Raw genomic sequence first — 255,731 nt, forward strand, 5'->3', positions numbered from 1 at the left:
AGTGGCAATAAGAAGTGAATGTCAGTTCAAATTGGTGGAGGTAAAAGAAAAAGTAGATAAGATGAAAAAGCGCAAGAACATCGTAGTCAAAGGCTTGGTGGGAAGCTATTTAAATATGTCCAAGCATTGCCAACATTTAATGAGAAGGATTTAGAAGCCTTTTTTCATTTCACTTGAGAAAGTGGCTAAACAAATGAAATGACCACAGGATATATGGGTATTACTGATTCAAACAAAGTTTACAGGTAGAGCTAGTGAGGTGTTTGCATCACTATCAGAGGAGATATCTGGGAATCATGACAAAGTGAAAATATCTAAGGTGCATATGAGCTATAGAACCTCCCCAAAAGATCTGAAGTAGAGAGTCAAATACAGATCAACTATACTTTTTTCTAATCAATAATTCCACCTTTTATTAGCCTAAAATCAATTTCATTTAATAGCTATACATCAATGCAAATCTGTCAAATACCTCAGCCAACCGTAAGATTCTTAATAGCATAGTGATATCTTATTCGTCCAACTAATTTCAGACGTATTCTCCCCTCTTGGCACTAACTACATCCCCGTTGCCTGGTAATGGCAGACACTGCCGCAAGGTCAAAATGAACATTCCCACCGGCTCACTGCCAAGTTGAATAGACATGTGTTCCTGCGTCCAGGGACATATCTATCCTTGTGTCTGGGCAGTGAATGCATCTATTCACTAATGTTGCATAATACGTCCCCTCTCAGGAATTCCACCTAATAAGACTTGCTGACTATCCTGTTCCCAGACCTTTGGCTTTAAATTATTGACTTTTACCACCATGCCTTTCAGTAACCTTGTTGACTAAAGTGTACAATAGATTAAAAATATATTTAAAATATCAGCATATATGTTTTATAATCATAATTATTGTTTTGCATTCAAATATGTGTAAGCTGTTTGTGTTAGCTTGCCGAATAATCATTTAACTCTTTACTGATTTCTTGTCCTCTGAAAGACTGCATTCTGACTATAAATCTGGTTAGAAATCCCCTTCCACAAGACCCCTCCCTAAAACAAGAAGTGGAAATCAATATCTATTGAATATATTTGATGTGTCTTCTAGGTTGCCAGAGGTCATTCCATTACACAATATTACAGCCAAAAGGATTGTAGAGGAGTTACTTAAATTTTTTACTAGATATGGACTACCCACAGAAATACAATCAGATCAAGGATCAAATTTAACATCAAAGTTATTCAAGGAGGTTATGGACAGCTTAGGAATAAAACAATTTAAATCAACTGCATACCATCCAGAATCGCAGGGAACGTTAGAACAGTGGCATCAAACTTTAAAGACAATGTTGAGGGTTTATTGTCAAGATTATCCAGAGGATTGGGATAAAGGAATTCCATTTGTACTCTTTGCAATAGGGATGCATCTAATGAGTCAATGAAAGTCAGTCTATTTGAATTAAGTTTTGGTCATGAGATAAGGGGGTCACTTAAATTGATTAAGGAGTAATTGGTGAGTGAGCATTCTGAGACTACATTATTGGGCTATGTGTCAAATTTTAGGGAAAAGTTGAATAGAGCAGATGAATTGGCTAGACAACATTTAAAAGTGGCACTGCATGTGATGAAACAGGAAGCAGGTAAGAAATCAAAAATTCATAGCTTTGCTGGTGGGGATAAAGTTTTAGCATTGCTACTAGTGGTAGATGAACCTTTAAAAGCAAGGTTTAATGGGCCTAATCAAATTGAAAGGAAACTGAGTGAGATGAATTATTTGATAACGCCAGATAGGAGAAAACTCAGTGTGTCATGTGAATATGCTTTAAAGGTATTTTGATAGAAAAGGAGAGCATAAGGAGGATGTTATAGTGGTTATAACTCAGAGGGAAGAACCAAATCCAGATGACTCTGAATTTGACATTCCTCAAATTAAATTGGATAACGAGAACATTATTAGAAATTGGGATAAAGTATGGAGTTACCTTCCACAGGAAAATCGAACTGACCTGAAAGAGTTATTAATATCACATGGACAAGTACGTGGGAATAAATTGGAAAGTATTAAAATGGTTATACATGATGTAGATGTGGGAAATGCTGTTCCAATTAAGTAACATCCTTATAGCCTTAATCCTATAAAATTGGCACAGGTTCAAAAGGGGATTGAAAGTATGCTTTAAAATGACATAATTGAAGTGAGTTGCAGCGAGTGGAGCTCACCCATAGTGATGGGACCGAAACCGGATGGTACCCAATGATTGTGTGTGGACTACAGGAAAGTTAATGCACTTCAAAAGCCAGGCTCTTATCCTATTCCACAGCTCGAGGACTGTATTGAGAAGGTTGGACAATCAACCTTTATCTCCAAACTTGATTTATTTAAAGGTTACTGGCAGGTACTTTTATCAAAAGGGCAAAGGAGGTTTCAGCTTTCATGACACCAAACAGTTTATGCCAGTTCAAAGTTATGCCATTTGGAATGAAAAATGCCCCGGCCACATTTCAACGATTAACCAACAAGGTCATTTCAGGATTACTCAATTGTGCGGTGTACGTCGACAATCTGATGATTTTTAGTCAGACATGGAAAGAACATTTGAAGCATCTCGCAGAACTTCAGGAGGCGGGTTTGATGGTAAACCCGGCTAAGAGTGAGTTTGGGAAAGCCCAAGTCACGTTCCTCGGCCATGCAATTGGACATGGACAGATGGCCCCATGGGTTGTGATTGGGGAGTTCCCAATACTGTCGACAAGAAGGGGAATAATGAGATTTCTGGGCCTGAGTGGTTTTTACTGGAAATTTGCCGAATTTTATCAGCGTGATTGCTCCACTGACTGACTTGCTGAAGAAGCGTAGCAAATTTCAGTGGATGACGGAGTGTCAACAGGTATTTGACGGCCTGAAGGCTGTGTTAACCACTACTCCTGTGTTGGCCACATCAAACTACACAAAACCATTTAAGGTGACTATCGATGCGAGTGATGTGGGTGTAGGAGCCGTGCTCTTGCGAGAAGACAATGAAGGAATAAAGCGGCCTATTGGGTATTTTTCCAAAAAATGGAATGATCACCAGAAGAAATGTTCAATGATTGAAAAAGAGACTTTGAGTTTGGTGCTGGTGTTGCAACATTTTAACATTTATGTTGCCAGTAATTCATCTGAGCCAATTGTGAATACTGATCATAATGCATTGATGTTTTTTGGAGAAATTTAAGATTAAAAATGGCAGACTGTTTCAATCGAGTCTATTATCGTAGTGTTTTAATTTTAAAATTATATATGTGGCAGGAAGAGAGAATGTGATTGCCGATGCTTTGTCATGAATGTGATAAAAAGAAGGCGTGTTCGATGGTGGAAGATAAAGACTGAAACGGAATATATTGCTGTTCTGTTTCCATGTTTTAATTTTGTAAAATGTATGTATATTTATTGTAGAGTACTGGTAGTGTGAAATTGCAAGGGTTTGAAAAAATGAAACCATCTTTGAATGCTAATGGTTCATTTTTTTCTTAAGGGGGAGGTGTGACATTAGTGTACCTTTAAGAAATAAAACTTTTAAAATCATGTTCTCTGCAGTTAAATAGCTTTGTTTTTTATTGGTGCTGGGCTGTCTGGTTAGAAGTCCTTTTATTGCTGCTTCAATGGCTTAGATGGGGTTTTGTTTATTTTTACTCTGGGCCTCAGGTGCTTTCTGGGATCTTTCATGACCCTGCATTGTGAGGGAAGATTGATTGACAAGTCAAGTGGTTCCTCACCAGAAAAATCTAAGGATTTATTTTCAATTTTAGTTTAGAAGGGGTGGACATTAGTCTGAAAGCAGCGTTTCTCTCTTTTCCTGGTATTGGAAATTCTGCTGGCCAGCTGGAAGCAAGGTCTTTTGCCTTCCTAGAGTGAAAAAAAATCTGTTATTAGTGGTTGGCTTGCCTAGAGTCTCTCTCTATGCCTAGAGTCTCTCTCTATCCCTGGAGTTTTGGGAAGCTGTTCTGACTTCACACTGGGCTGTGTGTATATCAAGAGGGCTGCTCAAAGTTACAAGGCTGGGAAGTTGAGTTTCAATTCTCCGCCCAAAAGACTAAGCTCCAGCATCATGTGAGCATTCGTATTTTCTGTGCTAAACCTGTAGCAAGGGTTTTGTATAGGAAAGTTTGTTTGGTTGTAATATTTTGCATACTTGTTAAGCGTTATACACGATCATGATTTTTTTTGTTTGTAATTGGTAAAAGTTATTGCTAATTTCCTTTCCATACATGTCAACTGTATATTTAAATAAACTCTGTTTGATAAAAGCTCCTGAGTGGGTCAGTTGGATCACACCTGAGGTGAAGCATCTCATGCTCACCCTAGCCAAAAACAAGTTGCAAAACTTATGATTGTTATAATTATAACAATTAAACCATTTGGTAAAACAAATGTCTGGCCTCAGGAGCTGTGTAAACAGCTGGATGAGACCACATTCTTGAATTCCTCTCCCCATTCCTGCTTTTTTTCCCCAAACACTAGCCCCCCACCCCTTGGAATTTCTGGCTTGGGTGCCTCTGTAAAAATATGTGACTGTGAACCATAGAGGAACTCCTATCCCAAATGGGGAACCAAAAGAATTTGCTCCTGGAAGTCTTTTTTGATAGGCTTTGAAATGTTTTAACTATTCTTTTAGCTTCAATAGTTACATGCCGTATCATAAGATGTATTTTCGCTACTTTGGCAAATCAATTAACCAATTAAAAGAAATCTCACAAACTGAGAGTTAGATGTATTTTTGCTGCAGTGATCAATCATAGGGCTCTGTCTTGCAAAGCTAAATTATACATGAAGTTTAGCGGGGGCATGTTGGGTAAGTATGTTGACCAGCATTGTGTAAGCGTTGAGATGTATTAGTGTTTTTTGGGAAAAAACAATATTATGCTTTTAAGCCAAAAGAAAACAATGCTTGGAACTCAGCCTTCTAAATTTGAGAAATGGTTGTGCAGCTACGCCTCAGGAAAAGAAACCCTGCCTCTGAAATGTAAACAGGTCAACTGATATAAATAGAAAATTAACATAGCCATCTTTTTTTTTCCTTTTAAATGGACTTCTTGTTTACATTTGTAATGGTTTATTTTGATAGCTGGTGCCATTATGAACGTGTGGCTGATCAAAACCTCCAGAATGATTTATTTTAACAAGGAGCTACATTGTTAGACTGATAGTTTAAGGTTGTTAAAGGATTGGTTGTCTCTGATCTGGTTAGTGAATAGGTGATTGCTTTTACAGCAGATTGACCATTTGAAAGGGTTTAAATTTTTTTACTGATTTTTTTAAAATGAGATTTTTTACAGTATGAAGTGCATGTGATTAACATCTGTATTACATTGTTAGATTAATATTTTCATTTCCATTTCAAAGACATGGCTCCTGAGGTCTGCCCATACTGAATATCGGGTAGGTTATTATGGAGGATACATGAAGTTTAGAGGGGACATGTTGGGTAAGTGGTGGCACAGTAGCACAGTGGTTAGCACTGCTGCCTCAGCACCAGGGACCCGAGTTCGATTCCGGCACTGGATGGCTGTGGAGTTTGCATGTTCTCCCCATATCTGTGTGGGTTTCCTTCCATAGTCCAAAGATGTGCATGTTAGGTGGATTGGCCATGTCAAGTTGTCCCTTAGTGTCCCAAGATATGTAGGTTAGGGGGATTAGCTATGGGAAATGTGTTGAGTTATGGGGATGAGGCGGGGGGGTTGACTGGGGTGGGTGTTGCATTGAAGAGTCCGAGCAGATGCGATGGCCCTTCTGCACTGTAGGGATTGTAAGAAGTGGGGGTGAGGATTTGAGGCATTGACATTCATCACAACTGTGTTGATGTCCCAGTAAACAGGAAGATGCTCTCGCCAGGACATTTTCCACCTTGGGCAAGCCCCCAACCTCTCTGCTATGTGGATAAGGCAGGCAAGGGCTTTTTTAAAGGAGAAAACAGATCTGAAACTAAATTATGCTGATTAGGTTAAAAAAACGGAAAAACAAGAAAGGCCAGAAATAATTTATTAGGTAATTGAAGAAATGGAAAAAGTCTTGAGTGATGTCCTGGTGAATATTCTCAACATTTCACTGAGAACCATCACATAAGTATGATGATGGGAAAAGTATGATGATGGTAAGTATAATTGAGGGAAAAACATACATCCTTAGCTTAAATAATATATGTGTCGTCCTGGAAACTATAACCTAGAGAGTTTAATTTCTATTGTATGGAAATTAATGGACAGCATTTGACAAGAGCCATTGCAAAGTATTGAGACGATTTTGGGAGAGTAAGAATATATTTTGACCCTTGGATCAGGGAGACCAGGTGATATCATCAATTAGATTTTCAAAAAGGTTTTGATATAGGCTCATATGAGGAATTGTGTACAAATATTAGGCCCCATGGTATAAAAGGACTAGAGGAAGAATTTTCCCCCCAAAATTATAAGGGTGGAATTTTATGAAAAAAGTTCTAAGTGCCGAATGAGTGTGAAAATGGGAGAAAATTGTGCCAATTTTCTTTTGACCAAGCTCCCAGTCACAATTGTATGGCATTTAGTAAAATTAAAGAGCCCAGATGCAATTCTCGCCAGTAGGGAGAGGGGCAGAGTCCAATCTTGCAGATGAAGCTGGGCTGCTGAGCTCTAGGGGCACCATTATGTAGGTGCCTGGTCTCCTGTCACCACACGCAGACCCTCATGGACATTAGGACCCGCCAGCAATCACTCTCTGTGACTGTCTTCCATTCCCCCCGCCCCCCCCGGACATTGCCCCCTCCCCCCACCGATTGCTGCCCCTGCAGAGTTCCAACCACACCCTCCCCCCCCCCCCCCCCCCCATCACCATCAGAGCATCGCAGAGCACCCCCTTGCATAAGCTCCCTGTCATTGTGTATATCTTCCCCCGTCATGGCCCGACCCCCTTGGCTCAGCTCTGGTACACTTATGTTGTCTGACTGGGCACTGCCAGGCTGGCACTGCCTGATGGGAACTATCTGGCCATGCCCTTGTTCACCCAAGGGCTTCAATAGCTTCTGATCCCCCCAGCGTGTCCAGGGCATCTGGTCCCCGCGACTGCAGAGGAGTAGTGAATCTCACCGGCAAGACGTCTCGCCTGCAAGGTGAAGGGAAGCATCCAGGAAGGCGGTAGCAGATGCGCTGAACCTGGTAAGTGGATTTAAATGTAGTCATTTTTATGTTAATAGGCTTTGCGCCCTCTTTGGGTGCAAAACCGTTCTCACCAATAAAAATGAGCCAGGAAGATAGCGATCCAATTCACACTGGGCACGAATTGGATTTTTGGTCTCTCACACTAACTTCTCGGCTCACCACACTGATCAACCGGTGCAGCAAGCTGGTAAGATCGCACTCCAGTTGTCCAATAACTTAGATAGAGGGGGTGATTTTACCATCACGCACTGGTATATGGAAATTTATTATAATGTTATTTTACAGCTGCTTAACGAGCCCGGCGCCCAATCATCAAGGCTCGCCCCCCCTTCATAACCTCGCCGGGAAGCATTGGCATTGGCGAGGAATAGACATGCTCCCCGTTCATGGGGAGTCGACTTGGTCTCGCCTGGAACCGGAGATGATTGCTCCCCCGGGAGGCCGAGGGCAAAGGGGGTACCCCTTGGACAGTGTCAGACTGGCAGTGCCACCCTGGCACCTGGACAATACCTGTCTGGCACCTGGGCAATGCTCACCGGGCAGTGCCAGGGGGCAGGCTAACGCGGTGAGGCCAACAGGGGCAGGGCTAGTGGGGTGGGGCCAGTGGGCAGGGATAGAGTTCATAGAATAGAGTTCATAGAAATCCTACAGTACAGAAAGAGGCCATCTGGCCCATCGAGTCTGCACCGACCACAATCCCACCCAGGCCCTACCCCCATATCCACCCACTAATCCCTCTAACCTACACATCTCAGGACACTAAGGGCAATTTTTAGCATGGCCAATCAACCTAACCCGCACATCTTTGGACTGTGGGAGGAAACCGGAGCACCCGGAGGAAACCCACGCAGACACGAGGAGAATGTGCAAACTCCACACAGACAGTGACCCAAGCCGGGAATCGAACCCAGGTCCCGGGAGCTGTGAAGCAGCAATGCTAGCCACTGTGCTACCGTGCCGCTCCGCTCGATAATGGTGGGCGGTGGGGGCAGGGCCAATGGAGGAGGGGGCCCACTGCCACTCTACAGCGATCGGTGGGGGAGGGTGGCGGTTCCGCGATCAATGGGGGAGGGGGTCCATGACCGGGTGGGGGAGGGGGTTTCGCGATTGGTGGGGGAGGGGATTCCACGATCGTTCTGGGCAGTGGTGGGGAGTCGGCAGGGGGCTATATCTCAGGCTACAGGCCCCTGCGGTTGCAGGGATTGTGGGGGGGTTCTGCTTCAGGCAGCCTGCACAAGCAGGGTCCTGACAGCTCTCTCTTTTCTGTCAGACTCTTGCTACTGCTAATGCGCATGTGCAGCATCAGAGGCCTACACATGCGTACTACCTCCCTCTGCAGGGTTTCAGGCGCGTTAAGCCCCATCCACAGGCTTCTGCAGTGAGCAACAGGTTTGCTGATTTTTTTGCAGGCAAATGCATATGGGTGGGGGTCCTAAAAACACACCCAAAAGACGGATCTGAAACTTTCCCAGTTTCAAGTCCGCCCAGCACTTAGAAAAAAATAGTAAAATCACCTCTAGAAAGTGTGAACAAAGGATGATTTTGAATGGAACAGCCTCCCAATAGGGTCAGGTTGCAAACTGGGTGCTCCAGAAACTCCTTCATTAATGATCTGGAAGAGGTCACTGACAGTACAGTAATGCATTTGTAAGTTTCATCACAGGTTAGTTCTCTCAAAGTTGCTCCTACTCTGCCACTAAGTTAGCCAGATGATGATGTGTTGTAGGCTCTAAACATGCCATCACTTTCCAAATCTGTGCCAATTTTTCCAGAAACTCTTAACTCCTCTAGGTTTTCACCCCTGCCACAGTACCAAATGGTGCTCAAAGATCACACATGATGTCCCATGTGACTGTAAATGATTCCTCCTCATCCTTCTCGACTTGCCTACAGCCACTGACACCATTGGCCAGACCCATCCTGCTGTAAAACTTCTCCACTCTTATCTAGCTCAGTGGGATTGCAACTATTTGGTTCCATTCTTATCTACCCAGTCAGTCAGAAAGCCACCTGAAATGTATTCTCTTCCAGTTCCTGTATGGTTACCTCTGGTGCCCTCCACAGATCTGTATGCTAATAACACTCAGTTCTACTTTACCACCATCTTTCTCTTAACTCCTCCACTGTTGCTAAATTACCACTTGTCTAACATCCAATGACAGACAAGGAAAAACTTTCTTCAACTAATTATTGGGATGACTGAAGTCTTCATCTTCATTCCCCATCACAAACTGGTTTCTCGTCATGAGCCCATTCTTCCTGGCAAATGTCTGAGGGTGAACTGGAGTGTTCATAACCTCTGGATTTAGGTGCACATGATAGGGCATAGGGGATAGTAGAACAAAAGTCAACTGTAAAGGAAAACACATGATTGGTCATTGAACAGTCTTGCTAAAAAAATGTCAGGCCGCTATATCCAAAGTAAACAAGGTCTGATTGTGTAATAGCAAGATTGTTCAATACAAATTTGGACAACAATCAGATTTTATATAGCTTTAGTAGACTAAAGATCAAATGAACCACTGTGGATAAATAGTATTTATCCTTGATTTCTGGTGATAACTGGGGAGATGGTTTGTGAAGTTCAACTTCAAGAAGGAATCACTGGACACACGTGAGAAACCAGCAGATTGAAACCAAGCCAATGTGTTAAGGACATGGCTGATGGTAAACACTAACTTATTCCAAATCCCAGAAGGGAAACTTAGGACAACAGCCGTCAACTGCATTTTTGTGATTTGGCACCATGTGAAGAATGGTTTGAACTCCAGAGAATAATGTCTCAGACGTTTTGTGATGATTTTGAACAAAATAATTGTTTATTAAGCCATAGAATAAACATCAATAAAGTAAATCAGAAGTTAAAGAAGACAATGGCTATGCATCATATTACCAATTTTACACAGTTCCAGTCTTTACTTCACTATCTTCAGAGTTAACTCTCCTTGAATGTTCCACAACATCTTATAGAGTTTAGAAACAATAAAAAATCCAATAAGTTACCACACCGGGTGGTTGTATCTATTTAGAGATTCCTTCTAAGGTAGAACAAACAGCTTGCTTTTCAGGATGGGTTTTCTTCACAGACATTGTTTGCTGGGAGTTAAACATCTACTCTTGCTGTTGGCTGAGGTTCAATAAACAGCTGCTCTGCATAGCTTTAATCATCTCTTTGTATAGAGTTTTTCCCCTTTGATCTTCCCTCATCTAACCTACCATCTTCAGAGCTCAACTTTATTTCTTAATTCTAGCTTTTAGAGTATAGATTCAACGTATACTCACTTTATGACCCTTTCTTCACACTTTGTCTTTATATAGAATCATAGAATCCCTACAGTGCAAAAGGAAGCCATTTGGCCCATCGAGTCTGCATCAATTCTTCAACAGAGCATCTTGTGCAGACTCACTCCCTGCCCCACCCCATAACCCTACACATTTATCCCACTAACCTACACATTTTTGGACACTTAGGGGAGAATTAGCATGGACTTTGAACCCGTTGTTTCTTCCTTTGAACCTTTAATACCTTCTTCAAATCCATTAATGTTGTTCCCCATTGTTACCAACTTGCCTTAGGTAATCACTTGTTTGCAGCGTTGCTATGCTCATCAACATATCGAAGGCACTAGTTCCATTAACATAGCCAAGCTGTCCCTGCCTTAAGCAACTTACAAATATATAACCAACAGAAAATATTCCAATTTCTGGATTTCCCTGATATTTTCACGTGACCACTATTTTCCTGACAAATGTGGTACACATTTTCTAGATGGGTAACAACAGACTGATACACCTCATCTCAATTCCAAATAAGGTCTTAATTTAGTTATAAGTTAACAAAAATCTTTTTAGTACACATTTGCACCAAAAATGGGGACAATTGGCCCCATAGTCTTGAATGTATGAGATATTGAAAATTCAGATAACTATAGACTACATACCAATACTCAATGTGTTTGTCTGGGATGATGGAATCATATGTAAATTATTTGGGGCTTACATATTTACTGGATCATTTGCTAATCAAATATAAATTCTGTTGCTACAGTTTGAAATTTTAAATTCAGTTTTGGAAATCTGTAAACCAGTGGATTATCAGAAAACCCCAATTTATTCATTACTTTTTTTTATTTCAAAAATATACTTTATTCACACAAAAAAAAACTCTCCAATAAAACATTGCAAAATTACAGATCCAAATGTCATAAACAGTGTAAAAAAGAATCATTTTTACAGTCCAATACCGTGCTCATTTACAAAAACATTACATTCCGTTACATTTCATTTCTTAAAACTATATACATGTGTCAGAGTTTACTGTGTGCCGTTATTTTTCAGGTTGGCACACAGTTACGCAGGCCGAGGGTATTCTGCAGTTACCGGGCCCTCGGTCTGCCTCGGTTGAGACGCTTTACACGGTGGCCTTTCCCCATTGTGCCTTGGCGGCGGCTGCCCCAAGCTTGAGCACGTCCCTGAGCATGTAGTCCTGGACCTTGGAATGTGCCAGTCTGCAACACTCGGTCGAGGACAATTCTTTCAGCTGGAAGATCAGCAAGTTTCGGGCGGACCAAAGCACGTCCTTCACCGAGTTGATGACCCTCCAGCAGCAGCTGATATTTGTCTCGGTGTGCGTCCCCGGAAACAGCCCGTAGAGCACAGAGTCCTGCGTCACCGAGCTGCCCGGGACGAACCGCGACAAATACCACTGCATCTCGTTCCAGACCTTCTTTGCAAAGGCACATTCCACAAGGAGGTGTGCCACCGTCTCATCAGCCCCGCAGCCGCTTCGAGGGCAGCGTGCGGTGAGGTTGAGACCCCGGGCGTGCATAAAGGATCTGACGGGGAGTGCCCTTCTCACCACCAGCCAAGCCAGGTCTTGGTGTTTGTTTGAGAGTTCTGGTGATGAGGCATTCTGCCAAATGACATTGACAGTCCGCTCAGGGAACCATCCGACAGGATCTGCCGTCTCCTTTTCTCTCAGGGCCTCAAGGACATTACGTGCTGACCACTGCTTGATAGCCATGTGGTCAAAGGTGTGTTTTCGGAAGGATTTCTCCACGAAGGACAGGTGCTGCGGTACGGTCCAACTACTTGGAGCGTTCCGCGGCAATGTGGCCAGACCCATCCTCCGCAACACTTGGGACAGGTAGAACCTCAAAAAATAGTGGCACTTGCTGTTGCTGTACCGAGGATCTACACACAGCTTGATGCAGCCGCACACAAAGGTGGCCATCAGGATGAGGGCGGCGTTGGGAACGCTTTTCCCTCCGTTCTCTGGAGATTTGTGCATCGCCTCCCTGCGGACACGATCCATCTTTGATCTCCAGATGAACTTGAAGATGGCCCGGGTCACTGCTGCTGCGCAGGACTTGGGGAGAGGCCACACCTGCGCCACGTACAACAACACGGACAGAACCTCGCATCGGATCACAAGGTTCTTCCCAGTGATGGAGAGGGAGCGTTGCTCCCACAATCCCAATTTTTGCTTGGCTTTGGCGATGCGCTCCTCCCAGTTTTTGGCGCATGCCCCTGCCGCTCCGAACCATATCCCCAGCACCTTGAGGTAGTCTACCCTAATGGTGAAAGGGACAAAGGAGGTGTCAGGCCAGTTCCCAAAGAACATGGCCTCACTCTTACCCTGGTTGACTTTGGCTCCCAAGGCCAGCTCAAACTGCTCACATACTCGAAGAAGCCTGCGAACAGACGAGGGGTCCGAGCAGAAAACAGCCACGTCATCCATGTAGAGGGAGGCTTTGACTTGCGTCCCTCCGCTGCCTGGGATTGTAACCCCTTTGATGCCTGGGTCGCTTCTGAGGGCCTCGGCAAAGGGTTCTATGCAACACACAAAAAGGACGGAGGAGAGAGGGCAGCCCTGCCTGACTCCAGACCTGATTTGAAACATATCTGATTCCCACCCATTGATTGAAACTGCGCTACTGATGTCTGTGTAGAGCAGTTGGATCCAATTGCAGATTCCCTCCCCAAATCCCATTTTGGACAGCACATCCATCATGTAGCTGTGCGATATTCTGTCAAACGCCTTCTCCTGGTCTAGACTGATGAGGCAGGTGTCCACCTGCCTGTCCTGCACATAGGCGATCGTATCCCTGAGTAGCGCGAGGCTATCAGAGATCTTCCTGCCGGGTACAGCACAGGTTTGATCAGGATGGATTACTGACCCCAGAGCAGACTTGACCCGGTTGGCGATGACCTTGGCCAGAATCTTGTAATCCACATTCAATAGTGAAATAGGTCTCCAATTTCTAATTTCTTCCCTTTCCCCCTTCTGCTTGTAGATGAGGGTAATGATGCCTTTCCTCATGGATTCTGACATGCTGCCTTCCAGAAGCATACTCTCGTATACTTTCAGGAGGTCCGGGCCCGTCAAGTCCCACAACGCCGAGTAAAACTCAGCCGGTAAGCCGTCGCTACCGGGAGTTTTACCCTTCTGAAGGGACTCGACTGCCTTTGTCAGCTCATCCAGAGCTACCGGTCTGTCCAGGCTCTCCCGCTCGCCATCGTCCAAGACTTGCATGATAGACGACAGGAAAGACTGGGAGGCTGTGCTGTCTGTTGGCTTCAGGTCATACAGTCCGGCATAGAAGGATTTGCAGATCCTCAGAATGTCAGACTGCGATGACCCTACAGAGCCATCTTCTTCCTTCAGGCTTGTGAACAATTTATTCATTACTGTTCTTAGGAAACAAAAGTTGCCATCATTTGCTCCGGCCTCTGTGACTTCAATCCTATGGTTGAATGACTGTATAATTATGCCTTTCAGTGCAGGTGTCATTAGTAAAGCACTCATAGCCGTGAAGAATATAATATTTTCCATTCCTTCATTCCTGTTTCTGTCAAAGAAAAAATAACATTTTGCATTTATATAATGGCTTTCACTACCTCCTGATATAACAAAGCTTTACATCCAATTAAGTACTTTGATATGTAGTCACTGCTGTAATTTAGGAAATACTGCAGCCAATTGGTGCACAAATCCTCCTCCTCCTCATGGATAGCCATGAACTTGGATTGGTCCATGATTCTGCATGCCAAGTACTGCCCCTGACCTTCTGCAATATGGCTGACCAAGAAACTCTTCCATTGTACTGCCTCTCATCAGACTCCTGGGGACGGCGAGGCGGGGTGCAGTGGGCTGGGGGTCAGCTGTGGATCAGAATAGTGCCAAGAGCACAGGGTTCGATCCCTGTTGCAGCTGGAATGGATCCGAGCTGCCTCATTGCCCTACTTATGACGTTGTGGGTCCAGCGTGTCTTCAGGCAGAGAACTGAAGTGTTGGGAGATTGGTGAAGTAGGGATTTACTCTCCAGACGTCTTCCTCGAATTATATTTGACTTTGATAACAATTAGTTAATTCGATTGACTCTGAATTCACCTACTCCCGCTAAACTAAGTTGCATAAACTCTATTTCGGGTGTTGTTAAAGCGCATGTAAAAATTATATTATTAGGGAGGAAAAGTTAAAAATGTGGAAAATTAGGTGCAAATAAGCGATCAAGGCTGCTTTCCAAAGAATTTTCCTGCCTATTTGTTTTTTGAAGTACTCTACCGTCTCTCGTCACCATCAACAGATTAATCATGTACATTAATTCTTCTCTGGTGTATTGGTCCTGATTTTGTGGCCCCTGTTTTTGAGAGCGGCTTCCCGTGACTGCACTCGCACTTAAAACTGGATGTTCCTGTGTGCCTCAATAGCTTCCAGGAGTCTACGCTCCCTTCGGGGTCGCTTTGCAAGGCTGCAGAGACACATCTTTTTTTGTCAATTTGGATAGATTGCCCACAAATCCGTGCTAGATTCGACGTTACAGTTGGTAACATACGTAGAGGTTGCTTGGGAGCGCATCTGCAAACGCTATTAATGAGGAATACACGGCTTCTTTTACTTTAAGCCTTCAATTCCAGAGTGCAACGGGGAGGTTTACTTCTCCTGTAATGTCTCGTTTATTTGTCAAGGTGTAAATGCGAAAAGGTGGAGGATAAAGCCAGTAAATGTTTGGGAATAAGAAATGGGAAAATTAAACCATGGAGAGATCCATTCGACCTTACACTTCCAGAGAAAGGTTAAACACAAGAGTCTCGTGATTAATGACTATTTCCCTGTGGCTCTGGAAAGTTGTTAGAAGAGCTGCTGACTGAATGGCAATGTTCACGTAGGACTATTTCCAAACAATTCACCTGTCGCTTTAACTTTTTTATCTGATTGTCGTCGCACGATTGGAAATGCTCTGGGGTCTGCTTGCTGTAATTTGTTGAGTCGATATTTAGTCTTATGTCCAAATCCAACACTTTCATTCATCTGTTTTTACGTGTTAAAAGTTGTATTTGCAGCGGCGTTTCATTTTAAGATAGAGTGCTCCCAGAACCATCAATAAATGCCCCACCACAATACCCAGTGTCATATCATAATCGATTTCCGTATTCTTTTTTGTACCTATAAAGCAACATTTTAAACTTCAAAAGGGCACTTCCACAATCACTAAATTCTGCAGCAAATGCGTGAAATGTTTTCTGTAACAAATCGTATTGCTGAAATTCCATTAAACTTATTATAAAACGCTCGCCTGCCTTTTGATCTGAACATTGAAGACACGTCCCCTTGCGCCACGGTGAGGTGGGGCGCGGATTCGCAGACTGCACGATTGCTGTTCTGCATTGTAGATCGTTTCCTTAATGGACTGTGCTACAACAAAGAGCTTAAATTCTCACTGCAGCCACCCGTCGAGGTACACCTGTATTTCCTAGTGCGGCCTGTTGCAAAGCTGTTGCTTCACCGTTGACTGCCAAAGTGGGACGATGCAGCCTTGTGTATTGAAATTGGATTAAAAAATGTCTCTTCTTGCAACCACTTCTTTGTAACCTCCTTATTCTCCTATTTGCTAGTATGCTAACATATTAAAAAATCACAAATGTACACCTATCGTGTTTGCATGACAACCAATAGCCGTCAAATCCCTTTCCAGCCCATTGCCCGTGTTCTGTAGCATTGTAAATCATAGCCAACCACGCCTCACATAGTAAGGGTTTTATCTCTACTACCCTTTCTGGATTCCCACCACCTTCTCGAGAAAATATTAGCCCTCGACTCCCCTCTAAAAACTGCCTCTTACCCTAAATCTATGCCCCTCCTTATGGACACCTGAGCTAAGGGGGATAGGGCCTTCCTATCCATTCTATCGAGTTATCTGATAGTGTTATAGATTTGGAAATAGCTCTCCCCTCAGTCTGTTCCAAAGAAAACAACCAATCCTTCCTCATGCTAAAGTTTTATCGTCCAGGCAACATCCTCATAAATCTCCTCTGTACCCACCCTTCCCAATGCAATCACATCTTTCCTATAGGGAGGTGACCAGAATTGCACACAGCTCTTCAGCTGCTTCCTAGTTTCTTCAAATCGCTGTTTCTCATCCACCTTAGCTTAATGAAAGTAGCTTTTCTGAGAACTTTAATTCAGGACTAATTTTGTACTTTCCACGACAACTCTAAATCTAACTAAATTCTACCAAAATACTTTCTCACCGATATCTCTTCTATCTACCTACTCAATTTCAGAAGACCTCAGGAACAGCAGTAAACATGGCTTAACAAGCCTCCTCTGCCACTCATTACAATCATTGCTGATCTCGGGCTTCAAATCTATTTTTCCTCACCTGTTCCCCATATCCCGTAATTCTCCGAGACTTAAAATATGTTTATCCTATCCTTAAACACATTCAACAATAAAGCATCCATAACCCTCTGGAGTAGAGAATTCTGAAGATTCACAAATGAGGCATTTCTCATCTGTCCAAATGATCAGCTCTTATACTGAGATTGTGCCCGTGTTTTAGATTCCCCCAACTAGTTGAAACAATCTCAGCATCCATCTTATCAAGTCCCTTCAGAATTCTGTAGCTTAGTGAGATTCCTTCATATTCCTTTAGACTCGAGTATCAGCAGTATCAACTCGTCATAGGACTACCCCCTCAGCCGAGGCTCCAATTTAGTGGACATTTGCTGTAGTACCATCTCCAATGCAAGTATATCCTTTCTCAAATGTGAAGACCAAAGCTCTACAATATAAGAACATAAGAACATAAGAAATAGGAGCAGGAGTAGGCCATCTAGCCCCTCGAGCCTGCCCCGCCATTCAATAAGATCATGGCTGATCTGACGTGGATCAGTACCACTTACCCGCCTGATCCCCATAACCCTTAATTCCCTTACCGATCAGGAATCCATCCATCCGCGCTTTAAACATATTCAGCGAGGTAGCCTCCACCACCTCAGTGGGCAGAGAATTCCAGAGATTCACCACCCTCTGGGAGAAGAAGTTCCTCCTCAACTCTGTCTTAAACCGACCCCCCTTTATTTTGAGGCTGTGTCCTCTAGTTTTAACTTCCTTACTAAGTGGAAAGAATCTCTCCGCCTCCACCCTATCCAGCCCCCGCATTATCTTATAAGTCTCCATAAGATCCCCCCTCATCCTTCTAAACTCCAACGAGTACAAACCCAATCTCCTCAGCCTCTCCTCATAATCCAAACCCCTCATCTCCGGTATCAACCTGGTGAACCTTCTCTGCACTCCCTCCAATGCCAATATATCCCTCCTCATATAAGGGGACCAATACTGCACACAGTATTCCAGCTGCGGCCTCACCAATGCCCTGTACAGGTGCATCAAGACATCCCTGCTTTTATATTCTATCCCCCTCGCGATATAGGCCAACATCCCATTTGCCTTCTTGATCACCTGTTGTACCTGCAGACTGGGCTTTTGCGTCTCATGCACAAGGACCCCCAGGTCCCTTTGCACGGTAGCATGATTTAATTTGTTTCCATTGAGATAGTAATCCCATTTGTTATTATTTCCTCCAAAGTGTATAACCTCGCATTTCTCAACGTTATACTCCATTTGCCATATCCTCGCCCACTCACTCAGCCTGTCCAAATCTCTCTGCAGATCTTCTCCGTCCTCCACACGATTCACTTTTCCACTTATCTTTGTGTCGTCTGCAAACTTCGTTACCCTACACTCCGTCCCCTCCTCCAGATCATCTATATAAATGGTAAACAGTTGCGGCCCGAGTACCGATCCCTGCGGCACGTCACTAGTTACCTTCCTCCAACCGGAAAAACACCCATTTATTCCGACTCTTTGCTTCCTGTCGGATAGCCAGTCCCCAATCCACTTTAACACACTACCCCCAACTCCGTGTGCCCTAATCTTCTTCAGCAGCCTTTTATGGGGCACCTTATCAAACGCCTTTTGGAAATCCAAAAACACCGCATCCACCGGTTCTCCTCCACCAACCGCCCTAGTCACATCTTCATAAAAATCCAGCATGTTCGTCAAGCACGACTTTCCCCTCATGAATCCATGCTGCGTCTGATTGATCGAACCATTTCTATCCAGATGCCCTGCTATCTCCTCTTTAATAATGGATTCCAGCATTTTCCCTACTACAGACGTTAAGCTGACCGGCCTATAGTTACCCGCCTTTTGTCTCCTTCCTTTTTTAAACAGCGGCGTAACATTAGCCGTTTTCCAATCAACCGGCACTACCCCAGAATGCAACGAGTTTTGATAAATAATCACTAACGCATCCACTATTACCTCTGACATTTCTTTCAATACCCTGGGATGCATTCCATCCGGACCCGGGGACTTGTCCACCTTCAGTCCCATTAGTCTACCCAGCACTGCCTCTCTGGTAACATTAATTGTATTAAGTATTTCTCCTGCTGCCAACCCTCTATCGTTAATTTTTGGCAAACTATTTGTGTCCTCCACCGTGAAGACCGACACAAAAAACTTATTTAAAGACTCAGCCATATCCTCATTTCCCACTATTAACTCCCCCCTCTCGTCCTCCAAGGGTCCAACATTCACTCTAGCCACTCTATTCCTTTTTATATATTTATAAAAACTTTTACTATCATTTTTTATATCAATTGCTAGCCTAGCTTCATAGTCTATCCTTCCTTTCTTTATTGCTTTCTTAGTCTCTCTTTGTTGTTTCTTAAATTTTTCCCAATCACTTGTTTCTCCATTTTTGGCCACTCTGTACGCAGCTGTTTTTATTTTAATACTCTCCTTTATTTCCTTCGTTATCCACGGCTGGTTCTCCCTTTTCTTACAATCCTTGTTTTTTGCTGGAATATATTTTTGCTGAGAACTGAAAAGGTGTGGTCTCACCAAAATTCTGTACATTTGTAGACTTTTAAGGAGTTATAAGGAGAGGCTGAATAGACTGGGACTTTTTTCTCTGGAGCGTAGAAGGCTGAGGGGTGACCTTATAGAGGTCTATAAAATAATGAGGGGCATAGACAAGGTCGATAGTCAGTATATTTTCCCAAAGATTGGGGAGTCTAAAACTAGAGGGCATAGGTTTAAGGGGAGAGATACAAAAGTGTCCAGAGGGGCAATTTTTTCACAGAGGGTGGTGAGTGTCTGGGACAAGCTGCCAGAGGTAGTAGTGGAGGCAAGTAGAATTTTATCTTTTAAAAAGCATTTAGATAGTTACATGGGTACGATGGGTATAGAGGGATATAGGCCAAATGCGGGCAATTGGGATTAGCTTAGGGGTTTTTTTAAAAATAAGGGCGGTACGGACAAGTAGGGCCGAAGGGCCTGTTTCAATGCTGTAAACCTCTATGACTCTTATGTACTCTTTTACTCAAATGCCCTTATAATGAAGACCAACATCCATTTGCATTCTTAATTGCTTGCTGCACTTGCACACTAACTCCTTGTACAAGGACACCTGTCTCTTTAAGCAGCACATGCAAGTTTCTCATATTATAAAAAAAGCTTTTTCATCCTTACAACCAAAATGAATAATTTCACACTTCCATATACTCATTCCCTACAAGTTCAGAACCACGCCTCTCGAGTTAAAACAAATCCTTAAAATGCATTTTAATAATTGTTTCCTCTGTGCCTCTCACATTTCTATCTTAGTTGATATTAGATTTGCCTACCTGCTTATCTTCCTTTTGATCGTTTGGAAATCTATAATCTAGTACCAATAGTGTAACTACCCATTTCTTTGTTCATACCCACCCATATAGCTTTATTTGATGATCCTTCTGCCACTTCATTCTCTTCAGAGCTACTATTGTTTCTTAACTTACCATTTTCCCTGGTGGTCTGATGGTTAGGATTCAGCGCTTTCACTACTGTGGCCTGGGTTCAACTCCCGGTTAGGGAATGGTGGTTTATTGCTGCGAAACAATCCTGAATTGCTTCCTGATCAGTGACAAAATATCAGTATAAGTGAGATTGTGGGTGGTGCAGTGGTTAGTGTTGCTGCCTCACAGCACCAGGAACCCGGGTTCAATTACGGCCTCCGGTGACAGTGAAGTTTGCACTTTCTCCCAGTGTCTGCATGGGTTTCCTCCCACATTCCGAAGATGTGTGGGTTAGGTTGATCGGCTATGCTAAATTCACCTTCAGTGTTGGGAATTAGCAGGGTAAATACGTGGTGTTACAGGGATTGGGCCTGGGTGGGATTTTTGTCACTGCAGGCTCAATGGTCTTAATGGCCTCCTTCTGCACTATAGGGATTCTATGACAACCATGTCTCAAAGCACTTTATTGCCAAACTATATTTTGAAGTGCAGTCACTTCTCTAATGTCAAAATCATGGCTGCCATGACATGCAGAGCAAGTTCTCACAAACAATATAACATGTTTTTATGATATTGATTGATAGCTAAGTATCAGCCAGGACTACAGGGATAACTCCCCTGCTCTTTAAAATGGTCCCTCCTTTTACATCCATCTAAGAAAGATTTGATATCTCATCCAAAAAGGTGTCACCTTCAGCAGTTCAGTGTCAAGCCTTGATATTTCACAGCTCAAGCTGTGACTTTGGAGTTGAATCCATAATTTCACATCTAATCAGTTGTGGCTGAAATTTCCAGGTGGCAAGCTATTAAAAGTGGAGTGTCACAGTGATCAATGCTGGGGCCTCAACTACTGACAACTTGTATAAAGGAACTAAATGAAGGGCTGCTAAATTTACTGATATTACAAAAATAGGTAGAGAATGCAAGGGATCTGAGAAGGGATATAAATGAGTGGGCAAAAAATGGACAGATGAGAATAGATGGGAAAATGTGATTAATTGTCCTGGAAGAACAGAAAAGCAGCATGTTATTTCAATCGAGACTACAGAATGCTTGAGATATAGAAGGAGCTGGATGTCCTGGTACTTGAATCATAAAAAGTTAGTATACAGGTACACAAGTGAGTAGGAAGGCAAATATTGTAATTTGTAAGGGGAATGGTGTAAAAATAGGGATGTTTTGCCACAGTTGTATAGCGTGGTGGTGAAACCACATCCAGTGTGGTGTGTATCGTTTTGATTTCATGTTAGGTATAGTTTAGAGAAGGTTCAAGGATCTTAAAAAGGGAGTAATCTCTATGTGGAGACAGTTCCTCAAAACTTGATCATTCAGGTTGTAAAGAAGTGTTAGGGATTTGCATTCCACATGGTTGAGGATACATGCCTTTACATTCCAAACTATTTTCTCAACATACTTACCATATTTGGAATATTGCACAGTTTTGGTCAAACTACCAAAGGCTTTGGTGAGGATACAGAAAAGGTTAACCGAATGTTGCCTGGTTTGGAGGGTATTGGCCATGGGAAGAGATTGGACAAACTAGGTTCGTTTTCACTTGAACGTTGGAGGCTGAGGGGCGACCTGATAATTTTGTAAACTATGAGGCATGAATAGATAGTCAGAGTATCCAGGGTAGGGGACATAGGTTTAAGGAAAAAGAGGGATAGTTTAAAAAGATGTAAGAGGCAAGTTCTTTTTAAAAACCACCCTCTGTGTAAGTGCCTGGAATGCACTGCCAAAGAAGGTGGTATAAATAGATACAATAGCAATGTTTAACAGACATCTTGACAGATTGGGACAGCACGGTAGCACAGTGGTTAGCACTGCTGCTTCACAGCTCCAGGAACCTTGGTTCGATTCCCGGCTTGAGTCACTGTGTGTGTGGAGTTTGCACATTCTCCTCGTGTCCACGTGGGTTTCCTCCCACAGTCCAAAGATGTGCGGGTTAGGTTGATTGGCCATGCTAAAAGAAAATTGCCCTTAGTGTCCTGAGATGCGTAGGTTGGAGGGATTAGTGGGTGGATATGGGGGTAGGGCCTGGGTGGGATTGTGGTCGGTGCAGACTCGATGGGCCGAATGGCCTCTTTCTGTACTGTAGGGTTTCTATGATTTGCAAGTAGGCATGGAAGGGGGATATAGACCACATAGAAATAAAAGGACTTTAGTTTAGAAAGGTGCCACATGTTGGGGCAGGCTTCGTGGGTTAACAGGCCATTCCTGTGTTGTACCGTTGTGTGTGCCAGGTCTTGCTATCTCACATTCCCTCACTTGGACTACTACTTATTTTGTAAAAAGTCAAAACAGCCTTCCTTCTCTGCACTGAATTCCCTCACTCACCAAATTCCCAAACATAAGCTGGACTTTTCAAATTCAAAAAGACTTGAGTCAGCCCCTGCTGACCATGTACCCAGCTGACTAGCCAACTTATTGATTAACTGTACCGCTGTCAGTAGCAAGCAGACAGTTTACTACCAACTGTGAAAGCTTCAAACACTACAAGATTAAATGCAAAACCCAACTAGAATCTATGGAAATTGCCTCACTCAAATTGCCCAAGTTAAGCACCGTCAAAGCAGCGTACCATTAAGCTGGTACTTACCCATCAGTTGTAGCTCATCTGTAAATTCCTAAAGTCAAATCTGTCATTCCAACACCACACATTAAATTTCCCCAATTGTCCTGTTCTTCTCTATTCTAACACTGAAGTCCAGCTCCTAAACCTAGTTTCTTGCAGGGCATTAGATATTTCATTATCTATAAATCACAATTATACAGTTAGAGTAAAACTATATTATTTGAAGTACAGTCACAGTTTAAATTAGTGGAATGTAAATGGGACGTTTTTCAGAAGGTAAAAAAAATGGCCTATTCTCCCAAACTAGGCAGTAGAAACATTAGTAAGGTTTAATTTCCTCTTTTTTAAAATATTTGCCGATTTAAAATCTTACATCTGCATAACTGGTTTATCAGACAATTTGTACCAACTTCCTCACTATGAATTCCTATACCCACATTTATAATTGCTTTCATATAAACCAGTCAGGCTGTAAAGTCCAGCCACCAAGCCAAGAACTTTCCCAAAACAAAATATATTCTCCCCAGAGAGGAGAAAGAATGAACGATATAGTAACTACACAACTTTACAGAAGTACAGTTCATTGCCCAAACTCACATTTTGAAACAGTTATGGTCAGATGAGAAGTGGTTAAAATGATTCCTTTTACCACAACAGATAGCCAATTCTGTTTAAGTGCTGTGAGTGTAAAAGTCACACACACAAGTTTTCTTGCAAGTTTTTAAAAGAAAATAGGATTTTATTGCATGGAATCCTGATCTTAAGAGCGCCAACTCTCACTCTCGCATGCATTCAAGAATTCTCTAATAAACACGCGAGTTAGAGTGGAAAAGGTTAGGTTAATTTTTTTAAGAATCCAAAAGCATCTGGAGTATTCAGATCCTGTAGATGGATGTCTTGGACAGTTTCAGAATGGACTCAAATGGTCTTTCCAGATTCTGCATCAAGACAACTTAGGGAAGTTGACGGACAATTTTATCTTTTGTTCTGATGCCAGCAGCTGGATTTATTTTTTGATATGCTGCTGCCAGTGGCGCATAACTGGTCAAACAATAGGCAGGGCATAAGTTTGCAGGATGGCTGGAGTATGGAAAGAGTGTTTACTCAGGGTCTTTCTGGTCTCACACCCTGGCTGTCTCTTCTTTAGACTTACCTGGAGAAAAGCAGTTTCTCAAGCACAAAGATGGTTAGTTTGCTCCTCTCAAACAGATCAGTTGTCTAAAAATGGTGATGGCAAGCTGACACCAGGTTAATTGTTTAGAAGTGATTAGTTTATGGCCAGAGGAATTCTCTTCTCAGTCGGGGTACGTTGTCCAAATTATCAAGTCCACAGGCTTGTTCCACTGGCCATTGAATACACAGATGGTGTCTGAATGGTTCAAGAGATGGGTCGGTCACACTCATCCAGTTTGTCTCTTGTAGGCTACTTTTAGATAGCCTGACAAAGTTATGCAAATATTTGACCATCTTAGAAGGTATAATACAAGTTATTTAAAACACTTTTTTCAGTTTTTTTACTTAACTGAATTTCACCCACTCAGTAAATAAAGTCATTTTCAAAATAAACATAGGTTTTATAACAAAAACAAGTAATTATGGGTGCTTTGTTGATTATTAGAATGTTATAAATATAAAGAAACTTCTTCATGTTTCTTTTAGTAGAATAGCTGATAGTCACTTTGAAAGTTATAAAACTTGTGCCGGGAAAAACATTTTGATTAAGTATAGTAAATTTACATGTATCAGTTGTAAACAAAACATTTCAAACCACAATACCATTGCTGAAAGCATTTGCTACTACCTAGAATAATACAAGATAAAATAACAAATTTTCATTTTAACCCTTTTCCAAATAATTAGTAGATTTATATAATCAGATGATGCCTGCAATAATTATCTGGAGCTGTTCAATTCAGTCAGGTACAAACAATAGTATTATTTTGCACTTTGAATTTTCCATGATTTTCTAAAGCTCATTAAAATATATTTGATTACTGATAAAGAGCTTTAAAAGTTGTTAACTCTGCGTGATGAAAATTTTCCTCCCACTGTGCAGTTTGGGTCACTGCACTTCGCTGATATTGTTCTCAATGAATGGAGTACTCATTTATAGGCCGATTATACTTCTCACAATAGTTATCAAGGTTAGGACAAGAATGTTCTAACGGTTCCTTTGATGGTACCACGGCAGATTGGGCACTTCCTAAGGGAAGGTGCACAATCTGTACAAACAACCAAATGACCACACATTATAAACACAACCGAGACCTCTTTGTCCATACACACTTTGCAAGTTCTTTCTTCTTGTAACCTTCGCAACTGTTCTTCCATGGTCAAGCCTAAAGAAAATAAAAATTTTGTTAGCTCTCAAAGCTTACTGATCCACTAGTAGTTTTTTGCCAGGATGTTACAAAAGTTAACAGAACAAGCATTTTCATTGCAAAGAAATCAGCTAATCCAAGAACACGAGACACAATTTAAGACACCAATTTTTTTTCCAGTCTTAATTTAGATGTTATAATAGATTTAAAATTACCTATTTTGCTTATAAATTTAGTTATAATTAGACAACTATATTTATGCATCAACAGAAAGGTGGTAGTGTAGATGGAAGAAATAACTTACCCATCATATCTGATGATGCTGAATAAGGCAAATTTTTTTGAACTGAAACATAAAACAAATTAGAGACTGTTACATATATAGTAGTGCAACAACTAATCTGCACAGACTTGAGATATGTTTTATAATATATATTTATAATGGAGAAAGCATATCAAAGTTTTTTAATCGAAAGTTGGGGAATGAGGGAGGTTGGAAAGGGGGAAGTGATCCTGATTCATGGTGGGGAAATTACAAGTGATCAAACTTAGCAAAGAGAAGTTTAAAGAGACACGAGGATTAGGGAAGGAGGCAGAATTAGCCGAAGGCTCATCAACAAAACGTGGGGGAGAATTGAGACGTATGTTGAGAGAAGGGAGCATAGAATGACAGATTTAGAAGTCAGGAATGCTTTTTAAAAAAAATTCAGTCATGGAATGTGGGTATCACTGACTGGGCCAGCAATATTGCCCATCTCTATTTGTCATTGACACGGTGGTGGTGAGCTGCCTTCTTGAACCACTAAAGGCCATGTGGCGTAGGTACATCACAGTTCTGTGAGGGAGTTCCAGGATTTTGGCCCAGTGATAGTGAAGGAACAACAATATATTTCCAGGTCACGATGGCGAGTGGCTTGGAGGGGGAACTTCCAGGTGGCGGCATTCCCATGAGTCTGCTGCCCTTGTCCTTCCAGATGTAGTGGGTTTGGAAGGTTCTGTCTCAGAAGCCTTGATGAATTCCTGTAATACATTTTGTAGATGGTACACACTGCTGCCACTGTGCATTGGTGGTGAAGAGAGTGGATGTTGGAAATGTTCCACACTGTGCCAATTAAGCAAGCTACTTTATCCTGGATGGTGTTGAGCTACAAGTGTCAGAGCTGCACTCATCAAAGCAAGTGGCGAGTATTCCATCACACTCCTGAATTGTGTCTTGACAGGCTTTGGGGAATCAGGATGCAAGTTACTCGTCACAGGATTCCTAACATTTGACCTGGCTAGTCCACTTCAGCTTCTAGTCAATGGTAACCCATAGGACGTTGAAGAAAGTTGCAGAAGAAAAGAAAATGAAGGGAACCGAAGAACACGGTAGTATCCAGTGTAGTTCAGCAAGATTTGGACAATTGCAAATTAGGATAAGGAGAGCAGGAAAGAGCTTTTAAAAAACCAAAACACTGGCTTTTCTGTCTGTTGCTGCACATTTCATATAAAGACATTTGCTGCAAGTTGACAGTCGGAATTGAAACTTCACAGGGCAGTACCATGGAGCTGAGCAATAAGTGAGTTGGCCAAGCAAATGGAGGACTGCATGAACTCATTTCGTAAATGCAGTTTGAGCTGTTATCGTATGATAAGCTTCAAGTACCATGTCCTCTTTTCCCTTGAATGTTCTAAAGCATGTTGGGATAACATTCCAAGGCATTGCCACGGGACAATTCTTCTAGTGACAGTTAGTACAGTGAGCATCAATTAAGGGAAATGGAGGGAGAGTGGGGTGGAAAAATACATCACATTCTGGATTGATTCACACCTATGTTCTTACTCACATATATTTAAAAATGAGTCATTAATGGGGAAACTGGGCAATTCATCTCCCTCTCCTGGCCCTGGGTCACTAAAGCCATTTACAGATCTCTCAAAATCTATTAGCGCATGTGTTCCCAGAGATACACACGGAAACTAATATCAAGCGATGCTGGAAGATCATCAACTCGGTGAAAGCAGCTTTTTGGTTTGCTCAAAAACTAATGGTGTCCATGGCCAGGTGTTGCGGACTGACAGTGCTGAGGAACGCACTAAAGCTTGTGCCAACAGCTACAAAGGCACAATAAATAAAGCCACCATTTAAGGCTTTCAGCCATAGTGCACCGACAAAACTGTGTAGAATTCTCTCTCTCCCCCCCCCCCAAACCCAGCTTTTTGCTGAACACTGAATGTTACATAGTAAATATCACGTATGTTGCAATTGTATTGAGGCATCTCAAGATGCAACACACTTAGATTTCAAACTTGACTGAACCACAGTTGAATGTTACTGCACTTGCCATAATGGTCATTCTGAAATATTCTTTTAGATATTTAATGAATAAAGTATATTTTTCAGAAAAAACTGCCAGATCATAAACCACAAATTAGCACAAAAGAAGTTTTCTTATACTGTACAACTTGATATTATAGATAGTGCATTCAAATCCATGGAGGCTCAGGGGCAGATCATTTCACAGTGACAAGCAAAACTTTCTTCAGCAATTAAAGTATAACTTCGTAGAACATTAGCTTTAATAATTCTGCCAAGGAATTGTCTTGCATCAAATAATGTGATCATAATTACATAATCTACTGTCTTCTCCCCGCAGAATTATACAAATATGTTAAAGCAAGCATTTAGCCTATTATGCATTTGCTGGAAAAATCCAATCCATTGGATTGCTTTCCCATTGCCCTGCATCTTGTTTCAAATATTTTGTCCTTTCCCTTAAAAGTTGAAATGCTCCCCGCTTCAACCACTTCCTTTATAAAATATTTCCTTCCCCCATTCAGAAGGCAGTGTGTTGATAGCATCAGTTTATGAGCAAGCATCTTGATGGCAACACCCTATGTAGTCAACTTCGCACTGTAGTTAAAAACCACAACTGTCAGGAATATCCATAGTTCACTTTGGTGCGCCACGATGTAATACTGCACAGTGGAAGAAAAGGCAATGAAATCTGACTTCAGAGTGAGAGTGGAAATGACACAGACAGTCAATGTACTGGAAAAAGTGGAGAGAGAAAGGGCCCCAAGTAGGGCTGGAACAAAGAATGCTCCATGCATCTTTCAAAACGGTAATAGGTACGACCCATGGGGTACCCAGAGTTTAATTGGAAGGAGCGAGTGAAGTTGAAGGAGAGAACATAGGCCTGATCCTCCATAGAACCGGATCACTCACCTATCTACACAGCAGCAGGAATGGGCTGTGCATAATTTGCACGAAAAACCAATGTATCCTCAAAACGTGGTTTGAAATATCAAGTGTTAAATCACATTTAAAAGTTAATTAAAAGTGGTATTAGAAATTTAAAAACACATTTATTTTTTAACTGCCTTCAGTTAATGGTTTCCCAGTCCTCCAGTTTTACCAAACCAAGAAAATCATTAATATAAACTAGTATTCTACATATATTTGTACATATTTCACAAATACAAGTCTTCAGACAACTTAAGCCATTAATAGACAAAATTGCAGACAATTGCTATTTAAATAAACATCCTAGTTTGACATGAGAAAGAACAATACTAAAACAAACTGACACAGAATGAATTACTTACCATATATTTTTTCATGCAATTCTGGTTCATGTACCAACAGGGCATCTCTAAATGCTTCAGCTACTGCATTTCCCTTTTGAATTATTGTATCAAGTAGCTCTCTGGCTTGTTCAGACTGAGGTTTTTGTTTAATCATGTCACTTTCCATTTTATTAATTAAGCATCGTGTTTCCAGATCTTCAAGCAAGGGTGCTATATTTGTCAAATGCTGACTCAAAACAACACAATTTTTCTTCAGTAGCAGCACGTCACCTGTAAAGGGAAAACTGTTATTCAGAATTTGCTGATTTTCCATTAATTGGTTCTAGAAAGTGAAAGCAGTGGTAATTAGTTTACTGAAACCTTCTCTACTTTGCATGTAGCAGATAACTAAATTCCAGTTTAGCAATAATGCAATGGATTCTCGCTACCTGCTTTGCATGCGAACTGTGCATTGTGCACATAATTCATGCTTTTGAAAAATAAGGAGTCTTTAAATCACAAAAGGTATCAGTTTCCGCCTCCAGAACAGAACAGCAAGTGTAATGAATAGAGAGCATATAGCTATTGACTTTGTACCAATGCAAACACCACTTTGAAAGAAACAAAAATTAACATTTCTTAATACATAACATATGTAAACAAATGTTAGGTTACCAGATGCAAGGATTCTATCCCCCAATAACATTTAATGCATACGTACAAAACATATTTATTTAGTTGGTGGAAGCACTAAGGGAATATGTTCCCAATATTAATTTTATGTTAGAGGAGCTGTCTTAGCCAGATATTCTCCAAGTGTTCTGAACAACAGGTAAATTATTTTGACTGAGGAGATAGCACAAAAAAAAGGGCTTGTATCCAAATGCAACAGACAAAAGAAAATTAGAAAGTTCCTATTTACAAAGGCAAGAAAGGTAACTGAAAATATAGGAAGTTTTGTAGTTAAATTCAATTGCACAGAAAGGGCCTTTCCTTAGAATGTAGCAAGCATATTATGTAATTGAGAAAAGGGGGTGGGAAAAAAAACAGGACTTGAAGAGGCAAATATCTTCCCCTGCATGTTTTTAATCCATTTTTCAAATCTGAAATGATGCTCACCAAAATTTAAACATATATTTTAAACCTTAAAAGCTGACTGGCTTGCTCTATATTTCCACCATGTTCAGTCTTTGTTTTAGATTTCAAAAAAACCCTTTATTTAAAAATGAGTATAGATTGCTGGCTAAAAAAAAAACTAGATTATTCAAATGGCTCTACCAAACGCAACCAATCTCATAATTCACTACACCATATGATACTGTGCCTTTAAGAATATATTTATGTTATGTTTCTTGTAAGGGGTATGTTTAAAATTCAGCTCTGTTCTGCAGGGCGCTGATTTGTCTAGGATTGGGAGAAGAGATAATACTCATTTTAAACAGGAGTGTTTGTGCAAGCAGAGCTAATGCATTTGTGTTTCCTTCGGTTTGATTAAATTGATTGATCGAGAGAGCCATGTGCTTAACGGGAGGAGCTAAGCTTGCAGGAAAGAAAGGGTTTCAGTTTCATTTTAAAATACAAGCAGTTGCTGCCTAGACTGCCAGAAGAAAGCAGTGACTTTCTCTGAAAAGGCCTCTCAGAGCTCCAGGGCTGGTAACCCAAGTCACAGCAAATATGCCTGTGTTTTGCTAACTAAATTTAAAGAGGGGGTTTAATTCTACAAGAGGAATATTGCTTGAATTGGAACTCAGTGATGGGTTAGCAGTTAAGAATTGTATCTTGTCATGTTTGTGTGTTGTTCAATTGTTAAAAATTAAGCCAATTTATCGGTTATACTTTAACTATGTTGTTCAATAAAGTTTGTTGTGATAAAAACTTCTCTGTGTCAGTAGAATCACACCTGGAGCGACACATCTTACTTTCATGCTAATGCCAAAATACAAAATTGTTGAGGTGCAGTCTGGCTTAATATCCCTTGGGTTTCTGATCTGATGCTCTAACAATCAGAACACCAGTGGCTTCCTGACTGGTGAATAAGCTAGCTGAAAATTCCTAAAGCTCAAAAAATAGATCATATGCAGTATACAGCAGCTCGTAATATTTAATCCTACACTTGAAAATGATTATTTTGCTTGTCCTGCTTTTACCCATATTCCTTTCTCATTTTCTGAAGGAGTTATTTGTTTACCAAAGTACGTTTTTAGGATGCCAATCACTCACCAACTGGTCATTGTTGAAGCTTGAGCCGGGATTGGTGTCCAGGAGGATAATGGGAATTTCACAGCCAAGACCAAACCTGCCTTGGCCCCTATCCATATGCACCCCTTCTTATGTTACTGAACAGAAAGTAAAAGCAGCAACTCGATGATATTCTCATGCAACGTTGGAGCCAAATCTACCTTCCTACCACTGCACCACTCAAGATCAGTTATGTCAGCACAGACTGAGAATCAAATCGGAACCTTCCTAGTCTGTATGACTCTGCCGCTCGCCTGGCAAGATGGTTGACTGGTTTTAACATTAAAATTCCCTGTCCAAATTAATTTGCTGCATCAAGAGATTCAAAGTACTTTAGAACTAAACAAAAAAGGTGAAATTGCTGGATTGGAGTAATTATTAAAAATTTAATTCTTGATAATTTTGAAATCTTAAGCTGACAACCTTCATCCACTGTGTATGACATTCCGAGCATAAACTGACTATTAGTTGTACACTAATTTATTCAAAAAGACTCAGGCTAAAGTTGGATATACACGCAAGAGGTTTACTCCACCAGATATTTCATCATGCCACACCAATGTTGAAGACGCTAACAGTATGTTAAACCACAGAATTGCATATCAAGTCACATTTTGGTATGCTAAATATTGTGGATTTATCTTAAATAAAGAAGTCTGTTCTTCTAGGAACTATGAAAAACAATAACTAAACTTTTGGTCTGGATTAAAATAATGCAGCTGTCTAGCAAGTTGGCCTTCTCTCTTTAATAGAATTAATCTAGTGAATGTGAAAGGGCAAGCACAAATTAATATATACCTTCAGCCATTTCTTCCAGTTTTCTTTCTTTGTCTTCTTGTCTTTCTTCATCTTCAGCATTCAGCAAGTCGGTCACAAGCTCTATAACAGATTTGTAATTCTCTCCACTTGTAAGGATTTTCCTTTGGACAGTCTGCTTCACAAGTCTTCGATCAAAACCCATTTCCAAAGCACCCTTAACCACTGGTGTATTCATCATTACTGCATCTTCGGATCGATTTTCCCCAGATCCAAAATGAACAACTACAGGAATTAAAAATAATGGAGTGCAATTTTCAGACAAAAAATATAACTAAAAAAAAAGTCCCACCATAGCACTGCTGCCTCACAGCACCAGGGACCCTAGTTCGATTCCAGCCTTGGGTGACTGTGTGTGGAGTTTGCACATGCTCCTGTGTCTGTGTGGGTTTCCTCCAGGTGCTCCAGTTTCCTCCAAAGATGAACTGGTTAGGTAGATTAGCCATTGTAAATGTTTGGGATTACAGGGATAGGGTGAAGTGGAGACCTGGATGGGATGCCCTTTCAGAGAGTCGGCGTAGACTTGATGGGCGGAATGGCCTCCTTCTGCTCTGTAGGGATTCTTATGAACTAAAACTTTTAAAATAATGCATAGTTGTGTGTTGCATTATCTTGCAATCACACATTTATTAAAGGATATACCATGTTTGAAAGGAGAACAGAAGGTTCATCAGAATGTTACCAGGGCTCAAAGGTTTAAGGCATTTAAACAGTAGTGAAAAGGAGAGGCAGAGGGCATGGCTGAGTACTAAATGTACATTTTGCATTTGTCTTTACCAAGGAAGATGCTGCTGCCAAAGTCATGGTGAAAGATAAGGTAGTTGAGACACTGAATGAGTTAAAAATTAATAGGAGGTATGCAAAAGGTTGGCTATACTTAAAGTTAATAAGTCACCAAGACTGAGGATTCTGGACAGAGTAGACAGGCAGAAGCTGTACTCATTGGCAGGAAGATCAAGAACCAGAGAACACCAATTTAAACATGAACAGCAAAATAACCAAAGGCAACACTAAGAAAAACTTTCACACAGCGGGCAGTTAGGATCTGGAATTTACTGTCCAAGAGTGCGTTGGAGGCCAAGTCAATTGGGAATAATTAACAGAAGAGAAAACATTTGCAAGGATACAGGGAAAGGGCAGTAGAATGGGATTAGCGTATTTCTCTTGCAGAGCACAGTCATGGACATTAGATTGAATGTGCTGTAAACATTCTATTACACGGGGACAAATTGCATAAATTAAACCCAGAAAATATGAAATAAAAAATTGTTGGGGTACACAGAAATCTTTTCCATTAATGGGGGAATGGGGATTCTAAGGTGACATGACCTTAAAGATCAGAGGGAGGCTGTCAGGAGAAAAGTTGAGGAACAGTTCCTCACACAAATGATGGTAAAATGTGGAACTTGCCACCACAAAAATCAGTACGTGTAATTTAACTTTCGTGAACAATAGATTTTTACTAACCACGGATAATAAAGGGATATGGAGCTGCACCAATTAAATGGAGATAAAATATGGAGATAGATCAGTATCCCAATGAATGATGAGAACCTCCTGATTCTATGTTAATCTAGAAAGTAAATCCTTGCAAAGAACTTAGCTGAAATCTGGCTCAAAAGACCACCATTAACCATTTGAGCACAGTGAATTGAACAATAATGTGCAATATTAATTAAAACAATTCACACTGAATAGGCTTGAATAGATAATTCAAATGACAAAATATCATGTTGATGCAGTAAGTATACAAAAGAACTATGCAAAAAAAAGCTTCAATCTGAATAATATGTAGGACTGCAATAATGCCAATTTATTAAGGTTTAAAAACAGCCCCTTTCAAATGTCCAACCCACGAAAATTCAAACGAGGTAAGAAACAAATATATCCAGGCTCATTTAAATGAATTTGTAATCATCTCAGAACCAGCACGCTGCTGTAGAAATTCCCCCAATGTCCAAGGCCCAAACTTCAGTTGTTTCAATGATCTTCCCGCCATCATACATTGTTAATTAATCCTGCCTCATTACACATTAACAGGTCTAATATAGCCTACCCTATGGTTGGCTCTAAAGAACAGACCTGAACACAAACTATACCAAAATGGTCAAGTTCATCATGTACATTGCAATGCAGCAAATTACATGTTCAGCAATGACCAATTTTAGTATACTGTAACAGTTTTTGGAATAGTTAGCTTTTTCCTCAAACTCAGTTAAATTAATAAGGGTACAAGTGTTTCCAAATTCATCAGGTGCATCAGAAGCAGCCAGAGGAAAAACTAGCACTTTCCAGGTGGATGAAATGCTCAGATTTCTTCCAATAATGGATTACAAAATATTCTGGCCTTAGAAAAGTCAATCAGCTAGAGATGGAGAACTAAATTGTAATGAACGTTTTTTAAACCTTCTGTTTTCACAGGGTTTTATAGGATTACCAAATTACCTGGCGTTTGATTTTCTTCCAAGATGTCTTCCGAACTGGAATGCAGCTTTAAAGAAAAATGGGAAAAATTAATGTAAAGTTGAGAGATAAAATATAAATACATAAGGCTTTTTGCACTATTCTGAAGCAGTTGTAGAGAAATGTTGTTACCTGGAGATCAAATAGATTTGGAAACCTTGTCTGGATCTGATTTACAAATGTTTGCCCCTTCTCTTGAAGAAGATATTCGCACCTGAAGTGAAAATATTAGTAAGTCAAAGCTACGATTAGATTAATGTCAAATAGGGGGTGGGAAGGTAGAAAGGAGGTTGTGGTCATACAGTTTCTAGATTAGAAATATGTAAAAATAATTCATAAATCATAAAGGAAAAGATGCACACTATACCTTGACTAGAACATTCCAGCTGTTCATGTGGGATCTTCTGATCCCACTAACAGCACACTCCCACAACGAATTTCCAGCGGAGAGGGGTGCACTTAACAGGAGATCCCATTGACGACAGCGGACCCAGAAGATCCTGCTGCCGGCCAATGGCACGGAACACGTGGCAGGTTGCGCGGAAAATCCCACCCCGTGTCCCCATCGCAGCTGTCTTTTTAAAATCCATATATATTTCAAACATTTAACATAATGCTGATATTGCTTTCAGGATTTACCTATACTGCCTTTTAACATAAAAAATGGTTCCAAAGTACTCCGGGAAGATTATAAAATATCATATTGAGCCATATATCTCCACATAGATTAGATTTTCCATTCTTTCACAAGCTGACCAAAAGTGAGGTCAAAGAGCTTGGCTTTAAGGAGAGTCTTAAACAAGGAAAGCAAGAGAGATGAAGAGATATTGGAAGCTTAATTACAGAGTATACAGCCGACACTACTGAAGGCACAGCTACCAATGGTGGAACCAGTAAAATAAGGACGCTCATGATGTCAGAATTAGATTTGCACAGATATTTCTGAGGGTTGTGGGTTAGAGGAGCTGATAAAAGAAATAGGAAAAAGTGATGCCAAGAAGGACTTTGAAAACGAGGATAAGAATTTTAAAAATCAAAATGTTGCCTGACAGGGAGCCATGACAGATCAGAGAGAACTTTCTGCAAGTTAAGACACAGGTAACAGTTTTGGATTACCTCGAGCTTACAGAAGGTTTGATGTGAGAATGCATTGAAATTGTTAAGTCTAGTGGCAATGAAGCCATGAATGAACTTTTCAGCAACAGATAAGCTGGGACAGAGGTGAAGTTCAGTGGTGTTACGGAGGTGGAAATAAGTCTTAGTGATCACAGAAAAATAAAGTTGCAAGGAGGAAGTGTTAGGTTTGTTAGAGAATTTAAAGACTGACAAATCCCTTGGAATCTATCCAAGGCTGCTCAGGGAGACGAGAGATGAAATTGCTGGGCCTCTGACGCAAATCTTTGTCTCGTCACTGGACGCAGGTGCGGTCCCAGAGGATTGGAGGATAGCTAATGTGGTCCTGTTATTTAAGAAGGGTAGGAAGGATAACCCGGGTAATTATAGGCCGGTGAGCTTGACGTCCGTGGTGGGGAAGTTGTTGGAGAAGATTCTTAGAGATAGGATGTATGCGCATTTAGAAAGGAATAAACTCATTAACGATAGTCAGCATGGTTTTGTGAGAGGGAGGTCATGCCTCACTAACTGGTGGAGTTTTTTGAAGAAGTGACCAGAATGGTTGACGAGGGAAGGGCTGTGGATGTCGTCTATATGGACTTTAGTAAAGCGTTTGACAAAGTCCCTCATGGTAGGCTGGTGAAAAAGGTTGGATCTCATGGGATAAAGGGGGAGGTGGCTAGATGGGTGGAGAACTGGCTTGGTCACAGAAGACAGAGGGTGGTAGTGGAAGGGTCTTTTTCCGGCTGGAGGCCTGTGACTAGTGGTGTTCCGCAGGGCTCTGTATTTAGACCTCTGCTGTTTGTGATTTATATAAACGATCTGGAAGAAGGTGTAACTGGGGTGATCAGTAAGTTTGCGGACGACACAAAATTGGCAGGACTTGCAGATAGCGAGGAGCATTGTCAGAAGCTACAGAAGGATATAGATAGGCTGGAAATTTGGGCAAAGAAATGGCAGATGGAGTTCAATCCTGATCAATGCGAAGTGATGCATTTTGGTAGAAATAATGTAGGGAGGAGCTATACGATAAATGGCAGAACCATAAAGGGTGTAGATACGCAGAGGGACCTGGGTGTGCAAGTCCACAGATCCTTGAAGGTGACGTCACAGGTGGAGAAGGTGGTGAAGGTGGCATATGGCATGCTTGCCTTTAAAGGACGGGGCATAGGGTATAAAAGTTGGGGTCTGATGTTGCAGATGTATAGAACGTTGGTTCGGCCGCATTTGGAATACTGCGTCCAGTTCTGGTCGCCACACTACCAGAAGGACGTGGAGGCTTTGGAGAGAGTACAGAGGAGGTTTACCAGGATGTTACCTGGTATGGAGGGGCTTAGTTATGAGGAGAGATTGGGTAAACTGGGATTGTTCTCCCTGGAAAGACGGAGGATGAGGGGAGACTTAATAGAGGTGTATAAAATTATAAAAGGCATAGATAGGGTGAACGGTGGGAAGCTTTTCCCCATGTCAGTGGTGACGTTCACGAGGGGTCATAGGTTCAAGGTGAAGGGGGGGGGGGGGGGGGGGGGAGGTTTAACACAGATATCAGACGGACATATTTTACACAGCGGGTGGTGGGGGCCTGGAATGCGCTGCCAGGCAAGGTGGTGGAGGCGGACACACTGGGAACGTTTAAGACTTATCTAGACAGCCATATGAACGGAGTGGGAATGGAGGGATACAAAAGAATGGTCTAGTTTGGACCAGGGAGCGGCGCGGGCTTGGAGGGCCGAAGGGCCTGTTCCTGTGCTGTATTGTTCTTTGTTCTTCTCTGGCTCAAATTTGACACCGACTGGCTTAATCTCAGATTGTTGCCAGAGAGGGATGGAGTCAGGAACAGGGATTGAAAATTATGACTTGTCTTTCCAACATTGAAGTGGAGGAAATTTATGTTTATCCACGACTGAATGTCAGATGAGCTGTCTTATTCTTTAGCAACAGTGGAGGACCAGAGAGTGATGGTATGATTGAGCTGGGTGTCATCAACGTACACATGAAAAATGACACTGCTTTCAGATGTCGTCACCAAGTGGCTACAATTAGGTAGACAAAAATGGAACCAAGTGAGAAAGCAGTTCCACCCAACTGGACAGTCAGTTGCAGTAGGCTGCCCAAAAGCTGCACACAGGTGGAGAGGGAAAGCAAGTTTAGTGTCCCTATTTCAATACATGTTGTATAACATTGATACAGGTTTATCACCATAAAAACTCAGCTTTTAAGAGTGTATTTCTAGATGAGCTGACAAATGTCAATGTCAACAAAACGAAGGAGATTGTCATCGACTTCAGGAAGCATAAAGGAGAACATGCCCGTCTACATCAATGGCGATGAAGTAGAAAGGCTCAAGAGCTTCAAGTTCTTAGGTGTCCAGATCACCAACAACCTGTCCTGGTCCACCCACGTTGACACTATAGTTAAGAAAGCCCACCAATGCCTCTACTTTCTCAGAAGACTAAGGAAATTTGGCATGTCAGATACGACTCTCACCAACTTTTACAGATGCACCATAGAAAGCATTCTTTCTGGTTGTATCACTTTTACAGATGCACCATAGAAAGCATTCTTTCTGGTTGTATGGCTCCTGCTCTGCCCAAGACCGCAAGGAACTACAAAAGGTTGTGAATATAGCCCAATCCATCATGCAAACCAGCGTCCCATCCATTGACTCTGTCTACACTTCCCGCTGCCTCGGCAAAGCAGCCAGCATAATTAAGGACGCCATGCACCCCAGACATTCTCTCTTCCACCTTCTTCCTTCGGGAAAAAGATACAAAAGTCTGAGGTCACGTCCCAACCAACTCAAGAATAGCTTCTTCCCTGCTGCTGTCAGACTTTTGAATGGACTTACCTTGCATTAAGTTGATCTTTCTCTACACCCTAGCTGACTATAACACTACATTCTGCACCCTCTCATTTCCTTCTCTATGAATGGTATGTTTTGTCTGTATAGCGTGCAAGGAACAATACTTTTCACTGTATGTTAATACATGCGATAATAATAAATCAAATCAAAAAAGAACTGGCTATGGATGGGTGACATTGTACCCAAAGTCGTTTTGTTTTCCTAAGTTAGGCTGCACCCATGAGCATAGTAAAGTTAAGCTCAGACCAATTAATTCATGAAGGATTTGCAATCAAGATATGAAATAGCAAACAGCCATTTATTCAACATAGGTGTTTATCTGTGCACTTGAAACATGTTGAAACATATCCTGTTATAAGCTCTTCTGATCAATTTACCTTGGAAACCATTTTGCATGTTCCACCCATGGATCATCTCCAGCCTCCCAGCTCCTCAGACCGCCATCACAATAAAAACATTTCACATCATCATTTTGTCCTAAAATTTCAGAAAATACAGTCAATTTTCCACTTAATTATGCTGTAGAAATATTTTGCACTCCCATCAAATGAGGTCAGCAAGCGGGTTGGGAGCCAGAATGCAAGACCTGGGGATTGTGGAGGGGAACCTGGGATGTTATGCACTTGTGGGGTCCAGCCAATGAGCCCAGTAAGGAGGAATCACCAGCCAACAAAGGATTTCATCGCAGCAATAGCGAGATAAGGCACTTGAGTATTAATTCCCCACCTAAGGACCTTAACTGGTTCGCTGGCAGTCAGGGCAGGTCACCCAACTTCACCCCCAATGTTGGTAATATTGCATTGGCGGCAGGGCAAGCAGGCAGGCCACTGGAAGTAATGTTTCCTCCCCACCTTCAAACACACGGACAGGGCAACATTAAAGCTCATCTTTGGGATTAGATTCAATATAGTATAACAGAGTGCACAATCTTTCTTCAGCTGTGCAAATCTTACAGCAAATGAGATTGGATAACTCCAGGTCAATTTAACTGTGCACAAGATTATGGCACGATCAATTACATTTAGAAAAAACATAAGGTGGTTGGTTAGCAAGCAAATGTGAGCAAAATAAAATAACCTCACTCATGCAAATAGAAATGCTTTGGGGAAAATTGACTCAATCTGCAACTGGCCAGGTGATGCCCAATCTGTGAATTGCCAGTGTTGAAATTGGGGATCAAATACAAAAAAAAAGTTCAATTCTAAAGCACTTGAGTCTTATTCAGCACCATTTTCTAAAAACAAAATCAAGCACAAACAAGGAGGCAGATGTTAAATTTCCTACATGACAGATCCCGATTAATCATTATGTCCAGAGGTGAGAAACAGATGGGCAGTATAAGTTATATTCTTATAGAATATCTTGTGTCCTCTTCACCACTTCTCCCCATCAACCACAATGCCCCCCCACATGCCAATCCATTCAGCTCTAAACATTTATAAACAGTTTTGGTGCTTCCCTAATGTTTGAATGTTTTAGTTGTAATTTTAAACACAACATTCAGGAGAGGAGAAAAATGAAATTTAAAAAAGCAATATTACCAACATAGTAGAATCCAGCTCTAGATAGCTGTTCAGGTTGAATAAAATTCCTGACTGGCCATCTCAAAAAGGTCTGTAGTCGAATATCATAAGATTGCATCTCAGGATGTCGTGGATGCATAGCTCGAACCAGTTCACTTCTCTCATCCATTCTTTGCGATTCTGTATTGCTCATTGGAATGTTACCCATCTGATTCCCCAAAACAAAGGGGCATGAAGGAAAGTGCCTTCTATGTTCAGATGCTGCACGATCTCCAGGTTCCCAGTTACTTAACTTTCCACCGCAAACAAAACATGCAACCCTATCTTCTTCCCCAGTATAGTAAAATCCAGCTTTGGCTAGTTCTGCAGGAATCAGAGAAGAATAGGAAGGCCAATTCTGAAAGGTTTGCAGTCTCATTTCTTCACTACGCATTGCTCCACTGTACTGTGGATATCTCAATTGATGAGAAATATCTTCTACACTTCTGGAGACCACTGGATCATGAGGAATACTGCGGTTTAAGCCAAGCTCTGCTCCACTTTCATGAAACGATGATTGAAAAAAGCAAGCTGCATTTGGTGGAGAAAACGCAGAATAATTTGACAAGTGATCAACACCTAAAGGCAGGCTATTGATGAAGCTACAATTCGGGTTGCACCTCTTGTGTCTTTCAACAGCATTATCACCTGGTTGCCAGTTATCAACAGTTTCTTCACAGCTGAAGCACTTCACTTTATCACTTACACCAGTGTAATAAAATCCAGCACGTGCAAGACTCCTTTCAGACAAAGCATGCGAGGGGAAGTGAGCAAATGTTGAAATTCGGTAAAGTTCTGAGGACAGATCATACTGCAGTTCTTGATCTCTGCCAATTCTGAAATGGCCAAAGCTCTGATTTTGTAATATATTCATGAAGAATATTCCGTAGAATAAGGGCTTACCTTTTTTGGAAGGAGCTTTGTTCCTATTTAAAACAAAAACAAATGTTTCTCAATTTTAAGTCAGGGTGGGATCGGTACCTGTGGATGTGCATAGGCAATAGACTTGCATGCCAGACCTCAAGTGTCCTAACCTGGCATTTCCAGAGAATGACATCAGAATCTGACCTACATATTTAGAGGAACCGCCCCCACCCCAATATCAATCTGCATGTTAAACAGTGACTTTTGTTAACCCAATGTTTAGTTTCCTTTAGATGAGCCAAGTTAAAAATTAGTGTCATTAAAGAAAATTTTGTGAAAGATTGAAAAAGGAAAGCATTTAATTAATTATAAAGCATTTGGAATTCACCAAGTACCTCTGAAATAATGTCACTTGTAAAGTAGGAAACATGGCAGTCAATTTCTAAATAGCACGGTTCCAGAGTGAAAAGATGCTTTAGTGATGCTGGTTGAAGATTAAGGAAGTCAAAACAACTACGTTTCCTTCGCTCCATTTCTAGCTCATTTTGATCTCAATGCCCAACCACACAGAACAATATACTAGTAGCATTCAACAGTGTTCAAAATTACCATAAGGCTTTGCTCATGTAATTGAATTTAATTCCAAGAGCAAATAAATTTCTTTGTTGATATAGATCCATTTCGTAATTTTTGTCTTCTTCATTAATATATGTTCCATAAATATTTAGTGGTTATTGTTCAACATGCAGCTGAACGTTACATTTTAAAAAGTAAAGGATTGTAGGGAACAGGAATTTCAAAAGCCATGACAGTGGTATTCCAAAAAAGGAATAAATTAAATGAATAGAAACAAAGCTCCTTCCAAAAAAGGTACTGTGCCCATTTAAGCCTAGCCCTCCATTATGAAGTTAAATCTTCAGATTAAGAAACTGGTGGTACATTTTCATAGTTGGAACAATTAACGTCACAAAGTAATAATGGAACCAATCAGCAATTCTGTCAGTCTTCCAAAAAAAATCTGAAAATTAACAGAAAAAGGTAATCAGCAAAAACAGTTCTCTTTATTGCAAAAATATTCTTACAGCTATCACATTTTAATCCACGTATACTTTTTAAAGTTCCTTTTCCCAGACAAAATATTTCTAAGTGAATGTCACAGCTTATGCACAGTGTACTAAAGATGACTATTAGTTTTGTTGAAACTACTAGTTTGTAGAGGTTGCAGTGCAAGAGATTATTTCTAGCCTCTTACTAAATTTTAGCACATTTAGTATCAGATTTCGACTGGTCACCCCAATCTTTGCTCACCCACTATCACTCCATAACACAAATATTTAAATCCTTCCTTTGACCAATCTTTTAGTCACCTTTCCTAAAATATACATTTACAAAAGGTTTCAGGATTCCCTTTTTATGATAGTCATCAGTCTCTTTCGCCTGTTATTTTAATACTTCTCCCCCCACTCTCCGAGCTTTCTATATTTAGCCCAGTTTTTACATACATTATCAACCTACATGTCATATACACCCAAATCTGCTTCATCTTTCTTTCATTATCTAGAGAGCTCAGGATCTATTTGTTCTGTGAAAATTTACCACGACCGCACCCAAACAATGTCCTTTTTAAAGTAAACCCAAATTTAAGCTACAGTTGTGTGCACCAATCTTTTCTTCCAATTTACTTGGGCCCGATCTGTTCTCACTCCACTGAAATTGATCCTTGTCCAATTAATTATTTCTAATCTGGATTGCTCCTTATCCTTTACAGTAGCTAACTTAACTTTATAATCACTATCTTACAAATGCTCCCCTACTGACACCTGATCCACACCACTGTAGAACCAGGTCCAACAATGCATCCTTCCTTACCAAACCAGAAACATACTGCTCAAAAAAATTCTCCCGAACACATCAGTAATTCAATTCAAAAGCAGAAGCAGAAAATTGCTATAGCTGACCACTTCTGATGAGTGGGGTATCAGTTTACATGTCACCAAATATTGATAGCAGTACTGGAGTGAAGCAAAAGAAATGTAATTTTGACCAATAACAAGAACATTCAAACTGAAAAAGGCTTCAGAAAAAGTAATTACTGCTTTTTATGCATTGCATACTTTCCTCAACATTTTCTAATTAGGCTTAACAGAAAATCTTTCATCACCTGTTTCAGAAGGGATTTTATTTTTATTATAATTGGATTACACAACATAGTTTTGACTGTTTAAAATGTATACTAGCAACACCTTGTTCTACCCGAATGTTGAGTGTCTCTGTGTAGTCAGATTTTAAATCCAGTCCTGGATAATAAGTTAAACATTTGGAAAAACAAAGTAATCAATTTCAGATTGGTCTGAAACTCTGTACTGTCACTGATTCCAATCTCTTCGCCAGCCATCATCTTGGGCTGATCCTGATTCTCCATGTTCCTGGCATCCTATTCAAACCAGAGCTGAACTTTCAACCCGCACATGCATTACATTGCAAAGCCTACTTACTTCCATCTCCTTAATACTGCTGCCTGAGCATTTCTAAACCGTCATTATCATTGTAAACTTAATCATTTCATCCAAAATTGCAGGTTGGGTTCAGCTCATCCAAATCTCTGCTGCCTGTATCCTGTTCTGCAACATGTTCTACACACTCATCATTCCAGTTCTTGATGATCTGCACTAACTCCCAGTCCCAATTTCTCTTGGCCTCATGTTTATTCCGATGAAATATTGATATTACTTTTAAAAACTACAGTTTGGACATAATTAGAATTATTAATAAAATCGCCAGCTCCAATACACCTCTCCCCAGTGAGTTCAATGCATTCGATATCCATTTTGAGCAAGAGGTCAGCGACAGCATGCCCTCCATCCCGGAAGCCTCAGACAAACCTGTATCCCAGGTCACCATTGCCGACGTCAGAGCAGCCTTCTCAAAAGTCAACCCACGGAAAGCAACTAATGTCAGACTCCTATCCATAGCTTACGGCTCAGCCTTTAACACCATTATTCCTACGAGATTCATCTGCAAACTTTGTGGCCTGGGGCTCGGCTCCCCCTTCTGCAACTGGATCTTAAGACTTCCTGATCCATAGACCCCAGTCAGTAAGAATGGGCATCAACACCTCCTCCATGGTCATCCTCAACACCAGTACTCCACAAGGCTGTGTCCTCAGCCCCTTACTATACTCCTTATAACACCTCTGACTGTATGGCCAAATTCCCTTCCAACTCGATTTTCAAGTTTGCTGATGACACCACCCTAGTGGGTTGGATCTCAAACAATGACAAGACAGAGTACAGGAATGAGATAGAGAATCTGGTGAACTGGTGCAACGACAATAATCTCTCCCTAAATGTCAACAAAGCGAAGGAGATAGTCATCGACTTCAGGAAACATAGTGGAGGGCATGCCCCTGTCTACATCAATGGGGACGAAGCACAAATGGTCGAGAGCTTCAGGTTTTTAGGTGTCGAGATCACCAACAACCTGTCCTGGTCCCTCCATACGGACACGATAGTTAAGAAAGCACACCAACGCCTCTATTTTCTCAGGAGACTAAGGAAGTTTGGCATGTCCGCTACGACTCTCACCAACTTCTACAGATGCACCATAGAAAGCATTCTTGCCAGTTGGTATGGCTCCTGCTCTGTCCAAGACTGCAATAAACTACAAAGAGTCGTGAACGAAGCCCAGTCCATCACTCAAACCAGCCTCCCATCCATTGACACTGTCTACACTCCCCGCTGTCTTGGAAAAGCAGCAAGCATTATCAAGGATCCCATGCACCCTTAACATACTCTCTCATCAGGAAAAAGATACAAAGGTCTGAGGACATGTACCAACCGACTCAAAAACAGCTTCTTCCCTGCTACCATCAGACTTTTGAATGGATCTACCTTGCATTAAGTTGATCTTTCTCTACATCCTAGCTATGACCATAACACTACATTCTGCACTCTCTCCTCTCCTTCCCTATGTATGGTATGCTTTGTCTGTATAGCGCACAAGAAAGAATACTTTTCACTGTGTACTAATACATATGACAATAATCAATCAAATCAAAAAATTACCATTAGATTTAACATTGTGACAAAAGGAAAATAAAATGAATACGTTCCATATTTCAGGCGAGCTGATTTCGAAGTAATGATAAATTGGAAAATTTGGGGGATGGGTTGAAAATAATAAAGATATTTGAAATGACACAGCCAATGATTAGTAGATGCACTAAACAATAGCAAAACTTGTCCTTGAGCTAAGGGATGGGCAACAAATGCTCACCTTGCCAGCAAGGCCCATTTCCCATTAAAGAATACAAAGCTCCATTTTGTTTTTGATACAATTACTATAGAGAAGGACTAACATGAAGAAGAGATTCATTTCAATCTGTTTGCTACAGGTAAAGATCAGAAAAGATCACATTAAAAGTTCAAGAGAATAATGAATTTGTAATTTGCAAATAGTTATATTGATCATGCACCAAAACCATATACATATGCAACACACCAGGAAGCTTTAAAGAGCTTATAACATCTTCACCAGCAAAACAACATGGGTGGAAAATTCCACCCAGAGTTAGAACTTTGGGGAATTGGGAAGATCACCAGCATGACAACACAAATGGAAAATTCCATCCAGAGTTAGAACTTAAGGGAATTGGCAAGATTAAGAGATAACAAAATAGAACTTTTCAGAATTAACTCATAGAATAACTCATAGAACCCCTACAGTACAGAAAGAGGCCATTCGGCCCATCGAGTCTGCACCGACAACAATCCCACCCAGGCCCTATCCCTGTAATGTCTACATATTTACCTGCTAATCCCTCTAACCCTCATATTTACCCGCTAATCCCTCTAATCTGCGCATCCCGGGACACTAAGGGGCAATTTAGCATGGCCAATCAACCTAACCCACACATCTTTGGACTGTGGGAGGAAACCGGAGCACCCGGAGGAAACCCACGCAGACACGGGGAGAATGTGCAAACTCTGCACAGAGTGACCCGAGCCGGGAATTATGAAAGGTTTTGATAAGAGTAGGTGGAGGAAAATTATTCCCTCTGTTGAGTGAATCATCAAGTACAAGTCACAGATTCAAAGTCATTGGCAAAGATCCAGAGGGTAAATGAAGAGAACAATTTTCAGATCTTGGGATCTAGAACACTATTTGGAAAGGTGCTGAAAGCAAATTCCATAAATAACCTTTGAAAACGCGAGGATGGGGAACCTACAAGGTTATGCAAATGAAGTGGCAAGGTGGGACCACAATTCCTCTTACAGAGCCTGCAAAGGTTTGACAAGCTGAAGGTTTTCCTCCTATGCTGAGTTTCTATGACAGTAAGAAGTTTAACAACACCAGGTTAAAGTCCAACAGGTTTATTTGGTAGCAAAAGCCACACAAGCTTTCGGAGCTCCAAGCCCCTTCTTCAGGTGAGTGGGAATTCTGTTCACAAACAGAGCATATAAAGACACAAACTCAATTTACATGAATAATGGTTGGAATGCGAATACTTACAACTAATCAAGTCTTTAAGAAACAAAACAGCATGAGTGGAGAGGGCATCAAGACAGGCTAAAAAGATGTGTATTGTCTCCAGACAAGACAGCCAGTGAAACTCTGTGGGGGTTACAAATAGTGGGACATGAACCTAATATCCCGGTTGAGGCCGTCCTCGTGTGTGAGGAACTTGGCTATCAGTTTCTGCTCAGCGACTCTGCGCCGTCGTGTGTCGCGAAGGCCGCCTTGGAGAACGCTTACCCGAATATCAGAGGCCGAATGCCCGTGACCGCTGAAGTGCTCCCCAACAGGAAGAGAACAGTCTTGCCTGGTGATTGTTGAGCGGTGTTCATTCATCCGTTGTCGCAGCGTCTGCATAGTTTCCCCAATGTACCATGCCTCGGGACATCCTTTCTTGCAGCGTATCAGGTAGACAACTTTGGCCGAGTTGCAAGAGTATGTACCGTGTACCTGGTGGATGGTGTTCTCACGTGAGATGATGGCATCTGTGTCGATGATCCGGCACGTCTTGCAGAGGTTGTCTACCTGATACGCTGCAAGAAAGGATGTCCCGAGGCATGGTACATTGGGGAAACTATGCAGACGCTGCGACAACGGATGAATGAACACCGCTCAACAATCACCAGGCAAGACTGTTCTCTTCCTGTTGGGGAGCACTTCAGCGGTCACGGGCATTCGGCCTCTGATATTCGGGTAAGCGTTCTCCAAGGCGGCCTTCGCGACACACGACGGCGCAGAGTCACTGAGCAGAAACTGATAGCCAAGTTCCTCACACACGAGGACGGCCTCAACCGGGATATTAGGTTCATGTCCCACTATTTGTAACCCCCACAGAGTTTCACTGGCTGTCTTGTCTGGAGACAATACACATCTTTTTAGCCTGTCTTGATGCTCTCTCCACTCATGCTGTTTTGTTTCTTAAAGACTTGATTTGTTGTAAGTATTCGCATTCCAACCATTATTCATGTAAATTGAGTTTGTGTCTTTATATGCTCTGTTTGTGAACAGAATTCCCACTCGCCTGAAGAAGGGGCTTGCAGCTCCGAAAGCTTGTGTGGCTTTTGCTACCAAATAAACCTGTTGGACTTTAACCTGGTGTTGTTAAACTTCTTACTGTGTTTACCCCAGTCCAACGCCGGCATCTCCACATCATGAGTTTCTATGATTCATGGCATTGTCCTACCCGTGTCTTTAGCAGCGTTGCCCCACTTTCTTGAAGCCCCCCCCCTCCCCACCACCCAATGTTTCTTTATCTCCAAATTCCTCCTCAAAATCTACTTCTTTGGCAATGCTTTTGGAAGATTCCTAATCCATTATTTGTCTTGGTGTCCATTTTTATCTGATTACCCTACTATGAATTATTTTGGAATATTTTTTAATGTTCAAAATGCGGGTTATATATGCAAACTGTTGTATTATAGGGAGGATTATTCTTTAAAAACAGGAAATGCTGGATGAACTCAGCAATAGCAACATGTAAAGAGAAAGAGTGTTAATGTTTCAAGTCTAAATTACATTTATAGCAGGGTCATTTAGACTCTGTTTTTCTTCACAGATACTTCCAAACCTGCTGAGTTTATCCAACATTTTCAGTTTTTATTTCAGAATCACAGCATACGCAGTGTTTTGCTTTTATCTGAAGGTTATACTTTGACAGCTGTTTGCTAATAGACCTCAATGACCTGCTTTAAGGAAAACTGTCCTTAAATTGTCAAACGAACAAAGAACAAAGAAAATTACAGTACAGGAACAGGCCCTTTTGCCCTCCACGTCTGCACTGACCATGCTCCCCGACTTAACTAAAACCCCCTACCCTTCCGTGGACCGTATCCCTCTATTCCCATCCTATTCATGTATTTGTCAAGACGCCCCTTAAAAGTCACTATCGTATCTGCTTCACTACCTCCCCCGGCAGGGAGTTCCAGGCACCCACCGCCCTCTGTGTAAAAAACTTGCAGTAAGAAGTCTCACAACACCAGGTTGAAGTCCAACAGGTTTATTTGGTAGCACAAGCTATAAGCTTTCGGAGCACTGCCCCTTCATCAGGTGATGGGAGTTGTGTTCACAAACAGGGCACATATAGACACAAACTCAATTTACAAGATAATGATTGGAATGAGAGTCTTTACAGGTAATCAAGTCTTAAAGGTACAGACAATGTGAGTGGTGAGGGGGTTAAGCACAGGTTAAAGAGATGTGTATTATCTCCAGCCAGGACAGTTAGTGAGATTTTACAAACCCAGGCAAGTTCTGGAGGTTACAGATAGTGTGACATGAACCCAAGATCGCGGTTGAGGCCGTCCTCATGTGTGCGGAACTTGGCTATCCATTTCTGCTCAGCGATTCTGCGTACCCTCTTCAAAGCCTCCACATCCTTCTGGTAGTGTGGTGACCAGAATTGAACACTCTATTCCAAGCATGGCCTCAGGTTCTATAAAGCTGCAATATGACTCGCCAATTTTTAAACTCAATGCCCCGGCCAATGAAAGCAAGCATGCTGTATGCCTTCTTGACTATCTTCTCCACCTGTGTTGCCACTTTCAGTGAGTGACCTGTGTCACCATCTCATGTCATTTCATGTCCTTTTAGAATCACAAAGTGTAACTGCTTCAAAGCAGAAACCATGGGACTGAGTTTCTATTAGTTATATTGGTGCAAATTGACCAAACCAGCACAAAAGATTGAGGAATTTAAAATATCCGAGTTGCATCTAAACCATTTACACTCACATTTTCCATGATCTTGTACACTGGCTCGCTCCCCAATTTGCAAGAATCAGACCCCACTCAAAAAAGCCACCTACACTGCCAGGTCAAACTTGCAGGATTGGTCCAAGAAGGTACTTCAAATTGCATTCATTTTTCGAGGCACACAGGTATTAGTAGTTTTGTCCCACATATCAGCCTCTTCAATAAGTTCATTTTTAAGTGTACATCAATGTAACCATCAAATGCTTCAATACAATGATAAATGCTTTCAGCCATTTTAACTCGGATGACCTACAGGTGGAAGACTAAATATCCTTATTAAACATTTGTACTTTTGGTGATAAATCCATTTTCACCTATAATACAAATGCATCCAACCACTCTTAAAATTTATTAAGTATAAATTATTATATTTAACATTGTCCGATTACACTAGTAACATATTGACCACAATATGTTACATTTTGCACAGGAACTTTAGCAGGAAGTGTAACCGCATTACAGCAATTTAGGTGTAGTCTACAAAATGGAAACTCTACCCTTGATCTTTTAAAATGATCAACTGCCAACTTTAAACCTCACTTACTCGTCTCTTCAGCCGTCTCTTGACCGCCCCCACCCCCACCCCCAACAAACAATTTGTAGTCACTTTTTTTAAAAAAGCTAACTGCTTATACTGAAATACGTATATTGATCAGGAGTTCCAGAATTCAGCAACATATCCACGTCTATCTATCCAAACCAACATTATAATTGTACTCGCCTTTAACATGTTTTGTAAGTAATTTTATGTACGTAAACTACATTTTCAACGCTGGGATTCACGGCCTTAATTTTGTTCATGTAACACAAACCTCCACAAAATCCTACGGTTGGTTAAAGATGTTGAGATTCACTGTGAAAATAGGTTTTCAATTTAATTACTTCTCAATCGTTTCCAGTTTGGACAGCCCTCCTGTTATTTGAAAGGTCAACCCAGCATATTTCTTATGTTGTAAACTCCCTTTGCCCTCTCCCTCACCACCGCCCATAGTCCGCAAAAACAGCATTACAATGGATCCTGTGCTCCAAGACTCCACATCTGAAGACGTGGCCGGACAAAAAGAGCTGCAAACATCTTTAAAGACTTACCTGAGGATATGACAGTTGGCGCCCCCCGATAACAAAACTAAACTCAGCACCTTTTCATTTCAGATCACTCTTGAGGAGAGTGCGGAAACAGGAAAATTAGTCATCCGAACATTTGACTTTGACGCAGGTTTTTTTGGAATGAGTCAGGAATTCCCCCGCAGGGCCGGCCCTAATATGGCGCTGCGGCCGAAGCTGTCACTCAACCCGAGCCGCCATCTTGTAAAGGACACAACCGCCACTCACCCGCCTCAGCAACTGCAAACACCGGGTCCCGGCAATCACTCCATCCCTCTCCTCTCCCCTTTCAGGATCACTCGATCTTTCCCTCCCTTTGATGATCACTCGATTACTCCTCGCTCTCTTTGAGGATCACTTGACCCCGCCTCCTTTTGAGAAACCCCTCCCGCTCTTCCAGTATCTCTCGATCCCTCTTCTCGTCCAGTATCACTCGATCCCTCTTCTCCGAGTATCACTCGATCCCTCCTCACTCTCTTCGGGTATCCTTGATTCCCTCTCTGCTCCCTTCAAGGATCAGTCGACCCCCTCCTTTGAGTGTTACTCGATCCCCCTCTCTCTCTCTTTGGGTATCATTCGATCCCTCCTGGCTCCCTTCGAGGATCACTCGATCCCCTGTCTCTGGGGATTATTCGATCCCCTCGCGCTAACACTATGCACCCCCCCCCCCCCCTTTGGCTGCCCCCCCCCCCCCCCCCCTTTCCCCGGGTCACACACTCGGCAGCAGATGATTGGCCGCCAGACGGGACTTTCCGGTCCTGTTAGGCGGATTTGGTTTTATTTTTCACTCAGTTTCTTTGTGCGGCTTCTCAGTTTCGTTTCTGGATTCTGATGTGGTTTCCCCTCCTCGTCCAGCCCTTTTAACCGTGTGCAGAGTTTGCAGATATCTTCAGCCTGAGATAGTGGGGGGATAATTTCAGCAGATTTGATTCTCTGCACCTAAAGGAGGGACTAAACCCCAGGTAAATCCCCTCTGGCTGTACCACCTACAAGACGCACCACATCTAGAAGGTTAAGGGCAGAAGATGTGTGGAAACATCACCACTTGGAAATTCTCTTTCAAGCTACGCACTACCCTGACTTGGAAATGTAAGGCCAGAGTTTGACACGAACTATATAAATTGTCAATATGACCTGTAAATATAGTCCACATCATAAGTATAGTCAGACTTGAAAGAGCTACACAGTGTTTTGAATCAAATTGAGCTGGAATCGCACTGTATATATTGAATATTTGAACTTTTAAAAAGTAATTCATGGGATGTCAGTTTCGCTGGATAGACCAACATTTGTTGCCCATCCCTAATTGCCCATGAGAAGGTGGTGAGGAGCTGCCTTCTTGAGCTGCTGCAGCTCTGTTAGTGGTAGGTGTTGGGGAAATTTACAGAGCAAAGAGATCTAGGGGTACAGGTTCATAGCTCCTTGAAAGTGGAGTCACCGGTGGGCAGAGTTGTGAAGGAGGCATTCAGCATGCTTGGTTTCATTGGTCATTGAATACAGGAGTTGGGACGTTTTGTTGAAGTTGTACAAAACATTGGTAAGGCCACACTTGGAATACTGTGTATAGTTCTGGTAACCCTATTTCTATAGAAAGGATATTATTAAATTGGAAAGAGTGCAGAAAAGATTTACCAGGATGCTACTGGGACTTGATGGTTTGAGTTATAAGGAGAGGCTGGATAGACTGGGACTTTTTTCTCTGGTGCCTAGAAGGCTAAAGTGTGATCTTATAGAGATCTATAAAATAATGAAGGGCATAGATTAGCTAGATAGTCAATATCTTTTCCCAAAGGGAGGGGAGTCTAAAACTAAAGGGCATAGATTTAAGGTGAGAGGGGAGCGATACAAAAGTGTCCAGAGGGTGGTGAGGATCTGGAACAAGCTGCCAGAGATAGCAGTAGAAGCGGGTACAATTTTGTCTTTTAAAAAGCATTTAGACAGTTACATGGGTAAGATGGGTATAGAGGGATATGGGCCAAATGCGGGCAATTGGGACTAGCTTAGGGGTTTAAAAAAAAAGGGCGGCATGGACAAGTTGGGCCAAAGGGCCTGTTTCCATGCAGTAAACCACTATGACTCTATGTGATGTCATTACACCCACGGTGCTGCTAGAGAGGGATTTTCAGGATTCTGACTCAGCGACAGTGAAGGAATGGAAATATATTTCCAAGTTAGGATAATGCGTGGCTTGGAAGGGAAATTCCAAGTGGTGGTGTTCCTATACATCATCTGCCCTTGACATAGATGGTGGCAGTCATGGGTTTGGAATGTGCTGTCTAAGGAGCCTTAGTGAGTTGCTGCGGTGCATCCTGTAGATGGACTCCCGACCAGAATGCAGAGTCACACCCTACTTTTGCATTGAAGTCGCCAAACAAGATCAGCTTGTCGGTACTACTTACTGCTGATAGTAGGGCGTCTAGTTCTTCATAGAACTTGTCTTTCATCTCGTCCGGGTTGTTCATTGTGGGGGCATAAGTGCTGATCAGGGTGGCTTGACTTCTGTTCTGTAGCGGAAGCTGTAATGTCATAAGCCGGCCATTCACACCCTTGAGGAGACTAGCAAGTTTCCGAACAAGGCGATTCCTGACGGCGAATCCAACTGCAGCATCACGACGCTCATCGCTGCCGCGACCGCTCCAGAAAAAAGTGTATCCACCTCCCGTTTCAGTCAGCTGACCTACGTTGGCAAGATGAGTTTCACTCAGGGCTGCAATGTCAATGTTGTATCTTGCAAGCTCTCTAGCAACTACGGCTGTTCTTCTCTCTGGTCTATCTGTTGTAGGGTTGTCCAAAAGCGTGCGCACGTTCCAAGTGCCAATGGTGAGCGGTGTCACCTTGTGTTTTATTTTGTTTGTTCGACCACAAAATGGGATCCCCGCCAGCCGCGGTAAACTGGCCAGGATGTAGTGATGATGTGGAGATACCGGCGTTGGACGGGGGTAAATACAGTAAGAGTTTTAACAACACCAGGTTAAAGTCAAACAGGTTTATTTGGTAGCAAATGCCATTAGCTTTCGGAGCACTGAAGGAGCAGTGCTCCGAAAGCTTATGGTATTTGCTACCAAATAAACCTGTTGGACTTTAACCTGGTGTTGTTAAAACTCTTACAGGGTGTAGTGAAGCAGGCAATGTTTAGGGCACCTTTTCTAGCCCCTTCCTCATTCTATGGAGGTGAGCAGTGCATTCCTGAAGAGGGCTGCTCATTCGCCCAGGTAGACGCTGAGTTTCACTGCTGCTTCGGTCAGCGGAAAACGACCATTAGACCTGAGCCGCCTGTGTGCAGGTCCGTGACTACAGCTCCCAGTGTATCCACACCTGCTGCTTCGTCACTCGCCCATCGCCACAGGAATTCAAAGGCTGAACAGGACGGTGATAATAATGATAATGATGGTGTCGAGACTAGCGCGTGATTCGGATTAAAGTGAGGGAGAGTTGCGCAGCGTCAGCCTCACTCTCTTCCCAATTCCCATCTGGATCCAGTGGTAAGACAAGAGTCGAGACGGCTGGAGATGGGATTAGGCGCAGTGGGTGACCAGGACGTCTACTGTGTCTTGTCCTGCTCTTCGCGTTCCACGATGCTTGCAGAGACCGCCTTCTTGACCGTTGGACCTTCCATTGGTCTCGTCCGCTCGATCCGCCGGAGTCTGTCTTCATATGCTGGGATAGACATCTCCCAATCTCACCGAGGGTTGAGACCCATCGGCTACCCTCACTTGATTTAGCTGGCTTGTTGAAGCCGTTGCCCGGCGTGTGGCCGCTGTCGCATGCAAACAGCCATGGGGAGCCAGAGGTGAGAGCTGAGTGCCAGGTGGGGACCAAAGGTGGACGAACCACCCTAAAAAGGAAGCGACATGTTCCCCCACCAGATGTACTACCCCTCCCTGACACCCCATACACCCCTAAAGGTGTAGATACTACAAGCTGATCTTGCTTGGCGACTTCAATGCAAGAGTAGGGTGTGACTCTGCATTCTGGTCAGGAGTCGTTGGGAGGCATGGAGTAGGCAAGTGTAACAGTAACGGCCTACTCTTAATGAAGACCTGTGCAGCACATGACCTCCTCAACCCCAACACAATCTTCCGTCTGCCTACCCATAACAAGACCTCCTGGTTCCCCCCCCCGCTCTAAGGACTGGCATCTTATCGACTATGTCATTGCCAGGAGAAGACAGGCAGGATGTCAGAGTGACCAAGGCCATGTGTGGTGCTGACTGTTGGACAGATCACAGGCTCATTGTCTCCAAAATGAGGCTCCGCATCAGACCCAAGAGGCGACCACAAGGAAGCAAGGTTATGAAAAGAATCAATGTGGCCAAGCTAAAGAACTCCAGCATAGCTTCAGCACTGGCTGAAGACTTAGAAACCAAGCTTGCTGACCTACACCTCGCAGGCAGCGCTGAGGACGACTGGGAACGCTTCAGGGATGCTGTCCATTCATCTGCAATGAAGATGCTCAGGCCCTCTACCCGCAAGCAGCATGACTGGTTTGATGAGGAGATACAGGCTCTACTTGTTGAAAAGCACCATCTTCATCGTGCCTGTCAGAATGACCCATCATCAGCTGCCAAGAAAAACACCTTTACCAGTGCTCGCAGGACATAGAACATAGAACATTACAGCGCAGTACAGGCCCTTCGGCCCTCGATGTTGCACCGACCAGTGAAACCAATCTAAAGCCCCTCTAATCTACACTATTCCACTATCATCCATATGTTTATCCAATAACCATTTGAATGCTCTTAATGGTGACGAGTCCACTACTGCTGCAGGCAGGGCATTCCACGCCCTTACTACTCTCTGAGTAAAGAACCTACCTCTGACATCTGTCCTATATCTATCACCTCTCAATTTAAAGCTATGTCCCCTCGTGTTAGCCATCACCATCCGAGGAAAAAGACTCTCACTATCCACCCTATCTAATCCTCTGATCATCTTGTATGCCTCTATTAAGTCACCTCTTAACCTTCTTCTCTCTAACGAAAACAACCTCAAGTCCCTCAGCCTTTCCTCATACGATCTTCCCACCATACCAGGCAACATCCTGGTAAATCTCCTCTGCACCCTTTCCAACGCTTCCACATCTTTCCTATAATGCGGCGACCAGAACTGTACGCAATACTCCAAATGCGGCCGCACCAGAGTTTTGTACAGTTGCAGCATGACCTCACGGCTCCGAAACTCAATCCCTCTACCAAAAAAAGTTAACACACCGTATGCCTTCTTAACAACCCTATCAACCTGGGTGCCAACTTTCAGGGATCGATACACATGGACACCCAGATCCCTCTTACCATTAGCCCAGTACTCTGTATTCCTGTTACTCCTTCTAAAGTGAATCACCTCACACTTTTCCGCATTAAACTCCATTTGCCACCTCTTAGCCCAGCTCTGTAACCTGCCACTTCCCTCCGCACTGTCTACAACTCCACCGACTTTAGTGTCATCCGCAAATTTACTAATCCATCCTTCTACGCCCTCATCCAGGTCATTTATAAAAATGACAAACAGCAGTGGCCCCAAAACAGATCCTTGCGGTACACCACTAGTAACTGAACTCCAGGATGAACATTTCCCATCAACCACTGTTTTCTTACAGCTAGCCAATTCCTGATCCAAACCACTAAATCACCCTCAATCCCATGTGTCCGTATTTTCTGCAATAGCTTACCATGGGGAACCTTATCAAACGCTTTGCTGAAATCCATATACACCACATCAACCGCTTTACCCTCATCCACCTCTTTGGTCTCCTTCTCAAAGAACTCAAGAAGGTTTGTGAGGCACGACCTACCCTTCACAAAACCGTGCTGTCTATCCCCAATCAAATTATTCCTTTCTAGGTGATTATAAATCCTATCTCTTATAATCCTTTCCAAAACTTTGCCCACAACAGAAGTAAGGCTCACCGGTCTATAATTACCAGGGTTGTCCCTACTCCCCTTCTTGAACAAGGGGACAACATTTGCTATCCTCCAGTCTTCTGGCACTGTTTCTGTAGACAATGACGACACAAAGATCAAAGCCAAAGGCTCTGCAATCTCCTCTCTAGCCTCCCAGAGAATCCTAGGATAAATCCCATCCGGCCCAGGGGACTTATCTATTTTTACCCTTTCCAGAATTGCTAACACCTCCTCCTTATGAACCTCAATCCCGTCCAGTCCAACAGCCTGCATCTCAGTACTCCCCTCAACAACACTGTCCCTCTCCTGTGTGAATATCGATGAAAAATATTCATTTAGTGCCTCTCCTATCTCTTCAGACTCCACGCACAACTTCCCCCTACTGTCCTTGACTGGCCCTAATCTTACCCTAGTCATTCTTTTACTCCTGACATACCTATAGAAAGCTTTAGGGTTTTCCTTGATCCGACCTGCCAAAGACTTCTCATGTCCCCTCCTGGCTCTTCTTAACTCTTTCTTTAGGTCCTTCCTGGCTAACTTGTAACTCTCAAGCGCCCTAACTGAGCCTTTACGTCTCATCTTAAGATAAGTCTCCTTCTTCCTCTTCAAAAGAGATTCCACCTCTTTAGTAAACCACGGTTCCCTCACACGACTGCTTCCTCCCTGCCTGACAGGTACATATTTATCGAGGACGCGTAGTAGCTGTTCCTTGAACAAGCTCCACATTACAATTGTGCCCATCCCCTGCAGTTTCCTTCCCCAACCTATGCCACCTAAATCTCGCCTAATCGGATCATAATTTCCTTTCCCCAGCTATAACTTTTGCCCTTCGGAATATACCTATCCCTTTCCATTGCTAAGGTAAACGTAATCAAATTGTGGTCACTATCACCAAAGTGCTCACCGACCTCCAAGTCTTAACACCTGGCCTGGTTCATTACCCAGTACCAAATCCAATGTGGCCTCGCCTCTTGTTGGTCTATCTACATACTGTGTCAGGAAGCCTTCCTGCGCACATTGGACAAAAACTGACCCCTCTAAAGTACTCGAACTATAGCTTTTCCAGTCAATATTTGTAAAGTTAAAGTCCCCCATAACAAGTACCCTGTTACTTTCGCTCCTATCCAGAATCATCTTTGACAGTCCAGAATAAACTGCGTAAAATGCAGGATGCCTGGCTGAGCGCCAAGGCAGATGAAACACAGGGATACGCTGACATAAACGACTTGAAGTGGTTCTATGAAGCCCTCAACATTCTCTACGGACCTCAATCTCTCGGGAGTTCCCCCCTCCTGAGTACAGATGGTACAACCCTCATTACAGAGAGGGCTCAGATCCTGCAGAGATGGGCTGAACACTTTGAAGCCGTCCTCAACCGACCGTCATCTATTAACGATGAGGCGATAGACAGGATTTCCCAGGTCGATATCAACAGCGCCATGGATGACCCACCGGTAGTAGACAAAGTCACGAATTCTGTTAGCCAGCTATCTAGTGACAAAGCCCCAGGGGCAGACGCCATACCCGCAGAGATCTACAAAGCTGCTGGTCCTGTACTTATCGAGAAGCTCACCGAGTTGTTCCAGTCCTTTTGGAAGCAAGGATCCATTCCTCAGGAACTTAAAGATGCTTCCATCGTACACCTCTACAAGAGGAAGGGCAATCGGCAAGTATGTGACAACCATCAAGGAATCTCGCTGCTCTCCATCGCAGGAAAAACCCTCGCAAGAGTCCTGCTGAATCGTCTGGTCACTCATCTGGAGCTGGGCCTGCTTCCAGAGTCACAGTGTGGCTTCCGCAAAGGTTGCGGGATTATTGACATGATTTTTGCCGCGTGTCAACTTCAGGAGAAGTGTCAGGAGCAGAATCGGGAGCTCTACACAATCTTTGTTGACCTTGCAAAAGCCTTCGACACTGTCAGCCGACAAGGCCTATGGAGGATCATGTCAAAGTTCGGCTGCCCCCCCAAATTCATTCAGATGGTACGCGAGTTCCATGATGGCATGATGGCCAGGGTACTGAACAGCGGCGAATCCTCTGAGGCATTCCCAGTTACGAATGGTGTCAAACAGGGCTGTGTGCTCGCACCCGCATTGTTCAGCATGATGTTTACTGCCATGCTGAATGATGCCTTCCAGGACAGTGTTGCTGGAATCAGCCTTAAGTACAGAGTGGATGGGAAGCTCTTCAACCTGAGGAGACTTCAAGCTATTACCAAAGTAAAGGAGACTGTTCTGAGAGACTTCCTTTTTGCCGATGACTGCGCCCTGTATACTGGCTCAGAGCCAGGGATGCAAGTCGGTATGGACAAATTTTCCATGGCTTGTGACAACTTTGGACTCACCATCAACATTAAAAAGGCCGAAGTCATGCACCAGCCTGCTCCTCATGCACCGTACACAGAATCCATAATCACAATCAAAGGGCAGAAACTACAGGCAGTGGACCAGTTCACTTATCTTGGCAGTACCCTCTCCCGAGCAGTGACTATTGATACAGAAGTTAACTGCAGAATAGCAAAGGCAAGTTCTGCTTTCGGTAGACTGAGTTCCACTGTATGGGAACGTCGAGGAATCAGCCCAGCAACAAAACTGAAAGTCTACAGCGCCGTGGTACTCACTACCCTCCTGTATGCCTGTGAAACGTGGACTGTATATCGAAGGCATGCAAGACAGCTCAATCATTTTCACATGACTTGACTTCGCAGAATATTACGCATCAGATGGCAAGACAAAGTACCAGACACTGAAGTTCTCTCTAGAGCAAGTCTACCATCAGTCCACACACTGCTGATGAGAGCACAGACCCGGTGGGCACGTCATGTCATCCATATGCCGGACGAGCGCATACCCAAGCAGCTCCTTTTTGGGGAACTCTCTGCTGGAAGACACTCGCATGGAGGGCAGAAGAAACGTTACAAAGACACACTCAAGACCTCCCTGAAGTCGCTTGACATAGACACGACCACCTGGGAAACGCTGGCACAAAACCGCCCTACCTGGCGCTGCCTCATCCACAAGGGCTGTCAAGCTTATGAAGCAAGGCGCAATGCTGAAGCACAACTTAAGCGCGAGCTGCGCAAGTCCAGAGCCACCAGCGCAACAACTACAGCGCCTACACAAGTTTTCCCAATATGTGCCAGGACATTCCGTGCCCGAATTGGCCTGATCAGTCATCTTCGGACACACCACATCCAGCTTCATAATGACTAATGGTGTCGAAGTCCTCATCGACGACGATGGATGAACAACAAGATGGTACACACAGCTGCCACTGTGCGTCGGTGGTGGATGGAAAGATATTTGTGGATGGGGTGCCAATCAAGTGGGCTGCTTTGTCCTGGATGGTGTCAAGCTTCTTGAGTGTTGTTGGAGCTGCATTCATCCAGGAGAACGGGGTTCATTACATTACACTCCTGACTTATACGTTTTAGATGGTGGCTGGGCATTGGAGAATCAAGAGACGAGTTACTTGCTGCAGGACTCCTAGCCTCTGACCCTGCTGTTCAGCCGCAGTATTTATATTGCTAGTCCAGTTCAGTATCTGGCCAATAGTAACCCTGAGAATGTTCATAGTGTGGGTTTCTGTAATGGTAATAGCATTTAATGTCATGGGCTGATGGTTAGATTCTCTCTTGTTGGACATACTCATTCTCTGACACTTGCGTGGAGTGTAGAGGAGAACATGCCCCTGTCAACATCAATGGGGACGAAGTAGAAAGGGTCGAGAGCTTCAGGTTTTTAGGTATCCAGGTCACAGACAATCTGTCCTGGTCCCCCCATGCCGTATCTTTTTCCCGATGGAAGAAAGTGGAAGAGAGAATGTCCAGGGTGTGTGGGGTCCTTAATTATGCTGGCTGCTTTGCCGAGGCAATAGGAAATATAGACAGTCAATGGATGGGAGGCTGGTTTGTGTGATAGATTGGGCTACATTTACGACCTTTTGTAGTTTCTTGTGGTCTTGGGCAGAGCAGGAGCCATACCAAGCTGTGATACAACCAGAAAGAATGCTTTCTATGGTGCATCTGTAAAAGTTGGTGAGAGTCGTAGCTGACATGCCAATTTTCCTTAGTCTTCTGAGAAAGTAGAGGCGTTGGTGGGCTTTCTTAACTATAGTATCGGCATGGAGGGACCAGGACAGGTTGTTGGTGAACTGGACAACTAAAAGTTTGAAGCTCTTGACCCTTTCTACTTCATCCACATTGATGTAGACAGGGGCATGTTCTCCTCTACGCTTCCTGAAGTCGATGACAATCTCCTTCGTTTTGTTGGCATTGAGGGAGAGACTATTGTTGCCGCACCAGTTCACCAGCTTCTCTATCTCATTCCTGTACTCTGTCTCATCACTGTTTGAGATCCGACCCACTAAGGTGGAAAATTAAGTTGGAAGGGAATTTGGCCACATAATCATAGGTATATAAGGAGTATAGTAGGGGGCTGAGAACACAGCCTCGCGGAGCACCAGTGTTGAGGATGATCGTGGAGGAGGTGTTGTTGCCTATCCTTATTGATTGTGGTCTATGGGTTAGGAAGTTCAGGATCCAGTTGCAGAGGGAGGAGCCAAGGCCCAGGTCACGGAGTTTGGAGATGAGTTTCATAGGCATAATGGTATCGAAGGCTGAGCTGTAGTCAATAAATAGGAGTCTGACATAGGTTATCTAGGTGTTCCAGGGTTGAGTGCAGGGCCAGGGAGATGGCATCTGCTGTGGACCTGTTGCGGCGGTAGGCAAACTATAGTGGGATCCTGGCAGTCCAGGATGCTGGAATTGATTCGTGCCATGAATAACCTTTCAAAGCACTTCATAATGATGGATGTCAGAGCTGCCAGACGATGGTCATTAAGCATTAATGAGGTCAAGAGCTGAGTGACCCTGGTGGAACTCAAACTGAAGGATTAAAAAGCAAGGCATCGCTGGACTGGTCATGTAAGCTCGGAAGTGATGGATGAAAGGTACTTGGTGGAAATTAGGACACAGGCAATTGAGCTTTATAAATTGCCGTATGAATAATGAACAGTCTTCTGGATCTTGATAAATCAACATTTAATGATAAATAAGTCTTTCAAAATTAGCTACTGTATCTGGAACTTTAATGTTTAGCTTTTGCTGCAAGACATTCATATTATCCACTGATTAATGGTGTCCATTCTGTTCATCCTCTTGCATTGGTGGAATAACTTCTTCCGTCTCCAATAATGTCACCTGGGAAAACTTTTGGCTTCACACTCACTGCACGTACGGTTTTGCCTCAACATGGTACTAGTAATGGACAAGCCAGGCATGCACCAGAGAATCTTTGGTATGAAATTAAATGTCAATTATAAATATAACCTGTAATGTAAATGGTGAGATGCTATGTATTATACTAATAGAAATTGAACTATACTGCACTTTATGTAATGTCAAATTTGAATTGTTATATGATGTACTTTTGCCAGTTTTATGAATAAAGTATATTTTGGAGGTAAAAAAAGAAACGGCTGAGTGCATAGGACACAGAAGAAGCTACTGGTCCAGATATGCTAGCTATAGTGCTGAATATCTGTGTATCAGTATTAACCAACTAGCCAACGTACAGCTACAACATTGACTGATAGCTAATATGGCAAATTGCCCAGATATCTCCAGGACAACTAAAACCCAACCAATTACTGTTCCATCGGCCTACTTTCAATCATCAGAAAAGTGATGCAGGAGAAATCAACAGTGTAATAGTCATCAATAACTTGCACACCAATGCACAATTTGGGTTCCACAAAGACCACATTCAGCTGGGTATTCGATAGTAAATGTCTGACCTCCTATACCTAAACAAAGCCTTTCCAGCATCTAGGAGACGAAAGTAAGGAGTGTGTTAGAACCCTCTCCGCTTGCCACCTTGTGTGCAGCTAGAACAACGATCACAAAGTTCATTAGCATCCAGGGCAAAGCAGTTTGTTTGATTGGTAAACCTTCCACCACCTCAAATATCTACTCCCTCCACCTTTGAGGCACTGTGACTGGTGTGTGCTATCCATAGTATGCATTGCAGCAACTCACCAAGGCTTCATCCACAGCTCTTTCCAACCTACCAGTTAGGTGCCTGGGAATGCCGTCACTAAGTTCCCCACCAAGACACAAACCATCCTAACTTGCATAAATCACATTCCCTCTATTGTCACTGGGTCAAAATCCTGGTACACCCTACCTAACTGCACTGTAGGAGTACCTTCACCTCAGGGTTCAATGGTTCAAGAAGGTGGCTAATCACAACGCAGAGGGAATCATCTTAACTGGATGAAATGTTAAAATTAAGTACTGTGTGCTTCTACTAATTAATGATAACTTCCATGGTATTTCTCAAAGATGAAAAGGGAGTTCTCCCCTTGGCCCAACCAAATATTCTTTGTTCAACAACACCTGTTAATTCATTTAATTTGGCAGTTGTGGTACCATGTTGTCCACTAATTTGATTCTGCATTTTCCTCTATAACAGTGACTACTTCAACTGTCATTTATTTGTTATGATGTGCTTTGGGATGCAAACATTGCACCAGGATGTTAAATTCAGTTTCTATGTTACAGTAAAGTTTATTTATTAGTAACAAGTAGGCTTACATTGACATTACAATGAAGTTACTGTTGGGCCTAATCTGACATACTGATGTGAACTGCATTCTGCCAAAGTTATTTTGACATACTGAGGTAGAAATTGATATGTGTTCTACTCACTTTTGGGGGTAAAAGGGGCATAATGTATGCTAATTTCTGAGCATGTGGTCCTTCATCTTGTCTGGGTAAGTGGTATAGCTGCACCATATTGTGCCTCACTATTTTTTGACATCCATGGCACCGTCCTAAACTCAATTGAAATATTTAAAGAAGTGTTCTGTGCCAGTTTTAGAATCTTGTCACAAAATACGTGAAAAACTAGTTGGAGCATGTACCTTGCAACCTCTGACTAATTTATCCAATTCAACAACAACCTACTCAGTGGTGCTTAAAGGTTCCACTGAAGAAATGGCAGGAATTGTTTTTAACATTCTGTTCTGTGGATAACAAGGATGCTCCTTCCAGCTCCACAGCACGAACAATAGGCAGCTGCCAGTCCTTATTTAGTCAACAATGTAACTTGTGAGGTAAATGATGTACTGATCCATAGTGAGAATTCTCAGTTTCCCTTGTTCTCCATTTGCCCCCTAGTAGAAACAATCTTTCAGTACTAGCTCAATGTGCTACTTAACGCTGACAGCATGGGTGGCCTCTTTTTGCCCAGTTCCAATATCATGGCATAGAGATGTGTGGAGAGTCATGATTAGCAACCGTGAGCAGACAACAAGGACAATATGTGAAGAGAGAGCTTTAGTCACCTTCTTACTGGTATCAGCTCTCCATTTGCAACTGAAACTGCTGCTTCCAACTACAGGAAAGGTGAGGTCTGCCATCCTTCTGGGCCCTTAGAAGTAGCTTCTGGGAGTTTTGACAACCCTCAGCATGTCTGAAAAGCAGTTGATGCACACTTTGAAGTTCCCTCATGCAATTCCTCAAGTCAAATTGCCAATTAAACTGAGACTGTATTCTGCAAAAATAAAACTAGGAAATGACACCTCGCAGCATTTACTGGATCACACTTTGTGGCAGATACAGAGGGAAACTGGAGAGATCTTACCAGTGATGCCATCATTCTCGTTCATTGTTAGGAAACTGGGGGTTGGAGGGCAGGGGAACAACAACTGCAAATATTGGCCATTTGAAATGAAAACAAAACCTGCTTGAAATAGGCATCAGAATATTCAGCATCCAGAAAGCGAAAAGACAGGTGACCATTTCAGGTGTAGAAATTGGAAATGAGAATGATTTGATTTGATTTATTATTGTCACATGTATTAACATACAGTGAAAAGTATTGTTTCTTGCGCGCTATACAGACAAAAACATACCGTTCATAGAGAAGGAAACGAGAGAGTGCAGAATGTAGTGTTACAGTCATAGCTAGGGTGTAGAGAAAGATCAACTTAATGCAAGGTAAGTCCATTCAAAAGTCTGACAGCAGCAGGGAAGAAGCTGTTCTTGAGTCGATTGGTACGTGACTCAGACTTTTGTATCTTTCTCGAAGGAAGCAGGTGGAAGAGAGAATGTCCAGGATGTGTGGGGTCCTTAATTATGCTGGCTGCTTTGCTGAGGCAGCAGGAAGTGTAGACAAAGTCAATGGATGGGAGGCTGGTTTGCGTGATGGATTGGGCTACATTCACGACCTTTTGTAGTTCCTTGCAGTCTTGGGCAGAGTAGGAGCCATACCAAGCTGTGATACAACCAGAAAGAATGCTTTCTATGGTGCATCTGTAAAAGTTGGTGAGAATCGTAGCTGATATGCCAAATTTCCTTAGTCTTCTGAGAAAGTAGAGGCGTTGGTGGGCTTTCTTAACTATAGTGTCAGCATGGGGGGACCAGGACAGGTTGTTTGTGATCTCTCCACCTAAAAACATGAAGCTCTCGACCCTTTCTACTTCGTCTCCATTGATGTAGACAGGGGCATGTTCTCCTTTACGCTTCCTGAAGTCGATGACAATCTCCTTCGTTTTGTTGACATTGAGGGAGAGATTATTCTTGCCGCACCAGTTCACCAGATTTTCTATCTCATTCCTGTACTCTGTCTCGTCATTGTTTGAGATCCGACCCACTACAGTGGTGTCGTCAGCAAACTTGAAAATCGAATTGGAGGGGGATTTGGCCGTACAGTTATAGGTGTATAAGGAGTAGGGAGCTGAGAACATAGCCTTGTGGGGCACCAGTGTTGAGGATGATCGTGGAGGAGGTGTTGTTGCCTATCCTTACTGATTGTGGTCTGTGAGTTAGAACCATAGAAAATTACAGCTCAGAAACAGGCCTTTTGGCCCTTCTTGGCTGTGCCGAACCATTTTTTGCCTAGTCCCACTGACCTGCACTTGGACCATATCCCTCCACACCCCTCTCATCTATGAACCCGTCCAAGTTTTTCTTAAATGTTAAAAGTGACCCCGCATTTACCACTTTATCCGGCAGCTCATTCCACACTCCCACCACTCTCTGCGTGAAGAAGCCCCCCCTAATATTCCCTTTAAACTTTTCTCCTTTCACCCTTAACCCATGCCCTCTGGTTGTTTTCTCCCCTAGCCTCAGCGGAAAAAGCCTGCTTGCACTTACTCTATCTATACCCATCAAAATCTTATACACCTCTATCAAATCTCCCCTCAATCTTCTACGCTCCAGGGAATAAAGTCCCAACCTATTCAATCTCTCTCTGTAACTCAGCTTCTCAAGTCCCGGCAACATCCTTGTGAACCTTCTCTGCACTCTTTCAACCTTATTTACATCCTTCCTGTAACTAGGTGACCAAAACTGTACACAATACTCCAAATTCGGCCTCACCAATGCCTTATATAGCCTTACCATAACACTCATAACAGTTAGGAAGTTCAGGATCCAGTCGCAGAGGGAGATGCCGAGGCCCAGGCGACGGAGTTTGCAGATGAGTTTCGTGGGAATAATAGTGTCGAAGGCTGAGCTGTAGTCAATAAATAGGAGTCTGACATTGTTATCTAGGTGTTCCAGGGTTGTGTGCAGGGCCAGGGAAATGGCATCTGCTGTGGACCTGTTGCGGCAGTAGGCAAACTGTAGTGGATCCAGGCAGTCCGGGAGGCTGGAATTGATTCATGCCATGACTAACCTTTCGAAGCACTTCATAATGTTGGCCTATTTTACCATTACTCATGTAGCATGGACACCAATGCCCTGACTGAGAGTGATTAACAACAGTCCAATCTTGTGATCTTTTTTAAAGAAAACCCCCTAACAGCTCATTACAATATTTTGTGTATGAAAAAAATAACCATCAGGGGTTTTTATTTAAAAGAGCAAGATCTTTCTGCTCAAGATCATGGCATTTATTGTAACTGGGTGAATCTTTTTAGTAGTAATAACTGGGTTAGTTAGTTACTTTCCTGCATGACCCTGAGCAATATGACATGTTTCCAGATTTAAAAACAGTACTAAACTTTTGTGTAATTCCCCCATGAACAGTGGAAACTTAATTGTTTTCTACTTGGGGTACCCCTTATTGTGAAGCTAGTGGAACATTTATCCCTTCCACTTTAATTGATTCCAGCAGGAACAGTCAAATGGGGAATTTGTATTCCAAGGTAACATGTCAAATATTTGGTTATGAATCAATGATGAAATTGTACAGGTGGCATCTTGCCCAAACACAGTTGGCATTGTGCAAATATGAAAGCAGAAAAGGGCTAATCAATTTGAATACATTAGTGTGATAGCTTGACGACATGGGCATTAAAATAGAAGCTTCATGTATCGCTCTTCATAACAGTTCTTAGGCAGCGCAGTCTTCATTGTGTCTAAGAATATTAACTTAAAAAGTATTCTGACTCTAATTTGCTAAAATGGGAAATCAGAAAATTATGCAATTGTTGCACATGCTTTATATAAGTTAAAGGTCCATCAAATGCTCAAGGAAAATTCCTCTTTAGAATATTGATCTGCTCTCATGCACTTACTATTATCGTCTTCACTTCCAGATTTTAGCGGTTGTTCTGTAATTTTTGTGTATTTGGGTGTGCCTTTTATTCAGTGACACCTGTTGCTAAAGTTTTAAATTATAGAATGTTTAAGCTGAAACTTGAGTCTAGGTGTTTGATTGGATATAACCCTGACTGTAAATTAGACAGCCCATTTCATGAATGCTTGTCACGCTAAGCATAGTTCTCTGACAGATCTGTGAGATCAACCTAGTTACACAACTAGAGGAAAGCACCAGTCTTGCAAGATAATTGTGATGAGCATATCATCCACTGGGAGGAGGGGGAATTGCATGACATTACAGGATTTATATTCCTGCAGCAGATTAAAGAGGGAATTATTATGAAATTTTGGACGCAGAAGCAGCTAGCTCAATTTCAGGAAGGCAAAGAAGGAAGTAAGTGATCTCATCTATCATGACCATCTCCATTCTTTGCACACATGGTGTGATCTTCCCAGAATCCTTCACAGCCTTGCAATAATGCCGTTTAGTAAACATGTTTGACACTTCCAATTAATTATCTCTCCACCAGACTTAAAATTTACTATTAATGCTACCAGGATATCTTCCATTATTTATATCCCTACATGAATTCAACCCATGAGAATGCAAGTATCTGACATATATTTCATATGCATGTCATCACATCCATTATGAGTGGCATGTTGGTATTTGGATATTATTACATGCCATCATAGGACTGCAACATCACACTTCTTTCACTCCTGTTGGAGGAGAAGAAATCGCATAACAGCAGAGCAAACAGAGACTGATTGCAGCCTCCTGAAACCATACATATGAAAGTAACTTTCAATGTCCCAGCAATGGCGGTCCTCGAGGGTGCCAAAGGTAGGGAAGGTGAAGCTGGTAATTTAGTTCTTATTAATACCTTTTATTGCTATTTTTCATATTCTATCTGCTAGCTGTTAATGAGAGATAGACTCATTGATTTTATTTAGAGCATGCATAGTGACAGAATGGAGCAATAGCCTTGTCAGTGGCTCGATGGAGTTTATTCCAGCCTTCAAGCTTTCTTCACTTTTGTCTCCTCGATCAGTCTTTCATTGAAAAGTCTTTGTTGTCCTTGCAGTTCAAAGGTTCTGAAACCTACTCTCTTGCTTCCCAGCAATGCTACTAAATTGCAATCCCATTCTGATGAAGATGACACAAAGAGAAAATCCCTCATGTCTTCCCTAAGGGCCAAGAACACTGTGAGAGACTGAATCCCTCAGGACTATAACTTGGAGGAGGAAGAGTAGGAGTTTGACTTCGATAGAAGCTGTAGCTTTAAAAAGGGAGTTACAGAAATTCAATATAAGTAGTTGAAGATATAGTGGATGCTCCTCAACAATGGGAAACATTGTTTGGACTGCACCAGAGGTACAGCCTGGGTGATCTCGGCGACCCCAGTGATGTTGAGTGGGGGCTGCCCAGCCTTTGCCAATGCAGAAATTGATTAAAAGGGCCTACTGTTGCCATGGGAGACCAAAGCAAGGTGAACAAGCAGTGGGGTCTTCGATGAGAGTGGTTTCTGGTGGATGTTTTCTCCTGCAAATCCTCCTGTCATAGGTCTCAGTTGTTACTTCTTGGCATGGTGGGTTTAACCATATGGGTGGAATGAGGGAAGATGTACTGCTGGAGGGTTAAGGAGGCTATTGAATTAGGGCAAGCTTGGGATGGAGTAAATTTTCTCCAATAGAATGCCTGTTTAAATTTCCCTCCTGATGTATGGGGTGAAGGACAATGTAGCTCAGTACTGGGAGCTGGGGAGGTGAGCTGTGTGGAGAGTACCTGTGATGATATACATTGTTGAGTTGAGTTGCACATGGATAAATTTGATGTGGACAGATTCATTCCATACTGGGACGCAGTATTCTGCAGTTGAGTATGTGATAGATCAGAGATCTTTAGGGCCTTGGCTTGTGATCCCCATGAGTTATCATCAGTTTACTGAGGAGATTGTTGCGGGTTTTAATTTCTTCTGCAGTCTTGAGGTGCTGTAGAAAAAATAAGGGATGGATTGGAGCAATAAATCACGTTGCCAATTTTGTTCTGTGACAATTCATATCTGTGGACTCCAGGCATGGTACTTAATTACTAGAAGTATTGTAGTTATACGTTGGTACTTGTTTAACACTTAGGCGTAAAAGATCACATGGCACTATTTTGAGGAGCAAGGGATTCATCTAATATGGAGGTCAATACTTATCCATCAACCAACGTGACTAAAGCTGATGATCTGGTCATTTTTGAATTGCTGTCCGAGGGAAAGGTGAAATCCACAGAGGTCGTTAAATCTTTGTTGGCAGCTTTCTTTAACATGAGCAGTAAACACCATTGTTTCACTGCTGACTCCAAAATATGGGCCATTGAATTTATACAGGATGCTTGATGTAGAACATCATTCCAAGGTGAATACAGAAATGTAATCAAAGCAAGGAAAGAGACTTTACGAGGGGAAGACTAAACACTTGGTCAAAGAGGAAGGTATTAAGAAAGATATCAAAGGAGGAGGAGGTGGTATGGTTTAAAGTATTAGAAAGCTAAAATCTACAAATTATGAATGGATGAGGGTTTTGGCATTAGATGGGCTGAGCTGGAGTGAAGGTGGTTGATGTAATGAGGTATCAAAGAGCCTCATTTTAGTTGTTCAGATGTAGTGTCCCCTGTAGTAGACATAATGATTGTTTCTGAATTGTGTACATTCAATGCAACAGATTATTTTTAAAAGATGTAACTACGTGGAACTGGTGAGGATGAGAGAATTAAAGGACACACTGCTAACTCAGAAATAGGATAACAAGACAGTAATTTACCATTATTTCCAAGGTCACCCCACAACAATGAAGCCTCAGAACTTTAAGATTGGATTTTAACACTAGTAGATGGTTAGTTTTCCTTCATGGTCCTCATGTACTGCCAACATGTATCACTGCCTGCATGGAGTAAAAATGCATGCATGCTGATTAACTTGTTCCACAGAACAAAAATAACAATATAATAAAGATATAAGGGGTTATACTTCTCACCTCACTCTGTCGGTAAGGAGTCTCCTTCAACAGCAGAAAATATCAGGGTTTGAAATAGTCTTTAGAATATAAGAAAGAGGAGCAGGAGAAGACCAAATGCATCAACAAGACAGCTCTGCCATTCAGTAATATAATGACTGATAATATAATGAGTCCCCACCTGCTCCCCATTGCTCTTGATCCCCCGAGAGACCAAAATCTATCCATATCAGCCTTAAATATATTTAATGTTGGAACATCCATATCCCTTCTGGAGTACAGAATTTCAAAGATTCACACCCATCTGAGTGGTAATTTCTTCTCATTTCCCTCCTAAGTGATTGGTTCCTTATCCTGAGATTATGCCTCCACATGGTAGGTTCCTCATTCAGGGAAACCAACCTCTCAGTATCTATTCTGCCAAACACCTTCAGAATTTTCATTAACCTATCTGAACTCAAGAGAATATAGACCAAATTTACTCCCAGCATAGGACACCCCTCTCATCCCAGAGACCAATCAATTGAACCTTTGTTTTACTGCCTCCAACGCATGTATATCCTTCCTTAAATATGGAGACCAAAACTGTACACAGTATTACAGATGTGGTCTCAGTAAAGTCATGTATAACTGTTGCAAAACTGCTTTATTCTTGCATTCCAGTTCCCTTGCAATAAAGGCCAACATGCAGCTTTGTTTTCCTCATTGCTTGCTGCTCCTGCATGCTAAGAGTTTGGGCTGAATTTTATTAGGGCAGGATGTCTGCCCCAGTGAAAACGTCCAGGGCGAGTCTGTCTGCACTTGACCAGTTCACCCTGCATCAATTTAATGGTCCCCAAAGCATTAATTTGCTTGAGGCAGGAATTCCTCCCCATCAGAGTGGAGAATCCACCTTTGAGAGCTACCAATCAACCAAATAATTACAGTGCAGGCAGGTGACAGGTCTAGCACCAGTGCTATGAAGACACATACAGAATATTTGCTCAAATTCTCTGCCATTTCCTTGTATCTCAATATTAATTCCCTAGTTTCATTGTCTAAAGGACCAATGTTTACTTTAGCTACTCTTTTTATACACACATAGAATCTCTGACTTTCTGTTTCAATATTTCTTGTTCCCATTTTCTAATTCTCACACTTTTGTTTTTTAGTCATCCTTTGCAGCCTTCTAAACATTTCCCAATCTTCTGGCCTACCACTGATCTTTGCCATATGGTAAGCCTTTTCTTTCAATTTGAAACCATCCTTAGCTTCCTTAGATAACCCCAGATGCTACATTCTCCTGGTAGAGTCTTCCTTTCTCAATAGAATCTATCTTAAAAGCTATGAAATATATCCTTAAACGCCGCTGTTTCTCTGTGTCTTACTTTTTAACCTATTTTCTCAGTTCAGTATACCCAACTTTGGCTTCATTCCTTTGTAATTGTCTTTATTTACATTTAAGACACTAGTTTCAGACCCAAGTTTCTCATCCTCAAACAGAATGTAAAATTCTATCATCTAAAGATCGCCATTACCTAGAGTATCCTTTTCTATGAGATCATTAATTAACCTTTCCTCATTACACATTACCAGGTTTAAAATAGCCTGTTCCCTGGTTGATTCCATAATGTATTCTAAGAAACTGTCCCAAATACACAACTCACCTTCAATGCTACCTTAGTCAATTTGATTTGCCCAATCTATATGAAGATTAAAATGTTCCCAATTATTGCAGTTACTTTCCCACAAGCTCCCATATTGCTGACATATACTGTGGCCTATGTATAGCTAATATTAGACCTATAAACTACTCCCAGCAGTGACTTCTTTCTGACGTATATTCTCCATTTCAGGATTGGTAGTTTGTTGGGTTTCTGGGCTTGTGTTTGTCCGTGATCACTTATGGTACGGAGAGGTGGGATGGGTGACACACAATGACACATGTCTCATCACTGGCAGTAAACTTTAGCAGGGTACTTCAGTCCTGAATGCAGACATTCCAAAAATATGCACACAAGGTGTATACTGGATTTGTGTAAATTTGACTGTCTTCAAGAGTTGCCCATTTATTAATTATTTTAGTTTGGAGGTAATTGATTAAAATGTTCACTTAATCTAAAATAAAACCTACTATAATATTGAAAGTTTCAGTGGTAGATTGTTCCAGAAGCTATTACACATTTACGGTCACATAGCTATTAATTACCAGTCATTTCCTGTTTACAAAACCCCTGTAGTTACTTAGTACACTGAATAAACCATAGCGCTAAACCAAGATGACTATGTATGGCTGTGATGTTATTTCCATTAACAGGGGAGACTAGGACGCGGGGGCACAGCCTTAGAATAAAAGGGAGTCACTTTAGAACAGAGATGAGGAGAAATTTCTTCAGCCAGAGAGTGGTGGGTCTGTGGAATTCATTGCCACAGAGGGCTGTGGAGGCCGAGACGTTGAGCGTCTTCAAGACAGAAATTGATAAATTCTTGATTTCTCGAGGAATTAAGGGCTATGGGGAGAGAGCGGGTAAATGGAGTTGAAATCAACCATGATTGAATGGTGGAGTGGACTCGATGGGCCGAATGGCCTTACTTCCGCTCCTATGTCTTATGGTCTTATCATGCTTGTGAAACAAAGAACTTTCTGATGCGTTTCCTTATTTCCAGTCAGATATGAGTTTGGAAATCACTCTGCACGTATGACAGCTTGGAAAACTTTCACACAAATCAGGAAAAAAATACTGTTACTGCAGTTTTCAAATTGCAACTGTTAGCAGATTTAAATCACCATTTTCATTAACTCTGGTATCAGCAGGATAGACTTGCAGCCAAAGTTCCACAGCATATTGGGAGAGGCAATTACTTTCCATCCCTCTTTCAGATCTCAGTTCCAGGGCTATGGTATTGCTAGAGCGCCATTCTGCCACTTCCTATTTAATGGCTAGCATCCTATATTCACCACTGGCCCTTGCTGACTGGCCATCCGTTATACGATTTTTCTCATTAACATTGTTTAAGAACTTTAATTTGTGTCTGAAATTAAATTTTCCAAAGTTAGTCAATCATAATTTTCTAATGTCCCTCAGAGCGGCAATAGTTAACTGGTTGACAGCAGGAAATAAAAGGCTGTCTTGTCTGCAGCCGGACGTTGAATTTAGAATTCCCACAGTGCAGGAGACCATTTGGCCCATCGAGCTTGCACTGACAACAATCTCACCCAGACCCTATCCCTGTACCCTCATGTATTTACCCTGCTAATCCCCCTGACACTAAGGGTTAATTTAGCATAGCCAATCAAAATAACCCACACATTTTTAGATTGTGGGAAGAAACTGGAACATCCAGAGGAATCCCACGGAGACACAGGGAGAATGTGTAAACTCCACACAGTCACCTGATGCCAGAATTGAACCCGGGTCCTTGGCGCTGTGAGGTAGCAGTGCTAACTACTGTGCTACCGTGCCACCCAAGAATATCTCACAGGTAAAATGATACTGAATCTGTCAAACATTCTCTTGGTGATAATATTTTATAATGTGTAGCAAAGGGCAAGTTTGATGATGGTAACTCCCAGGATGTTCAAAGTGGGGGATTCAGTCATTGAATTTCAAGGGACAATGGTTAGATTCCCTCTTGTTGGAGATGGTCATTGCCTGGCCCTTGTGTGCTGCAAATGTTACTTGCAACTTACCAGCCCATGCCTGAATGTTATCCAGGTCTTCCTGCATTTGGAAATGGATTGCTTCACTATCTGAGGAGTTATGAATGGTACAGAACATTATGCATGAGCGAACATCCCCACTTTTGACTTTATGGTGGAGGGAAGGTCATTGATGAAGCAGCTGATGATGATTTGGCCTAGGACACTATTATGATGGTTTTCTTATTGTATTTGAAATTATCATCCCCCCTCAAGTAACCAGACAAAGTCACAGAGCGGTTTAAGATGATTTATTAAAGAAGATTATTGCTATAGAACTCTGAGTGAAGTCATTCAAAGTGAAAAATTCAGAAATACATAGGCAATTAAAGTCTCAGCTTCAATTACAAGTAATTAGCATATACCAATTAAAAGAATAGGAGGTATCTCAAACAACAAAGAAAATTACAGCACAGGAACAGGCCCTTCGGCCCTCCAAACCTGCACCGACCATGCTGCCCGACTTAACTAAAAATCCCTACGCTTCCAGGGACCAAATCCCTCTATTCCCATCTCATTCATGTACTTGTCAAGACATCCCTTAAAAGTCACTACCGTATCCGCTTCCACTACCTCCCCCGGCAACGAGTTCCAGGCACCCACTACTCTCTGTGTACAAAATCTGCCTCGTACATCTCTTTTAAAACTTGCCACTTGCACCTTAAACCTATGCCCCCTCGTAATTGACTCTTCCACCCTGGGAAAAAGCTTCTGACTATCCACTCTGTCCATGCCTCTTATAATCTTGTAGACTTCTATCAGGTCTCCCCTCAACCTCCGTCGCTCCAGTGAGAACAAACCAAGTTTCTCCAACCTCTCCTCATAGCTAATGCCCTCCATACCAGGCAACATCCTGTAAATCTTTTCTGTACCCTCTCCAAAGCCTCCACATCCTTCTGGTAGTGTGGCGACCAGAATTGAACACTATATTCCAAGTGCGGCCTCACTAAGGTTCTATAAAGCGTCAACATGACTTGCCAATTTTTAAACTCAATACCCCGGCCGATGAAGGCAAGCATGCCGTATGCCTTCTTGACTACCTTCTCCACCTGCATTGCCACTTTCAGTGACCACCCATAGTTACTTATTAAGGTTACATCATATTAAAGTACAGGTTTTAAAACCAATCATTGTCACCTTACACTTGCTTCATTATAATATCCAACTGACATCAGGTTTTTACTTGCCTTAATTGAGTATTGGTTTCCCCTAACTTTTAGGCATTCCAGCTGTGTCTGGATATTAGAACATGGATCACTCCCTTGTCCAATGCAAGTTTTAAAGGCTTTTTCCCAGCATAGTATCTTTCTTTCTTATCTGAAGGTCAGGTGTCTGGAACTAGCTGCTTTCTATCCTGCAGTTAAACATTGTGTAGGCTTTTGAGATTTGTCTCTGTTAACCCTTTCACTGGACACTTATTTTCCTCCATAATTATTAGTATGGGTATTAATCCCCCTCGGACACTACCCTGAGGAACTCTTGCAGCGATGTCTTGGGATTGAGATGACTGACGTCCAACAACTACAACCATCTTTCCTTTTGCCAGGTATGACTCCAACCAGTGGAGAGTATTCCCCAATTCCCATTGACTCCAATTTTGCTAGGGATACTTGATATCGCACTCAATCAATGTGGCCTTGATATCAAGAGTAGTCACTCTCACCTTACATTGTGCTGGGCGGAAACCAGACTGAAAGAATTCAAAACTAGATTTTCAGGAAACTAAGACTGGAATAGGGAGCCGAGAACAGATAAGCATCCTGCAATGAAAGGGAGATTATATCTCAGAATTCTGATAGAGAGGATGGATGTATCAAGAGTGAAATATTTGAGGAGAGTGGTGATTATGGTGATTTCAAAGGGGAGGGTAACAGTGTTGGAATCCAGGGAGATGTTTGTGATGTTCGAATACTACAGACTTCAGGAGCTAAGGGGAAAGGGAAGTGTACCTGATAGAGATGAGCCTTGTATGTTGTGTGGAGATGGGGGAGATGTTACAGACTACTATGAGATCAAAGGTGGAGGAGATATTTTGCAGAAGTGAAAAAGAGGGAAATGTATGTGCAAGATAAAGATAAGGAAATGGCCCATGAGTGTTCATTAATCAGGCCTTGTTTAATCACAAGGTTAACTAGTGACTGTAGCTGTGGGTGAGGAAGATTTTGTATGGGTGAAGTTAGGTGATAGGAGAGAGAGAAGAGACAATGCAAGTTTATTTATTTGTTTTCAATTTATTTTACAGGATGCGGATGTTGCTGTCCAGGCCAGTATTTGTTGCCCACCTCTAGTTGCTCTTGCAAAGATAGTGGTGAGCAGCCTTCTTGAACTGCTGCAGTCCCCGAGGTGTGGGTACACCATTAGTGCTGTTAGGGAAGGAGTTCCAGGACTTTGACTCAAAGTCAGGATGGTCAGGGACGAGGGGGAGGGAGGGGGGGAGGGATCTTCCAGGTGATGGTGTTTCTAGGTACCTGCTGCTCTTATCTTTCTAGATCGTAGTGGTCATGGGTTTGGAAGGTGCTGGCTAATGAATCTTGGAGTACATCTTGGAGACAGTATACAACGCTGCCACTGTTTGTTTGTGGTGGAGGGGGGACTTTGTGGAAGGAGTAGTAATCAAATGAGCTACTTTGTTCAGGATGGTGTCGAGCTTCTGGAGTGGTGTTGAAGCTGCACTCATCCAGACAAGTGGAAGTAACCCATCACACTCCTGAATTGTGTTTTTATCGCTGGTGGATATGCTTTGGGGAGTCAGGAGATGAGTCACTCGACACAGGATTCCTAGCTTATGACCTGATGTTGTAGCCACAGTATATATATATGACTAGCCAATTCAGTTTCTGGTCAATGGTAATCCTAGGATGTTGATAGTGGGGGATCTAGTGATGATGATGCCACTGAATGTCAAGCAGCGATGGTTGGCTCGCTCTTGTTAGAGATGGCCGTTGCTGGAGGAGGCCAAGATGGATCATCCACTTGGCACTTCTGGATGAAGATTGTTGTGAATGCTTCAGCCTTACCTTTTGTACTGATGTTCTGGATTCTTCCATCATTGAGGATGAGGATATTTGTGGAGCTTCCTCCTCAAGTGAGTTGTTTAATTGTCCACCACCACTTACAACAGGATGTGGTAGGACTGCAGAACTAAGATCGATCCGTTGGTTACAGAATTGCTTAATCCTTGTCTATTACTTGCTGTGTATGCTGTTTGGCATGCAAATAGTCCTGTGTTGTATCTTCACCAGGTTGACACTTCAGTTTTAGGTATGCCTGGTGTTGTTCCGAGCATGCACTGCTGCACTTTTCATTGAACCAGGGTTGATCCCTGGCTTGCTAGCACTGGTAGAATGGGGGATATGCGAGGCCATGAGGTTACAGATTGTGGTTGAGTATAATTCTGCTTCTGCTGATGGCCCACAGCACGTCATGGACGCTCAGTCTTGAGTTGTTAGATCTATCCCATTTAATAGTGTTAGTGTCACATAACATGATGGAGGGTGCGCAACGTGAAGACAGGACTTTGTCTACGAAAGGACTCTTTGGTAGTAACCCCTACCAATACTGTCATGGACAGATGCATGGTGAGGATGAAGTCAAGTCTGTTCTTCCTTCTAGTTGGTCAAGGTGGATATCAAGCAACAACAATAGAACAAATAGAGAAATAATCCTGAAAGAAGTTTTCAACAGATAAGCTTTGTAATTTTTGCCGGCTCCAGCGTGGTGCAACTACCAAACACATCTTCCTCTGTCCTCCCCTTTCAGCATTCCATTGCAATCATTTTCTCTGTGACACCAATGTCCACTGCTCAGTGACAGTTATTTCCCTTCCCTATTGCAAATATAGGAAATGCTTGGAAATAAAACTTTTCACCCCCTCCTGTATCGCTGTCCAAGGCCCCAAACACTCCTTCCAAATGGAACAACAATTTACTCATACTTTCAATTTAACATACTATCATCACTGCTCATGGTGTGGGCTCCTTTATTTTGGGGAGACCAAATGCAGACTTGGATGACTATGTTGCAAAACACTTCTATTCAGTTTACAAGCACGACCCTGAGCTTTCAGTTGCTTGTCATTCTAGTTCTTCACTTTCCACACTGTCCTTTCTATCATTGACTTGCTACCATGTTCCAGTGTAGCTGAACACAAGCTCGATGAACAGCACTTTATCTTTCAACTTGGCATTCTACAGCCTTCTAGACTCAACAGAGAGTTCAACAACTTTAGATCATAACCTCAGCCTTCATCTTGTTTTAATTTTTTTTTCTTTCACTGGGGTGGCCTTGTCTTGTTTCTTTTTATACATCTTCATGTTACATTCAGATTCTTTTTGTAGCTATTGACATCTCATTTGGACACAACCTTTGTTTCATTACTCATTACCACTCTCTGACTTTTGCTTTATGAAATCTTTCGTTATTTAATCTTCCCTGTCCTCCACCCCATTGCAGACTTTCTCCTTTGGTCTTACTGTCTCCTCGCCTCTTCCACTGGCTTAAAAAACTCTTCGATTTCTATCTCTTTCTTCACGTCTGATGAAAGGTAATCTCCAACCTGAAATAGTAATTGTTTCGCTCGGCCGATGCTGCCTGATCAGATGTGTGTTTTCCAGCATTTGTGTTCTTATTTTATGTTTGTATTAGAGCTTTGAGGCAGTTGAAGCAAATGTTATCTCTTTGAAAAGTTTCCCTCCGCTAAAGGGCATTCTCCAGTTGTCCATGTAAATAGAACTCTCCCTTCAGCACAAGTCTTCCAACTATTCATCGAGTCTAATTGTTTTATTGTTTCCCTCTGGTAACACACTAAAGAAAAGTAACAGGTTTATACCACAAACCTTGGATTCTTGACTCCTGAATTTTCTCATCAACCAATGGTGGCAGTTCTCTAAAAGAATATTTTATCCTTAAAATGATTGTTGAGTTAAAAAACAGTCACCACCCCCAGCACTTGTACTTCATTATACCTCCTTCATTCTATGAATAATTTCTTCTAACTTTTGCTCCTGGAGAACACAGGCCTTCCTGGCCAAGACCTTGCCTTTACTTAGCATACTGCCTGAATGATGGAGTGTCTCATGAACAGTACAGACTGTTCTTTTTTTCTTGGCCTTATCTTTTTCTTTGCTCTCTGGTTTGGCTTGGTGCTTCATTTCTGGTTAGCTCAATACAAACATTGCTTAAGTACTGGCAGTCTCAGTAGCCAGAGAGTAATCCAGAGCTTTGAGCATGAATCAGAATGTTTAATAGGAGACAGTTGCCAGGAATTTTCTCAAGGGCTGCCTCTGCTCCACAGCCATAACTGTAGGATTCAAACTATATTGGACATTATTGGCATTCAGAACACAGGAATGTGGTGAGAGTAGTGTTGGATGCTTGCTAATGATTAGTGTCATCCTTCTATTACTATATGCTACCAAACCCCACCCCCCTTCCTGCAGATACTTTCTTGGGTTCTGAATATTCAACTGCTCCTGCTTGTGAGAAATGTCTTACTTTTATTGACGTTGATTAACACTACCACGCACCTACTTGCAACCAACCTTATGATCTGCATCTTAATTGTCTTTTACACGCACACTTCCTTAATTTTTTAAACTCCAAAGGCAGACCAAACAAATACAAGTTGAGCCAAGGCTCAGTGTAATAATTAAACTTTTATTCCATAATAAGGTGAGTATAAAGACATCATTTGGTAAAAACTTTTATTTGCATAATAATAAAATTTATAACCAGCAGTGTAGCAGGCATCACCGAAACAAGCTGCAACCCACAGTATCTTGTCTCTCATACATTGCATGCATTGGTACATCTAGCCTGGCAGATTAAACCAGTCAGGTCATAAAGCTATCTTGCGGTCAACCACAGCTGCACAGCCTAGGTATGATCAGGGCCCACTTGCAATAGATTGCAGACTCCGTATGATCCTCTACAACCACCTAAAGCCTATAGCTAGATAACTTGTAACATCCACTCACATGTGTACTTGTGTAGGAAAACTTCTTTGCACTGCATCATGAGACAACTTGTGCAGCAGCTTTCCTTCATGATACAGATCCTAAACACACAGTGAGCAGAATTGTAACACAACAGACTGTGTAGTGAGGAGGTTGGAACTGAGTCAGGAACTTGTTTATTCTGACAGAGGGTCTTGCCTTGACTCTGACAGCCACAGCATGAGCACCCCACTTCCAGGTTTTCAAATATGGTCATGACAGTGGGGGCTGTTCTTAAGGTGCATCCATTTCTCACTTGGAGGGTTGTCCCCCTCCAAAACAAGTATATTGTTTTGGATAGTGTGGAGGAGGATGACTCTCCAGGGGTAAGCCACAGTGACCAGGTCACTGGCACAGAGACAGGCTCTGCGGCCCGGAAAGGAAAGAGAGGGGTTAGGAGAGCAATAGTGGTGGGGGATGCATCGGTTAGAGGCATGGACAAGCGATTCTGTGGGTGCGAACGGGACTCCAGGATGGTAGTCTGCCTACCTGGTGCTGGGGTAATGGATGTCTCCAAGCAGATAGGAGGCATCTTAAAAGGGGAAGATAAAGAAACGGATGTCATTGTACACATTGGTGCAAATGACGTAGATAGGAAGAGCAGGGGGATCCTACGAGAGCAATTCAGGGAGTTGGGAAATAGACTAAAAAGTAGGGCCTCCAGGGTGGCCTTCTCTGGGCTGCTCCCAATGCCTCGTGCCAGTGAGGCTAAGAATAGGGAGTTAGTACAATTGAATGCTTGGCTAAAGGACTGGTTAAGGAGGGAGGGCTTCATTTTCCTCGATAAATGGGAAGTTTTCAGGAGAGGATGGCACCTGTACAAGAAGGACGGCTCACAACTAAGTTGGAAGGGCACGAATATCCTGGCTGGGAGTTTTGCTAGTGCAGTTTGGGGGGGGGGGGTTTAAACTAGTATGGCAGGGGGGTGGGGATTAAAATATTAGGTCTACAAGTGTAGAGGCTGGGGACAAGCTTGGGGCTGGGACAAGGCTGGCAAAGAAGAAGAGCACTCTGGGGGAGGATGACCTCACTGGGCCTGGAGGTCTGGAGTGCTTATACTTCAATGCAAGGAGCGTAGCAGGTAAAACAGACAAACTTAGGGCCTTAATGCTCACGAGGAAGTTGGATGTGGTTGCGGTGACAGAGACTTGGTTGAAAGAGGGACAGGACTGGCAGCTGAATATTCCGGGGTACAAGTGTTTTAGGCGAGACAGAGGAGGGGCCAAAAGAGGTGGGGGAGTAGCGGTATTAGTTGAAGAGCATATTACAGCGGTGCAGAGGGAGGACAATTCAGAGGGGTCGTGTAACGAGTCACTCTGGGTGGAGCTTAGAAACAGGAAGGGCGCAGTCACTATGTTGGGGGTATACTACAGGCCCCCGAACAGCCCAAGGGAAGTGGAAGAACGGATATGTCAGGAGATACTGGATAGGTACAGGAAAAATAGGGTTGTTGTAGTGGGAGACTTCAATTTCCCTGGTATAGACTGGAAATCGCTGAGAGCTGGGACTCTGAATGGGAAGGAATTTGTAAAATGCGTACAGGAGGGTTCTTTGGAACAATATGTAGATAGCCCGACTGGAGAGGGGGCTGTACTGGACCTAGTACTGGGGAATGAGCCCGGTCAGGTCTTCAAAGTTTTGGTAGGGGAACATGTGGCAAATAGTGACCACAATTCTGTTAGCTTTAGGATAGTGATGGAAAAGGATGAGTGGTGTCCCAAGGGTAAGGTGTTGGATTGGGGGAAGGCTAACTTTAGTGGGATTAGGCAGAAATTGGCAGCTCTTGATTGGGAGAGGCTGTTTGAGGGTAAATCCACATCTGGCATGTGGGAGTCTTTTAAGGAACAGTTGTTAGGGCTACAGGACAGGCATGTGCCTGTAAAAAAGGATAGGAAGGGTAGGATTCGAGAACCGTGGATAACCAGGGAAATTGAGGGACTGGTCAAAAAGAAAAGAGAGGCGTATGTTAAGTCCAGGCAGCTAAAAATGGAGGGAGCTCTGGAGGAATACAAAGAAAGTAGGAAAGAACTCAAACAGGGAATTAGAAGGGCAAAAAGGGGTCATGAAATGTCCTTGGTAGACAGGATTAAGGAGAATCCCAAGGCATTTTATTCATGTTAGGAACAAAAGGGTTGTCAGGGAAAAAATCGGACCTCTCAGGGACAAAAGTGGGGAATTATGCTTGGAGCCCAAAGAAGTAGGGGAGATCCTAAATGAATACTTTGCATCGGTATTCACAAAGGAGAGGGATGTGTTGACTGGGAGTGTCTCGGAGGGGAGTGTTGAACCGTTGGAGAAAATCTCCATTACAAGGGAAGAAGTGTTAGGTTTGTTAGAGAATATAAAGACTGACAAATCCCCAGGGCCTGATGGAATCTATCCAAGGCTGCTCAGGGAGACGAGAGATGAAATCGCTGGGCCTCTGACGCAAATCTTTGTCTCGTCACTGGATACAGGTGAGGTCTCAGAGGATTGGAGGATAGCTAATGTGGTCCCGTTATTTAAGAAGGATAGGAAGGATAACCCGGGTAATTATAGGCCGGTGAGCTTGACGTCCGTGGTGGGGAAGTTGTTGGAGAAGATTCTTAGAGATAGGATGTATGCGCATTTAGAAAGGAATAAACTCATTAACGATAGTCAGCATGGTTTTGTGAGAGGGAGGTCATGCCTCACTAACTGGTGGAGTTTTTTGAAGAAGTGACCAGAATGGTTGACGAGGGAAGGGCTGTGGATGTCGTCTATATGGACTTTAGTAAAGCGTTTGACAAAGTCCCTCATGGTAGGCTGGTGAAAAAGGTTGGATCTCATGGGATAAAGGGGGAGGTGGCTAGATGGGTGGAGAACTGGCTTGGTCACAGAAGACAGAGGGTGGTAGTGGAAGGGTCTTTTTCCGGCTGGAGGCCTGTGACTAGTGGTGTTCCGCAGGGCTCTGTATTGGGACCTCTGCTGTTTGTGATTTATATAAACGATCTGGAAGAAGGTGTAACTGGGGTGATCAGTAAGTTTGCGGACAACACAAAATTGGCAGGACTTGCAGATAGCGAGGAGCATTGTCAGAAGCTACAGAAGGATATAGATAGGCTGGAAATTTGGGCAAAGAAATGGCAGATGGAGTTCAATCCTGATAAATGCGAAGTGATGCATTTTGGTAGAAATAATGTAGGGAGGAGGTGTACGATAAATGGCAGAACCATAAAGGGTGTAGATACGCAGAGGGACCTGGGTGTGCAAGTCCACAGATCCTTGAAGGTGACGTCACAGGTGGAGAAGGTGGTCAAGAAGGCATATGGCATGCTTGCCTTTATAGGACGGGGCATAGAGTATAAAAGTTGGGGTCTGATGTTGCAGATGTATAGAACGTTGGTTCGGCCGCATTTGGAATACTGCGTCCAGTTCTGGTCGCCACACTACCAGAAGGACGTGGAGGCTTTGGAGAGAGTACAGAGGAGGTTTACCAGGATGTTGCCTGGTATGGAGGGGCTTAGTTATGAGGAGAGATTGGGTAAACTGGGGTTGTTCTCCCTGGAAAGACGGAGGATGAGGGGAGACTTAATAGAGGTGTATAAAATTATGAAAGGCATAGAGAGGGTGAACGGTGGGAAGCTTTTCCCCAGGTTGGTGGTGACATTCACGAGGGGTCATAGGTTCAAGGTGAAAGGGGGTGGGGGGGAGGAGGTTTAACACAGATATCAGAAGGACATATTTTACACAGAGGGTGGTGGGGGCTTGGAATGCGCTGCCAGGCAAGGTGGTGGAGGCGGACACACTGGGAACGTTTAAGACTTATCTAGATAGCCATATGAACGGAGTGGGAATGGAGGGATACAAAAGAATGGTCTAGTTTGGACCAGGGAGCGGCACGGGCTTGGAAGGCTGAAGGGCCTTTCCTGTGCTGTATTGTTCTTTGTTCACTCCTTGCCCTCCCTTCAACCAGACAGAGTCACACATGCTACCTCCAGCCCCAATGACGGAGTGTCAGTTGCTGCAATTGTTGGCGGGGCCATCACTGGCTGCAAATCCCAGATCATGTCTGCCACAAGCTTCTCATGTATCAGAGCAGGGGAAGAAGCAGTCTGCCTTTAGCTCTGCTGAAGCCACAGAAGTTGCACATGTAGGAGCATTGAGAATGAAAAAGACTTACTGGCTGTATAAGGGAAATCCTTTGGCATGAAGAAGTTAATGGTGTTTTGTTAATGCTTCTTCTTTTAATGAAACATACTGGGGTGATTTTCCCAAACAAAAACTTGGTAAAGTGCCCAATGGGTGGGACACCAGGAGATTTTCCCACCTGTTTTTTGGGTGAACTTGGTCTGCTGAATTTCCGGCACTCTGTGCTTCAGAGAGAAAGGTCGCATAAGAGATTACTTCCAGTTTAAACCCATCACTTCTTTGCAGATTTTAACCAGCCCAAAAACCTGCCTACAACTAAACTGGCCTCCTCTTGAAAGTCAAATCGTTGGGACCCCAATCTATAATAGTCTCTTTCATCTGACTGCAATAAAATGGCACTTAGAAGTTCTTTAATTTTAAATTCAAACTTGATTGTGACGTTATAAACTGGAATCTGATCGGGTTCTTGCACTGGCAGCTTTTCAACCCAAGTAATTCTCCCATTTCGATAATTAAATACTGCAATTAGGCTGGTGTACAGGTACTTGAAGAATGTCCCCTTGTACAAAAACAGAAGAAAACTTGGTGGGTCAGATCAGATTCTCAGATTTAAAGTTAGTTGCTTCATTAAAAACTTTTCTCCAAATTGTGCAACGCGTGTGATGTGAACTTGCCTCAACTATTTAAAAATCAAACTCAAAAATGGAATTTGAAGGAGCCAAGTGACTTTGGAAGGAGAGAGGTTTATAACATGCTTTACCATAAGATCAGCACTCAAATTAAATGATACTTTCCTTTTCCTAGCTCCGTGCACCCAGGTGTTGTAGGGAGGTGGCAGATTTGAGGAGTAGAAGCATTTATAGCACTGCTACAGCAGGACAGCTTGAAGATCACTGACACACTAAGATCACAGTTAATGCATCTGACATCTCCTGCATGGTGATGTTTGCAGGACTATTTTGTACGGAAGTACTGGGATGAGGGAGTGAGAAGTGGGCTAGAGGATTTCATTTTTTACTGAGCCACCAGCTGAACCTGCAAACCATTCAGACATCCTTGGTGCCAATGTCAGCAACAGGCCTGACATCTTCAAATTACACCTCATCCTCCACCACTTCAATGTTCTGTCATATGATTGATCAGCACCTAAGTCATCTTCAATATTGAGCTGTGCAACATTGTACAGGGTGCAGCACATCACTGCTACTCCATACAGCACTGGGGGACATCTATTTAGCCATAAAGCGCATATGTTTCTATAGTAGTTGAGGCCAAAACGTTCAGATTTCAAGAAGAAATTAGATATAGCTAAAGAGGTCAAAGGATTATGGGAGGAGGGGGGGGTGGGGGGGGGGGGGGGGGGGGGAGAGAAATTAGGATATTTAATTTGATGATCAGCCATGATCATAATGAATGGTGAAGCAGGCTCCAAGGGCCGAATGGCCTACTTCTGCTTGTAGTTTCTATTTTCACACTCCGATGGCTTACTCAGATACACACCTCAGTCATGTGACTCATGATCATGTAGCACACCTGTGCCTCATAAATCTGAGAAAATCCACCAATGTTGGAGGTGGCACTCCCAATAGACGGCCCTTAATTCTGTTTCTTTCAAAAGGAGATTGGGAATTTTGTTCTGGTGCTGTAAACAAAAAAATGGCACAGATGCATCACAGTAACCAAGAAAGAGTAGTTTAGAAGTTGGATTGTGGTTGGGCATTCTTGTAATTTGTCAGTATTTGTCATCAGAAACCACAACTTGCCGATTTGCGAGGATGTACTGGAGGGCATGGGAAAGGTATGTAAAGGACAGACTACGGCAGCTTATGAATTTACAAGTAATCACCATCTTTCCTGAGCTTGACTTTTGTCAAAATGCTAGAAAAGAAACCTTTTTGTACTATAAAGAGTGGGAACAAAAATACAGTAATAGCTCTGGAGCAACACCTGGTGTCCAGTTGAAGAACAACATCCTCAGTCAGACAGTACATTTAAAAGGTTGTTGGTTAGTCAGAAACGTAGCACCACTCTCTGCCCAACCCTTTTCCGAAAATTACAGCCCATGGCCAAAAAAAGCTAGTTTGAAGATTGTAGCTTTACTAGAAACCATGTCAGAGACTCCCAGTATGACAGACGAGATAAGACATTCTGTATGTAGCTGCGCAGGGAAAATATTGTGGCATCATTTGAATTGCTGGTTTCCCACAAATAACTGATCAAGAAGTGCTCATTTTAAGAGAAAGGGTGAACTTTAAAGCCGCACAATAACCATTTACATCACACTTCATCACATTTAAAAGTGTACTTTTAAAGTTGTGACTTTTATAAACAAACACACCAGCCACTTAATACCATCAGCATCACATTAAAAATTAACAAGCTATTATTTTTGGATTGAATGAGCCAAGTTGGCCAGGACATCTGGAAAATTTGCTGCTGCTCCTCAAATTGCATAATAGGACATTCAAATCAACCTTTCGTGCAAAGAAAACTCTGGCAATGCAGCAGTGCCTCGAAAGACAGCTTTATATTGTGGGAAATTACCTCGGTAAGTTCTGTCCACAAAGTGCAAGACAATCCGATCACTGCCCCAGGCCGCTCAATCATCAGCAAAGTTAATGAAGGAGTTGTCAACGGTGCCATCAAGTTGCACTTACCAACAGTTCTCAGTTTGGGTTCAGCCTGGACCACTTGGCCTCCTGATCTCATTGCAGCCTTAGTACAAACATGAACAAAAGAGTAATTCCAGAGGTGAGGGGAGGAGAGAATGAATGCCCTTGATATCAACACAACGTTTGACTAAGTGTGGCTTCAAGAGCTCCTTGTAAAATTGAAGTCAGTGGGAATCAGGGAGAAAAGCTCTCCAGTGGTTGGAGTCATACCTAATATAAAGGAAGATGGTTGCATTGTCGGGGCCTAAGCATATCAGTTCCAGACCATTGATACAGGAATTTGTCAGAAGTGTTCCAAGTCCTAACATCGTCAGCTGTTCCATCTCAAGGTCAAAGGTGGGGATATTTGCTGATGATATTACTGAATACTATACAATTTGAACTGCTGAGAGATTGAAGCAATCTGTATCCACCTGTATTTATATGGCTAGTCCAGTTCAGTTTCTGGTCAATGGTATCTCTCACCTGCCCACCATCTACTCGCCTGGATAATTGCAGCTTCTACAACGCAAAACTCAAGAGACATTTTGCCAAAACCTTTCGTCTTGCTCTCATCAGGCCGAATGCAAGACCACCAAATTTCAACTGATTGTAATTTATACTTCAGGGAAACAGGATGCTGAATAGTTGGCAAGTCGACTCCAATTGGCTGAGGCATTGCCATGGAGAGAACAATAGGCTGCCCAAAAAAGACGCAAGGCTTAAATTTCCTTTTGCTTTGAGAAAACAAACCTCTGCATATGAATTTATGTTTGGGGTTTTGCAAGCACAGGCTTGTCAAGTACAGTCTGTACCCTGCTGTTTGATTCAATCAGCTGATCACTGGGACGTATGCTTTAGATATCAGGCTTTGCGCCTGTGCTGAAATTCATATTGTTCAACTGGTTGGTAGGTAGAATGTTTAATGGCAGCAATCTATTAATGAAAAAAAGCCGCTCGTTTAGCCACTGCACAGTAGCAGGGTAAATCAGCTTGCATAACTAGTTGTATCTCAAAATATTAAACTTTGCCTTTTCAGGATAATTTGGGGCAAACCAAACATTTTTCAGATCTGAAAGTAAGGGCATTTAGCCCATTTGCAAGCTTTCACAAGTCACAGCGAACAATGATCTGATCGGGATAGCTATTATCCTGCAGGATAGCTCTGATATTTTGTATTTCTGCTTCAAGCTTGTAAGATAAGCAAATGACTAGGGCCCTATTTACAATATGTCAACAGCCAGTCTTAGTGATTATGTTGCCTTGCCAGCATTGGACTGGGTCCAGTAAGAAGTCTCACAACACCAAGTTAAAGTCCAATAGGTTTATTTGGTATCACGAGCTTTCAGAGCACTGCTCTTAGATTCACCTGATGAAGGAGCAGTGCTCTGAAAGCTCGTGATACCAAATAAACCTGTTGGACTTTAAGCTGGTGTTGTGAGACTTCTTACTGAGTCTTACAGTGCATGGAGCTATACAAATTCCAACATGTATATTGACCAGTGAAGGTAGGTTTGCGATAAACAGTAATGGCAAACTCATTAGCTTATTTCTCAATCTTTCAAGTCTAGGGAGTGTGTTAGACTGCTTCAACCATCCTTATATGCAGCTGCAGATTCAAAGATTGTGAACATATCATCCACATATCAGAATATGCACAGGGTTGAAGCTGAGGGCTTATCCCAACAAAACTCAAAAAGCTTCACACCATCAAACTCAAAGCAGCCCGCTTGGCTGGCATCTCATTCACCACCACCTCATACATTCACTCCCACTAGTACTGGTGCAGTGTGGCAGCAGTTTGTATAATATACAAATGCTCATCAAGCCTTCTTAAACTGGATTTCCCAAATCTGGAACTGCTACCACCTGGAAGAACGAAGGCAGCAAGCATATGGGGACACCAAAGCTTGCAGGTTTCCCTCCCAAGACACCGTCCTGACATGGAAATATATAACTATACCTTCATCACGGGGTCAAAATCCTGGAACTCCCTGCCCAACAGCACTGGGGGTGTATCAACACCACAAGCACTTCTGCGGTTCATGAAGGCAGCTCAACACCATCTTCAAGGCAGTTAGGAAAGGGAAATAAATGCTCACCTTGCTAGCAACACCAACATCACAAACAAGAAAGCCAGCCTAACTTAAAATGAAGGTCCAAGTGCACGGATAAAACAGTCACGAACAGGTCCAGGAAAATTACCGTTTATGTTTAGAATACGAGGAGGTAGAAATCATGTTTCAGCTATATAAGGATTTCGCTGGACCACACCTCAGAAGTTCTGGGTACCTTAGGAAGGGTACTTATTAACCCCGGAGGGAGTGCAGGATTAAGCTACAAGGAGAGGTTAAACAAACTCAGGCTGATTCCTTGGAATTTAGAAGGTTACAGGATGATTTGATCAACATACAAGATATTCAGAACAGAAAGAGAAAATTGGGAGAAATTATTTCTGCTTGGGGAGTGTAGGGCTAGGGGCTATCGTCTAAAAATTATGCCAGACACTTCAGGAGTGAAACAATGTAACACTTCACATAAAAACTTTGGATTCTCTTTCACAAATAGTAGATGGTAAAATCATTTATTAATTTTAAATAAGATTGATAGATTGTTTGATTAAGACCAATGCGACAAAGGTTGGGCATAGAATTAAGTCACAAATCAGCCATGATCTCATTAAATTCAACCATACAGGTCCAAGAATGTGGTAAATCTCAATGTTGGGCTCTTCCTATAATCTCAACCAACTGAACTAAACTCTGAAGCACAGAACAGAGTGACTTAGTTTTGGTCACTTGCCTTTTCTTGGTTAAGCTCTTTGCAGTTTTGTTGAGGTACTACATTTAACTTCAGTATCATTGAGGTGGAAATGGAGAAGGAAAGAACATGAATGTATGAAATAGGAACATAGGTCAGCCATTCAGCCCCTCGAACCTGCTCCACCACTCAATATGATTACAGCTGATCCTTTTGTGTTTCAAGTTCCACAAGTAATTTGATCTCATTATTTGTCATAGAATGTGTATTTGAGTAATGCAATACTGATCAATGGGGACACCATAAGTGATTTATGAGTTTGTAGCTCACTTCAACTAATTCACTGGAGACGCATCAAATTTTCTTCATGCAAGGATCTGGAAAGTTGTGAGGAGGGGGCAACGGGTTGCATAGTGTTAAAACCAAAGATTGGTGTAAGAAAACAAAGCAGCTTTTTACCACAAAGAATATATTTTATACCACATGAATCATCATGAACCAATGGAAAGTAGTACATACAGAAATAAAATGCAACAGAATTTACTGTATGGATCTATATACTGGCATGCTGGTACAGCTGAAAATCATCATTAATGTACTGAATAACATGGAAGTATGTGTGCATTTATCAGAAATTGATAGAAAATAATTTTACATGTTTAACAACTATCACAAGACAAATGTCAGTGTTCTATGAATGCCAAGCATACATTCTGGCTATTTAAAGATATTAGGGTCATGATCACCAAGATTTCATAATGCATGTGCAAAAACAAAACTGTACACTTACTCAGATGAGTATTTGGAAATTTAAAACTTCAGTTGCATTGTTTTAGTTCCAACACTGATTTGTTTAGCTGGTAGGAGGTGAAAACCATATAGGTCACCAATCCATAGGAATTAAAAACACCTTTCCTCTCACTAGTGTAACTATCTGTACATGACCATGTAAAGCAGTGATTATGCTTCCTTTGTAGTGTATTTCAAAAAAGGTAATTAAGTTTAATCAGGATGACATATCAGAATCCTCTTTCTTTCAAAGATGGAAAGTTGTGAGACTTTTGTTTAGTTTAGGACTTGGTTTTAAAAGAGAAGTTTCGAATCTATATGGCTTCTCAAATTAGTACTACAAGGAGAATATAAAACTACAGACTGATTGGATACAATCTTGTTGCTCAACCCTGGAGCACAAGCTGCACAGCACATGTTTAAACACACCTTGTCAAATTTATACAAATTCCTACAAAATCATTGTTGACCTGTGTACAATTTTTAAAATGCTCTGAAACAAACAGGACTCAGGCAGGGGAGGAAGACCCCCTCATTCAATCCACAAGATTCAGAATGTAGCACTTTCAATAAATACACTGCCTAAGACTTGACACCAAAGATATTTTTAAAACCATAGCCCAAGAAGCAACCACATTCGAGTGGCCTATGTACAGTGAAGCAGCTGTACACTACATGTATTTTTTTAAAAACTTGGACAAAATCTGAAAGCAGCACTCTCCAGGGATTGAACGAGAAATTGGAAAACAAGAGGAATTAGTAACATTGAAATTTAAAATGTTTTCCCAGGTTCGCCATCAGTACCTATTTAAAAAATATACTCAATTCACACGCCACATTATCTTTACAAGTAAAAACCAAAATACATGGTTTTCAAAAAGGTATAATGTATTCAGCAGCTCATTAGAAAATGAATTATGTTGCAAAAATAGGCTTATGAACTTCAGCACAAAAAGGAATACTCTTTGGAGATTTTTTGATCACAAAGCTCCTGTTGATTTGTCACAATTCTTAAATCTAATATTTTATAATATACATATATATGTCCTTATAACTATTAACCTCCACCTACAATTCACTACTGTATATAGGACTCTTGATACTATCCGTCCTGCTAGCCATCTAAGATATAACAAACAGGCCATTTAGCCACTCTACTACCTACAAAACAAGTTCAAAGGCTTTTTCTTTAAGCATGTATATAACCAGCACTTTTGTCATGCCTTGTGTCTTTTGGTTTAAAAATAACCGTTTGATCTATTGCAAAAGAAAAAACCTGCTTCCAAGCTCATCTAAACTAATTTTGGTAAGACATTACAGAAAAATAGTACATGTCCAATATACTATAAAAACATGTACAAGTAATTAAAAAGCATTGACAAATCTTTCATTTAAATAAGATCAAATTAAACTAACAGCTGAGAGTTCACTTTGAAGTTACCCAATTCCCAGAGTTAATTGGACAATTGTTTGAAATTTATATTTCAATAGCTTAAAGACAAAAGCAAATTAGATGCTGTGTATACTGAAAAATGGAAGACGCAGATAGGCAGCATTTTTGAATACAGGATGTAACAGAGTTTCAAAGAAGCTGGGCAAAGGCACTTATAACTGACACCAGATCCTCTGTTGATATCTCAGCAGCCGTTCAGTAAATCTGATAACACAGTTAAAGCCTACTTCAAAGTTAATATACTTACTTTGAACAAAGATTTTTCAACCTCAAAAGTGTTGGCAAAGCTAAAAACGCAATAATTGCTGCAAACCTGCACAATTCCTACGAGTAAAAGATTACACTCAATGACAGGTGATGTTTCAAGTGTATGAAATGAGTCAGAAAAGACTTAAAACGGGATACAGCGAGACAGGTATTCTAACTCATTAAGTAAAGCAGGTCAAAATTGTATAGTTTTTGCTAATCACTACTTCAGAAGTGTGAGAAATACTAAATGGCAGAATCCTTTTCAAATATTCGGAGTTTATCCAATGTTGCATCAAAGAGACAGAACTCAGTTAAGTCCAAAACAAGTCATAAAAATGTCTCAAGTTTTCATATCCTTCACAGAATCAAAGGCAGTCTGATAGGACCAAGGGCCCTATAGCCATGTCAGGAAGCTCTCCTTGTCTATCTTTGTGGCAGCAAGGACAGACTCCATATCATTGAGAATGTCAGAGCTCAGCGCCTCCTGTAGGCTTGGCATTAATTCCTCTCCTTCTACATTCATGCTGTCTTCCTCCAGCGTTCCAAGGTCCACGTTAGTGCCAGGGATAGTTTCCAAGTAGTCTGGAAAACGGTTTTGCTGAGAGCCCATATTATTTGGGCCAAGGTTTTCACCTAGGTAAACAAAAAGAAACTGATAGTCCAATTGCTCAATAGACATCCCATCTCCATAATAAAATTCAAACACAAAGGAAAACTAAACACTGTTCATCTGCCATACACTCATTTCCCCAAAGCTTCTCTGCTCTTTTCTTTTCCAAATGTGCTGATGGTCTTTAGCAAGTGTTTTGTCAGATTGTTCACAGTTGACATAAATATGCCTTTATCTGACATCGGTTCATTTATATTCTGTAGCAGAGGTCACTGAACAATGAGAAATAAAACCTCTGCACTTCCTTCCACGACCAGGTGTACAGAAGCCATAGAGTAGCAGCTGCCATTGTCACCAAGATCAGCTAACTCAAACACAAACTGAAATATCAAGGATATTAGTTTATTAACAAGGAACAATGTAATATTTTGAAGTCACTGACTAATTTATTAAATCAAAACTTGTGGCTAACCCAATGCTATTCATCATTTTTTGACATTAGAAACTTGGTTGATCAATTTACTTTTCAAAAAAAAACAAAAAGAAGTTTCTTGTTCCAGGAACCCAACAGACCTGTATCCATTTCCTCAACGCTGTTAAGAAAGTCATCAGGTGTTCTGGGTACACTGTAGCTGCTCATGCCGAGTCCACTGTCTGTACTCTCCTCCCTGGAATGGTATGTTCCACTATAAGAAAAATAAACCAGTTGGGGGGAAAGGCTATGCATTGAGTCTAAGAATTTCCATTGACATGTACACCCCTTTCTCTTTCCCCTCAGGAAACATACCCAAACATCCTCTGGATTTCAGCTTTTGATCAGCAAGCCTTTGGACAGCCCCATGAATCCAGGCCAATTAGCAGAAAATCAGATAGGTAGGCAGAAACTGGTAATGCGGACTATGAATAACTTCATTGTGTAGCTTTAAGCAAGAGGCTTTAGTGTCTACTGTTTGTAACCACGTGTTCTCATGCTCTATTTATTTTTCATTTGTGCTTATCCATATTAGTTAACTTTATGGAAACTGGTCCCAATTAGCTTAAATTGAATATTAATGTACATCTTAGAAAACTCTCATTAAGAAAATGCGATTCTGAACTTTTGTTTCAAATGAGAAATATGATAGTGTTATATACTTGAAAACTGGAGTTTGACAGTGAATTGCAAATAAGGCCCTAGGCCTATCAGGTTTTACAGAAATATTCTCATTGTTGCTGTTCTTCAACTTTTGCTGAAAGCTTCAATTTTAATCAAATATGAAATTTTATAAGATCCCAAATATATCTAGACATCTTGGGAGATAATTTATGCAATCTTTGTACCAATATATCCATGAAGAAATTTACCGACTAACGTAAACAAGCACATTTTCAAAATTATCAACTAATCCAGTTCAACTCGATATGATTCCTCCAAAACATGAGGTAATGTTGTGTCATAGTTTGACCATTTGTAAAGCAATAACCATTTAGAAGAGAGAGAGATACTAGTTGAATTTAGTTCATACTAGGAAAGATTGTCTAGTCCCTTTGGATATGGTTGCATTTGCACCACAGCTGTAACAAAATGATTTAGTTTTGCAATGATGCAATGTAAATGTAGCCTGATTTTGAAGCAATGACCTCATTTGACATCAAAGCAAGCGCTTGAAGGAGAAAGTCACTCTACTTCACTCAAGTCAGTGTAAAACTGAATGGTGCTAGCCCAGAAAGCCACTTGAGCTGTATTGGTCTCAATATCCTCGAAATAATCTTCATGGCTTCCAGGAGCTGGTTCCTTAGCCAGGTTAAGCAACAATACTCTGTTGTTGGGTAAACTGTGGCAGATGAAGCAGTGCGTAGTGTGTTGGCTCTGCTGCACGAGGGGCACCAGTCAGTTTCCTTATGAGATTCACTCATACTTTGGTTGGGGCACTGAGTGTTAATATAGGTCAAGATGGGCCCAGGACACAGGTTAATAAGATCAGACTAGAGGTCTGACAACATCTGCGAAGAGAAAGACGGAGTTAACACTGCAGGTCAGTACCCAAGTTTTTCTCTTCAATAATGTTCCCATATCTGCAGAGTATTTCTGAAAACCATGTTGTGCTTCTGTGTCATGGCATGGGTTGCAGCTGAGCAAAGCTTAGTGAAAGATAGGATACATGGCAGTAGAGTTATGGATAAGCTGTAGTTTGAAGTTGGTAGAAAATAAGAAGCCAGTTGAAAGAGCATTCTGTACTGTAGGGTTTCTAAGATTCTAAGCATTCGAATTGTCAATTCTGCAGCCAAGAACAGAATAGATGAAAGTTTAATCAGCAGATGGAATGATGCAAGGCAGAGGAGGGTGATAAATGGAAGTAAAAGTGGGTAGTCATTACAACGGAGGGTAGATTGGGTGTCAAGTTCAGCAATGAGTCGAACAGGAAATCAAGATAGTGAATGGTCAGACGGTGGCTGAGGAGGATGGCATTGTAAAAAGTTTATTTGTTAGTCACAAGTAAGGCTTACATTAAAACTGCAATGAAGTTACTGTGAAATTCCCCTAGTCGCCATACTACAGTACCTGTTTGGATCAATGCACCTAACCAGCAATCTTTCAGAATGTGGGAGGAAACCAGAGCACCTGGAGGAAACCCACGCAGACACAGGGAGAACGTGTAAACTACGCACAGAAAGTGACCCAAGCCAGGAATTGAACCCGAGTCCCTGGCACTGTGAGGCAGCAGTGCCAACCACTGTGCCGCCCCAATGCATTGACTGCAACGATAGGGAAATTGAGAAGAGATTTAAGAAAATTACTTTAGTCTTCCAAATATTTAACTGAAGGAAACTGCCACTCAGCCAGAACTGGATGGTGGACAAGCAATCTTGCGTAAGTAGTGCAGTGGCAGGAAGAGTGGGATAAAAAGGTAGAATTGGGTGCCATCTATGTACAAGCAGAAGTTAGCCCATGCCTATGGATTGCGTTGCTGAGGAGCAGCATACAGATGCAGAGAAGAGGGCCAAGGTTAGATCCTTGGAAGGGCGAGAGGGGGCTGAGAAAAGAAACCATTGCTCCAGTGCTCACTATGGCTGCGGTAGGACTTTTCCCTCCGAGTCAAAAGGTTGTGGGTTAATATCTCACCCCTGAGATTTGAACACAAAAATGTTTGCTGAAACTCCAGTTTAGGACTGAGGTCACACTACCCTGTTGCAATGTCACCTTTTGAGTGAGATGTTAAACTAAGGCTCATTCTGCCCTCTCATGGCATTGCTGCAAAAGGCAAGAGAGTTTGGGTCCTGCCAATATTTATCCCTCAACCAACATCATTAAATAAATTATCTGGTCATTAACACATTGTAGTTCGTGGGACTTTGCTGTCCACAAATTAGCTAACATGTTCCCTACATTAAAGCGTGACTACAATTCTGAAGTGCTTTATTTGCTGTAAAGGATTGTTAGGATGTCCTGAGGTCATTCAACGTGCTTCATAAATGCTGGTCTTTCTTACAGATGCTTTGGCTCAAAATAGATGGAGCCAAGTGAGGTAATTCCATCAAGCAGGAAGGGCCTGATGAGGATGGTTCTGTTGATCATTCCAAAGACTGCAGAGTGTGAGAGAAGGAATAATACTACAATCATAAAATGTTATTTATGGTTTTAACTAGAATAGTTTTTGTGCTGTAACAGAGGAAGAAAACGGATTGGCAAGATACACAGATTTAGGAAAAATAGGAACAGATTTTCCTTTAAAAAACACAGCTATGCTAAGCCGGTAACCAGGCACCTACTGTGCTGCAGACTGCCAGATACAAGGGTACATGGCTAACAATGCAGGATGTTTCCTTCAAGGTTTTGGCAGGTTCCAAAGATCCTTTACGAGAGGCATTCAATGAATAGAAGGATGCTGTCATTTCAGACACTTAGTCAAACATTGCTTCAAAATGATCATCTTCAAATATCATCCATACCCAAAACTGCAAAGATAATTATAGCAACTCAACTAATTAAGTGCCTGCATTGATGAAGTATTCTACTGTGCTCTGTAAATCGGCACTTTTTCCGAGTGGTGGAGCATTCAATATTCAAATCAAACGTACAATAACACTGAAACAGTGCAGTACTGTTGGATGCTGTACAGCCACCACAAGTATTTATACTATGGGGGAAGCACATAATTACTGATGATTTTTAATCAAAACAGTCAAGTCTGTTTTAAACATTTTAAAGTTTCATTTTAAAATGTACTATTTCAATACATCTCACTTGAACACACAACATATATTTCAATGGACTTTTATATAAACTTTTGATTATAGCATTCAGACTGCCCTTGTTTACTGTTTGACATTTCAATCAGCTTCTGCACAAGGTTTACTTTGCAGATTTTACTTCACAATAGAAAGGCTCCATAATTGCATAGCATTTGATTGATCGCCTCATTCCACCAAGTGTACAATTTCACCAAAAGTGGTCATTGCAGCTTGAACTGACTACATTTATGGCATCAGTGGAAGATCTCTGCAGACCTGTGACGCTGATACCCTGTACCAGACTGAAAATGGTAGACTTTACTTTTCAGCTGTCAGTGTGCACTGTTAACTTTCAAGGCAGTGAGCAAGTCTCATGTTATAAGATGCAATTGCCTGAAATCTCAAGAATACTTTATTAAAATAGATACTTATGTAGGGTTTGTGCCAAAAGAAAGAAATTTGACTGATACTCACCTATTAAGGAAAGGATCTGAACTGTTGGTAGTCATTGTCCTTGCATCTTGGGACATTGCAGTTGATGAAACTGGATTCTGAGGGCTGCCGTCTTGTTCCATTGTCGGCAATTGACTGCGCAAGGCCATTTCCTGTGAACAGTATTTAGCGTGAAGCCCGAGACCACAAAAAAATTCTAATAAAATGTACCAGCTCATTCATATTGTTTTTCTGAAATACACCATAACCTGAGGTTTTTTTTAAATGAAAGGACAATGTGGTCCCGTTACTTAAGAAGGGTAGGAAGGATAACCCGGGTAATTATAGGCCAGTGAGCTTGACGTCCGTGGTGGGGAAGTTGTTGGAGAAGATTCTTAGAGATAGGATGTATGCGCATTTAGAAAGGAATAAACTCATTAACGATAGTCAGCATGGTTTTGAGAGAGGGAGGTCATGCCTCACTAACCTGGTGAAGTTTTTGAAGAAGTGACCAGAATGGTTGACGAGGGAAGGGCTGTGGATGTCGTCTATATGGACTTTAGTAAAGCGTTTGACAAAGTCCCTCATGGTAGGCTGGTGAAAAAGGTTGGATCTCATGGGATAAAGGGGGAGGTGGCTAGATGGGTGGAGAACTGGCTTGGTCACAGAAGACAGAGGGTGGTAGTGGAAGGGTCTTTTTCCGGCTGGAGGCCTGTGACTAGTGGTGTTCCGCAGGGCTCTGTATTGGGACCTCTGCTGTTTGTGATTTATATAAACGATCTGGAAGAAGGTGTAACTGGGGTGATCAGTAAGTTTGCGGACGACACAAAATTGGCAGGACTTGCAGATAGTGAGGAGCATTGTCAGAAGCTACAGAAGGATATAGATAGGCTGGAAATTTGGGCAAAGAAATGGCAGATGGAGTTCAATCCTGATAAATGCGAAGTGATGCATTTTGGTAGAACTAATGTAGGGAGGAGCTATATGATAAATGGCAGAACCATAAAGGGTGTAGATACGCAGAGGGACCTGGGTGTGCAAGTCCACAGATCCTTGAAGGTGACGTCACAGGTGGAGAAGGTGGTGAAGGCGGCATATGGCATGCTTGCCTTTAAAGGACGGGGCATAGGGTATAAAAGTTGGGGTCTGATGTTGCAGATGTATAGAACGTTGGTTCGGCCGCATTTGGAATACTGTGTCCAGTTCTGGTCGCCACACTACCAGAAGGACGTGGAGGCTTTGGAGAGAGTACAGAGGAGGTTTACCAGGGTGTTGCCTGGTATGGAGGGGCTTAGTTATGAGGAGAGATTGGGTAAACTGGGGCTGTTCTCCCTGGAAAGACGGAGGATGAGGGGAGACTTAATAGAGGTGTATAAAATTATGAAAGGCATAGATAGGGTGAACAGTGGGAAGCTTTTCCCCAGGTCGGTGGTGACGTTCACGAGGGGTCATAGGTTCAAGGTGAAGGGGAGGAGGTTTAACACAGATATCAGAAGGACATATTTTACACAGAGGGTGGTGGGGGCCTGGAATTCGCTGCCAGGCAAGGTGGTGGAGGCGGACACAGTGCGAACGTTTAAGACTGATCTAGATAGCCATATGAACAGTATGGGAATGGAGGGATAGAAAAGAATGGTCTAGTTTGGACCAGGGAGCGGCACGGGCTTGGAGGGCCAAAGGGCCTGTTCCTGTGCTGTATTGTTCTTTGTTCTTGACAATGATCAATTGGTAATAGTTTAGCACCAAATCCAATAATCCCCAGTTTAATTCCTCATACCTCAGATGTACCTTCTATTGCCTACATCATGTAAACAGACAGATCGATAGAAGAGACATAAGAACATAAGAAATAGGAGCAGGAGTAGGCCATCTAGCCCCTCGAGCCTGCCCCGCCATTCAATAACATCATGGCTGATCTGAAGTGGATCAGTTCCACTTACCCACCTGATCCCGATAACCCCTAATTCCCTTACCGATCTGGAATCCATCTATCCGTGATTTAAACATATTCAACGAAGTAGCCTCCACCACTTCAGTGGGCAGAGAATTCCAGAGATTCACCACCCTCAGAGAAGAAGTTCCTCCTCAACTCTGTCCTAAACCGACCCCCCTTTATTTTGAGGCTGTGCCCTCTAGTTCTAGTTTCCTTTCTAAGTGGAAAGAATCTCTCCATCTCTACCCTATCCAGCCCCTTCATTATCTTATAGATCTCTATAAGATCCCCCCTCAGCCTTCTAAATTCCAACGAATACAAACCCAATCTGCTCAGTCTCTCCTCATAATCAACACCCCTCATCTCTGGTATCAACCTGGTGAACCTTCTCTGCACTCCCTCCAAGGCCAATATATCCTTCCGCAAATAAGGGGACCAATACTGCAACACAGTATTCCAGCTGCGGCCTCACCAATGCCCTGGACAGATGCAGCAAGACATCTCTGCTTTTATATTCTATCGCCCTTGCGATATAGGCCAACATCCCATTTGCCTTCTTGATCACCTGTTGCACCTGCAGACTGGGTTTTTGCGTCTCATGTACAAGGACCCCCAGGTCCCTCTGCACAGCAGCATGTTGTAATTTCTTTCCATTTAGATAGACACCAAGGATGTAATTAATGATGCACATCAGCAATTTGCTATGCAAATTTAATTGCATTTAAAGTGGCATCTGTTTTCCTTCCAAAGTTGCTTTGCTGAACAAATCACAAATATCTTAATTGTGAAAAGCCTGTAAAAGGATTTCGCCCCAAAGAATCATGCATTCGCTTGCAGCTGGAGCCGCATGATTGGCTGACCCAAACTAAGAAGAAGCAGGGGAAGGAGAGAAGAAAGAAAAACGAAGGCATGACGAAAAAGATTTCCTGTGACTTTCACCCAAGATCCTTCACTTAAGGCTCCAAGCTGTTGGGCAGTCTTGTTTACAGCTGTCAAAAGGCTGGAACTGATTTCCTGACTTAGGAATGCTGAAGATAGTGGTTAAATTAATACTCAATAAAATGTATTCGATCACATGCTTCCTTCAGGTCAGCAGCCTGTATCTGTCAAGGAGACGAGGCCGGGTTAAGTTGCGATCAATGCAGTCATAACAGGGAATTCAATACAGACTGTTTCTGTATTGAATGCTGATGCTCATCAGCTCATCCATATAACCTCTTCATCCAGTGAGCCATTGGGAAGGTGGTGGCAGAGTGGTATTGTCGCTGGACTAGTAACCCAGAGACCCAGGGTAATGCTCTGGGGACCCAGGTTCAAATTCCGCCATAGCAGATGGTGAAATTTGAATTCAATAAAATCTGGAATTGCAAGTCTAATGATGACCATGAAACTACTGTCGGTTGTTGTAAAAACCCATCTGGTTCATTAATATCCTTTGGGGAAGGAAATCGGTCTTCCTTACCTGGTCTGACCTCCATGTGACTCCAGATCTGTAACAATGTGCTTGACTCTTAAATGCCCTCAGGGATGGACAATAAATGCTGGCCCAGCCAGTGACACCCACATCCCATCAATGAATAAAAAAAGCCTTAGTTGCTTCTACTAGATGTAATATACTTTAGACCTCCTTGCTGTCAGCGTCAAATTTATACTTTCCTTGTAGGAATATCCAAATTTATCAAAGTGACAAAGCGTGGATCACCTGCCTGGTAAAGTTTCTTATTTGCAAACTTCAAAGGTTTTCCCACATTAGGGACTCCCAGGAATGGAAGGAGTACCATAAGGCCTTCTAAATGCAAAAGCACCCTTCTATTGTGACCAAGTAGTGCAGTAGAAAGAAAGATAATTCATCATAGTGGTGTCAACACATTAAACTGACGATGCTATCTTCCCAGTCATATCTATTCATTACAGGCTGTATCAGAGATCAGTCCCAGTCACTCTCCATCGCCAACGGCAGAAGTTGCTGGCGGTAACATCTCTGGACTTTTCCCAATTATTGACATTTATAGGAAAGCTCCTGCAATCCAATCACAGGAAGTCTTGCAAGAGAGCTCAAGAGTTAACACCAGTCAACTGGTCCAGGTGGAGTTCCATCCAAACCTATCTGACTCTTCAACTACAAGTTTAATGTTCCATTCTGCAATGTCTTGAATGTTTCTTTTGCTGAGGGAGTAGTTCTATGTCAATGGAAGCAAGCAATTGGTGTTCCAGTACCAAAGTAACCACTAGCGACACAGGGCAAATCATGCCCATCATTAAGATTTAGGAGCAGTTTGTGACTAAATGGTTACCAACAGGCATCCCTAATTGACTATCACAAGTTTGGTAACTGGGCTGGAAGATCAACAGCCCATTATCTGGTTGATGTAGAGAACTTCCTTGATAAAAATGCCAATAAGTTATTACAATAGATTTTTTTAAATGTTTGACGAAGTTAATCGCACCATTGAGTATCAATAAAGTTGATAAAATTAAACCAATGTGTGATTCTTGTCCAATGGATTGCAAACTTTCTCACTGACCATTTTCAGATAGCATGCTGTCTATCCAAAAGTGTCCAATTAACAGGTATAACTCAGGGCACTTAGCTAATCACAATTCTTAATCCTCATTGAAGATGCTCCTTCTTCTTGTTCAAATCCTGTAAATATGCGGGTGATTATGAGTTATGGAGTCTAGGTCACTGGGTATGGTCAGTGAGGCTCAGGAGACTCGATGCTCTTAATGCATGGTGTGAAAATAGTAATTAACTGCATCTAAATGTAATAGAATATCTTTCAGAGCTATATTTTTGTTTTAAAATATGGAAGAACAGTATTATTTGGACACTATGATTTTTTTAAATGGTCACGAGTTCAACGTGGACTGTCAACAAGCATGCCTTTTCTAAGACACCACCAGACCAGCATGGTAGTTGATGGGGAAAAGCTGTTTGTTTTGAAGTGCAATCATTATAGTTGATGAAAAAAAACAGGAAATTACATTACAGAAACAAGCTTTAGGTTTTGGACCTGTTGTTTTTGAAATTAGTGTGCTTTGGTGAATCTAAGGAAGATTGCCCTAACTCACTCTTTGCCTACCTTGTCTGAAATTCTGTGTGGGGTCAACAACCTGCAGCCAGACACTCCTTATCTGAGTACATCTTGTCTGCATTTGGAATGCCGCAAGGTTGAGACAAGAAGAATTGATCCAGTATCCTCCACAGCGAAGCTCTGTTGCAGAGAACCTTCATTCATCTAATGGGACTAGGCCATCTTCACATGAGAGCTCCAGATTGACAGCATCAAAACCCTGCAAACTTTACCTTTTAGTTTAAAAAGTCTATCCTCTAAAGACCATCTCTGCAAAGACCCTATCTGCTTATTGTGCACATGCATGTGTGCGCATACACATTGGGCTATTTTTAAAAAGGGATAGATAGTTATACTGAGTACAATTGTCTGTGCCAGTTCTTGCAACTTATTTCAACAAAGGAAGTTTAATAAATCAATCATTCTAAGTTTATTGAAAAAAGCTTGGTTAAAGTTTATTTTATTCTGGGTCTAACAGCAGCAAAGGTAAATCATAGGTGTCTGAATTAAATTTTTAAAATAATGGTGCAACCTGTAGAGGAGTGAGACTAGATAAACTGTGCAGTCTGCCCATCTCAGCCGTAATGCCATTCAAGTAGACTTTGGGCGGCACAGTAGCACAGTGGTTAGCACTGCTGCTTCACAGCTCCAGGGACCTGGGTTCAATTCCCGGCTTGGGTCACTGTCTGCGTGGGTTTCCTCCGGGTGCTCCGGTTTCCTCCCACAGTCCAAAGATGTGCGGGTTAGGTTCATTGGCTATGCTAAAAATTGCCCCTTAGAGTCCTGAAATGCGTAGATTAGAGGGATTAGCGGGTAAATATGTAGGGATATGGGGGTAGAGCCTGGGTGGGATTGTGGTCGGTGCAGACTTGATGGGCCGAATGGCCTCCTTCTGCACTGTAGGGTTTCTATGATTTCTATGATAGATATGAGCACATGTTCCTTTACATAAAAGGTTAGGCAATTATCGCCTCACAAGCCAACTTGAAGTAGGATGGCCAGGTGGACAGTATGTTAGTTTTTAATTTGTCATTTTAATTCCACATTACCCTTTTTAAATTACTTTTAATACACTGCAAACATGTTTCTTGAATATACCAATTTTTTAAAAAAACTTCATCAACAATGAACAAGCTTAGGATAGTAAGTTGCACATTAAGGCTACCCACAGGCACGGAAATAAACTACATAACGGATGTCAAACTGTTCAGCCCAAGCCATCTTCAAACCAAAATCACTCCAACCTCACTCATAGAACTTCAATATTTACTCACTCGGTGTTCTAGGTCATTGTCAACTTCTCCTAAATGCATAAGAAAATAGACTTTTCACTAAATACTCAGAAAACTAAGGTCTTCTTCCAACCTCCTGCAACAGTACAACTCCTCTCCCTGTCAATTAAGATCAATGGCAAGATCCTGGAAAATGTGTGTCTTTATCCATATCTTAGGAGTCTCCTCTTGAAGGCAGACAATGAAATTAGTCACCAACTCTATCATGTCACTTAAACCTTCAGCCAACTGAACAAAAGTATATTTCAGCATCAGGACCTCAAACCTGAAGCCAAGGTCATGGTTTACCAAGCAGCAGTGATCCCTGAACTCCAATATGCTTTGGAGACTTGGACAACCTACAGCAGGCACCTCAAATCACCACAAGTGGTGCCTTTGCTAGATCCTCCACATCTGGTGGCAAGAAGGATGATGCAACAGCAATATCCTTTTCCAAGCCGACTTGTCCAGCATAGAGGCATTCATCATTCAAAGCCAGGTCCACTGGGTAGGACAAGTAATTTGTCTGCCTGACAAAATAACTGTTCTACATGGAACTGTCATGTCAGGAGACTCCCCAAGAGGACAGTGGAAACTCTTTAGGGATGTCCTCAAAACATTCCTGAAGAGGTCAAACATCCCCTGGGAGCTGCTGGCTTAAGGTCAACCGAAATGAGAAGGTTCTTCTGGGCAGGCAGTGAACACCGAGAGACTGTCGTGAAGATGCTGAGATGAAGCTGAGGTGTCGGAGGGAGGGCACAAACAACCCATCTGTCCAACCCTTCAAACATCACCTGCTCTGTATACATTCATGTCTACAGATTCCGCAATGGCTTTGCAACCATCTCAGAATCCACTGAACCAGAGTGAAATCAAGTCATCCTTGATCCCAAGGGACTGCCTCAGAGAGAGAAGGTTGGAGAAGACTGGATCTGGTGCACCTGAGGGGTCATGTTAGGTCTAACCTTGTCTCAGTATATTGAGATGATTTTTATTTAATTAGGGAATAAAATGTCACGCTTTGGCAAACTTCTCACTGCTGTCTCATCAGCAGGTAGTGAAGTTTACAACTAAAGAAACAGACTATAGTAGTCAGACAGGTTATCAGGTGTAATTTAATGAGGTTAAGTTAAATATTTTGGGAGGAATAAAAACAAGGGTTGCAAACATACTCAATAGAAATAGAGAGATTCAATGGGAGTTTTTTTAAATGGTCAAAAAAAAAGACAATTTTCTCTAGATATGGAATCAGTGACATGTGATCAAGAATTTAAAACCCTCCCAGAGCAAGAATAGGAAGTTGGTTGGGTTTTTTGGAATCACAGACCGTAGGAGCTTGGAATCTTTTGTTGCAAGAAGTAGTTCAATGAGAGGCCAATGCATCTTTCTGAGAGAAGGTTCAATTCATATTTCCAAATGGGGAAAATACAATGCTATAGGCAGACAGTAGGAATTCATTTTGGAATATATGAGCAAAACATCGGCAAAAAGATGATGGACAAAATGATCTCCCTTTCTGTACTGCAAGCCTCTTTGGTTTTACAATTTCACATTTGTAAACACAAATCTTATACCATTTGCCTGCTGAATGTTTTCCTTTGCTGGAGTGAGACAGGAGAACCAGAGAAAAAGAGGGAGACAAAACTGTTTTCTCTCCCCGAAATGCTGCTCTGAAAGTTAAAGGGCTTCCAATAGAACAACATTGAAGTTTTATTAGAAATGTATTATGTTCTTTTAACAAGCATCTCCAATTCTGCTAAAATGGTAAAACTTTCAGAAGATGGACAGCCAGTGAAAAATCAACTGCATTATGCACTGCCATGTGCATCACCATTCAGTTATGGGGTGCACCTTCTAGAATCCAGGCTTTTAGATTGTGTTGAAACAGGTGTAACTGCATCAGCAAAAAAAAAGTTGATGTTCTTTGCTCCATCTTTGAGCATGATCAAAATTAATTCAGAGACACTCAATTCAGATTGTAATTAAGCTGGTGGTGTATCAAAGTAGTAATAATAAAGCTGAACAAGTTTCATTTCCCAATCCTCTTCTGAAATCTTGGAAAGTCCCAGTTTTGGGATCACAAGCTATCCTCTGATGAATCGTTCAGCTGGCTGCACTTCACAGGAGCCTGGTTGCTCCTGTGATTGATTCATTCATGGTTAAATGGCCTGCCAACAGAGCAGTCAAATTTTACCCTTCTTCAACACATGAACTTCCATTTGAACTTTCCAATAGGTCTTGTCGCATAGCGGTCTGGTACTGGATTACCAAACTGGGGGTTAAGAGTTCAAGCGCTACCAATCAATCCTGTAATAAAATTACGATGTCATGAGAATCCAGCAAATATAACCTGCCAGCCCTGAGTGGTCAGTCAATTTCAACAGGGTAAGACAGATTATCCACAGTAAAGTGGACAAATTTGTTAAATGGGTGAAACAAATGATTTGTGTTAAAAAAGGAAACTGATGCAGGACTAGTTTATATCCTGATGGGCAAGAACTGTACTTGCCAAAAGAGCAGCCATGGATAACTAACGTGAGGCAAGGAAAAACACAAAAATAAAAGCAGACAATAATAGAAATGAAACACAGATCCAAACACAGTAAAGCGTAATAAAACAGATAGTAAGATTTACAAAAAGGCATACGGAAAGAAACTTTCAAGGGATGATGACACAGTGGTTAGCACTAATGCCTCACAGCCAGGGACCTGAGTTTGATTCCAGCCTTGGGTGACAGTCTGCATAGAGCTTGCACGTTTTCCCAGTGTGTGTGTGGGTACTCCAGTTTCCTCCCACAGCCCAAAGATGTGTAGATTAGGTGGATTGGCCATGCTAAATTGCCCCTTAATGTCCCAAGATTTTTAGGTTCGGGGAATTAGCAGGGTAGATGCATGGGGTCACGGAGATAGGGTGGGAAGTGGGCCTGGGTAAGATTCTCTGTCGAGGAATTGGTGCAGATGTGATAGATCAAATAGAATCCCTTCAGTGCAGAAGGAGGCTATGATATCAAAATCACCCCCCAAATGTTTTTTAAATTATTCAAAAAAAGACGGTGGTTACTATGGGTCCCTTAAAAGCTGATACTGGTGATATCAAAATAAGTGTTAAAATTGTGTTAAAAATGACTATTTTCTCTGGATATGGAGTCAGTAACGTGGGGTCAAGAATTTTTTTTTTTAAAACCCAGACAATTGGAGCTTGGAATCTTTTGCTGCAAGAATTGTTCAGCCAGAGCCCAGTGGATCTTTTGGAGGGAAGGTTCAATTCATATTTCAAGACTGATTGAACAATTACTTTGTGCTACTATTTATAATAAAAAGGATGGCATTCCAGATATCCCAAGAAAACGATGACTGAATCAAGGATGGGTCGACTATCAACAAATTAACGCCATTATTTTTTTTATTACTGTAAAGATTGACAAATCTGGAGGACCAGATGATTTGCCTTTCCACCATTTTAAAGGCAAAGCATTGCAGACACCCAATATGATCTTTCAAAGTTATCTCAATCATTTATTTAAGGTGGAAAAAAGCAGAGTAGGATGCAATAAGTGAAAAAAAGCACCCAGGATTTATAGGCCATTGTTGTTGGGAAATTGCTACAGTCTATAATTAAAGATCATACTAGCTGATCACCTTTAAAAAATTGTGCTGATCAGAGAGAGCATTATGGAATTGTAAAGGTCAGGACAACCAGATTAACTTTTTTCTGAAGAGGTAACAAGGGAATGCTTAGGAATGTAATTTCTATGGACTTCAGAAAACACTTGATACAGTTACTCATAAAGGGGCTGTTAGCAAAAGTTGCATTCATGGAACTGAGGGCAAATTATTGGTTAACAAATTGTTATGATGTGGAGATGCTGGCGTTGGACTGGGTTAATCACAGTAAGAAGTCTCACAACACCAGGTTAAAGTCCAACAGGTTTATTTGGCAGCACAAGACTCGCATTCCAACCATTATCTTGTAAATTGAGTTTGTGTCTGTATATGCCCTGTTTGTGAACACGTCCTCACTCACCTGATGAAGGAGCAGTGCTCCGAAAGCTTGTGCTGCCAAATAAATCTGTTGGACTTTAACCTGGTGTTGTGAGACTTCTTACTGTAACAAATTGTTGACAGAATAAGGATAATGCGCATGTACTCTAATTGACAGGATGTGACTAGTGGTAGCCCACAGGAACTGTGTTAGGGTCTGAACAACTCACTATTTGTTTTAATTATTTAGACAATGGGATAGAGAACACACATCCAAATTTGTGGAAGACATTGATGGGCAACATTACAAACAGTGGAGATGGAAGCATAACATTATAAAGGTAATAGATTAATGTAATCTCTTCTGCTATTGTTACATTGTGTATCAATATCCGCACTCTCCCAAAATTTAACTTTAAGATCAAGTGAATGAAATCTATTTGCCACAACTGTACCCAATGCAAGCATGAGAGAGGTCATCCACTTTGGGTCTAAAAATGATTAAATCAGAGTACTTTCCAATGTCACAGACAGGTATGGAAAATAATCAAAAAGACTTATGGATGTTACAGGATGTTAGAAACCATCCTCAGCTATACAAAGGCATGGTTGGACCACACCTGGAATACTACAATTAAAATTGAAAATGCTGCAAATACTCAGCAGTTCTGGCAACATCTATAGTGAAAAAAAGTTAAGGTTTCATGATGACTCTTCATTAGAACTGGAGTACTAAGTTCTAGGAACTAGATTGGATGGGGGATATGTTAGTCTTAGGAGGAAATGCAACACACACTTACTGGAATGATACCTAGACCCCAAGGGTTAAATTATGAGGAAAGATTACACAAACTATGGTTGCATTCCCTGCAGCTTAGAAAATCAAGGTTGATTTGATCAAAGTTTAAGATATTATGGGGAAACAAATCGGACCGATAAACTATTTCTACTGGTTGGATCACCTAGGATTAAGGGAGTAAGCCTAAAAATTAGAGGTAGGTTTTTGGGGAGTGAAGTTCATATGTAGAAAGAGTAGAAGTCTGGAATGCTCTTCCACAAACCAGTCAATGGGTCAAATTCAGAGATTAATTAAACCAACAACATTAAAGGGATATGGGAAGGGAAAAGCAGGCATATGGAGTTAGATCACATTGATTTCATTCAATGGTCGATCAGGTTTGAAGGGCTCCTGTTCCTTTGGTCTTATCTGATTCACTGTGCTGAACAGAGCATACATTGCAAAAATAATTGCTTGTAAAGTTAATTTTGTTTTCTAAAGTCAATGGCTACAGTAAATTTGTTAGTTTACTCGTGTCAACTCAGGCACTCACCTGTCGTAGGAGCTCTTGATGTTTCAGTCGAAGTCTCTCTTTCTCAAACTGGAGTTGCTGGAGTCTCATTTGCTGCTGTGTGTTGGAGCCTGAGATTGCTCCTCCTTGTGGACTGTGAGGACTATGAGGACCTATGGATGGAGGCGGCTTGACAGGAGCACTTTGAGTCAGTCTTTGTTGGTCCATTGCTGTTGTCAAAAGAGAGACCATATTGTATTATTCAAACAAATTCAGATCTTACTAAAACATAATATTCAAGGCTATATCTGGGATTTGAGTATGTTACCAGCAATGCTGGAGAATCTTGCATGCCAGTGGTTCACAATTTAAGCCAAATGCAAATATTTCCCAGAATAAGAAGGATGTGGAAGCGCTGGAAAGAGTGCAGAGGAGATTTACCAGGATGCTGCCTGGTTTGGAGGGTAGGTCTTATGAGGAAAGGTTGAGGGAGCTAGGGCTGTTCTCTCTGGAGCGGAGGAGGCTGAAGGGAGACTTAATAGAGGTCTATAAAATGATGGAGGGGATAGATAGAGTGAACGTTCAAAGACTATTTCCTCGGGTGGATGGAGCTATTGCAAGGGGGCATAACTACAGGGTTCATGGTGGGAGATATAGGAAGGATATCAGAGGTAGGTTCTTTACGCAGAGAGTGGTTGGGGTGTGGAATGGACTGCCTGCAGTGATAGTGGAGTCAGACACTTTAGGAACATTTAAGCGGTTATTGGATAGGCACATGAAGCACACCAGGATGATAGGGAGTGGGATAGCTTGATCTTGGTTTCAGATAAAGCTCAGCACAACATCGTGGGCCGAAGGGCCTGTTCTGTGCTGTACTGTTCTATGTTCTATGTAAATGCCAAAAAACATTTCTAAAAAGCTTTGGACTCTACTCAAACAACTCAACAATTCAAACAGCCCTGAATATCCGGGTTTCAATATTGCAATCGACATGCAAAATACCCACAAGTTCTTGGACAAATCAACTCACTGTCAAAACAATCAACCTCCATTAAAGGCTTTGGATGTGTCCTAGGCTCAGGTAATACCAGATATAGTCAGAGTTCATCATGAGCTGCATGCCAGTCTGTTATATCTTCATCATATTAAAATTTGGTACCAAAAATTTCAGTGTGGTGCAAATATGGATTTTTAAGAGCAGTGGACATGTGTCTCAAGTGTCCTCAAGGTTCTATATACTGTATTTCTGAATTTATTATTTGGAAGTGTATTACTATAAAACTTGAGATACCTTGACAACATTTACAGGGACACAGTATGCAAGAAAATAATTCCAAACCAAGTGCTTTCAAACTTAAAACAGGAAACTATATTAAAGGTTTTTCAGCATGTGTTTGGATAAAAGTGCTACCAAATACTACCTAGCAGTATTCTTGAGAAAGAAATATTGGAACAAAATGTAATGCAATAGTTTATGCAGTTTTGTACTTTAGTCCTTTGTAGACTGACATCACATAATTCTAACTGAAGACATAACTCTGACCTTTTACTTTAAGATACTAACTAGCTTACTATGTACTGCTAGTACTTTTCATTAGATTTTTAAAATAAAATGTGCACTGGTTGGACTTTGGATGCCTAGTTTTAGATCTGCCTGGTAAAATGTAATCTGTTATTAAAGTCAGGTTCTGCTGGTTTTCCTGTTAATGATCAGGAAAAATGACAGTTTCTTTTCAGCTCAATAGCAATAAAACAAGAGATAGACTAGTTGTATCGATCAATAATCTGAACAGTTATTTCTTCAAATAAGTAAAACGAAATTGCATTGAAGTTGGATAACTCACACGAACCAGCACCTGATACTTACCTTATTTTCCCTGACTTACTGTATTTTCACAACCTTTCATAATCCTGCATTAAAATTCAAAACTCCCCTTTGTACTTCCAAATTAGACCCATGAATAATCCATAGGACATTAAGCAGCAGAAACATCATGGCAGCAACCTGCCTAAAGCCCCTCATTCTAAGCAATGGCATTGGCTGTTTAGGACCCTTTCAAGGACCTACTACTCACAATGTAAGCATACTTTATTCAACTCACTAAAAATATATATGTGGAATTTAAAATTAAATAGAAAATACAATCATTTTGGCCATTCGGCCCCTCATGCCTGCTCTGCCAATAAGATCATGGCTGATCGGTTTGTGTTTTGAATTCCACATATCCATCCACTCCCGATAACTTTAGATTCCCTTGACCAACAAGAATCTATATCTTGAAAATATTCACTTCCACTGTGTTCTGAGGCAGAGTGTTCCAAAGTCACACAACCCTCAAAATATTTCTCCTAATCTCTTTCCTAAAAGGGGTCATCCTTAAAACAGTGTCCCCAAGTTCTGGACTCACCCACAAGGGAAAACATCCTTTCCACATCCTCCACTTGTCAGTCACCCCGCACTCTTCTGAACTCCAATCTGTCTAACTGCCTGCTCATCCATCAGCCTAGTAAACCTCTTCTGAACCACCTCCAATGCATTTTCATCCTTCCTTAAACAAAGAGACCAAAACTGCACCCAGTATTCAAGATGTAGGCTCCCCATGCCCTATACAACTGGAACTCAACCTCCTTACAGTTCTGCAGAAGGATCATGTGGACTTGAAACTGGAATGTCCACAGATGTTGAATTTTTCCAGCATTTTCTGTTTTTATTTCAGATTTCCAGCATCCACAGTATTTTGTTTTTATTTATCATTACTTTTATGTTCAATTCCTCTCCTAAATAAATGATAGCATTTGATTAGCCTTAATTACTTGTTGCGCCCGCATACTAACTTTTTGTGAAAGATGTAATTTATCAAATCTACTGGCCATTCAAGTAATTTTGAAAGAGTCATTTAATCCTTTATGATTGATTTAGAAAAAGTAATTGAGACTATACTTTGTGGCTACTATTACTTACTTTCCTGCTGGCTGGCAATTTATGAACTGTGTTGTTTATAATTTGGAAATCAGTATAATCATGTCAAAAGCCCAAGAATCAGAGTGTTACTATTGACCTTCTGCCGAAGGGCCACATGAAAAGTTATTCAGATTACACCCAGAGCCATTTGATTTGTGTGTCTTTGCTGTGACTGATAAACATCATCATCAATATAGTTGTGTATATGCAAAGTAATTGACTGGAATTACTTGAAAAATCTGGTGCCAGTGAGTAACATTCTTGGTTTAACTTTTTCACGGAATCATAGGATCCCGACAGTGTAGAAGGTCTATTCGGCTCATCAAGTCCGCACCAACTCTCCAACACTGCATCCCAGCTCGGCCCAATCCCCGTAACCCCATATATTTACCTCACTAACTTATACACTAAGGAACAATTTAGCATGGCCAATCAACCTAACCTGCACAACTCTGAACTGTGGGAGGAAACCCACACAGACATGGGGAGAACGTGCAAACAGGCAGTCACCCGAGGCTGGAATTGAACCCAGGTCCCTGGTGCTGAGACAGCAGTGCTAACCACTGTGCCATCATGTGGTTTGTAGCAACAGTTGGTTTTCAGCATCCAATGGTAACAAACACTCCCAGATATGACACTAGTGCTGCCAGATGCACATTAAAGCTTGTGCTATACCAACAAACCTCTCTCTTCAACCACAATGTTGCAGGACTAAATACTTCCACTTACCATACCAGCAATTTTGCTCAGAAAACACAAGCAGTTATTCACTATCACTGCTAATGAATCAAAATTTTGTTGCAGAATGATGGATGTGGAAAAAAACCCACCATAGCTTAGCAGAATTTATTGATTTCACAGTCAGCAATTCATGCCACTTCATTCATTTACAGCTAAGAATAGATTCCCATCTGTAATTTTTAAACAACTTTGATTTTGCTGAGGGAATGTGCTAGAAAAAGCAGCCTTAGCCAAGTGAAGAGCAAAGACCACATTTCCTAACGCTGTTTCTTCACAGTAGTTGACAACATACCCAGCACGCACAATGTATTGAAAATACTGGCTTAGGAACAAAAGGTTTGCACACCTAATAGTCCAGATGAGAATAATAAACATCAAACAGACTTGTATTTATATAACACTTTTTACAACCTTCCCAGAGTGCTTTATAGCCAATTAAGTAATCATTGTAATGTAGGAAACAGAACACGTGTGTGCACAGCAAGGTCCCACAAACTACAATGAAATAAATGCAGTAAGAAGTCTCACAACACCAGATTAAAGTCCAACAGGTTTATTTAGTAGCACAAGCCACTAGCTTTCGGAGCGCTGCCCCTTCATCAGGTGAGTGGCAAGTGCCACTCACCTGATGAAGGGGCAGCACTCCGAAAGCTAGTGGCTTGTGCTACCAAATAAACCTGTTGGACTTTACCTGGTGTTGTGAGACTTCTTACTGTGTTTAGCCCAGTCCAACGCCGGCATCTCCACATCATGAAATAAATGGCCAGGCAATCTGTTTCTAAGATGTTGGTTAAGGGATTATAATATTGGCCAGGCCTGTTCCTCTCTGAAATAGTGCCATGGATATTCGACATTGACCACCTGTCCCCTCGGGTCGATGGCACCTCCAACAGTGCAGCACTCTCTCAGCACTGTCAGCTGAAATTTTGTGCTCAAGTCTCTGGAGTGGGACTTGAATCCACAACCTTCTAACTCAGGTCAGATCAGATCACTGATCCTATATTTCAAATTTGCCACACCATGAACAAGAAAGGTATCAGTTATACAAATTATGACTGCTGATGAGTTGATAAATTCAACCAATGAGTAGCTGATCCATTTAAATTAGAAAGATTCAAGCTATACACCGATTTAGAAAAAGAGATAGTGTGAGGAAAGGATAAGGCTCAACTCAATCGAATAGGCTGGCATTACCTGTACACGAATGATGTCGACTGGCTCCATGTAGCTTAGCAAGGGGTCAATACCTTCAAGAAAGATGGCACATCTCAGAGAATTTGTGGGAATATTCTCCATTTGCTAGAGAAATTGAAAGCCATTGTAGATGTGTAATTAGTACTTTCTAAATTTAATGGAACAATGGTAAGAGGTGAATTATGGAATGAAGTAGGAAGACATTTTTTGGGTGAGAAACTGAACCAATTCTAGAGCAGCATCATTTTCTAAAATGGAGACTTCCACAGGGATATTCAAAGTGACAAGTCACCACCAACAGTGGAGCAGAGACACAAAGCCAGGTGATGGGGATTGGGAAGGTTAGAAGGGCAACGCCAGTGGGGCAGAAAGAATTGAGGGGAAAGGGAGGGAGGATAACAGACCTACGATAATGGACAGCTGCTGGGATGGTTTTGAGATGGAGATGTTGGAAGGTGGGGAGCTGGATCATGTTCTTCCCACACACTTTTATATCTGGATTACATTGCCTCTCCCCTGACCATAAGTTGAAGGATGTTTTTCCTCACCTCCTCCTCTACCCCTGCTCCTCCGATCTGGATCATCATCTTGACTCTGAATGGTAGAGTTGATTTCTCAAAGTCTGGCATACGTGCTAAGTGGCACCACTCGAGACTTAAAACACCCCATCTCTGTTCACTTTGAAATGTAAAAGATGTCCCCGATCCATTGGTCTGCACCTTATAAGGATATTTGCTATTCCCAATGGCAAGTGGAGTGAACTAGTGGAAACAATCTTTCACTGTTTTTCAGAAAGGGAGAGGGACAAAAGTGGTAATGGCAAGTCTGCCTAACCTGCATTGTTGGGAAACAACACCTCTATTCTTCAGTTGGGCAACCCGATTTGTTGTTTCTTTCTAGAACAGAGGCTCATCACCATCGTACTCCACTGCTGAAGATTTTCTTGTTGTAAAAATTCTCCTATTATTATTGCTGAAAACAGACATGTTGCTGAAACTTTGTCTTATACTTGTCTGGATAAATGCAAGAATGCTAAATTTCAAACAATTGCAACAATTTATCCTACAGGAGAAAGAGAGTGCTGACTGGTTGGCAAGTCAAACCTGATTGGCCGAGGCAGTGTCATGGAAAGTAATGGGGAACTGTAGACTCCCCAAGCATCTGGTAATTCAGAAAAGGCATTAGGCATGAAAATATTCCTTTTATTTGCAAAGAACAAATGCGTGCCACTTCTAGCAACCGTAAGTGAACCACATTAAGAGCTCAACTGATATTCTTAAATTGATTAATGTAGCTATTAGTGCACTCAGCCAGAGTTGACTTGCCAACCAATTAACACTCCTTTCTTCTTGTAGCATAAATGATCATTTGAAATTTAGTATTCTTGTTTATCATGATGAGTGCAAGATGAAATTTTTCACATCTTTCTTTTTAGCAATATAAAAGTTCTGTACTACCACTTCCTCCAAATAAAAGGTATTATCAAAGGACCCTACATAAATAATTCTTAGATATGCCTGCTGGCTTTTTGATGGGATATGTGAACATTCTTTGTTCTCGTTCTACTTGCATCTTCTCCTTTACTATTTTCAAATACTAAGGATTCAATTGGTGCTGTTCCCTGCTTTTGTCTGAACTGAAAAATTTAATTAACTTTTCTTCCAATTTTCACCTCTTCTTCGCCTTTCCTTGATTTATGCCCGACTCCCCTTCCCTTCCTCAAATTCTTTTGTCTACATTTTTGGGAATAGGTGATCAACACTGACTCCCATAGTTACCTTGACGACCCTTCCTTCCACCTTATTTCCAACGAAGAATGCTCCATTTTCCCAGTTTTTCTGCGGCATCCATTCTGACAACATCACTATCCATATCTTTGCTTTCCCCCAACCGAGGCTGCCCCCTCTCACGATCGACAAAGCCCTTGACCGTGTCCATTCCAATTCCCATACTTCTGTTCTCACTCCTTGCCCTTGCTCTCAAAACCCATTCAGTTTCACCTTCTAGACCACCAGTCTAAACATTCAACAGATTATCTTCTGCCATTCCACCAAACAACTTCCCCTCCCGCCAGCATTCCAAAGGGACCATTCCCTCGACAATATCTGGGTCTACTCCTCAATTATCTCCAATACAACTATTTCCTCTTTTTCAAGAGCAGGAGAATGCGTTTTTACCTTTTTCTCCAACGTCTAAGACACCAAACACGGGTCTCTACGGTAGTTGAAAGCTAGCATGGCACAAAGGAAAGGCAAATGATGTTCGATTAACTTTGAAAAGAGTTCTTTAATGAAGTAATGAAAAGAGTTGATGAAGGTAAAGCAGTTGACGTATGCCTCTACTTTCAAAAAGCACTTGATAAACACCACATAACAGACTTGTTAGTTTATGTGATTAAAGGGTTGCATGGATACAAAACTGGCCAAAGAACAGAAAGCAGAGATAAGTGAACAGTTCATTTTCAGACTAGTGGTGTCACTCGGGTTGGTGTCAGGACCATTGCCCTTTTTGATAAGTATTAATAGTCTGGACATGGGTAGAAAAGGCACCATTTTGAAGTTTGTGATGGACACTACACTCTGAAATTTAGTAAACAGAGGGGAAAACTTTGGGGGGGGTCAGAGAGACCAATAATGGGTAGACACATGACAAATGAAATTTGGTTCAGACAAGCGTGACATCAATAGCTTTGGTAGGAAGAATGAGGAGAGGCAATACAAATTAATGATGTAATTTTAAAAGGAGATGCAAGGACAGAGCACGCTGGAATGTTCCTGCTCAAATCTTTGACAGCGACAGGACAATAAAAAATGTTAAAAATAAAGGATTCTTGGCTTTATATAGAAGCAGAGAGTACAAAGCAAGGAAGTTATAATAAACCCTTTTAAAACATTGGTTATGGTTCACCAGGAGTATTCTGCCTGACTCTGGGCACTAGTGGATGGACATCAAGGGCCTGAGAAAGAATGCAGAGGAGATCAATTAAAATGGTATCAGGAATGTTAAATTAGGTTGACAGATTTAAGAAGCCAGCCAGGTAGGCTGAGAATATGGTTGAAAAATAGGCTTGTAAATAGAAGCAGAGTACGAAAGTAAGGAAGATGTTGTAAATCTTTATAAAACATGCTCAACCTGAACTGGAATATTACATCAAATTCTGGGTACTAGACTTTAGGAAGGATATGAAAGCATTAGGGAGAGTGCACAAAAGATTTACTGGACTTGCTCATTGGAGAGGCTGAGGCTGTTCTTCTCAGAAAAGGTTGACAGAAGATTTGATAGGTGTTCAAAATCATGAGGAGTCTGGACAAATGGGGAGAAACTGTTCCCTGTGGATGAAGTCCACCCTCAATGAGATTAATCTGATTGAAAGTTCTGTTGCAAGCGTCCGAAGTTGCAGAATACACCCATCATTTTGAGATTATTTACCTGCATTGGCATGTGGTGCCCCAACACTTGTTGCTTCTTAAATTCTCATCATGTTGCAATCCCTGCATGGCCTCAGCCTTTCCTCCTCCAGTTCAACAGCAAGTGCTGCATGTGCTCTTAACCTAGGTGTGAACACCACCAGTTGTCTTGAAAGCAGTATGCTTGCAATTGTGCCTCAGCTGATCTTTGTGTGCCAGCCTTTAATGAATAGGTCAACTTACACATCGCAGATTACAGAATTCTACAGCACACAAGATCAAATTACACATTTCAACAAAACATATGGTGCATCTGGCCTCCAAGGAAACTAATCAAAAATTTAGACCAACCTACTTGTGCTGCAAATAATCGAGCCTTTTGGAGACTTAGCTCTACCAGTCTTTTCACGAATAATGTACTTTATTCACTGTCATTTCAATTGATTACGTCCATCATTAATTAGTCACAGCTCCTGATTGTTCCATCCAGAGCTATAATAAGCAGGCCATTACCTCTGGCCCATAGTAATAATCCCACCTACTATTTACTGCTTCATCCATGACATTATCCTTTGTTTCCCAGTAAACATGTGGCTGACCCTTTATCTTGCAGTGGGGTGATTACTTTGGACTGCTTCATTAATGTTGCACTAAATGACCATTTTCAAGCTTTTTAAGCGCAATTTACAAAGCCAAAAACTGTAGAACAAAAGGAGCCAACAGTGGCGACCAAAGTCCTGAATCAGCATCAACAACTTCCTCATTAAATAAAAAGCCCATTTTACAAAACAGTCAAAGTTCTGCTCCACAGTGAGATGCATTACTTTATTACTACCTTCAAAAAGAGCCATTTAGATTTATAGCTATGTTCTGGTCACCTCACAGAAGAATTTTTCCCATAGACACAAATTAAACCAAACAGCAGCCGTCTCAGAATTTCCTCATTGCACAGTGCAATGTCTTAATTGTGCTTTACTGGATGATTTATGAAGCCAATTAATAGATTAAATCCAGATTCAGATTCACTTCAAATCCCAGAGTATGTCCTCTGCTGACTGAGCTATTGTAAATCTTTTATAATCCCGCAAAGGATGTAAAACATCACACATTACAGAAACGTGTTTGATACACTGGAAGTATACTGGCTAACGTATCGGTGCGATTCTGGTTCAAACAGGTTTAATTTTGCTGCAGCGTTTACTAAGCAGTTTTGCACCATTATAGGCTAGTTGCCAGTTAGTAGACAAGAGAGAGTTGAAAATAAAAGAAAAATCAATAAGAACCCAGAGAAGGAGTTATATAACACTGGCTCCTGTCAATGCAAAATGGCCATGCAAGATGGCTGGCTGCTGATACCCACCTGCACATGCGCACTTGTCCGCCCAGGCACAGAAAACGAATGACATCGTTGGTCAAAGACACAGTGCTAACAAAAAAAACTTTGTGATAGAGGGGAGGGGAATATTAAAACAGTGAAACTTTAGTTTCCCTTTCCAATTACTGAATTAGCCATTCAGCTCTTCAATTAGATCATAGACTATCTGCATCAATCACCACCTATCTTGACTCCAACATGCTTAGTTAACAAAACATATCAATCGCAGATTTTGAAATATTAATTGAGCTAGCATCTACAACAAAACCTTGTGTATTTAAATAGTGTCTTTAATGTAATGAAACATCCCAAGGCTTCTTATAAGAGCATTAACAAAATACGACATCAAAATAGGAGCTTAGGGAGCCAGAGGCAATGGCTAAAACACAGGTGGGAATAATCAGGAGCTGTGACTAATTAATGATGGACCTAATCTAATTGATTTACAGTGAAGAGAGATATTGTTAGGTGACCCAAGCTGTGTCAGAAATAGCTTTAAGCAGCATCTTAGAGGAGGAAAGCATGGTGGAGAGATATAGGGAGGTCTTGCAGATTAGGGCCAAGGTAAGGCATGGACAAAAACTCAAGCAGCCGGAATTAAAATGCAGAAATCTCAGAAGGTTGTGGAGTGGAGGAGATTACAGAGACAGGGAAGGGCAAAGCCATGGAAGGAGCTGAAAATAAGGATGAGAATTTTAAATTCAAGATGTCGCTTGACCAGAAGCCATAGATGATCAGTGAGCACAGGAGTGATGGGGGAACAGAACTTGAGAAAGTTTAGCCCTGGGCAGCAAAGTTTTGTATGGTCAAGTTTACAGAGGATGGAATGTGGGAGGTGAGCTAGGAGTGTAGTCTTTTTCTTAAAAAAAAAGACTGTCAGGCCATCCTATCTACTGATTGGAAACGAGCCTATAATGGTATGAAACTAGTTATTAAGCTCGACAGCAAAAAAAAAACTTGTTTGAACCCGAATCTCAGCAATACAATATTAACCAATATCCTTTGCAGGATTATAAAAGGTTTACAGTACTTCTGTCAGCAGAGGACATACTCCTAGGATTGAAATGAGTCTGTTATTGACTAGGCAATCTGGAGGTACCGATTCATGAACAAGGGTTTCAGCAATTGATGAGCAACATTGTGGGAGGAGTTTCAAACTACAACTACCCTTTCACATCCTCTCCAGAAAGGTCTTGCTCTGACTTTAAGGTTATGTTCCCTGGTCCAAGACTGCCTGGGCAACAGGGAAATTTTATGTCTTCCCTGTCAATTCCTTTCAAAATCCTCAATCAAATCATCCTTTAACCTTCTATTGCCCAGAAAGTATAAACTGACTCGGATTTCTTCTTTATTTAACACTCAGACCTCAGTGACTCAGGGTGGCAGCTCACCACACCTTCAAGAGAAATTAGCGGTGGGCAATAAATGCTGGTCTAGCCGGTGACTCCCACATGGCATGAAGGAGTAAATTAAAATAAACACTCTGTGCGGCACTCTTCAAGATATAGTATGTATTCTTTTTAAAGTGCGCTGCCCAATATAGCAAGTTATCTAACCAGGGTTTTTTTAAATAGCCATAGCAAAACCTCCTCCCCTTCCCATAGCCGTCCAGATATGAAGGCAAATATTCCATTAGTCTTTCAATTATTTGCATAAGACTATTACAGTTTAGTGATGTGTCAATGAACCCTTAAATCTCTCTGGACTGCCACAGTTCTTAGCTTTTACTTTTCAAAAAAAAGTGAATTTACACTATTTTGCTATCCTGTTTTGATCCAAAATAGATGACCTCACACTTGCCTGCACTGAAATCCATCTGTCACTATATTGCCCATACTTCTTACCAATCTAGATGCATGTTATCCAAAGCATTAATATATTGCATAGCTGAGACCCCTGGATCCTTTTGGGATATGATCAGTCAATTCCTTCCAATTCTAGTACATTCCCATTGTTCATACTCTGTCATATTGTGCCTCACCAATCTCCTAACCACCTCAACCTTCTACCAGTCTTCAATTCCATGAGCTTAAATTTTATCTAACAGTCTCTCAAGTGGAATTTTACTGAATTCCTTCTGGATGTCCATATAAATGACATCCCTAGACATTGCCATCCATTATTTCAGTAAACTCGCCAAAAATATCTAATTAAATACTTTAGGCATGACCAACCGTTACGCATCCATGTTGGCGCTCTAATTAGCTCAATTTTTTCCAAGCAGTTCGTCATGTTGACTTAAATAATAGATTCCAATAATTTTCCCAGAACATGTGTTAGACTAATAGGACCACAATTTCCTGGTTTTTCCTCACTTAAGTTTTCTGGTGTAAGGTAATATTTGCCATTTCCTTGCCACAATCATTACAGGGGTCAGTGAGTTGCTTATGAGTTACCTTCATATTGTGCTTACTGTGCAGCACTGGGGCAGCCAGCTTCCAGTGCACTGGTCTCTGGTGACCCCAGAGTAAAGCGAATGGATTAATTAAGGTTGGCCACTTTGGAAGATCATTTCAACAAATGCAATTTAAAAATCATTTTCAATACAGCATGTCGCTTTGAAACAAATAAAACAAGATATTCTCACTATGCAATTGTTGAGACATTGACTAGATTATGTGCTTAAGTTTTTTTTCATTTTCTGGACTGGTGATAGAAGGGGTGCTTAAGATAAGGTAATTTCATTGGACTCACTCCAAATTAAACTGTGGAAAATTGAAGGATAGCCACTTGGAAGGTTGTCTCATTATCTAGCTCAGTTCAAAAGCAAATCCAAAAATTCAGGTTGGATCATGACAACATTTAGGAAAAGAAAACTATGCAGTGACTGTACCAGGACAAGCACTGGAGGTCAGGTAAATAAGTAACTATTGGTGATGGGAGAAAACTGGCTATTTTGCGCTTGAAATGGATCTAATTTTGGAACCAGCTTCAGAGCATATTAAGAGTCAGCCTTTGGAGGTGTGAAATCAGGAAGCATTTTGCATAAAAAGGAGTGTAAAATCTGGAAGTGTTCATTTCTATTGACCCAGCTAGATTAACTGAAACTTTGAATTGGTTTGTTTTTTTATCAAATAAAGTTGTCGGAAAATTACAGAACACAAGTCAGATGAATGGAGTTGAGGTATGGATGATCTAATTTGTGTTGTCCAATAGGATTTCAATGCTCACTAAACTGGTGGTGATCAAGTCACTGTACTGACCACATTCTACAAAATATACGCAATATATTAGCATACAGTGTCTCAAAACTGGCGAGCTCGAGACAGAGTCAGTGTTGGAGTTTGGATCTTTGCTGGTTTTTGGATCTGGTGGATCCGGCCAAGTCTAGTTGGGTCGGGTCAAGGGTTGCTCAGACTAGGAAAATGCAGGCATGTGAAACTGACATCCACGCCAATGCAGCACCCAGCTAAACAAGTGGCAGAAATGCAAAACACTGCAGATGCTGGGGCTCTGACAAAGGGTCATCTAGACTCAAAACATTGCTCTACTCTCTCTCCACAGATGCTTATAAGATATAGGAGCAGAATTAGGCCATTCGGCCCATCGGGTCCACTCCACCTGATGCTGTCAGAGCTGTTGAGATTTTCCAGCATTTTTCTGTTTTTGTAAACAAGTGGCATGTTATGTTACACACCCAACAATTGAAATTCATGCATGGAAACTTAAATTCACGTTTTCAGATAGCCAGATTTGGCTAATGAAAGAAATATACAGTCTTTTCAAAATAGGTTTGTGAATAACCAACAGCAATCAAGACCAGTACACAGATTGGCATAGCCAGGAAACTAGCTTCTAAAAGTTTTCCAATCTACCCGTTTGATGAAGGGTATATTCACTCCTGGTTAGCAGGGCTGGTACAATTTTTCACATTGATAAGGGAGGCCAGATTCAAGCAAAAGAACTGACTCCTTTTACCCATTAAAATGTCTAGATGTTAGAGATAACCTTGAACATACTGGATTTACATAGTTAGGTTTCTTAGCAACAAGGGAGGAATTTTAAGGTACAATGCACTAATGAGCTCCTTTCCTGTTGACAGGTGGAACATTATTGGCTAAGGTAATACTGAGTAATATCGTAATGGGATCCTCCAGTTTGGATGATAGGTTGGGCGGGGAATTGAAATGTTCAGAAGAATATACCAATCACACATTTACTGTTACGCCAGAGAGGATAGTCGGCACTCACTAACTGCCTTTTCTCCTGATGCATGCGTTAGCAATAAACTTTCCAGTTCTTTGAATACATGCTGTCTTCCGTCGTCCTTGTATTGGTTGAGTGAGATTAGTTGAGTACAAGACACCCCAATGGGACACCTCAGAAAATTCCTCTTGCACTGATCTGCAAAGCAAGCCTGTTCTATACGCCCAAATGATGGTGACAATCTGTTAACTGACTGTTCGACAGTGAGATCCAGTTTATTAAACAAAAGCAAATTTCAAGAGTATACTGTCTCAATTTTATCAGAATAGATACATTAGGAGACTCAGCGACAAATCTCTAAGCATTGGCTGTCACCAGCTATTTCTGAATACTATCTTGATATTTAGTAGACCTTTGGCTCAAGGCCAACCTCCTGCAATCACTTCTTTTATACTAATTATGATCCACTCCTTGTTTCAACAGGCGTATCAGGATGAAGGAAGAATAAATTTGCATGCTGCTGCAATGCCCGAGCTTGCCAACCCCAACTGGAGGAAATGCAGTGTTGTGCATTACTCATGCACCTCAACTGTCATGTGAAAGCCGTAAACTCCCAACTAACTAAAACCAAGTTCTTCAGTTAACACCGTGTGGTGAACCACTGTAGTATTGTCTGTTTGAGAGATATGCCTGGACACGCCCCTGCTGCCTCAATCCGGGACTCCGCCCTTCTCTGGGTATAAAGGCGACTGCTCCCCGCCCCCTTTGCCTCAGTTCGGATTAGCTCCCATTCTTTCGTAAATAAAAGCCTGTTATTTTGCAACAACGAGTCTTTGCATAATTGATGGTGCATTAATTTTATTTACAAAAGTTTTTGGGATGGAGCAACTCTTAAAATCTGATAAACGTGACTTGGACCCTCAGACTGTTGGGGCCTCAAACTGTTTTGATCACTGGCTGCGCTGCTTCGAGACCTTCATCGCCTCCTCTGCCGTCATCGTAACCGACATCGACAAACTACACGTGCTCCACGCCCGCGTCAGCGCTCACGTCTTCGCGATAATCCGAGACGCGGAAACTTACCAGGAGGCAATCGATCTCCTAAAAGGCCAGTACAACCGGCAGCCGAATGAGGTCTACGTCAGACATCTGCTGGCCAGTCGCAGACAGCAGCCCAGGGAATCGACTGAACAATTCCTGCGCGAACTGTGTGCACTCGGCAGAGCCTGCAGCTGCAAGGCCGTTTCAGCCGCCCAAAACGCCGACGACCTGATCAGAGATGCCTTTGTCACGGGCATCAGGTCGACCTATATCCAGCAGCATCTACTGGAACAAGGTGGGCTGGACCTGCAAAAGATTGTGACGCTTGCCGGCTCGCTGGAGGTGGCTTTTCGGAATCTCGAGGCCTACATCCCCGACCACGAGGGTGCACCGTGGACACCACGACCGCCGCCACCTCTGTACCCGGGAGGGCCGCAAACCTACGCCACGCCCAGTCACCGAACTGACCACTGCAGCAGTCTCCGGAGGCCCAAGGTGCTACTTCTGCGGCCTGGAGAAGCACCCACAACAATGCTGCCCGGCGAAAGACGCAATCGGTCTTTCCCAAAGCTGGTTTGGCTTTCAAAGGATTGCACAAAGCAATCACGCAGACCTAAATGTATCATTTAGAATTAAATGCACCAAAAGTAAAGGAACAGAGAAAGTTACAAAATCTTGGACTATTTTTCACATTTCATTGAGCAGGTGGTCCACAATGGAACTATATTCTGATAAACATTGTCACAGTCTGACCAATATGTCACTCCTATCTAATAGCAGCTCAGGTGCTATTAGACAGTTTAGGTGACAAAGTGTGACACCCTCCTCATACCCACGGCTGCAACTTTAATGCACTGTATTTTAGATATAGAAGATAAGCATCATTAGTTTGCCACAAATGGCAAGTGGCTAACGTATTAGACAAGCACATTTCAATTGAATGACAGAACATGCTCGAAGGACTGAATGGGATACACCCGTTCTTACCTTCCAACTTCAATACAGGGGAGTCAGTTGAAATTTAAAATGTAGTGTGAACACTACAAATTAATTTCCTCTCTTTTATCTGTAGTGAAAACGCAGATGCATATATCTGGTACTTCGACTGAAGATATTAGAATCGACTAGGTTAATCTATTCTTAAATATTGATTTTTCTCCCACATCATTTTTGTAGCTTGTGGAGCTAACTTTGCATTTCATGTTACCTCTTATTTTTCCTCCTAAGCTAAAGGGTCTACAGTTTCCTGATTTCTGTACACCTCCTTCCTTGAATAGGAGCATTACATTTGTGGTTTTTCAATCTGAGATCTTCACAGAACTAGGGAAATGTGGAAAATTACAACTTCTGCAGCCAGTTTTAAAATCCTTTGATGCATGCCTTCAGGTCCAGGGCACTTGTCGGCTTTCAGTCTCATTAGCTTTCCTAGTACTTTTTTCTTCAGTGACAGTGATTATTTTATGTTCCTCCTTACCTTTTGCCCTTTGATGTTCCGCTATCCTTGAGATGTTTTCGTGTTTTTTTTGTCCAAGGTAGATACCAAATACCTGTTCAAAGGTTTTGCCATTTCCTTGTTTCCCATTAATTCCTAGTCTTAAATCTCTAAGGGACCAACATTACTTCAGCTACTCTCTACTTTTTTAATACCTGCAGAAACTCTTCGGGAGGAATTTTACTATCCCGCTCGCTACGATTCCCGTCGCGCGTGGGGGGGGGGGGGTCTGTTGACCTGGAGCGGGATTTTTCAGACTTGGGGCGAACGTGGCTGTAAAATCTGGTCCGTACTACTACTCATAATTCCGTGTGGCATATTCCCCCACTGGGCCACCGGGAAAATGAAATTTTTGGATTGTTACAGGACTCACTAGAGGCCTGTCCCTGTGCACAACATTAATAGGTTTGTGCAGGAGAGGATGAACCAACATATATGAAATCAATCTGATCCAGTTCATTCATTTTAGTTGCTCCAAATACAAAAACATGGAATCACTAAACTGATACACATTTGGTAGTAACAAGAGCCAGAATCTAATGGGTATATTTGCTCTAGTACAGAATGTGATGCCATTTCAGTAACATACACAGATTTACCATCAACTCTTGGGACTATGCTTCCTCTTCATTATGGCTACACATCCAAAGATCGACTTATCTGTCTCACTGCAGCCACACATGCATTGTTGTTCTCAAGCTATTATCCATCAATATTACCAGGTCACACTGTGCATTTGAGGCATTTACCTTATTCCCCTTTCTTTAGTGTCTCAGATTTGTGTTCATCCACATTAATTACCATTTGTTACTCAATCTTCACTCTCATCTCCCTATCCCCCTCCGACCACCACCCTGCCACATGTGATATTTGCAAACTTTGTTAGCTATGTTTCTGGTCTCAATTCCAAATCATTTATACGCATTGTGATCCTTAAATCTGTAGCAGCACTCCGAAAAGCGTGTGTGCTCTGAGGTGATAAAAAATTCTATGAATGACGTCGAGAGAGATTCCACCAAACCATGAAGCAAAACAATTCAGAAAAGCAGGTAACGGTCTAAATGGCAAGATTCACACAACCATCAAATAACCCATCATGGAAGGCAGATATCACATGCTAAACAACACTATAGAGATATGAATGAGCTGTCAGTCAGAAGTTCTTTCCCCCGATATGACAATTAAATATTATAATTACAATTAAAAATTTACAGTACACATTTATATAGCTGTTCTGTTCAGATACCATTACATATTCCATTTGCCTATCTTGAACGTTTCAGTGATATTGGGATTTTATATTACCTTTTTGCAAATGCAGTGGTGCAATACCAGTTATTAAACCCCGAGCATTAAACTATTGCTTTTGTTTCATTACTGGGATTCATAAATAGCAGAAAGGAGGATGCAGTTTAACTCACTTCCATGACTATAAAATACAGGAAACTAAAACAAAGCCAACTCAGGTCAGTACAGAAAACCATGGAAGAAAACATCCCCTCACTCTACTCCTCAACCAGACTCTCAAACTCGTCAGTAAAGATCAAAAAAAAGAATTCCTCTCCCTTTCACTTCAGCCTGGAGTTTCAGTGCGTGTTTGCCTAAAATTGGCATAACCACCGAAAGCGATTACAGAATTTTTAGTGCAATTTGCATTCTGCAAGATCTGCATTAGCTGTAAAAACACTGTGCTGGAAGCAGGTCCCTGCCCCCAACCTCCTGCTCTAATTTAATCACCAGAGGGAGTTTCTGCTATGTGCGCTCATCTGCAAGCCTTCAGGGAGGCTTTAAAATTAAACCAGCAATGTGTTTTTTTTTAAACCTTTGCTGCTCTTTCACCACCCTCTTCCCCTTCGACCACTTCCAACCCAATCCCCACCCCATAATCTCAAATAGCCAAAGAGAAAAAAAAGTTTACTATTAATAAAATAGTTTAAATACAGCATCTATATCAAGAATGCCACCCAGTCATCCAAGGAACAGTCCATACATATACCCTCTAACCAGATGGAGTACTGTTAGTTTTATGATGTGGAAAATACAAGTTTGCCATATAAATTAAAATTTTGTCAACTGATCTCCTCAATGCAAATGTTATTTTTTTCAAGTTTTAAGCTTTTGCCCAGCAAAAAACAGGCAGTGGTAGGAGGGTCTCCAGCCCAGCAATATCCCTCAGCCAGCCAAAAGCTTAGCAAAGGCTACCATATTGGGCCACCCACAATGTACAACCATATCCTTGGAGCAGACCTCCAGCTAAGCATCATCCTCTGGCCAGCCAAAAGCTTAGCAAAGGCTACCATATCTGCCCACCCACCAAGTAAAACCATATCCTCAGAAGGAACTTCAAAATTAGCCAAAAGTGGGCACAAACCCAAATTAATTTTAAACACTTTTGAAAAAAATAGCAAATATGAACAACCAAAAGCCAGAAAGCTTAGGACAAGACCAAAGCCCATGGGACAGATTGGCCAGAGAGTAAACACACCTTAACACCTTTCATTAGACCCTGGCTAAATCCAGACAAGCTTGGATTTAGAAAGATGAATTGGATTTAGGACCTGAACCTGTATCAATCCAAGTCTGGCACAGGACAGTATGGCGTTCACATGACAAAGTGCTCTCTTCCACCAGTCATCAAAAATTCTACTTGCAATTCCCTGTTCAAATCAGGTCTTATCCAAGCGAGGGTATAGCAATTTAGGGACAGTAAATGGTTACAAATTTAAAAATTAAGCCCTTTATTGCTCAGAAGAAAGTCAAGCAAATGACCAATTCTGGTATGGATGGAATAGACGAGGATATGAGAAAGTGGGTGTGTATAAAAGTAAAAAGGGTCTGATTTGCACAAATATCAAAAATGAGAGCACTGCAAAAAGTATTTAGCACACAGGCTATCAAAATTAGCAGAATTACTGTTCTAATCTTAAAGTCCTTGAATCTTTGTAACCCCATTCCGGTTCCAGTGGGAAAGTCGAATTGAGCAAAGACTGGGGAAAATAACGGGCGTTACTTTTTAAATGCAACCAAAGGATACTTTCTACAAGAATGCAATTTTTGCTTTAATTTAAGAAACTGAGAAAATGGCTTTACATTTTCTTTAAAAGTGAATTCCGATAATTTAATGAATGATCACAATCTAAAATGTTTCTCTACACAGTTCCTCTCAGATCTGCTGAGTACTTCCAGCACCATCTGTCTTTATTTCCAAAACCTTAAAATCTGGTCACTTAGAGGTGGCAGATGGCGATTAATTTTTTTTATTTTTGTGATAAACACATTTTCAGTGGTTTTAATCACACTTCAAATTATCATTCTTAAAGAAATGATGAGAAATGAAAGAATTTTTAAGCCAAAATAATTTTTGTTTTAAAATGCTATCCGATTGCACTAGCTTATGGAAGATTTTGCATTTGGTGATCGCGACACCTGGCTCCCTAAGTTATGTCATATATCACCATCAGTCCTAAACTAGCATATTCAATTTGGTGGCCCAAGATATGCTGTGGTTAATATCAATGTTTTATTTCCGTCAATTTGAAATATTTTGCTCAATCGAATAATGGACAAGGTAATTTAAAAAAGGATCACTGCATGTAGTCAGATTTAGAATAATGACGTAAGCAGTGTTCCCCTGAATCAGAGCCCTTATTTCTAATTCTGGCCATTATAAACTACACCATGGATCAGCAAAAAGAACCGAGCCCTACAAGAAACACACTGGTTGTACAAAGTGGGCTCAGGCTGCCAACGAAGGTCAGCAACTTGGAAAAAAAAGTTCTTGGCTTGCAGAACAAAATAAATGAAAACCACAATACAATGTCCCTGACCTCACATGCAAGAGGGAAACTCTTTCAAGTTCAATACAACTAACAGCTTGTCTCTATTTAGCCTTGTTTTAGATCTAGTCTGCACCAGCACACATGCTTCCCCCCCTCTTTTGCTTTGCCTTCAGTTACACTTGAGCTCTTTGACTCAAAAGGCCTGGAAGAGATTAAGTGCCCGACCGCAAAGAAAGTCCTGGCACACACTTAAGCCTGTCTGGGATACTTTGGCAGTGTTATGCGCAGACTTGCAAGCTGTGGGCCCACACAGGGAAAGCAGGAATGAAAATCTACACGAGCACATCAAGGTGCTATAAACAGTTCCGTAAAGCAAACAGATGCTCTTCAACAGCTGTGCAACATTTTTCAGGAAGATATTCTTCCTTCATCAGGGTCCTTATAGTTATTACCTCGGAGGTGACGACATGCAATGGAACAGGCAGCAACAGTGATTAAGCACTTCAATTTTGAAATCAAAGCAGCCAAACAACTGCCAAGAGTTAAACCTGGGTACATTTATTAATTTGCTTGTAACATTCATAAACCTATCATCTCGGAACGACAAAATGATGAGCATTAGTTGCATTATTACAGGCTTAGCATCTGTGGCAAAGAAAGAGTTAAAGCTACTCTCCAGTTTGGGGCCCATAGTGGTCGCTAGGTCAACACTTGTTAAGCTTCAAAGCGTTTTTGTCTTCCCAGCCTGACCTGCTCAATGATCTGCACACTGTTTTGATTTAGCTCCCGCCAGTCAGAGACTAGCACAACAAAATACAGCAATCTGCTCAGTTAAAATTTTTCCACAAGGAATACTACAAACTTTGGCTGGACAGCTAAAAAACAAGTCAAGCATTATCTGCAGCAAAGGCTCACTTACCATAGCGAGGATCAAGCCTTGGGTCCAACCAAGAGGTGGTCTTGTTTTTGTGGTTTATGTAGTAAATCTCCCCATCTGGGGTAATGCCTTGCTCCCAGCCATCGGGAAGTGGGCCTGAACGAAAAGTAAAGGAATTTATGGAGGGCTGCTAAAAGTGAAATATTGCAAGCTCAACAATTACATGACTACCAGAAAACAATATAAAAAAAAATTGAAAGTAAATTTGTTTTGACATAAAACAAAACAAAGAAACAAACTCTTGCTAAATAAATCTTGTAACGTGTACTTATGCAAAGATCTTGGCTGCAACAGTACAGGGCAAATCACTAGAGCATAATCTTGCCGGAATTAATTCAGATATAGTTTTGAGACTTGCAATATTCTATTCAGATGCAGCCAGTGAATGAGTCCAATGGACTGGACATAACTAGGATTCAAATATTTGCCATGTATTTTGCAAAGGGAGGTTGAGGAGAAATAATAACTACTTGTTTCCAAACGTAGTTATATTTAGCGGGGGTAGAAGACTGATGGCTGTAAGACCTTGTCAAATATTACCCTTTTAATAAGCACAATATAGTGTAGTCCACTAGACTAGCAGAGATGTCCCCGTCCCATTTGATTCACCAACATGAAGAGTTCTCATCTTAGCTGGGATGCCTGACAAGGCGCCAAATGGTGGACTCATCACAACTTGGGGAGGAGGAACAGGGCAGAAATAAGGCAGAACCTAGAAAGGGACTGTTCACCCATAACTGTTCTGGTTAGTGAGGAGCGGGCTAACCCATCCTCGCAGTTTAAGCAGATGAGAGAGCAAGGCAGGAGAACGGTGGTAATTCAAAGATTTAACCCTTTTTAAGAGGGAAAAAGGTTCATCAGTAATTGATTATAGCGTCACTTTTGTCAAGTGTAGTAATGCTATCAGCAGTAGAAAATTCACAGCTCAGAACTTTAAAGCCAAGTTTTTGTTTAGGAGTTACTAATGTCACAAAATATGCAAATTCTGCTGCAAACCACTTTCATTCTTAATATTGTCATAATGACAAAATGACACAAATGTCATTAGCTTGACCGAATGACAAGCAATAGTTTTAGCCAACAGCACTCAAAATAAAAAAAATAGTCCTCTACTAAAGCATCTAAAGATGATATGCAAGTACACAGGGTTATGTGCTCCCAAAGAGTGGTTAGTTTACCCACATGAGCTATGCAAAACCACATTCAATCACTAGCCTGTGCAAAATTGGATGATTGCAAAGTGGTAATAAAAGGTCTGGAATTGATCTCAGTGTCCCTGGGTTAGGGAGGAAGAGCCTGGATGGCTACCCAATGACCTCTACTTGAAGAATCGATGTGCAGATAAGGAATCAAATACAGGATAGTCAGGATATCCCATTGGGGCTGCCAAAATGCAATGCTCACTCATTAGTAAATAATAAAACACGAGGACATCCAGTGCCGTAAGAACAAGGGAGAACTGGAGAAGATGTAAATATCTCCATATTGGGAAGTGATATAAAACACAAACTCTCATTACCCACACCAGTGAGCTTAGAATATCTTCCCATTCATGGGATTTTAATTCCAGAAAGTAAATCAAGTTGCATCAACACACAATCCACCGGTCGGTCTAAATGCATTTCTGTGCACCAGATTCTAGCAGGACACTTCCAAGCTTCGAGTCTAAATTTCTCCATCTGGAGAAAGTAATTCTAACAGCCCAGGAACCAAGAAGGAGATCACCTGCAAACTGCAGTCCGAATGCTGCAACTATGGAATGGCCAGTAACTAGTTCCATTGGCATGATCAAATTGAAATCATTTGTTACTTAGTGACAGAGTTTAATTAAATGAAATTCCACAATGATCAGCGAGAAAAAGGAAGCTAAAAATCAAAAGTGGTCATTGAACCTTTATATTGCAATTTCTGACCAAAAGCAAATGGGACACTGAAGAGCCGTAACCAGGAACATTGAAATTGATGCGACCATACAAGCACTTCGGATAAATCTCTCTTCCCTCAACAGCATTCCGCCCCCACCCATGGCCACATTAGTTGACAAAGCCCTCAACCAGGCCCAATCTATTTCACACACCTTCTGCGCTCATCCTTTCCCTCCTCTTCCAGAACTATGACAAAAGTTCCCTTTATCCTACCTTCCACTGCAACAGCCTCTATGTTCAACCACCTTTTTAGCCAGCCACAGTGTGATGCCATCACAAACACATCTTTCCCTCCCCTTTGAGCATTGTAATGGGACCGTTCCCTTCACAACACCCTGATCCACTCCATAGTCACCCTCAACAACCCCTCCCTTTCCTATGACATCTCTCCATGCAAATGTAGGAACTTCAATGCTCATCCTTTTACCTAAAGACGTGCTGATTAGGTGCATTGGCGAGGCTAAATTCTCCCTCAGTGTACCCGAACATCGGTCAGAGTGTGGCGACTAGGGGATTTTCACAGTAATTTCATTGCAGTGTTAATGTAAGCCAACTTGTGACACTAATAAATAAACTTTAAACCTACTCCTTTCTTACTGCCCAAGGCCCCACTTAGTTGTACTTTCAATTTAATGTAGTGTATTCACTCTTATAATGTGGTCTTCACTACTTTAGGGAGACCATACACAGAATGGATGACCACTATACTGAACACCTTCTTTCAGTCTGCAAGCCTGACCGAGTGTAGCCACCTGTCATTTAATGCTCCACCTTGCTTCCACTCTGATGTCTTTGGTCTGCTGCAGCATTCCAATGAAGTGCAATGCAAACTTGAGGGCCAGCATCCCATCTTTCAACTGGGCATTTTACATCCTCTGGACCCATTTGAGTTCAACAACCCACCCGTTTCTCTCTTATTTCCTTTGCACCCAGGTGATAGTTATTCTACATCCTGCTATTCACACCTCTTCTATCCACATCTTTTGTATCTTGATTGTCCCATTAACACACTCTTTCTCCTGCATAATGAAATGCTTTGCCGTTTAATATATCCTATCCTCTACCCAAACAGAACTTCCCTTTTACTCTTCTCACCACCACCCCGCAAGGAGTATTATTATATTTCTAACTTTTGCCAGTTCTAATGAAAGGTCACAGATCTGAAACATTAACTGTTTCTCTCTCCACAGATGCTGCCAGAGCAACTGAGCATTTTCAGTATCTTCTCTTTTTTTAAAATCAAGATTTTCAGCATTTTTGGTTTCACAGAATCCCTACAGTGCAGGAGGTGGCCATTTGGCCCATCAAGTCTGCACCAACCACAATCCCACCCAGGCCATATTCTCGTAACCCCTCATATTTACCCTGCTAATCCCCCCTGACACTACGATTAATTTTAGCATGGCCAACCAACCCAACCCGCACATCTGGACTGTGGGAGAAAACCGGAGCACCCAGAGGAAACCTATGCAGACACAGGGAGAATGTAAGCTCCACACAGATAGTGATGTGAAGCCAGAATTGAACCTGGGTCCCTGGCGCTGTGAGACAGCGGTGCTAATCACTGTGCCACCGTGCCGATGGTTATCAATTTGTAGATTGATAACCATCATCGCTCTTTGGTTGATAAGTGGCTGCCTGTTTTAAACAGTGGAATAAATGTACATAGATACATAGGTATGTATGCATCTATATGCATACACACACATACAAGACTTCTTACTTAAATCCACAAGTCTACCGATTGAGGGCCCCGCCGTATGTGTTACTGTAGCACTCTCAATTGAGTTATATTCTCACCTTATGTCCACATGTACACTTTGCAACAAAATCCACCGGACAACATTAAGGAACAATACAGACATGTCCATCCTAACCAACGGGAGAAGAGGACAGTTGGAACTCCATTACTGTCAGTCAACTCATCATCTGGTTCAGTTCCTCATTGGATAAGCTCATTAGGACTATAGAGAGCTGCAAGTTTTTAATTTCAACATATAAAAACCTCACCTCCAAGTGACCTACTCTTAAGGTGTTTCATGAAATACGACACAATGTGGCCCATAAGAGTTGCAAGAACAACAGCCCTCGTCAACCTTAATTTTCTTGTCGAACCAGTGGGGAACTAACCCATTTCTTAATTTCAGCAGAGTTGAGATCCTGCAGGGAATACAATACAGTAAGAAGTTTAACAACACCAGGTTAAAGTCCAACAGGTTTATTTGGTAGCAAAAGCCACCACTTTGTGTGGCTTTTGCTACCAAATAAACCTGTTGGACTTTAACCTGGTATTGTTAAACTCTTACTGTGTTTACCCCAGTCCAACGCCGGCATCTCCACATCGCGAATACAATAGCATAATATATATATAGATAGAAAGTGACAGCCCAGGTAAACCATATAGAAACATGGATTCACTTCATGCTAGATTTCATCATCACACTGCATCCCAACTCCAAATGTGTCATTAAACATTTGCTTTCGAAAAAAAACTTTGACAATCTTTCCTGTATAGAAATCTTGAACTCTCAATTCTTCAAGCTAATATCGAATGTTCAATAGCTGAAGGATTACTATCAATTAAATGTCACATCAAATTGATATGGAGGTACAGATAATTAAGTTAAGTTAATTTATTAGTCACAAGTAAGGCTTACATTAACACTGCAATGAAGTTACTGTGAAATTCCCCGAGTCGCCACATTCCAGCGCCTATTCAGTTCAATGCACCAATACGGATATCCGAAATTCTCTAAAAAATGGGAACACATCAGACATACATTGTCAACATACTCTATTTTCATCTCTGAAGGAAGAGAAACAAATTGCCATATTTCCCTTTCCAATTATCTCCCAATCTCTTGAAGACAGAGAATCAGCTTGATGTATGACAGACTTCCCATTTCTTATCACAGAATACTACAGTGCAGAAGAGGCTCTTTGGCCCATGAAGTCTGCACCAATGCATGAAGTGCCCTGACCTGCCCATCTAATCCCACTTGCCAGCACTTGGCCCATAGCCATTATCCAATGGCTAGTCTCCTTTTGGGAGCTCAAACAGTAAGCAGCAGCAAACTACTGGACTTTCACAGACATAGAACCACACAGTATAGCAGGAGGACATTCAGCCCATCACATCAGTACCAGTTCTTCAAACGCCATGTCCAATTCTGCCCACTTCCTGTTCTTTCCCATTGCCCTGTAAATTTGGCCATTTCAAGTATATATCCCTTTTGAAAGTTATTATCCAGTTTCCATAACTCGTTCAGGTAGTGTCCCAGCCTGCTGATTAAATCAGTCTTATTGCCCATGGGATTTTATGCCAATTACCTTGGACTGTTTGCCCTGCCATCCAAGCATCCAAACATTAGGGATCATTGATTAATTTTACATCTTCAGCACTCAGGAACAAGAAGACAAAAGTGCTGTTCTCACAAAGATCAACTAATTCACTATGCATTAGAGATGTTATTATCCTGTATGGTTCAGCAGGTTTGGCAACCCCACTGCAGGAAGAATATTACAGCCTTGAAAAGATCCGAGAGTGTATTACCAGAAAGCAGCCCAGGAATTTGCAAGTATTTGATGAAGAATAAAAACAGAAAATGCTGAATTCTCAAGCAGATCAGAAAGAGAAAGTGTTAACATTTCAGGTTGATGACCTTGTTGCAGAATCCTGGATTTGAAAGGAGCCATGTTCTTTCAGGTAGTTTGTTTCAATGGATATGCACTTGCTAAACAATAGGTTTCCCTCTACTCTTCCCCAGTATGTATTCATGACCACCTTCCTTTTCTATTCCTTTCCCCGTCTTAATCCTATAGCTGGTGAGTAACAACAACCCATGAAGCACATAGTGAAGTCACTACATCTGAGCAGTCCATTCTCCCATTTAATATTAAAGTCCTTCATTTCTCCCTCCAGACAGGAGTCTTTTCCCCTCCATCATTGAGCAATATGCCAAGAATTTATAAACTACATTTCCCATTCCAACTCGCAAGCTATCTGGGGTTTCATCGTGCCTAACCCCTCCTGCCCTCTGGCTGTAGTTCATTCACTCTAGTTTATAAATTCTATTGTGCGGCATCTCTATACAGTTCCATTCCTCCCATTGTGATAACATAGGGCAGCACAGTGGTTAGCACTGCTGCCTTGAAGCGCCAGGGACCCTGGTTCAATTCCAGCCTTGGGTGACTACGTATATGGAATTTGCACAATCTTCCAGTATCTGCATGGCTTTCCTACGGGTGCTGTGGTTTCCTCCCACAGTCAAAAGATGTGCAGTTAGGTGGATTGGCCATGCTAAATTGTCCCTCAGTGTCCCAATATGTGTAAATTAGGGGCATTAGCAGGGTAAACAAGTGGGATTACGGCGATAGGGCGGGGGATTTGGCTCAGGTAAATGATCTGCCAGAGACTTGGTGCAGACTCAATGGACCAATTGACCACCTCCTGCATTGCAAAGATTCTATGATACCCAACACTGACCCTCCCCCAACATACTGCTATATTTCTCCTCTTTGCTGACTGCTCTCCAACCAGCACTGATCTGAGTTCTATCTCCTCAACAGACCCTCTCCTTTACATTAAAAATCTTCCTTAGCAACACGTGGGAAAACACAGCCAAATCGACTTGTCAACATGGATTGGAGGATAATGAAACCGCGAAGGAGCAGGGAAGAGAAAAGTTGAAGATTTAACTCCGAGGGAATTGAGAGGGAGCAGGAAAGGAAAATTCAGATCTGTAGGTGAAGGGTTATTCGGACTGAGGCATGGAACAGCTAATTATTAGAAATACTGTCAGTATCCTTACAGGCGTAGGCAGTGCTCCCAAAATTCTGACGATTGTACTATAGTAGATGGCTCCGTGACGGAGTGGGGCTTCACCCAACACTGCGCAACAGAATTGTCTCCCTGCAGCAGCCATTGAAAATTATCTCATGTTTTCAGATTCATTACTGACCTTCACACTTAGAAACTGATATAGTTCTCTTACACATTTTGCACAACAAACATGTCGAACTGCCTTTTCTACCACTCTCCAACAGAAGCCTGTATTTCAATCATTTCCCAGCTTTGGTGGCATCGATTAATAAATATGCAGGATCAGGAACATCAAAGCAGGGAAGAAAATCAACCTAATCAGAAAACTTTGAACTAACTGATTTACAAGTGATCATATTCTTGAACCGTGAACAACATTACAAACTTTATGCAAATCTTGCAGTTTGTTGCAAACTGGCTTATAAGGTGACAATGATCAAGAGTGACTAGCAATGCCATCTGCCATTACCTGACCTTCCGCGCCATTTAAAACACGTCAGCCTTGCATGCCCTCTTAAGACAGGTTTATGCCCTTTCACATTTCTCCCACTCTCTCCTGTTTGTGACGGGTGTGAGAGACAGAGAAAGAAGGAGATGGGTGGAGATATTGACTGCTGCAAAAAAATCCTGTGACCCATGAGCAGTCAGAAGTGTCCACAATCTATAGCATGCTGTTGGGTGCCAAAATAGAATAGGCAAGTTGTCTGTAATTCAATGCTGTTTTTCTTTGTAGCTGAATTTTTTTGTTTTATAAACATTTATGAAAGGTATATGTAATTTTGTGGATATTTGAATAGTTGCTTGTGTTTACAAATTAATTAACCTTTCTGTAATCAAGAGTTTGAATTCAAAGATTTTCTTTCAATTGTTCTTTTAGTGAATGAGAGAATTGAGCCAGTGATATCGTGAAATACTTGCTGAATTACATAACTAAAAAAACTAAAGGTAACTGCTTCAAATGCCATTTAAAAATGAGAAATACACCGAGCACATGTAAAAGATAGAACATTATATCTGATTCAGCAGACCAATTCTTAAAATGTTAATTAAGTGCTGGTTCCTTCAAGGCGAATAACAATATGCACAGATAAATACATAAAACCATCACACAAACAAACTTCAGACATGAACAGAATTCACAACCTTCCCTTGAAAACGGACACCAAATCTTTTTTAAAACATCAAAGCCAGATCTCAGAACATTTTTGATTGAAAACTGAATTACTTGGATGGAATATTTCAAAATTACAACATGGACGGCCACTCAGCCCATCCACAGCCAGTCCATGTTGTTTTCATCCCCTGTCTCCACATCCTTTAATGCATTTTTCTTTATCAATCTTGTTGTTAAATATAGGCACAGACTCTGCTTCGGTCACCAATTCTGACCTCCTACAGCCTCAAATCACTGCAAAAAATATTTATCTTGTCCTCTGTGCTAAATCTCTTCTATTTAATCTTGTATCCATGCCCCTTTCTTCTAGATTCCCCAGTCACTGGAAGCCATCCGACTCCCATATATTCTATTCCTTCATAAATTTAAGTATCTTGAAATCACACAATAATTTCATCTGTTCTGATCAAAATAGATCCAATATTTTGTGCGCTTTTGTATTTCAATTTCTTCATACAAGGTTGTGTCCTAGTAAATTCACGCTGTCCCATTACTATCGTCTCCCTACAGTGTGGAGCCCAAAGTTACGCACAGCGCTCCAACTACTGGCCTTGCTGTGCTTTTAAATAGATGAATTATATTGATTTTTGTATTCCTCACCTACCTTATACTATTGGTTTTTTGGGGGCTCATCCACTTAACATGCTGATTTTCATGTCTTGAAAACCAAAACCCTCAAATGCTTTGGTTCTTCCACATCACCCAACTTTTCTAGCCAGATGGGTTTTTTTTTGGTTTAGAAAATTATACCAGATCGGAGTGTCATCTGCCTTTATTTTATCCATTCCATCATCTTGCCAGTATCACCCTGAACTCTCCTGATCATTCCCATTACAAGCCTTCCATTATAGCTTTAGCTGCAAATTAGGACACCACTTCTCTAGCCCTGTTGATAATCATCGATAGATACTGAATCAGTGGTCCCAGAACAGAAACCTGTGCCTGTTGAAAGGAGAGTTATTTTGTGACCAAAGAATGGAAAGCTCTAGCTCCAAAACAAAACAAAGTTTATGAAATCCTACGAAGCACTTGCAAAGCTTCTGCTTTCTCGTTGAAAAAACCCATGTTCTGTATTTGTGTCGACATATTATAGGGAAACGTGCATCTTTAAGCCAATGATCATTAATATTCCATCAATATACTTCTTATGCCATACTTGTCAGATTAAATTCCACCCATAACTACCAAACTGGTGACCCTACTTCAGGGCAGTATTAAGACCTCTCTCTCGAGACACACTCAATGTGCTGAATGACAGAAGTAATAGTTTTTTTTATATAAACTCTTCAAATAGACACATCATTAAAATTTAAGCACATCCATTCACTATTAAACTAGATACTGAATAGACTAGATTCTCCTTGTTGCAACCCCAAGCATTAATCCCAAACTTAGGAAGACTAGAAGGTTGGCATTCTAATAAGTGGTCGAATGGGCAAAACAAAGCCTTTTACCATGCAAGCCTATAAAAATTGAAAATTGATTGCTACAACTGCTCCAATAAAAATCATTTGGGAATTGGGTTTGCAAGTGTTGCTTCTCCCTTCATATTATTTATTACTTTATCCACCCACTGCTTCTCTCTGCTTACCTGAAGATGTTGTGTTCATTAGGCTCTGCTGCAGAGACACTGGGCTGGCAGGAGTAGTTGAATTTAACACAGACATGGGTTTCCTTGGATCTTGCCATGTTGTTGTCTGTTCAATGTGACTATAGTAAAAAGAGAAAAAGGAAAATCAGTGCGGTCATTTCCTACTTTAAAATCAGAATAGACAATGATTTTTTTTGTCCAACTACAGTTTGGGTCTACAGTTCTCTCTTTACCTGTAGATTAGTACGGGCCTCAAAATACTGTCAGGACAAAGAAATCAGCCTAGTTCTGTCAACCCTGAGCCATCAAAACACTTTCAAGAATAAATCAGAGTAGTTCATACAGTAAGCCACATATACAGTATGGATTTCCAATTGATGAGCTCATCAGAAAACTGTAACCTTCTGGTTCATGTGGAAGAGAAATTTATATCAAGCCTCCAGGAAAAAAAAATTAAATATAAGATCTGGTGAGAAAGCAGCAAATAGACATGAACACATCCATAGGTACAAAAAAGGTTGTTTTAAACAACTTTCAAATTTTTAAGCAATGTAAATTACAGACAACAGAAATATATAATGAAAGGCCAAAAACAAAAATTGTCAAAATGAATTGCCCAGTTTGTTTTTTATTAGAGTTTTAATATCAATTTTAGAAACATTTTAAAATTGTTCTCAACAAAGAATCCAAAATTGTGTATTTTACAGTTGTCATATTTGCAGCCATTTTTTTCTGTTGTTCTCCCAAGCCTGTTTTGGGTAGGTAGGTTCAATGCAACCATCCAGAGAAAGATACAAGAACATATGCAAACACAAAAAGGAAAATGAGATCCTTGAACCTTACTCTCCTACACTTTCCATGTACTTTATTATGGACTTGAACAATCCATTTAATCTTGTTTGTGAATAAATAAAAGTGCATCTTTAACAATGCAGACCTAACAATGTTCATCCATTTCCACCACTTCAGCACTTCTCTGCTAGCCTCCAGGCTATTTTCGTTTGTCAACGCCTCCCCAGTTCCCCAAAACCAGAACCAAGTCAACCCAGTCCCACAATGCTGAAGCCACTGCCTCTATGCAGCATGTAATTCTTTCAGTATGTACTTGTCCCTAAACAAACCTTTGTCCAGTTCTTCAAAACAGTCCCAATTTTGCTGGGGCGAAGTCACATGGAACCAAATTGAACAGATCCTATGGATCTTTTTCATTGCTGCAACAGATTTGCAGTAGCAGGAAAGACAGGGCATGCTGTGGCAGCACTGACTGGATGAACTGCAACGCATCAAAGTGGCAGCTCATCACCTCCCTAGGGCAACAAACGTGACCTTGTCCACATTCCAAGAACAAATAAACAAACAGCATTTCAATGGGAGCGTCGGATATAGGACATTCAAAGAGTTCAGATGTGACTAAATTTTGCACAGTGCTGTGATTCATCATCGTGAATGCTATAATCCGAAAGAGATGTGCACTTGTTAAATAATGGATTTCTTTTTAAGAATAATCTAACATACCCACATCCTTCTTATCTGCTCACCACAGTAAAATTACAAACAAATGAACCCCAACACTGCACCAGGTTAATATTTATACTTTATTCCATTTTTTTTAGAAAAAGATAAACTCTCCACTGAGTTAAAGCTTGATTAATCATTCTGTAGCTCTTGAAAAATTGATTACACACCATTATCCTCTGGGTGCAATTAGTTGTTTAACCCATCTTGGGAAATTAGAATTATAGAATTTTCACAATGTGTGGTCCCACAGGGCTGCTGAGGATGAAAATGACTGTGTCACAAAATTTTAATAAATCTGCTCCAAAACGTTTGCCCAATACTTGCACACCACAGAACATGAACTACACCAAGGACACTTGCATCTCAACAACTAAGTCCCCAAACACCAAAAGCATTACAACTGCAGCAATTTCACATTTCAATGTGCAACTTTTCTTTATACAGCACCTTTAAATGCAGTAAGTATAGTAAAACCTTCCAAGGTGCGTTATCACACAAAAATGAGACACCAAGCTATACAAGGATATGGTCAGACAACCAAAAGCCGTGTCAAAAATTTTAGTTTTAAGGAAGGAGAAAGAAGTGGAAGAGTTTAGGGAGGCAATTCTGTAGCTTTGGGCTAGGCAACTGAAGGCATACCAATTCTGCAGCAAATAAAATTGGGGATGAGTAAGAGGCTTGTACAGGTAAGAGCAGGATACAGAGATGGGAACAGCAAGCAAGGAAGGATTTTAAAAATCATGATGTTACTGTACCAACAGTCAATGTAACACCCAGCACAGGGTTGATGGGTGAACACTATTGTATTACAGAGTTCTTCACACAAACTTACCAATCGCACACTGATAAATGGTAACAGATACTTTGGGTTATTTTAATTGAAAACTCAACACTATATGTACACAAGTTACAACAGAATACTACATATACGTCTTACTAGGAAACTCCTACCACATGCTGTATATCATTACTTCCTGCAGTGATAATGCACACTTACTATTTACATATTCCATTAAAGCAATATCTCAGCAAACCCTTTTCCTTAAAAATGACATTACAAAAGAATACACAAGAAAACAGAATTACTGTAAACACTATTCACGTAAAATTTAGATCTTCATCCATTATTAGTCACTGAAACTTACTGTTGACATTATGCCCAGACCCCATAATAGAAAAGTAAATAGCAAAGCTCTTCTGAGATCTAGAATAACCATTCCGGTGTTCTTGACTCAATGTAGACCTATGGGTGTCCTACAATTTGCTCTGTGTTGGATGTCTTTCTTGCAGCAATGTGTCACAATTCCACTCAAAGCTCACCTGCAAATGTTTCTCAATACCACTGGAGTGCTTCATTTGGTCATTTCCCTCAGTTGACATTGGTTCTTCACAATGTCGCTCCAACAGATGTTGTGACTTCACATGATCTCAGTCCACTGCAATCCTTAAGATGCCTTTGCAGGGAACAAGGCTCCTTTCTGCTGGGTGAAAAACTCTAGTCTCTTGTCCCACGTGTAAGCTGGGCAATTTTGCAACTGCATGCTGATCATGTGTAGAATTCATCTTCTCCTGCTTCTGCAATAGTCTTTCCCTCACTCTGATGCAAGCCTGGACAACTGAGTAACGTTGAGAGAATTTCAGTGCCGGTATAATGTCAAGTATGTAGGTCACAATTCCCAACAATTGGCTGATCGAATCAACCAGCAGATTTCGTTTATGTTCATAATAGGCACAGTACAGGCAGTACTCAACCAGCCCGTTTGCAAAACCCTAAACAAAATAGCTGTTACGTTGTGATTCCATGATTGAGCGGCACTTGCTGAACAATCCTGAGTGCTCCAATATCTACACTAACAACCAATTCAAAATAATCAGTCGAGCTGGACTTACGCTTGCTAGAAGTGAGACCCATTCTCTGCAACAAAAAGATATTCAATCCTTGTACCTGTATTTGAATTACAATAAGTCCTCAATTAAAAATTGTAGCTGCATTCCTGAAAATCGTGACTTTAAGTGAAACAACTTAAAATGCTTCATGGGTTACCATCAGAATCAATGTTAAAGCTGGAATAAGGTTCACTCAGGCATTTCACACACAGAACCCAACATCCCGATCCCTCTGCACAGAGCTCTGCAATTTCTCATCATTTACATAATGTGCTTATTTTTTTATTCTTCCTGCCAAATTGGATAATTTCACATTTTCCAATATTATACTCTATTTGCCAGATCTTAACCTATCTATACTTTTTTATAGCATCATGTCCTCTTCACTACTTACTTTCCTACCAATCTGGTCATCAGCAAATTTGGCAACCAAATCATTTATATAAATTGTAAACAGTTGAGATCCCAGCACCAATCCCTGTGGCACACGTGTACATCTTGCCAACCTGACTCATTTATGCCCACCCTCTGATTATATCTTCGGTCCATGTCAATATGTTACCCCCATACCATGTGTTATTATTGTTTTGATGTAGCACCTTGTCAAATGCTTCTGGAAATCTAAGCATTGTACATCCACCGATTACCCTTTATCCACAGCTCATGTTATTTCTTCAAAGAACTCCAATAAGTTGGTTAAACATGATTTCCATTGCACCAAACCTTGTTGACTCCGCCTGACTACCATGAGTATATCCAAGTGCCCTGCTATAACTTCTTTAATAACAGCTTCCAACATTTCCCTACAACAGATGGTCTGTAGTTTCCTGTTTTTTTGTCTCCCTTCCATTTTGAATATTGAGTTATATTTGTTACCTTCCAATCTAATGGGGACTTCCCCAAATCTAAGAAGGTTTGGATAATTAAAACCAGTACATCAAATATCTCACTCGACACTTCTTTTAAGATGCTCAGATGAAATCCATCAGGACCCAAGTTCTTGTCAGCCTGCAGCTCCCACAATTTACTAATTTTCCCGAGTTCCTCCCTCCCTTACAGTTCCTGGCTTATAGCTGCTTCTGGGATGTTACTTGTATCCTCTATAGGTGAAGACTGATGAACGATGAAGACTACAGTTATGTGGAGAGACTGGAGAACCCCTAGTTTTTTTTCCTTAGAGCAGAGAAAGTTAGGAGGTTTGATAGAGGTGTTCAAATTGATGAACAATTTTGTTAAGGAGAAACTGCTTCCAGTGTAGAGGGTCAGAAATCGGAGGACACAGATTTAACCTCATTAGAAGAACCACCAAATGAAGAAACTTTTTTTTTTTAAAACCACTCGAGTTATCCTCTGGAAAGCACCAATGGAAGTAGATTCAATGGTAACTTTCAAAGGGGAATTGCATGAATATTTGATCGGAGAATATTGCAGATCTATTGGGAAAGAGAAGGGATGTGGGGGCTACATGTAATTGATTGCTATTTCAAAGAGCTGGCATAGGCATGACAGGCCGAATGGCTGTATAATTTGATTATTCTATATCTCGACAATATAAGCCAAGGAGGCGCCCTGGGTTTGATCCTCTAACCCTTTTCCTAAATGCCAAAGAAAATCTCTGCTATATTTTCATCCGCAAGGTTCAGAAACCTCTGCTTTCTTTTCCAGCTCTTCCAGTCATACAACTAAATACATTTCAAAAAAATCTGGTAATCTTTCAACCATAAAATGCTGCATTTTATGTTCACATCTCCTTTTATCTCTGCATCTTGGGGAAACTAAACACAAATGATTTGCTTTCTAAGCATTCTTGACCCATGGAAGAAAGCATTTAATCTGTATAACAGATGGTTACCTAAGCCCTTCAATCTCCTTCAGGTGGGTTTCTAGTATTCTTTGTCCAGAGCTCTGCAGATTCATGTCAGTAGGTTTTCTATTCACTTATGCTCCCAAGCCAACTCCTGGGGTTGCAGGCAAACCTCCTGACAGCTGTGGCAAACTCTCAGATCCAATGACAATGCACACAAATAACACAAAAACAAAAATGGCAATGGAAGTCGCAGGCCCTAAAGAATAAACAGCTAAAAACAAAACTATGTTAAGTGGAGCAACTTAAAGTGATGTTTAACTGCACCAGAAATCTTGGGAGATGATGGGTCCCTGTTGCTTTTTCCATGGCAACGTATCAAAACATGAGGGGCAACACAGTGGCGAGCATTGCTGCCTCTCAGCGCCAGGGACCCGGGTTCGATTCCAGCCCTGGGTGACTGTCTGCATGTTCTCCCCATGTCTGCATGGGTTTTCTCTGGGTCATCTGGATTTCCTCCCACAGTCCAAAGATGTGCATGTTAGGCAGATTGGCTATTCTAAATTGTCCCTTATGTTTCCCAAGATGTGGAGGTTAGGAGGATTATCAGCACTAGTGCAGGGGTGGGTAAGATGCTTTGTTGATGAGTTGGTCTATACTCAATGGGCCAAATAGCCTCTTTCTGTACTGTAGGAATTTTATGATTCTAATCAGGGTTGACCTGCCAACCAATCAGAACCCTTTGCCCTTGCAGTCTAAACTGCGATTGTATGAAATTTGGTATTCTTGCTTTTGTTCCAATGAATGCAAAACAAAAAGCTTTGGCAACGTCTCTTTTCAGCAAATATTAAGTTTTGTGCTACCCAACAATTGTCTGTAGTCTTGTAATTGTGCAGTCTTTTTGAAGTAGACATTACTGTTGGGAATCTGTTCAACACACCTAACTTTCAAAAAATAAACACAGAGAGGTAGCATTTGTCTTAATGCCTCAAGCTTTTGATGATGCCCTAACATCTGCTTAAATAGTTCAACGTCAAATCTGGTTTCATAATGCTCCTGTGGAGAGCTTTGGTGTATTTTATTATGTTAAAAGTGCTGTATAAATAGAAGTTGTTATTGTTGATATCACCTATCCTTATCAGGACTTGGTATTGCCACCATATAACAGGCAGTAAATATTGCTGAGCTCCTCGATCAAATTGACCAAAATCAAATTCATGCACAACCTCATCCGACGCACAATCCACCTACACATCTGTTACAGATCACCAAATTGTGATACAAAATAAAATCCACTTGGTTTTTCCCTGTTGCTTGCCTTGAGGCAAAGATCAACTTTGATGTTACAAAGTGAATTGCGGACCAATGCCAAAGTTGACTTTCATACCCAATCTTACCTTATTTGTTATGCAATGGCAGTTTCAATCAGAGTCTATCCATAAGCTGGAGAACATTTTACAGTGTAAAGCACAATGAGGTCGAGTGATACTTTTGAAATTGATTAAAATTCCTGGATCCATATACTTTTAACATTGAACATATTGAGCGCAGGCAGGCTGAACACAACATGTATGTATGGAAAAATGTGCGCACATTCATGTTGGAATGCAAGTATGCTAACTCATTGAACTGACTCAGCATATTTAGTGGACCAGAACAGAAAGTGGCAAGACCTGCCTCCCAACAATGCAGGGTCATAAAACATCCCAGAGTAAAAATAAACAAACCACATTTAAACCACTGAAGGTGCTATAAAGGGACTTCTACAGACAACTCGGCACCAATGACATAAGCTGAGGCTGGGAGAGCTGCAGAGAACATGATTTAACAAAAATCTCAAAGGTGCATTAACGTCAACTGACAGAGACAGGGATTTCCAACATAGCTTTCAATTATTGTGATTTGGTAGACCGAACAATGCACTCCAAACACCAAAATTTTAATTGCAATTACTTTTACTTTGCACTGTTGCGCCCATAGGGAGTAACTTATACCACCCAAGTTAATCCAGGTAAAACCAACAAAATGTGTGTGGGTGGGTGTGGGGTGATCTGACTATGTTTCTCTCAAGAAGTTTGTGTGCAAATCATTGCAAAAAAGGTACAACATTCTGCTGGGGTGGAAAGAGATAATTTGCATGAGTTCCTGGTGGAGGCAGCTTGCAATTAGCGGCATGGCTTATTTATTTATATATTTTAATTATTTTTTTTAAAATTGTTTTTGGTCCGAACAATTATCAAATCAACTGCACAAAATGAGCCTTAGAAACCACCCAACTTAGCTTGTAAATGCCAACACCCATTGTAGCAATTAACGCCACGTCATTTGCTTAAATAGGTGGATGAAACAAGAGTGCAATGCTGCAACACTAAAATTGCATTGCTATACAGGTTTTAGCTCATTCTCACTGGAAAGTGTGCCATCCTCTGATGCAACTTTATTGGTCTTGTTTTCCCTTCAACACCACCGCCATTACAATGTTCACAATATCCTAGGGGGTCACTTCTTATCAGAGGTTGAACTGAACCAGCCATATCAACATTGTGAAATAAAATGCTTCATACTCTGCAATGAGTGGAGCAACAAATGGACCTCAAAGACTCAAGTTAAGAGTGAGATGTAATTATTGCTCATCTGGATGGGGAAAGTTGCAATGACACATGAAACAGGAAACCATACAGGAGAGCAATTTGTTTAATGGTATCCTAGCCAGGAGTCTTAATTTCTATTCTCACTCCACAAATCAGCACACCGTGGCTGCAGTATGTATTATCTATGGGATATGCTGCAATAATCCTCCGAGTTACTTCAACAGCTCCTCTCTCCACCAGTGAAGTCAACATGAGATCACCTCCAAGTCACACCATCTTGACTTATATTGCCATTTTTCCATTATGACTGGATCAATTTCCTCAAATACTTGACTTAACGCTATCACAAGGAGCTCAGCCACTTCAAGAAAAAAGACTCACCATCACAGGATAGTTATGAGCAATAAATGCAGCCAAATAAGTGTTGCTAACAAACAAGAATTATTTTATATAGGACATATGGCATTGAAATAGGCCAATCAGTTCATATCAGTATTCATGCTCCACTTGAACCTCCTACATCTAAATCTGCTATCATAGTCACCTATTACCTTCTCCCTCAAATGCTTGCCTTGCTTCTCCTCAAATGTATCCATACTATTTGCTTTAACAACTCCCCAGGTGGCAAGTTCAACATTCTAACCGCTCTTTAGGCAACAAAGTTTCTTCTGAATTCTCTATTGGATATAAATGATTGCTTCTCTTATGTGGGTGATCTCTAATTATGCTCTTCCCCACAAAATGAAACATCTCTTTTGTATCCACTTGATCAACCTTTTATAATTTTAAAGACCTCTTACTCGATCAACCCTCAGCCTTCCTTTCTCACGAGGAAAGAAAGCCAGCCTGTCAATCCTTTACTGACGTGTACGTCCAAGTACTCTTAGTATCATTGTAAATCTTTTCAAAACCTCTACGGTGGCTCCATATTCTTTTTCAAGCTCAATTCTTGAAGGCCTGATCCATGCCATAAAAAAAAATCAAACTACACAAAGGTATGATATACAAATATGTAGGAAATGCCAACAAGTAGCAGACATGTTGTACTGCCACACGAACCTGTCCCTCTCAGCTCCCAATGTTGATAACCATGGTGAAACAAAAAGAGCTGAACCCTTTCATACAACTGTGAGGGCGAATCAATATTTTTATGGACAATTCACCATTTTGGACTGTTTACAAACCTTTAATTCTTTTGGCAACAATATCTTTGGGGAAAAAACCTTTTCTTTGAATATTATATATGCTAATCATCTACACAAGATCACTTCAATTTTGCTAAAAAAATCTTGCCGAGTTGGACTTTTGAAAGCTGTGCAGACGCATCTTTGATTTCTCTATTGCTAATTTGCCCCCTAGAGATTAAAAACTAAATTTCAGCTCCTGTTGTAAAGGTTCTTTCCCTTCTCAATCTCTTTCCTACAAACACTCACACAGAACATTTCCAAGTGCTAGTAGTCCTGTCATGCTCCATGAATCTCAACTGTACTGAGTACCATGATGCCACTCAGCTCAAGGACAATTAGGAATGGGCACAAATGCTGTCCCAGCCAGCAGGCTCACATCCCAAGAACAAATAGAAAAATAAAACTTCTGATCTGGCACACTGATTAAGGTTAACTTGCACTTGAGGAATGACTGGATGCCCTTTGGCCCGTTATCCATGCCAAATGGTGAAAGGCTTTCATCAAGGATCTGTCTCATTAATGGTTCCTTCATTTTCAATGATCACATTTCTCTCTATCAATGCTGAAATGGAGAAACTGCATTGTGAAGCCTCTCATTATAGTGCATCAAAAGGCACCTTTTCTCTCAGCTCTGCATCTATTTCAATGCTATGACTAAGTTTTATTAGAAGTGCCCCATGAAAGGGCCCCTTAAACCAACAGTGCATTCCTCTCACACTGCCTCTGACCCCTCCTGGGCAGATTCTTTTCAGGTTTTGATTTCAAACTGTGCCATTACTTCATGGATTCAAGATTTTTTATTTTGAGGCCAGTCAGGGTTCAGATCCCTCCAATGTTTCTGGGACCTCAATGTGCAGGTAGCGCTCCCTCCAGTTATTCTCTAGCCTCCCGCAATAAGGCCGAATCCCATTATCGATGGGGAGGGCTGGAATGTTTTCCGTAATGTTGATATGTCTATGCAGATCTCACTCCTCCCGAATCTCGAAGGTGTGTGCACACTCTCACACGAAGAACATCCCCAGGGGAGCTTCAGGTACCCTCCTGTTTTATTACATTTTCTGATCTCCAGGCTGCCGATGCATTCCCTTACCATAACAATCCCAGCTGCAGGCCAGTACTGAGCCTGAGAATCTCATTGCCACTAACCATGAGCACACCCTGAACATCAAGCTGCGCCTTATCCCAAATGAACACACAAGCCTTGCCACTCCCTGGAGAAGTACGACATGAATGTCATGCATAGCCTTGAACATGGCACACAAAGCCCCAAAGTTGCCTTTAATCTTTCACTCGGACTTGTCAGTCCCAAACCGGAGACCACAACTATCTTTCAAGAAGCTCCCCTGTTCCCTCACGACTGATCCCAATGGAACTTGCTTCCCCCCCTCACCTGTTTCTGTTTAAGGGTGCACCACTGCATAATGGTGTCCTTGCAGAGTATGGAGGTACGTAGGGCCTGTACTGAGCTGTACTGTTCTTCGGCCCACGATGTGCCGAACCTTTTCCGAAACCAAGATCAAGCTATCCCACTCTCTATTATTCTAGTGAGCTCCATGTACCTATCCAATAACCGCTTGAAAGTTCCTAAAGTGTCCGACTCCACTATCACAGCGAGCAGTCCATTCCACACCCCAACCCCTCTCTGAGTAAAGAACCTACCTCGGACATCCCTCCTATATCTCCCACCACGAACCTTATAGTTATGCCCCCTAGTAACAGCTACATCCATCCGAGGAAATGGTCTCTGAACGTCAACTCTATCTATCCCCCTCATCATCTTATAAACCTCTATTAAGTCGCCTCTCAACCTCCTCCGCTCCAGAGAGAAAAGCCCTAGCTCCCTCAACCTTTCCTCATAAGACCTACCCTCCAAACCAGGCAGCATCCTGCTAAATCTCCTTTGTACTCTTTCCAGTGCTTCCACATCCTTCTTATAGTGAGGTGACCAGAACTGCACACAATATTCCAAATGTGGTCTCACCAAAGTCCTGTACAGTTGCAGCATAACTCCACGGCTCTTAAACTCCAACCCCTGTTAATAAACGCTTACACACTATAGGCCTTCTTCATGGCTCTATCCATTTGAGTGGCAACCTTCAGAGATCTGTGGATATGAACCCCAAGATCTCTCTGTTCCTCCACATTCCTCAGAACCCTACCTTTGACCATGTAATCCGCATCCCAATTTGTCCTACCAAAATGAATCACCTCGCACTTATCAGGGTTAAACTCCATCTGCCATTTTTCGGCCCAGCTCTCCATCCTATCAATGTCTCTTTGCAGCCTACAACAGCCCTCCACCTCATCCACTACTCCACCAATCTTGGTGTCATCCGCAAATTTACTGATCCACCCTTCAGCCCCCTCCTCCAAGTCATTTATAAAAATCACAAATAGCAGAGGACCCAGCACTGATTCTTGTGGTACACCGCTGGTAACTGGTCTCCAGTCTGAAAATTTTCCATCCACCACCACCACTGTCTTCTATGAGATAGCCAGTTACTTATCCAATCGGCCAAATTTCCCTCTATCCCATACCTCCTCACTTTCTTCATGAGCCGACCATGGGGGACCTTATCAAACACCTTACTAAAATCCATGTATATGACATCAACTGCTCTACCTTCATCAACACACTTAGTTACCTCCTCAAAAAATTCAATCAAATTTGTGAGGCAAGACCTACCCTTCACAAATCCGTGTTGACTATCCCAGATTAAGCTGCATCTTTCCATTAACTTACCGACCACTGAAGTAAGATTAACCGGCCTATAAATTACCAGGGTCATTCCTATTTCCACCAGGAGTTCAAAGTTTATTTATTAGTGTCACAAGTAGGCATACATTAACACTGCAATGAAGTTACTGTGAAAATCCCCCAGTCGCCACACTCCGGCACCTGCTCAGGTACACTGAGGGAGAATTTAGCATGGCCAATGCACCTAACCAGCACATCTTTTGGACTGTGGGAGGAAACCGGAACACGCGGAGGGAAACCCACGCAATCACAGGGAGAACATGCAGACTCCGCATAGACAGCGACCCAAGTCAGGAATTGAACCCGGGTCCCTGGTGCTGTGAGGCACCAGTGCTAACCACTGTGCCGCCCATGAGTAGGCCAACCCTGCACCCCCATCACCAAGATATCAGATCACTTCGAAGTCACAAGTGAAGTCACACTGGGGCACACCACTCACTTGCAAATGTGTTTCAGACTGGTCTGAATTCCCACTGACATGATGCAAGGTTGGAAAGAGAAACACGACACCGATCAGCAGGATACCCAATCCACCATCAAAAAAGCGAGGAGAAAATTCTAAACTGGGAATCCAATTTTTTACTCTGTCTCCAAATGTTCCACTCACATCCTCCATAAAACCCATCACAGGAAGGGAGGGAAAATTCTGCGCTTTGGCTCTATTCTGGACTGGTGTAGTAAGAAAAATGTCAACTGTATTGAAAATTGCCAGCGTTTTGAATATGCTGAGCATACTACATCCCAACAGTTGAGATAAATGCCCTTAATTCACCCATAGATCTACAATTAAAAATGTAAATCATTCATAAATCATTTTAATCCAAAACAAACCCCCTCACTCTAAAGTCATCACATGACCAGACACCTTCTTTCATTTAGCTACTTGTGTTGCAAAACCTCGTATCATTTTCCCTCCTCCATCCATGACTGTCCTGGTAATCAGACATCAAGTCAAATATTCTCGCATCACAAAACATTATCGATACATTGTTGCAGTGAGTAGTTGCGCCGAGGATCAACTTCATGCTCTCCCAGAAATTTCTGGAGGAAGGTTTGTAAAAATATTCACTCGCTTCTCCATGTCTTTCCAAAAGGCAAATTGGAGAGAACTGTTAATAGGTTTGAATTGTCAAAAACTGGATGGAATTAAGAATAAGGCTGCTTGATGCCTGAATTGCCTATTGCTTTAAAAAAAGAGCTTCCCCACTAACTGTAACCAATCTGGGGGCGGAGAAACAGCAGCATTAATATATGGCTCCACGAAGGCTATCCTGTAATAACGCACTGTCCAAAAAGTTGACAGTCAACTTTTCAAAACTTTCGCCTAGCCAGCAAAGAAGCAGCTAGCTATTCATTTCAAACCTCACTTGTGATGCAAAAATCATGAAATCCAACCAGTTCTATAAATTTTAAACTGTTGATGCGATGGAATTTTCCACAATGTTAGATGATTTCCAAAAATAATTTGTTCTCTTTCTATTGATCTTCATCCAGCACAGTTTCCACTTAATTCTGGAGCAATGCTCTGATGGTGTGGGCATTAAACCGTCTATTTACACTGGACACTAGGATGCAAATACAGTATTAGATTTCATTGAATGAATAGCCAATTTGGATTTGAGTAAACAACATGCAGCTATTTAAACACCGCATAAAGACAAGATTTGGACCTCACTTGGACCTCGATTCCCGGCTCGGGTCACTGTCTGTGTGGAGTTTGCACATTCTCCTCGTGTCTGCGTGGGTTTCCCCCAGGTACTCCGGTTTCCTCCCACAGTCCAAAGATGTGCGGGTTAGGTTGATTGGCCAGGTTATAAAATGTCCCTTAGAGTCCTGGGATGCGTAGGTTAGAGGGATTAGCGGGTAAAATATGTGGGGGTAGGGCCTGGGTGGGATTGTGGTCGGTGCAGACTCGATGGGCCGAATGGCCTCCTTCTGCACTGTAGGGTTTCTATGTTTCTATGTTTAAGGCAGTTTAAATCCAGAACAAGTTTGCATAAACAGTCACTGCCAGTGGGTGGAATTTACTCTGCATGTTGGCTCTGTTGTTACATGAACCTTTATGCTGCAAGTCAGCTTGAGAAAGGATCCAAGAGTGCTGTTCTCCCAAATTTACCCGTTATATTGTAATACTGATCTATTAACTGTCTGGGGTAAATGCACCCCACATAGGATGACCACCGTAAATATAATTAAATCATGATGTCAGTAATATCACAACAGAAAATACATGCATGGGTGGTGATGTAATTGTGATTATGTGAAGACAGGGGGTGTCCTAACAGATAAAATAGTGCTGCGGCCTATGCAACTCATGCAATCAGACTCAGACCCTGGCAAACATTGAAACAGGAGAATTACAATTACAAGTCTTCCTGGCCAGTAGCTCTAGAGAAGTTTAAAGCAGGTTTACACCAACACAAGTACCTCATTCTTAAATATAAAGAAAGTTTAAGATGCAAAGTTATGTTCTCAAAACATTAAAGCATGGAAAACAAATGTTTATAATCAGCTCAAACGATTCTATTCTCACCAGTGTCCTGAGGTTGTCGCGATCAAATTCCAGTCAAGATCTTCAGCACAAAATCTTGGTCAACGATCCAACACAGCACTGGGGTGGTGTCCTTTGGGCAAAATGTCAAACTAAGATCCTTCCTGTAGATCCCATTATTCAAATGGATATTAAAGAACCAATGCCAATTTTACAAGTTCATACTCTCGGACAACAACACTAATCACCCCTGCGTGCCATCTAAACATCTTTCATTCTTTTGGGCTGGGCCTAAATTGCCCAATAACATCTGGTGCACAAGAATATAACCCAAGGGTTCATTATTGAAGATAGGTATGCATGCCTTTTGTAAGCTATTTCCCTGAAGGTAGAACAAAAAAGGGATGAAGCCAAATACGAATGGTTAAACTTCTTTACTTTAAGGTCTATGAACATATAAAACTAAAGCAACACATGGTCTGATTCTCAAATCTTAATCAGAACAAGTTGTTCTTGCACAAAACCTTTACACATCAGTTGGTCATTTTGCATCAACCTAAAACAGAATAACTCCCAACAGTATTCCAACCTCTTATATCTTCGATATCAGGCTGCTTCACAATGGTTTCAAAACCTTGACTTGGTGTCTCTATCTTTGCCTCAAAAGGTATCAAACATCTTACCCAAAGTGGTGACAGATGATCTTCAAATTAGCAAGACAATCTTATTAATTGCTTGGGGAGACAACTTAAAATTTGTAATCATAGATCCCAGTTCTTTTAATATCATTTTTCCTCCATGTTCAAGTAGCAGAGACTGAGCATAATTGGTGTTAACATGTTCCAGCCAGCTGTCAGTGCTTTTAGACTTCATTCTCCTCTGCCAAGACTGCATTTCTAGGACCCAGTAAGAAGTCCCACAACACCAGGTTAAAGTCCAACAGGTTTATTTGGTAGCAAATACCATAAGCTTTCGGAGCACTGCTCCTTCATCAGATGGAGTGTAAATGTGCTCTCAAACAGTGCAAACAGACACAAAATCAAGTTGCAGAATACTGATTAGAATGCGAATCCTACAACCAGCCAGGTCTTAAAGGTACAGACAATGTGGGTGGAGGGAACATTAAACACAGGTTAAAGAGATGTGTATTGTCTCCAGACAGAACAGCTAGTGAGATTCTGCAAGCCCAGGAGGCAAGCTGTGGGGGTTACTGATAATGTGACATAAATCCAACATCCCGGTTTAGGCCATCCTCATGTGTGTGGAACTTGGATATCAGTTTCTGCTCAGCGACTCTGCGCTGTCGTATGTCGTGAAGGCCGCCTTGGAGAACGCTTACCTGAAGATCCAAGGCTGAATGCCCGTGACTGCTGAAGTGCTCCCCCACAGGAAGAGAACAGTCTTGCCTGGTGATTGTCGAGCAGTGTTCATTCATCCGTTGTTGTCGCGTCTGCATGGTTTTCCCAATGTACCATGCCTCGGGACATCCTTTCCTGCAGCGTATCAGGTAGACAACGTTGGCCGAGTTGCAAGAGTATGTACCGTGTACCTGGTAGATGGTGTTCTCACGTGAGATGATGGCATCCATGTCGATGATCCGGCACGTCTTGCAGAGGTTGCTGTGGCAGGGTTGTGTGGTGTCGTGGCCACTGTTCTCCTGAAGGCTGGGTAGTTTGCTGCGGACAATGGTCTGTTTGAGGTTGCGTGGTTGTTTGAAGGCAAGAAGTGGGGGCAAGAAGCCACTTCTTGCCTTCAAACAACCACGCAACCTCAAACAGACCATTGTCCGCAGCAAACTACCCAGCCTTCAGGAGAACAGTGACCACGACACCACACAACCCTGCCACAGCAACCTCTGCAAGACGTGCCGGATCATCGACACGGATGCCATCATCTCACATGAGAACACCATCTACCAGGTACACGGTACCTACTCTTGCAACTCGGCCAACATTATCTACCTGATACGCTGCAGGAAAGGATGTCCCGAGGCATGGTACATTGGGGAAACCATGCAGACGCTACGACAACGGATGAATGAACACTGTTCGACAATCACCAGGCAAGACTGTTCTCTTCCTGTGGGGGAGCACTTCAGCAGTCACGGGCATTCAGCCTTGGATCTTCAGGTAAGCGTTCTCCAAGGCGGCCTTCACGACATACGACAGCGCAGAGTCGCTGAGCAGAAACTGATAGCCAAGTTCCGCACACATGAGGTCAGCCTAAAACGGGATTTTGGATTTATGTCACATTATCAGTAACCTCCACAGCTTGCCTCCTGGGCTTGCAGAATCTCACTAGCTGTTCTGTCTGGAGACAATACACATCTCTTTAACCTGTGTTTAATGTTCCCTCCATCCACATTGTCTGTACCTTTAAGACCGGGCTGGCTGTAGGGATTCGCATTCTAATCAGTATTCTGCAACTTGATTTTGTGTCTGTTTGCCCTGTTTGACAGCACATTTCCACTCCATCTAAACGAAGGAGCAGTGCTCCGAAAGCTTATGGTATTTGCTACCAAATAAACCTGTTGGACTTTAACCTGGTGTTGTGAGACTTCTTACTGTGTTCACCCCAGTCCAACGCTGGCATCTCCACATCATTTCTAGGACCCTGCAGATTAAAAACACAGCTTCTTTTCTCCAGTCACAACCGTTGCCTTTAACTTATTGCCTGCCTCCTCCACACTCACTTCCTGTATACAAGTATATGGACTTCATGGACTCCTAAGCCTGTTAGCAGTCTTTACTGTTTCCTTCTCCTTGCCCACCAAGCAAACCATCTTTACCCCCAAAAGCTTCCCAGTGACCAGTTTCTCTCCCATCATCTCATGCCCTCTCCAAACTCCTCTTGCTTATGAGCACCTTTGATTCAATTTCTACAAAACCTCTGTTCACCTGTCCTGGCTCCCATGTTAATTGACATTGTAAAGGGTCTCCCCACATCATCAGTCACACAGTAAATTTGCTTGCACCCACCCTGGACCTCTCTTTCCTTGCTAATGAACACCTAACTCCAACCATCCTTTCTTCCAATTTCTCCAACCTATTGTCACCTCCCAAATTTGCAGCCATCTTTCCTGGCATTCCATGTTTGAAACTCTAATCAGATGTCCTTTTCTGAAAAACACTAATGAAAGTAATAAAAGATATCCATCACCAATGTGAACCTATTACATCATCTTTAAAGACAATGATTAATTTGTCAAGAATGTCCAAATGATTGGGAAAAAGGAATTCTATTTTTACTGTCTGCCATTTGGGATGCCCTAATGAATCAATAGGATTCAGTCCTTTCGATATGACATATGGACATGAGGTGAGAGGACCCCTTAAGAAAAATGAAGAAAAAATCTATAAACCAAAACTCAGACTACATTTCTGATCAATTTCCAGCGTACGTTCAATTGAGACATTCAAGAGGGCATTAGATGACTATTTGAATAGAAATCAGGTGCAGGGAAGAGGCAAAGAAATGGCACCAAGTTGGAATGTTCATTTAGAGAGCCGGTGCAGAGAGCCATAATAATTGAGATTCTGAGAGATTCGTAAAAGCATGACAGTTGGCCAAAGAACACTTGAAAATTGCTCAAACAACCAATGACAATTAAAGCAGATAAAAATGTCACAACTCAAACTTTGGCCGCTGGAGACACGGTGTTAATGTCATTAACCATCTCTGGTGAACGGTTAAAGAGAAGTTCACTGGACCTGATAAAAATCAGAAAGAAACTCAATTCAAATTATACTGCAAATGCTCCAGATAGGAGGAAGAATCAGAGAGTGCAACATATTAATATGTTAAAGCAACATGATAGGGAAGATAGTCAGCATAAGAGTGAGTGTATGTACAGAAGTTAGGGGGTGAATTTTTTTTTTAAAATCAGAATACTTGACAATGAATTATGGTCAAAAGTTCTAAAGTTGACCCTCCTACAGGGATGCTTAAAAATATAAGTGTAATATTAAGCTACTTTCCAGAAAACTGAGACGGTCACTTAAGAAAGGTATTACAAATTCATGAATTGATTCGTAATAAAGGGGCTGTGTTACCCACAAATGCAACATCCTCACAGAGATCCAGAGAAGTTAGCCAAAGGGAAGGAAGAGATCAAGTTCATGATGGAAAAGGACATTATTGAACAGTAGTAGGAGCTTACCTATTATAATGGTACTGGAACTGGATGGAGCACTGCGATCATCATAAAGTTAATGCTGTAATAGGTGGATTTTTATCCAATTCCACAGCTCGAAGACTGTATTGAGAAGATTGGACAAGTCATATTGGTTTCAAAAAACTGATTTATTGAAGGGATATTGGCAAGTTCCATTAACCGATTCAGCCAAAGAGATATCAAGTTTTCTAATCCTAGATAGACTTTATCAATGTAAAGTCATGTCTTTCAGACTAAAAAAAAATGCATCAGCAACTTTTCAAAGATTAATCAACAAGGTCATCTGAAGGATTATGCCACTATGGAGTATTGATGATTTAGTTGCCAAATCCGGGAGAAAAGTTTACACCACTTGAACAAATTAGATTGGTTACAAAGAGCCACTTTGGTCATAAATTTGGCAAAGTGAATTTGCCAAAGCGAATGTAACTTGTTGGGCCACATAGTGGAACAAAGCTAAGTCATGCCTACCGAAGCAAAATAAAAGGCTTTTTTGGATTTTTCAGTGCCTAAGACAAAAACAAGAGATTGTGATATATCGGCATGAGTGCATTCTATTGGATGCTTATCCCAAATTTCAGCACTGTAGTGGCTCTCCTGACAACTTTGTTAAGGAAAGGCAAGAAATTTAAGTGGACAAAGATGTGTTAAGAGCTTGAAAGCTAGACCGACTACTGCATTGATTTCAGTAATGCCAAATTATGCCAAGCTGTTTAAACAGGTTGTTGATGCAGTTTTATTACAGGAGGAGAGATGGGGACCGAATTGCCAGTTAGTTACTTCGCTCAAAGTTGAATTCTCACGAGTAAAATATTCAACTGTGGATAAAGAAACAGAGTTTGGTGTTGCCTTAACAAGAGTTTGAAATCTACACCTCTAGCAATTCTGCAGAGGCCTTTACTAACGCGAACCATAATGTTCAAACCTTTTTAGCAAAACTTCATCCCAAGTATCTAAGACTTTGTCACTGGAGTTAAATGCTACAACTATATAATTTGAAAATTATTTGTGTAGCAGGAAGAGACAATATCATTGCAGATGCTTCATCAAGAATTTAAATGTGGAGGAATATGGATGCTGTGATCACAGTGGACTTGTGAAATATAATTTGGATTGAAAGGTCAGCCTTCTGTTACTGCTAGAGTAAGTTCTGTATAATTAAGATAGAGAAAGTGATCATAGAATCCCTACAGTGCAGAAAGAGGACATTGGGCCCATCAAGCCTGCGCCAAAAAACAATCCTATCCATTCCCCCCACCCCGTAACCCTACATATTTACCCTGCTAATCTCCCTGACAATTTAGCATGGTCAAGCCATCTAACCTGCACATCTTTGGACTGTGGGAGGAAACTGGAGCACCTGGGGGAAACCCACAGACACGGGGAGAACATTCAAACTCTGCACAGAGTCACCTGAAGCCAGAATTGGTCCCGAGTCCCTGGTGACGTCATGCCACCGTGAGGAGAGAATTTTTAATAGAAAATGATCTCAAAGATGCTTTTCATTTTCTCCCCCCCGCCACAGTGTTATGAACAATATATAAAGTTGAATTTGTGGGCACATTTGTGTGTCAAGAAAGGTAAAAATGGTTTCAGTTTCATTTCGGTTTTGTTAATGAACTTTGGTGACCGAATGTCGACATAGTCTTGTGACTGAAAGGTACCAGGTCTTTGGAGTTTGTTTGCATACATACATTTGCAATGAGGTCTTACAAACCTGAGGCTAAAGAAATGGGTTAAAAGTGTGATGATTTTGGAAACAAAAGTAAAAAGCTTTACTGCTGCCTAGCTGTATATTTAATATTTACTATATATAAACTGTAGTTCAGTTTTCCTGTTTTAAAAATATTTTGCGCTTCAGTCATTTATCCCCACGAAGTTAGGATTTATCAAGCCAGGTTTCACTCTGGGATTGGAATTGTCCAGCATTAATAATACCTGGGATCATAAAACAGCTATTTTGATTTCGGTACTGCCACTATGACAGTATTCCAAAATCTCCATTATCTACCATTGCCACAGCCTGAATATATCGCCAGGGCATTGATTTTATCTGCTTATCAGCATGACATTAATCACCAAGTACTGTAATGCTGACATCTAGATTACCATCCTCACAAGAGGTGGTAGAATCCAACTTTTACCCAAGTAGAATTGGACAAGGACACAGAACGCACAGTGAAACAATGTAGGAATATTTCGAGCAATCGAAAAGATACCACAATCCATACTTTTGCAACCATGAAAATGAAAGGCCAGAGTGCAGCAGAGGGTCAAACTTAAAGGGCAACAGCTTTTGATAGTAAAGGTTGCCTTCAAGTGGGTTGAGGGGTTCCTGATGAATCGAACAACAACTAGCAAAACTCTAGGTATTTTACACTATTGATTTACTACTTATAGGTTCCCAGGAAAATCAGGTCTGACAATAGGCCTTTGTTCAGAAGAGTTTTCAAATTTCCTGAAAATTAACCGAAAATAAAGTTCCACTTTATCATCTGGTTTCAAATTGAGCAGAGAACACCATATAAATTGTTATGTACACCATTTACAGATCACAGAATTGTTTTATCTATTCATTCATGGGATGCAGGTGTGGGCATCGCTGGCTGGGCCAGCATTTATTGTCCAATCCTGAGGGCATTTTAAGAGTCAACCACATCAATGTGGGTTTGGAGTCACATGAAGGCCAGATCAGGTAAGGACAGCAGATTTTCCTTCCCTAGAGGACATTAGTGAACCAGATTGGTTTTTATGACAATCGAGGTTTCATGGTCATCGTTAGACTTTTAATTCCAAAATTTTTACAGAATTCAAATTTCACCATCTGCTGTGGTGGGATTCGAGCCTGGGTTCAGAGGGAAATACTCTGGGTCTCTGGATTACTAGTCCAGCGATAATACCACTATCTCCACATATTATGATGCAGGAGGCCATTTGGCCCATCATGTCTGCACCAGCTCTCCAAACAAGCATCACAACTTAGCAGAATCCCTCTGCCTTTTCTCGTACCCCTGCACATTGAATAGAATAGAAACAATTAGTCACCATTAGTCACTCTTGAATGTCTTGGTTGAACCTGCCTCCACCACACTTCCAGGTCATATCAAGAAAATGCAGACAAATTGGAAGAAACATCAGATGTCACTGAATCAAACTGGCCAATTTTTATTGATTGTAATACACTTCACTACTACTGGCAGAATGGCAACTGAATTATTTAAGACAGTCTAGAATAATGTTTTCATTGCTGAAGCCAGGCAGGAGTGTCAGGAAAGGTGCACAGAGACACAAAAGTCAGAGATGCCAGCGTTGGACTGGGGTGGGCACAGTAAGTCATCTCAACACCAGGTTAAAGTCCAACAGGTTTATTTGGAATCACGAGTTTTCAGAGTGCTGCTCACCTGATGAAGGAGCAGCGCTCCGAAAGCTCGTGGTTCCAAATAAACCTGTTGGACTTCAACCTGGTGCAGTGAGACCTCTTACAGAAAGATGAAGTGAAAGAACATTATTTACTAGGAAGAGTTGCGAAAATGTGGTCCTCGCAAATATTAAACCAAGGGAAGTTTGATAGTCAAAAAGTTAGGTTTGTAAATATAGATTTCATGTAGATCATGTTTTACCCATCAGAGGTTAATGAAGAAAAGGAAAGTTAGGAAGGATCAAATGATTCTGATGAATTGAATAGTTAGGATGTGTAGAGTACCAATAGTTACTCCAACACACGTCAAACCAATTCAGATCAGTGTCAGAGCCAGACAGATATGTCTGATCAAGTGGAAAACTCAACTGAAGGTGAAAGCCAAAAATCAGTCTTTGTTGGAGAAAATCTCTCCTCAGACTTGGGCCAAAATAGGTCACGGTCTTACCAAGTTCTAGAAGTTTAGGTCAAGAAAGAAGATATCCTATTAGGAATTTTGGTTGGGTAATTGGCCTTAGTCCACAAAGCACAAGAGGCATCTCTCCCCATTAGAGAGAGACAGAGACAGACAGACAGACAATTGGTTATATTGCATATGGGCACCTCTTCGCATCAAGTGTAGCCAAAGCAATTAAGGAGACTGACCTCCATGAACTACCATAACCAGTACAGGGATTGAACCCATGCGGTTGGCACCATACTCTAGCCATCTATTCAACTGAGCTGACCAACCCCATTGTTTCTCCTGACATATTTGATACGCACACTACTACTGTCCCTTTAATTCCATGGATTTAGAGACTTGAACAAAATTGAAGCACCTTTTGAAAATTCACACCTGCATAAACTACACTACTTCCTTTAATTCTGCTGTTTAGAATTCTATGACATCCTGAAATGAATTCTTATGCGTCAAATATAATTTGCTTTTAATAAATCCATGCAGTTGTCATTAGTTTACATTTATAAAACAAAATAACATTTTCACATTGGATTTTAAAAAGGGAAATTCTTGCTTGACCAACCTCATTGAAGTAACAAAGAGGGGTAATGCAGTAGATGCAACATGTCATGTCATTAATGCAGTCAATATCAATATGTTGATATACACTACGCATTGAAACAATATTTAAAAATAACTTGCTTCCAAATCTCATTAAGGTCACAAGTTTGGCTGATCATGAAACTGCCAATTTTAAGCTGGTGATTTCAGATCAAATTCTTCAAACCCGTGTTTATCAGCAGTCTCCCATCATTAACACTATTAAATTCAGCACTAATATCTGGATGGCAGTCTCATAGAGCCACAACTGGATCTATGATTTTGCCACCTTAATAATAAAATCAGTTCAGATGTCAGTCACATTGAATACAACCAGAGCAAAGCATGGGACATTAGCACTCGACAGAACAGACAAGCCTATAGCGTAACTGGAGTACAGTAATAAGTGAGCACTACAAGAAGGAAAAAGGCACAAAGTGCCAAAATACATTTTTATACTGGAAGATCTACGCTCAGTAAGACAAAGGATATTAGAAGCAAGAATCCTGGAATCAATTAAGACACTATTTAATATGACGATTCAGTTTTCTGAGATGAGCCAAATTGTCTCATTCATATTTATGTTGCGATTTGTGAAATAGATACTCCCCATCCACTGACATAATAGCAGATGTTCAACCAGTGCTGGGATTTATTACCAGTAAATCGAAGGAAAATGAAGTTTACTTGCAATGAGACCATGTAGAGAAGAAATTACAAAATTGGGTGAAAAGTAATGAACTGGTCATGGATTTGAACTAAACACAATTTAATTGGTTGAAATGGCCCACAACCAAAAAACAGACCATTCCAAATTAGGTTTACTGCAGAATTATTTGTTCCACAGAATTCTGCATTTGACTCCCCAGTAAAACCATTTGGAACAACGCCACCTTTTCCCCCACATATTACAAAACAGACAGATCATCTTTTCAATGGTCTGGAAGAAGCTGATGTGGAGATGCCGGCGTTGGACTGGGGTGAACACAGTAAGAGTTTTAACAACACCAGGTTAAAGTCCAACAGGTTTATTTGGTAGCAAATACCATTAGCTTTCGGAGCGCTGCTCCTTCGTCAGATGGAGTGGAAATCTGCTCTCAAACAGGGCACAGAAAGTTCTGTAACTTGATTTTGTGTCTGTGCCCTGTTTGAGAGCAGATTTCCACTCCATCTGACGAAGGAGCAGCGCTCCGAAAGCCAATGGTATTTGCTACCAAATAAACCTGTTGGACTTTAACCTGGTGTTGTTAAAACTCTTACTGGAAGAAGCTCACAGGGGAACCCGTTTTTATTTACCCCTCCTGCAAATTGGAAAACATTCTCTTTGGGAATCAATGATTCTACTCTCAAAGAGAAAAAAACATACGAGCAAATGCAACCATCACATTATAAACTGATTCGCTCATAAAATAAGATTCTGCAATGGGATAAGGGAACCAGCGGTTAAGCTAGGTAAACAGGAAGAGCTGATACATGGATGTTGCTTTCATAATCCAAACTGTAGAAGTGTTTCCATTTACTCAGTACACCAATGAGCCCCATCCTGCCAGACTGATAGCTATCCAGAATTTGAGAAATGGGACAATAAAAAAAGTATTTTCAATATCAGATGTCTTTTTACCAAAATGCTGCATAGTGTGAATGGTACATTGCATAAATTGCAGGGGGTGAATTGTTTAACCCATGAACTTCATTTATTTTTTAAAGAAAATCCTCGGTTCCATCTGGGCCAATTTGGACTGGGCAAAGCACAAAACACCAAATTACTTAATTGCAATTTTTCACAATTCTTACCTAGTGTCACTGACAAATTACAGCCCCTCACATTCACAACGTTGAGGAGTTATTCTGCAGGCATGATTAGCAAAAAAAGTAACCACCAACTTTTAGGATTATTTAAACGTAGAAAAACATCACGTGGCATTTCAGAGGTAGAAAGCGCCCCCCCCCCCAAAAAAAAGTGCCAATTGGTAGTAGGAGAGACCAAAACAGCAAGGTGAGTCGAGACGGAGACTGAAATTGAGGATCAGGGGTCAATGCTGAGGACAAGAGAAAATAAAGGAGACTATCTTGGCAAGAAATTTGGGATGTAGTTATTACAGAACAAATATTTTCCGAGTGGTGAGAAGTGAACAACGTGAGGTGCACAAAAGAGCAAAAAGGTGCTTGATCAGAGATGCTGGTTAACACGGGTCTTAGAGGAAAGAGTTGGAGGCTAGGCAGGCAAGAGGAAAGAAGCAACACAAGGCAGCTGAATGGATGGTCAGTCTTGTTAATAATGAATCTTGTTAACTCCTCGCACTTAAAGGCAAGTAGATGATACAATGGAGGTGTTTCAGGAAACAACAACCATAGAGCAATGAACAATTTTAACAAGAGGAGAGTACAATACTGATGGATAGCTAACCATATGTGCTTTTGATATGTCAACTCTATGCATCTTTGACCCAAAGAAATGAAGGCAAGATGCTCATCAGGAAGTAACCAAGTGGCCCTGAATTTTACTAGGACCAAGGGCATCAACTATTTCATTTATTTACAAAGAACAAAGAACAGTACAGCACAGGAAACAGGCCCTTCGGCCCTCCAGGCCTGTGCCGCTCCTTGGTCCAACTAGACCAATCGTTTGTATTCCTCCATTCCCAGGCTGCTCATGTGACTATCCAGGTAAGTCTTAAACGATGTCAGTGTGCCTGCCTCCACCACCCTACTTCGCAGCACATTCCAGGCCCCCACCATCCTCTGTGTAAAAAACGTCCCTCTAATATCTGAGTTATACTTCGCCCCTCTCACCTTGAGCCCGTGACCCCTCGTGAACGTCACTTCTGATCTGGGAAAAAGCTTCCCACTGTTCACCCTATCTATCCCCTTCATAATCTTGTACACCTCTATTAGATCTCCCCTCATTCTCCGTCTTTCCAGGGAGAACAACCCCAGTTTACCCAATCTCTCCTCATAGCCAAGACCCTCCATACCAGGCAACATCCTGGTAAACCTTCTCTGCACTCTCTCTAACGCCTCCACATCCTTCTGGTAGTGCGGCGACCAGAACTGGACGCAGTACTCCAAATGTGGCCTAACCAGCGTTCTATACAGCTGCATCATCAGACTCCAGCTTTTATACTCTATACCCCGTCCTATAAAGGCAAGCATACCATATGCCTTCTTCACCACCTTCTCCACCTGTGTTGCCACCTTCAAGGATTTGTGGACTTGCACACCTAGGTCCCTCTGTGTTTCTATACTCCTGATGACTCTGCCATTTATTGTATAACTCCTCCCTACATTATTTCTTCCAAAATGCATCACTTCGCATTTATCCGGATTAAACTCCATCTGCCACCTCTCCGCCCAATTTTCCAGCCTATTTATATCCTGCTGTATTGCCCGACAATGCTCTTCCATCCGCAAGTCCAGCCATCTTCGTGTCATCCACAAACTTGCTGATTACACCAGTTACACCTTCTTCCAAATCATTTATATATATCACAAATAGCAGAGGTCCCAGTACAGAGCCCTGCGGAACACCACTGGTCACAGACCTCCAGCCGGAAAAAGACCCTTCGACCACTACCCTCTGTCTCCTATGGCCAAGCCAGTTCTCCACCCATCTAGCCACTTCTCCTTGTATCCCATGAGCCTTAACCTTCTTAACCAACCTGCCATGTGGGACTTTGTCAAATGCCTTACTGAAAAAATTTGTTACACAAGTAGGCCCACATTAATGCTGCAACAAAGTTACTATGAAAATCCCCTAGTTGCTACACACTGGCGTCTGCCCAAGCACACCGAGGAAAAATCCAGCATGGCCAATGCACCTGACCTAAATATGGAGAAGAGGGAAGGAAAGACAAGATAAACAGCTGCAGGAATGTAGTAGCGAGTTGAAGATCAAAGGCTAAGCAATTATCTATTATTTGAGAGGTGTAGACACAGAAGGAAATGGTGTTGAAAGGGTCTAGGGTATGTGGGTGGTGAGAGATATTTTTAATAAGTGGTTGGAAATAGCTTTATCTGCTTGCAATCATAGAACCACAAGAACATACAAGCTGTGAAATAGCAAGGGCGGCCATGAATAAGCATAGGTGGCAGGGCAGTGACATCAGGGACAGCAAGGTGAGTCTAGACGGAGACGGAAATTGAGGATCAGGAGTCAATGCTGAGGACAAGAGAAAATAAAGGAGACTATCTTGGCAAGAAATTTGGGATGTAGTTATTACAGAACAAACATTTTCCCTGAGTGGTGAGAAGTGAACAAGGTGAGGTGCACAAAGGAGCAAAAAGGTGCTGGAAATGGAGTCTGAGACACCAGGGTGTAATTTGATCAGGACCAAACTGACACCACAGCATTTTGAATGGCAGTTGGTGGCAAGTATAGTCAGCTGGGGAGGCTTCACTGAGGAGCAAAGTTGCCCCAGTTATGAAACAAGCATCAGTGAAAATCAGGAGGTCAATACAGTCATCCATAGTTATTTTGCTTGTGTGAGTGAATGGATATTCTGGAGGGAAATTTGGAAGAGGCTAATGATTGTGATCTGCTGAGACTTCGTGATAAGTGCAGGACAGGAAATACATTAACAAGGTTCATCCAGTATGCCACTCGTGAGGAAAGTCAGTACAATCAGTATGAGGCAGTGGTGATTGCAGCAATGGTAGAGGCCTTGATGGGCCTCGAGAATGCAGAGGAAGGCAGAGCAGGTTGTTGTGTGATTATCCACGTTGGATTCATACTGGTGGTAGCAACAGGCTATGGTAGAAATGCTTGGGTGGTTGTGGAGGTCATTTGAGATGCAGAGATGGAAAATGGGACAATGGGGTGACAGGAGGCAGGTAATAAGGGGTCAATAGGAAAGAAGAGAGAGGGTTGGGGGGAGTTGGGGTAAAGAGAAGCCTCAAGTTTAGTTCCAAAGTCACAGCCAAAATGCACATACAAACATCCAAGTAAACATGACAAGGGTTCAGAGAGAGATCTGTCCCAGTCGTAAACAGAGAACAAGAGGAGATGCAACATAATTAAGGTGAAGTCTTGGGACCTATGGTGGGGTTAAGTTGATTTGTCGACGTGGTTGAGTCCGCTTAGAACGTTGACCAAACAAGTTTGTAGGGCCAAATTAATTCAGCAGCTGTTTGATGGGTTAAGAGTACGTGCGAACACATTCGAGATCGTCTACAGAAAACAGAGCTGAGGAAAAATGAAGAGCTAATTTTGATCCAGGACTCCAGCAGAGATGCATTATGGTCTCACATGTTAGCACTGCATACTGGAGGCATGAGGAACACTGTCTAAAAGCAATGAATTCAGAAAACATGGGGAAGAGTAAGGTCATTCACAGAATCAGTACAGATGAGGGAGCTGGTACATGAAACAGCTGTAGGAAGGAGGGGACCACAAGTGATCCTGCATAGTCAGAATTTGAGCAGCCTGCCCATTAAGGGAGAGAGAAGTTTGGCAGAGCAAATCAACTCAGCATTGCAAGAACCAAGTTGAAAGCAGAAAAGCAGACATCATCCAGCAAAGGAGCAGAATCCGAAGCAGGATTAGAAGCAACAGGAAAATTAGTCCAAGTATTGACTGATAAATTTCCAGTAGTATAGAGTGTAACAGATACTTGAAAGGGAGCAGTTCAAAAGAGAATAGAACCACAGTGGAAAACTGCTCACAATAAAAAGCAGCAGAAAAACAGATTTCACCCCAGGGCTTAACAGCAGCAGAGGATAATCCATTGATTATAAATCACTTTGGGACTTTGAGGATGTGATATAACAATACTACATGAATGCAAGTTCCTTCCTCGATCACATCGGAGACTGTGACTCACAGGCAACTTTGTACAGTTACTCAAGGAACACTAGGTGGCAGTACAAAAGGTCACAAACGTGAACAATGAACTTCTGCAACTACAATGATCTTTACATATTGTTTGGAGACATAGAACCTCCTGGAAGTTTTGAACAGGACAGCTCAAGAATGAAATGCACTGCTTTCCCCACCCCCCACCACCCCAACTCAGAAATTCATGCATAACTAATAAGTTAAACCAAAACATTGTTACATGCATATTTCCTCAAGCCTATACACAGCTTCAGAGTTTGTATGTTGAAATCGCATTTAGCCAAGTAACAAAATCCTGCCCCCAAGCAAAAAGACCTGAACATAAGTTTTCTCCATGGCCTCACTCTTCCCATCTCTAATCTCTTCCAGCCCAACAAAACTCAGGTATCCATCCCCACTCCTCCAATCCTAGTCTCCCAAACATCCCAGATTTTAATTGCACCACCTCCATCTGACGAAGGAGCAGCGCTCCGAAAGCTAATGGTATTTGCTACCAAATAAACCTGTTGGACTTTAACCTGGTGTTGTTAAAACTCTTACTACATTTCATTATGTCAGAGGTGCAACAGGAATGCAGATTATCAAGGTTCATTCTGAGCAAATGTAAAGTTGCCCTCAAAATCTTTTAGGCACTACAGGATCCAACATCACTATTGCTGGTGTTGCTTTAGAGGCAGAACTTTTAATTTTAGGAATCAAAATGTTAAATGCAAGATAATTGGAAACACTTGGTTGAGAAACGGATGAACAACCCTGAATAAGTGCAATTCAAACAGACCTGGAGTAATCAAAGTTTCAACGGGGTAACCCGTGTTTATTTAATAAGATTGGAGTTAACAGGGAGAAAGGTTAAACAATGGATGATCCATCTTTCAACTTAGGGATTTGGATTATTCATACAGCTCCCTGGTTCAGAGTGCAAAAGGGCATGCCAAGAGCAGCACCAGCCATTCCTAAAAATGAGGCATCAATCTGGTAATGTTAAAACACATGAAGAACAAACAAAGAACAGTACAGCACAGGAAACAGGCCCTTCGGCCCTCCAAGCCTGTGCCGCTCATTGGTCCAACTAGACCATTCGTTTGTATCCCTCCATTCCCAGACTGCTCATGTGACTATCCAAAGAACACATGATTACTTCCATGTCAAACACCAGAAGCTGCATGCAGTAGACAGAGACAAACAATCCCACACCTAGTGGATCAGATCTAAGCTCTGCAGTCCAGCCACATCCAGTTTAATTGTCCACCACTATTCACAGATAACAGGAGGAGGCGGCTCCATAAATATCCCCACTCTTAAATGATGGGAGAGCCAAGCACATTCATGCAAAATAGAAAGCTGAAGCATTTGCAACGCTCTTCAGCCGAATCATCCACCTGGCATTTCCATCTCTGCCCCTCCCTTATCTCCCCAGCATCACAGATGCCAGTATTCAGCCAATTTAGTTTACTCCATGAGACATCAAGAAACAGCTGAAGGCACTGGATACTGCAAATGGTACAGGGCCCTAACAACATTTTCAACCAAGTACTGAAGGCTTATGCTGCAAAAGTTGCTTCAACCTGAGCCAAGCTGTACCATTACAGCTACAACACCAGCATCTAACGGCAATTACCCAGATATGTCCTGTACACAAAAAGATAAATCCAACTTGAGCAATTGCCTCCCCATCAATCTACTCTCCATCAAATGGAAGGAAGGAGCTTTCAACAGTATTATCTACTGGCACTTGCTTAGCAATAACCTGTTCACTAATGCCAAGTTTGAGATCTGCCAGGGCCACTCAGTTCCTGACCTCATTACAACTTTAGTCCAAACATGAATGAAGGAGTTGAATTCAAGAGAAGTAGTGAGAGTGGCTGCCCTTGACATCAAGACAGCATTTGACAGAGTATGACATCCCCTACCAGGTGGCATGGTGGCAGAGTGGCTAACACTGCTACCTCTCAGCTCCAGGGACCCAGTTCAATTCTGTTCTTGGGTCACTGTCTGTGTGGAGTTTGCATATTCTCCCCATGTCTGTGTGGGTTTCCTCCCACAGTCCAAAGATGTGGAGGTTTGGCCTTGTTAAATTGCTCTTTAGTGTCCCAAGATGTGTAGGTTAGATGGAATAGATACGATAAATGTGTGGGATTATGTGTAGATAGGGTGGGGAGAGGGTAAGATGCTCTGTCAGAGAGCTGGTGCGGACTCAATGGGCTGAATGGCCTCTTCAGCTGCTCCAGTGAGATTCTTTCCATGACAAGGTCATAAGTGGAAATGCGTATGATGATTGCCAATGTTCAATACCATTTGTGACTCCTCAGATACTGAACTAACCCATGTCCATATGAGCAAGACCTGGGCAACAGTTAGGCTGGGGCTGATAAGTAGCAAGCAACATTCATGCCATACAAGTGCCAGTCACGAACATCTCCAACAGGAATGGATCTAACCATCGTCCTCTGACATTCAATGGCATTACCAACACAATCTCCACACCAACAGCATCCAAACTGAACTGGATTAGCCATATAAATAATGTGGGTACAAGAGCAGCTCGGAGACTGAAAATTTTGTGGCTAGTAACTCATCTCCTGACTCCCCAAAGCCTGTCCACCATTTATAAGGCAAAAGGAAGGAATATCCTCCACTTGGGAGTGAAGCTCTAACAACACTCAGAAGCTCAAGGATACACAGAACAAAGCTGCCTGCTTGACTGGCATCCCATCTACCATCTTAAACATTCACTCCCTCTGGCACCCACAGTAGAAGTAGCGCGTAGGATCTACAAAATACACTTCAGTAACTCAAAGCTCCTACAACAGTAACTTCCAAACGCATGAGTTCTACCACCTAGGACAAGGGAAGCAGATACATGGGAACACCAAGTGGAAATTCCCCATCCAAGCAACTCACCATCCTAACTTGGAATATATTACCATTCCTTCACTGTTGTTGGCTCAAAATCCTAGAACATCCTTCCTAACAGCATGGTGGTGTACCTACACCACAAAACTGAAGCAGTTCGGGAAGGCAGCACACCATCACCTCAAGGGCAATTAGGATTGGCTATAAATGCTGGCCTAGTCAGGGACATCCACATCCTGTGAATGAAAAATTCAAAACTAAAAGCACCTTTGTAAACAAGGGGATTTCTTCAGGGAGAACCAGCAACTCCGAAGGAGATTGTTAACACTATTTTAAAAAATGTGTGGGCAATCAGCAGTTCAGTTTGGGAACAGATAGCGTTGATGCTCAGTCTAGGGAACAAGGGAGATAAATGCTTGCCATTGTTTCAACTTAGGCAGAGAAAATATAACTTTGTTTGCTGTGCAAGATATGGGTGTGTGTTTGCACTTAGAATGGAGACACAGTTCATGGTGGGACAGAGGCTGGAAGATTAGCCCAGCTTAGTGCTAGATCTGACAAGGAATGGGGTGGGGGTGGTATACAAGAGCCTTTCCCAACTGCAAGATCAGCACCGAACCTAGTGCAAGTTTTGGTGAAGTTTCTGCATAAGTGTGATCAAAAATTTCAGTGTTGCAGTACTTTTTATTGTGAATGTATTTGCATAATTTACATTGGAATGCTGGGAGAGAATGGTAACAAACTAAACATTACATCATAAAAATTTACCACTGGAACTAAACAGTGGAAAGTGTATTGAAAATATGGTTAGCAGCCAAGACTGAACATTGTAAATTAGTTGCTTGCTCAAGAGAACAGGAGAGATCAGTGGGTCCCATGACTGGTGTGGTGCCGATTAGTCTAAGAGTGGGGCTGATCCCACGGCCAAGAAGCCACAGGGTGGTGGCAGTGGCAAACCCTTTGAAACTTTCTCAGCGATCTGAAGGGGGCCACAGACCCCAGTTTAAAAATGGAACAGGCTATTTGGCACATCAAGTCTATACTAACCCCATGAGGCACAGAATAATCCCACTTTCCTCCTTACTCCTCATATACATTAATATTTCTCTTTTGTAGCACATGACAGGATTGAAAGGTTTTAAAAGTCTGTGTATTTTGGCCCCACCCAATCATATTTCCTCTGCAATGGGATGATCACAGATACCACCACGCCAAGTAACTATAGCAAATTTTGGATCAACGTGGGGCCACCAGGCACTGGTAGATCTCCACCCAATCAGGGAGTAGGAAAAGGAGTTCTGTTGCTTATTTCGTAAGGAATGTTGGCTGTAATTCACTCTACTAAAGGCAGGAAATAACTTGCATCCACACAAGACCTTTCATGTGTTCAAGGTGCCCAAAATTACTTTTACAATTGATGGATTACTTTTAATTTACAGCAGCCAATTTGCGCCCAACAATGCTCAGTGGGTTTTGGTAGTGCTGGTTGAGGGAGGGATATTGGCCAACATGCATCACCCCAAGATCTTTTACATCCGGGTGACCAGCTTGGGCAGAGAACAAAACACAAGTGGACATACCGACATGTCTCAGTAAGTCAGCTGCTAGTTGGATCATGGAAGACAACCCATCAGCAATGCAACACTCCCTTAGCACAGCAATGAAAAGTCAGCCTAGATTATGTGCTTAATGCTGTGGGCATTTGAAACAAAGGCAAGTACTACCAACTAAAGCAAACCAACATTGTGAAATAGAACGTTAATCAAGCTCTTATAAAAGTCATCCATTTTTTAAAAAATCAATTGAAGGTGTCTGGCAGAAACAAAACCCCTTTGGCTGCCAGAAATGTACCAATAATGATGGAAATTGTCTATTCCATATAGGCAAGACCATAAATTGAATTCCACCTACTGCACTGACAAATTAACCACAGAGACAAAAAAAACTGTTCTGCTATTTTCTCTCCAAAAGCAGAAAAACCTTCTGTGCCTCCCTTTGAGAATGGCTTTATCAGATACACTTGAGCACTATTAAATAAATACTGAAACTGTGGTCAAGTTCATATTAATCACAAGGCAAGAATCTCCCTTTTTCAAAAAAATCCATTGGAGTTTTGTTTGTGTAATCGCTTGGTGACTGTCCAGTCTTGTTCTCAGCTTGCAGTGAAGACAGGCCCTGACTCAGCATTTCCGACAAACAAAGGCCATTTGCTTTCATGCTTACTGTTTTCGCTTTGCTGATCAAAGTGCTGCCAATTTTTCTTTTCTCCTTCACCATTAGTCTCAGGGAAAAAAATGCTCAAACTTGATGGGGGCCCCTTCAGGAAAGGGTCGCAAAGGTCAAAATCAGAGCCTGCTCATGTGGTTTCATTGGCCTATTTCCCTGCAGCTATTTCTCTTTTCCCATCCCCTCCTTATTTACTTGCCCTGCCAGGAGTTTGTCGATTGCAGAAAGTAAAAGAATAAAAGCTTTATACAGGGAAGTTTTGCCAGTGACATTAAAAACAGGGAGTTGAGAGTGCTGTAACTGCTCATTACTCCAACATTAAAACATTTAATTGGACTCTGGATGTTTGCAGCAAATCTCCAGTTAAAAACATGTTTTGAGAAGAATGGATCAAGACAAAACTTAGAACCCTTCAGCTGGCCTCAGCTTCACTCAGCCTGAGTTAACAAAATGGGATTATATCAATTAAAATCTACCACATTTTCCGTAGGGTTTGTAGAACCAAGACATGCCTACACCTAGAATTTCTTTCTTCAATTTGTGCCTTGAGCAAATTATGTTCCCGTGCCTACTTGCTGTGAGTGAGGATGGGAACTATCCCATAACATGAGCTGTTTGGGCTTGTACATAAAACAAAGTTGAAGAGAAACTGCAACATTCCAACAAACTAACCCCATCAGATCCAGTAATTTATTCCCTAGTTCTGATTAATGTGTGACTAATTTAACCACTTTCAACATCATAAATCAAAAACGTTCATTCATTAACTATCTTGTTTTTGTTTTTAAAACAGCAGTTTTCCCCAACTTGTTTGATTTGCTGAATGGTCCTGATTATGGAACAATGATTTAATGACAACTTACTATCAGCAAGCCTTGAACGATGATAAAACCATTTGACTTGCCTTTACCCTGCAAGTTAATTTACGTCAACACGCACGAAAACAGAAACTGCTGGAAAATCTCAGCAGGTCTGACAGCATCTGTGGAGAGAACACAGAGCTAATGTTTTGAATATGGATGACCTTTAGTCAGAGCTGGATTTTTTAAAATAGCAGAACAAAAGGTAGCTCTGATGAAGGGTAATCCAGACTCAAGACATTGGCTGTATTCTCTCTCCACAGTTGCTGCCAGACGTGCTGAGATTTTCCAGCATTTTGTTTTTGTTTCAGATTCCAGTATCCACAGTATTTTGCTTTTACCTTAGTGTTGATTTATATTATGGATACCAGATCCAGTAGAATTAGGACGGGAATAAATCTGCAATGTTATTGAATGAAACTAATCATAATAGCACATAGAACGCTACAGTTTCCTTTTCTGAGTGTTACCTCTAGCTCAAAACTGAAGGCCATGCCTGTAAGTACTACTCCACAGAAACTGAAGCTAGCACTCATAGAATCATAGAATCCCTACAGTGCAGAAGGAGGCCATTCGGCCCATCGAGTCTGCACCGACCACAATCCCACCCAGGCCCTACCCCCACATATTTTACCCGCTAATCCCTCTAACCTACGCATCTCAGGACTCTAAGGGGCAATTTTTAACCTAGCCAATCAACCTAACTCGCACATCTTTGGATTGTGGGAGGAAACCGGAGCACCCGGAGGAAACCCACGCAGACACGAGGAGAATGTGCAAACTCCACACAGACAGTGACCCGAGCCGGGAATCGAACCCGGGACCCTGGAGCTGTGAAGCAGCAGTGCTAACCACTGTGCTACCGTGCCGCCACCACTGTGCTACCGTGCCGCACTCCAGTGCAGTACTCCGAGTTCTACGCTGTTTAGTTAAATTGTAGTCCTATTTGGTCTCTCAAGTGAATGTAAAAGATCCCATGGCAATATTTTGAAAAGGGGAGTTTCCTCAGTGCCCTGACCAATAATTATCCCTCAATTAGCATCACTAAACAAATTACCTAGTCATTATCACATGCTGTTTGTGGGAGCTTGCTGTGCACAAACTGGCTGTCACATTTCTTATATTACAGCAGTGACTGCATTTCAAAACTACTTCCTTTGGCTGTAAAGTGCTTTGAGATATTGAGAATGAGAAATGTACTTGGATACATTTTGAATTTAGAATGCTTGAAATTGATCTTTAAAGGCAGTGCAGTTTCTACACGAGTGGATTGCAAACCAATAAAACATATCCCTAACCATTAAAGGATTTGTTTGCAAATTTAGGATCACTTGAGAATGAGAAGATACGATTTCTACTTTCATTTTCTGCATCAGACCAACTGTCAAGTTAGTGTGGATTTAGGTGAAAGACTAATTTTTTTTTTTGGTGAGAAGGAATAGGATAGGTAAGAGAAGAAAACAAAACTGGGTTCAAAAACATGTTTTCATATAACTGAGAGGCATGCTTTTACATACAGCATTTTGGTGCCTCAAGTTAGGTGGATTTGCATGGACAGAATTCCTTTTGTTTAAGCTGTCTACTTTGTTATGGTGAACAGTTGTCCTTAACATTGGTACAGTGGACAAACAAGTGCAGATCTAGAAGAATTATTCAAACATTCATTCAATTTATCCCAAACAATATTTTCCAAGACATATCCACAGCGATGGTTTTTGCCAGTCTTTGGCAACCAGCAAAGATGGTGGTGTGTAATAAGTACTCAGTTTATCTGGACAGACCAGCAAAAGTCACACTGAGCTTATTATTAGATTGTGAATCATCACTTTTACATGCAGTTTACTGTGTGCATGTCCAGTACTATTTTCTTTTTTAATCAGCCTAGCAAGAGGACTTGATAGCAAGGGAGCATAACTTGCACAAAACCTACACAGAGTGTTGCTTCCCTTGGTCTAAGATTTGTTCAAACACCAAATAGAGAAATTCTATGCTGAAAAGGCTTACTTTATACTCAGTTGATACCACTAGTTGGACACCAACAAATCAACTCCAGTGTGAATTACAGCAGGTGTCCTGACTCACTGTGACACTAACACATACAATGTTATACTGCTAGAAGTTCAACATGGCTTCGTGAACTATTAAATTGTCACTAATCTGACTCATCCAATTTGTTTAAAAGCATAAAAACATACTCTGGAAGATGTGCCCTCAAGGGCACTTACATTAAGCTCCCACGTTTTGAAGGACATATTTATAATTTAGACAGTCCTACATGATAGACCTTTAGACTGACTCAAAAACTAAAGGCACTGCAAGCTTTTTGTTTAAAAAAAATGCACTCAGCAGCTGTATGTGTCATAGGAAAAGCTTTCAACTTTTTACAGTCAGACAGGAAAATCAACAATTAAACAGTATTTCCAGCCTGGATGTAAACAGTACTATTATCGGCCTTTTTCAGCCAACATTCTCCAATAAACTGGGAGGATGAGGCTCAGTGGTGGTTTAGCTAATCAGAAGCCAAGCCAATTTTTGAAGTAAAGGAAACAAGCTTTCAGGACACCAGCAGGGTTCTCCTTTAGCACATCCGGCCAAATGTGCTGTTTGTTGGGTTATCTCCACTGAAGCTGAAGCAAATTTTCCAAAAGCCAGCAACCCTACTCATTGAAAATCAATACCGCACTGGGCCTATCCCTCACAGTCCTCCTCCTATTCTCCTGTTTTGTCCCTCCCATTACATTTTCCTTACTTAGCACGGCACATTGGCAACCTGTTCCCAGGCCACTGCCTTGGAAGATTTATCAGCTTCCAGTTGAGAGTGCGCAGCTTTGTTACTCCACTTGAAAACATTTCCCCCCCTAGCTCCCTGCACGAGAGTAAAGCATTGTGCCCGTGACGTTCAACTTTTCTTTATTATGAAAGTTAATTTATGAACATCCACAACTTAAAGTACATACATTAAAAGATGACTAGATTCACAGACAGTGCATCAAACAGAACAATGACCCTACAAAGGGCCTGAAACAGTAAGTCGATCCAGAAAACATTTGACAGCATGCTATCCCTTCAGCGCCTAGCTTCATTATCTTTAAATAAGATATGCCTGCTTAACAAGTCCTTGAGGTAGCACAAGAAAGATTTGAAGCTCACCATGTAGGAAATTGCAGGCCACAATACCTTGCATGATATTCAGGATAAACATATCATGCCTTTAGAATTAAAGTTGCAATGTATCACGTCATTCGCTTGTGCATCCAGAACAGTGAAAAGGGGCAATTATAGGAACTGCAGTAAAGTTTCAGACAACTCATCTTTATATTTAAATTGTTTTTAACCCCTTTGCTCCAAACAAAACATGAAACTAGGAGACCTTCCCTTTCAAAGCCTTTTCCTACAATGACAAAGCTTACATCAATTATGTTTCAAAACAAATTTCTAGAAGTGAACAGTTTACAACTAGATGGCTTATCTTTTCCAGCTTGATGGTAGGCAAAATATCTCTTAGCATGGTTATGTTAGATCCTAAAATGAAACAGAATCTTATCCCCTGGACAAAAATATCTCAGTACAATCCATCCATGTTAAAAGGGCTTCAGCATTACAATTCTGCACACAACTGATGCCAAGTAATAACGTACCACTGCTGAATGCTTGCTCCATGTCACTCGAAGCTTATTGCAAGTGGGGGATATAAGCATTATACGATGAGGTTTGATAAGAAATAATCCAATTTTACAGAAAATTGAACATTAAACAATTACATCAAACTTCCAGTTCTGAAGAAGTCTTATTGGATTCGAAACGTGAACTCTCTTTCTCTCTTCACAAATGCTGTCAGACCTGCTGGGTTTTTCCAGCATTATTTTAACATAAGATAATTACTATTGGACTCACTGCATTCAGAAGAATGAACACATAGGTCAGAAGTGCAGAAGAATGAACACATAGGTCATTTTATTTGGCTTAGACGTGACTTCCAACTGCCATTCGCGATTTCCAATCTCTTAGGCAAAAGCAGTCAGAACTTTTTCTTTAAAAATATGAATGACTGCCTACATCTATCTGATAGTCCTTCGGCTAGTGACTTTCAAACTTTTTTGCTTAAAGGGTCCCTCGTATGGATTAGCAATTATAGACATTATCTAAATAAGTAACACTACATAATTGTTCCAATATGACAACATTGCATAAAAAGAGCGTTATAATTTTTTTGAAGAAAACAGGTATTTACAGGTATAAGTGAGATGTATGCACATCTTGTTTCTCACTAAAGAGTTATCTATTCTTGGCAGGAGCACAGAGAGCACATTAAAGGATTATTGAAGGGCAGGAGGAGGTGGACAGTCGCTTCCAGATGCTGCTCACTTGCTTGCCCTTTACCAGGGTGAGTTGTGAGATTGCTCAGCTGCAAGGCCTCTGTGAACACTCAGTTTAAGAACCACTGTCTTTTCCTATCATTGGCTGAAACTTTCTAAAACAATGCACGCAAGGCATTTTCCCAATTACTGAGACAAACTAACTAATAGATTGTTTATAAGCTCTGGGAGATGGAATACAAAAATAAACAGTTTATTAAATTGGTGTACTTTGTTTTGCCCAAAGACTTGGCAGACTGCTTTTGTTTCTAAAACCCAATATTTGGAACTAGAGTCTCACCCCCTTCTCCTCAAATGCCCTCTGTGGAAAAATGGTCAAATGCCAAACCTCAGAATACTGGCTTTGTGGTAGCATCCACTGCAACCATGACCTACCTATAATGAGCTTAAGTAAAGATAGCATTGTAAAAACATTTTTACATACTGAGACTACACAAGATGAGTGCATGGAGTTCCTGAGGACACAGAAGCAGCTAATGTAATGGAGCAGAGGATACGTATAAATGTATGCACTTCCATAATCACTAGGCTGCAACAGTAGCTGGATCGGTTGGAGCCAGTGTTTGTGGGACCTGAATAGGTACTGTCTGCTAAACTGGAAGAAATTAAGGCTCTTCCAGGTGATGTCAGATTGCAGGGTGACAACCACTTGGGAAGCCAGTCCCATGCTTTTGGATGATACAGTGTGACGCAGCACCTAAATAACAAAGAGCAGGTCAAGATAGAGCCTTGGGGTATACTTTAGGGCAATCCAGACATAAGGAGGAGCCATGTTCAATGATGAATAGCCAAGCCAAATAGCGAGCAGGTACTTCCAAATTTACAGTTTGCAAATTAGTGGGCAGCCAGGGAAATCGGCTCTTGCAAAAACAGACCTGAAAGATTCTATGGTTAGTCACTGTAACGTAGGCAAAATGACAGCCAGTTGACACACAGCAAATTCTCACAATCAGCAATGTGATCATGATCAAATAACCTGTTTCTGTTGATTGAAATATTGGTTGGGACACCATGAAAAATTCCCCTTCTCTTCAAGAAGAGTTCTGGAATCTGTTACATCTGTCTGGGAGAATAGACAGGCTCCCATTTAATAACTTATTGAAAAAATGCACCTCAAGAAAGTGCAGTGCTGCTTCAGCCTAAATTTTGTACTCAAGTCTCTGGAATGGAACTTCAACTCAATCTTCTGACTTGATAGGTGAGAGTGATACTAACTGAGCCATGGCCAAAAACTGACAATATACATGACCCACATTTCTAAAACATTTCTTTACATTTGTTTAGCTGAGCAAAATAATCAACTCCAATATTTACATAGGCACTAAAATACCACAAGGTAGAAACAAAACACTTCTTGGCTTTAATTTCCATGTACTTGATTTCACCATATACTTGCAGGGGCTCATCAGTTTGTTGTACTTAATTAAATATAGGCCTTTTATGAACAGCAAGCAAGATAACAGGATTGACTATGGGATATAAATGACAATCAAGGATATTTTGAAGACATTTTAACAAAGTAAAGACAACCCTCAAAGACATTTGGAACTGAACAAATCTTAAGTAAATGCTTCCTGATATTATTGGTAGCATTGGTTTTGTTTTATAAGAGGCACGCAAACATTTTTGGGGCAGGGTGAAAATGTACCATTTGGTTGAAATAAAGATATTTGCACACATAAACACAGAGCAAGAATAAGCCCCTCAAACCCGCTCCGCTATTTAATAAGATCTTGGCTGATTTGATGGTAACCACAAATCTGTATCCCACCTACTCCCGATAACCTTACTAATTAGCCTTGCTAATCAGAAATCTATCCACTTCTACCTTAAAAATATTCAAAGACTTTGCCTCCACCATCTTTTCAGGAAATATGTTCCCAAGACTCACGACCTCAGAAGAAGATTTTGCCTAACTTTAAGTTTTAAAACAGGCGACTCATTTTTCAGGATCTTAAATGTTTCAATCAAGTCGCCTCCTACTCTTCTAACCCACCACCGGATACTAGCCTAGCTTGTCCAACTTTTCCTCATAAGACAATCCACCCATTCCAGGCAAGTCTTGTAAATCTTCTCTAAATCACTTCCAACTTCCTTAAATACTGTACTGATATGGTCTCAACGGTGCCTTTGCAACTGCATGTCCGCTTCACAACTTACTTTCCTACTAATCCCAATTGCCTGCGTTTGCCCATATTTGGCAACCTGCACTCAAATATGGGCAAACGCAGGCAATTGGGATTAGTTTAGGGGTTTAAAAAAAATAAGGGCGGCATGGACAAGTTGGGCCGAAGGGCCTGTTTCCATGCTGTAAACCTCTATGACTCTAAATCATTTATACAAATTGTAAACAGTTGAGTTCCCAGCATTGATCCCTGTGCCACACCACTCGTTATATCTTGCCAACCTGAAAAAGACTCATGTTTACCCTGTTTCCTGTTAGCCAGCCAACCTCTATCCATGCCAATATGTTACCCCTATAACATGAGTTTTTATTTCCAACAGTCATCTTTGATTTTTATCAAATGCCTCTGGAAACCTAAGTACAGCACACCGCCAGTTCCCATTTATCCACAGCACACTTTACTTCCTCAAATAATATAGAGTGTATCTAGAGAAAGAAAATCACTAGAAACCAGAAACATGAACTGGAATTCAGCCAATCCTGCTTGTGTTGGCTCTTTGAAAGAGCTATCTGATTTGCCCCACTCCCTTGCCCTTCCCTAAAGGCCTAAAAATGTTCCTGTATTTTAAATGCTCAGAAGAGGAGAAATCAGTTTATAATTTATGAAGTTATTCAAGATTAAGATTATTGAAAAAAAAACCTTTTGCATGATACCTGGCCGTCACGGAAGTTAAATATTTCCTTATACTGTTATTAATTAAACCATTCACTTCTGACATAGAAGCTGTTCTAATGTTTTCAAGGACATCAGTCATTCAACAATCAAGTCACCAGCATTCAGATTTAGAGATCTGAGACAATGAAGTTTCGATCGGCACTTGAAGTAGACAGAGAGACATAGATATTTTGGTTTTTGAACAAGTCTGTACAGAATTTTTAAAATCCCTAGACTTTAATATAGGTATGCTCTCCCAAAATAAACATAGAAGCACAAGACACAACAGCAAGTCGTAAGACCTTAAAATCAAGTCACAGCAATAACTATTAACACGCATATCTGCATTTAAAGTTAAAAAGCCCTTGTAAAATTAATTTTAAACTGCATAGACTACAACAAAGCTTCTTCTGTACTTTGGCAAGAAAACAGCTATAGCTGTAAAACAAATTTACTTTGTGGAAATGTCTTGATCAAACCACAGCTTTCCTACACTCAACTAGTTCCTAGCAAACTTTATCAAAGAAAAACTTATGCTCAACATAATTACAAATGGACTTTAAGTTCAGGGTTCTAATTATTGTTTCCATGACCATTTGCTGTACAAAGTCAGGAAATGAAAAGGCTGGACAATCCGCATCAACAATGGAAATTACGAAAATTCTGGAGGTAAAGGCGGGATAACATCAATCCTCTGAGATCACGTTTCCTCTGCAGCTTGTGACAGCTCATATTTTCCATCAGACTTCACCATTAGTAAAATTTGACATTTTTGTTACAGAATTTGCAAGAGGATCAAGAGAAATTGCTGTTTTTTTTATTGCAGTGATTCAGGAGTACACGCATTTAAGAAAAGTTTTAACATTTGGCACTCCCAAGTTCCATTTTAAACTAAAAATAACAATGGTTCAGTGATGAGGACATTGAATTTCCTTCGTACTTCACAATGGCCAGGACTTAATTTCCATTACTTAATCTCTCCACAGAGCTGATGCATCCTATTTAGTGGTAGTCAATAAAATGGTAACCGAGATATGGAATGGAATAGAAAAACAATCTATTCTGTTCCTCAAGAGTAGATGGAGGAATTAGTTTCCCCAGAATTTAAGTTACATACTAAAATGTCTGTGCAATGTGTCCTAGTTTTGTATGCTAGATCAGCTATATTGCACTGGTGTAGCAGAGATATAAAATGGCAGTAGTAGTAAAAACAAATAGGCCTCAAACATCCTGACCATGCTAACTATTGGCCCATCACCAATCAATTTTCCTTTCCTATATTCTTCAATGCATCGTCACATAAACCACTCCCTCCAAATCCATATTCATGTTTCTTGCAACCCCATTTGCAATTTTCAAAACAAGTTATTGTCTTCTTATAGCAATGAAGCAGCCCTAATGCAGTCACAAACACCATCCTCTGGTGCCCATTCCCTGCAGTTTTGTCACTGCTGACTATGATTTCAACAATTTTCCTCCACTGTCCAGCTCAGTGGAACAGCCCTCACATGATGCCAAGTATTAGTTATTCAATTGTAACCAGTGCATCTGCATCGCCCTGGCCTTGTGGAGAATTGAAAGGTAGACTATCTACCATATGCATACTGAACACAGTCACCTCCATATCACCACTTCTCTGAAATCCTTCAGTTTGGAATTCAGGTTTGCTTGTCCAACAGCTAGCAATTGAGCTACAATTCTACCCCTATAGAAAAATGGGGAAAAATACATCTTTTGGGTACACCACAAATACAGCTGCTGCCACCAATTCAATCCCTCCTCCTGACCACCATCTTAGGTTGAACTAGCCTGCTTACATCAGGATCCTTTCAACCAATACCTTACCAATTGGGAAAATCAGCTGTTTCCACCTCCATAACTGCCTTGACTTCAGGCCTTTTGCTGTTAAGCTCCTTTTGTCACCCCCAAACCATACCAATGCTCTCCTGGATAGCTATCTAACTTCGACACCAGCCTATGATGTATCTCATCCAACACCTCTGTTCTTGTTGACCTATTAACTTCAATGCTTCCAATTTAAAACTCCTACCCTCACTTCTAAATCCATTAATGATCATAGAATCATAGAAACCCTACAGTGCAGAAAGAGGTCATTTGGCCCAAGTCTGCACCGACCATAATCCCATCCAGGCCCTACTCCCATATCCCTACATATCTACCCGCTAATCCCTCTAACCTACGTATCTCAGGACACTAAGGGGCAATTTTAGCATGGCCAATCAACCTAACCTGCACATCTTTGGACTGTGGGAGGAAACCGGAGCACCCGGAGGAAACCCACGCAGACACGAGGAGAATGTGCAAACTCCACACAGACAGTGACCCAAGCCGGGAATCGAACCCAGGTCCCTGGAGCTATGAAACAGCAGTGCTAACCACCGTGCTACCGTGCCGCCCAAATGATCTTGCTTCTCGACATCTCTCAAACCTCCATGCCCACAATCCTCCCCACCTTCAACTCTAGGCTCTTATGCATTCGCTCCCAGTAAGTTTACTCCACTAGTGGTGGTGGTGCCTTTAGCCCTTTGGCTCATGAATTCCCTCTGCCTCCTCTTGTTCTGGAAGATTCTCTTTAAAACACACCTCTTCGATTAAGTGTTTTGACATTCCTTGACTTAGATCAAGGGGTGATTCATGGTGGGCTGTAATTCCATGGTCTAGAACTTAGCAGGGCCTCACTGGAGTGAATGTATTTCATATGACAGCTTGGATATCAAGTAATAGAATTTTAAAAAACAGATGCTAGGAATTAAAGCTCAGCAACATAACATATGTCCACATTTCAAAAACAAAAGTCCTGATTGACACGCTAGTTATCTTGGAGTAAATTAATACAATTCTATGTTAAAAAATAAACAATTGCAAGGACAATCTTCAAACACTACTTGGATAAACACTTGGAAAAAAGTACAATTTTTCCAAAGATGGATGGGGTGGGGGTCTTGTTTAAACAAACATGTCACAGTTGCTTTTTCGAAGGCATTAGAAAGGGGTGGATGGGTAAACTTCAAATTACAGATCCTAATTTTAGGAAGTTTTTGGTAAGGTAATTAATAACAGAGATAGGAAACACAACATGGCATTAGGCAGAAAACAAAATAGCTCGTAACAAATGGAAGCAGGGATATTGAAGACTTCCAATAACAAAATAGGAGACAGTGCAGAAGGAATTAAGGTCTAAGAAACTGGGCAAATAAATACCAGCTGAAATTTAGCATGGAAATGGAAAGCCAAAAGATAAAATGCAACATGCTGACCAAGAACGAGGTGCAGGAGCTTCACAGGATGATATTACACTTGGTAACGATGGGGCAAATACAGGCCCTGGGGTTTCATGAGTATAGAACAAGAAAATGAACAAAAAAGGTTGCATTAGCATGGATTGGTTCAACAACATTTCTCAAGATCTTACTGTTGCTGTTTGAGGTCAGATCCCATTTTATGTTGCACATGCTATTTTGGTTACCTAATCATACAAAGCTGGTATAGCCCAAGGTAAAGATGCGACCGATAAAAAAAAATGATTCCACATTGCAGGAATGCAAGTTAGGAAAATAGGTTAAGAATATGGTGCTTGTTTTCTTTGGGAAGCGATTTCAAAGTGGTCTCGTTCAAGCTTTTAAGATTATGAAAGGAAATGACAAATTGATCCAGGTAAACTACGCACAAGAGCGCATGATCCAGTTTGAAAAGTGCTCAGTTGAACGTTAGGACATCAACACTTGTAATATGCTGAGGTCAGCTACTTCAACATACCCAAGGAACTACATACAACCAAAACATTCCTAAATCAGACTGGCTCGTTACTTACTGATGAGGTTCTTCATATCAATATATTTATCACAAGTTAAAATTGGCTAGTAGAAAAGGGGTGCCATCAAGGAGGAAAGTCAAACAGAACTTTTTCACTGTAAGAGCACCGGAATTGTAGATTATTTTAATAGACAAAGCTATGGAAAAATACAGTATTAATGGATTAAAAGATAATTGAATGAGTTTCTAGAAAAAGACAAGATAATGAAGTTTAAGACCTTTCAAAAATGATTGGTTTTTCTGCCCTCCCCGTCAACTCCCAAATTTTCTATTGCAAGTCTAATGAAAAGGTTTTGAAAATCATCAAAAGATATGCCATTTAAGGATAAGGATGTTTTGTGACTGGAAGCCTGTATCCAGTGGCGTGCCGCAGGGATCAATGCTGGATCCTTTGCTATTTGTAGTGTACATTAATGAGCTAGATGTTAAAGTAGGAGGCATGATCATTAAGTTCACAGATGACCAAGAAAATTGGTGGCGTGGTAAACAATGAGAAGGAAAGCCTTAGATTACAGGAGGATAGAGATGGGCTGGTCAGGTGAGCAGAACAGTGGCAAATGGAATTTAACCATGAAAAGAGAGAGATGATGCATTTTGGGAGGACTAACAAGCAAAAGAACACGCAAGGAACTGTAGGAAGCTAAGTAGGACCAGTGGGACCTTGGGCTGGATGTTCATAGATGCCTGCAGGCAGCAGAACCAATAGGTAGATGGGTTAAGAAGGCATATGGGATACTTGCCTTTACTAGCCGGGGCATAGAATATATGAGCAGGGAGATTATGATGAAACAATATAAAACAATCAGGCCACAGCTAGAATACTGCATGCAGTTCTGGTTGCCACGATATAGGAAGGATGCAACTGTGCTAGAAAGGGTGCAGCGGAGATTTACCAGGATCTTGCCTGGGCTGGAGCATTTCAGCTATGAAGAGGGTTGGTTAAGGAGGGGTTGTTTTCCTTGGAGCAGAGAAGGCCAAGAGGGACCTAATCGAGGTGTACAAAATTATGAGGGACATAGATAGGAAGTAACTTTTCCCCTTAATAGAAGGGTCAAAAACCAAGGAGCTTAATTAAGGTAAGGGGCAAGAAATTGAGGGGATTTAATGAAAGACTTCTTCACCCAGAGGGTGGTGGGAATCTGGAACTCACTGTCTGAAAGTGTGGGAGAAAGAAGCTTTTAGATGAGCAGTTGAAACGCCAAAACATACAAGGTTACAGACCAAATGCTGGAAAATGGGATTAGAATAGGTGTTTGATGGCCAGCACAGACACATGGGCTGAAGGGCCTCTTTTTGTGCTGCAAAACTCTATGACTCCTTCCAAACCAATCTTCGGCAAGTGATAGTGACTCTCAAGATAACACAAAAATGTTGGAACCCTGTGCTTCATTTTTACAGGGCATTGGTGAGACTGCAACTCAAATATTGCGTGCAGCTTTGGTCTCCCTAATTAAAGAATTAAATGCACTGGAGGCAGTTCAGATGAGGCTTACTAATTGATGCCTAGAATGGATGGGTTGTCTTATGAGGATAGACTGGAAAGGGTGGGCTTGTTTCCACTAGAGTTTAGAAGATGAGAGCTGACTTGATCCTGAACAGTACTAACAAGGTATACATTGAAAGGATGTCTCCTGATTCCAGAACTAGGGGCACTGTTTTAAAATTAGGGGTCACTCTGAGATTCTCTCAGAGCATTGTGCAACTTTAGAACGCGGCCGCAGAAGCGGGATCACAGAATATTTTTAAGGCGAAGATAGATCCCCTTGCCTCAAGAATCTAAGGTTGTCGGGGACAGATGGAGAATGTGGAACGCAATACAAACAGATCAGCCAAGATCTTATTGAATGGTATAAGAGGCTCAAGGAGCCGAATGGCCTATTTCTCTTATTTTGGTATGTTCGTTTGATAATTGATCAAAGAAAATTGCTCCAATCTAGACAAGGGGGAACAGAAGGGTAAAAAGAATACAACAGACAATGCCAAAACCAGAAGCAAGGCAAATAATGAAGCCAAATCAGAGGATTTAGATCTTAAGTAACTGGACCAATTAGATGCTCGTGGAAATTCAGCCTACGTGAAAAATAATGCACTTGGGAGCAAGTAATGTTCTAGTGGGGGGGACCTTCAAACCATCCACCATTGTCCAGAAGCTCTGTAACATGATGCAAGTAAGTTACAAAAATACCTCCCATAAAACATCGCATGAAGGAATATAAAATCAACTTCAAGTTAATGGAAACAAGGATTAACCTCAGAATTGGATAAGAAACTGGCTGCTGAAATGAGCACACATTAAAAGGACTTATGACAGACTTGGTCGGGCAGAGTGAGGGGTGTTGGTTGAAGTCAGTCATGAATTGGAAGCCTTAATGCTCAGTGCTGGCACATTAACCTTTCCAATCTACGTTAAGTGCCCTGGATTCAGAAACTGTGTAAAATGGTCAACCTGTGCATGTTACCAAATTAGAAAGAGCAGCGTAATTAGAAGGTGCAAATCAAATTACAGAATGAACAGGAAAAGATTCGCAAGCAGGAAGAAAAACTTTTAATGCAGAAATGTCCAAGGCACTACACATGGGAGGGGAAAAATGGGTAACACATGTACCCCACAAGTGGTGTTGAAATAAGCAATGAACCTGAAAGACCCAAGAGTCTTAGTGGTCTCAATACTAAAACAAATCCCACCAATGTAGAGAAGAAATTACAGCCATAAATAATGTTGAATGTCAAAACCAAAACAGCAGAATATACAGCCAGAAGAGCCAATGATCAAACTATGGTATACAGTAAAATGATGTGGAGATGCCAGCATTGGACTGGGGTAAACACAGTAAGAAGTTTAACAACACCAGGTTAAAGTCCCTGGTGTTATTAAACTTCACACAGTAAAATGGTCAGCCCACTAGAACCCCTACAGTGCAGGAGACGGCCATTCGGCCCATCAAGTCTGCACTGACAACAACACCACCCAGGTCCTATCCCTGCAACTCCACATATTTACCCTGCTAATCCCTCTAACCTACACATCTCAGAACACTAAGGGGCAATTTAGCGAGGCCAATCCACCTAACCCGCACATCTTTGGACTGTGGGAGAAAATCCACGCAGACACAGGGAGAATGTGCAAACTCCAGACAGTGACCTAAGCCGGGAATCAAATCCAGGTCCCTAAGGCAGCAGTGCTAACCACAGTGCCACCGTGCCACCCTTAAAAGGACTCCTTGGGCATTTTGTCATAGTCATCAAGAACTAAAGATTGCAACAAGGAGGGAATGCAGAAAGAAATCTAACTGTCCATAGTGCCATGGGTCTAAGTTATGAAGACTAGAGAAACTTGATATTTTTGGTCTAGGAAGAAGCAATAACGTTGTTAAAAATGTAAACCCAGAACATTACTTTACAACCAAAAGAAACGGGAATAAGGGGAGACCATCATATGGCTCCTCAAAGCCATTCAATATGATCACGGCTAACTTACCATAACTCTTTTCCTACCCGCCCCCCATTTCCCTCAATTCTCTTGACATCAAATGAAATAACAGGAACACAATAAATGAAATTCAAGTTCAAATGTGTAGAAGTTAATTTTAGGATGTGTATCTCAATCTTTTAGAGCCATCAACATAAACCTCCTGGCAAAACCAAATAATTTAAAAGCGCATTGGATTAAACAACAAGCAGAAGTTAATGTCCATCACGCAGGAACATTTGTCTAAAGATCAGCCTTCACCAAGATGGTGAAAGGTCATTATTGTTTTTCATGCAGGAGATGCCTCAAGTTGTGGTTACACAGCAGTTCAAACACTACCAATTAACCCTGCAAAAGTACATAGAACTAACCCCTCTCATCCGGCTATATTCTTATTGATAAAACTTCTGAATTAAGGTTCTAATGCAAAAGAAGACAACATGAGCAGAGTTTCTAAGCATACCTTTCATTCCTAACTTACTCATTAATAAACCATCATTTTCAATGTCGCTGTCCCTTTCGTGGACTGCAGTGGAGCCTTTACTTTTAGTGGGAAAACCCCTAAATTTACCTGGAATAGAAGAGAATCCATGCACGCAGAAATACTGAAAATTCACAGTAAATACGTACATATATAACATGCACTAATATTAATTTTAAATGAGGCGCAAGAGACATGACATGAAGTGAAATGCATAAAAGGAGAAAGTTCAGAAGGGGAACAGAGCACAGTATGATTTGATTCTAAGACCACACCACCATAGTCGAGGCAGGGCAAGTGCTGGAAGGCATAGCTAAGTGAAGAGGCTTCATTTAGGGGAAATGTGTCATTATCCCTCTGCCCTGTTTCTATCAAGGCCATAACGACAATGCAATCACCACAATAAGCTCATCACTTCAAGCATCTTGCTCACAACTGAATGGACATTCTGGAAGGCAATGCAGAGACAGGTAGTAATAGCTAATCCACTGGCAGAGGCCACAGAGCCAGCATTGGGAGGACAAAAAGGATATTGGCAAGAGTGGTACACAGAAGGTGCTTTGGACAGGTAGGTTAATGAGTTGGGGGGCACAGAATTAACCTTGATGTCGTCCTTCACAGAATGCCAAGAAAGGCAGAGGGAAGTTATAGGTTTAACCAAGAGTGAATCATGTGTGCAAAGAGACAGAGTGATTGACAAAGTCCAAGGAAATGTATGCCGTTATGATAAGCTAGCTAGCAAAGACATTCAATGATTGAATAAAAGAAATATGGCTGAAATTTAAATGAAAAGGGTACATTTGCAATAAAGGAGAGAATGGCATATGGTGATTAAAGTCAATAAAATGATTAGGAAAGCAAGGAGGAACCGCTGAACTATGTAAAGAAATAGTCAATTGTTCTATAGACAATTATCAAATGGAAGAATCAGGATAGGGCCACTAAGGGATGCATATAATAAACACATGCAAGTTAAGAAGGCTAGTTTATTACAAAATGACATGGTTCATTTCCAGAGGCATACAGTTGAAAAGCAGAGTGTGAGAAAAGCAATGAAGTTACGCAAAATTTATATTAGAATCTTGGTTCGATCACGTTGCGAAATGTTCAGGTTTCCATATTTTCAACATCATAAAGGGGCCTCAGCAAAGGTGCAAATAAGATTTGCTTGGATAATACTAAAACCAAAAAGATATGCTCACCCAAAAAGGTCTTCGAAAAAAAAGGGAAGGTTAGGTTTTGAAAATGGAGGAGAGCAAGAATTGCAAGTATAAGATTGTTACTAATAAATCAAATAGGAAATGCAGAGGAAACCTCTCTACCTACAGAGTGGTTAGGATGTGGAACTTGCTATGAGACGCATTTGAGGCATACCTATTGCATAAGTGCATTTAAGGAAAAGATGGAGAAAGGCACAAGGGATAAAAAAGGAAATGTTGGGGAGGGAGGTTGTTGGTGTTTAAATGAAGTAGGGTGGGATGACAATCATGTGGAGCATGAACATTGGCATAGGCCACTGGGCCATACAGTATTTACAGCACTGAGAGGCTATGTAACCATATGGATTAAAACAAAGGAGGATAAAGGTGCTCCTGTGATCAAATAAACTGCTAAGCCTGACTGAAAAGGGAGTTTGTCCTGCAACTTTCATTAAATGTATTACTTAACTTGAGAATTATCTGTTATCTGGTTAATGCCAGACATTTCTTATGGTTGGAAGCAGTGACAGGATGCGAAGAGATGAAAAAGGTTGAAATGCTGAGGGCTTTTGTGACATTACTGATTCTCATTGACTGTTTTAATCATTATTTAAAAAAGTTTCCATGCCTTAGACAGGAATTATTTTTTAAACACTTTAGCAGGAAGGAATGGAAATTCAATTCAGATAGCCCTCGTTCAACATCAGTTTTGGTGCCAGGATAATACTCAGAGTAGACACTGTACCAAATTGTAACACAGAATAAGCAAGTTGCAATTTGATTGTAAACTCAACTTGCGATGTAGGTTGTGCAGTATTTTTGATACTGTTTAATGCCGTTTGAACACACCAATATTCTTCCCAAAAATTAAATGCATTCTAATGCAGTAATACACATTGAAAGCACTATCTACTGCTGGCATAAGGCCACTACTTCAGACCATGTCAGTAAGTGTATTACTGCATTAGAATGCACTGGGCTAGATTTAACTCATTAATGAATATTTTCAGAAGAAACTACATCATTCAATCTGTATGCTAAATGTAACCCTAGTCAGCAAGGCTAAGATAACTTTAAGTGCTTCAGCAGCAATGGCCAACTAACTACCACAGAAGCTGCTTTAATCATTGAAATGTAATGTTTCGACCAATGTAAATGAAGTAAGATTTACCATTAAACTACAGTCCAATTTTAGTCTCCAAGTTAATGCATATTAACCAAGGCAGCAATTTGGTACTATAACTGACCTCATGGTCCCTGATTGAAAGGGAGGAACAGGATGGTACAGGGGAAATACAGATAGTTCTCACTGCACATTATTCCGTAAACTTCATTGGCAATACACATACATGCAGATGTAAGGATCAAGCTCAACTTCGTAGCTTATGTGAAATAAAGCGGAAATTACACATGAATTTCCGACAACTTGTCAGATACAACCAAATTCTACAGGACTGTACTCTGGGAAGGAATCACAACTTCAGCTGATGTGAAAAGGAGACAGTGTTGGTAAAGGGAACACAAACACCAAAAGCCTCTGACCTTACCCGTGGCTGGGAATCTCTGGTGCCACTCTAGTGAATAGGATTTTGGCTGAGCGTCAAATTCTCCATCTTGCTGGCAGTAAGGCAGCAACAGACAAGTTCAGAGAATTCTGTCCAAAGTATATTTTTAAACACACCTTTTACTCCCAATCTGAGAAAATGACGACAACAACCAGCAAACAGGCACACAAATTACAAAATCAGACGGTGTGAGGAAGCTTTCATCCATCTTCCTCTCCTGAATACACTGACTCCTTAATAGGATACACTGTACGCACTAGGCAGTCAGCATGACATTATCCAATTAGCTTTCAGGCATGACATTAGCTAACAAGTGCTGGCAGATTATCTGAGTATGGAACAGCACCAGTCAGGTTGGAGCCTGCTCTCATCCAAGATACCATGCAGATAAAAAGGGGTGCAGAGAGAGTATTCCAGAGCTAGGGGCCTACGCAACTGAAGGCACAACCACCAATGGTGGTGCAATTAAAATTGGGGAGGCCAGAATTTGAGCAATGAAGATATTTCAAAAGGGCTGTGGGAGTGGAGGAGATACATTGATGGGGGTGGGGCGAGAAATCTAAAAATGAGGATGAAGATTTTAAAATTAAAGCATCGCTTGACCAGGTGCCAATGTAGCTCAGCGAGCACAGGGGTGAGACGGGAATGGGACTTGGTCAAAACACAGGCAGCAGTTTGGGACAATCTAAAATTTACAGAGGGTGGTAGAATGTGGGAGACCAACCAGTAGTGCATTGGAATACAATAGTGAAGTCTAAAAGGTAGCATAGGCATGAATGAGGGTTTTAACTGCATAGAGGCTACGGCAGGGCTGAGGTCAGGCAATGTTACAGAAGTGGAAATGGATTTTTAAAAAAACAAGTTTCTAGAAGACAGACTACAAAGAAATTTCAAATTAGTTGTCACGCTCCAGACCACATCAGATATCTTACACATAACAATACAGTTCTCCACAATTTTACAGTGGACTTTTATTAAAACACAATAGACAAGTTAATCCTGCTGACAGAGAGAGACAGTCTGTACTGCGTATTGTATTCACAATCACCATCCACGTTACTAAGCAACTAACAGCAGGAGACAAGAGTTGGTCAAATCCAGATTGTCAGTTTTCCCCCTCAGTCTCATCATTTGCAAAATTCAGTGTATGCAGCAGAACTTTGATTCTACTTTATTTTTGCTGGTTCATTCTATTGCATTGGCCCAACTGTGTCCTCAAGATCCAACTTTCTATATAGTTATTAACTTCTCCTATTATAGTAGGGTTTATTTCCATTTTGCTACATACATCATAAAATCATCAGAGATCTCTAATAATCAGTATAGATTTACTGGTCACAAAAGCTAGTGTAGAATTTGAATGAAACAACACAAGTGAATTAAAAGTAAAATACTGCAGATCTGAAATAAAAACAGAATGCTGGAAAAACTAAGCAGGTTAAGCAGCAATTGCAGAGAAATAAAACAAGTTGCTGTCACGTCCAATATGACTCTCTTTTGGAACTTGGAGAACTCATATTGGACTGGACATTAACTTGGTTTCTTTCTCTGCAGATGCTGCCAGACCTGCTCTGTTCTTCCAGCACTTTGTTATGAATGTATATTTTTCATTCCACACATGTAAGAAAAAGGGCTTCCTTGTGTATGTTTGCTCTGCCTGTGTTATTTTCTTGCAAACAAAATGGCATGCAGCACGGCAGGCTGGCGGGTTCGTCCCAGTGTGACAGGTTGCCATGTCATTTGGTCACCAAGCGCAGGGTGGGGGTCTTCAATGCTGACTCCACCCCTTCCAAATTACTTGGACCTGGAAGGGTCATCTGGAGTAATGCACCATCGAGGGGAGGATGGCTTTTTACTCAAATAATTGAACACCAGTGGGTATGGGGGACTCTGGCTGCAGATGGACTGGAGAGGTTTGGCGATAGTGTTGGGGAAAGAGGGTAACTGCTCCATGAGTGCAAGGAGACCCCATGTCTCCAAGGAAAGATCAATTGATCCAAAAGAGCCAGGAGGAGTGAACAAGGATGGAGGCTTCTTATAATAGGGAAGGAGGGGTTTCTGCTGAAAACTTCACTGAAGGAAAGAATTCACAAGTTTCATACTTCCTTAAAAAATGTAATTCTATATATATTTACCATTCCATTCACAAAAGGTATTATTTACATTTGATATAAATATGTAACTGTGCCAACAGCTAAAATACTGATTTGATGAAAAACCCAACTATTTGTGTACCGATACACCACAATAACCTGAGTAGCAAATTCAAAGAATGGCTGGTATACATGTTTCAGCTTTAAAGAAAAACATCCCATGGAATTTCACAACTGAAGCTTGTCAGGCAAAGAGATGCAAGCCCATGAAGAGAGGGCATGAATAAAAACTGGCCAAAAAGATAGGTTAAGACTTTGAAAGGATTAGGGACTGGTCAACATACAAGAGGTTAGGCAGGGAATGGAGCCAATGCCAATAAAAGATCTTTCACTGATGAGGTGAAGGGAGAGAATTGCATTTTTAAAAATTCAGGCGTTTGAAAGTGCTGAAGGTATTAAAAGATATAGTGGACAATTGGAGATAGGGTGTAGCAAGGCCATGAAGGAATTTAATGAGACACTAACAGATCATGTAAATTAACAATGGGTGAACGAAACAAAGCAGAACGAGGTACAAGTTACTGTTTTGAACAAGTAGGAGGAGTTTGTCAAGGATGGGGGGGGGCATTAGAACAATTGAGTCTTGTGGTAACAAAGAATAGATAAGGGTTTCAGTGGGAGAGGGTGGCAATGTTGTACAGCTGAAAATCGGTGTTGTTGATTGGGTGATCTTTAAAACTCTGGACAGTATCATATAGAACGCTGTGGGTTCACGGTTTGTTTCAGTCCAAGTAACAGGGAAGGGGATTCAAATCAATACTTAAGAGAAACATTGGTTTATAAAGGAAGTCATTACAGATTTGTTAAAGGTAAATCATGCCTATTTAAACTTGCTGAATTCTTGTAATGCTGTTGTAAAATGCATTTGATATCGTACTATGCAAGAGTTATTTCAAAATTAGAGCAGTGGGAAAAATGGATACCTCATTTACTAAGAAATTAGAGCTATTTGGTAGTATTGAATAAACGTTTCTTCTGACTGCAGAAAGGGTTGCAGTGGAATCCCCTGGGCTAGGAATTAGGTAAGAAGTCTCACAACACCAGGTTAAAGTCCAACAGGTTTATTTGGTAGCAAAAGCCACTAGCTTTCGGAGCGCTGCGAAAGCTAGTGGCTTTTGCTACCAAATAAACCTGTTGGACTTTAACCTGGTGTTGAGAGACTTCTTACTGTGTTTACCCCAGTCCAACGCTGGCATCTCCTCATCAAGGTATTAGGGCCATTGTTCTATTTATTACATATAAATAATTTTATTACATGCAAGACTACCATCATACCCCATGTTGTTAAAATTCTATAACTCAGAGCCGAGTTTATGGTTGCCACTTTCATCCTTATCTGTCTGCTTCGCGTATAATGATAGCAGGCAGTGAGAGATGGGGGTGGGGGGGGGGGGGGGGGGGGTGGTAAGAGAGAGAGAGAGAGAAGAAAGCAGCTTAACAAAAAGTATTGTTCATCCAACTTTTGAGTGCACAAAAAAGTAATTCTTCTAAATCCAATTTATGACTTGAACTACCACCCAGCATATCAAACAGTATGCTGGAGCAAACAACCTCAGCATATCAAAGGTGAGCAGACCTATTATAATACAAACGCACACAATTTAACACCATAATTTGTCCATTTTGTCTAATGCTTAAGACATCTAGTAGGCACCTGTGGGCAGCTAATAGATCAGAAGAGTGTTTATGCATTAAGTTTGGGAACCTTGGTTCTAAAATCAGGGTACACACTCTTAACATTTCACTATTAGAAAGAATGAGCAGCCTTCTATAACAAGAGGCAGTGGCATTGTCATCAAGCTGGTAATCCAGAAACCCAGGACAAGATCTGGGAACCCAGGTTCAAATTCCACCGTGGTGAAATTTGAATTCAATAAAAATCTGGAATTAAAAGTCTAATGATAACCATGAAACCATTGTTGAAAAAACCCATCTGGTTCACTAATGTCCTTTAAGGAAGGAAATCTGCCATATTTACTTAGTTTGGCCTACAGCAATGTGGTTCACTCTCAAAAGCCCTCTGAAAAGGAGGGCTGGGCAATAAATGCTGGCCCAGCCAGCAACGCTCACATCCCAGAAAACAAGTCTAAGTTTTTTTTTAAATCCTTATACCATCTGACCCAGCAATAACCAGAAATTTATTTCATAGGCCATTTTAGAGATGTCAACAACAATTCTAAGTAGAACAAACCAGTGAACTGTAATTCCATCCATATTTTATTAAAAACCAAAAATCACTTATCCAGGAAGGAATAATAATTCTAAGCAGAGTCCAAAAAGAAACAATGTTCTGGTATTATTTTCACTATTTACCATTTTTCTTGGCCCTCAAAAATCCACATTATCTTCTGAAAACCAATGTAGCCTCGAGCATCAAGGATATCAGAGATAGAATGATAGAATCCCACAGTGCAGAAGGAGGCCATTTGGCTCATCGAGTCTGCACTGACCACAATCCCACCCAGGTTCTATTCCCGTAACCCTGTTAATCCCCCGACACTCGGGTCAATTTATCATGTTCAATCAACCTAACCCGCACATTTTTAGATTGTGGGAGGAAACCAGAGAACCTGGAGGAAACCCATGCAGACACGGGGAGAATGTTCAAACTCCACATAGTGACCCAAGGCCGGAATTGGACCGGATCACTGGCCTGTAAGGCAGAAGCCCATAGTTGACTCGAGTGGCATGAGAACAAAAGACTCCATCCAAATACATTTTTTTTTCCTCCATGCACAAGACTCCAATAAGCCACTTCAAATGAGTCTACAAGATGAACTATGGTCTGTTGGTTGGAAATTAGTGACATTGTCACGAACAGGTCACACATGAAAATGTCAGCTTTGAACCAAACAGCACAACAGATGACAGCTATTTGCTTAACTATCGCATAAGTTGAATATCAGGTGTTGAGTTGGGTATATTTTTGCACTTTGATGGTATTTTTGTTCACATATGGCTTGTCAAAGACTCGTAACAACTTGCAAAGAAACTTCTCATTTTTCAAAGGAAAGGATAAAAGAGGTAAACCCTGCAATACAGTCAAACTTGTTCAACTGGTGTCACCGCCTTCATACAAATTTCTGTTGTGTTGTGAACTGTAGCAGCTAAAATATTAACACATTCCACCTAAAACAAAAAACAAGCAATCAAGGGAAATTTTTTAAAAAGAGCAAAGCATAACACTGTAGTGGCTCTTCTGCTTCCACGGTGCCAGCAGGCAGGAAGATCAATAAAAACTGACATGCAACATCCAGACCGTTTAACTACTTTGTAAAACAGACCCCTCCAGCAGGATACTAAAAATAACTCCACCAAATTTCTAACATCCGAGAGAAAAATATGGTGCATGCAGGTCTTCAGATCTTGTTGCTAATACACTTTGTTCCAGAACTTCAAGGTTTCCACTTATTCCATTCTTTGCCAGTCATTACAGAGAACATCTTCAGCTTTAATAGCTGACGGTGGGGTGGAGTCAGAGGCTGCTGGAAATCAAAGCCTCCACTAAACTAATTGATATATTGCATTCAGATGATTGCAAAATATAAGCGTGATAGTTTAAACGTGGGCATTATTTTAAATGAACACCACAATGAATTTGCCTGTCAAAGTGCTTGAGGATTAGATTTTGCTTAATTAGGTAATTAAGCACAGCTTATAAATTTTAATAGCAGCATTATGTTTTATTTGGGCCTCTCCCAACTCTTTCCCTGCTCAAGTGTTTTCATAAATCATCACTCCCCAGGTAACGCGAAAGCAGATAAACAGGAAACCTCAGAAGGATTAGGAAACAAATTAGAAAAACAATTAAAAAACAGGATTTGGATTTATTCTGGGAACATATTTGTCGTCCTGATGCTTTTGCTAAAATTACTTTAACAAACAAGGTGCACTTGTAATAGCACCAACTGATGACACCTTAATTTACCTCCTGAGGTAGAGATATGAGAAAAGTATCCTCTTGCTGTCTCTCTTAGCTGGTACAAGCAACAGCGATACAGAATCATAGAATCCTACAGTGCAGAAAGAGGCCATTCGGCCCATCGAGTCTGCACCAACCACAATCCCACCCAGGCCCTATCCACATATCCCTACACATTTACCCACTAACCCCTCTAACCTAAGCATCCCGGGACACTAAGGGGCAATTTAGAATGGCCAATCAACCTAGCCCGCACATCTTTGGACTGTGGGAGGAAACCGGAGCACGAGTAGTAGCCCGGATGCAGAGTTCACAGAATGCTTGAGAAAGTTTCTTAGAGCAGCACTTTCTGAAATCAATTAGGGAGATTTTATTCGATTTGGTAGCGTGTAACGTGACAGGATTAATTAATGATCTGAGTCAAGACACTCCAAGGTAACAGCTACCACAACATGATTGAATTTTACATCCAGTTTGAAAGGAAGAAAATGGGTCTAAGACTGGTATATTAAACATAAATAAGGTTAACTACATGGGCATGAAAGTTTAACTAGCTGAAGCGAACAGAGATAAGAGGGCAGAAGATCAATCAATAGAGCAGCAGTGGCTGACTCTCCATGAGATATTTCATAATACTTAATGTATATTCAAACTATTTTAAAAATCTATCACCATCTGTGGTTAACAAAATAAGTTAAGGAAAGTATCAAACTTAAGGAAAAAGTCCAAAAATGAGTGGCAGGTCAAAAGATAAAGAACTGCAGAGAATGACCAAAAGGTTAACCAGGAGAAATAAATTAGAACATGAGAGGAAGCTGGTGAAAAACGTAAAATCAGAAAAACAGACAAGAGTTTCTCTGGGTATTTAAAAAGGAAGAAAAAGTAAAGTTGAGTGTTGGTCCTCTAGGGAGCAACAATGGGGAGTTAATAGTGGACAATAAGGATATGGCAAGTAAACAAGTATTTTGCTTCTGTTTTCACTTCTGCAGGATACAAAAACATTTCAGTGATAGTGACAAAATCAGGAGGTGGAAGGAAGTGGGGAACTTAGTAAAATTACAAAAGCTAGGGAAGTGGTACTGAGGAAACTGCTGGAGTTGCAGGCTGATATATCTCAGGATCTTGATGGGCTTCATCCTGGGGTCTTAAAAAAACAGTGGCTCACAGGTGCATTGGTGCTAATTTTCCAAACTTTGCTAGATTTTGGAAAGGTTCCATTAGATTGGAAAGTATTAAGTGTGACCACTCTGTTCAAGAAAAGCTTGAAATCTGTTTGGCTGCAGGGGGGAGGGGAGGGTGAGAATTTATCACTGAGGTTAGAGCTGTGCACTCAGGATGACGCACTGCACTTGGATTTCCAGAAGATATTTGATAAGGTGCCATATCAAATGTTATTGCGTAAAATAAAAGTTCATGGCATAGAGGCTAACATATTAGCCTGGAAAGAAAATTGGCTGGCTGGTAAAAAAAAACAAGAGCATAAGCATAAATGGGTCTTTTTCTGACTGGCAAGACATGGCAAGTGTAGTCCTACAGCAGTCTGTGCTAAGACATCAACTTTTTACAATTTGTGTCAATGACTTAGAGGAAGGGGTGCTAAGGCATGGTAGCAAAGTTCACAGAGGACCCAAAGATAGGTAGGAAAGTATGTTGTGAAGCAGACACAAGGAAGTTGCAGATTGATATAGATCTGAGCGAGTGGGCAAAATTCTGGCAGGAGTAGATGGTGTCCACTTTAGGCAGGAAGAATAAAATGGCGGGGCATCATATAAACTGAGAACAACTGCAGAATTCTGAGGTGCAGAAAAATCAAAGTTTTGAAATGCAAGAATCACAAAATGCTAGCATTCAGGTACAGCACATAATTAAGGCAGCTAATGGAATGCTATCCTTTATAAGGAGAGGAATTAAACATAAAAATAAGGATGTTAGACTTCAGTTATACAGGGCATTGGTGAGATGATATCTTGAATTCCGTGTACATTATTGGTCTCCTTATTAAGAATTGGGGCATTGAGGGGAAGTTCACTAGACTGATACCAGGAGCGGGCGGGTTGTCTTACGAGGAAAAGCTGGGCAGACCAAGCTTGTTTTCACCGGAGTTTAGAAGAGTGAAGGGTGACTTGACGGAAGTATACAAAATCCTGAACAGTCTTGACAAGGATGTTTCCTCTTAGAGATGAGTCCAGAACTATGAGGCAGTGTTTTAAAATTAGGGAGTGCCCTTTTAGGACAGAGATAAAGAGAATATTTTTCCTCTCAAAAGGGTTGTGCAACTTTGGAACTCTGCCTTAGAAGGTGATAGAGGTGGGGGTCATTGAATATTTTTAAGACAGCTGTCAATAGATTCTTGTTAAGCAAGGGAATCAGATTACAAAGGGTAAGATGAGTACGTGGAATTCAAAACACAACAGAGCTCAGCCATAATCTTATGCTGAATGGTGGAGCAGGCTTGAGGGGCCGAATTGCCTCCTTCTGGTCCTTTACAAACATATAAGATAGGAGAAGAGGAAACTGAAGAGTTAATGGGCGACAATGAGTTTAAAAGAAAGATTAGCAGGCAATATTAGATTGAACCCAAAAACATCATGACCAAAAAGTGTACTTTATAGATAAGTTTTAAGCAGTAAACCGTTCGGCATATACAAAGGTAAATCTCCATACAAAGACAGAGGTAGAGGACAAGGCTAAGGCCAAGCTTTAATTGAGGTCTTTGCACCTGCCTTCACAAAAGGAAGAGGATGACATTAAGGTCGGAGACAGAAGATGATAATAGAGTAGGCATGCTATAAAGATTATTCCACTAAGACACCTGGCTCAGAAGCAACGTCATGTTGTGTTGCTGAAAGAAGTAAAAAGAAAGAAACAATGGAGGCACCTTTAATTCTCTCTGGACGCAGTAGTGATAAATGAATTAAAAAGGATTCACCGTTCTTCATATATAGGCATTACCGTACACAGAAAAATCAAAAGTTAGCTCTTTAAATTCATTTTAGGTCTTTTATCATTGAGACTCGTTACTAGTAGCTTAGTACTGACAATGAAATTAGGATTTGCTCCATGTTAAGAGTTTTTAAAAAATACCAATAAAAGGATCTCCAAACTATGTGAGGAATATGTCCAGAACCAATGACAAAATTAAACAAATAAATGAGATTTTGGTGCCAACAATAGTATGCATAAGACATCTTTGCAAACTAGTCTACTATTCAATTCAAAGTGAAAAACATGGCATTAATTTCACTACTGTGAAATCAGTGGTATGAAATAAAGTACCAATGCACATTTGCATCCTAGTAACAAGTGTGTAAAAATTAATTCCTCATATCACATCTGGTCTAAGAGTGTGGTAGATTGTTTACTGTTGTCCCAACAAGATCAAAAAAGTGGCATTTTACAGAAATAAATTCAGATAGTAGTATACTTCAGTGTTGAGGGGATGATACTGATAAAGGACTAGAGTTACATGTTTTAGTACTACAACTTAGGCACTCCATTCAGTGCATACCCTTTTAAAAAAATGATAGTAGAATTTATATCAGGAAATTTACTCAGAGTAAATGTTCACCTGTTACAATGAAACACTAGATTCAAATGCTGGATTAAAGCTGAAAAATTAAAACCGGTACAGCAGTGTAATGCCGAAGTTACTAGACAGGTAATCCAGAAACAAACACATCCCACCATGACAATTTGAAAATTGGATTTTGAAGAAATCTGCCAGTAAGAATGGCTAAAATTGGTCATAAAAAGACAACTAGTTGCTTGTTAACTGTCCACTGAAGTAGCCTAGCAAGCTCTTCGGTTGGTTTAGGCAAGTAAGGACAGGCAATAAATACCAGCTTTACCAATACCCACATTGATTAAATTAAAACGCAGGGTGAATCTTGGCCTACCTCTGCTCCTTGTTTGCACACCCCACCATTGCAGCTCAATAATTGGACTATTAATTCAATGCAAAATCCTACATAAAACAGAGGAAAGAATTGGCAGGCTGAGAGACAAAGTAAAATAAATAAAAACCACCAATAAAATTCAAATCTTAAAGAACAAGACATTTGTAAGAGATCAAACACTCACCTTTTCTAATGTGGTTAATGAACAAGCATAAAATTTTCACACCGTCTATGTGTTTGAAAGCAGAATCTCAGTGAGGAGTCAGTGTAGCAAAGCTTGTGGAGAAAGAGTGCAAATTGCACATTTTAGCATCAATGCTTTCAACAAATAATGTGGTAGAACAGTATGGCCCACATTATGATGTAGTGTTACATGATGGCAGACTGTGTAGAGAGAGTCCAAGATATGCCAGCGTGAAGACAGTATCTAGTTAGCAATACATCCAAGAAATGTATATAGTTGGATGTTAACCATAAACAGTTTATGTTCAACCATACAATCCCCCAGTCTCTTTAGTGAGACACAAGAACTTTACCACCTGGTGGCAGCTAAGGAACAAACCCATAACCTCAAACGGGAGAAGGAGCCCAGAATTTCAAGGCGCGGAAAGCTAAAGAAACTTGGACTGACCTGAAGGAAATGCACCGGATTTGAATTCAAACTAAAAAGCTCCATTGCAGACATGGAGACTGAAGGGCAGCTAAAGGATTCCTCCATAACAGGTGGATGTTCACTGCCAAACCTGATTGAACTCAAGAGTCAAAGGACCTAGCCAAATCACAAGACAGCAAAATACTCCCAAAGGCTGAATTAACCTTTTAAAAATAATCAGGGCATGAATCAGGCAGAGCATAAACAGTACAGTTGGATTAAGGCTGTAGCCACATGGTGGCTAAGTTTGAATGAATGAAATAAACTATTTTTAAAACAGAAGGCAGGCTAAGAACCATCTTCAAATTGATTTCCCCGGCTTACAAGAGTAAGTAACTGAACAAAGAACAAAGAACAATACAGCACAGGAACAGGCCCTTCGGCCCTCCAAGCCCGTGCCACTCCCTGGTCCAAACTAGATCATTCTTTTGTATCCCTCCAATCCCACTCCGTTCATATGGCTGTCTAGATAAGTCTTAAACGTTCCCAGTGTGTCCGCCTCCACCACCTTGCCTGGCAGCACATTCCAGGCCCCCACCACCCTCTGTGTAAAATATGTCCTTCTGATATCTGTGTTAAACCTCCCCCCCTTCACCTTGAACCTATGACCCCTCATGAACGTCACCACCGACCTGGGGAAAAGCTTCCCACCGTTCACCCTCTCTATGCCTTTCATAATTTTATACACCTCTATTAAGTCTCCCCTCATCCTCCGTCTTTCCAGGGAGAACAACCCCAGTTTACCCAATCTCTCCTCATAACTAAGCCCCTCCATACCAGGCAACATCCTGGTAAACCTCCTCTGTACTCTCTCCAAAGCCTCCACGTCCTTCTGGTAGTGTGGCGACCAGAATTGGACACAGTATTCCAAATGCGGCCGAACCAACGTTCTATACATCTGCAACATCAGACCCCAACTTTTATACTCTATGCCACGTCCTATAAAAGCAAGCATGCCATATGCCTTCTTCACCACCTTCTCCACCTGTGACGTCACTTTCAAGGATCTGTGGACTTGCACACCCAGGTCCCTCTGCGTATCTACACCCTTTATGGTTCTGCCATTTATCATATAGCTCCTCCCTACATTATTTCTACCAAAATGCATCACTTCACATTTATCAGGATTGAACTCCATCTGCCATTTCTTTGCCCAAATTTCCAGCCTATCTATATCCTTCTGTAGCTTCTGACAATGCTCCTCACTATCTGCAAGTCCTGCCAATTTTGTGTCGTCCGCAAACTTACTGATCACCCCAGTTACACCTTCTTCCAGATCGTTTATATAAATCACAAACAGCAGAGGTCCCAATACAGAGGCCTGCGGAACACCACTAGTCACAGGCCTTCAGCCGGAAAAAGACCCTTCCACTACCACCCTCTGTCTTCTGTGACCAAGCCAGTTCTCCACCCATCTAGCCACCTCCCCCTTTATCCCATGAGATCCAACCTTTTTCACCAGCCTACCATGAGGGACTTTGTCAAACGCTTTACTAAAGTCCATATAGACGATATCCACGGCCCTTCCCTCGTCAACCATTCTGGTCACTTCTTCAAAAAACTCCACCAGGTTAGTGGTCCAAATGATTTGGTCCAAATGATGGTCCAAATGATTTGTTTGAAGCCCGCTGAAACCAGAGTTACTATGGTCCCATCTTGGAAAAAATAATTAAGCTGTACTCCCGTTATGAAAAACAGCCATGAATAGTAAGTTAAAGGTACCAGATCAACTGGAGCTCATGCAAGGGTCAAACCAGATGCTGATTGAGCATCATGGAGAAGAAAATCCTGATGTACATCTGCAATCTAAAAATTGAGTCAGAATTCAGAAGGAATACAAGTTAAATTCACTTTTATACTTGGTTGGGGTATTTGCTAATGAAGTACTCAAAAAAACAAGGTGTAGATGAATCCGTAACCACAGTTGGTGAAGTATTAAAAGTCTTTGATCAGTATTTTTAAACACGTTTTGGAGAGTGTGCCCTTAAAAAAGTTATAGAACCCCAATAAAGCATCAATAGGACAATGGGGAGGTGGCAGCAGTGGCGGCGGGGGGGGGGGGGGGGAGCGGGTGAGAGAGAAGGGAGCTGGGAGAGCAGGAGGGGATAGCAAATAAAAGATCGTGCCCTAAATATTTGAAAAAATAGCTTCTCATGCCTTGAAATTCTGGGCTCCTTCTCCAGTTTGAGGTTATGGGTTTGTTCATTAGCTGCCACCAGGTTGTAAAGTTCTTGTGTCTCACTAAAGAGACTGGGGGATTGTATAGTTGAACGTAAACTGTTTATGGTTAACACCAACTATATACATTTCTTATATGTATTGCTAATTAGATAATGTCTTCATGCTGGCATCTCTTAGGCTCTACACAGTCTGAAGGTGTTGAGCAGAGCAAGGATTAATGTGGGACTGGAGAACAGTACATGATGTAGAGCATTACATGATGTAGAGCATTACATGATGTTAGACTGTGTCTCAAGAGAGTTCGAGAGAAGTTGGCATGAAAATAGTACCTAGTTAGGACTATACCTGGGATATATTGTTGTGTGCTAACAGTAAATAGGTTATTTCCAACCACACAAGCCTCTTAGTGAGACACAAAACAACCTTACAACAGACAATTTCCACATTCAGCTGCACGTTTGAACATCAGATTTACTCCATAACAATGGTGAGCGTCAATCGACTCAAATTATACCCAATGTAAAATCCAAGCCAAAAACTGGAAGCTACTCAAGAGTACAGAGTTTTGAAAATGCTTTATTGTCAGGGATATAGAGATGAGATGTTAGGTCCAGGCCTCACCTGTCTGGTTCAACAATTAGTGTGAACAAAGAACTGATTCAACTATACAGATTCAGGGAGTCTTCACTAACATTCTTCCCTCAACACCATCATCTAGAATAATCTAACTGCTGTGTGTAGGACATTTTTAAGAATAAAATAGCTGTTGGGTTCTTGTAAAATAAACTACAAATGAATTAATTTGGGATGTTTCCAATGCCTCTGTTAAGGCACTATGTAAAGGCAAGTGTTTTCTATTTTACTAACAGTCATAAAATGACAGCTATCATTGCCTTTGCAAGAAGCAGTCAGCTTTTTTTTTTAAAAAAAGGAACTGATTGCCTCACCCTATCACCCCATACAATATTATTTGAAATCAATGTCAAGTACTGAATGGGAAAAAAATGGCAGAGTAGATGCAAGGAAGGGGAAAAATATGTCCCAACTATCACCCAACGGATGGAGCAACTCAATTCTGTATGTAGACTGCATTATTGCAAGGTTGCCCTAAAAAAATTCCATATGCAGCTTTTAGAAAGTTACACATTTGGTTGGGCCAGGAAAAACAAAATAAATGGGGCAAACAATACCACAGAACAGCATATAAACATTTCAACTTGTAGCTCTCTCCATTGCTGAACTACTATAACAAATGACATGAGCATCACGGGTGATTTTATTTCCTTTTGAAACTCATTCACAATGAACTATATAGAGACTTGTAGGACAAAAGGAGCATTCTCCCAAACACATATTCTCTACCAGTTAGAATGAGAAGAACAACAATGTTGTGGGAACATCACCTTCCAAGTCACACAACATTGACTCAGACATGAATCATCACGCCTGCATCTGCACTAGGTCAAAACACTCATCACAAAGGCTGTAGTGGTTCAAAATTGCCCATTTGTCCTTCCCAGAACCAAGTGTAGGCAATAAATATGGCTTTCCCTTCTCACAAAAATACTCATTGATTCATTGTATCTGTGCCAACATTTTAGCAGAGCAATCTTAAATTAAGTCCACTGTCTTACTTTCTCCAACTAGCTCTATGCTTCCTCTGTTACGGACATTTATTTGCTCTTCAAGTAAAAGATAAATGGCTTCAACTACAACTATGCTCTACTGGATTGGCCCACTCTCTTAGAACCCTGTGGGTCTGCATGCTCAGTGCCATTTCTAATGGTTCTGAACCATTGGCCTGACTTCATCATTTTCATGCTTCCCCTTCCATCTACCTAGACTACACTTATTGAAGCAGTTAACATACACTTTGCCTCATGTCTTGTTTTTCCAATTATGTCCTCTATAGTTTCATGATATCATTTCATTTAAGCATTATGTTAATTCCGCTTCAAGAAGAAACAATCTTTATGGCATTTTATTATCCCTATCCTTGAAAGCATAAAGCAGAGGGAAGTGACAGACCATGAATAACGATAGCTTTTTTCTTAAATTAGACAACATTCTTCTCCTGTCGCAGATACAGTGGCTTAATGCAATAAAAAATCCAGAACGCGTTTTAAGGAAACAAGGACTTGCACTTAAAGGTCCTTTCAAGACTCCAGGATCCAAAGCATTTTATAACCAAATGAGGTACTTAATTTGGGAAATCATAGAAACCCTACAGTGCAGAAGGAGGCCATTTGGCCCATCGAGTCTGCACCGACCACAATCCCACCCAGGCCCTACCCCCACATATTTACCCACTAATCCCTCTAATCTACGCATCTCAGGACTCTAAGGGGCAATTTTTAACCTGGCCAATCAACCTAACCCGCACATCTTTGGAATCAAGGCAGTGAATTTGCACAAAGCATGGTCCCACATAAAGTAATGGAATTAATGACCAGGAAATCCATTTTAAAGTTCTGTCGGTGGAGGGATAAATATCAAACAGGAGGCCAGAGAAAATTCTGGTCCTCTTTGAAAAGAAATAGGAGTTGTATCTTAACTCCATTTGTCCATGTTGTTCAGTGTAATGAAACCATTCTTGCCCAACTAAAATCTATCAATCACAGTTTTGAAATTTTCAAAATGACTTAACCTTGAACTGTGTGCGCTTGCATGCGTGTGCGTGGTGGGGAGGGTGTAAAAGAGTTCCAGAATTGTACTATTCTATCAGAAATGCTATCACCTCTTCACAGGCTAGCTAGGTTATGCCCCCTTGTTCTGGGCTCTCCCAGAGAATTTCATTCTACCCCATCAAATCCTTTTCCTTAATCATCTTAAACACTATTGCTAATCTTCAATATTCAAGGAAATACAAGCCTAGACTATGCAATTTAACCCTTTTAGCCCCAATATTCTTCCAGTGAATCTGTACTGGACCCCCTCTAGGCTAATATGCGCTTACCGAAGTGCAGATTCCAGAATGGAATAGTCGTGGTAGATTCTTCATTGTTCAAGTATGTCCACACTAAATTATTTCAACTGTCACATTTTTCACAGCTAAACCTACATTAAGGAATTGGATTATAGTGGAAGACGGTGTGCTATAACTGATACACTCTTGGCTGTTTTTCATGCTCCCAGGAGGTAAGGAGGATCCAATATGTAGCTTAACAGCTTCAAATGATGACTGGCACGAGGCTTATAACATGACATCACTGCAACAAAGCAAGGAGGTAGGTCCCAAGAACCTTAGCCAGTATGGGGATTGAACCTTGTTAGCATTATTTTGCATCACATTCTCAGCTAAAATAAGGCTATGGCTCCTCCAAACTGAACAGAGAAATCAAATCTGGAGTAAACAAGAGCTCTGCACACTACTTCAACATAACTTGCACCTCTTCTATCCCAGCCCACTTGACATAAAGGCTAACACTCCATCAGCTTTTTAAAATTATTTTTGTAACTTTCCACTACCTTCTAATGAATTTTGTACTTTGATCCCCAAAATACCTCTGCTCACCTGCAAGCCCAAGTTGCTGATCCTATGAAGATAGATCTCCTCCACTTTCCCACACCGAATTCCTTCTATCCATTTGGTGAACTGACTATGTTGCCTTTTATGTTTCAGCTTCCATCTGTTCTATTCATTGTGCCAACTAACTTAACTGATCCTTCAAGACAATACTGCACATATGACTGTAAAAGCTCTGGGGCAACTACTTAATTGATTAGGGGTAGGGATAATGGATATGCTCTCAAATTAACAGGTCGTGAATACTGGCATCCAAGGGATTTGAACTAGGGCTGCAGCCTTTTCACCTCATTTACAAATGACTTAGATGAATGAAAAGAGTGCAGGCTACATTTAATTTTGCATACAAGTCACCAGGACACTGGTGGGTTGCATCAGAGGATGCTGAAGGCTCTCAATTGAGAAAACTGCTCCAATCCCATCATCCTACAAGTTTATTCCCCTCAAGTGTCCATCCAATTGTCTGTGTGGAGTTTGCACATTCTCCCCGTGTCTGCGTGGGTTTCCTCCGGGTGCTCCGGTTTCCTCCCACAGACCAAAGATGTGCAGGTTAGGTTGATTGGACATGCTAAATTAACCCTTAGTGTCCCAGGATGTGATAAGTTACAGGGATTAGCAGGGTAGCTAAGCGGGGATAGGACCTGGATGGGATTGGTGTCGGTGCAGACTCAATGGGCTGAATGGCCTCCTCCTGCACTGTAGGGATTCTATGATTCAATTTCCTTTCAAAATCATTCATCTCTACCTCCACCACTCTCATAGGCAGCAAATTCCATGTCATTATCACTCACTGCATAAAATTTCCATGTCACATTCCCTCTGCCCAAACCCACAAATCTGTGACCCTAGTTTTGCACCATAGGAAATTTTCTACTTTAGCTAAACCTGTCATCATCTTATACATCTCTATCAAATTGCCCTTCAAGCCAAGGAGACAAAGAGCTCCAGCTTCCCCAACCTAACCATTTAATTAAAAATCTCTCATTTCTGGAACTACTCTAACAAATCACATCAGTACTCTCTCACATCCTTCCTACAGTGTGATGACAAGAACTATTCTACCTCAATACTCTGGCCTAACCAGAGCTTTTGAATTGTTTGGCATAATTTCTCTGCCTTCGTACTCCATGTTTCCAATATGAAGCCCAAGTTTCCGTTTGTTATGCTAACTGCTCTCTCAATCAATATGTCCTGCCATCTTCAAGGAACCTTATACATTGTCCACACATTTAGAACTGCGCCATTTAGTTGAAAGAGCTTCTCCTTTTCTTCCAAAATGCGTCACCTTGTCTGTCTTGAATTCCACCTGCCACTTGTCTGTCCATTTTGCTAGCCTACATCCTTTTGCAATTGGTATCATCTTCACTGTCTGCTACACTCTTAGAACGTCACTCAGCTCCAATATTCAAGTCATTAATATATCACTAATTCCTGCTGCTGACTGGAATGACATCAGGAATAGTTGTGCATGTACTCTCGGCCCACAATGTGACTGCTGGGACATGTGCATCTGCTGCTGAAACCTTCCTGGCCAGCAGCAGGAGTTTGGACCTTGTTTAAAATATTCATGGTTATGCTGCAATGGGCAGAATCTACACATCTAAGTTTGTCCATTCTTGTTGTGGGTCCCAATAATTAATCTGGATAAATATTAAAATGGAGCTTAAAGCCCTCCTTAGGCTAGATACAAAGTATTAAGGCTATATGCTGAGAGCTTTTGACAGCCCAGGCAGCTCAATTGATAAATAATTTGATAGTTAATTCCAGGACCATCTTCAAATCCCACAATGGGTAATGATTTTTTTCCTTAAATATTTTAATCAAAAATTACTTTTCTAAATTGATAGCAAAAAAGGTCCTTAAACTTATTCCAATCAATTCTCCACATTAGAGGTTCAGAATCTCATCTATTGAAATTTCCTGATTATATATCTTTTCATTTACTGAGCCATCAGAAGCATGTGTTACAGTTACTAAATGAAAGGTGGACTAGATGCAAGAACTTGCAACCGGTTAAAGACTATACAGACCTAAAAATGGTTAACTTGAACTTTGTTAGTCTGTGTCAAGCCAACTTGTTTCAATGCTGCCTACAAAATGTTCGAGCAAACACTACAACTGGGCATGCGCACCTCCTCGGTGTTACAGCAAAAAACAAACAACTTTCATCTGTGTCAAAAAAGTGATCCTAGCACTGAACACCACCGTTTATCATCCTCCAATCAGAAAAACAATGACCAAGACTCATTATTCTCGGTCTTAAGTCCATTATTTCATCATAGATAACTCGAGCACTCCAATTCCATGAGTCTCAATTGTGAGCGTCAGTCTTTTGTAATGGCCTTCAGAATGTCTATATAGGTATCATCTGTGGACTGTTTTTCATCTACCATATTTGTTAACTCAAAAATTGAACTAAATTCATCAGGGATGACTTGTGTACATGCCTGTTCTTAAAACAGTTCATATTTGTCCACATGGTCAGTCGCTGTATGATTCTTTGTCACTCCTAATGCATAGAACTATGGACACAGAATGCTTCACATTGGTCAGAGAGGGTAGGCAAGCCTCAGTTCAACCTCTCATTTGAATTAAGCTAACCCAACAGTGCAGGATTCCCTTGGTAGCGCACTGGAGTGTTAATTTGGATTTTGTCTCAAATGGAACTTGAACTAAATCTTCTTACTCAGCTGCAGGCATGCCATCCACTATGCAGCAGTTGTTTTGTAATACATCCTTCACAAACAAGGCATTATGTCAACTTTTTAAAAGTGCTCACTAAATTCACCCTAAACACACTAATTTCCCTCTGAATATAGATGGTTTTACAACTAGATAAATTAACTGAGTTCAGTGCTGATTCACATGACCTTCTTCAGTCACCAGTGAAAATTAGGAAAGCTGACCAAGAGTATGAAAATTGATTTTAAATGGTGGAAATGACATAGTTTTAAAATTTGCAGTGGCTCTGAAACTACATCAATATTAATACCATAAATCAGTGAAAATAGAATAGTTGCCAGGGACCAGATACAAAGCCCATAGTTTCATACTGCCTGCCTATGGAAACATTTAAAACTCTCAAACCTGGAAACATATTTAAATTTCACGTGTGAAGTTTTGATGAACATGCAAACTTGTCCACAGCAATAACCAGTCTTAACCTGTGATGTGAAGAAAGTAAGCTCACAAAACAGTTGAAAAAAAAACAACCGCACTTTTAAAACTACGAATGAGTAATAAATGAAGCCTTGCCAGCAATTCCCACATAAGGGCAATCTATTTCTTATAAAAGCTACAACTGATGTTGCAATGAAAAATCGTGTTTGATAGAAAGCGGAGTTAGTGTTTTCAATTGTAGAATTCAATCCCAGCATTAAGTGCCTAGAAAACAAAATGGCATTATCCAATATTTTCAGGTAAAGCTTTGTTTGTTTTGCTGTCTTCTCCAACTCCAATGATGCTACATTTTTAAGTTCTTACTTAAATTAACTTAAAAAGTTAAAACACAAACAGGCCATTCTGTTTAGCCAGTCCATACCTACATTTACCCTCGGTGTGGCCGAGTTGTTCTATTCACATTTATTCACCTATTCCCATATTCCTCGAACCCTTTTCTTTCCACCTATTCAATCTCACAATGAAAGTTGACAGATTCTGCCTCAAGTTTAACTCAGGAGGTGAATTCCAGATCCTCATAACTCTGAAGTTTCTCCTGCTACAAATCTTGATTTAACCTGGTCATCCGTAGTTCAGTGGTATTATGCTTACCAACAAGACGAAGTTGTGGATCGAAGTTTCATCTGAGAGACTCCAGCAGAATAATCCAGGCTGACACTCCACTTCACTGCATTATGGATGTGCCATTAAACCAAAGTTCTGTCGGCCTCCTCAGGTGGAGATAAACTTTCCCATGGCACAACTTAGAAGGGCAGGGGAGTTCTCGCCAGTGTCCTAGCCAATATTTCTCAACCAACATCATTAAAAGCAGATTATCTGGTCATTATCGTATCCTTGTTTGAAGGAACTTGCTCTATTCAAATTGTCTGCTGCACTTGCTATGGCACATCAGGGCTTTGGGCATCCTGCATTCACAAGAAGTTACTATGGGACTTTTTCCCCATCAGGCCAAAGCATTGTGTGATTTCAAGAAGGAATTAGATATAGTTCTTGGGCTAAAGGGATATTGGGGGATGGTGGGATTAGGGTATTGAATATGATCATAACCTTTGGCAGGGCAGGCTCAAAGGGCCAAATGGCCTACTCCTGCTTCTATTTTCTAAGTATATTTCTATGTATAGTGTTGTGCATGTGGCACTTAACTACTTAAGGATTCACATCTGCTGATTTCTTTACTACTGAAGACTATTACAATGGTTCTTTAAGTTGGCAAGTTATAAACTTAGTTTTGAATTCTACTGATGTGCAATTTGTATGAAAATTATGCTGGTTCGAGTTAAGCAGGAAATCCAATTCTCATGTCCAAAGTGCTCTGGAAAATGTAGACCCCCATCTAAATATGTAAAATCCAGGGTGGCTATAAGGAGACACAGGAAATCCTGTGAATCTACTGAGCACTTTTTAAAATCTTGTTCGTTCTTTTTATTCAATCATGAGATGTAGCTGCTCTCAAATGCATGCATTGCTGGACTACCTCCTCCAGGAAATCTTGCATACTTCCAGGCTTGGGCCATTTCTGGCTACGAGGTTTGTACTACAAGTTAACCAGTGTGACATGCAATCTACTCTGCAGCAACTATAGATTTTAGTGCAAATATACTTTAACATTTTTCTCAATGATGCACTATATGGGGATCCTGGAAGACTGGGGTGGACAACTGCTTTCTCTCTTCCCCACCCAACTTTTGAGACATGGTACAACCATTAGTCAACATTATTCATCGTCTAAAGCCATTTACTTACAAACTTATTTTACCTGACTTGTAAATTGCTGGATCACTTGTCTTGTGTTGCAGTGGTCCAAGTTGGGAGAATTGCAAGATACAATGATAAATTTATGATGGCTACAGAAAGATCTACTCTGAAATAGCTAGTTTTTCTCTCTTACTTATCCCTATGACAGGCTCCTGCAACTCTTTCTGCAACAATAACACTTCTTTGTCCTGCCCCCAACTATAACTTTGAGGACAAGGTTGCAAATAGTCCAGACAGAAAATATTACAGTACAAACATATGCTTACTATGCATTTACCGATGCTTTACTAAAACTGGTGTCTTAAGACAAGATCCTGTTGGCATTGACACATCAACAACTGAGGTTTCAATCTGGACAAAACAATACACTTGCAGCTGCAAAGTTTCTACATATACAGCACCACATACAAGGGCCAATTATTACACATGAAATCCTTATTTGAAAGCTAGCACATACTTCCTACAAACAGCATCACAAACTCACCTCACCTTTTAGACCAATACAATGTGCAGTCCCTCGTAGGCTAAAGAAAATCTTGTGGATTGGGTTATAAAGAAAAGTTTAAATTTTTAACATATAGTAAACACTAGATTTTTTTAAATCAAGAAGCCAAATGTTACAATATTTTGACATTTAGGAAATATTGATGAACAAAAAACCAACAGCTCATTACAAATATTTGAGTCACTTTGATGGTGATTCCATGTTGTTCCTGTTTAAAATTTCCCATTGATCTAATTGGCACTTGCATTTGCACAGCTTTGAAAGGGATTTGCACCGAGGAGATGAGATTGCTGCCATTCCAAATGACAGCCCTCAAAAGAGGCAACTGATGCCACACAATCTGACTTCAAGGTTGTACTATAGACTCCATGCTTGGGCTGCTCCTTCAGCTGCAGTTCTTCCAGAAAAACTCAGCAAGACACAGGGAAGTGACTAACTGTAGGAAACCAGCACACAATACGGTCGGTGGGTACCACCAGCCTGCCACAAATCCAAGAAGCCATGGAGCTGAAGAGGATGTTATTAACAATTTGGGATCAGAAACACCCTGGGGGGCTCTGCAGCCACCAAAACGATGAAGAACCCAACAGCCCCTTCCTCTAAAAAATTACTTAACATTCATGCAGCATGGTGCACTGGACAATGTTCATATTGGCTTGAAAAAGTTCAAGGTTGCCGGAAAGTCCCTGTTGCAGGTGGGCATATGACTACTATGCCAGAGAGAATGTGTTCCTTGAAGAAATCAGGATTAAAGTGTAAATTAAGTTCCAGTTCCATTATTGAACAAGCAGGGACAGACAGGGCCAAGACCTTTCAAAGGGATTATGCATCTTAGGGCAGAGCCATCTTCAGAGGGGTGAATCACCATAGATGTTAGTAAAACAAAACGAAGAGTTACAGTGCTCTTGGCTGCTTGATATTAGTTGCATGTTTCACTTTCTCAAGGAATCGATCTGTTTGAGAGGTGGATCTTGAGTTGATTTATTATTGTCACATGTATTAATATAGTGAAAAATATTGTTTCTTGTGCACTATACAGACAAAGCATACGGTACATAGGGAAGGAGAGAGTGCTGAATGTAGTGTTACAGTCATAGCTAGGGTGTAGAGAAAGATCAACTTAATGCGAGGTGGCAGCAGGGGAGAAGCTAATTTTTTTCAAAGTAGCAGTGTAATGGAGTGAGCACAGGACACCACCGCAAGATCATTTATAGTAACCGTATCCGAATCAACAACTAAAAGACCGACTGAACCACCAATAGGGGCGAGCTCATCATGTCGATACAAAAGGGCGTTGCAGCAAAGAAGAAACTGGGGAAAGTGACTATACCATCTTATATAAATTAATACAACTGAAAACTGTTCCATCTAGGTCAATGAAAGATTACTTATTGACGTTATGATAATCAACAGGACGGCAGATAATTCAATTAAATGGATTTATGGACTTGATTCGGCAGTTTAAAACAACCCTCACAGTCTCTTTTTAAGATGTTATTTTATCTGAATCAATTAAAAGATGTGATTGAGGAGAGTTGCAGTCAATCTGATCGCTATCAGAATGAACAAAACTACAGTTCAAAGGAAACACAGGATTTTCAAAAACACGGAACATTCCGTGCGGCTAAGGATGTCCGCAAACTTCTCCACTTTACGTCCTGGGACTGAAGGGCGAATCGATGTAAATGCCAGATCAGCCGCTAAGTTACAGCAACAACTGAAAATGTCATTGGGGATGCTCATCTGAAATGCAAATATTTCACACTGCTTATAAGTGGAATAAGCCGAACAGCTTCCCCAGCGACTGTGGCTCGGCATCGACCCCCTCCCCCTACTCTTGTGATGTGGGAAGGGAAGGGTAGAAAGTGCAGAAACTTTACAAGTAGGTTTTGTCCACACTTCCCACGTTACTCTCTTGCTTAAAGAAACATCCTTGTCAGCACGCCGTTGTTTCAATAATTGACTCGAGCTGTCTGTGAGGGAACAAACGCTGGACCCATGCAGATGACTTCTGCCAGACATGTGGAGTTTTGGAGTCTCCGGCTCCTACAGAGTGCTATTGTTCCCGGTGTAATCGGACACTCTGACATGGATATGGCTCGCTGGCTGGCCCCGGGGGGGGGGGGGGGAAGAAAGAAAAAAAAATCTCTAGTCGATCTCAGGTTCTCGCATCAAACGGGGGAACCATTTATAAAACTTCGAAGCGCGGGGGGAGGCTGGCTCTAATTCAGAATGCCCTGCCTTTATTAAACACATTAGCTCCAAACCGCAACGGCACAAGTCCAGAGGAAAGAACAGTGCCGGTGAAAAGAGGAGGCTCCTTTGTCCACTTTTGAAATACTCAAAACGCAACACCAATTCATAACATTCCCAGGATGTGTTGGGCTGAAATCAGGGGAGATACGAATTAATTCAACGGAGATCAAACTGCGGGAAAACTTTTTCCCCCCCAGTGGTCAGTTGGCGAAAGTGGGTGTTGCCAAATACAAGCTGATTAGTGATTTCTTTGCATCGAGTAACCTGGATATACAATCGCCTGGAACAGGAAAGAACCGAATATTGAGATCAAGCATCTGAGCAGCCTAATGGATTGACAGCTCAAGTCTGAATTGGTCCCATTCAGCGAATGTGCTGAAGGCTAATGTCCAGCATTTGAGCTATTTTGAGATCGCTTCCGTCGTTTTGAAGGACTGCCCCCCCGTTCACCATGAAATACAAAGCTGCAGAACGCCTGCGTGAACTTTGCAAACTCTGCACAAGTTTGCTGGAGTTTCTCGTGTCCTCCTTGGAATTTTCAACCGCCTTCGCTTGTTATCCCCGAAAGAGGATTCTTAAAACTCAGAACGAATCCATTCTTTATACTGGTGGCTCAACAATGCTTCAGTTTAATAAAGTTCTCAGGTTTATGTCACAATCAGTGCTGTACATCATCCCCTTATAGGAGCTGTCACACAGTTTGTTTCCGTTTATACATTCCCCCCCCCCAAGTTTACATAAAACACTCATCCATCTAAATGTTTCGGGGCTGAATTCTTAGAAAATGCTGCCACACAGAACTTACTAAGATCTAGAGATTACCCCAAACTTGTAACCTACTGCCCTGTTCATGAAATTAAATTGTAGGAAAAAGTCTCCCAGCGCCCTCCCTGTGAGGAGTTCACACTGGTTTCTAAAAAAAGGGGGGAGTACAGGAGTGCAAACTTCCCCCAAATCATCTCCTCCAAGCATTCGGCACTCTATCACTTACTTTAAGTAGTATCTCTGTCCCGATGGGGTCTTGGCCATTTCCCAGCCTGGCGGCAAAGGCACATCGTCAGGAAATTCGTACGAAGACTGCCGGAGGTGAGGAGAGGAGCCGGGAGCCGGGGCTGTGCCCAGGGGCGCCCCGCTTCCCTGACCGACTCCGGCCGAGCCTGTGGAGGGAGCGGATGAGGCGGCAGCGCTGAGCAGCGAGGCCGGCGACGAGTGAGCCCGCACATGCTGCGCCTGCAGCGGCGGGGAGGGCTGCGCGTTGCCCCCGTCCGTGCTGGCCTGGCGGGAGTGGCTCTTGGGCTCGGGCTGCTTGAAGAAGGAGTCGGGCAGTTTGCGGAGCCGCATGGGGACAGACTGCGGCACGTTGGAGTTCTTGGGGTTCATGACGGCGTTGAAGAGAGCCTCCAGGTCGGTCTCCGAGTCCCCCCGAACATGCACGATCTGGTGCCCGGCCCGAGGCAGCGCTGACTGCGGCTGAGCGGCTTGCTGCTGACTGGAATCCATCTGCAAACTTCTCCCAATCCCCCCCCCCCCCGCCCCCTCCCAAAGACAAATATCACTAAAAACTAATAAACTCCGCTAAACCGAGCGATTAGCGACAAGTTTTCAACTGGGCATGAGGCAAACTCCAAGCTGCGGTAACTTTCCAGTGAGGTGTGGGGGGAAAGTTTCTATTTTGTTGAAAATCACAACAGAAAGTTTGCAGCCACTTCACAACTTGGTGCTCGAGCTCAAACTTTGATTGCTCACGTGACCGCTGACGTCCCCTGGGGTGGAGCCCATTCACAGTTTGGGGAGGGGGCTGGGGTTTAACAAACTTTCATTCGCTTCCTTTCTCCCCATTCCACCCCCCCCCCCCCCCCCCATCCCGGCGCCAATAATATTGTCCATTCCCTGGACCGGCTTCAGTGGCTGGAGCTGCTCCCGCCACCCCCGACCTGTCAACAGGATCTGAACCATTTCCATTCTGGGGGGAGGGTCTGCTGCATTGGAGTGCACTGTTTATGGGGGAGGGGGTCTGCTGCATTGGGGTTCACTTTTATAGGGGAGGGGGTCTGCTGCATTGGGGTTCATTATTTATGGGGAGGGTCTGCTGCATTGGGGTTCACTGTTGATGGGGAAGGGGATCTACTGCATTAGGGTTCACTATGGGGGAGGGGATCTGCTGCATTAGGGTTCACTATTGATGGGAGAAGGTCTGCTGCATTGGAGTTCACTATTTATGGGGGGATGATCTACTGTATTGGGGTTCACTGTTTATGGGGAAGGGGTCTGATGCATTGGGGTTCACTATTGAAGGGGAGAGGGGTCTGCTGCATTGGGGTTCACTATTGAAGGGGAGAGGGGTCTGCTGCATTGGGGTTCACTATTGAAGGGGAGAGGGGTCTGATGCATTGGGGTTCACTATTGAAGGGGAGAGGGGTCTGATGCATTGGGGTTCACTATTGAAGGGGAGAGGGGTCTGCTGCATTGGGGTTCACTATTGAAGGGGAGAGGGGTCTGCTGCATTGGGGTTCACTATTGAAGGGGAGAGGGGTCTGATGCATTGGGGTTCACTATTGAAGGGGAGAGGGGTCTGATGCATTGGGGTTCACTATTGAAGGGGAGAGGGGTCTGCTGCATTGGGGTTCACTATTGAAGGGGAGAGGGGTCTGCTGCATTGGGGTTCACTATTGAAGGGGAGAGGGGTCTGCTGCATTGGGGTTCACTATTGAAGGGGAGAGGGGTCTGCTGCATTGGGGTTCACTATTGAAGGGGAGAGGGGTCTGCTGCATTGGGGTTCACTATTGAAGGGGAGAGGGGTCTGCTGCATTGGGGTTCACTATTGAAGGGGAGAGGGGTCTGCTGCATTGGGGTTCACTATTGAAGGGGAGAGGGGTCTGCTGCATTGGGGTTCACTATTGAAGGGGAGAGGGGTCTGCTGCATTGGGGTTCACTATTGAAGGGGAGAGGGGTCTGCTGCATTGGGGTTCACTATTGAAGGGGAGAGGGGTCTGATGCATTGGGGTTCACTATTGAAGGGGAGAGGGGTCTGCTGCATTGGGGTTCACTATTGAAGGGGAGAGGGGTCTGCTGCATTGGGGTTCACTATTGAAGGGGAGAGGGGTCTGATGCATTGGGGTTCACTATTGAAGGGGAGAGGGGTCTGCTGCATTGGGGTTCACTATTGAAGGGGAGAGGGGTCTGCTGCATTGGGGTTCACTATTGAAGGGGAGAGGGGTCTGCTGCATTGGGGTTCACTATTGAAGGGGAGAGGGGTCTGCTGCATTGGGGTTCACTATTGAAGGGGAGAGGGGTCTGCTGCATTGGGGTTCACTATTGAAGGGGAGAGGGGTCTGCTGCATTGGGGTTCACTATTGAAGGGGAGAGGGGTCTGCTGCATTGGGGTTCACTATTGAAGGGGAGAGGGGTCTGCTGCATTGGGGTTCACTATTGAAGGGGAGAGGGGTCTGCTGCATTGGGGTTCACTATTGAAGGGGAGAGGGGTCTGATGCATTGGGGTTCACTATTGAAGGGGAGAGGGGTCTGCTGCATTGGGGTTCACTATTGAAGGGGAGAGGGGTCTGCTGCATTGGGGTTCACTATTGAAGGGGAGAGGGGTCTGATGCATTGGGGTTCACTATTGAAGGGGAGAGGGGTCTGCTGCATTGGGGTTCACTATTGAAGGGGAGAGGGGTCTGCTGCATTGGGGTTCACTATTGAAGGGGAGAGGGGTCTGCTGCATTGGGGTTCACTATTGAAGGGGAGAGGGGTCTGCTGCATTGGGGTTCACTATTGAAGGGGAGAGGGGTCTGCTGCATTGGGGTTCACTATTGAAGGGGAGAGGGGTCTGCTGCATTGGGGTTCACTATTGAAGGGGAGAGGGGTCTGCTGCATTGGGGTTCACTATTGATGCTGCCGGTTTCCGCATCACAGTCAAGTTGTTAACTGAAAACGGGTTAGATAAAGTCTGGTGGATGTTACACTGGACACGATTAAACATTGCAAAGCAGAAAGCACCTGGACCCCCCCCCCCCCCCCCTCACACACACACACACACACACACACACAGGGACAGAACACTGCAGCAGTGAATCCGCCACACAATCCGGAAAGGTACATTGTGGTTAATTTCAACACAAAGGATGCCAAATGAAAATTAGGGGATGGGCTAGATTTTTCTTTCTCCCCCCCAAATTCTGTCCCTTTTACAGATTAAAAACAACTGAAAAGGTGATTAAAAAGTCATTTCCCGTTATTGAAGAATAATTTTAAAAACAGAGATCGGAATAAACGAAAACGAATGGGGATTCTATCTGCAACATTGTGAAACGACTTGAAGTGTTAGTGCCGGCCATTAACCTGACATGTTGACTTCTTTCCCGATGCTGCCAAACTTGCTGAGCATTTCCAACATTTTCTGTCTTTATTTCGGATTTCCAGCATCCGCAGTGTTTTGCTCTCGTGGAGTGTTTGTGGTTGGTTTTCCGGCCGAAGGTCGATTAGATCTTAATCAGGTCATGGCTTTATCTGTCTCTCTTTTTTTCCAAGCCCCTTCTTTAACTCACCGACTCGACACGAGAGCAGGGTGAAGACAAACAAAACGTGGGGGCAGAAATAAAGACATCGATTTTAAATAAAGTTACATAAAACTATCATCAAAACTTTTAAAATCTGAAATAATCTTAGTGTTAACTCAGAAGTAGCTTTGAAAGTGTTTTTTTAATGTACACGATAGTATTTTTCTTCTCCTCTGTCCCAGAGTATCTAACTATATTTGAGTTGAGGGAAGGGAACTTTTCATTGCATTGTTTAACCGCTGAAATTATTCAGCCTTTCCCCGGATTGTAATGCAAATACTTGCAAGTCTAATCAATTGAACACAATCATTTTGTCCAACAACTGAATCAGTCGAACTTTGTTCCCAACATTTCCCAGGCATCAAGGGCATTACGAATCTAAATTAATCTTCAAATTTTGAATGCAAAACCTGAAAACCAAGAATGATTAAAATTTACCTCTATATGTCAGCATATAGAGGTGAACTAGTATTGGTAGCGCTAAGAAACTTTCGTTTAAATCCAAACGCGAGCAGCTAAACTCTGTAGAGAATAACTAAATCGAAATATGCCAGTGGTGATTGTTTGCTGGGGCTGTCCAGTGTGTTACGAAGTTACTCCGCAGATATTTTTAAACTGGTCCGACCCCCCTGGACCACACACAGGCATATGCACTCACTGCCGTTTGTGTGAATGTGCTTTCTGGTGAATATAATGCAATAATTCGTGAAGAAAGGAATCACTGTGGGGAATGTTCTAAACTAGTATTTTTTATTCCCCATTTTCTAGGCTTCAGATATGACAAACCATTTTAAAAAGTGGTTTTAATTTATGTTGGGATGCCCTTCGGTAGTTTTTAGTTTTAAACAACACCAGCTTATATGGGTAAGAGTGAGACAGTGTGTGTGCTATCTGAACTTCTTGCCCCCCCCAGGAGTGGAAAGAAGAAAAGTGACTTTTTCATTCTTGAGGCTCCAGGGAGCGAGAGGTGCAGAGTGTATACCAATTTATCAGCCTTCTTTAACATAAAACAAGGTCTGTGGCAATATTATAACGATATTGCTTATCCTGCAAAAGTAAAATTGAATGCGACAATATCATTGTTACTGCCTGAATGGGCAAACGTGGAGCGGTCATCGAAACCTATCAAATACTTAAAGATGTAGACAGGGTATCGGATTTTTCTGTTTCGGGAGTCCAAAATTAGGGGCCAAAATTTCAGAATAAGGGGGGAGCCAGTTCGGATTGAGATGTGGCTTTTTTTAACCCAGAGGGTAGTGAATGTTTGGAGTTCTCTACCCCAGAGGGCTGTGGATGCAGTCATTGAGAATGTTTAAAGCAGAGATTGATAAATTTCTAAAGGCCAATGACATAAAGGGATATGGGGATTGTGTGTGTGTGTGTGTGTGTGTGGGGGGGGGGGGGGGGTGCATTGAAGTGGATGATTGGCCGTGATCATATTGAATGGCAGAGCAGGCTTGATGGGCTAAATGGCCTACTCCTGCTTCTATTATCCTATATTGTTGCACCAGATCTTGGATGTTACAGAATCATTTAACGTAGTTATTTCCATGCCACCAATATTATTTAATGGAATGATAGTTTCTGCAAGTCTTTTCTAGTTACATGAATCATATTATGTCAATTCTTCCAAATAATAGCCCTTTAAATCATACTTGTTCCTGAGGAACACAATGCGTGGGAAAGTTGCTAAGACAAAGTTACAACTAAATTCAAAATGTTGCTAATAGTTTAGAACCATGTAAATCATAGGTCACATGATATAATACAATACAATGAGATTCAGATTAAACAGGAGTGGAGAGAAGAAAAGTGACTTTTTCATTCTTGAGGCTCCAGGGAGCGAGAGATGCAGAGTGTATACCAATTTATCAGCCTTCTTTAACATAAAACAAGATCTGTGGCAATATTATAACAATATTGATTATCCTGAAAAAGTAAAATTGAATGCGACAATATAATTGTTACTGCCTGAATGGGCAAACGTGGAGCGGTCATCGAAACCTATCAAATACTTAAAGATGTAGACAGGGTATCGGATTTTTCTGTTTCAGGAGTCCAAAATTAGGGGCCAAAATTTCAGAATAAGAGGGGAGCCAATTAGGATTGAGATGTGGCTTTTTTTAACGCACCAAAGTAATAATAACCCAAACAAAATATGGATATCAAGTAGAACTAACTCAATAGTCAGATTTTCTTTCTACTCTCAACTTCGGCTTCAAATAGTAGATTTTAAAAGTTTACTTGGATTATTAGCCCTTTCCTGCTTTGTTCTTTCAATGTCTTTCAACTTTGTTAAGTTAGAAACTGTTGCACATAAAAAGCAGGTTTCAAATCATTTCCAGTACCAAAGCTAAAACTTTGCATCCAGCTAAAAGTGAAATGATGCCAATCTCTGAACCTGAAACAAAGCACATAAAGGCCTGGAAATCTGAATGTGCAGTACCTTAAACAGGTGCCAATCGGTGCCAAAGCCTCCAGTATGGTAGGCAGGAAGCATCCAAGCAAATTATGAGAAAGAACAGACAGAAGCCTTTTGGCCCATTGTGGAAGGAGCTTCCATTTAATTTCCTCCGCTCTTTTCCTAAAGAAAAATGTGATTTTTCCTCTTTAAGTAGTTATATAATTTACTTTTGAGTTTTGGCATTGAATTTACTTTCACTACCATTTCAGATCGTGCATTCCAAATCACAATAGCTTCCTGTGCTGAATCAATGCTTCCTCGTGATGTTTTGTTAATTTTGCCAATCACCTGAGATCTATGTTACTCACAGGGACATTGCAGCACAGAAGGACGGCACGGTAGCACAGTGGTTAGCACTGCTGCTTCACAGCTCCAGGGACCTGGGTTCGATTCCCGGCTTGGGTCACTGTCTGTGTGGAGTTTGCACATTCTCCTCGTGTCTGCGTGGGTTTCCTCCGGGTGCTCCGGTTTCCTCCCACATTCCAAAGATGTGCAGGTTAGGTTGATTGGCCATGCTAAAATTGCCCCTTAGTGTCCTGAGATGTGTAGGTTAGAGGGATTAGCGGGTAAATATGTAGGGCCTGGGTGGGATTGTGGTCGGTGCAGACTCGATGGGCCGAATGGCCTCCTTCTGCACTGTAGGGTTTCTATTCTATGAAGGAGACCCCTTGCCTCATGCTGACTCTCTGTTGAGCAATCCAATTAGTCCCATTTCCCCACTCTCTCCCTGTAGGTCTACGAGTTTATTTCCCTCAAGTGCCCATCAAATTTCCTTTTGAAATCATTTATCATCTCCCGTTTCACCACACTCATGGGCAGCAACTTCAGGTCACTATCCTTGCGGTTCAGTTAACTTCTTCCTTACATTTCCTCTACATCTGTCATCCAAAGTCAGATAATAGAAACAGTTTTTCTTTATCCTAAACCTGTCATAATCTTGTACACCTCTATGAAATCTCACCTCAACCTCATTTGCTCCAAGGAGAACAACCCCAGTTTCTCCAACCTAACCTTGTAACTAAAATCCCCCACTTCTGGAACCATTCTGATAAATTTCCTCCACACCCTCTCAGAAACTCTCACATCCTTCCTAAAGTATGGTGGACAGAACCAGATGCAATATTTTTGTTGTGTTCTAATCAGAATTTATAAAGCTTCAGCATAGCTTCCACTCTGGTGTACTCAATACCTCTATCTATGAAATACAAAATTCCATATTCTTTCCATACTACTTTCGCAACATGTCCTGCCACTTTCAAACCCCTAAGCACATGAATCGCCAGGTTCTTCTGTCCCTGTACATGCTTTGGAATTGTAACATATAGTTTATATTGCCTCCCCCTATTCCTTCTGCCAAAATGCATCTCTTCACACTTCTTCATATTAAATTCCACTTGCCATTTGTCTGCCCAATTTACAAGCCTATCTATGTCCTGTTGCAGTCCATTGGTATCATCAACACAGTTTGTCATATCTTCGATTTTTACATCATTGGCAAATTTTAAAACTTTACTTTGTTACTGACCCTTTTGGCACAGTTTCTCCTTATTTGTTTTATTAAAACCATATATAATTTTGAACACATCTATTAAACTCCCCTAACCTTCTCTGTTCTCAGGAGAGCAACTCCAACTTTTCCAATCTCTCCACATAACTGAAGGACCTCATCTGTGGAATCATTCTAGTGTAGCTCTTTTTCTTTATTCATTCACAGGATGCAGGCAATATTGGAAGGGCCAATCTTTATTCACCATCTTTAACAACAGTTGCTGATGAGGCCATTTCAAAGGGCATTTAAGAGTTAACCACATGGTTGTGGGTCTAGTCTCTCATATAGACCAGACTGAGTAAGGCTGGCAGATTTCTCTCTCTAAAAGACATTAGTGAACCAGATGAGGTTGGCGGCATGGTGGCACAGTGGTTAGCATTGCTGCCTCACAGCGCCAGGGACCTGGGTTTGATTCCCGGCTTGGGTCACTGTCTGTGTGGAGTTTGTACGTTCTCCCTGTGTCTGCGTGGGTTTCCTCCGGGTGCTCCAGTTTCCTTCCACAGTCCAAAGATGTGCGGGTTAGGTGGATTAGCCATGCTAAATTGCCCCTTAGTATCAAGGGGAATAGCTAGGGTAAATGGGGATAGGATCTGGGTGGGATTATGGTCAGTGCAGACTCGATGGGCCGAATGGCCTCCTTCTGCACTGTAGAATTCTATGATTCTATGAGTTTTATACAACAGTCTAGCAGTTTATTGATCACCATTACTGATACTAACTTTTTATTCCACATTTATTTTATTAACTATATTTAAATTCCCCAGCTGCCATGGTGGAATTTAAAATCACTTCTCCAGGTCATTAGTCCAGACCTTTGGATTACTAATAATGTTATCACAATGCTACTGTACCCTCTTCACTCTCTCCAAGACCTGAACATCCACCCTAAAGAATGGTGCCCAGAATTGACTACAATAATCGAGCTGTGGCAAAGCCACCTTTCCATAAATATTGAACATAACATTACGGCTTTCGTATTCTCTTCCACTTTTAATGAGGCTGATGATCAAATGCTTTTTAACAGCCTTCTCCACCTGTCCTGCTACCTTCAAAGATTTATGTACATACACCCCCAAAACTCTGCATGGTGCCCGCACCCTTTGTAAAATTGCATTATTATGACTAAATTCATGTTGCCTCACCTAATTTCTTCTACCATAATCTATCCCTTCATAATTCTCTGTGTTTAATTTAATCTGCCATGTGTTTGCCTATTTTACTTGTCTGTCTTTGTCCTCCTGAAATTTATTCCTCTCCTTCTCATTTATTACATTTCAAGTGTGACGACGTTTTACTCAGAAGCAGTACTGTAACAAAAAATGGGAGCTTCTTTAAAATGTCTGTAATTGCCTTTAAGAACATTTGAATTTTTTTTAAAGTTTGCATCAATTATAAAGTGATCAATTGTATCCTTTTCAGATAATAAGAACTGCTGATCCATGTGACCTGGCAACCTTTGACCTTGAAGCACTGCCAACAGGAAGGAACTTGACGTCAGAAGCCATGTGGCTGACAGACTCGAAGGAAAGCTACAAGCAGGAGAGTTGGAGGGCGAGGTGATCAGCACATAGATGCAGACATAAAGAGAAAGCAAAGAAAGACAGAAAGAGGAGCGCACCAAGTTTTGTGAGGAGAAGAAACAAATCTCTCTCAGGAAGAGGTCCACTTTTCTGTTTGGGAGAAAAGGGAAAAGGAGCCCTTAGAGACAAGTGCAAACTGGCTAAAAATGCCTAAAGCTTGGAAAACTGTGTGAATAGCTCGGAGATCATAAAGAGCTGGGAGTTTCCCCAGAAGTGATCAAACCATGAACCTGGGTGTTATTAGTTGATCGATTGATGAGATACTCTGGAAAGCTACACCATCAGGACAGTCATGACCCGAGGGAGAGAGGATTCATAGAAATGTGCCTCAGATTCTGATCAAACCCGTGAACCTCAAAGCTGAAAGCTGTTGTTGAATAGGACTCCTGATTTTCCCTGAAGAAATAATGAACAGTGTATTGTGGAACTGTGCAACCACATACTGTCACATTTATATGGGAAGTGATGTAAGTTCTTATGGTTGTGTATTGCCTGTTGAAAGTGAATTTTTTACTTGAAGTATCATTTGCCTTTAATTCACATTAATTTAAGTTGATTCTGATTCATATTAAAGTAAATGTTACAAAAAGTGAAATCAGGTTGGCCATTTCTTCCTTTGGGAAATTTGGTTATTTTAGTTTATGGACCCCCCCAGGGATCATAACACAAATCTTATATCATCTGCAAACTTTGAAATGATACCCTGTATATCCAAATCTGAGTCATTAATATATATCAAGAACAGCAATGGTTCTAATGCCAGGCCCTGGGCGGCACGGTAGCACAGTGGTTAGCACTGCTGCTTCACAGCTCCAGGGACCTGTGTTCGAATCCCGGCTCAGGTCGCTGTCTGTGTGGAGTTTGCACATTAGAACATAGAACATTACAGCGCAGTACAGGCCCTTCGGCCCTCGATGTTGCGCCGACCAGTGGTACCAATCTAAAGCCCCTCTAATCAACCACCACCCTTTGTTTTCTTACAGCTAGCCAATTCCTGATCCAAACCACTAAATCACCCTCAATCCCATGTGTCCGTATTTTCTGCAAAAGCTTACCATGGGGAACCTTATCAAACGCTTTGCTGAAATCCATATACACCACATCAACCGCCTTACCCTCATCCACCTCTTTGGTCACCTTCTCAAAGAACTCAATAAGGTTTGTGAGGCACGACCTACCCTTCACAAAACTGTGCTGACTATCCCTAATCAAATTATTCCTTTCTAGGTGTTTATAAATCCATTCTCCCTGTGTCTGTGTGGGTTTCCTCCCGGTGCTCCGGTTTCCTCCCACAGTCCAAAGATGTGCGGGCTAGGTTGATTGGCCATTCTAAATTGCCCCTTAGTGTCCTGGGATGCATAGGTTAGAGGGGTTAGTGGGTAAATATGTAGGGATATGTGGATAGGGTGGGATTGTGGTTGGTGCAGACTCGATGGGCCGAATGGCCTCTTTCTGCACAGTAGGATTCTATGATTCTATGAATCTAACTATATACTTACTTCCCTCTAGTCTGAAAAACTAGTGTTCATTATTGCTCTCTGCTTTCTATCTCTTAGTCAATTTTGTATCCATGCTATTACTGTGCCTTTTAATCCCATGGGATTTAATTTTATTAACAAGTCTATTATGGGGTACTCAATCAAACAGCTTTTGAAAGTCAATATATATAGCGTCAATCACATTACTCACATCAACGCTTTCTGTTAAATAAATGTAAAATACTGCAGGTGCTGGAATCTGAAACAAAAACAGAAAATGCTGGAAAATCTCAGCAGGTCCGACAGCATCTGTGGAGAGAGAATAGAGCCAATGTTTCAAGTATATTTGACCCTTCATCAGAGCTCAATCCTCTCTGTTACTTCGTTCATAAAATGATCAAGTTAATCATATGTAATTTGCTTTAACAAATCCAGTATGATTTTTATTTAATAACATGTAAAAAATTAACTGGTGTTGGCAAATATATAAGATCCTTGTCTAAATGTTTGCCCACCACTAATGTTCAGTTGACTTGCCAGGTTTATCAGCTCTCTCCTTTTCAATAGTGGCATAATATTTGCATCCCTCCATCCTCTGACACTACACTCACATCCAAGGAGGGTTGGAAGATAGTGGCCAGTCTCTGCAGTTTTCACTCTAACTTCCCTCTGTAATCTATATTCCACCTGGACCGAGTAACTTTTCCACATTGGGCCTTTGAGAAAGAATGTCTTGCTGATCTGTTTTTTATCCTATCCTACATTGCTACTGCCTCCTTCTTTACTGCTACACTGGCAGCTTTCCCTCTTCTAATGAAGACAGAAACAAAGCGATCACTTAATTCCTTGACCATGTTCTTTGTCCTCATTACCAGATCCCCTTTTAGGTCTCTAATTGGCCCGACTCTTCATTTGCCTACAGTTTTATCACTGATGTATTTGCAAAAGATTTGTGGGTTTCCATTTATATTATCCATGAATCAGTGCACGTTCTCTCGCTTCCCTCTTATCTCATTTTTACTTCTCCAGTGTAGTTTATGCACAGCTTCATTCTCTTCTGCATTGTGAACCTCTTCTGGAAGTATAGTGAATAGCATATTCATATTAAGGTTCTGGAGGGCTCTTTTCCAATGCTAGTATTCCCCAGTGCCTGACATAATAAGCATGGTAAGAAGTTTAACAACACCAGGTTAAAGTCCAACAGGTTTATTTGGTAGCAAAAGCCACACAAGCTTTCGGAGCGCTGCCCCTTCTTCAGGTGAGTGGGAATTCTGTTCACAAACAGGGCATATAAAGACACAAACTCAATTTACATGAATAATGGTTGGAATGCGAATACTTACAACTAATCAAGTCTTTAAGAAACAAAACAACGTGAGTGGAGAGAGCATCAAGACAGGCTAAAAAGATGTGTATTGTCTCCAGACAAGACAGCCAATGAAACTCTGCAGGTCCAGGCAACTGTGGGGGTTACAAATAGTGTGACATGAACCCAATATCCCGGTTGAGGCCGTCCTCTTCATTTACTTTCTCCTAGGAGAATTGCCCCAGCTGCTCCAACCTATCTATGTAACTGATGTTCCTCATCCCTGGAACTACTCTTATGATATTTCTTTGCACCCTGTCTAATGTCTTTACATCCTTCATGAAGTGTAGTATCCAGCGTTTGGCACAATACTCCAGTTGAGGTCAAACTGGTGTTTTCTACAGGTTTACCATAATGGCCTTGCTTTTGTACTCTATGCTGCTGCTGATAAAGTCCAGGACTCCATTAACCATTTTCTCAACCTGCTCTGCCACTGTCAATGATTTGTGCACATACATACCCAGGTCTCTCTACTCCTGCACCCACTTTAGAATTGTACCCTTTGTTTTATATTGTCTCTCCTCCACTTCACACTTCTCTCCATTGAATTTAATCTGCCACTTTACCGTCTATTTCACCAGCCTGACTGTGTCCTCTTGAGGTTTTTCACCATCCTTCTCACAGTTCACAATAATTCTAAATATTGTATCTTCCAAAAATGTCAAAATTGTGCCCTGTGCATCCAAGTCTGGCTCATGAGTAAAGATCACCAAAAGCAAGATTCTAACACCGATCTCTGGGAAACTCACTTTACACGTTCGTCCAGGGTGAAAAATAACCATTCACTTCTGCTCTCTGTTTCCTGACACTCAGCCAATTTTGTATTTGTGCTGCCACTGTTCCTTTCATTCCATGGACTTTAATTTTGCTGACAAGTCTGTTATGTGGCACTTTACCAAATGCATTCTGATTTGATTTGATTTATTATTGTTACATGTATTGGTATACAGTGGAAAGATGCACAGCACCTCAATCACATTAACCTCTTGAACTCTCTCACCTCATCAAATGGATCATACAGTTCTTGCTGGTTTGTTATTTCAGGTTGCTGGTTAACCTATTGTCTTTTATGATGTCCTTTCTGACTCCAGAAAGTGTCTTTGGCTGCTGGGAAGATTTTTCTTGTGTTGCACCATTGTTAGTTGCCCTTTGATCAATTTTACTGCAGTCATGGTTAGTCTAATAAGATGTTTTTTGGCATTGGAGGATCGGAAAGAAGCCAACTAGGGAGCAGGAATAAAAATAATTATTGGAACAGGAGTAGGCCATTCAGCCCATCAAGCCTGCTTTACCATTTAATTAGATCACAGTGTGATGATACTGTGCTATTTTGATATAGTATATGCGTAAGGTGGAGCTTTGATTTGATTTATTATTGTCACACGTATTAGTATACAGTGAAAAGTATTGTTTTTTGCATGCTATATAGACAAAGCATACCATACGTAGAGAAGGAAAGGAGAGAGTGTAGAATGTAGTGTTACAGGAGGGTGTAGAAAAAAATCAACTTAATACAAGGTAGGTCCATTTAAAAGCCTAATGGCAGCAGCAGGGAAGAAGCTGTTCCTGAGTCGGTTGGTACATGACTTCAGATTTGTGTACCTTTTTCCTGACGGAAGAAGGTGGAAGAGAGTATGTCCGGGATGCATGATTGTGCTGGCTGCTTTTCTGAGGCAACGGGAAGTGTAGACAGAGTCAATGGATGGGGGGCTGATTTGCGTCATGATCTGGGCTTTGTTCATGACCCTTTGTAATTTCTTGCAGTCTTGGTCAGAGCAGGAGCCATACCAAGCTGTGATACAACCAGAAAGAATGCTTTCTATGGTGCATCTGTAAAAGGTGGTGAGAGTTGTAGTGGACATGTCAAATTTCCTTAGCCTCCTGAGAAAGTAGAGGCATTCGTGGGCTTTCTTAACTATAGCGTCGGCGGGGAGGGACCAGGACAGGTTGTTGGTGATCTAGATACCTAGAAACTTGAAGCTCTCGACCATTTCTACTTCATCTCCATTGATCTCGGCAGGGGTATGTCCTCCCCTACGCTTCCTGAAGTCGATGACAATCTCCTTCATTTTGGTGACATTGAGGGAGAAATTCTACGCACTTCAGTTATAAATGACCAGCTCTTTAACTTGTAGCTATGTCCTCTTGTTCGTGACACTCCCACTCGTGAAAACATCTCAACTTCCATTCAGTCAAGCCCCCTCAGGATCGTATCTGTTTGAATATGATTACCCCTCACTCTTCTAAACTCCAAGGAATATAGACCCAGGCCATTTAGTCTCTCTTGATTGGGCAGTCCTCTCATCCCAGGTATTAGCCTGGTGAATCTCCTTTGGTCTGCCTCCAAGGTTACTATATCCTTTTTAAGATCAAGGGACCAAAACTGTATGCAGTATACCAGGTGAGACCTCACCAACACCCTGTACAATTGCAACAAAGCCTCCTTATTTTTAAACTTTAATACCTTTGCAATAAAGGTCAAAATGTCATTTGCTTTCTGAGCTACTTGTTGGACCTGCGTTTCAGGGGTCATGTAGGGGCACCCATTGGGAAGGTACCGATGCCCTGAAGCCAGTGATCCATGTTGGGGAGGGGTGGGGAAACATGCCGCCAATCAGGTGGGAAGGATCCAATGTTCGTGGAAGGAGGGAGGGGGTCTCTCAGTGCATTGTGTAGTAGGGGCACCCTTCCAAAATGCCGCCCGATCACCGTGCAGCTGGGCTCACTGCTGTGTTTAGGCCCCACCTCTCCCAGAATGTGTGGGACGATTGTGGTCCAGTCCACCGAAGACAGACTGGCTTGGATCGCTCAGGTTTTCTCACTGTTATGACATTAAGTCATTTTTTTGGGAAAATCATGGCCATCATCTTTTAGAGTAAAGGAATAACAAAGAACGAAAGTTGGCTGGTGACAGCACCTTCAGTTTTCCATACACTATTCATGGAGTGATAAAGGTAAGAAGAGAAAGAAACTCTGCACGGCATCTTCGATAGCACTGTCAGTCACCGCATCCCCTTTCTGCGATGCCAGCATGTTTAATTTGAGGTCAGAGAAGATATAAATGCAGGTTTGATCTCCAATACCAGCTTTTTCTCTCAAGTTATGCCTAACCTTGCCTTGCAGGAAAGAATGGAGGCCGGGATTTTCCCTACTTTGGCCTATTGTGGGGGCGATTGGTGTGGGGGTGACCTACTGCCACTCTCCATTTGGATCAGTAAGAGAGGAAGAGTGGGGGCAATCGGACTGGCCATGGGGGTTAATCGGGCCTGGTCATTGGGGTGGGGAGCGTCGGGCCTGGTCATTGAGGTGGGTGGGGGGTTCGGGCCTGGTCATTGGGGTGTGGGGGGGGAGGGTCGAGCCTGGTCATTGGGCTGGAGGGGGGTTCGGGCCTGGTCATTCGGGTGGGGGGGTGGTTGGGCCAGGTCATTGGGGTGGGGGGGAAAGTGGGGCTGGCTTATTGAAAGCTGTTGACCATGTTTAAATGGTGTCAGAAATGATTGATATCTGCCTTCTCAACAGGTGGCAACCAATGAATAGAGCAGGTAATGCTGGCTGCAGGTCTGAGCTATCATAATTAGCCGGCTACATCAGTATCACTTGCTGCCTGGGACAATACTACAGGTGTGTGTCGTGCCTGCCCATTTTTGAGTGTGATCACATTTCAAGGACAAAATATTTTAAGGCTTCTCTAATCTTTGATATATCATTGAAACCTTGTTCTCTCCTCTTGTGAGATTACTGTGATATGTGCATGACGTAATTTCAATCAAGGCGTGTAATGATATCAGATGACATTTATACATTTGGATGTGGCAAATAGTTCAACTGTTTCTGGGAAGTGATGTATATTTCAATGTGATCTTCCAGTTAAACAATGAGAATTGATAGGTCAACCATAAATCTTCCTGTGTCTTAATATATCTTCTTATGTCTAGCCACACATATTCTGCTAATGATAGCTTTATTTCTCTATCTTTTCCAGCATGCTGTTTACGTTTATCCTCTCTGTTGTCTTGTAGCAATGCAAAGGCAAACACCAATGGTCTTGCGAATCAATTGCACATTATAGAAACCACTTAACATTCATTTCCCTTGCCTTTCATTTCTATGCGTTTGTTTTTGTGTTTCTTTTCCTCCCTATCAGCTCTTACTCCGGCTCATTTTTAGAGTTCTCTCTTAATTATCTCTGATGTTATTTTTACTTTTCCCCTCTGCCTTTGATTTTCCCAATTTCCTTGTCCCCAATCTTTACTTTCTCGCAGTCCTTGAGTCCCGTCTACTCAGTCCCAGTAAATTACACTTGATGGGAGTTTATTCCTTGTGTCTAATTTCCTTCTTTTTTAAAATTATGGTGGATGTGGGGAATGAGTAGGAATTTTAACTCACTACAACATGGAGCGTGTGAAAAGCCACTCGGTTTCCACTCATTGACAAGTATACACTTTAGAAAGCCGGGCATTCCTGCTACAAACTGGAAAGAGCCTCATAAATCAAATGCAAACCAGAGTCCCATATTGCGGGGAAGATCCCAGTGAGATTTTTACCCAAAACAATGAAAGTATCGCCCACCCGCCTGGACCATATAATAGAATCATAGAATCCCTACAGTGCAGAAGAAGTCCATTCGGCCCATCAAGTCTGCACTGACTCTCCGACAGAGCATCTTACCCCAGCCATAACCTGACATATTTACCCTGCTAATCCCCCTAAACTACACATCTTGGGACACCAAGGGATAATTTAGCATGGCCAAGCAACCTATCAGCACATCTTTGGACTGTGGGAGGAAATCAGAGTACCATGCAGACACAGGCAGAACGTGCAAACTCCACACAGATAGTCACCTGAGGCTAGAATTGAACCCAGAACACGGGAGCTGTGAGGCAGCAGAGCTAACCATTGTGCCACCATGCTGCCCGTGCTGTGGACCATTCGGTGAGTTGATTCAGTATCGGCATAATTTAAAGAGCTCGGCAGCTACAGGCACTCAGATCTGTGACTGATTTTGTTGCAGTCAAAATGAGTTTGGACTTTAGAGATTATTTGTGGTGCCTACCTTTGATTATTTATTTATTTGGCTGTGATGGGTTTTGCTCAGCACTGGGTGGTGAAGGAGGAGAAAGAAAAGGATTAGCTGCAATAACCCGCCACAGCAGCAGAGCCCTCAGCATGTAGGAGGAGCTGGAGCTGGACGGGAGGGGTCTATGTTCAGAATGCTTTGCCCACCCACTAGGGTGTGCAGACCTTACCTGAATTCTCCGAGGAAGCAGGATTTCTCGAGGTAGGTTGTTTCTGTCCTTTGCAGGCTCTGCATGAAGATCTTCTGCATGCTTCATCAGAAATGCCTTTTCAGCTAGCTGTTGAGATGACAAATGCTCAGAACTGTTTTGCATCAAAGTTGTTCCAGAGTGATACTGGAGACATCACACTCATCTTGCAGGTGGCACTCTAGAAAAGCATCAGGATGACCAATGTTCCATTTGGCCAGCTTCCCGTGAGTGCAGGACACAATTCCCACACTCATGTTGCCATCAAAACACCTTAGGAGCAGCCAGAAGCCTTTGTTAACTGCAACCTGCGGCTTGAGCGTAATCATAACAACCATATCAGACAAATCTGTGTTCAGCTCCCAAGATGTTTTCACCTTGCCACTGTCAAACATCCTCCCACCTTTCCAATCTATTGGGAATATTGGAGGTTGGTTGCTTGGGGCCAAGGACTCTGCCTTTCTTCCTTGCCTCATGATTGTCTTTCACAAACCTAGCACACCATGTCAGGGTAGGTATAAAGAGTGCCATAGAATGATTGACAGTTACAACACTGGTATCTACCCAGAAATTTTAAAAATTGCCCAGATTTGTCCTGTCCACCAAAAGCAGGGCAAATCCAAGCAGGCCAATTACCATCCCATCAGTCTACTCTTGATCATCGGCGTATGATGGAAGATGTCGTCTACAGTGCTACCAAATGGCCTTTACACATTAATAAACTGATCACTGATGCTCATTTTAGGTTCTGCCAGGCCACTCAACTCCAAATCGCATTACAGCCTTGGTCCAAACATGGACTGGAGAGCTTAATTCAAGAGATGAGAAGAGATTGACATCAAGACAGCATTTGACTGAGTGTGGCACCAAGGAACCCTAGCAAGCCAAGGGAATCTGGGGAAACAGACACTGGTTTGAGTCATATCTAGCACAAAGGAAGATAGTTGTAGTTGCTGGAAGTCTATCATCTCATTCTCATAACATTGCAGCTGTAGTCTCTCAGGGTAATGTCCTTATCAAAACCATCTTCAACTGCTTCATCAGTGACCTTCACATCATAAGATCACTAGTGAGGATGTTCACTGATGATTGCAATGTTCAGCACCATTCATAACCCTTCAGATATTGAAGCAGTCTGTGTTCCATATACAGTAAGACTGACGCAACATTTAGCCTTGGGTTGATAGGCGATGGGTAACATTCACACCATACAAATGCCAGGCAATGACCATCTCTAAGAAGACAAAATCTAACCATCTCCCCTTGACATGGGCAGCACGGTGGCACAGCGGTTAGCACTGCTGCCTCACAGCACCAGGGACCCACGTTCAATCCTGGCCTCGGGTCACTGTCTGTGTGGAGATTGCACTTTCTCCCCATGTCTGCGTGGGTTTCCTCTAGGTGCTCCGGTTTCCTCCCACAGTCCAAAGATGTGCGGGTTACGTTGATTGACCATGCTATATTGACCCTAGTGTCAGGGGGAATAGCAGGGTAAATGAGGTTTACGGGAATAGGGCCTGTGTGGGATTATGGTTGGTACAGACTTGATGGGCCAAATAGAGATTCTGTGGATTCATTATATGGACCTACAGTGGCATTTGTTTAAGAAGGGTAGCAAGAATAATCCAGGTAATAAAAGGCTGATGAGCCTTACATCAGTGGTAGGGAAATTATTGGAGAGGATTCGTCGAGCCAGGATTTATTCCCACTTGGAAATAAATGGACGTATTAGTGGGGGGCAACATGGTTTTGTGAAGGGGAGGTCGTGGTCTCACAAACTTGATCGAGTTTTTCGAGGAAGTGACGAAGATGATTGATGAGGGTAGGGCAGTGGATGTTGTCTACATGGACTTCAGTAAGGCCTTTGACAAGGTCCATCATGGCAGACTGGTGCAGAAGGTGAAGTCGCATGGTTGCCTTCATCGGCCGGGGCATTGAGTTTTAAAATTGGCAAGTCATGTTGCAGCTTTATAGAACCTTAGTTAGGCCGCACTTGGAATATAGGGTTCAATTCTGGTCGCCTTGGAGAGGGTACAGAAAAGATTTACCAAGATGTTGCCTGGTATGGAGGGCATTAGCTATGAGGAGAGCTTGGAGAAACTTGGTTTGTTCTCACTGGAGCGACGGAGGTTGAGGGGAGACCTGATAGAAGTCTACAAGATTATGAGAGGCATGGAGAGAGTGGATAGTCAGAAGCTTTTTTCCAGGGTGGAAGAGTCAATTACTAGGGGGCATAGGTTTAAGGTGCGAGGGGCAAGGTTTAAAGGAGATGTACGAGGCAGATTTTTTACACAGAGAGTAGTGGGTGCCTGGAATTCGTTGCCGGGGGAAGTAGTGGAAGCGGATATGGTAGTGACTTTTATGGGGCGTCTTGACAAGTACATGAATAGGATGGGAATTGAGAGGTATGGTCCCCAGAAAGGGGTTTTAGTTAAGTCGGGCAGCATGGTCGGTGCTGGGGCCTGTTCCTGTGCTGTAATTTTCTTTGTTCTTTGTTCTTTGTACTATCACTGAATCCCAAACTATTAACTATTAACATCCCGCAATTTCCTGTTGACCAGAAACCGAACTGGACTAACCAAATAAATACCGTGGCTACAAGAGCAGATCAGAGGCAGGGAATTCTGCAGTGAGTAACTCAATGTTGTCATCGTGCCGCCCTTCAGCGTGCAGTGAATGCTGACTGCTGGGAAGTTGAAATCAAAGTGACTAAAGTCCAGGTTAAGTATTTTCAAAATATTGTAAATCACCTTCAAATCAAACCACCATTGAATTGAGGTTCACAGAGTTCATCGCGTGAGCAAATCCTGATGGTCACAAGCTTTGGGATTTCTTTGTTTAAAGTCCTCCGACCACTTTGGTTACATCAAAACTGAATTTCTGTGGAATGGTGATCCGAGTCAGATTGCCATTCCACTTCTCATCTCTTATCTGGAAATCCAACCGTTCCTCTCTCATCTGACCTTCCGACTCTGGCCGGATGAGAAATGTGTAGCGCAGCAGGTTCCTGAGGCCTTAAGTCGTCGGCGTCAGAGGTAAGGAAGCCATGCCCCCCCTTTTCCACAGCACTAGCTGCTGTAAATCCGGTAAATTTAAGGATCCAGTCACTTTCAGGAGCTAGTGAGAAAGGACGTTTGTAAGGTCAACAGGTAGGATTGGGGGCTGGGGATGGATTGAGGGGTCAGGGTAGTCAATACGGGAGTGGGGGTTGGGCAGTAGGTTGGGGGAGGGGTGAGTTCAGGTGAACTAGTGCGAAGAGTCTGTGGGGAGGATCGGTTGGTTGGGGGGTTGAATGGTCAGCAGTGGTCGGTTGGTCAGTGGGTGAGTGGCTGTTGAGTTTGTGGGGGTTAAGTGTTCAGTGGGGGCCATCAGGTGGTCAGTGGTGTGGTGTGGTGGGGGTCAGGTGGTCAGTCGGGAGAGTTTGAGCGGTCAGTGATGGGGGTGTTTGGATGGTCAGGGGTAGGCTAGCCAATGGTGATCGGGGATCAGTGGGGATGGGTCACGTGGTCAGTCAGGGGAAGCGCCAGGTGGACAGAGGGGTGTGGGGGAAGGGAGGAGTGGTCAGTGGAGGTGTTAGGTGGTCAGGGATTCGGGAGTCGGAGGATTTCTGCAGGATGCAGGGTGGGGTGGTCAGTACTATAATTACTCAGGAGTTGGAAGTGGTTTTAATTCTTCAGATATGTCCTTGATAACTATTCTGGTGAGACAGATGGATCCATCCAAAGTTTACAATTTAAATCATACTTTCAGATGGTTCCAATTGCAATGGAAGTTTGAATTTCCTGGGAGATTGTCGGTAATCCTTACCTGGGAATTTTCTTGAGGGGGTTTCCTAGCACATCTTTGGGGTGACATCCATTTATGATGCCCTGAAAATTGGAAGTCACAGGCTGGAGGTTTGGCATGATTCTGCCCATTTCCAAGTTTAACCTGCATGGGCTTGTAGACACCTCGATAGAGTTCTCAGGTAATTAATCAAAATCTGGAAATAGATAATTAAATGTGAACTTGACACAGCAGTCTGGCTTGAACAGCAATAAGTCTCACAACACCAGGTTAAAGTCCAACAGGTTTATTTGGTAGCAAATACCATAAGCTTTCGGAGCACTGCTCCTTCGTCAGATGGAGTGGAAATGTGCTCTCAAACAGTGCAAACAGACAAAATCAAGTTGCAGAATACTGATTAGAATGCAAATCCTACAGCCAGCCAGGTCTTAAAGGTACAGACAATGTGGGTGGAGGGAACATTAAACACAGGTTAAAGAAATGTGTATTGTCTCCAGACAGAACTGCTAGTGAGATTCTGCAAGGAGGCAAGCTGTGGGGGTTACTGAGAAACCATGCAGACGCTACGACAACGAATGAATGAACACCGCTCGACAATCACCAGACAAGACTGTTCTCTTCCTGTGGGGGAGCACTTCAGCAGTCACGGGCATTCAGCCTTGGATCTTCAGGTAAGCGTTCTCCAAGGCGGCCTTCACGACACACGACAGCGCAGAGTCGCTGAGCAGAAACTGATAGCCAAGTTCTGCACACATGAGGACGGCCTAAACCGGGATGTTGGATTTATGTCACATTATCAGTAACCCCCACAGCTTGCCCCCTGGGCTTGCAGAATCTCACTAGCTGTTCTGTCTGGAGACAATACACATTTCTTTAACCTGTGTTTAATGTTCCCTCCACCCACATTGTCTGTACCTTTAAGACCTGGCTGGCTGTAGGATTTGCATTCTAATCAGTATTCTGCAACTTGATTTTGTCTGTTTGCACTGTTTTAGAGCACATTTCCACTCCATCTGACGAAGGAGCAGTGCTCCAAAAGCTTTTGGTATTTGCTACCAAATAAACCTGTTGGACTTTAACCTGGTGTTGTGAGACTTCTTACTGTGTTCACCCCAGTCCAACGCCGGCATCTCCACATCTTGAACAGCAATCTCAGGAGTTTCCCAAGCTGTTTGGAACTCGATAGGATCAGCAAAGCTAAACCACATCAGCAGCTCATTAAACAATACACCACTTTTCAGGACTTCAACCCTTCTACTCGCGTCCATACCCACCCACCCTTGGTACTTATAACTTTGCCCATTATGTACATAGATTCTGTTAATGATAGAAAGTTGATGTATTGCTGGTATCGGTGTACACAATTATGTGTGGATTATTGGGTTACAGATATAAGTCAAACACATTTGGTATATCACGTCTACAACTGGCGTAATTAGTTTACCAAACAGAAATCATTTACCCACAAGTTCAGTGACCAATGTGTAAAAATAGCCAGTTTTAATTATATGAAAACAGTTAACCCCACATTTGTGGTAAAGAAACTTTTCAGCAGCAATTTATTTTCCACCAGCCAAGTCAGCACAAGGTTTCCATAGCGACTGTACATACTGTGCGGCAACAGTCTGCCACTGTTGACCAAATGGCCACTGTCTCAGTCCAGCAACAACTAATACTGTCTTTGTCAAGGTCCCTCACCAAAATATGGCCCTGCTTTTGCTTCTCTGGCTTGCATTTCCTTCCTTATGTTCTCAGACTCACTTATTGCTCTCGTGATCTTTCCTGATCATCGCCAGGCAGACCACACAGAATCTGAGCTGTGATTGAAGTTTGCAGCTTCAGGAATTGTCACGCAACAGACCTTGGGTATCGAAACACTCAGATCTGGATCTCGACAATACCATGTAAGCTTATCAAAAACAAAGATAAACATTCATTTTGACAGTCTATAATTCTAATTTTATTTTCTTGGTTTCACAGCTGTGTCCATAAACATGCTAGATAAGGCGATATAATGTCTTGTGTGTAAGCTCCATAAGTCTACAGCAGCTACAGCATGTATGAGTTATTCTTCATTAATTATTGCCCAGTAAAATATAATTCCTGTCATGTATCCTCCCATTATAGTATGCATCCCAAGTTTAAAACCATTTGCAGCCAATGTCATATGTCTGTAAATTGTTCAGGTTAATGAGTGTGATAACAAACTTGAATTGTTTAGTACATTGTTGTAATGTTAAGGGGTTTAATTTCTTCTGACAATGCACTTTTTAATGTATGTTCATTAAGTTTCTTTGTGCACTGTGTTACAGATGTGAGGCTTTATGAGATGACTATGTTTTAAACTGTCTTTTTTAATTTGGGGTAAAATGGAGCATGTAACCTCCTACCTGTTCTGCCGGCGATAAGACAATTTGGCTCAGTTGCCATGGGTAACAGTGGCTCAGATCAAGTCCTATTGAAGCCCAAGTGCCAGCTTTTCACCCAAAGGTAGAAACAGCTGGCCTTGCTTTGTGCAGTCATACAGACTCTCTGTCAGACAGACTCTGAGACCCTGGAGACAAAGTGAGAGATACTGCTGGGGTAGGACACAGGGTATCTGTTGCTATGAGAGCAGAATGCTGGTGAGAATGGATTTCCTGTTGGAAGGGGTGGACCTTATAGAGATTTAAAAACTGTCATTCAATCATGGCTGATATTTTTCTCATCCCCATTCTCCTGCTTTGTAAGGAGAGCAAAGAGCTGACGTTTCGAGTCTAGATGACCCTTTGTCATAAAGGATCATCTAGACTCGAAACGTCAGCTCTTTTCTCTCCTTACAGATGCTGCCAGACCTGCTGAGATTTTCCAGCATTTTCTCTTTTGGTTTCAGATTCCAGCATCCGCAGTAATTTGCTTTTATCCAAGGAATACTTTTTCTGCTGTTTGGAGTACTAATTACCTACTAAATATGTTTAATCAATGTTGCTTTTAGTTTGTTTATTACAGTAGAAGCCTCAAAACATGAATTCTTGTCATGTAATTCCTTTAAGTTAGTCACTGAGAATTCAATTTTTTTTAAGTTACCGGTCTCTACAGGGACCATATTACTAATGATTAGTGAAATCAATAACACTTTTACTTAGTTATAATGAGTTTCAATTTCCACCAGTTAAACATTGGCAAGATCAAAGCCATTGTTATCAGCCCCTGTAACAAACTATAGCATTGCCACTGATTCAATCTGTCCTCCCCAGCTACTGAAGAGCCAAGTGCTGTTCAAGTACAAAATGTTAAAGGTGTAGTCCAATTAATCAACAGTACTTCTCTCCAGAATCTGAAACAACTTGCTTAAATATGTTTCTGTAGGTGCTCATAGCCCTTCAGTATCTTTCTTAAATTGTTCCTATTTGTATAGGGACCTAGAGAGAGTAAGTGGTTTAGCATATTCAGGTATCATGGAGTAATACAGTCATACAGTACAGAAGAGGCCATTGGGCCCATTGAGTCTGCACCAACAAAACTACCCTAAATCTATACTAATCCCACTTTCCAGCATTTGGCCCATACTCTTGAATGTTATCATATTTCAAATGCACATATACGTACTTTTTGAAGGTTGTGCGGTTTCCTGCCTCTACTCTTCTCTCAGGCAGTGCATTCCAGATTCCCCTCAACCTTAGGGTAAAAATTATTTTCCTTAGATGCCCTGTAAACCTTCTGCCTCTCACGTTAAAATTATACCCCTCATTATTGACCCTTCAACTAAGGGGAACAGCTGCTTCCTATCCACCTGTCCATACCCCTCATAATTTTATATATCTCAATCAGGTCCCCCCACAGCCTTCTCTGCTCTAAAGAAAACCCAGCCTACCCAGCCTCTTTTCATAGTTCAAATGCTCCACCCAGGCAACATCCTGGTGAATCTCCTTTACATCCTTTCCAGTGCAATCATATCCTTCCTATAGTGAGGCAACAAGAACTGCACACAGTACTCCAGCTGTGGCCTAACAAAAGTTTTGTACTCCTACAAAACCCCCTTGCTCTTATAATCTATGCCATGACTGATAAAAGCAAGTGTCTCGCACACCTTCTTAAATACCCTATTAATCTGTCCTGCTGCCTTCAGGGATCCGTGTACAAGCATTCCCAAGATTCCTCTGTTCCTCTGAGCTTCATTATCAAATTGCTGTTTGTGGGAGTTTGCTGTGTGCAAATTGGTTGCCGTGTTTCCTACATTACAACAGTGTGGGTGGCATGGTGGCACAGTGGTTAGCACCGCTGCCTCACAGTGCCAGGGACTAGAGTTCAATTCCCGGCTTGGGTCACTGTGCGGAGTCTGCACATTCTCCCTGCGTCTACATGGGTGCTTCGGTTCCTCGCACAGTCCAAAAGACGTGCTGGTTGTGTGCATTGACAATGTTAAATCCCCCCTCGGTGTATCCGAACAGGCACTGGAGTGTGGCAAATAGGGGATTTTCACAGTAACTTCATTGCAGTGTAAGCCTACTTGTGACAGTAATAAACTTTAAACTTTAAAACTACACATCAAAAGTGCTATGTTGGTTGTAAAGTGCTTTGGGTTGCCTGAGACCATGATTGGTGCTATATAAATGCAAGTACATGAGTACTATAGAGGTGACATAAAATGTGCAATATCAAATTGACAAGGGCCCATATCAGTAGAGCCTTCACCTGATTTTCCCTTCATCAAAACTAACTTGCCCATTTTACAGCAACTCCCAATGTAAAAATGATGCTTGTTGTCTTGAGTGCCTTTGCAGCTGAAACTTTATGAATATGTAAGATTACTGATTGTATTCCTCAGGAATGCTTATGTGGAACCATGCAGGATATGGGTAAAACCCAGGCAGACTGGAAGACTAAATGGATCAGCACTTCACTCCAATCACTGATTTGTGTGAACCTGCTCTTGTGTAATTCAATAGCCATACTGAGCTTGAGCAGGGTAGTTATGCAGTGGAATTGGAAGCTGAAGACAGTCTTCATGATATTTCTGTACCCGTGATAGCCCATCAACATGTGTCAGAAGCCAGCTAGGCTAAACTGTGCTAACAGTTGCCAGGTTGTTGTAGTCTGTATGTAGCACATTCCCAACCATCAGTGACTTTTGAATCCTTGAATGAACCACATGTTCACAAGACAGGCTAATTAGAGATGATGAAAGCCGTTCCGTTAAATTTATCCATTCAGCAGGATCCTAACATTTCCCCCATTCTAGCTTCAAATTGTTCTTAAATTAATTCCAGATTTTTATCTTCCCTACTTTGCCTGGAGGTTTATTCCCCACACTGATCACTCCCTGTGTGAAAAATTCCCTCGTAGCAAAGTTATAATTGTCTATTGCTATTGTGAAATTGTGTGCTCTTGTTTTGCTTCCATGGTATAAGTTAAAGTAATATTCCAAATTAACTTTCTCCATAGCTTTAAAAATCTTACATACCTCTAAGATCCTGTCTACATTAAAGGGGATGAAGGGGAAATGGTCGAGAGCTTCAAGTTTTTAGGTGTCCAGATCACCAACAACCTGTCCTGGTCCCTCCATGCCAACGCTATAGTTAAGAAATCTCACCAACGCCTCTACTTTCTCAGGAGGAAAATCAACATGTCCACTATGACTCTCAGCAATTTTTACTGATGCACCAGAGAAAGCATCCTTTCCGAATGTATAAAACTTGGTATGGCTCCTGCTCTGACCAAGACCACAAGAAACTGCAAAGGGTTGTGAACGAAGCCCAGTCCATCACGCAAACCAGCCTCCCATCCATTGACTCCATCTACACTTCTCACTGCCACGGAAAAGCAGCCTATAGTCAAGGACCCTATGCACTCCAGACATATTCTCTTCCACCTTCTTCCATCAGGAAAAATATACAAAAGTCTGAGATCATGCACCAACCGACTCAAGAACAGCTTCTTCCCTGCTGCCATCAGGCTTTTGAATGGACCTACCTTATATTAAGTTGATATTTCTCTACATCCTAGTTATGACTGTAACACTATATTCTGCACCCTCTCCTTTCCTTCTCCCCTATGTACTTGATGAACGGTATGCTTTGTCTGTATAGTGTGCAAGAAACAATACTTTTCACTGTATACTAATACATGTGACAATAATAAATCAAATCAAATCAAACGTCTCAGTCCTCTCATTTCCAGCTGAAAAGTTCAAAGGTTCCTCAGAATTCGGGCAAAGGACAAAGTGATCCCCCAGGGCTTAAATACCTTTGTTATTTCTTGGCAACCAAACATGGACTCAAACTTCAAGGTGCAGTCTGACTAATGTTTTGTTTTGATCATTACTACCTCATGATTTATATTCTATTGTTTTGTCGACTCAGTTCAAATCCTAATGATTTTATTAATTGCTGCTGGTTGAAAATAAGTAGTCAACATTATGTTTGCTCAGACTCCTAGGTTTTTCAAACTTAAACTTTAGTTATGTCAGCACCATTCATACAGTATGGATGGAACTATTTTCCAATGCTTTAGGCAGAATGTTACAAGATTTTTTCTAAGTGTCCAGTTAGTGTGAAAACGGGAGAGTTGCTGCTTCGTTTCTCGGGAGAGTTTTCACTCCCAATTTTATGCACTCAGTCTTTTAAAAAATGGTCTAGACCATTTCTAGCCACTTGAGGCAGAGGGCGGAGCCTAATTCCCAGACAGCCAGCAGCTCAGATCGGAGCCATAAACTGTGCATGCGCAGGAAAAGCGGGAAAAAAAAACTCTCTTGACAGAACCCCTGGGCCAGATACAGCCTTCCCCTCCTCCCCACAGACACTAGCAACCCCCCCCAACATTACTGACCTCCTTACCCCCCCCACCCCACCTGCCCCAGACCCCCTCGCACATGGCCCCCTCATCACCCCCCCCGGGCCTGATGGTTAACTGACATGACCCTCTCTCTCCCCTGCCCCAGCTCATCACAGAGACACAAATTCCCCCATCCCCCCTCCATCAGCGCACCTGCAAGTGCCGACTTGGCTTCCCCTCCATTGTAACAAGGCAAACTGCATTAAACTCGCTGGAATGCTCTAACAGGCGAGTGACTTGCCCAAACTGCCTGCAGCTGATCTGCCCTAACAAGGGAGAGCTCCATAAAAACCCCAAGGATGGACAGACAGGCAGGCAGTGCAGGAAAATGGCCTCCAGGAAGACAACTGCCTGGTTTCAGATGCTGACCTGGCCAGGTTGCTGGAGGCAGTGGAGGCAAGGTGGGACACCCTCTCCCCCCCAGCAAGACACTATCCCAGAGGAAGGGATGGAAACGCAGCCTGGGAGGCAGTGGCAGCTTGTGTTACTGCCAGGGCACTGGTCAGGAGAACCGGGAAGTCGTGTCGCCAGAAACTGAATGACCTCATCCGGGCAGCAAGGGTAAGTGTTTAACCTCATCTAGCATCTTCCCCCTAAATGACCCCCCAAAAGCACCTCAATTCTCCCACCCAAGAGTATCACCAACCCTGGCCTCTGAGGGCCATCCCCTGAAACCCTGCAGGACTCGTGCTATCAGATTTTACATGGCTCCTCTGTCCCCACATGAGAAGAATGCCCATAATCATCGGGAGAGGGTGAAGACAGGGGGTGGTGTGCCTGAGATCCGAGTCCTCACCCCCTTTGAGGAGTGGGCACTGGAGCTTGCGGGAGAGGGGGCACGTGGACCATTAGCAACAGTATGGTCAGGCTGGAACATAGAAGTGAGCATCTGCCAATCCTCCACTTGTTGGAGAAATCTCAAGTAAGTTGCATGCAGCCCAGATTCCTCTCCCTCCCTTGCACTTATTCTTGTGTCCTTGATGCACATCAATTTAGACACGAGGCTCGAAGCTCAGTAAATGAAGGCTTTTATTTACTATTAATGAAGCTATCAGAACTTATGTACACTATCCCAGACTGAAGGGGTCCCAGCCAGAGCAGGGACTCTTATACCTCTCCCAGGAGGCGGAGCCCGACTGGGATGTGCCACAACACTATCATACAAAGGTGTAACAACCCCACCCTAACCCAACAGCAACAATAGCACAATCCAACAGTAACATATGTACATCCTTATAGTTCTGGCCAGCCCCTGGCTCGGCACTATCCAGTGGGAACCAACGATGGTTCACCACATTCACCCCTCCTTTGAAAACAAAGGCCGGCGGGGTACAAAAACCAGAATAAAATGTCAGCAGTCTATAAGTTCAGACGGTCAGGGGGACCGCACCGTCGTTGTGACCTCCTCAATACCGGCGGTGACACCGGAGTAGGCACTTGCAGTGGCGTTCTCCCCAAAACGGCGTCCAGCTGTTCTTCCACGGACTCACAGGCCGGTTGACCCTGAGGTGACGGTAGTCCAGGGATCCTGACACGCCCTGCGGTGGCGACCATCGTCCGGGCTCAGGCAAGCTGTACATGGGAGTAAAATGGTTAAGCAATGGTCCCGATGCTGCCCGCGCCGTGTCCGGGGAAGAAATGAGAGATAATGGGTTTGTTACTGGGGGTATGGGAGCGACAGGGGTTGCTACGTCCCCTGCTGGCGAATAGAGTGGAGCGCATCAGGGAGCACCTCTTGCCAACGGGAGACTGGAAGACCTTTGGACTTCAACGCCAGTAAGATAGCCTTCCAGACTGTAGCATTCTCTCGTTCCACCTGTCCATTACCCCTAGGGTTGTAACTCGTGGTCCTACTAGAGGCAATCCCGTATGAGAGCAGGAATTGCCTCAAGTCATCGCTCATGAACGACGAGCCCCTGTCGCTATGGATGTAGCTCGGGTACCCGAACAGGGTAAAAAGATCACGGAATGCCTTGATCACCGTGACAGCGGATGTATCCGAGCAGGGAACAACAAAAGGGAACCGGGAGTACTCATCGATGATGTTTAGAAAGTACACGTTCCGATCTGTTGAGGGAAGGGGGCCCTTAAAATCAACACTCAGTCTCTCGAAGGGACGAGTGGCCTTGGCCAAATGTGCCCGGTCAGGTCGGTAAAAGTGCGGTTTGCATTCCGCGCAAATCCGACAGCTCCTTGTTACCGACCTGACGTCCTCCACCGAGTAAGGCAGGTTGCGGGCTTTTACAAAGTGGTAGAGCCGAGTGACCCCAGGATGGCACAGATCATTATGGAGGGCGTTCAAAAGATCCTCCTGAATACTAGCGCATGTTCCACGCGAGAGGGCATCCGAGGGCTCATTGAGTTTCCCTGGACGATACATGATATCGTAGTTATAGGTGGAGAGTTCAATTCTCCACCGCAAGATCTTGTCATTCTTGATCTTGCCCCTCTGCGTGTTGTTAAACATGAACGCCACGCACCGCTGGTCCGTGATCAGGGTGAACCGTTTTCCCGCCAAGTAATGGCGCCAGTGTCTGACGGCCTCCACAATGGCCTGGGCCTCCTTTTCCACTGCTGAATGCCGAATTTCGGGGCCTTGGAGGGTGCGGGAAAAAAATGCGACGGGCCTGCCCGCTTGGTTAAGTGTGGCGGCCAGGGCGAAATCAGATGCATCGCTCTCCACCTGAAAGGGGAGGGACTCGTCTACCGCGTGCATCGTAGCTTTCGCGATGTCGTCTTTCAATTTCTTGAAGTCCAATTGGGCCTCTGGCGTTAGGGGAAAAGTCGTGGGCTTAATAAGCGGACGGGCTTTGTCCGCGTAGTTGGGAACCCACTGCGCATAATAAGAGAAGAAGCCTAGGCATCTTCTCAGTGCTTTTGCACTAGCAGGCAAGGGAAGTTCAGCACGGGGGCGCATACGGTCTGGATCAGGGCCAATGACCCCGTTTTCCACCACGTATCCTAGGATGGCTAAACGGCGCGTACGAAACACACACTTCTCCCTGTTGTAGGTCAAGTTCAGGCGAGATGCAGTGCGTAAGAAGTTCAGGAGGTTTGTGTCGTGGTCCTGCTGATCATGGCCGCAGATGGTGACATTATCCAGGTGCGGGAAGGTAGCCCGCAGCCCGTTCTGGTCCACCATTCGGTCCATAGCACGCTGGAAGACCGAGACCCCATTGGTGACACCAAAGGGAACCCTGAAAAAATGATACAAGCGACCATCCGCCTCAAAAGTCGTGTATTGTCGGTCCTCTGGGCGAATGGGGAGTTGGTGGTAGGTGGATTTGTGGTCTATGGTGGAGAACACCCGGTACTGCGCAATCCGATTGACCATATCAGATATGCGCGGGAGAGGATACGCATCCAGCTGCGTATATCGGTTAATGGTCTGACTGTAGTCAATGACCATCCGGGGTTTGTTCCCGCTCTTGACCACCACAACCTGTGCTCTCCACGGACTAACACTGGGTTGTACGATCCCTTCTTTGAGGAGCCGCTGAACCTCAGATCTAATGAAGATCCGATCCTCAGTGCTGTAATGCCTACTTTTAGTCGCGATGGGCTTGCAGCCTGGTACCAGATTCTGAAACAAGGAGGGAGTGGTGATTTTTAGCGTCGAGAGGTTGCAGGCGGGGCGCGTTGGGCAATTTGGAGGCTGCTGCTGCTTTCCCACTGCCAGTGAAGGGAGTGGCCCACCGTACTGTAGGATTACACTCCTCAAGTGGACCATGAAGTTTAGTCCGAGAAGTATTGGCGCGCAAAGATACGGCAACGCAAGGAGCTTGAAGCGCTCGTAAACTGTGCCTTGTACTTTCAAGGTTACCACGCAACTCCCTAGCACGGCAACAGACCGGGACCTTGATGCCATAGAGATTGTCTGTTTGGCAGGTTGAATCTGGAGTCCACACCTCTTCATAGTGTCAGGGTGGATAAAGCTCTCAGTGCTCCCGCTGTCAAACAGACAATAAAGCACATGATTGTTTACCTGGATATTCATCATTGAACGATCGAGTCTATGAGGCTTGGCCTGGTCCAGGACGATCGACGCCACTGTTGGTTCATGAACGCCACTGCAGGCAGCTGAAATCGATGCGGAGGACCCCTGCTGGTCGTTCGTGGTCAGTGTCGACCAACATGGCTGCCCCCATGAATCGCACGTGGGTGAGGGCGCCAAACTCCGCGACCCCTGGTGGTCATACTCCTCCGACTCCGTCGACCGTAATGGCGTCGTCCTGGCCTCGCACGTGGACGAACCCCGCGACGACTTCGACGATGATGATGATCCCAGCTCCGAAGAATCGCAGGCCGCACTGCCATTCCTGGGTTTCGATCGGCACACTTTTGCATAATGTCCTTTTTTACCGCATGCGGTGCACAATACCGCTTTGGCGGGACACTTTTGCCGGGTATGTTTTGCTCCTCCACAGAAGTAGCACCGCGGGCCGCACGGGGCTGCGGCCGTCGTCTGGCCCGAATGGGAGCACGTCATTACACAGCATTTCGAACCCGAGGGACGAGGAGGGATTTGCGATTGCTCCTGCCACGTTGTCTCCACGTGGTCCTCTGGATATAAGACTAAGCTCTTTGAAGCCAACTCGAGCATCTCTGCTAACTCGATGGCCTGGGTAAGATTAAGGTTACCCTTTTCCAACAGTTTAAGTTGAATGTACGACGATCCGACCCCCGCCACAAACGCATCTCGGGCGAGGTCGTACATGCTCTGCTCAGCCGACACAGCTTTGCAGTCACAGCCCCTGGCTGGCTGTAAGAGCTCATTGGCATAGTCCTCCATCGTTTCGCCCGACTGCCGTCGTCGAGTGGCTAGGAGGTAACGAGCGTGTATCTCGTTAGGTGGTTTTGTATAGCGCTTCTTTAGAAGCTCGAGGGTTAGCACTGGTGCCTCACAGCGCCAGGGACCCGGGTTCGATTCCTGGCTTGGGCCACTGTCTGTGTGGAGTTTGCACATTCTCCCCATATCTGCATGGGTTTGCTCCGGGTGCACCAGTGTCCTCCTACAGTCCAAAGATGTGCGGGTTAGGTGGATTGGCTATGCTAAATTGCCCCTTAGTGACAGGGTGATTAGCTAGGGTAAATGCATGGGGTTATGGGGATAGGGCCTGGGTGGGATTGTGATCGATGTAGACTCGATGGGCCGAATGGCCCCCTTCTGCACTGTATGAATTCTATGATTCTATGATTCTATGATACTAAGTCCTGAGGCTGCAGCACTGCCACTTCAGACTTTCCAGTCCATCCCTCACCAGCAGCAATGCTTGCTGCTGCCTGCATGAGGACCCAGAGTCAGCGCTAAAACCCGAGGTCAGCGCTCTGACCTGGGTCTGTGCTGAGAGACCGAGGTTGGATCCCGTGAGCAACAACAGCCCCCCACTCCCCTACATACTCGCAGCTCCTCCGACCCAAAACGCAAATGGCTGCTATGAAACAACCCCCTGTGAGCAGCATGGAGCAGTTTGAACACTCACTCTCTCTGCTCAAGTGCCTCAATGTGACTTTTATACCTGAGGTATTTTCCTGACCGATCCAGCTGCAGCGAGCGAGGTGGTTAAGGCCGGTACTTTAGATGGGTCAGTTTTTGTCCAATGTGTGCAGGAGGGTTTCCTGACACAGTATGTAGATAGGCCAACAAGAGGCGAGGCCACATTGGATTTGGTACTGGGTAATGAACCAGGCCAGGTGTTAGATTTGGAGGCAGGTGAACACTTTGGCGATAGTGACCACAATTCGGTTACGTTTACTTTAGCGATGGAAAGGGATAGGTAGATACCGCAGGGCAAGAGTTATAGCTGGGGGAAAGGAAATTATGATGCGATTAGGCGAGATTTAGGATGCATAGGATGTGGAAGGAAACTGCAGGGGATGGGCACAATTGAAATGTGGAACTTGTTCAAGGAACAGCTACTGCGTGTCCTTAATAAGTATGTACCTGTCAGGCAGGGAGGAAGTGGTCGAGCGAGGGAACCGTGGTTTACTAAAGAAGTTGAATCTCTTGTGAAGAGGAAGAAGGGGACTTATGTAAAGATGAGACGTGAAGGCTCAGTTAGGGCGCTTGACAGTTACAAGTTAGCCAGGAAGGACCTAAAGAGCGAGCTAAGAAGAGCCAGGAGGGGACATGTGAAGTCTTTGGCAGGTAGGATCAAGGAAAACCCTAAAGCTTTCTATTGGTATGTCAGGAATAAAAGGATGATTCGGGTAAGATTAGGGCCAGTCAAGGACAGTAGTGGGAAGTTGTGCGTGGAGTCCGAAGAGATAGGAGAGGCGCTAAATGAATATTTTTCATCAGTATTCACACAGGAAAAAGACAATGTTGTCGAGGAGAATACTGAGATACAGGCTATTAGACTAGACGGGATTGAGGTTCATAAGGAGGAGGTGTTAGCAATTCTGGAAAGTGTGAAAATAGATAAGTCCCCTGGGCCGGATGGGATTTATCCTAGGATTCTCTGGGAGGCTAGGGAGGAGATTGCAGAGCCTTTGGCTTTGATCTTTATGTCGTCATTGTCTACAGGAATAGTGCCAGAAGATTGGAGGATAGCAAATGTTATCCCCTTGTTCAAGAAGGGGAGTAGAGATAACCCTGGTAATTATAGACCGGTGAGCCTTACTTCAGTTGTGAAAAAAGTTTTGGAAAGGATTATGAGAGATAGGATTTAAAAGCATCTAGAAAGGAATAATTTGATTAGGGATAGTCAACATGGTTTTGTGAAGGGTAGGTCGTGCCTCACAAACCTTATTGAGTTCTTTGAGATGGTGACCAAAGAGGTGGATAAGGGTAAAGCAGTTGATGTGGTGTATATGGATTTCAGTAAAGCGTTTGATAAGGTTCCCCACGGTAAGCTATTGCAGAAGATACGGAGGCATGGGATTGAGGGTGATTTAGCGGTTTGGATCAGAAATTGGCTAGCTGTAAGAAGACAGAGGGTGGTGGTTGATGGGAAATGTTCATCCTGGAGTTCAGTTACTAGTGGTGTTCTGCAAGGATCTGTTTTGGGGCCACTGCTGTTTGTCATTTTTATAAGTGACCTGGATGAGGGCGTAGAAGGATGGGTTAGTAAATTTGCGGATGACACTAAAGTCGGAGGAGTTGTGGACAGTGCGGAAGGATGTTGCAGGTTACAGAGGGACATAGATAAGCTGCAGAGCTGGGCTGAGAGGTGGCAAATGGAGTTTAATGCGGAAAAATGTGAGGTGATCCACTTTGGAAGGAGTAACAGGAATACAGAGTACTGGGCTAATGGTAAGATACTTGGTAGTGTGGATGAGCAGAGAGATCTTGGTGTACATGTGCATAGATCCCTGAAAGTTGGCACCCAGGTTGATAGGGTTGTTAAGAAGGCGTACGGTGTGTTATCTTTTATTGGTAGAGGCATTGAGTTTCGGAGCCATGAAATCATGTCACAGCTGTACAAAACTCTGGTGCGGCCGCACTTGGAGTATTGCGTACAGTTCTGGTTGCCACATTATAGGAAGGATGTGGAAGCATTGGAAAGGGTGCAGAGGAGATTTACCAGGATGTTGCCTGGTATGGTGGGAAGGTCTTATGAGGAAAGGCTGAGGGACTTGAGGCTGTTTTCGTTAGAGAGAAGGTTAAGACGTGACTTAATAGAGGCATATAAGATGATCAGAGGATTAGATAGGGTGGACGGTGAGAGCCTTTTTCCTCGGATGGTGATGGCTAGCACGAGGGGACATAGCTTTAAATTGAGGGGGGATAGATATAGGACAGATGTCAGAGGTAGGTCCTTTACTCAGAGAGTAGTAAGGGCGTGGAATGCCCTGCCTGCAACAGTAGTGGACTTGCCAACATTAAGGGCATTTAAATGGTCATTGGATAAACATATGGATGATATTGGAATAGTGTAGGTTAGATGGGCTTTAGATTGGTTTCACAGGTCGGCGCAACATCGAGGGCTGAAGGGCCTGTACTGCGCTGTAATGTTCTATGTTCTATGGTGAGCTGGGACGATTGGGAGTGAAGCTCACTAATTACATTGTGATGAATGCAAAAAAATGCAAATTGACGTTTTGCTCGTTTTGGGCAGGGTCCCGATGGTGCCGATTTTTTTATCAGTAAAATGGGAACGGGTGCAATGAGCAATATGTCAGCATTTTCTATGTCAGCATTAAATTTAATCTCTTGTTCAGCATACTTGTATATCTTGCAATGGACGTGGTGCTGCCAGAGAAGCCTGGCGCAGAATGGCACTGCCAAAACAAGGTAGGCAAATGAACCTCAAAATGAGGAGTGAAGTACAGGTTGCCAGATGCACGTCGCTTATGTACCATTATGGGACAGGTTGGTGTGATTGCTCGCTGAGGTGGCCTCAAGATCCAGTGTGAGGGAATGAATCTTTCAAGCACAGCTTAAAATAAGATGAAAATCTTTGGACTTGATGTCTCCGATGTGCAGCAGCAGGAAATCAGCTGTAAACCTGGAGTGGAAAATCCTGGCAAATGAGCAGGGTTAAGGGGAAAGGCAGGAGAAGGGCACTAAGGCATAATGCTCATTGAAAGAGCATGCGTAGACATGATGGGCCGAATGGCCTCATTCTGTGTCATAAAAATTCTGTGATCCATCCAGATAGTATAAACAACAATACTGACCACTTTTCATTGGCTTTCTATGTCTATGTGACTTATCAGTTATATTCATTACTAAGGGCACATTGGTATAACTCTTCCAATGAGTACTCATCGTTATGGTCTTCAGATTGTTTCTCATCCACTCTCAAGATTTATTTACCCCGAATTCCTACGGATTGAAGTCTTTCATGTGAAACAAATTCTTTTGGAAGCTGATGCACAGCTCAGCAAAGAACTTCCCATAATTAACGTGGGTTGTAACCTCAAAGATGCCAAGGAAGTTGGTGAAGCAGGATCTTCCAATTCCTAATCCACAATGACTACTGTTAACTAGGTTATTGTTGGACTGATGGCCCTCAAGTTTATTCTGGATATTCAATTCCATTATTTTACATGGAATAAGATAGTCCAGTAGGTTTTGTATGAAGGCTCAACTATCTTGGATTTGACCAATCTCTGCTGTAATTTGACCAGATGCCTTGTGAGGCCGAGGGCTGAGTTACTGAGCAACTTCAGTGCTGCCATTTCAGATTATCCTTAACCTAAATACCTTGAGTAAGAAACTGCCATCATCTTTGATAGGATGTGAAATCAAGGTGGTAAGGTCTAGACAATGATTTCAGACTAAGAAAGCTATAAGACTATGATTGGGACATTTGTATCTCCAATAAAGAACCAGACTTTGAAAGTTCTGCAAACAAACCTTCAACTTCTACAACCCATGATGTGGAGACGTCGGCGTTGGATTAGGGTAGGCACAGTAAGAAGTCTCACAACACCAGGTTAAAGTCCAACAGGTTTATTTGGTAGCATGAGCTTTCGGAGCACTGCTCCTTCATCAGGTGAGTGATGAGTGAGTGAGCGGGTGAGTCAGCTGGTTCTACAACCCATGCAGACATAGCAAATAGCCTTAAAGCTGAGGAGAAGAGATACCAATTATTGACAATGGTCAATGTGATCCAAGACTTGTATGCTTTGGGCGTGGGATGTGGGGTGGTGTTGCCAGATTTTGGGGTATAAAGACAATAGTCTAAGGACAGTCTGAGGACTGCAGTGAGTTGGGTGCCTTGATCCATCACACAGCAAGAAGAACCTACTCGTCATTCTGAACTGATCATTGGCTGATGTTAGTATGTAGAGTCATAGAGATCTACTGCACAGAAAAGGCCCTTCAGCCCATCACGTCTGTGCCGGTCAAAGACAAACCACCTAACTATTCTCATTCCATTTTCCAGCACTTGGCCCATAATTTAAGGGATGCGGACCTCACTCGCTAGGCCAGAATTTATTGCCCTTCCCTACTAGCCAAGGTGGCGGTGAGCTGCCTTCTTGAACCACTGCGGTGCCTGAGCTGTCGGTATGCCCTCAGTGCTGGAAAGGAGGGGGTTCCAGGATTCTGACCCAGTGACAGTAAATAAACGGTGATATATTTCCAAGTCAGGATGGTGAGTGACTTGGAGGGGAACATCCAGATGGTGGTGTTCCCAGGTAGCTACTGCTCTTTTCCTCCTAGACGGTAGTGGTTGTGGTTTGGAGCCTTGGTGAGTTCCTGCAGTGCATCTTGCAGATGGTACACATTGCTGTTATGGTGCATCAGTGGTGGAGGGAGTGAACATATGAGGAAGGGGTACCTATTAAATGGGCTGCTTTGTCCTAGATACTGTCAAACCACTTGAGTGTTGTTGGAGCTACACTCATCCAGGCAAGTGAGAATATTCCATTACACTCCTGAATTGTGCCTTGTAGATGGTGGACAGGCTATGGAAGAGTCAAGAGACAAATTACTCACCACTGGACTCCTAATCTCTGACCTGCTCTTAAGGTCACAATATTTATATGGCTAGTCCAGTTCAGTTTGTGGTCTGAAAGACCAAGACAAAAGCATTTGTTGCTTTTCACCCAGAGACCTAGTGTTGTTGCCTACCACTCACAAGAGACCAAGAGAGGGGAGGACAATAGTGAGGCACAGAACTGAGGATTGGCAAGGTGATGGAGCAAGCAAAAATATATCATTTTAAAGCCTTCTTTGTCAATAGAGCATGTTCAATTCACAACGGGTGTATACGCCATAAGAACATACCGGTAATGTACCTGACAGAGTTGGGAATGCCTGCTTGGTTTAAGCCTGAAACAATGCAGTTGTGCAAAAAGTGGTAAGAGCATTAATAGAAGGATTTTGTGAAAGGACTGGTGGGAAACTGAAAGAATTAGAATTGAAACCATTGTGCCAAATTGAGCTTGGGAATGGTTTTAAAGTTTATTTATTAGTCACAAGTAAGGCTTACATTAACACTGCAATGAAATTACCGTGAAATTCCCCTGTTGTTGGTCCAATGATACATCTGGAGAAAATGGTATTATGTTTACTTAGTAACATGACTGGGGAGTGTAGGGAAGGCCAGGGGGCAGCGGAAAGGGAGTGATCACAGTCTCAGGGCAGAGGCTGAGGTAGGAGAGGGAGGTCCGGAGGCCACCCGAGGCAAGGGGTGGTGTTTGGCTTCAGAAGGGCTTCTGACGGAGGTGCCTCCCCCACCCGAGATTCATGTCTGTTAATTTTTGGGCTTCCGCACGGCAAGGTCAATCCGCCCGCCAGATTGAAAATTGAAGCTGGGCAGGAAATGACCCTTCAGTGACCAATATTGCACCTCAATTGGGACAGGGATGACTTCTGTCTGAGGCCTTGCTCGCCCCAGTGTAAAATCGCTGTGTGGCAAGAACAAAGAACAAAGAACATTATAGCACAGGAACAGGCCCTTCAGCCCTCCAAGCCTGCACGACCATGCTGCCCGACTGAACTAAAACCCTCTACTCTTCCGGGAACCGTATCCCTCTATTCCCATCCTATTCATGTATTTGGCAAGACACCCCTTAAAAGTCACTATTGTATCTGCTTCCACTACCTGTCCCGGCAGCGAGTTCCAAGCACCCACCATCCTCTGTGTAAAAAAACTTGCCTCGTACATCTCCTGGATACTTTAAGAGTCTCTTTGATTGACAGTTTTTGTTTCAAAAGAGGATTTGTGAATGGGTGCATTTTTTGGAGCAGTTTCGCACATGTTATTAGTACTATATGGTTAATTGGTTCTGTATTTCATGTACACTGGATTGATGGACATCAATTGGGATGGAGAGTATGAAGGGATACAAGTTGGAATAGGGGCTATGGGATTGGATGGAGGTAGTGGTGAGGGCTAGAGGGCCTAACAGCCTTTAATGCCACTGGGATGATGTCCCCGAGAACTGAGACGGGCCTTCTAATCATCCTCCCTCAGCCCTCGGCCACCCCTGTGGCTG

The 255,731-nt window shown here is 42.1% G+C and overlaps 2 protein-coding genes and 1 long non-coding RNA gene across 8 annotated transcripts; 1 reads left to right on the plus strand and 2 right to left on the minus strand.

Annotated features, from left to right (window-relative positions):
• Positions 1–23,164: 23,164 nt before the first annotated feature.
• birc2 (baculoviral IAP repeat containing 2) lies at positions 23,165–50,722 on the minus strand. 5 transcript variants are annotated; one of them, XM_078221754.1, is made up of 10 exons: positions 50,245–50,689; positions 41,588–41,666; positions 39,764–40,687; positions 38,600–38,699; positions 34,379–34,460; positions 34,229–34,274; positions 31,766–32,008; positions 28,769–29,020; positions 25,485–25,526; positions 23,165–25,198 (listed from the first exon to the last, which is right to left on the minus strand). In XM_078221754.1, the coding sequence occupies exons 3-10, from the start codon at positions 40,656–40,658 to the stop codon at positions 25,005–25,007; spliced, it is 1,854 nt and encodes a 617-aa protein (XP_078077880.1). In that variant the 5' UTR covers positions 40,659–40,687; positions 41,588–41,666; positions 50,245–50,689; the 3' UTR covers positions 23,165–25,004. The 5 variants fall into 5 exon arrangements, 4 of the variants coding, with proteins under 4 accessions (XP_078077880.1, XP_078077878.1, XP_078077877.1 ...); XM_078221752.1 differs by lacking the exon at positions 50,245–50,689 and adding an exon at positions 50,002–50,207; XR_013498870.1 differs by lacking the exon at positions 50,245–50,689 and adding an exon at positions 50,002–50,152 and having other exon boundaries at positions 24,774–24,875; positions 24,916–25,198; positions 39,764–41,666.
• A 10,432-nt stretch (positions 50,723–61,154) lies between these two features.
• On the plus strand, positions 61,155–92,717 carry LOC144499609 (uncharacterized). Its single transcript, XR_013498871.1, has 3 exons — positions 61,155–61,212; positions 92,328–92,443; positions 92,546–92,717. It is a non-coding gene; the product is annotated as an uncharacterized LOC144499609 (long non-coding RNA).
• On the minus strand, positions 88,917–216,941 carry yap1 (Yes1 associated transcriptional regulator). 2 transcript variants are annotated; one of them, XM_078221755.1, is made up of 7 exons: positions 215,969–216,726; positions 138,546–138,664; positions 129,016–129,129; positions 108,002–108,189; positions 96,454–96,584; positions 92,341–92,453; positions 88,917–91,790 (listed from the first exon to the last, which is right to left on the minus strand). In XM_078221755.1, the coding sequence occupies exons 1-7, from the start codon at positions 216,475–216,477 to the stop codon at positions 91,552–91,554; spliced, it is 1,413 nt and encodes a 470-aa protein (XP_078077881.1). In that variant the 5' UTR covers positions 216,478–216,726; the 3' UTR covers positions 88,917–91,551. The 2 variants fall into 2 exon arrangements, with proteins under 2 accessions (XP_078077881.1, XP_078077882.1); XM_078221756.1 differs by lacking the exon at positions 129,016–129,129 and having other exon boundaries at positions 215,969–216,941.
• Between the last annotated feature and the right edge of the window lie 38,790 nt (positions 216,942–255,731).

This window comes from Mustelus asterias, chromosome 10 (genome assembly GCF_964213995.1).
Source record: "Mustelus asterias chromosome 10, sMusAst1.hap1.1, whole genome shotgun sequence".
NCBI classification, from domain to species: Eukaryota; Metazoa; Chordata; class Chondrichthyes; order Carcharhiniformes; family Triakidae; genus Mustelus; species Mustelus asterias.

Excerpts from the sequence above, each read along its gene's own strand:
- birc2 (XM_078221751.1), bottom strand. The coding sequence starts at position 40,658 with ATGAATATATTACAAAATCAGAGCTTTGGCCATTTCAGAATTGGCAGA. Across the intron at positions 34,461-38,599 it reads CATGCAAAATGGTTTCCAAG|GTGCGAATATCTTCTTCAAG; the intron begins GTAAATTGATCA and ends TTTTCACTTCAG. Across the intron at positions 32,009-34,228 it reads GGAAGAAAATCAAACGCCAG|TTGTTCATTTTGGATCTGGG; the intron begins GTAATTTGGTAA and ends TAATTCCTGTAG.
- yap1 (XM_078221755.1), bottom strand. The coding sequence starts at position 216,477 with ATGGATTCCAGTCAGCAGCAAGCCGCTCAGCCGCAGTCAGCGCTGCCT. Across the intron at positions 108,190-129,015 it reads AAGGCTTGATCCTCGCTATG|CAATGGACCAACAAAGACTG; the intron begins GTAAGTGAGCCT and ends TTTTGACAACAG. Across the intron at positions 91,791-92,340 it reads CGTTGAGGAAATGGATACAG|GTGAAAACCTTGGCCCAAAT; the intron begins GTCTGTTGGGTT and ends TTGTTTACCTAG.